General features: G+C 41.9%; 18 protein-coding genes across 29 annotated transcripts in view; 13 read left to right on the top strand and 5 right to left on the bottom strand.

Moving 5' to 3' along the window:
* znf469 (zinc finger protein 469) overlaps positions 1-11,791 on the top strand; it is a gene marked incomplete at its 5' end in the record, with an annotated part of 12,029 nt that extends 238 nt beyond the window's left edge. The window contains one exon of the mRNA XM_080841759.1: positions 1-11,791. This exon is cut by the window's left edge and continues 238 nt beyond it. Within this exon, the coding sequence (XP_080697885.1) occupies positions 1-11,723 (11,723 nt within the window). The 3' untranslated portion in view covers positions 11,724-11,791.
* A 16,216-nt stretch (positions 11,792-28,007) lies between these two features.
* Positions 28,008-41,332, bottom strand: kras (v-Ki-ras2 Kirsten rat sarcoma viral oncogene homolog). Of its 2 annotated transcripts, none has more exons than XM_080842904.1 (6): positions 41,302-41,332; positions 39,997-40,074; positions 38,489-38,606; positions 36,235-36,413; positions 33,752-33,911; positions 28,008-30,232 (listed from the first exon to the last, which is right to left on the bottom strand). In XM_080842904.1, exons 3-6 carry the CDS (start codon positions 38,597-38,599, stop codon positions 30,116-30,118), a joined length of 567 nt encoding a protein of 188 aa, XP_080699030.1. In that variant the 5' UTR covers positions 38,600-38,606; positions 39,997-40,074; positions 41,302-41,332; the 3' UTR covers positions 28,008-30,115. The 2 variants fall into 2 exon arrangements, with proteins under 2 accessions (XP_080699030.1, XP_080699029.1); XM_080842903.1 differs by lacking the exon at positions 41,302-41,332 and adding an exon at positions 40,319-40,721.
* A 1,013-nt stretch (positions 41,333-42,345) lies between these two features.
* Positions 42,346-56,902, top strand: rassf8a (Ras association domain family member 8a). Of its 2 annotated transcripts, XR_013968716.1 has the most exons (7): positions 42,346-42,591; positions 50,237-50,492; positions 51,456-52,303; positions 53,334-53,471; positions 53,903-54,047; positions 55,372-55,598; positions 55,912-56,902. XR_013968716.1 is itself a non-coding variant. In XM_080841500.1 (6 exons), the coding sequence occupies exons 2-6, from the start codon at positions 50,390-50,392 to the stop codon at positions 55,491-55,493; spliced, it is 1,356 nt and encodes a 451-aa protein (XP_080697626.1). In that variant the 5' UTR covers positions 42,346-42,591; positions 50,237-50,389; the 3' UTR covers positions 55,494-56,902. The 2 variants fall into 2 exon arrangements, 1 of the variants encoding a protein (XP_080697626.1); XM_080841500.1 differs by having other exon boundaries at positions 55,372-56,902.
* A 1,962-nt stretch (positions 56,903-58,864) lies between these two features.
* LOC308367590 (cytosolic 5'-nucleotidase 1A) lies at positions 58,865-61,545 on the bottom strand. The gene is made up of 7 exons (XM_080841532.1): positions 61,497-61,545; positions 60,921-60,997; positions 60,693-60,809; positions 60,490-60,616; positions 60,258-60,380; positions 59,443-59,618; positions 58,865-59,250 (listed from the first exon to the last, which is right to left on the bottom strand). The coding sequence occupies exons 2-7, from the start codon at positions 60,957-60,959 to the stop codon at positions 58,978-58,980; spliced, it is 855 nt and encodes a 284-aa protein (XP_080697658.1). The 5' UTR covers positions 60,960-60,997; positions 61,497-61,545; the 3' UTR covers positions 58,865-58,977.
* Positions 61,546-64,848: 3,303 nt separating this feature from the next.
* Positions 64,849-69,473, top strand: syt8 (synaptotagmin VIII). Of its 2 annotated transcripts, none has more exons than XM_080842267.1 (7): positions 64,849-65,076; positions 66,340-66,435; positions 66,709-66,876; positions 67,402-67,569; positions 67,815-67,929; positions 68,046-68,179; positions 68,348-69,473. In XM_080842267.1, exons 2-7 carry the CDS (start codon positions 66,352-66,354, stop codon positions 68,585-68,587), a joined length of 909 nt encoding a protein of 302 aa, XP_080698393.1. In that variant the 5' UTR covers positions 64,849-65,076; positions 66,340-66,351; the 3' UTR covers positions 68,588-69,473. The 2 variants fall into 2 exon arrangements, with proteins under 2 accessions (XP_080698393.1, XP_080698392.1); XM_080842266.1 differs by having other exon boundaries at positions 67,812-67,929; positions 68,348-69,472.
* Positions 69,474-90,917: 21,444 nt separating this feature from the next.
* On the top strand, positions 90,918-92,534 carry LOC308368011 (troponin I, fast skeletal muscle-like; the record flags this gene model as incomplete). The annotated part of the gene is made up of 5 exons (XM_080842046.1): positions 90,918-90,947; positions 91,131-91,259; positions 91,956-92,045; positions 92,179-92,355; positions 92,436-92,534. 5 exons carry the CDS (start codon positions 90,918-90,920, stop codon positions 92,532-92,534), a joined length of 525 nt encoding a protein of 174 aa, XP_080698172.1.
* A 1,878-nt stretch (positions 92,535-94,412) lies between these two features.
* Positions 94,413-100,750, top strand: LOC308368010 (troponin I, fast skeletal muscle-like). Of its 2 annotated transcripts, XM_080842044.1 has the most exons (7): positions 94,413-94,459; positions 96,348-96,380; positions 98,890-98,926; positions 99,047-99,175; positions 99,459-99,548; positions 99,671-99,847; positions 99,948-100,750. In XM_080842044.1, exons 2-7 carry the CDS (start codon positions 96,373-96,375, stop codon positions 100,032-100,034), a joined length of 528 nt encoding a protein of 175 aa, XP_080698170.1. In that variant the 5' UTR covers positions 94,413-94,459; positions 96,348-96,372; the 3' UTR covers positions 100,035-100,750. The 2 variants fall into 2 exon arrangements, with proteins under 2 accessions (XP_080698170.1, XP_080698171.1); XM_080842045.1 differs by lacking the exon at positions 94,413-94,459 and having other exon boundaries at positions 96,261-96,380.
* Positions 100,751-117,441: 16,691 nt separating this feature from the next.
* LOC308368123 (troponin I, fast skeletal muscle-like) lies at positions 117,442-122,270 on the top strand. Its single transcript, XM_080842202.1, has 8 exons — positions 117,442-117,530; positions 120,565-120,597; positions 120,688-120,727; positions 120,976-121,104; positions 121,345-121,434; positions 121,515-121,688; positions 121,844-121,927; positions 122,065-122,270. The coding sequence occupies exons 2-7, from the start codon at positions 120,590-120,592 to the stop codon at positions 121,916-121,918; spliced, it is 516 nt and encodes a 171-aa protein (XP_080698328.1). The 5' UTR covers positions 117,442-117,530; positions 120,565-120,589; the 3' UTR covers positions 121,919-121,927; positions 122,065-122,270.
* A 146-nt stretch (positions 122,271-122,416) lies between these two features.
* On the top strand, positions 122,417-149,996 carry LOC308367768 (uncharacterized protein). Its single transcript, XM_080841758.1, has 17 exons — positions 122,417-123,281; positions 123,400-123,506; positions 125,474-125,648; positions 127,687-127,719; positions 134,594-134,633; positions 134,902-135,030; positions 135,288-135,377; positions 135,458-135,631; positions 135,783-135,853; positions 135,958-135,965; positions 145,337-145,364; positions 145,461-145,497; positions 145,767-145,895; positions 149,019-149,108; positions 149,185-149,358; positions 149,589-149,672; positions 149,812-149,996. The coding sequence occupies exons 4-16, from the start codon at positions 127,712-127,714 to the stop codon at positions 149,661-149,663; spliced, it is 1,053 nt and encodes a 350-aa protein (XP_080697884.1). The 5' UTR covers positions 122,417-123,281; positions 123,400-123,506; positions 125,474-125,648; positions 127,687-127,711; the 3' UTR covers positions 149,664-149,672; positions 149,812-149,996.
* A 692-nt stretch (positions 149,997-150,688) lies between these two features.
* LOC308368124 (troponin I, fast skeletal muscle-like) lies at positions 150,689-155,853 on the top strand. Its single transcript, XM_080842203.1, has 9 exons — positions 150,689-151,080; positions 151,702-151,864; positions 153,454-153,486; positions 153,581-153,617; positions 153,835-153,963; positions 154,897-154,986; positions 155,111-155,284; positions 155,430-155,513; positions 155,634-155,853. The coding sequence occupies exons 3-8, from the start codon at positions 153,479-153,481 to the stop codon at positions 155,502-155,504; spliced, it is 513 nt and encodes a 170-aa protein (XP_080698329.1). The 5' UTR covers positions 150,689-151,080; positions 151,702-151,864; positions 153,454-153,478; the 3' UTR covers positions 155,505-155,513; positions 155,634-155,853.
* Positions 155,854-155,991: 138 nt separating this feature from the next.
* Positions 155,992-161,702, top strand: LOC308368125 (troponin I, fast skeletal muscle-like). The gene is made up of 9 exons (XM_080842204.1): positions 155,992-156,545; positions 157,241-157,433; positions 159,043-159,077; positions 159,166-159,202; positions 159,316-159,444; positions 159,782-159,871; positions 159,953-160,126; positions 160,388-160,471; positions 161,528-161,702. The coding sequence occupies exons 3-8, from the start codon at positions 159,070-159,072 to the stop codon at positions 160,460-160,462; spliced, it is 513 nt and encodes a 170-aa protein (XP_080698330.1). The 5' UTR covers positions 155,992-156,545; positions 157,241-157,433; positions 159,043-159,069; the 3' UTR covers positions 160,463-160,471; positions 161,528-161,702.
* A 148-nt stretch (positions 161,703-161,850) lies between these two features.
* LOC308367767 (uncharacterized protein) lies at positions 161,851-180,127 on the top strand. Its single transcript, XM_080841757.1, has 17 exons — positions 161,851-163,137; positions 164,411-164,443; positions 164,550-164,586; positions 165,172-165,300; positions 165,954-166,043; positions 166,126-166,299; positions 166,566-166,636; positions 166,788-166,800; positions 166,898-167,014; positions 167,535-167,599; positions 173,730-173,762; positions 173,857-173,893; positions 174,035-174,163; positions 179,196-179,285; positions 179,368-179,541; positions 179,747-179,830; positions 179,996-180,127. Exons 2-16 carry the CDS (start codon positions 164,436-164,438, stop codon positions 179,819-179,821), a joined length of 1,242 nt encoding a protein of 413 aa, XP_080697883.1. The 5' UTR covers positions 161,851-163,137; positions 164,411-164,435; the 3' UTR covers positions 179,822-179,830; positions 179,996-180,127.
* A 2,431-nt stretch (positions 180,128-182,558) lies between these two features.
* LOC308368126 (troponin I, fast skeletal muscle-like) lies at positions 182,559-184,157 on the top strand. The gene is made up of 6 exons (XM_080842205.1): positions 182,559-182,589; positions 182,687-182,815; positions 182,892-182,981; positions 183,076-183,252; positions 183,357-183,471; positions 184,079-184,157. The coding sequence occupies exons 1-5, from the start codon at positions 182,560-182,562 to the stop codon at positions 183,447-183,449; spliced, it is 519 nt and encodes a 172-aa protein (XP_080698331.1). The 5' UTR covers position 182,559; the 3' UTR covers positions 183,450-183,471; positions 184,079-184,157.
* Positions 184,158-204,711: 20,554 nt separating this feature from the next.
* lsp1a (lymphocyte specific protein 1 a) lies at positions 204,712-231,724 on the top strand. Of its 3 annotated transcripts, none has more exons than XM_080842322.1 (14): positions 204,712-205,033; positions 212,153-212,299; positions 214,725-215,154; positions 215,268-215,404; positions 215,809-216,067; positions 216,353-216,490; positions 217,559-217,600; positions 218,120-218,163; positions 219,622-219,703; positions 220,847-220,987; positions 222,120-222,215; positions 223,148-223,237; positions 223,374-223,482; positions 230,451-231,724. In XM_080842322.1, the coding sequence occupies exons 1-14, from the start codon at positions 204,972-204,974 to the stop codon at positions 230,474-230,476; spliced, it is 1,803 nt and encodes a 600-aa protein (XP_080698448.1). In that variant the 5' UTR covers positions 204,712-204,971; the 3' UTR covers positions 230,477-231,724. The 3 variants fall into 3 exon arrangements, with proteins under 3 accessions (XP_080698448.1, XP_080698447.1, XP_080698449.1); XM_080842321.1 differs by having other exon boundaries at positions 216,350-216,490; XM_080842323.1 differs by lacking the exon at positions 217,559-217,600 and having other exon boundaries at positions 216,350-216,490.
* On the bottom strand, positions 224,664-233,479 carry prr33 (proline rich 33). Of its 6 annotated transcripts, none has more exons than XM_080842316.1 (4): positions 233,258-233,479; positions 232,818-232,865; positions 231,751-231,956; positions 224,664-230,194 (listed from the first exon to the last, which is right to left on the bottom strand). In XM_080842316.1, the coding sequence occupies exon 4, from the start codon at positions 230,177-230,179 to the stop codon at positions 226,052-226,054; it is 4,128 nt and encodes a 1,375-aa protein (XP_080698442.1). In that variant the 5' UTR covers positions 230,180-230,194; positions 231,751-231,956; positions 232,818-232,865; positions 233,258-233,479; the 3' UTR covers positions 224,664-226,051. The 6 variants fall into 6 exon arrangements, with proteins under 6 accessions (XP_080698442.1, XP_080698443.1, XP_080698446.1 ...); XM_080842317.1 differs by having other exon boundaries at positions 231,756-231,956; XM_080842320.1 differs by lacking the exon at positions 231,751-231,956 and having other exon boundaries at positions 224,664-228,474; positions 228,676-230,194.
* Positions 233,480-236,893: 3,414 nt separating this feature from the next.
* Positions 236,894-245,057, top strand: tnnt3a (troponin T type 3a (skeletal, fast)). Its single transcript, XM_080842324.1, has 12 exons — positions 236,894-236,925; positions 237,100-237,113; positions 238,818-239,042; positions 241,113-241,131; positions 241,333-241,384; positions 241,562-241,678; positions 241,914-241,991; positions 242,302-242,415; positions 242,755-242,864; positions 243,013-243,103; positions 243,529-243,569; positions 244,733-245,057. Exons 1-12 carry the CDS (start codon positions 236,909-236,911, stop codon positions 244,767-244,769), a joined length of 915 nt encoding a protein of 304 aa, XP_080698450.1. The 5' UTR covers positions 236,894-236,908; the 3' UTR covers positions 244,770-245,057.
* Positions 245,058-246,790: 1,733 nt separating this feature from the next.
* Positions 246,791-248,646, bottom strand: myod1 (myogenic differentiation 1). The gene is made up of 3 exons (XM_080841908.1): positions 247,982-248,646; positions 247,713-247,788; positions 246,791-247,571 (listed from the first exon to the last, which is right to left on the bottom strand). The coding sequence occupies exons 1-3, from the start codon at positions 248,489-248,491 to the stop codon at positions 247,339-247,341; spliced, it is 819 nt and encodes a 272-aa protein (XP_080698034.1). The 5' UTR covers positions 248,492-248,646; the 3' UTR covers positions 246,791-247,338.
* A 1,269-nt stretch (positions 248,647-249,915) lies between these two features.
* Positions 249,916-255,153, bottom strand: LOC308367981 (ferritin, heavy subunit). The gene is made up of 3 exons (XM_080842014.1): positions 254,779-255,153; positions 254,126-254,272; positions 249,916-250,961 (listed from the first exon to the last, which is right to left on the bottom strand). The coding sequence occupies exons 1-3, from the start codon at positions 254,944-254,946 to the stop codon at positions 250,665-250,667; spliced, it is 612 nt and encodes a 203-aa protein (XP_080698140.1). The 5' UTR covers positions 254,947-255,153; the 3' UTR covers positions 249,916-250,664.
* Positions 255,154-286,935: the final 31,782 nt, after the last annotated feature.

The following is a 286,935-nucleotide window of genomic DNA, read 5'->3' as shown; positions in this document are numbered from 1 at the left end:
AAATAGACTTTAAGTCGCTGCAGAACCGGCCAAAGTTCACCAGTGACAGGCTATGGCCCAGCGGTAAGGGCAGCCCCCAGTCTCCCAGCGGCAAGAGCCGGAACAGGGACAAGGGCAAAAAGTCTGGCAAGTCGGATCGCGGCAACCCTCAGCAGCTGTACCGCCTGAGCATCACAAACCCCCGCTCCAACAACCCCACAATCGGGATCGCTTACCCGCAACAGAAGGTGCCGCCCCCCAAGAAGCTGGAGGCTAGCAAAGGCCCGGTGTCAGGCAGCTATAGGTTCCACGTGCCCAGCATCCCAGAGCGGGAGGCCGAGCTGCAGCAGGAAGAGCGGAACTACAGCCGCTGCTTCCAGGAGGGCCCCTCAAACCTCACCTCCCCGAACTATACCTCACAGGCGGTGGTGGGCTCCACAGGGGGACCACCTGCTCCCCAGCACCCAGCCTCCACTCAGCAGCAACTGCAGCCGCTGACACAGCCAGTGGGGTCACTGGACGCCAGTGGGGCGCAGCCCTCTGGCCAGATGCTCTTCTCAGACTTTCAGCTGAATGGGACAGATGTGTGGCAGTCACCAGAAAGGACACTCAGTGGTGCCTCCTATGGGATTACAGTGCAAAAAGCCAACATTGTGCACGAGCCTAACAAGGCCGGATTCTTGCCTATGTCCTTTCAGTATGGGTTTTCACTGCAGGAGGACTTGGCCACGGACGCTTTCCCCTGCGACCCGAACCCTCCATCACAGGATTACATGGAAGCTACATTGGCTCCTCCTGGCCAGGTGCCTCACAACCCGTTTTCCTTCCAGACCTCTGCTGAGGGTCAGGAGGCGGTACAGGGCAGCAGCCAGTTTGGCAGTGATCAGAGCGACGACAGGCCGACGTACCCCCTGCCCTCTCATCCGCAGCCGTACCTGCAGGGGCCTGCTTCATCCATGCACTGCCCCAGGGGCATGAGCGAGGAGCCTGGCCTGGAGGAGAGCACTGCTCCCAACTCAGAGCAAAGCAAGGGCACCCTGACAGACAACACGGATGGAGCTGCATCTTCGGGGGGCAAAACGAGCTGCCACCCAAAAGACACCACCACCGCCAACCAGAGGGTACTCGTTCAAAGCAACGTCCACCATATCAGAAACATTGCACAGGGCTCCGGCTCTCAAATGCACTTTCCAGGCAAGGCTTACGGCAGCCCCCCACTCAATGCTGTCCATATGGGCCCCGTGCCTCATGATAAGAACATGAGCAAAAGCCACAGCCGGGCTCCACAGCCGTGGGAGGGTCAGAACAAGCCCTTTCCGCCATCGGAGCAAAACTCTGTGGCTTACTCAAACTTGCCTGAGAAATATCCCTTTCAGTGCCAGCCGGCACACGATCAAAGGCAGGGCCCAGGTAAAAACAACTGCATGCCCTGGCAGCAGATACGGCTCGCATCGGCCGTGCCAAACCAGAACAGGATTGAGCTTTCCAGGCAGTTAAGCAATCAGAAGCTGTCGTTTGTGATCGCACCCTCTGAGTGGCATGATGAGGGCAAATTGCACAAGGCTGGTCCGCTCAAAAGCCCTGGCACCTTCCAGAATAAAAGGCCCACTGAAGGGTACTCAAACCAAAGACAGGAAGGTGTCAAACAGGGATGTAGCACAGGGTTGCCTCCCTGCCCCTATAAAAGCAAAGCTGAGGCAAGTCACGCACAGGCCTGCGATGCTAAGAATAAGTCTCTGTACTTTGGCATGAACCAGTCAATACCTGGGGCCTCCACCAGAGGGTGTAACTATCCTCCTATGCAGGTGCCACCCATGGGCATGATGCTTGTGTCGCCTTATGAATCCCCTTTGCCCTCCCCCATTCAAAACCCTGCTTCCAGTAGTACGTGCTCGTCCCTCTCACCTGCTTCGACAAGCCCTGTCAACAACAGCTCTGATGACGGCCAGATTTCAAAGCCTGTTGGCCCACCACCATTCTACCATCGTCAACAGAGTAAGGCACTGACATCCACTGATCACCTCAACTCGAACCATCACCATTTCCATTCAGATGCCTCGCGTAGTCTACCCTACCCCACAGAAAGACCCAAAGAGGACATGATGGGGTTCATGCAGAATAACAGAACACATACAAAGTCCAGCTTGGAGAGTAACAAAGGCTGTTTGGACAACTTTGGGATGGAGCACCACCCTCCTCCCCAGTACTCTGCCCATCAACTACTGGCCACTTCCTTAGCTACAGCAAACCTCGACCAGTTGGATGTGTTACTCACTTGCAAGCAGTGTGATCAGAACTTCAACAACCTGGTATCTTTCCTTGAACATAAGCAGTACTGTGGACAGCAAACATTTGCACATAACGACTTTAAAGATGAGGACAGACGAGACGAGGACACCAAAAAGTTTCAAATGGATCCCACCAAAGCCCTGACCCCTGGGACAGGTTTTTCACAAATGTCACGTTGCCCATCAGATCTGCATTTATCTCTGCTTGGACTGAGCAAGAATGGTGAACTAATATCTGATGCTGAAGCAAAAGTTGACAGTAAGGATGACCCCTTAAAACTGAACTTGTTTTCAGGTGGTCACAACCCTCCTGTTTCTCTTCCTGATTTGGATATGGAGGATGCTAAATTAGACAGCCTTATCACAGAAGCTCTGAATGGTCTAGGGTATCAGTCTGACAATGCAGAGATTGACAGCAGCTTTATCGATGCATTTGTGGATGATGAACTCACAACTGCCAAGTGCACGTCAAACAGACAGATACTGAAAACCAAAGACTCTGTGATGTTTGAGAGCCGAACAAAACACGAAGCAACAGCCAGTGACAGGTCATATACACAAGGAAAATACCCTTATGACTCTGACATAGACAGCCTTAGCACTGACAGCAAACAGACAGAAAGTAGCATTACAGAGAATCAGAGCTTAGAGCAGAGTGATGACACCAACTCCAAAGAGGAGAACTCGCCAGATAGCCTTCGAGTGTCTTCCCCAGACAAAAGCAGAGACCATAAAAAGTGGGTGAAAGAAATGCGAAAGTCAGAAACAACATTAGAGGAAAGTTCAAGTAATCCTCGCTTTGTCTTGTCCAAAACGTTCTCAGAGCGTTGTGGAATTAAAAGTGTGCAGGAAAGCTCCCTGTTTGTTAAATCATCTGTTCCTCAATCCCCGTCTGGCAGTAGGACGTCGACCACCCAGAGGCTCGTCTCTCGGGAGGGGAAGAGGAAAAGGACGGGCGGAGGAACTTGGAGCAAGGAGCTCATCCACAAAATCGTCCAGCAAAAAAACAAGCTGAACAAGCTCCATGTGAAAGGCACCAAAAACATGCAGTTCTCCCTGGTGATGGAGAGACTAACCCCCACGGTGCAGACCCCTGCATTCAGGGAGTATGAGTACGTGTCTGACTCTGACGAAGACTGCGAGCCTCTGAAGATAGCAAGCCAAGGCCGCCTTAGCCAGAGCATCCGCTGCAAGTACACATACACCAAGGAGTGCAAGGGCAGAGCAAGGAGTGAGAAAAGCAGGGACATCTCATGGAAGCAGGATATAAATGACTGCTTTGATTCCAAAAAGGTGGACGACGTGTCTCTGTCTCCCGTGAAAGAGAGGCTGAGGCGACGGAGCAGCAGATCTTCCACCAGCAGTGAGCTCAGCACCTCTGTGAGTATCTCCAGCGACAGCATCAGTAGCCCCAAAAGCACTGATCGCACAGACTCAGACAGCGAGAGGAAAGTGGAGGTGAAACGGAAGGACTCTGACTCTTTCGAGCAGAATGGGCTTGAGAGGTCACCGCAGAGGGTACGGAGAGAATCCAACACCTCCGTGGCATTGTCCATCTCCAAAAACACCAAGCGGTACAGCACTGAGAAGATTCTCCTCTCTGCCAACAAAGAGGATTCGACGACTACAAAATGCTCAAGCAGTAGCAGCAGGAACACTGAGATTGTCTCTGAACTTACCAAAACTAGGAGTGTTTTTAGCCTCACAAGATTCAAAAGCACGGAGGTCTCAGCCGTGGCAAAGGAGGACGTGGTTCTCAGCTGTGAGAAAGGCATCGTAGCAAGAACAGAAGAGTCCACACGTCTCACAAAAGAGAGTCACAAAAGCAGCTCCAGCTCTAAACTCTTTTCATCTGAGTTACTAAGCAACAAGGAGTCCAACAGTTACAGCAAACACAAGAAGGATGATAGTTCAAAGGTGAAACCATCTCACAAAAGAAAAGATGATGGTTTCAGTGATGTCACACTGCAACTTTCAGATACTGCAGCAATTGAGTTTGATAAGCTTACTGATGGTGCACATGACAGCAAAGAACAAACAAACTTCCACACTGATTTGGTTACAAAGCCCCCATCTCTGTGCAATGTGCTAATGGACGAAGTGTGTTTGTCCCCTACCAATTTACAAGATGTTTCATTGCAGAAAAACTCCATAAGACATAGCCTCATACCTTGTCCCTTGGAACAGGAGCAGATTTTGTTAAAATCTCCACTCTCATTTGACACATCATCAATGTTTGGCGACCTCACTGTTGGTGCCTACGACAACAACCTATATCCAGACATACAGCTGAACAAGGACAGCTTTAGTCCATTGGAGCCCACCACGGACAAGAAGGAAATGTTTGAGTCCTCATTCTCTCCTTTCCTTGAGCAAAGAGACTGGGGCCTGATGGTAGATGTCACTCCAGAGCTACCAGACGAGATCTCCCAGTACAAAGACGACTCAGACGCAGGCAGTGAGAGGAAGACCAATTTCAACACAGTGCCCTTTTCTCTGCCAGACAAAATCATGAACTACGGCACAAGCATGAGTAATTGTGTGTCTGAGGATGAGCTGGAGATCAAGCGAATCGTCACAGAGTTGGAGAGCCAGCTGCAGACAAACAAGCTCAGCACATCGCCACTGCTTGACGAGGAGCTACCAAAACAGCTGACCATGAGCAAGTTCTCACCCCTGCGACTGGACCAGGAAATTGATAATGAGCAGATTGGGCTTAATGATCAGAGTGGGCTGGAGGTGGACTGTACCGGAGAGAGTTTAGCACTGACAGCACCAAGTTTGCCAACTGATTCACACTCTGAAGGCTTCTCTGAGCCTGAGATGCCATGGGCTAGCCCTCTTCAGTTTGGACTTCTGGAAACGCAGCACTGCCTGCACACCCCAACCCACTCCATCACACACACTCACGACACTCTCCATGACAAAGTTTCCACCGGAGGTGACATATCTGTGACAGAGAGAGAAAACCACCCAGGTATGCCTCATGAATCTGAGGATGATGGCGGCGATGTCAAGAGCCCACATACAGACAAATCCGAGGAGATGCTTGAGCATGAAATGTACACAGAAAACCTTATGAAAAGTCTGGAAGTCATTTCGGACTCCATATTTAAGAAGGACTCTCTGCCACGGCCACTGCAGGAATCAAAACTTTTACAGTCAAGCCCTGAACGCTCTCAGAACGACTGCCAAAACACTGATCAGGGTTTAATGGGAAATGAGACTACATCTGAAACAGACACAAAGAGGTCAGAAAAACAATCCGAGGCGCTCTATGCTTCTCCTCTGTCTATGAGTTTAGGCTGTGAAATGCCAGAAGAAGAAGACTCAATGAAATTGAATGGCTCCTCACAAAGTCCAGTCACCCAAAATAATGCCGATGCCACAGAAAGCCCTCAGAAGGGGCCATTTCAAAGCTTGGCGTCACAACTACATGATCCTCAAAATCCTGAGAAAATACGTGAACATCTCCAGAGCAAAGCACTTAAGAGCCACGAAAACTCGTCAGAGTCCCAAGAATTATTGTTTCCCACCACTATCCAATATGAACAAGAGCAGACAAAGGACTGTGATTGGGTCAACAGCCAGCTGGAGCAGGAAGCAGTCGAAATTGATTCCAAACTACAAGTTGAACAGAAAAGCAATGAAGAGGCATCCAGAGGCTCAAAGGTCTCTCAGTCTTGCCATGACAAGCCATCAGTCAATGAAGCAGTGGAAAAGGATCAAGAACGTGTGGAAGAGGTTAACTTGACAGATGAGGATCTGAAGGAATCTGAAAGTGTTGCAGAAGAAGATATAAAAAATCCAGCAGTTCATCCGCCATGCAGCATTCCAGAGGACAATGACTCAAGTCAAACGGAAAACATTATTGATGATCACTGTAGCACACAGATGACTGAAACTTTAGAAAGTACTTGTCATGCCTCACCCCAGATCAATATCACTGAGCACTTCTCTCCAGCTCACACAAGCCAGGTCGACCCAATTAAAGACACTGATGAGGTGATTACCCCTAGTGAGGTGATTACCCCAGAGCTCCCTGATAAAATCACAGAGGACCCAGGGTATCAAGAGATCCTGGAACAGCCCAATCTAACCTTGGCTACATCACTCAAAACCACAGCTTGTACAGATGATATTCAGGAGGTGGACCAGAGCCAGCATTTAGTCATGCCTCCACTAAGCCCCTGCTTACCAGATTCCCCACACGGAAGCTCTTCTTTGCAAATGGAGGATACTGAGCTGAAAACAAAATGGAGTAACAACAGTGAGCCTACCCAAACAGAGGTACCCAGAGAGGAACAAAATAAGGTGCACTGCATGAAAGAAACACTTATTGTTGAACCATCAACGACAGCAGTAGCTGCAGGGTTGGACCACTCCCCTATCCCTCAGCTGGAATTTGGAATGGCCGAGTGTGATAAGTCTATATCTGAAACGATGGTCTGTGATTCCATTGTTTCTGTACACTCTAACCTCACTGTTCCCTCTACAACCGAAACATTCCCAAGCAAAGACTCTGTTTATGATTTCAAATTAAGTCCCCTGAATTATAAAGAGGCTTCTGATAATCACTACGACTATAATTTCACCTCCCTCCCATCGGAAAAAGAAATTGTTGAGTACACATGTATAAAGAGAAGTCCAAAATCAGATTGTGATAATCAAAGTAATACTGACTTGCTGTTACCCTCAAATGAACTCAGCACAGCACATGATGGCCAGGGGCAAAATGTGTCAGCTAATCCAAACAAATTGGAGGCACTGGACATGCCAGCTATTCCACTGCAAAAGAGTCATGTTCAAGACAATGACAAAGGTTCATACAGTGATGTAACATGCAGTGGACAACAAGAATACACCTCTACAAATAAAATACATGTGAGTAAGATGGGGAACTGCCATGTGGCTCTTGAAACAATTGATTTCATGGATTTCCACTTGGGCCTATTGAAGAAAACAGATGGTGAGAGTTTTGACACATTAACGAGTCCCGATGAGGATATGTCCTTTACCTTGAGAGAGAGCAATGCTGAGTCCAGTGATGAGAATGCTCCCCAAAGCCAGGGAGAGGCTTCAGCAGAATCTTCATCAATATCAACATCACCCCCGAATCAAATCCCAGAACAATTACAAGAGGGACTGCTTACAAAGCATGCTGAGGAAAAAGCCCTCACAAAAAAGAATGGTGCCCACCACACAGGCCAAGGAAACTTTCAGTGTGAAATTTGCTCAATGTATTTACGTACTCTGCCAGGACTGAAAAGACACAAAGCCATGAAACATGTGGTGAAGACGAATGTGAGCACAGCCTCTACAAGTGCAACCATGAGCAATAATACATCTATTTATCAAACACCAGTGTCTCTACACAAAGACATCCAGCCACTGCTGAATCTGCACAGCCTGCAAACACAGGGTGATGGAATGTCTCCTAATCTAGAGGAGCCAGGTTTGATGTTAGACAGTACTGCGAGTGAACCAGATGCATCATCAGAGCCTAACCATACTGACAAGAAAAGTCCCCCGGCAATGGACGAGGCAAGAAAAAATGGCAAAACCTGGAAAAACAAAATTCGTGAAGTCGGAGGTGGGAGTTATGCACTTAACATTGTGAAGGCTGACCCTTTCCCTGAGGAGCTGCTTACCATGCTGGAGGCAGACATATTGCATTCCATACCCCCTGAGTTTCCATCTGTGTCCCAGCAAGGATGCTATCAGTTTCCTGAAAAAACAGATACAGCCCATAGCCATGAAGGGGCTGAAGTGGCATGCTCAGAAAAACTTATTTTGGAGAGTGGCATTAATGATCCTAAGTTCACCACAGCTCCCACTGAACCATTTGATATTCCAAAGCAGGATCTTGTTGCAAATGAAAGTGATCCCCTACACAGTGGCCTCAAAATCTCAGTAGCAGCAGAAGAAGCAGGCACCAGTGGAACAGATGCAGTGATTGGCAGCGACTTTGACATGAGTGGGGAGCCGACTTGCAACATGAAAACAACATATGCACAGACTGATCCTTTGGGACAGGAAAGCATGGATGCTGTGCTAGAGCACAAAGTGGAAGTGGAGATTAAGAGTGAAAAGAGTAATTACCCCACAGAGGGCGCTGACTCGCCCCCCTGCTCTTTTAAAGATCCCCCAGCCAGTCCCTCTGGTCTCGGACCAGACCTTAACGCCCTCCTTGATGATGAGAGTACATTTTCACAGTTATTCCCTAGAACTGAGGAAATGAAAAGAAAAAAGTGCCCAAGGGTGTACGGCAAGAGCAATAAAAAGCTGAGAGTATCACAAAATATTCCAGCGGTTCAAGATTATCCTCCTGCTGACATGTTTCTTGACAGGAGAGAGGACTACAAGGAAAAGAAGACTGACAAAATATCTGTAAACAATATCAGCGCGTGTGAATATGAAACCATATCTATTGATGATGCAATCATGTTAGACATGTGTCACAAAGGCACGATAAAAGTTTCTGCTGAAAAAGATGGTCAGAGTGACAGCATGACAAAAGAAAAGAGCTATGAAAAAAACACAGACCATGGCATGGCATTCTTGTGCTCGACTGATGACATCATTAGCAATGTTCCTGTGCCCTTGGAGCCCTCAAATGCTATTAAAAACACAGATCCCCAGGTCTCTCCAGATGCTGAATCTTGCAAACCGGAACCTACTGGTCCTTCTTGCCCACTCCAATTAGCGGATACTTTCCCTAGTGCTCCCTGTGTCCAGGAAAGCGTTACACATTTCCCTAGCATTGACATTCAGAACCTCAACACCACATTCCAACTTCCAGAAATTCAATTTTTTGAACCTGGCAAAGACATTCCGCTAGTTGGGAGCATCATCAATGAAGATGATGTGTTGCAGAGTCTTCCCACTGAGAGTGAAAAACCTGCAAAGAAACCTGCAGAGCGGAAGGGCAGAAAGCGATTGGAGGCAGGAATGAAACCCAAGGACAAACAGTACAAGTGTAAAGTTTGCTTCACGTGGTTCCTCACCTTGGGTGAGCTGAACTTCCACAAACTCTCCCACAACCCGTCGCCACCACCCACCTGCTACATGTGTGTCCAGCGCAAGTTCAGCTCCCGTGAGCAACTGCGAGATCACCTGAGAGAAAAGCATGCAAAAAACAAGGCGGGAGTCTGGGCATGTGGCATGTGCCTAAAGGAGATATCAGACGTGTGGATGTATAATGAGCACCTGCGTGAACACGCCACCCAGTTTGCCCGCAAAGGCCAAACCCAGAGCTCTATCTTGGACATGCCAGGCTGTTTCATGCAGGAGACTGCTGTGAAGAACTTCATCACCTCAATCATGCAGCACCAACCCAAATCCTCTAAAGGGGACAAGTCATCATCCAAGGAGGATAAGAGAGCCACAGTTGACACAGCAGGACAAGAGCTGAAGACAGTCAATGACAGTGATCCCACAGTGACAAAGACCAAGGGCAGTAGCGGAGGTAACAAACATAGCACTTTCACACCACTCGAGGTCCTTCAGAAGGCTGAGATCACTCCGAAGAATGTTGAGATGCATCCCAACTGCAAAGATCCCTCCAGAGACTGCCACCACTGTGGCAAACAGTTCCCCAAACCATTCAAGCTACAGCGACATCTCGTGGTGCACAGCTTGCAGAAGATCTTCCTCTGCCACAAATGCCCCGTCTCCTACCAGGAGGCCAAGGACCTTAAGGACCACCTGAAGAATGAGCATGAAGAGGTAGACGAGTCTGACTCCAAACACACCACTCTGTATACCTGTGAGCTATGCGCTGACGTGATGCACGTGATAAAAAAATCCTTCATATGTAGCACGTGCAACTACATCTTCTCCAAGAAGGAGCAGTATGATCGCCACATGGAGAAGCATCTCGCCGGGGGAAACAAAATCTTCAAGTTCAGAGGGGTCCTGAGGCCCTGCAAACTGAGACCTGAGTCCTCTTCCAAAGATGACAGCTTCAACATGCCACCAAGTAAGAGGAGGAAAACCCTACCAGAGAATTTACAGGAAAATAGCTCTGACAGTGGTATTGCCAGTGTTGCCTCTTGCCACTTAGGTCAGAGTGCAGACATGGAGGTGTTAAAATCAGCAACGGCTGAGCCTACGCAGTGCAGTGACGATGAACACGAGAGAAAGACAAATGATGCGAATGTGAAAACAGAGGAAGTTGAGATTCTTGGCGAGCTCAAACAATGTCAGTTCCATGTAGACCAGACTTGCCCCCTAGATGCTATACCAAAGACAGAGGAAAGCGACGACCTGTCCCACACTGAAGCTGCCCAAGAGACAAATTATATTGGCACAGATGACAGGTGTATGACAGTCACCTGTGATGTTAAGAAAGAAGATGACGCTCTTGGTAGCCCAAAACCAGTATCACCCATAACATCATCTAAGGATAACCGTGTCACTGAAGTTGAGAGAGACTGCACAATCAAACCTAAACAGTGTTATGCAGAAGCAAATATCCAAAACAACTTAAAAGAGGCAGATGACAACAAAACAGAGGTGGGAGAATCCTCAGATGTACCATTGAGTGAAAGCCTGGACAACTCACAGGCCCCTGATGTGCCCCATAAAGACCAGCCCATTTCTTACTCCCCCAACCTGACAGAACAAATGAGGGAAGAGAAAGCTAAAGTCCACCCTGTTCTCACCCCGGGCAGTGACACTGAAGGCAAAGACCTTCCATCTGTAAGTGGCACCGAACAATTTGTCTCTCCTCAGATCAAGGAGAAAGCATCTTCTAAAGGAGGTGAGAACCACAAGCACTCCCCCGGAACCAGCCCAAGGGCTTTGGCTTCTGGACCTACGGAGGTATCACCTGTCCATCATGCCAAGGTCACTCCCTTGACCTCGTCATCCAACGAAGACAGGGATTCAACGAGACCACAGAAAAAAAGGAAAGAGCTGAAACCGGCCCACAGCTCACAAAGGACATCATCTCCGGTTGCGCGGGAGAACCTTGGCATTGACTCGCGGGTGAAGAAGAAGTTCCGCCCTGCTAAAGCTGAAATCCCCTCAGGCCCCAGAAAGCCAGATGCCCCAGGTGACTACCCTGTGCTATCGTCTGTGAAGGATGACACTGTCAGCAACAAGAATGTCTCCAAGCACAGAACAGGGACTCTTGGCCTGCATCTCAAAAGAGGCTCCCTCGACAATTACCCGCCAAAGAAGACAGAGATTGTACGACATTTAAATGTGGATTTTAAAGGGAAGAGGTTAGGTCCTGGTAGGCCTGTCCAGTCCCCCACTTCTAAAGTGTCAGTGCCATCAATGAACAATTCCTTGAACAAGTCCAGACCTAAAGCAGGGGTCAGATCAGTGGACACACACTCATACCGCACTGCAGAGTCACAAAATAACCTCCTGAGCCAGTTGTTTGGCCAGAAACTCACTAGCTTTAAAATTCCTTTAAGGAAGGACACTTCTGAATCAATAAACTGAGGAGAGTTCCCTAAGACAGTGGAAGGCGCCGGAGTGTGGGGGCCTTGGCTATACCAGGGAAATGTTCTTACTCTCCCCTCAGTGATAATGTTTTCACTTTTTATTTAGTCACTTTATTTCTTTTCATCTTCTTTTGTAAATGTGCTGTTGCATTAATGTGAGGACCAATGGAAAAGACTAGTTTATAAAATATAGAATATGATGTGCAGGAACTTTTTTGAAAGGACTTTATTCCCTTTCCTCTGAAGTTTGACATTACCTTTTTAAGAGAGACTTTATTTCATTTACAAAAAAAGAAAAGAAAAAAATATTACTTGAAAATAAACTGAAAATATTTTTTGTTAAATAGTGCATGACAGTATGACCTTCACAAGAATTTTTATTCTTTTGGGAGAACAGGGCCAAAGGACTCTTCAAAATGATATGGACCATGGCAAAATGTCTTTGTTTATGCTTTAGAGACTTACTGCTTTTATATCCTTTTACATTTCTTTGTATTGGCTTTTGTATAACATTAACTGGTGCTATACTATGTTGTACTGTAATGTGAACACAAATGTCCTCCATTGGAAGGGAAAAGGTCACGCTTTCTCTTCTCTTCATTCCACATGCTGGTACTCTAGGTCCTGCAAAAAATAATATGCAAGAAGGAAATACTGTTGATCATATCAAAGGGTGCAATTCTGTTTGAGTGTTTAACTAGGAAAGGGCATATGACAGCCTTTTTAATCAATTGCATGAGATCACATCTGTCGAACTCAGGTGCTAGCAAGCCCTTATCTGAAAGCTCTCCCGTGCACTGACGTCTTCTCACAGAAAACCCACACTCCATTATCTGTCTGTCCTGCAACTGTTTAGGACTCATATTTACTAGATTCCAAAAAGGTGCTTTATCTTGTTGATATGTATCTTAACTTTGTATAATATTGTAGGTAGTTTATTTCTTGTGCAATGCATAATGTCAAAGGTTTATTTTAATAATATGCAACAGAGTCGAAGAATAAGAAGAAAGGGAATTGTTCAGACTATGATTGGCATTGAAGTGGTTCACAAAGTGCCTCATAAAGTTGGTCATTGAAAGTCTGCAATTGTCTCCCTTTGTGTCTTTCTTTGTTGTCTGAAGTAAAGTGATGATATATTTAACACTGCTTGGAGCATCACAAAGTGATTTGTTTTGTGAGAATAGTCATAAATAAGACTAGTCTTACCGAATAAGTAATGGCTCCATACAAAAACTTGGCGTGTGAAAAGGAGATAATGACTATGTCACTTTTTAAATTCTGTTTGCATCTATTTCTCACAACACTATATAAAGATTTCCAACAATGCTGGACATAAACTGCATGTCAGGATTGCTGGCTTCTGCATAGTTGAATATGATGTAAACTCTGCAGGGTGAAGGCCTCCATTCAAAAGATACGTGTGGATTGCAGCTCTCTTACAGTATTCTTTTACCTTTTTATCCAAAGGTACTCAGGCTTTCTGTGGCCGCTCTTTGCTTTGACATTCCCTTCTCCGTTTAATGGACACGCATTGTTCCTTGCCTTCTGAGTCTTGCCTCTGAATAAAATGCCTGTGATCAATACGAAACAATAAGCCCTTTGAAGGTGTCTCAGGCTGGCACATTATGAAACTACCAGCCTTTGAGAGGCAATGGGCCGTGTCTTAAAGCGGCACATTAACTCCTGTAAGCATGGAGTAATGAACCTAATGGCTTAATTAAAGAGGACTACTGCCATTTCTGCTACAATAATAGTATAGCAGCAAGCACAATCCCTTCATTGTTACAAGATTCAATGACGATTAAATGCAAATGAGTGAAACAAATTTTATTAGTAAAAAAGTATTTGCTTGTAATTTTATTCTTAAAAGTATAACAAAGTAAAGCAGGCAAGTTAGCCATAGCATTCATTCTTACACAGTAGAAGGCAGTAGAGGTTTTGTAGCTAAATATAAATCAAGATCATGAATCAAACACATAGAAGGAAATCAGATTAACATACAGAACTTTTAGGCACTTTAAAAAATAATAACATGTACATGACATTTTTTTTCCAAATCAAATAACAACATACAAAGTTCAGTAAACCAAAAAACGTAATCAAATCAATAGTTGGTGCGACCTCCTTTTGTCTTCAAAACAGCATCAATTCACCTATAGGTACACTTCCATTTTAAGGTACTTGGCAGGTAGATTGTCTCAGGCATTTTGAAGAACTTGCCACAGTTCTTCAGTGGATTTAAGTCTCTTTATGTAATCCCAAGTGACACTGGTTTCTGGCAGATCTGGTCTGATGGCCTTTAGTTTTTGCAGTTTGCACTTGAGTTTGTGTATTTATAAATTATGATATTTCCTAATAATACACTAATGATAATAAGGATAGAATAACCGTCTAAGACAAATGTTTTGTGAAACAACTAAGTGCCTAAACCTTTTTCGTAAGTACTGGATGTACACACATTTCTTTGGCTGCAAGACAAAAAATGGTGATGTATACAGGTTCAAATTTTGCAGCTTTGTAAGGAAACCAGTACTGTCTGATATTAACAGTAAATACATCTCATGATCTTCAATAGCATGGTGTTGTACTGAAATATAACTATAATGTATGTTAGTATGGTGTAGTAGTGTGTTGTAGTAGTAATAGTATATGTAATAGTATATCTCTGAAATACAGAAAGAGCCACCCAAAACCCACGATCACTGTTAAGATGTATGGTTGAGTTAAAATTACAAGACAGAACAGTCATTAGCCATGGCTCAGTGTCTTACCGATGACATTCTGCTAAAAACTAATCAATCAAGTCCTGAGGCAGAAACATTAAGCTGATTTTTCTCAACTTGTTCAACAATTAGCAAAATGAGGGAAAATGCTGAGTTGCTATAAAATAACTTTTTAATTTTGAAGAATACCCTGCACTGGAACAGAGTAAGTGTATATGCATGTGTATATGTATATGTATATGTATATGTATATGTATCCTCGTACGCAAACTTTTTGAGTTTGGAAACAGTTGTGCATTCTGTGTCTAAAATTAACCGTTTCCATTATTTTCAATTACATCTAAACCGTTTATAGAGTATTTATTTGCACCATTGCCATGCAGATTGCCATTTAATTGCATATATATATGATTTTAATTGCATAAAAATTAGATATTTTGTGCTGCCCCATCTGTTGTTGAAGCATTCTCATGAAATAACAGATGGTAGCACCCTCAAGGCCTGCCTTGCAGTGTGAGCACACTGATCTCAGACCCATCATAACTCTGTTATCCTAATGACCGCTCGGGTAAAACCCCAGGACACAATCGACTGAAACCTGATTGCAGAGTAAATTGACCTGCCATTTCAAGTCTGGGTCAGTAGGCGGCTTTCCTCCGCGCCGAGTCCTTACTGTGTGTTTAGTGGCTTCTATCCCTACATGAGTCGAGTTGCAGTATCACATAGGAATAAAAAGCCATAAGACACAGCAGCAGATGAGCAGGTGAGCCTGTGTGTGTGTGTGCCAGAATGTCGGGGAGAGGGGGGGGACCAACCTGCACTCCCTTGGGTATCAAGAAGATAGACATCTGTGCACCAGGGAGGAGAGAGCAAGAGGAGAGAGGTGGAGGGCTGACAGCCGAGAACAGGCGGATGAGACAGTCAAGGGAAGAGAGACAGGCAGGCAACAGGGAGCGAGTTTCTCATTCGAAAATCCCAGGTGTGAGCCTTTGGGTCTGCCATAAACTGAGTAGATTTACCTCTAGTGGCAGTGGGGCTTTTTAAATAATACAAGAAACAGGAGCGGGGGAGGAGTGGGTTTGATAGCACCTTTCACATTTACTCATCACAACAGCATAGTTAATTAAAATCCAGCCCAGACCTATCAGCTACTAATGATTGTCCCATTCCGTCAAACTCAATGGCTCCCAATTAATGACCAAGTGACTTTTTTTTACTGAAACATGTCATTAGAAAGATTACCATGGCCCACACGCTGAGGTACATTTTAAGTCATTTAATTAAAAAAGTAGGCATGATTTCTTACAGGAGTAGCAAATTATCCAATCACCCTGAAAACTATGCGAGTATACTACGGTGTGTACATTTAATGTTCAAACACCAATAAAATCTGTAGAATAGCTACATAGAAACTCTATGGTTGACATAAGGGAGAAAAATAGGAGACCAAGCAATTATTGTTGGGAGGCCTTGTCAGGGTTGATGGCCGTTTCATCTTATCTATGGTGGGGGGAATTCTCTGGAGAAACTGCAGCTCTGCTCTTTGAAGCAGAGTGACATTATTAGTGAGTCTGGCCTTGAAATAGCATCAGTTCGCTTGGCTATGGTCAGGCGGCTGGGAGATTGGGGATGGGGTAGGGTGGTGGGGGGATGGGAGGGTGGTTGGCTGTGGACGGAGGGATAGAGATCAGCAGCTGATAGGGATGGGCAGCTGGTCACCAGTAATGACATAGAGGCTGATGGGAGCAAAGGGGCCACCTCAACCGGGATCCATCGTCCATACCCGCACGCACACACAAACACACACACACACACACACACACACACACACACACACACACACACACGAGAGGCTGGCGTTAGAGAGGGTGGAAATTTACAGAGTGAGTCATCACACACACACACCAAATTGAACACAGAAAAAAAAATAGAGAGATGGATGCTTGTTCTATCTGGGTGAAGAGGATGGAGTCGTAGAGCCAACACAAAACAATGCAATACAATGGTTGAAATATAGCATTGAGGGGACAATGGGGACTCCTGCTTGAATTCTGCTAGATAAAACAGAGGCTTTACAGAGTTGAAACTGAGCACAAAGCAAGAGTACTCTCGCATGCGTCAACTGTTACTTGATGCTCATAATCATCTGTCAATTTCTCATCAGAGCGCTCAGTTCATATATCATGACAATATCATGGCTATCCTCATGGCCTCGCTTCACCGTGTTAAAAACATGAACAGTCTTCATTTCACTCCGAGTCAGTGAGGTGGCACCATGGGCATTTTGCGTGGCATAGTCAAATCCCACATAGCTCAGGAGACTTTGAGCTATTAAGAACTCCCACACTCACCAGCACCTCCGAAGTCTCTTTCTCCCTGAGGTTACCACCCCCAGCTTTCATGTCATTTGACTTGCTTGATACCTCCGGCTGGAATTGCAATTTTGTTATTATTTTCCTTTTGCTACAAACACCTCATGAGGCTGTCCTCCTACTGGAAGGCTAGACTTTGCCTTACAGCACCTGCGGTTCTGAAACATATACTGAGGTGTCGTGTGTTCCTTCTGAAAGTTATTTTAAACTGATCCCAACAGTAAGCCTAAAGATTCACACTTCATAGGGTTTCATAAATCACAGCACAGCATGTAAAAGTTACTTTAATCTAATCCTCTCTCTCTGTCTCTGTCTCTCTCTAGACAGAATATGAGCTTGACACACAGGTTCCTTGGAAGATGAAATACTGTAGTTCATTCTCCCGATGCCCTTATCACAGAGGACTATCAGTGCCTTGATCATAAAAACAGAGCATTTTCCTTCCTTTCGGGTTTTTTTTCTTCCGTGTGTGCGTGTGTGTGTGTGTGTGTGTGTGTGTGTGTGTGTGTGTGTGCGTGTGTTTGTGCCATTAGTGTCAGGAATGAGGATGCAGAGAGCCCAGGTTCTTTGAAAGTCTTTGCTCTGTTTGATGTTCCAGGTAGAGAGAAATAAGCAAGGCAGCTTTCGAGCGGAAACGCAAACAAAACTGATTGCCTGTTGGAGTTGGCCGGGGCCGCACCTCGCTGATTGAAACAGCACCGTGAACAACACGTTGGTAATGAGGTGCTGCCCCGATGCGATAATCTGACACATGTCAGCAGGCTTGCATTTCATCCTCAACCTGCCAATTCGCCGCCACAGCAGTTTAGAGAGGGAAGCCTGTTGTCTGCATAGGGCCCTGTAGAAACGGCAAAACAAAGGCTGATGATTTGTATTATTAATGTACCTGTGGGGGAGTTGTGTCAGGGAGTGGAGGATTGTTTGTGTAACTAAGATGAATTTTCTATCAGCGTGTGCGGCATGTGAAAATCCTTCTCAGTTGAATGAAAAGAAAATTCACCGATAATTATGCTGTCACTGTGCTGAATGAGATGAACGTGTTTTTTTCCCCCAAATCTCTCTTTTATTCCAGTTAAAATAAACTACTGGACATGAAAATTAGGAACAATATTGCTGTTTGTGTATCTGTGGTTACTGACTGCCCAAATCTACGGTTGACGTCTTGTCCAAACATGACACTGATTTTTTTTCTTCCTACTTGATAGTCTTCAAAGGCCTTATGAAGAAGAGATTTTTCACTCCCTTCTTTGCCTCCTGTATCGATCAAACATGCGTACTATTCAAGAGGGGAACCATTGGTGAGCCATATAGATTCCCCCATGTCCTCATCTCTCTTCTTTCTTGCATAATAGTATTTCAAAGCGTGAAACAAATTTTCTAAGTTGTAATTTTGTACAAATTCATAGAAATGTGATGCAAGGCCAGCAGGCTCATTTCTGGCACAATCCCTTCAGTGGTCCCTTGACCGAATTTGCAGTCACATTTCATGGGCTCTGTGAAGTGAACCGCTTAAGCAGTGTGTCTGCGGGAGCCGAGTTTGCATCAGATTACATCACTTCAATGATTGACAGCAAATGACAGCTCGGCCTTTGGCTAAGTGAGGACAAATAACGTAATAAGAGGTAACGGTGATGAAAAATAACAAACAAAGTCACGTTCTTTGATCAGACTGCAGACAAGGCTGCGTGTGCGGTTCAGACGTATGTGGATGACGCCACTGGGAGTGAAGAAGTGCTGTGTTCTTAAGTCATTTTTTTCTGTTGTGGCCAATATTGCTGAGACTCCCATGTCACAGTGTTCCCAGCCTAAGAGCACCCTCATGTGAACCTTTTTGATATTTCACAGGGGCAGAGCAGGCAGCTCTTAAATCACTGGCAGGACTTGTCTAATGCAACAATCTGATATCTACAATAATGAAACAGGCAGTATTGTAGATATTTTATCAGAGCAACAGTAAAAGCCAGTGGCGCATATCTCTTAAGGTCCTCGGCACACACACACACACTATAAAAGCATTTTTACAGCCTGTGAACACTGCAAAGGTCCGGAAATGTTCTTTTTTTTCAGTTCATTTAGGACCCTGATATTTAAGTACTATAGCCTCATCTTTAAGTCGTTTTGGAGGTGCATAAGTGTGAGGCCAGCAAATGTATTACCACGGATGGTCTGCCCTTGGTGTGCTGCTTGGTCGGTTATCGGTTTCAATATCTCTGCCGCATCTGCTGTAACTCCTTCACATCGAAAGGCAGTCTGTTTGGGGCTCACTAGACGTGCTTAGTGCTTAGTCGACCTAATGAGGTGCCTTTGTGACAAGTGGTCAAGAGCGTTTTGGCTCACGGTCACTGTGCCAATACCCATGAAAGATCCACCGGGTCCTCTTGTCAAGGAGGAGGAATACAGTGACCTGATCTCACACCAGCCACACCTCAAGGTAATTCTATTGTCTCTGGCCACTTGTGTCATCTCTGCAAGGCCTCTTTGCTGTGTGACTATGGTCCGACACATAAGGGACACTTAACGATGGCAGTCACTGCACGCACACACACACACACACACACACACACACACACACACACACACACACACACACACACACATACACACACACACACACACACACACACACACACACAGACAACACCCTCGCTCACACACAGCTCATCACACAGGTAAGGGGACAGCCATTTCCCTTTCCTGTCCAACCTCACCTAACTCTGTCACCAGCTCACTTGTCAAGTAAGTCATTAATCTTCCCATTTTTTTTTTCAGTTTCAACCTCCCAGGAGAAGACTGTTTAAAAAAAGGCTCAGGTTCATTTTAATTGACTTTCTAATTGAGCATTTTACCTGGCCATTGACAGTGAGTGACTCAAATAGTAAAGGATTCCCCTAAAAATCTTCCAGGCAGAATGAGAGTTAGGTAGAATGTGCCTTCAAAATACACAAAGGTGAACCTGAGGAAGCTGGTCTCATTCCCCTTAACACAGAGGCTCGCTATCCCTCAGAGAACTTAAACAAACAGCGTGACAGGCTAACAGGCATTTTACAAATCGGTGAATATTCAGTGACAAACACACACACAAAAAAAAACATGCTGGACATACACACCTGCTCGTGCCTCTTCAACTCTCGTCTTCACCCTCTGCTCCTTCTCTCTTCATCTCCCTGCTCTCCTCTCTCTGTCCTCCAGTCTTTCTTTCTCTGGCGGGCGCTCCCCCTCTCTGCTCCTGAGTGGGGCTGAGGAAGTGAGTCCGCTGCACACTGAGGCAGAGATGGGGGCTCAGCTGCAGACACTGACATCATCCTTACTGGAGATGAGGTTTTCCCCTCCCGTTGTCTGCACCTCTCCCTCTCTCCTCCTCTCTTTCCCTTTCTCCCTCTCATTCTTTCAGACTTGCTCCCCTGTATATCTCTCACTCTACCTCTGTCTTTCCTCCCTCTATATCTCCCTCCCTCATTTCTCTGTCTCCCTGCCACACTGTTTTCTCTCCCTTCCTCTCACTCTTCCTATCTCTTCTTAGACACACTCTCCTGCTTTCACTCTCCCTCTCATCCCCCTCCCGCTCTCCCTCTCCCCTCTCCCCTCTCTCTCTCTCTCTCCATCTCCCTCTTTCTCTCCCCCTCCCCTCTCTCTCTCTCTCGCCTTCACAACCCCCCTTCCCCTCTTGATGTCTGAACGCTATCTATCTCCCCCCAACTGTCATCATTTGGAGCGAAGCCTGCGGTCAGAAAAATACATTAGCTCTGAAGTGGTGAAGCAAAAACAGTTTTTTAGGAAACTCATACATTACATGGCCAACTTCCCTCCTTCACTGTGACACTAGCTAACCTTATTTATGAAAGAAGGAGGTGAACTGTACCATTAAAGAACAGCACTATCCCTTTGTACATGGCCAATCAGTAAACGCCAAGCTCTATACATGCATTGGGACCTGTTGGGGTCCACTGTCCATGGTCCTGAAAGGGATCGTTATTAAAGACAGATGAGCTGGTTAAAAAACAAGGGGAGTCCCTTGCCAAAGGAGAGGAAAGATACCTTTAAGCCAATGGTGTGAGACTGCTTTCAGTGAAAGGATTGAGCAGATTGCACCCCACCTGCAGCACATAGACAGACACACACAAGGACACACTTTTCTTTCCTCTATTTCTCTTTCGATCTCATCACATCAAGACACACACACAGAGACTAAGCTGTCTCCCTCCTTTCAATCTGCCTCCATCTGCACACAAACACACAGCTCAATTATTTTCTCACTCTCTCTCTTGTATCACTCTCACTCTCTCTCTCACTCTCTCTCTTGTATGTTTCTGCTTCTCTATCTCTCTCTCTCTCTCACACATACACACACACACACACACACACACACACACATATTTCTATCCGCTGGCTCTACCACAGGGGCAGCTCTGCCTCATTTTATCTAGATTTACATTAATCACTAATGCAAGATTCTGGCAGCTGTTATTAAAATAGATCCCCTCTGTAAAACTGATATAATGTGAGTTACACTCCGACATTGCTGCACAACTTCTCCCCCACTGCACACACACACACAGCCACAAGAGCAATAAGAAGAGGGGGATTCTCTGATGTGACAGTCAGATAAGTCTGAATCCATCCAACTGACAAAGAGAGAAAGAGACCAAGAGACAGGGAGAGAGACAGAGAGAGAGAGAGAGAGAGAGAAAGAAATAGTGATATAAATTGCTGTGCCTAAGCCACATGCAGTACTGGAGATTCCTTCTTGTTGTCTTTACTCTGTCTCCTCAAGAGCTACCGTTTAGAATCTTTCCTCTTGTTTCCATAGTGACACTTTTCCGCCTTTGAATAAGTGTGTGTTTGTGTGTGTGTGTGTTTGTGCATGTGAGTGCGTGTGTATGCATGTGTTTTTCATGCCTGTGTGTGTATGTCTGTTTATGCGTGTGTATTTGAGCAAAACTCAAAGCATATGTTTTGACTATGTGTCCATTAACAGGTTGTGAGAGTGTCTTTTCTATAGTCTTCATTATAATTTAATAAGTACCTCCAGCACATGAAAATAAAACATAATTACCCGTTTTGAATCATAGAACAAAAACAAGGCATTAACGGGGCAATCTTTGCCCTTACCTCACTCCTTCGCTAAAGTATATGCAAACCATGGCATTTAAATCCTAATGAACATTACCTTAATGCAGCAGGGCTTGCCAAGCTTCAATTTATCCATTCTCAGAAGCCTGGTGTGAGCGCGGGAGTAATTACCTGGAGCAGAAATGCATCATGGTGACCAAAAAAATGACGCTGTGGAGTAAATCAATGCCTGGATGGGAGCAGACTTTAGATGAAGGAATTTAATCTCAGGCGGGTCCACCTGAAGGTCTGATGATGGCTAAGGACATGCATTTGGCTGGAGAGGCGCTGTGAGTGTCTGTCCTTATGCTCGTGCTTGTCGTGTGTGTTTGTGTGTACATGTGTGCTCATCTGCTTGTGTATATGTGTGTATGAATGTGTCTGTGCATCTTTGTGAGTGTGTCTGTATGACTGGGCATGGATGTTTGTGTGCCTGTGCTTGTATGTCTGAATGTGTGTATGCTTGTATGTCTGAATGTGAGTGTGATTATATGTCTACATGTGTGTGTGTATGTGTGTGTCTATAAGTGGATGTAAAACAGTGGACACTGTGGTATTTATTTCTGCTCGGGATCTCGATAGATGTGATGATCTGTTGGCTGGAGCTGGGCTAAAGTAGGAGAAAATGGGCTTCTCCCATCAGACCACAGGCCATTACAAATCCAAACACAACAGGTGCCCTTGCAATCACTGGAGACCAGAATTGATGGAAATGATGTGGCTCATGTGTGCAGGCCACTGAAAGAAAGAGGTGGAAAAAAATAATAATGAGATTCTTTAGACTGAGATCTCATTCCCTGTTGGGTTGTCACATTATATTGATATTAGTCTTCATTCACCCCCCTTCTCCAGTGCCTAATGTGGTCTGAGCTAGAATGAACGCTCTTCATAAATAAAACATCACAAAGGCTGATTTGAAAGGCATCTCCCAAAACTTGAGTATGACGGGAGTTCTTGTGTGGAGTGCTAGCCACAATATTAAGCCCACATGTCAGACCGCATCCCTGCAAAATATTTGTGTGCTTGCATACTGTTGCATGTTTTCACATTATGTGCCATGTGTCTTGTTCATTTGTGGTGTGCCTTTGTGTGTGTGTGTGTGTGTGTGTATGTGTGTGTGTGTGTGTGTGTGTGTGTGTGTGTGTGTGTGTGTGTGTGTGTGTGTGTGTGTGTGTGTGTGTGTGTGTGTGTGTGTGTGTGTGTGTGTGTGTGTGTGTGTGTGCGTACATGTACGTGTGCTAGAGAGTGTGTGTATGTGTGAGTCCTTGAATCTCAGTCAGTATTCCTTTCTTCACTTTTCTATTTTGTCTTCAATCAATCCTTGGAGTGTAACAATACCTATCTCTCTCTGTATAATTGGACTGGATGACAGGCACATTTGAAGCCAGCAGATGAAAGCGTCTCTTGACAATGGAGTGTCTGGCCTGTGACATGACTTGAATGTGGAAGAGATTAAACACACACACACAGACTCACAAGCACGCAAGAACACACACACATGCACGCTTGGACACACGTACAAACACACACACACATATACACACACACACACACACACACACACACACAAACACACACACACACAGACAGACAGGGAATTCATCTGATACATCGATCTTATACATCACTATACTCAACATGTGTTGTACAGTGTAGTGTAGTGTAGTAGTGAGCATAGGATGATGACTGTAACTAGCATGGCAATGTGTACACATACGTATATGCAATTTGCAGGATTGCAGGATTAAACATACAACCCTCATATAACCCTCTCTCTGTGTCTGTGTGTGTGTGTGTGTGTGTGTGTGTGTGTGTGTGTGTGTGTGTGTGTGTGTGTGTGTGTGTGTGTGTGTGTGTGTGTGTGTGTGTGTGTGTGTGTGTGTGTGTGTGTGTGTGTGTGTGTGTGTGTGTTTGTTTTGTTGGTATGTAATAGCAAGCAGTGCCAGGGTTTCCTACACTGTGGTTATGTAAATTATCACTCAGGGGGTGGTCTGTGAAGCCTTCAGGCAGACGGGAAAGTATTTACAAAAACATCACATTCATTGAGGGAAACAATTTGTGGGAGCTATTGTTTTCTGAGAGAAAATGTGCCAACGATGTATTTTTTCTTCTTGATTTATTTATTTATATATTAAGTCACATCTGATAAAGGTCAGAATATTCTGGGGAATATTCTACCTGAAAAAGGGAGTGAAATAAAGAAAATAACCAAAACTACCAGGCGTCCAAATAATAAGGAAATCGTGGTGCTAACACGAGAAATTTCAGTGCAACACACCATTTTTAGCGACAAACAAGGGACCAAATTATTCTTTCTCCCCCCTCGACCTCCATGTATTTGCTGTTCTCTTTGTCGCCAGGGAAACCACCATTATCCAAACATCTCGGAGCTGACAGGCAGTCACATTAGAAACGGCATCTCTCGCCGCCACCGGTGACGCGCCCTTCAGCCATTCGTTTGGGTAAACATTTTGCAGCCGCTAATTTATATATTCAGTCCGCGTGCACTTTTACTTCCGCTGGCACTCTCCTGGCTGCAGCTAGCGTCATTCACTCTTACCTCCAAGGAACACACAAAATACGAAAGAATCCTAAATGAATTTACTTTGCCTGTGTTTAGAGCTGAGGTTAAACATTAACGCTGATAAAACGTGACGTTGAAATGATATTAAGCTGTGTAAGAGTGAATTTGCATGGATGAGAATTTTCTTTGAAATATAATAGATACCATATATCATGGTTTAAAGTGAATGTTTCTTCAAATCGAGAAAGATTGTTTTCACACATTGGGAGTTGCCCACAACTTCCACTCCCAGGCGTAACACCATCAGCAACTGCTCAAGCGAGCCAGGATGTGTTGGCAAACAAAATTCGGTTAGTCAATTTCAAATTGATTTTATGGCAACACTGACAGTAACCTGCTTTTTTGGAGACAAAAGGTTGTCTTGAAGCATTATAATTTGCATTGGAACCCACACAACCCCAAAACAGTTTAATTTGAAATATGCCAGTGAATGCGGTCCCCTGCGGTAGACTACTGCTCAAGCACCAGCGGGAGGGATCGTTCCACCGTTTCACTCTGATTGAGCTCCCTCACCGCAACAAATTGCCGGGAGACGGCGAAGGCAGAGGGCAGCTAAGAGAACTCGCTCTTAGCATGCAGGATGAGGAGCCCGCCTGGTGGCACAGGACTCCAGGGTCCCAAGTCGATCCATCTGGGGTCTAGCCGTGGCTCGTGGCCGTGGGCACCATGTTTGTGTGCACGAGAGGGTGTCAATTTCCAGGCGGACATCAGCGGGGAGGACGTTCAGGGATCTGCTGAAGCGTCCACGCGCTGGGGCACAGATAGATGAAGTGAGTGATTGATGATGGTAATAAACCCCTTGGATGTCCCGCCTGTTGCTGTGATGAATCTGGTATGAATCACCCTTTTGAGGCGGACCTCTACTTGGCCCCCCTCTCCCTCACCCGTCCACTCTCTTTATCCGCTCAGATCGTGACTTACCCTAAGCATCCAAGTTAAATCCCACATTCAGAGCAACACGACTCAAAGGCGAAACATATAGACCGAATACAGCCGTCAGTTATCACCGCTGGGTGTGAGAAGGCTAGCGCCTCAGAGAAAGTTATGCCTTTGTTGTTTTGTTTTTGATCATCCTTTGATAGCCTATTTATGACAGAATGCTTTGAATAGTCTGTTTACACGGTTTGAAGCGCAAGGTTCTCCGAGGTCATCATCCATCTCAGCAACGTATGCATTGCAAATTACTGTTTTCGTAGATAGAATGGTAGGCCTATGTGATTTACAGGGCATGTAGGCTGTGCTTTACCACTTGCGCAACGATCCTCATGTAAATGCGAAGTCATTTAGCATGTCACTCAGTGAAAATCGCACTATCAGGCTCCTGGTAGGTCATAGAGACAATGGAATATCCGAACCTACTCTAATACATCCGCTGTTACCTGGAGAGGGGGTAGAATCGCTAGCGCCCGTGTTTTATTCATAACCAATCGAATCTCACCTGGAGGTGCAGGTGTGCATCCACTTTGATTGATGGTTCGCTGCAATAGCTGGGCAACATGCAGGGTTTCAAGGCAAGATGAAGTGTTCGTGCTGAGGCAATTCATTACACCTCCATGAATATTTACACAGGCTATTTAATGTTTCTAAAAATGACGCTTTATCAGACTCTCCTCAGTTGCGCTGTTTGATGACACCGGGCTCTGCACTCATTACCGGTCCGCACACCGCTTCTCGCCCTACATTCCGCTGCCTCAGGCGAAGGCAGCCAGGGTTCATTAAAACAGGAACATTTTAATCCCCTTGCCACCAACGAGGCCTAGACCCAAATCAGACGACAGGCAACCCAAACAGTCTCACCTCTACATTTGACTGGCCCTAGTGAGTGACTATATTCGCAACAGATGAAGGGTAAAATGGGAAATTATATACAGAGCCTAAGATACACACGAAAAAAAGAAAACACACACACACACACACACTCGCGAGAGCGAAAGGAAAAGAGAGGAAGAATTGACAGAGGGAAGGGTTGTACTGTTCTAGTTGAGAGGTTTGGGTTGCATAAGGCTAAGGGAAGACTGGCCGTTATCAAGTCTTAAACATTTTCCATTTCTATTCTATTTCTTCTCTTCCCACCAGAGGCTCCGCGAGGAGAGGGATTGGTTTCTGGCTAGGATGCGGGCTTTTTTTTTCTCAGCACTTTATCAGACCAGCAGACTGGCCTGTGTCAGGGCCAGATTACAGCGTCGCGGCGGGTTTGACTGACATACCCGGACCTAAGCCGGGCCCCAGGGGACGTGGGGATTTGTGAAGACTGCTCAGACTTGTGTTTCCTTTACTACTCGCTCCCCGTCTGGATTCCCCGATGGTGTCTTGGTGAAAAACCCTTCTCTGCATAATTTAATGGATCACTCCACTTTTATTTCCTCCTTTGTCGCTAACAGACACCCCTTTCGCCCTCTTCACCCCTGCCCTCATTGTTCTAAGCGAAGGTTAATGGGCAGTTTGAACAGGAAGTTAATCCCGTGCAACACCTTGTTTGTATGGTAATTAGCAGCGTTACTGCAGGAGTGTGGCTGCGTGACTGTAGGTGTTCACTCACCTCTGAGCTGATAGCTTGAGGCGGCGCGGAAGTATAGTGATTAGACATGGCCATCTCTGTTCGATGGCGCTCTCGTGCTCTTGTGTCAAAAGTCAGCCAATGGTCTGTCAAATTGACGAGTTTGTAGTCTTAGCCATTTTTGTATTTACAGACCAAGAAAAGTCAATTTCTTGGGTCAGAATACATTTAAATACCTTGATGTTGAAGCAGACAGTGAAACACACAAACAACATGCCCATCTTTGGTTAGTAAATCCAACTGTTAGCTATTGTCAGTCTTAAATGTCGACCAATGTGTTATAATGTGAAATTAACCATAATTTGAGGCAGTTAATGTCAATATGATAAAAACTATGCATAGAGACAATAAGCCAACACAAGCTTTACTGCAAAGGACCGCATAGAGCACATATCAATTGATTTAAAATAAGGATCCCTGTAGATTCAGAGTATTTTCAATTTGACACACACACCTGTTATCTCAACAGTCATTGAAAGTCTACCATTACGAGATAAAACAGTGCCCCCATGTGGACAACTGTGTTAATTCAAAGCTGGCCTAAATCGCTCTAAGCCTACAATGAGCCCAAGGAGGGTAAAGTTCTTATCTCAGATGTACAGCTGCAGCTATCAAGTATTTTAATTGGACAAGAATGGCATATGAATGGATTTCTTTGTCAATTTGTTTGGGGAACATAATTCTAAAAATGATAATTTTACAAAGAAAGCTGATAATTAATTGTTGTAAGGACTTCATTCTCTCAGTATCTGAGTGCAAAAGACAATGGGTTCACATAACTACGTTCGGACATATAGATAAAGGCAAGCAGGCAAACTTGTAATCATTCAATGATGTTCATAGGACAGAGGTCTAAAACCAACGATATTTTTGGAAACTGTATGGAGAAGCATTCACTTACATATAAGACAACTCAGTGCAAAAACACAAGTGCGAGCCATTTTAATTTTTTTATTTCTTCAGCTTTATTACACATTACGTAGGAGTGGTGAGAATCGTGGCAAAACAATTGTCTGATTTTGGGGTCACCACACAGAGCATTGCTCAAAGACATGTCGAACAGTGGTCATTTGTGCCTCCAAGACCGTAACCACTCACTCCCCTCACAAAACACGATAAAGTGGATTCTCAACTCTATAAGTGACATTCATTTCGACACACAACAAAATGAAGCACAATTTACAAAATATGCATCTTTCAGTATCACAACTGTACAAAGGTTTGTTTGAATTCACTGCAGATGTAACTAACTGATTTGAGAGATCTGGCATTGGCACACAAAGTCAAAGAAAGAAACAAGTGAACACTTTTAAAAATGTCAAAAGGAAATTTCATGCTGTAAATCAATCTCACCTTAAAATGGGAAAGTAGGTTACAAAATCAAGTTGATAAAATGAATCCTTTTTTGGTAACACCTGTCTTTGTTTCAATAGTATGGGTACAGCACTTTGTTTACAAAATTATCATCCAGTTTCACTGTTACAGTTAAATTGGCCGTTATGTTTTGTGTGGCTCGCAAAGAATCAAATAAGGCAATGGTAAAGGGCCTCAGAACATGGAAAATTAGATTTAAAGTTAGACGTTCCTAAACATCAATCCTTTGGGGTAAAACAAATATAATACATTATTAAACCCTATATCTCACAGAAGGCAGCCCAGGAAGATCCACAAAGAGAATTTGGTGAAAATATATTGCTTTTAGACAATCAGCAATCTATACGCTGATATAAATGAGTGTGTTTGTTCTGGGTTTTAAAAACACAGTAAATAACAGTTCAATGGCAGCGAAAAGAACTTTAAAAACAAACAAAAAAAACATAATTACATCTACATACTATCTGAAACTGTTATGGAGTGAGTTGCTCACATTTCCTTTTTGCTACAAAAAAAAAAAGACCACAAATGAAATCTCATGCACCATCTTCAGGCCATTTTGGTGTGTTCCAAAGGACACACACTGGCTAAAACCCAAGAGGGTTCTTTTCTACACGAACCCCGAGAACCTCTCCCCAGTACAGTCAGACTGGTGGAAGACCTGATGCTTTCACTCTCTGCTGCTTGTGTGGACAATCCCTTCAGATTTGATCTTGAGCTTTTAATGCAGGTGAGTGGAAGCCCCGTCCCAGCAGAGGGTATGGGACCTGCAAGAACACCTTATCCCTCTCAAGAATCTCATCTTCCAAACCGTTGCAATCATCATCATCATCTTACTATTACCATAATCTTCATCATACTCCTTATCATCAAATACTTGCCAAGACGAAGTAAAGTTAACACTGAGGCATAGCCGACTTGAGCCGTGTCACTTTAATCACCGGACATTGTAAAGGCTGCACAATACAGAATTAAAACATGTCTACCAAGAGAACATGCATTTTAAGGGTTTCAGCAAATAATAATATTAATAATAATAATAAAATTTTAAAAAATCACCACCCAGAAATGATCAAAGCCTCGAAAGTTAGATATTGAAAACAGCAAGCCATAATGAGTCCTTGACATTCCTGAAAAGGGCGTATCCAGTACACAGTGCTAGGGATATAAGGATGTACCCATGAAAGTGTTGGCCCTCCCCAAGATTTGTCCTTACACCTTTAAGCTGATTAAAAAAACTCCTTTTCCAGCAGTAGAAAAACGGATGTGTTCAGATTAAATAACAAAAACACCCATTTCTAATAATTTTGAATCAAGGGGTGACACTGGGTTTAAGTCATTCTTTCGTTTAAAACAAAAACAATGTATTGTTATTATTAATGATAATAATATTATTATTATTAATAATAATAATAATACAAATAAAAAATCAATACCCTTTCCACCCCAACCCAAAATACTACCTGTCATGCTAAAATAGTGATGGAGGACCAACACTTTAGGGCAACTGGCACCGAACAGGAAATAAAGCTTATTTATTTCCAGAAAACAATTGGGGGGGGGGATAGATTCCTTGCTGTATTCAGAAGAAGCTAATAATTTAGTGTAGTGTACAAAATGCATTTCTGGGACATTTTCCATCTGATGCCATACTGTTAAGGGAAACATTATTCACATAAGTATACACTTTGTCTTGGACTTCTTCTTCTTCTTTTTGCCCTCCTTGCTCATCTTCTCTTTGTGTTTCCGGATTTCCCGAACTAATGTGTAAAACGCATCGTCAACACCCTGGGAACAAAACAAAAAAAACATGGATATCAAACAATGAGACACTGAGAATCAGTAACCCTCCACCCGCAGAAAATACAAACTGTAGAGGAGAAACCAAATTAAAAACCCGAATCATTAAGCTCCATTCCACCATATCACCGCCCATCAGATCCCAGGAGATTGCTTGAGTAAGGAGACAGCCCCACGACCTTTTGCCCCAGAATTGCCCCCAATTGAAGTCGGGCCCTGGCCCGTCACCTGATGGGTGGGGGGGCGGTTGCGTACACTTACCCCCGTCACATCACAACACATTTTTTTAGCTTGATGCAGCGTGGAGTCTTTTCTTCCTTGCTGATCTTTTTCAGCCGGTACTGTCTGATCTCCCGTACCAAAGTGTAAAAGGCATCCTCCACTCTCTGCAGTGTGAAACATAACTCCCTTCAATGTTAGGGAACACCCAGTGGCACAATATGGCCTCCGGGCTAGAGAGGAGGGATTTTAAAATAAAGGACCCGCCACTTGCGAAGTCTTTTATTAAAGCATATTAAGTAACTTCATACTGTATTCACATCCCCATGGTCTGACTATACAACTCCTGTACAATTTTGTAACACGCACACACAGTGATTGCAGAAGATTTCCAGAGGATTCAGATAGTGCTAGTAATGGGTGAAGTAAAAGTGGAAAGGGAACCTCTGGAGCTCTGGGTTTGTCTGTTTCCGCGACATGAACACACTGATTATCAATTAAAATGCTCAGGCTAGGAGCGGAGGACAGAGGAACTGGCATTTAAAGGGCAAGAGAGATTATTGTGATGCCAAGTATAGCGCCAGCTGCAAATGACACCTCTGTGTCTACAGTCTTGAGAAGAGAAATTTAGTGAGATGGATCACTATGCCCCCCACCCCTCACAAAGATCAGATTTGAGCACTGCAGAGAAGCAGAGAGAGGGGGAGAGAGAGAGAGAGAGATCTGACTGCAGAAATAGACAGCATGAGCACCACTATAAACTGAGTGACATCTCTGCACACGCACACACACACACACGCGTACACACCCCATTTCCCCCAAGATTATTTATTGCACAAACACAACGATCACCCCGAGAAATGATGGCTATGAATGTGATTTTTATTTCCATTCCTTGCAAAGACTGTTTTGCTTGATTTATCAACACCCTCGGTCATTACATAACCCTAATGGTCATGCCGGTATATGAAAATGACTCTGCGAGGAAAAAGCATGCACCACCTTAACGACAGGCCATGAATAAAAACACCTCATTAGCGATAACTATGTGCCCATCAATTACCAGTGGGCCACCCCGACAGCCAGCGAGCGCAAATGCCAGCACAAATCTGGGAGGCCAGCGGTCCATCGCTGTGCAACCACCAACCACCCTATCAAGTCTGCGTCTTCCATATCCACTTAAGCTTGTTTGTAGGTAAAAGGTGCCAGGCAGTCAAATAGTCCATTCAAATCCATTATTGCTGAATAAATTATCACGAAATCTCTTGAATGCCACAAGCATTTAGAAATATTTCATTTGTGTGCTTATTAATGTTATCTCTCAAGGCTTGTGTGTTGGGGAGGGGGGGGGGGGGGGGGGGGGGTTATAGACAATATGAGGCCCTGATAATGAGGACTGGGGAGTATAATGAGCAGAAACGGTTTATGGCTGCAGGAATAAATGGCCACTCTACATAAAAACCACAGCAACAAATGCATGAATCTCCCATGTGCACAAGCATGTAGCTAAGCACTCTCCAAATGCATATTCATAATAAGTGTATGTGTTTCAGATGCAACTATCATTTACACACATTCTGCCCTTGACTTGCGTGCTTTTCAGGTACTTGCTTCTGAGGGAGGTAGTAAGTCAAGTGCCAGTACAAAGCGAAACGCCATAATGCTTTTCATGTTGGCAGTAAGCATATTTTTAACATTATACCACATGTGCCACAGTGATTATTAGTCTAATTCAATAAAACTCATGTGTGTGTGTGAAGGGTATATCAAAAACAGAAAAGATGGCCACGAGCGTAACGACCTTGTCTGAATATACTGGAGCTTACAGACTTAACCGTGAAGCCATCATCAAATACACTTCTGGAGATGCCTGGATGAACAACTTTCAAGCCACAGTAATCATCCACATTCTCTGCCAGTCCTCACCCCGCTTAGGGCCATATTCTCCCATTCCAGACGCATGTCAGTTATGCGTATTCTCCACTGTGTGTTTCAATCATGCTCATAGCACCTCAACTTTAGAACTTCAGGAGGACTCATGAAATAGTTGTGACTAATTTGCAATACAAGTAGACTGAGTCACAAGCACGTTTATTTTGGCTGTTGCGAAAACGTGGAAAATGGACTATCATTAACCTCATGAAGGTCATTCAAATCCATGGAAAATATTATTCAGACTTTGATTACGAGCAATGGGAGAACTGTATTACGAATAACCTCAAATGAAAACATTTGTTTCTATGCATCACATAAACAAATAAGTAAATTAGCCAAACTATACATTTGCGAAGGGGCCCTTTAGAAAGACGTATTTGAGGTGTAAAAAGGTACATAAACATGCACGTTATATACCAACCAACCTATGAACTGAACCAGATGCAAGTTCAGACAAAACACTGATTATTTTGATGAGGACCAGAAAAGAATGTGGATGATTACTCTGACTTGAAATTTGTTTGTCCAGGCGTCTGCACAAGTGTAATGGATGATGGCTTCACAGTCAAGTTGAAATCGCTGAATTCAGTGTGCGTCTGTAAGCTCCAGCATTTCCAAATAAGGAAACACTCACACGGATGTGTTCTTTGCACTTGGTGAGCTCTTTTCCATCTTTAATTGATGTTGGTGGGTTTTGTTCTAATTTAACTTATTTTTACCAAGCTTGTTCACAAGATCATGTGATTTTTGTGATCAATCTGTATTTTTCTGTTTAGGAATGTAACACACCCTGACATAGGCCTAATATTTTACAGTATACTACACTGTTAACCGAAACAATGTACAGTTATTTCAGTAGATGAAAACCTAAATTTGACACTCGAATATTGTGCTTTTGTATCTTGGTGTTTGACCTTGTAGTGGTGTTCGACTTACTTCAGCCCTCAGATGCATGTAGCGTCAAGGGCAGAATAGGCATCAATTGTGTTTACGTCAGATGCACAGATGTTGAATTTGCTTGCCAAAAGCACGTTACTACCTTCCTGTCACGCAAATCATAGACTTAAGTCAAGGGGAGAATCTGTGTAGGCTGATAAGTGTGTAGCTGTGGCCTTTTTTTTGCACTTACCAGCCTTATGAGAATCACATCTTAGCCAATAAAGCCATTCATTTCTATTTAATATTTGGCTTACAGAGTACTGGATGTAAGCACTAGCCTTTAAAGACAGCTATCCACTTCAGAAAACATTCCAACCCCTATATCACATGGGGGAAAAATGGCACACAATAAATTAACTTGTGTTTTTTTTTGTTCCATTCAAGTTCAGCAAGTCACTAACTGTTTGCCCATACCTGTCTCGTCTTGGCTGACGTCTCAATGAATGGGATCCCATAGCTGCGGGCCAGGTCCTGGGCCTGCTTGGTGTCCACGGTGCGGGATGGGAGGTCACACTTGTTCCCCACCAGGACCATGGGGACATCCTCAGAGTCCTTCACTCTCTTTATCTGCTCTCTAACACACACACACACACACACTTCTTAAATTACTTGACAATAGAAAACAATCTTTAAGGTTTAAAACAAACAAGGTTTTTACCACTGTCATTTTTGGGGAAACCGTATTTTTTCTCAGAATTAGGTCAGGATGAGACATGCTTCATATCTGGAAGCATCTTGTCTTTTGACTCCAAAAATGACATGTACTGCTCCTATAACCACAGTCTAACACAAGGGAAGTTTCAGAGCTGCAATGTGGAGTTTTTGTGGTCAATTATATTTCTATACCTTTTTAGATTATTCCTAAGAATTTTATCGTTTTTAATTCAGTTTAAAGAAATGTAGGTACAGTAAATGCCAGACTTGTATAGAAAACCAAAATGCATTATTGTTTAAACAAGCACTTTTGTTTTTGTTAACAAAAACTATATACTACACCGATAGTTCTGGTGACAAAACTGATGTTTCCACATTAGTCAGTCATCACTGGACCACGTCTTCACGGGCCTTGACCTTCATTGACCTTTGTTTTCAGCTATGTAAGCTAACTTTAGAAGGTCTGATTCATTCACATTCATAAGTATGAAACTAAATAAAAGATAGATAACACATTTTTATTCACACCCGGGGGTCGTGTATTCCCGAGTACTGTACTGTATTTAACGAGATGCTATGGAGAATGAACCTCTGCAAAACTATTTTAAAGTTTTCTCCACGAAAAAGTTATTTAAACTTTCCTTAGCTAGCTAGCTAGCATAGAAACAAGACAAACTTCTCAACCAGGAAACAACCCCTACCCAGTGGTGTAGTGGTCCCTGGAGAAGTGGGTATACTCTTAATTATGCCATTTTTTTTAAGCAGCCCACACAGCATAGGATTAAACGCCCTGTTTTTAGAAGTGGGTATACGCAATGCTGACTGATAAATAAGTGGGTATACTCTGTATACCTGCGTATACCCTTGACTACAGTACTACCCCTACCCTGTGATCGCAACCACTACCAGGTGTTTAAATGACTTCAGATAGACATAACACAATTCTGAGAATAATAAGGGGACATCAATGGGGCAAGGGCTTACTCTATCAAAGTAACATAGGTGAATGAGGAAGTAGGAGTCCCAACTCCCTCTTGCCCTTCTCAACCACATTAATTCAATGGTTGTGATTTCTTCTACAAGCGTGTCAGAAGATTATCGTTCATGGTAGCTACTAGGGCGCCAGGGGATTAATTAACAATTTGAGTTAAATGTTAAGCGTCCATTTCCACACACCATAACACTTAATAAACGCTCAAGAAATGGTTTTCACTATGAGGGGGAAAGAGGAAGGTGGTATTTGTGTGCGTGTGTGTGTGTGTGTGTGTGTGTCCGCGCCTGCTTGCATGTGGGGAGAGGGTGCAAGTATAGGTTTTTCTAGCTTGAAGGCCCATCCCTACTTCATACAACTTATAAATCGCTAGAAGCACTCGCACCACAACTACATGGCACAAGGTAACGTTGAATAAACTGTGGTAATACAGTTAATAATACGGCTTGTTTTATAAAATCACATAACATAATGTAGTGCGGTTAATATACTGTGCGGTTCATATTTGGGAAACTACGGTCATAATAATATCAATACTAAACATTACTGCTACCATTGCATTGGCTATATTATCTTTATGAAGGCATTTAATACCGTTTCCTACATGAGTTGGCAATAAGAGTTGCCTTCTGCCATGAAATTGCCTTCTGCCTTTACAACTGATGAACTTAAAAGTGGTTTAAATAAAAAGGTGTTTTGTTTTGGTAAATATTTCTCTCAATGTATACCTTTGATATGGTTGAAGCTGTTAGTGGTGAAGTGGTTGATATGATTGTGGATTGTGCAAATTAGCTTACGTAACATTTGCAATTTTGTTTAGCTATACAATAGTCTTTTATGATCAACTTGTTCTTATATTATTTTAGTGTACTGTGTTCTCTAATTATATGTCAACCTTCAATTATTTTCAGCGCCAACTGTGTGAAGTCATGAGGGCTTTTGGCTGTGTTTGTTAGATGAATGTTTAAATAAATGGGTCATACAAAAAGCTTTCAAGCTGAGATTGGGGGTTGTGCTTCTAGAGTGCACATGAATTTTTCACATTCAGCCACTGGCTCAATTTTGATTTAGAATGAAAGAATTCAGAATTCTAAACTGAATCATGGATGACAATGTGCTGCCTTATTAATTTAAGTTTACACCATTCACATTTTATAACGGAATGTTTGCAAATTCACTGTTACCACAACTGCATTCTTGGTACCACTTTCCCACATGTTCTGTGAGTATATATATGAGTGTAGCACCTCACCTATAGTGATGAATGTCTTCAAAGGACTTTGTGTTGTTGATGGCAAAGACACAGAGGAAGCCCTCCCCTGTCCTCATGTACTGGTCCCTCATGGCGCTATACTCCTCCTGACCTGCAGTGTCCAAGATGTCCAGCAGACACGTCTCCCCGTCAATCACCACCTGCTTCCTGTAAGAGTCCTAAAGAGGGAGGAGCCGCAGAAGGGGACAGCAGAATTGAGTTAATGCTTTACTTGATGACTTCAGTGTATTCTATAATCTTGCATCTTAGGCTATGAACAAACTGCAGGGGGAATCTGGTCCGTGTACTTTGCGGCCAACGGATTTTCGTTTTGAAATGAGCGAACCAAAATCTGGAAACAAGCTGTTTCTCCATTACCATTTGGAAATTGGAGAACAAAAATCGTGTGCTTAAACAATTAAATCAGAAATTAAAATATTGTGTGGAAATCTTCTTTCTCAATTTTGCGTAGATTTTTGTGTTGTGATCCGGAAGTTGCTTCCACGAGCTTGACAGTCACATTCAGGATGTCAGCAGAGTGCGCGCTGCAATTTTTTCAGTGTGGAACGCTAATGTAGCCTGCCTGTGTCATTGCTCTCGGTCAGCCGTGGCAGCTCATGTGCAGGGGGCTGGCAGAGTAGCTGGGGGCGTGGACACCTGGTTAATATAACGTGTTTCTTATTGTTGAGCCTTGTGCTTGCGGTTCTGTGATAAGCAGTCACAGTGATTTACGTATCAGTAGCCGGTGTTATAACCATAGACATGTGTATATATGTATAGAGAGAGAGAGAGAGAGAGAGAGAGAGAGAGAGATATGTCAATGGTTATAACGGCCTCTGTGTTCAGCAATACAGTAATCATTCAGTACAACTCTCTCTGCGCAGTGACTGAGATCGCAATTCAAGTTGGCTATCAGGGCAGAAGTCCCTGACAACCCCCTGCTCAGCACACCACCTCCGCACATTCCTCTCAGAAAGAAACCTGTGTCATTCCAAACTGGGTAGGCCTACATAACGGAGCGGCGATATCGCCACAAGCCATTCAATTTATTCTGTTTTCTGCAATAAAACCTGCATATTTGTTTACGTGCGTCTGACGGATGTCTGACTTCAACTACTAACCCTGAGCTTCCGGGTCACAACACAAAAATCTACGCAAAATTGAGAAAGAGGATTTCCGAATAGTATTTTAATTCCCGATTTCTATGTTTAAGCACATCAAAGAAAATCAGATAACGGGTCGTTTTTTCGTTTTCCGCTTTGCTATTATCAAAACAAGAAACGGTAAATGTGTAATTCCCCGATTTTAGTTTTCATATTTCTTAATGATAATCGGATGACAGCTCGTTTCCCGATTTTTGTTTTCTCATCTCAAAACGAAAATCCGTTGGCCGCTAAGTACACGGACCAAATGTGGCTCAAGTCTGATTTTCAATCAATCAGATATTTTCTGGAAAGTATGCACACACTTAATTACTTTATAACATATTTCTTTCATTTCAAATCGTTGCCACTTTCTCAAGTGGCTGTATATCCAATTATTATTTAAAAAAATGTAAACGATCTATGGCCAATCTGGGTGAGAACAGGCAGATTGTAACTGGTGTTCCTTTCCCCATACTACACAGCACTGTGTGTTGTAGTTGTTTTTGGGGTCATATAAATCAGGTTCCTTTCCCAATAATGAGGCATATGGGTCTGTCAAACATGAATGTGGACAAAACATTTGAGATTAGAACCTAAAGAAATCTTTTAGCAATCTAGTTGTAGCATTGGTGTCAGCATCAAAACTTTTTTGAGAAATCCATACTATAGAGACAAAATACAAGATAATGAGGTGGAGAGATTGTGTTACAGTCAGCTTAAGGGTAATGGTTGGTTGCCTGAAACTAGTTCCAAAGTAAAATGTGCCTCATCTATGGATCTCATCCCCTACCATTTCCTTTGAGGAAATCTATCTATTTGCAATGCATGCTTCAGAGACTACACATCCTTGAACAATAGTGGGTGGGGTTTTGAAAGTCTGGGTGTCCCTGTGAAAGAGAATGGCTAGTTTGCTGAAATTGTGGCTGGCTTGGCACCTGCCCTGTTTTCAACCAGAAAAACCGGCCACCTCCGGTGTTTTTACAAGACATTTTTTGAATAGCTTCAGGAGGATGAGATTCCCAGGCTTGTGTGAAGCAGACGGAGTCCCTCACTGACAGACCAAAAGAAACACACACACACACACACACACACACACACACACACGTTACCTCTATGGTGGGGTCATACTCGTCCACAAAATGGTTCTGGATAAGCTGGATGGTGAGCGCGCTCTTGCCCACGCCACCAGCTCCCACTACCACCAGCTTGTATTCTGTCATTTTTCACCTGAGGGGAAAGACATTGACATACAGTTTGCATTTAGTCTACTACAAATACATGGTCCACAACTGCATACATGATCATTATATCATTATCCAACAAATTCATCCAGCTGAAAGGTGTGTGCACCATCACAGTGCATAGAACTGTGACTATAGTTGAGTTGATGCAAATGTAGGCTACGTAGCCTAAATATAAACATAAACATGGTCTGCTCATGGTTCTACTGAAGGCCTCCAGTCTTCAAGGAGCTCTGTGCATTTATGTGATCAACCAGACTGAGTCAAACACACCTTACAGATGACTGAAGACAATCAGCTGATGTATGAAAACCACATGAAGCATGCATCATTTAGCCACTTCATTGTTAACTCAAAAAGTGGCTGAAACTACAGGGGAGTTTTACAACAAAACATTTAAACAACATTTAAGATCCAATATTGTTTTAACGGTCTTCTAAATTCAATGTACTCCAACGTATGTAATTATTATGTGTCAAGCTATAGACTTCGAATCCTGCAAAACCCTACGTGATCAATAGTAGCAATATTGCCCATGGTGTTTAAGTTACACTGGGTAGGCTATTCCTTACATTAATAAACCTATTGTAAAGAACGTGTTAGGAGATTCCTGGCTAACCAAATGAGATTCAGGGAATACGTAACTGGTTTAAGAAGCAACCGTGTTACCTGCACCAAATGCAATGTTTCTGCTTCTTCAGATGTGGCCTTCATACACCTCAAACCTCTAACCGTGGAGAAATCGAAAGCTCACCCATGATTGGCCGAATGACTCTCTTCTGAAACAACTAGTTATTCGCCAGCAGGGTTATGCCCTTTTAGTCACATTATTTAATTTGATTATCGTGACTACCTTGGGATATTTTCAGAATACTCTACTATAGCGTGTACTTGCACCTAGCAGGCAAGGATACTTTGACCTCCATTCCTCGTGAGCATTTTTTCGAAAAGCATAGAAAAATAAAACAAAAAGAAGCGGCATTGAAGGAGAACCTGACTTCTTCTATAGTAAAATAAGATCCATGGCCTATGCATCGCCGACTCTTTTATTCAAAAGTGAAATTGCCTTTGTTGTGCCATTAAGCCAATAAAAGGGTGGAACACAGCAGCCCGGCATGCTCAGTTTACGTTGGAGACCTCATAGCTGTATAAATCATATGGTGAGCCCACCGCCATGACCACCGCATTGAACTGCATTGCAGGGCCGGACTTTTAACATCAGGGCGTAACATCAGAACTATATTGTTTCAAAGCTGCACATGATAGTTCGAAACAAAATCGTATCAGATCCAAATGTAAAACAACCGCACTGTCACTTACTACTATGCAACAATCGAAAGATTAGGCATAAAAATGCACTGTCCTCTTTCCTTTACCTTTGGTGTTCCAAGTTCCGTGTCCGAAGAACCAATAACTCAAGCCCTCAGTCGTCTTCTTTGACACGATCTCGCCATCTTTGAATGTAAATGTAAACTATTACAACAGTATTTCCTTAAATGCGTATTGAACATTTGAAGATCCACTGAACACACATAGGCCTATGTGCCTACAATCACATAGATAGTTGATTTTTTTTCCCCCCTCGCTAGTACTCCCCCATTTGGCCTGCTTTCTCTCTTTCAACACGACGGACGGAGGAGGTTGGCCTGTACATAAATATGGGCGGATACACCGTAGCGTAGAGCAAAGAACACTTACCCAGAGAGCCGAGTTTCTTAATTCCAGCTGCTTTCGATAGGACAGTGTGCGGAGTCAATACGCTTATCATAGCCTTCACCAAGGGATATTAGCCTACATCGTACTGCTTCTTCTAAACATGAAAAGAGCTCGGTCTTTCATTCTGATGAGTGCCTCTATTGGCAGCCTGCGGATATTCACACCATACGTCGATATTATTTCACTGGGAAGTCCTGACAAGCGGGTGTTAAAATTAATAAAAATTGCCGATGCACTGAGGAGTTTCTACTAAATGTAAATCACTGACAAGACTAAGAGATAGGCTTGATAACTGTATCGCTAACCAGTCGGTAGTTGGTAGAGTGTCTGCTGAACTAATTGTCCACAACTATGACAAGAGGTATCCCCCTTCCTACTCAAGCACACACAGTCGGCCATTGACCGACTCTCTGGGTTTAAATAGGCTCTAAATATAACTGAAAAGCGGTGAAGAGACGTCACAGCTAAGCGAGTAAATGATTGGCCAACTCCCATGCAGTCAATAACCTTTCAATAACATACGCATTATTTGTAGGCACATGCTACAAAAGGCAGACGATGTGGCCTTATGTCAACAGTAGGTTGCAATATTTGTCAGGGTAAAGATTGACGAAGCCTATACCTAATAATTCAAAGTCATCGCGTGTTGTGTAAATAGACTAGGCTATACAATATGCGTCAGACTCAGAACATTGGTCTATCAAATATAGTTGTTTTATCTTAGGTCAGTCAAAAGGTAATTCATGGTAAATGACAGTATAATAATGCAGCCCATTATCCTCGTCTGTCTAGTGCTACTGATCACAATAAACATTGTCAAAAATTAAATAATTAACAGTCGTCCCTTTTTATAGGATAGTTTACACATTTGAAACAGTAACCTCCTTTGCCGTGGCAAGTCTAGACTGACTTGGTGTAAAGCATTTTTAATTAATTTATTACATTTTGAAAAAAAGTATTCTGACCCTTTTTGTTGGTGGCAGTGTTGACTCTCTGACACCACTGCTTCGGAATGACCACAACTGTTTCTTATTTTCTGATATCAGCCTGGCAATTAAAACGAGTTGTGTGTTAAAGATGTGTCACAAGGGGTCAGTATAGGCACATAGTTTAATCCACAAAAACCTTCGGCAACTGCAACTTCTCAAAGGTCTTGTCCTTTGCATTGGTGTGTAGTGGTATGATTTTCTGGGGAAATTTACATTTTCCCTGAGGAGAGATGTGGGTTTTGTCCCACATATTCAACAGATTGTCAAATAGTTAATCATCTGTAAGCAGTTAGACTTCATACATTCATATTTAACCCCAATGTTTCATCCTAGCCTTAGTTCTTGTAGGCATATTGTTGTTTTGTTCAGTGCTTTTTAGTAACAGGCTCTTCGTACACTCTAGGCCTCAACAGTTGCTTACAAGGGGAAAACATCAGACCTGATCTGGAGAGGATTCTGCAGCAGGAAAGAAAGGAGTTGTTGCCAAGGCAGCACTCAAAGCAGTAGTAATTGCAAGGCACTTTCCACTTATTTGATTGCCCAGTATCAGTAAGCCTGTCTAAGGTGAAAGAACCATGCGAGGAAAAGTCAATTCTTCAAGATAAATCTGTCATCAGAAAACCAGAATGATTGATAATATACCTCGAAAGTCTGTTAGAACAAGCTGAAGCCAGACGAGCTAGGTTTTCATATTCTGGGCCTGAAGCTTTTTATGTTCCTTTCTTAGATATGTTTCAGTAAACTGAGCTTATGGAATTCCAACTACACAATTATAACAAAAGTGCAGTTGGATTGGATCATAAAACTTCTGGTGATAAATATTTTCTGAATAACTGACACACTGTTGCTGCCCTCTCTTTCAGACTTGGCCCACAAACGCGCACCCTCCGTCTTTGATGTTGAACAGATGTAAAATATATTCTGTGGGCAGACGCCTTGAGGGGTACATTACAGCTTTAAAATAGTCCATAATGCCTTGCGGTGTCCCTGTTAAGACTGTCGAAATGAGAGGATAGCTTTTTCCGCTGCTTGGCTGATTGTGGAACTACATCCTTTTGAGTTGCGACGGGCAAAAACTTCACTCGCGGAAAAGTCGTCTGTCATATGGCTCTGGACAGACGCTGGAATGTCCTCTGGTTCATATTGCCAGTCGTCATGAGGGAATTTGCATACAGCCTAATAGTCGACTCCACGATCTGATTTAGGCTAAATCGAGATCAACGTTAAGCGGGACTGCTTGTTTTCCTCTTCTGAGGAGAAACAAAGGTAAGATCATATCTCTTATTTTAGTGGCTGAAATACAGCCTAAATTAAAGCATGTGTTTTGCCCATTAGTGAAATGTAGAAGTGTTCCCAAAAAACTCCGGGGGCCGTTGGTGAGTAGTGCAAAGAAATTTTCGCTGAAAACTTTGCCATCTTAGGAAAGAAGTAAGTCTGTTCAGTGATGGAGACTGTGTGCGCTTTGGCCAATACAAACAGTTTCTTTATAATAACACTGAGCGCTGTTAAGTGTGATGTTGAAATACGCTACAAAGTTTACGAAACAATCGCTCTAACTGATCAACTTTCACGAGGGATGATGATCACGTCTCGTGATGATTTCACGACTGAACCGAAAGATCAGTGCAAATATTAAAACATTTTTATTTATTTTTTTTACAAAGAACTGGTTGTGTTTCTAAAGGTCATTGCAGTGTTACTATTGCTTTTCATCTAGAAAACGCTGTGCCCTGTCTGCAGAAAAACTGTTTACTGACCAGAAAAAGAAAATAAGAACCCATTGGACCCAGTTTCTCATATTTCACTGCCTTATTGTTTGTATGGTTTTGATAAGCAGGACATACTCAGTATTTATGATGAATTTGGATGTCACTTGGGCATATCAGTGTGTTGTAAGATACTACTCTTGCCCTGCTGGAGGCTGGCACTTCAAAGTCAGTCTGCATCTCCCAGCCATGGCAAGAGAACAAAGGCGGTATTATTCCTTGTCAAATGTACTGTCCAGATGTTAGCCATTCTGCCATTACTGACCTCCTGACTCTGGGAGGGGACTCAAGAGTTTATTAAAACATCTCTGCCAATGAGGGAATCCATAAGGAGACAGAATAGGTCAACGGGGGCCAAGGGAGCTCTGCCGTCTCCCCCAGTCTGCATGTGATTCTAAATAGGTACACCAAGAGAACCTCTTTGGAAGGTGAAGGAAGTTCTTTGTGATATTGAGATGCACTACTCTGTGCACAGTTAGGCTACTGCCTGCTCCCCGAGGAACGTATATCCCCATCAATCACAGCCTTAACTTTATATTAAACACACACAAGTGAATACATGGAGCGGTTTCAGCTTCATGAAATAGAAACAACCTCGATCCCTGCTGGGTGTTAGAAACATATTTCAAAACCTTAAATGAATAGGGGGATGATTTTTGGAGATAAAGGAGAAGGATTCATCGCAGAGCTTCAGCTATGCAGAGCACTTATCCCTCTCCCTCCAGTGCAGCATCCTAGGTGTTGTATAGCTGTATGAGGGATGTCTTGTGTTCTGCCTTGGGCCCTAGGCTACAGCCTCTGCCCTATTGGAACATGAAGCAGATGTGAGTTTTCCCTTACCTGACTACCAGGGTCATGTTTTCTGGTACTTAAGCAAAGCTGCCTATTTTGCCTGAAACATTCACAGTTGGCTGAAGGATTCACTTATTTGAAATGAGTTGAGATCAATTGTGCCAATAAAGTCAGGATAACATTTGGCAGTTATATATAGAGGTATTTATTACAGAATTATATTATCTTGTTCCTGTTTTGAAATTCATGAAACCTCTACCACCAACACCGTCTTTCTGCCCTCTTCTCCATAGGGTAAATATACTGTTATCATACAGCAAACTTTTGAACTTCTAACAAAGTTGATGTAAATGCTGCTTGTTGGGCTGTAAGACTGGCCATGATTCACATCTCTCTTCATATTTCCCATGAAGTCAGGCACCAAAGATCAGTCCAGTGACTGTGAATTCCCTTATCTCTGTTATGGCTCATGGCTTTCACACAGGGCAGGAATGCCGGTCTTTTACTGTTGTCAGTTTATGTGGTGCAAGATCAAGGCGCATGCTGATAGATAGGCTAGTTTCTGCATGTTTGTTAACATCCTTGACTGACAATGAAACCCACCCCTTCTATATCCAGAGATGATCTGCTCTGTCAAGTGTAGGGACTTATCTCTTCCAGTCCTTCTCCTTTTCTTCTCTGCCTTTTATTTGATAAGATGACGCTGCTCCTGAAGCGAAATTGGGGTTTACAGTTGGTAGAGAACTTGCATCAACTCAACGTTGCACAAGAATGTAAATATGCAAAGATGGTCAAAACAGCCTGTCCAGCAGGTTAGCTACCTGGATCCCAGAAATCAATCCCTCTACATTTCTCTTACACCACTGATCTGGAGGTCACATTTAAAAAAATATTATATTACTGGGTAATAATGAACATAGAATATTTGTTCATCCATGGCTTCTTAAAGGAAAATATGGTGTGTGCAATACTTTCATAAATGCTAATAGGCTTAGGGTACAGCTGGACCGTTCCTAAAGGGCACCGATTGGGGTTCACCAATCATTGATCAGTGGTGAGAAGCTCATATGGACACAAAATGATCCAAAAATGCAGCCTAGAAAGTCAGGGCTAACATTGTGGTACTTGACTTTGGTAATTAGTTAAAGGCTCTTTCAGTCACTTTCAATTTTGTACAGGTCGACACCCATTACCAAAGACATGGATGGAAACTCTTCCCAATGGAGAACTGCCAGCTCAAAATAAATGTAAGCTGAGCAAAATGCACTGACTGTGTCTAGCTATGCTAAGTCACAAGTGCACTTCTGCAGTCAACTCATAGGGGTCAGAGGGGTGATGTTTATACCACATTACTCTAGAACTTTCCTTTCTCATACTGCCTTTCTTCAGTGAAAACTCGAAGTTCTACGGTGAAGTGGTCAGATGTTCATAACAAAGCTTAAGGATAGTAGTGTAGGGTACATTTTTTTGTCTCTGCAATCTTGGACATAATGTCTCCTTTGTCACATCTCACGCCTTGGTTAGTATTTATCCCGTAATATTGAAGTGTTGAAATGCAAATATGTGGTTACAAGGTGATGTCCTGTAATGATGCCGAATGCAGGGCCAAACAAACAGGCACAACACTCAGGATGAATCATGGAAAAAGTTGGCATTCAGCCTTGATTTGTTCATGAGCGTTCGCTTATTATAAACACACTTTTACTCTGCACACCATAGCCTCTCCAACAGTTAATGCACAGTCCAGTAGTCAACATGTTGTGAGCCATTAAAAAAATCCAGGTGCCCAAAGTCAATAAATGTGAGCCGCTGCGCATAGCGCTCAAGGCGGGATTTGGATTGCACTTCATCACGGAGCCTCATGAAACTACAGAGGAGCTCAGCTCTGGGGGGAAAAGGGGGTTCCACAACCCTAAAATCAGAGTCTTTTTCTTTGTGTGTATGGATCCATTTTGTGAGATGTCTGCAACCAATTACAGCGCAGTGCATAAAAGGCTGGTAATTGTATGAAGCCCAGCGGGAAGGGCAATTGGAATTAATGTCTGTCTGAAAATAGATTTGGAAACATTGCAAAAACAGAAAGCTATTATAGCTTTTTTATATATATATATATATATATATATATATATATATATATATATATATATATATATATATATATATATATATATATTTGAGATGGATAGGCATCAGTTTGCATTGGAGGGGAGTATTTACACTGGGATTTGGTTTTGATTGGTTCTCCTCCATAGGATTCCTGTTTTTTTAACAGCCCCCCCAACCTTCCCCCTGCCCCACCCCCTTCCTTGAATGGCGCCCTGCTGTTTGAAAGAAAACAAAGGTGTGTTTATTCTGATAGGAAAGGGAGGTAATGCAAGCTATTCATGGGTAACGTAATTCAGGACTGTGTTGATGCAGTGTTTGTCTCAGTGACTATATTACCATTCTGCTTCCTGCATCTCATAGCCCAAATGGTGTGGTTGGCCTGGTTGGTTGTTTTTGCCTCTGCTTCTTTATTACAGCAGTACCACTTAAGAATGTGCTTGCAAGATGCCCTGTCTCTTACTTGCCACTTAAAGGCCCCTGAACCATAAAGATACAGAAAAAGTATTTCAGTGAATAATTCTGTGTTTGTTCTATGCTCGGAGTGATAAACTAGAGGCCGGGATATCCTTACGCTGACTGTGTGCCAACACATTGAGCGGCCGAGGGCAGCCTGAAGGAGCATATGGTTAGTTGTTTTGCCGCAGTGAGGCTGCGCGATGCATGCCAGAGCTCTGGGGTGCTGCCGGCTGCATCGGGCTGCTAGCTGTGGGAGCAGATTCTCTCTCCGCACCCCCTTTGAGCAGATTTCTCACACCTCTGACAGGTAGTGAGGGACTCTTTTAGATTTGGGGTGCGGGGGTGTGCTGCTTGCAACATCCTTGTGCATTCTCTGACTGAGACGTGTAATGGAGCCGGAGGGTTAGTGATGTATGTGTCAGGATAAATCAACCATCACTACTCTTCTGTGCAGAGAGTGAATCCAGCTGTAACGCATATTACAAATGCATGTGGAATACAAAGACTTTGATTACCACACATTTGGCTGTTTGGCGCTAAGAAATGGTAGCCTGGCCGTTACCAGACTGTGACTCCAAATCAATGCAGATGGAAATACGTAGGCTGGTGTCACCAGGCTAAAGAAATGGCCCCTTTCAGATTAAAAGCAAGATTTTATAGGGTGGACATTTTTTATTCTGGAAGAGGAGCCATTTTGTGCAGGGAAACACAGCGAAGTGTTTAGAATAGGTTTTGTAATAGCTGCTAGTAAAGACCACTTGGTTGAAGGACACCCAAGTCAGAGACATCTGTTCATCAGCCAGTGCAATGCTAAGGTGTGAAGAAACACTAAAGGCTACGACCGTTCCTGTTTCACTGTGGACCATACTGTCATCAGGACAAGACCACCCATGTGCAGGAATGGATGAAATCCTGAGGCTGCCTGTGTCCACTTTGTCTGCAGTTATTCTGGTTGGTTTGGAAGAAAGCCTATCAGATCCACCTATATTTTGATTATGTGGAAATTGTAATATTTGTCTGGCTTCAAAAAACTAGGCTATATTCTCTTTAAAGGCCCATTATGGCAAGACTACATGGTGACGAATAATGATTAATTCTGATCATATCCCAAGTAGTAACTGTATTGTAGTATTGGAATTAATTTCCCACATCCTGCTGTAAAGTCTTTTTTTTGTTGCTATTATCATTTAATTACATCCGGTCTTTACATTTTTGGTTATTGTCTCCGTGTAAAACATCATATACTACATTATTAAGTAAAACAGACCAGTATGCCTGTCAGTTTGATCATATTTGTAGGCTGGTTGTGTAATCAGTCTTCATACATGGTTAACATGCATAAAAGAGATCTTGGAAGGAAAGGCTGTTTATACTAGCTCAAGGTCATCTAGTGATGTCTGGCACGAGACGCTGCACTTGAACAAAAAATGTGTACTCTTATGCCGTGTCATGTTATATGAAATGTTTTGATGTTTGGACTATTGGAGAAATATTAGATGAGATGGCATGTCTTGCAGATGTGTTTTCAGCTACGCACTCACAGCTCTGTTTAAGAGTCGGACTGCAATGACCATGGCTTAGTTGGATTGAGTTGACTGAGCGCCCCTAAACTCCACTCAGTTCCTAAGTGTGATTTATAGTACAAGCATTGCAGTGGGCCTCAGTAACCACAGACACACACACACACACACTTTCTCTCTCTCACTCACTCACACACACACACACACACACACACACACACACACACATACGCACACACGCGCGCACGCGCGCACACACACACACCACTCCTCTTTGTACATACATGTCAGAATTCATTGGGCTACTGGGATCTTTGTTTTAACCGTGGAAAAAGGTCGACTGAAATGGCGGCTCTGTGCAAAGTAATTCCCATAATCCTGTTGGTGTGACTCTTAGCCATCCTCCGTTCTGCTTATGGCCAGTTCCATTTAAGGGCAGTGTGTTTTAATGAGGGACAGCACAGGACAGCAGCTCTCTCCACCATGAAATCCAAGAACAGAGATGGAAAGCATAAACAAAGTGAGGAGGAGGTGCTGCTTTGCTGCCTTCTGCTTTCTGAAGGAGTCAGAACAGTAGATTTGCTTCACAGCCGTCAGCCCTACTAAACCAACCAAACATTTTTGGCTCTGAATGTCAAAAGGACTCAGAACTTAAAAAAACACGATATGTTTCCAACTTTGTTTCTCATTCACTGTGACTATAATGAGTGGTGTTTTCATTTTGTTTGCAATCAAGGTTTACCTTAAAGAAATACTTTGCAGGAATTAACCTTTATAACTAGTTTTGATGTTCAAATTCTATTTGAAGGTCTATGGCCATGTCAAGGACAGATAGACAGACCTGCACAGAGGTGTATGTGCTATTTAGCAAGCTAGCAAGGTTTTGTCAGTGCCTGCAGTGCTGTTGTTAGTGTTCCCAAGGTTTATGCATACCTAACTGATCTTACTTTTCAGTTGTGCATGCTTGCTTTTGCAGAGCTTTATTGATGTCAGAAACAAACTACAACTTTAGCAATAGAGAGTTAGTGAATTACATAGATATAGATTGCCATTATGATATCAAGTATTCTTGGCTCGTTCAATAAAAGTTAAACAAATCAGATGTTTTTTCAAATATTAAATCATTCCTTACAACCTTGTATTTCTTATTGAATCCAAGACTGCCAACACTGGCTGTTTTATGAGGTCTTTATATACACGTTAACCCCACTGTGCTGCACAGTTTTAATCACACTTGCTGTAATTTAGTCTCTTAGGTAAACACTTTTCGAGAAAAAACCCTCCCTCACACTTCTGTAACGTGCATCTTGTTGAGAACAACGGACTCGTTGTGGAATTTCTCCACAAAATACCCTTGAATTAAACAATCCTGACAGTGTCATTTCACCGAGAGCAAGGCCACTTTTAGACATCCCAGATCCTCTGTCAACAGATCTTCCTTCACCTGCATCCTCCCCGTGTGCCTCGAGGGCCTGTCCACGCTCGGCACAGAGGAGGAAACTTGGCTCACGCACCCCCGCTGGCAGTCAGGCTGCCCCCCAAAAAATGTTCCTATTCGCAGAGGTGGGAGGGACAATATGGCCGGGTCCAGCTGGTCCCAGGTCTTCCAGCAGGCCATGCCCACCTCAGCCAACTGTTTGCACCTATTCTCCTCTCCCTCTACTTCCCCTATAAATAGAGACAGGTTTTTAGAGCTGTGTGTGTTTGAAAGCCACTGCAGCTTTTGTATTTTGTTTTTCTTTTCACCTCGGCAGAGTGAACTGATGAAAGCAGGGAAGTGTATGCTCTCTTTCAAGAAGGTCTCTACATTGTTGTGATTAAATCCTGGAGGAAATGTGAGGAAGGAAGTCTGTAGAGCTGAAAGCATACAGAGGTCTGTTGTTAAGACTGCTGAGGGGTTTCCTTTTTTAAAAAGACTTCCTGATTGGGAAGGTGGGTGATGCACAATGAAGCCCTTTTGTAACAGGAGGACAGATGAGGTCTTCACTATTGTTTTGCACAAGGTTGTTTTTCTCTCTATTACAAGCTCCGCCGAACATGAATGCCATAGCAACCATTTGTAGCAACTGAAGCAAACTTCAAAACACTATCAGACATATAAAGGGGATTGTGAAAAAAGATCCCTCTGCATTGTTCATTGCCCAGAACTTGTAGTTGTATATGTGATGTTTTGTGCCTGGAGATAGGATCAAGCCACAGACACCACTGCAGGATGTGATGTATGAGTAATGTGTTTGCTCATGATCCTATATGATTCCTCTTCACTTACAGTTGCTGCTGCTGGCACGTCCCTGGTAGTGTTCCCATTGCTGACCAGAGGAAGGCTGAGGAAGAAGAAGGGTGGAGGGCTGTTGGCACAGCCCTGAGGCCTTGACTGAAATCATGGGGGAATGAGGGGGGAAGACCCACAGGCGCTGACCCAGGATGGAGCTCAAAGTCTGGGTGGATGGCGTCCAGCGTGTTGTCTGTGGTGTCACAGAGGCAACTACCTGCCAGGAGGTGGTTATTGCCCTGGCCCAAGCAATAGGTACTGTATGGAGGACATGGATTACTTTTGCTGTGGTTGTTATTGTTGCTGTTGTTGTTGGGTTATCTCACTGTTTTCATATTTATTAAATCGCCCAAGGCTTTTGTTAGTGGTAGAGACATAGAACATTAACCATACCTTTGATCACAATTCAAGTGTATTGTTTGAGGATAGTATCGGGTGTTTGCATATTGGAAGGTACTATTTGTCTTTAAAACAAGTTGAATTTTCTTACAACATAAATAATATTAACTCTGGTACTTGATTCAATTACTGTGCAGATGATGTGTTTTGGCCAAGGAAGGTTCTATGGCAAGCCAAATTCCAAATGTGAGACGGTAATAGTAGTGGAAAGCCGTCATCATCCACAGAGTCTGCGGTCGTCTATAAGATCAGGGGGAAAGTTTAGCTCCACTGAAATGGTGGTTCTGGTCCAAATACGATTATGTACCCCTCCGCTGCTCAAAGAAAGAGAAACAGCGGAGCCGCGAGCTCAAGCTGAGATGGAAAATCTGACTCATCCTCCAACTCAGGAAGGCAGCCACGCTGAGGCACCCTGTTGCTATTTCAAAAGCCGACACTTACTTACCAATCTTTATGGGAATGTTATCTTTCAAACCTTTCAGCGTTGAGACGAGAAGAAGAAGGAAGAATGAAGCATAATAGGGCTTTAAAACATCAGTCCTTTAAATCCTCAAAAACTCTATACCCTGCAACTATATGGCCTCCTTGGCCTACAAAATGGCTTCCTGTTCCTTAGATGTCCTGATCTATCTTAATTACACTTAAAATTACATCTAAACCACAAAACCAGGCCACAAATTAGATATTAGAGGCTAGAGGCATATAGACAATGGAGCTTATTTCCTTTCATTTGGAATGATCTAGCATAAATCAGTTTTATGTGAAGGAAAAAAGCTTCCTCCAAAGACCATAACCTTAACTTGTGCATCCTCTTCATAGGGCGCACTGGGAGGTACACTCTGATTGAGAAATGGCGGGACTCGGAGCGCTTCCTGGCCCCACACGAGAGCCCCGTGGCCTCGCTGAACACCTGGGGCCAGTATGCAGGCGATGTGCAGCTCATCCTGCACCGCACAGGGCCCACTCTGACCGAGAGGCCCCCGTCAGAAGGCCCATGCTCCAGGCTGCCTGAGCGTGGCCCCCACAGACAGAGCCTCCCACCCATGGCCAAGTTCCGGCCGCAGGACAGCCTCGCACTGCGGCGCCGGGAACCCAGACGCAAGTCGCTCACCTTCGGAGGGGCCCCACGGAGCCTCCGAGACATCCTGAGCGGGGGGCGGCTGGGCGGTGGCGGCGGCAGTGAGGTTGAGCCAAAATGCCAGGCTGTCACGTTGAGCAATGGACACATGCCCACATCCGCCTTGATGCATCTTTCGGGGACCCGTGAGGAGGACCTGACCCGACTGATCCGTCTGCAGGGGGAGAAGTTGGGGGTCCTCAGTCACAGGGTAGAGGCCTACAACGTGGAGCTTAGGACTTTCAAGGGGAGAGGAGAGTGTGGTGGTGGTTGCGATGCTGCAGTTATGGCAGCAGTGGCGGAGGAGATCACATGCCTGGATAAGCGTCTGCGCAGGAATGAGGTGGAGATGGCAGAGGAGGAGTTCTGGACGAGCGAGCTGGAGATCGAGCGGGAGAGCGAGCGGCAGCTGGACGAGAGGCTGCAGGAGATGAGGGGACGTGTGCGGGACTGCGAGGACAAGCTGAAGCAGCGGCTGTCACGGCAGCAGGGCATGGAGGCAGGGCTGGAGGCTGAGAGGGTTCAGATGGAGCAGAAAGAGATACAGCAGGTGTGGGAGACTCACAATAAACACTGCAATTACTAATGCTCAGTGTGAATGTTTAGTGACTGCTTAGTGCCTTGAACTTTAACTAATGTAGAATAATATGATAGAAGACCGCTCTGCATCTGATATCCACTGCCATCATAGAGCTGACTCACACTTCACCAATACAATTTAGTGTCCCATTTTTCATAAATTAATCAATTGTATGAGAATACATTATTCAATAAACCAATAAGTCAATCCATACATTTTTCTGTTCATCTTCCTGTGCGTCTTCCAAAGGTTTTATCAGCCTATTTACTTAATCTAGTTAACCTCAGAATGAAGACAGAACTAGGTGACGGCCATACCTATTCATATTCAAAAGTATAAACAAACAACATAAAATCACAAAATTGGTAAGATAAGGGTAGACAGGAATATTTGTGAGAGCACAGGCGAACAGTCCAAGCCCCGATGAGCTTATCTCCGTCTCTGAATTTATCAGAATGGCTTTGGAATTCTAACATTGGCAATTCTAAGCATTGGCATTGCCAAAATGTTCTACATTCTTACTCAAGGTACTTAACAGATCATCCTTCGTAAGAACCTTGTCTTCAAACTATCACTGTCAGTCTATAAACAATATGAGGGCCTGCTTAAACTAACTCTTTGACACTTTGAATAGCCAAATGTTGTTTAAGGTCATATGCACATTTAATTGCTAACATCTAGCAGTCAGTATCTCATTAAAGAAGATCATATTTGGGTTGTAGTTGTACTTGCATGCCGTTTTCCTTTCATTGAGTGCTTTAAAATCCTCAAATGGAAATTGCCTTTTGGTTAGAAGTGAAAAGCTATTTGCACGTGTGAACCCTTTTTCAACCTGTCACTTTTTGTTTGTGTATTTTGAAACTTTTGAAATGTTGTGTGTACACTCAAAAACACACAAAAACTAAAGTTTAGAAGCTGTGAAATAATTTTGCACATACATAGAAAAATCACTGAATAAAAAAAAGAAAATAATGTTATTGTTTATGGCCCACCCGAGCAGGTGAGTGAGGAGGAGCTGCTAGCGCGTCTGCAGCGCGTGGCTCTGGAGCTGAAGGTGCAGACCCAGCACACCGTCCAGATGGAGAGCAGCTGCAGAGCTCTGGAGCGCTCACTGGGCCAGTGTGGGAAGAGGCTGCAGGTGAGGAACGCACACACTCTCTCTCTATCTCTCTCTCTCTCCCTCTCTCTCACACACACACACACACACACACACACACACACACACACACACACACACACACACACACACACACACACACACACACACACACACACACACACAGCAAAACATATGCGTACATATTCACAAACAGTATACTTACACACTTGCACATACAAAAGATTATGTGTGCTTAGACATACATCTAAAACATGTCCCAACAAACACACACACAGACAAGACAGCAAAAATATACACACCTCACCAGTAAAAGGGAAATTCTGAAGCACGGTGGGAAATTCATCATTTTAAACTCCAACATTCATGTGACCTCCCACCCCTCCCAAAGCCTCCTCTCCCCCTCTTCAACTCACACTCATCATTCTGTCTCCTGACTCCTGCCTGCACAGGAGAAACAGCACGAGTTGGAGCAACTGACCAAGGAGCTCAGGCAGGTCAACCTACAGCAGTTCATCCAGCAAACAGGCACCAAGGTCACGGTGCTGCCGGTCGAGCCCGGTGAGGAGGAGGGCGGCCAGGCTACAGAGAGCACAGGTATAACGAACACCACGCCGTTTGTTTACTGTGCATAATTACATGCTGTATGCATGCACATGAGTATGTACGTAAATGCTAGACACTCTCATTATGCATACCTGCAGTGATTCCTATTTTGTGATGTAAGCAGCATTTTAATTTACTGCCAACACAAGGCATGACCATCATGGCAGTCACTTGGCTGTGTCTTTGGAGGGTTCCTGATCTGTTATTATAGCTGGCCTGTGTTGAAACAGAAGGTCAGAGCCTAGGACAGTCCTAGAGTCATGGCAGAACCACCGTGGGACAGGATGGTGTTTTTACACCAATCGTCTTATTAAAACGGCTTTGTGGCTCTGGATCTTCAAAACGTTATTTACTACAGCAGCCTTGCTTCTCAAAAAAGTTCCTGCCATTGTCGTTTTGGGACAAAAAGAACACAAATGACAAATGATAAAATTCTAAATCGATGTGATGCTATGTTAAGCTAAGCGCAGCCCACATACACACTGACTCACGCACACCTACAGGAAGTCTGCTCAATCTGTGCTTGCAGCACCGTCGGTTTATATCAAGAGAGCTGTTCTTTCCTGCCAACCCTCCCACTGGCTCACCGCTGAGCGTGAGTTAGCTTGTCCGCCAAAGCGCAACATGTGTTATGCCTCCTCCCGTGTCACTTCTGGTCTCTCTGGCAACGGCTGCCAGGAAACGGTCATTCACCTCACTGGTCCCCATCAGAGACACAGAGCACTTACTCTGATTGACTTTAGGAAACATGAAAGGGGGATAAGGGCAACTTAGAGGGATAGAAAGAAAGAGAGGAAGAGAAGAAAGGAAAAGTGTCCTGTTCAAAGCAGGAAGAGATCTGGCTCGACTGATTGAGATATTGAATTGTTGACCCTCTGCATGTCCCCATGGGATAAACAGCAATAGGCTTCATTCCATACCAAATTAAGCTTTTAACTGTGCAGATATAGGCAATGTTAGGGCTGTTTCCTGAAATATGGTAGTCATAACTGCCCCCAGTGTAAACCCAAACATAGTCATCATTTCGGGAAGGTTCTCTGGTGCTTTTGATCGTTGACTTCTAATGGTCTGGCAGGAAATATGTTTTATATCAGATGATGTCATTGTTGTTAAAGCAACTTACCAACAGCAGTTGCATCCCCTCTCTGCTCCAGCCTGACACCCAGTGGTTGGTCATGGAGTTGTTTGTACTGAGTAATTTTTATTGATTGTTTTATCACAGAGTATTAGAACGGGTCTGTAGTGATGAAGGGAAATTTCATTCATTTGAATTCATGACTGATATCTTCACTGGTCTGTCTCTCTCTACCCTCAGATTTTGCTGCCTTGTCTGGTTCTCTGAAACGTCCAGGTGTAGCCCACCCCATTCCAGGGCACTTGCGGGTCCTGCAGAGTGGTCTGAGGTCAGCGTTAAACCCAGAGGGCATCTATGTGTGAGGGCTAAAGAAAGCAGCCACCCCCTACTGTCCCCTCAAAGATGCCAGCCAGCATCCCAACACCACAAAATACTTAATCCTCTCAGTTGCCTTTTATTAGGTGGAGGTAATGGAGTTCATAGGAATACTACGGTTATCACAGTCCAGCCTTTTGTAGTTTGTAGGGTTCTGTGTTTACTACACGCTCAGTTTGGAGAGTGATGTTGATGAGGACATCTCATAGTTGTTTACCTTTACACTATGTTGATCTCTGGGCTGTTAACATTCATTTATGAACTTAGTCAGCACATTGTATGGCATTACCACAGCTGGAGATAGGTAGAGATGGAGATGAGCTCTTTTCTCTGAGGTCACGTTATTGCAAAGGGGCTTTCCCCTGTTTTTCTTGCCTATCCACTTTTCTCAACTATACTTCTTAGGAGACCTTCAAAGCATGGAGAAGCTCACCTGGAATATCAGTATGGAACTGTGGAGTTTTTGGAGTACCTGTGATAAACCTGTTTTACAATAGGGAAGAACTGAATTGTTAATAGTTATTTCAAAACATCTAAGCAGTTCTGAGTTCTGATACTGCATCCATGTAGACTAATAATAATGCAGTTGATGCACTGAGTGGACAGAATAAGCAGTTCCTAGAAGAGATCATTTTCCAATTTACCTTCAAAAAGGATATAACTGTGTAAATGTTCTACTTCTTATATATATATATGTTTCCTTAATGAATTCAGGCCAAAGAACAAGAAAACAAGTGTCAATGTTTATATCTTGTAAGCCATATCTAACTGCATAGTTGCATATTAACAGCAATAAACAATATGTGAATGACGTGTTTTGCAGTGGAATTATAAATATTTGAGGTTCTGTTAATCAGACAAACAACACACATTCAGTGCCTTATGTGTTAATGGAAATCCAACCAGTGTAACACAGATGTAATTTTGAGATTATTGAAAAAGGCTATTTAAAAAGAGCTCCCAGTGTTCTACGTCTTCAGTATTACTTCTGTTAAAGAATAATTAGCCTGATACACATTTTATTCCAGAATTTAGTAGTCTGTCTTACATGACATGAATCTAAGCTGTGAGTCGTGACTTACATGTCGTGAATCTAAGATATGCGACTGCTATGCATATTGTAAATCATGGCAGAATGTAAAAACCAGTGCAACAATTGTTTTGAGTATTGCACTTGTTTTGTGTCTACCATCGCTTCATTTAGTTGGTGTGGGTTGCGTCATCAATGTATTTCTATGTATTATCAGTATGTCTTATTTGGCAATGGCAAGTATTCTGTTACTGCATGGTTAAACCACTTTTGTGTATTTGCTATGCCATTTGTATAGCGCTCTTTCATGTTGGCTTCCTCATAAAATATGTGCAGTATATACAGCCGCGGAAAAAATTAAGAGACCACTTCAAAATGATCAGTTTCTCTGGTTTTACTATTTATTGGTATGTGTTAAAGTAAAATGTACATTTTAGTTTTATTCTATAACCTACTGGCAACATTCCTACCAAATTTCAAATAAAAATATTGTCATTTAGATCATTTATTTGCAGAAAAATTACAATTGGTCAAAATAGCAAAAATGATGCAGTGTCTTCAGATCTCAAATAATGCAAAGAAAACAAGCTCATATTCATTTTTAAACTACACAATACTAATGCTTACACTTAGGAAGAGTTCAGAAATCAATATTTGGTGGAATAACCTTGATTTAAAATCACAACTTTCATGTGTCTTGGCATGCTCTCCACCAGTCTTTCACATTGCCGTTGGGTGACTTTATGCTACTCCTGGCGCAAGAATTCAAGCAGCTCGGCTTCTTTTCATGGCTTGTGACCATCCATCTTCCTCTTGATCACATTTCAGAGGTTTTTTATGGGATTCAGGTCTCGAAATTGGGCTGGCCATGACAGGGTCCTGATCTGGTGGTACTCCATCCACACCTTTACTGGCCTGGCTGTGTGGCATGGAGCATTGCCCTGCTGGAAAAAACACTTCTCAGAGTTGGGGAACATTGTCAGAGCAAAAGGAAGCAAGTTGTTCTTCCGGGACAACGTTGTACTTTGCCTGGCTGAGGTTTGTAAAAGACCATAAGGATTGAAAAAGCGGACTGGAGGTTCTTCTAAGTTCGTCTTCTCTGATGAGTCCGATTTCACAGTAGGTGCAAGACTCTCTGGCTTGTAGGCCTCTCCAGGTCTCCGTCTAACCATCAGACGACCATGTGTTGGGCAAAGCTGAAAATTGGACTCATCAGAGAAGACGAACTAGAAGACCCTCCAGTCCGCTTTTTTCAATCCTTATGGTCTTTTACAAACCTCAGCCAGGCAAAGTACAACGTTGTCCCGGAAGAAAAACTTGCTTCCTTTAGCTCTGACAATGTTCCCCAACTCTGAGAAATGTTTTTTCCAGCAGGGCAATGCTCCATGCCACACAGCCAGGCCAGTAAAGGTGTGGATGGAGTACCACCAGATCAGGACCCTGTCATGGCCAGCCCAATTTCGAGACCTGAATCCTATAAAAAACCTCTGAAATGTGATCAAGAGGAAGATGGATGGTCACAAGCCATGAAAAGAAGCCGAGCTGCTTGAATTCTTGCACCAGGAGTAGCATAAAGTCACCCAACGGCAATGTGAAAGACTGGTGGAGAGCATGCCAAGACACATGAAAGTTGTGATTTTAAATCAAGGTTATTCCACCAAATATTGATTTCTGAACTCTTCCTAAGTGTAAGCATTAGTATTGTGTAGTTTAAAAATGAATATGAAGTTGTTTTCTTGGCATTATTCGAGATCTGAAGACACTGCATCTTTTTGGCTATTTTGACCAATTGTCATTTTTCTGCAAATAAATGATCTAAATGACAATATCTTTATTTGAAATTTGGTAGGAATGTTGCCAGTAGGTTATAGAATAAAACAAAAATGTACATTTTACTTTAACACATACCAATAAATAGTAAAACCAGAGAAACTGATAATTTTGAAGTGGTCTCTTAATTTTTTCCGCAGCTGTATACGAGGAAAGTAGGTGAATAATTTGTTTCTTTTTTACTTTAGTTCTTAAGCTAAACATACATTTAAAACTAAGCTTAAAAAGACTCTTCTATTTCACTGTTGTTTGGGGATACTCAAATACTCAAGTGTGACAGCCAAAGATTTTATCGTTTGATTATTCTGTTTCTTTTTATTTATGTAGTTGCTCAGTTATTTTTAAATAAAGGAATTGGTTCACTTCTCAACCACAGCACACATGTAAATGTTTGAGAATAATGGCTTTTTTTGCAAAGAAAAGAAAATGTACAGTAACATTAAACCATTCCCTTAATCTTTAAGTCAGAATTGGAAATTATAATCATAATGCTTGTGATCATAATGCTTTAATTCGGCACCATTTTAATAGGGTTAAATAAATTGCTTTCACAACCTCCACTCAATGAATAACAAAAGATTCACAGCCTCCCAGCAAGTCATTTTCCATCTTCAGGACAATGCTGGTACCTCTGACACATTGTACAGTCCATCATAGCACAGGATGTGAGGTTGAATGCACTTCAGGATTGGATCACGGGAGGCACCAGCCAAACAGTAGGCCTCATCCACCTCCAGACCCCAGCCCCGTGCTGTCAGCAGGGCGCTGGCCCATTCATCCCTGGAGCCCAGAACACTCATCAGCGTCACACGAAGAGGGCTGTCTTCCCTGCCAAAAGGTCTCCTCATCTCCCCAATCACTGCAGCAAAATCTGCCATGGAGGCCTATGCATGCAGGCAAAAATAATAGAACAGCAAAACGAAAAACAAGCACAAGGGATGAGCTCGGGAAGTTGGTGATCAATACACCTTCTCAGAAAATAGATGATTGAACAGGAACTCATGTGTTGGTGATAATGCCTATAGTGCTTACATGTTTGGAAAGACCTTTCTCCTCAACTGACTAGTCGTCCATACCTTAGCAGCTCTGAAGATCTGAAGCTGGGGCTGGCTGAAGCCTGCCTCGAGCAGTTTCTCCTCAGGCAGACCCATCACATCCCCAGACAGGAGGACTGTTAGTGGGCTCACCACCTGCTCCTCATCCCCTTCCAACTGGGGCCGGGTCTGGGGGCACAGCAGTGCGGCTGGGACTGCTTCTCACCAGCCCGACCACATAGGAAACAGAAAGCACACCATTCAAACGCATGATAAGACCACTATATTTCTGTATTCTTTCTGAGAGGCTTCTAAAAGGGCCACATAGATTTTTTTTTTCTGTTGGCCTTTAAAGGCACCCAGTGCAACTTTATGTAAACATTCAATGAAAAATAAACATTCAATTTCTAGTCTTTTTTACACAATAACTCCATACCATTACATATCGTCATTCAAGGAGAAAAGATGAGACGTCGTTGTGTGGTGAGAACTGATAGAAAATAAACAACAACAATCGCCGTTGGGGAGAGGCCATTTTTCCATTGACTGGAATCCTGCTGTATTTATTGTAGGTTACAAAAAATAAAGAAAATGGCGGCGATTGTTGTTGTTATCGATTTTCTATCAGTTCTCACCACACGACGACGTCTCATCTTTGCTCCTTGAATGTCGATATGTAATGGTATGGAGTTATTGAAACTTACTAAGTGTAAAAAAGACTAGAAATTGAATGTTTATTTTTAAGCCTCGAAAGTTGCACTGGGTGCCTTTAAGAATTATAAAGTGGTTGACAGTGCCCAAAGCCATCACTGAATATATCAATAGGTCATATGTTAATGAATGGATGTGACGGCTACCTTCTTGCAAGGCCTTGCAGACGTCACTGGTTTCCATGGACAGGTATAGGTTTACATTAGTGGCCTGAAGGCTTTGTGTGAAATCTTCACCGGTGCAGAAGCAAAATCTACTTATCTGAAGACCTGTGGAATAGCATAGCATTGCATTAACGACGTGTGTTTAAAAAATTAAACGGATTCTTGTAGGTTCAGATAAATAAATATGGGTGACTTGAACAATAATGTTTATTACCGTAATGCTTTGTGCTACTGACTACCTTAGACTGATTCCCTTGTAAATCATTGGCCACCAAAATCACATCAAATAAAGTATCATTGGAATTCTTTGCCGCCAGTTTTTCATTGATGGCCTGAATAGCCTACGGACGATAAGAGATAATCAACATTAGCAATCTCTTGGGAAATGGAATTAAACGGTGCTGAGGAGTGTTTTACCTTTACTAAGGAGAACGCGACACCCTTCGGTAACGTATCCGACTCGGTGGGTGTGTCCGAATTCAGATCAAAAATTCCATGGCACGAAACTGCAATTACAATAGCACTAGCCGACATCTGTAAAAGCAAAACACGACAATATAAACATTAACAATGTGTGGTTGGTCACGTTCTGTAAATTGACTTTTAAGAGAAAATTGACGAAATGTCAGCGATGCAGACTCCCACCTGTACCACGTCAGTGTTGATTATAATTTGTGTTTCCATTCTGCGCACTTAAACGCGGAAGTTGTGAACAATTATGGCTGGCGGATAAAAACATTAAAAGCTGTTAAACGTAAAAAACATTCAGTTAATTTGTACGTGTAATAACTTAAATAAACAAATTTAAGCAAAAGCACAAGCAAATGTTTGTTAGAGCAGATCATACGCGTTAGACAGTTTATGTAGACAAAAACTTTCCACTGAGTTTTGTTGTTTGTCGGAGAGGTTCGGCCAGGGTTACAGCATACACTGTCAACTTCGTAAGGTGAAATAGCTTGTGTTTTCGAGTAAGCTTTCCTTAAAATGTAGCAAAATCACGTTTGGGACAGCTACTAACGTAAGCATAGCTTATTTTATCCATTGATACTAGCATGATTCGTCAACTGGAAGCGAAGTTAATTGTTTTTTCCCAAGAGGCAGTTGCCTATATACCACACCGCTGGCCGAATAACAGGTATCACACGCTCAATGCAACATAGTATGCACATATGCTCTGACTTGTAAATACAACTGATGCTGTGAAGTTCGCGCTTTGCCTACCCCTAATCTCTCCTTGTCTGGACGTTGCTTCTTTCTCTCTTCAGATTTGCCAACTCTGTGTTAGTTGTACAGTCGCTGCCACCCTCTGCATCGGAGTAGTAAAACAAGCAGGTTGTGACAAAACATTTGTTTTCTATCCTACCAGTAGATGCTTACATTTTCTTGTTTTTGTAGCTATTCGGGAACTCACTGTTGAGACACCCTCGCTCACATGAATGAAAAACAGGAGATGAGACCAGTGTGTGATCAGGACAGTAATGTCAAACTGAGAGGGATTGAGACCCACTGAGACTGTTAGTAATGTCTCTTGTCTTTTTCTCACCTTGATTTAATTAGGCATTATGCATATTACGGTAAATATATATATTATTTTTGAATTATGTGGAGCCAAGTGTCTAGTGTCCCTTTCTGCTGTCATACTGTTCATGTTTGGCCCCATTCAGGATTTGCTCTTTTGTTGCGTGAACTGTCCATATTCACACACACACACACACACACACACACACACACACACACACACACACACACACACACACACACACACACACACACACACACACACAGCGGTGTGGTATATAGGCAACTGCCTCTTGGGAAAAAACAATTAACTTCGCTTACAAGAGCACACACACAGGTGAAACTGTGTATTAAAGAGGTGTGGCAGCGGTAACGAGTGTTTCAGGCTTCTCCATTAAAGTGGCTGTATTAGATAGTGTGGATGTTACTGTCCACTGCTCCTCCACTTGTGGAATGTCCTGCCGGTGGAGGTGCCCAATGAGTTGTCTGAACAGCCGTCTCTGTTCCACTAATACACTTCAACCAACAAGGAAGGCAAGCTGAGCCTGGCCGCCAAACAGTAAGGTAAGGGAGACTTAGGTTATATGTCAGAGCTGTCAGGACTAAATAACATTATGATATTGTTGGTCTACAAAACCATGTAACAGAGGAGAAACAGTGGTAGTAGGGTAACATGTTTATCAGTGTTTATTCATTTCAAAATATGTTTGTCATGGGTAAATATCAGAGGATGACATCCTGTTGGTTGATGTGGTGGCTACCACATTCACAGAAAGGATGACGAGCTGGTATTTGGCAGTTAATTTAGGTACAGGACCACTACATCATCAGAATAGACAATAGGCTGTCACACCCATGTGTTTACATTCAGGCATCCCTTTGCTAAAACAATTCCAAAGTTTAAGTTCAGCCATTTTAAATATGGTTGCAAATTCTGCAGATTCAATTCCTGTATAGAACATTCCAAGTCTTGGCAAAGTATTGATTGTTTATCATATGAATGCCTTTCATCTGAAGTTCATCATATCTTTTACTTACATTTTTTGCTGTTAAATGTTAACACTGAGAAAAAAGTGAATGGAATTGGCTTGACAAAGTCAGTTGCCATTAAAGTTGACAACATTCCCTTTCCTTCCTGGAAATTTAAATGACAAGAAATATTTGTTTGACCTCACTGGTCTACATTTCTCAGCCTCCCTCTACAAAGCAAATATAACTTTTTTAGATTCCTTCACTGGCTATGCCAGCCACCCTCAGTGGGCAGGAACTTCCTTCCTTCATTAGCAGTTCCTCTGTGGACCTCCATGTAGTACGGATACAAGAGCAAAACATATTTACAGTCTGAAGCAAATCTGAAACACAAGATCAGACCATAGCTCGGAACTGAAGAAGTGAGTCTTAAAGCTTTATTCGCAATCTTTCTGTTGTGGAGATAATTTAAGCTTAACTCTTTTATTTTAATTTTAATTTATCTATTTTTGTTTCTCTCGGTTTTTATGCTTCATGTGCCGTATCATATAATTGGCATGTGTACCACAGCTGAAAATGAATTATATTAAATCTTAGTCTAAAATATTTGTTCTAAAAAGAGAGCGTGATGTTGTCATGTGCTTATGCATTTGGCATAGCATTTGGATTTGAACATGGTGTTTTTTAGAATTCAATGACAGTTTTCACTCAGACTTTATGAGTAACAATTACAGTCAAACTGTAGTCATGTCCGAATATTGATGAACCCATAGGTCCATATATGTTTCCATGTATGCTTCTGTATTTCACTGGAGAAGAATGTTATCTCTCCTGAATGACGCATAGCTTTGTTTAATGGGCAGCTACCATAGCTGTCAACACCGCCTGCAGTTGTTTAACTTAGGTGGTGGCTAAATATCAGCTCTTTGTCATGGCAACTCTGGAATGATGCTTAAAGGACATGTGTGTGTACAGTGTTTGATGTTTTTGTTTTTAACTGTATGAGAATAAATCAGAAGAAAATGTTCAGTTTAATTATTCAACTCAAAGCTGGGCAAGTTCATTTATTAATAAATCATTAATAATATTTGTTTTCTTCATCTTCATCCACCTTACAAAGGCGAAGGCCTAAGTTTCAAAAGGCCCAAACTGTTTTTATAAAGCCATACCTCTATATTATTTCTCTTAGTCCACTGGTGTTTCAGGATGCTATGGTGAGAGCAATAGGCGCAATACTTACTCTGACCAACAGAGAGTGCTGTGAATCAAAAGTTACTCTACCTCTTGGTGCATGGGAGTTCTCAACCACCATCATTGCCTATCCTTCAGTTTGCTGGTCTGTGTTTGTGTGTGTGTTTGCATGCATGTGTAATGTGTTTGCTTTAATATTTAACCTCCAGGTCTGGTCATTCCAACCCATCTGTCATCTGATCATGTCTAACAAACCACCATTAGCACGCTCCCAGGCAAACACTAACAGCACTGTGACACCCATCCATGTCACTAACAGCACTGAGACACCGATCCATGTCACTACCAGCACTGTGACACCCATCCATGTCAATAACAACCCTGTGACACCCATCCATGTCAAAAACAACCCTGTGACACCCATCCATGTCACTAACAGCACTGTGACACCCATCCCTGTCACCAACAGCACTGTCACTGCCACCACTGGCGCTGGCTTTATCAACGGGCTGCTGGACAAAATTCCCTGTGAGTATGTCCCCACACCCGAACCCTCTACAACGTCACTCCCTCCGTCACAGACCCCATACTGCTCCCCCTTCAGCCCTTGGCTCAAACCGACATGCTTGCCCTCTCCTCCCCCTCCTCTCCTTCAGTATCCCCACCCCCTTCTCTCTCCCCCCTTCTGTCCCAGGCGCAGTAATGCCTAAGCACCTGTTCCAGGGGGCCATATCTAATTCCACTCCATGTGCACATTTCTTACCTCTCAATTTTAACTTGTTATAAGTTTATATCCCCTTAATCCTCTGGGCTGTGCTCGTGCTTCATGCTTGAGATGAGTATCATAGTGCTGGCCAAGACTATCCAGCTCAGCCTGCGGCACAGGACAGTTCAATCTTAATATGTCTTTCCCCGTTCATTCTTCCTCCAGTCATTTTGTTCTTTCCCCATAGTGCCAAGATGGGCCATCTACGCCATTTTGGCTCTCATTCTCCTGGTGGTGCTGATCTGTCTGCTGTGTATATGTGTGAAGTGCTGCTGCAGGAGGAAGAAGAAGAGGAAGAAGAATCCAGACCAACAGATTCACCTAAAGGGCCTGAATGGATCTACCACCACAGCTCTTGTGAGTAGTCTCACAGGGCCAGACAAGATGTCAGCACTATGTGACGTGAGGTCACAATATGGAGACAACACATTTAAATTAATTTAAAGGCATTTCAATTGTGGGCTTGAAGTGCCATAAAAACAAACGCTAACAAGACTACGTTTATGGCTGTATTGTACAGTGGCCCTGAAAACAGTACGCAGTAACTTAAGAAAACACAAAATATAGCAGATAGACAAAACTAACATTAATTGGACGGAACATGTGCAGCATTTAGAACACACACTGCAAATTCAGACCACACAACACACTACAGAAACATTCTACACGAACATGTGAGGATTGTTAGATGTGCTATGTTAGCTGGCCTTCCTGATTAACAGGGAGTTTTTTCTTGCCCCTGTCACCATTGTGCCTGCTCTAATGGTGTCCAGACACTGGGCTCTGTTAAGCGCCTTGAGACAATTGTATTGTTTTGGCGCTATATAAATACAGTTGAATTGAATTGAATTGAACTACGGACACAGTTTTTCTTCCTTTAAGACTCATTTTGTATGCCCTAGTTCTCAGGCTGGGAAGGTTACTTTAGAAATGTAATAGGTTACAGAGCCCTAGATACTCAGTTTAAAAGTTAAACAACTATTTAAATTACTGTAAGTGATGTAATGTAACATTGCATTTCATTATATTCAATTACGTTTTGATTGGCAGACGAGAGGCAGGGCAAATTCAAACAAGAGAACCAATCAAAAACAACAATTTTGGAGCCTGTCTAGATGGCGAAAATATGCAAAGCAACAAAATTCATATGTGTACATATGAGCTTTAAATCTTTTTACTGAAAAGAATATATTCAGATGTAACCCCCTTGTAAACACCAACATTTTGATTAGTAACTGTAAATTCATTACATCTTTTTTCTCAGTAACTGTAATGGATTACAATTACAACTCTGTTACATATAACTAGTTAATCCTCAACCCTGCCAGTATTTATAGAAGGCATATGTATGGAAATGTTTGGCTTCCACCAACATTTCACCGTGGTTGTCTCTAGTCCAGACACATATGTTAATATACACTATATGTCTCTAGATATATTTATAAATATACGTACATCTGGCTATGCAAGACTGCTCTTTACCTATTGAGAATCAAAAGCCAGAATCTTTCAGGTTTTTAGCTAGGGAACAACCATTCACAGAACTCCTTGAGGGTGTATGTCTGAGCTGTACATGATTGGTTGATTTGTTTGGTTCACACTTTGTCTTCTGGCCCTCAGGTCCAGCCTGAGATGGATGACGCGGACTATGGCTCAGGAGACAACCCCAGGGGAAGGCTCTTGTACTCACTGGAGTACAGTGCACCCACATCTGAGGTCAGGCTTGGGATCACACATGTTTGCATCTCCATCACATCCAGCGCTTACATACCTTTGTTTGGCACAGGAGTTACCCCTGAATTATCCACAAAGAATGACTATTGTGGCTGGCTATATGTACTTTGGACTTGTAGCTGCCTGCCAGTAAACATAATTTTGAATTGAAGAGGCCGTTGCAAAGATTGTGTAATCAGATATTTACTTCCTGCAAATCATCATCGCATCTTTGTTTAAAGAGCCAAACCCACTCCCCTTCCCCTCTTCCCATAGTTGACAGTAGGTGTAAAACAGGCTGCTGCTCTGAAGGCCATGGACCTTGGGGGAACCTCTGACCCTTACGTGAAAATGTATCTTCTGCCCAGCAAGTCCAAGATTTATGAGACCAAGGTCTTTCGAAAAACACTGCAACCTGTGTTTAACGAGCAATTCAAGTTTCAGGTAAAACTCCTCATCAAAATGTTATACATATACTGTATGCATGTGTATATACTGTACTTATAAGCCTGCGAAGAACATAACTTTTTCAATTAAACAAACAAACATGATGTGCACCATGCAGTATTAGCATTATTGTCTGTTTGAAATATGTATGTAGTACTCTTTTTGTTCTTGTAATGCAGAAGTTAAAAAAAGATTGTTCCTCAAAATTATTTGGACAATATAAAATTCTCCTCAACTTTCGTAACTTTCATCTATAAGTGTTCTTTGTTGTCTCTTTCCTGTTCCTTAAAAAGCACCAAATGCAAAAGGTGTCATTAGAAATGCATAAGAGCTACGTAACTATTCATACGCATACTAAGTATTAAAGTCTTGTATTTGTGGTTTTGGAAGGTACAGTGCAATTATAATAACCACTTTAAAAAAAAATCATTTACCAACAACCACACACTGCACCTCTAAATGTTGTGTTTCTGTCTTAGAGCACTTTATTTAGTCCTTAATATGTTCTGCTTTATTCTCAAGATAAGTCAAGCTGAATTGAGCGAGTCTACGCTGGTGATGCAAGTGTTTGATTTCAATCGATTCTCCAAACATGACGTCATTGGTGAACTCAGATTACAGCTGTCTTCAGTGGACTGGAACCATGTCATAGAGGAGTGGCGTGATCTAACTGAGGCTTCCAAGTTTGAGGTGGGATGTCAGAGATTTGTGTGGTTTGGTTTTCTTCATTGGTTGTATTGCTTGATCATTCTGAACATACTTAAGGTGTGGTTAATTCGCCATGCCTCTCCACAGGATATTAGCATGATCATGTTTTGCGCCTTTTCAAGACAAGCCATTCCAAGACAAGTCATTCCATTGCTATGGACCAAACTGAGTTTGTGTTTTAAACAATTAATTTATAATCAACTGTTTGAATTTCTCTGTTATAGCAGGAGAATCTAGGAGATATCTGTTTGTCGCTGCGTTATGTGCCAACGGCCAGTAAGCTCACTGTTGACATTCTTGAAGCTAAGAATTTGAAAAAAATGGATCAAGGAGGATCTTCTGGTATGTGATGTTCCATGTGTGTATGTTAAGCATAAAGATTAAGGTCAAACTCATATGTTCTGAACCGACTTTCCCAACATCTTGATGTTTCACTGTTCTGGTTTTTGTTCTTACAGATCCGTACGTGAAAATTCAGTTGATATTGGACAGGAAAAAATGGAAGAAAAAGAAAACATCTGTGAAAAAGAAAACACTTAATCCTTATTTCAATGAATCTTTTACCTTTGAAGTTTCATTTGACCAGATTCAGGTCAGTTGGGCTTTGTTTTCATTTTCATCAGAAATCCTAAAAATCATCAGTTATAAGGAGAATGTTAAAAAGAATCATGCTATACGTTGAGTATTATAGACGTCTAAAAATTCTCCCTGGCTGCTCTTTCTATCTCCTCCTCCGCTGTCATCCCTTCTCACTTTGCAGAGGGTCCGGTTGGTGATTTCTGTGTGGGACCATGACAACGTCAGCAGAAACGATGCCATCGGGAAGATCTTCCTGGGCTGTGATGCCACGGGCAACCAGCTGCGGCACTGGGCAGACATGCTTTCCAACCCGCGCAGGCCCATGGCCCAGTGGCACACTCTCCTGCCCGCCGAACAGGTGGATGGCACCCTGGCACTGAAGCACACCATCAAGATTCCTTTCACCGGCAAAACCTTCTGATGAGAGCCAATCGACACCCAAAGATACCTGATCAAACAGAGACTCAAAATATACCCCATAGGGATCAATGCACCATCACACTAAGGGCTAACATACAAACACTCAGGAGGAAATCAACCAGACAAACAGACTCAGGAAAAGCCCTTCTGTGCTTTTATATAAATCTGACTGTAGATTTGAACATGGAGGGATTGATAGGTTTTTCCTCTAAGGTGAAAGAAGATTAAACAGTAATACCACAAAAGTGATGAACTACAACCTTCTACATAATCACTCAAAGTGAACTGCATGAGCATTTAACAACATCTCTATAAGTCATCTCCTTCTACCTTAGATCACTACCGTATTAATGACCCCTTGTATATGGATGAGCCATGAACAACATTTTCTACAATGACTTGGTAGTTTACTCTGAATTGAAAATAATCTGAAAAGGAAAATAATTAAATCAGATGTTTGTAATAATATTTTAAATGCGAATAGCATATATCTGCATGGAAACAATAAATGAATACATCTGAATACAATCAATGAATTCATTTCATCGATTGATCATGCCAAATGATTTCTTATTTTTTAAGACGAGGCTCAAAAGGGAGCTGCTTTGCTGATTCAAATCTATGTTTTCCCCTTCCAATTAAAATCTGTTAGATTAGCTGAGTTAGATGTGGGAACACAGAGAGCCGTTCACCGTGAGTGTGAGCATTTCATACGCTCTCGTAATCAGTGCCAATCCCCTAAGGGTGAAAAACAACAACTGTCAGATTCAGAAGAGATCATTCTGTGTCAGCACACAAGTGTGTTAGGCCAATTAATTAATTTTAATGAGCCAATTGCATTGTACGCATTGTGCAGATTCATGCTTACATTGCGATTTTGGAGTGTTTGGGGAGTTTGTTGTTGGTGAGTTCTTTACTGGGTCCAAGGACCAGGGACTTAAAATGAAACAAAACAAAACAAAATATTATATATAACTAGAAAATGCATTTCCTGAAGGAAATACCAGTGCATGAAATGCAAAAGTTAAGAAAGAACGAATAAAAGAAAAGTGAAAGAAGGAAAGAAGAAAAGAAAGAAGAGTGAAAGAAGAAAGGAAAGAAGAGTGGAAGAAGGAAAGAAGAAAAGAAAGGAGATTGAAGAAAGGAAAGAAGAGTGGAAGAAGGAAACAAGAAAAGAAAGGAAAGAGTGGGAGAAGAAAAGAAAGAAGAGTGAAAGAAGGAAAGAAGACTGGAAGATAGGAAAGAAGGCTGAAAGAAGGTAAGAAGAAAGGAAAGAAGAGTGAAGAAAGGAAAGAAGAGTGGAAGAAGAAAAAAAGGAAAGAGTGACAGAAGGAAAGAAGACTGAAAGAAGGAAAGAAGAAAGGAAAGAAGAGTGGAAGAAGGAAAGAAGAAAAGAAAGAAGAGTGAAGAAAGGAAAGAATAAAAGAAAGAAGAGTGAAAGAAGGGTGGAAGAAGGAAAGAAGGAAAGAAGAGTGGAAGAAGGGAAAAAGAAAGGAAAGAAGAGTGGAAGAAGGAAAGAAGAGTGGAAGAAAGGAAAAAAGAAAGGAAGGAAGAGTGGAATTAAGAAAGAAGAGAGGAGAGAAGTGTGTGAGTGGAAGAAGGAAAGAAACGTGGAAGAAGGGAAGAAGATAAGAAGAAAAGAAAGAAGGAAAGAAGAAAAGAAAAAGGTAAGAAGAGTGGAAGAAGGGAAGAAGAAAGGAAAGAAGAGTGGAAGAAGGAAAGAAGAAAGTAAAGAAGAGTAGAAAGAAGGAAAGAAGAGAGGAAGAAACAAAGTAAGGAAAGAAGAGTGAACAAGAGTGGCTCTGGATAAAGACAGTAAAGAGAGAGTGAAAATATTGAAAGAAGGAGAAAAAAAGAGTGAAACAGAGAGATGGAGTGTGAGAGAAAGTAGAGTGAGAGTGATAGAGAGAAAAAAAAGTAGAGTATGGAAGGTGTCTATTAATATTCCTAGTTATACAGTTGAATGGAGAGGTACAGAGAGAAGAGGACCCTTGGAGGCTTGCCGCAGGTGTCAGTGAAGCACAGGTGCAAGCCAGTTTAATTACCCTATTATGATGTCATAATGGCCCAATGTAAGTCAATGGGAGAAATTTTGATTCGTTTTTCTTTAATAACTTAAAAAGTATAAAGTTTAGAAAAGTGAAAAATACATAGCATAAGTGTCCTTTACAAGACCTACGCGACAAAGTTTGAATGAAGTTTCTACGTTAAGCGGTTCGGGCTGAATTAATTGCAGAAAAAGGTAACAAGAATAAGAAGAAGAAGAAGAAGAAGAAGAAGAAGAAGAAGAAGAAGCCTAGGAATAACAATACAGGGCATTTCATGCACTGTAATAAATATATACTGTATATATCTATGAATTGATCCTTTATGATACAAAATATAACACTGCTCTCAGGGTAAAAGAAAACGAAACAAAACATTTTCATTGAATCTGGGGGGTATTCCTCGTACGTGGTTTAGTGACAAACCTGGGTAAGTTAACTCAGAGTAAGTGGTAAACCTTGTACGAGGAATACCCCCCTGATAAAGTCAAAGTCAAAGTGATCTAAGTAACACTTTCTAAAAACCTGTTTAACTCCTGACAACACAGTACTGGGGAAGAAACCTTCTGTCCGTCTTGTGAAGGAATGTCCATCTTGATGGTGCATACTGGTGACAGAGACACCTTAGACTTCCTCGAGATGGCCGATGGCCGAGTAATGATGTGTTAAGTGCCTCTGGTGCATACCTGCATCTCCATAGTGATGTGGCATGGACAGCGGGGACTCAGCACAGTCAAAGCACAGGGACCTCTGATCCTCTAGCCAGGAGGCCATGATTACTGCCTCGTTGCAGGGACCTCCCGGAGGACATATAGGAGAAAACAAACACATACACAGACTTATACAGTATACGCAGACACAGAAATAATAATAATGAATTTAATTTATAGTGCACTCTACATTCAAACTGAATCTCAGAGTGTTAGAGTAAAACATTGTTAGAAAAAACATAGTTAAAACATCCCATAACAAAGGCATCATTTGAAAAACATATTTTAAAAGCAAAGCTTTAAAAAAGAATACATTTTTAAAAAGTAGGAAACGCCTTTCTGAATAAAAAGGTTTTAAGGTTAGTCTTAAAACAGTCCCGTGTCTGTGTTGCCCTTAAGTTGTCCAGGAGGCTGTTCCAGAGGCGCGGCGCTGCAGAGGAGAAGGCCCGTCGCCCATGGTGCGTAGCCTGGTGTTTGGGACCTGCAGGAACGAACTGTTTGTGGATCTGAGGCTGCGGTTTGATGTTTGGGGAGTGATGAGTTCTTGTAGGTAGGGGGGTGCATGACCATTTAAGGGGCTTCGGTTCTGCTGCTGTTTAACTGGAGAAAGTTGTTTCTCATCCATGCCTTTATCTCCCCAAGACAGGCAGTGAGACAACACATGGCAGCAGAGGGGCTTGGGGCAGTTTTGATATACAGCTGTGTGTCATCGGCATAACAGTGGAAGGACATCCCATGTCTGCTGATGACACGACCGCGGGGGAGCATGTAAATAATGAAGAGGATGGAGCCGAGGACCGACCCTTGTGGAACACCACAGGAGACAGGCAGTAGTCTGGACTTGCATCTTGCCAGTGAGACCTATTCAGTCCTGCCAGAAAGGTAGGACTGGAACCACTTGAGTGCAGAGCCTGACAGTCCAATGGTGGTGTGGAGGCGCTCTAGGAGGATAGTGTTATCCACTGTGTCGAAATGCAGCAGTCAGATCCAGGAGGATGAGGAGTGAGGGTGATCCTGCAATCTGTCATCAGCATGTCATTTGCACCCTGAGCAAAGCTGTTTCGGTGCTGTGGGAAAACGAAACGAAATCCTGACTGAAATTTTGGTTGTTGTGTTTGAGGTGGTCCTGAAGTTGAGAAGCAACTACCTTCTCTAGCACTTTGGACAGGAAGGCAAGGTTGGAGATAGGCCTGGAGTTGGCTAGAACCTCTGGGTCCAGGGTGGGCTTCTTGAGAGGGGGACGGATGACAGCAACCTTGAGAGCTGGTGGGACACAGCCTGACTGAAGGGAAAGGTTAACAATTTTGGTGATGAGAGGACTGAGAGTGGGGATGTGTGATTTGAGCAGAGCAGCGGGAATGGGGTCCAGGGTACAGGTACAGGCTTTCATATTTCTGACGATTTCCTCAACATGGCTCTCCTGAACCTCAGCGAAATGAAGGGGAGACAGCACACTTGTAGATAAGGTGTTGGTGTCAGAGGGAAGCAGAGATGGAGAGCTGGACATCACATAGCGAATGCTGTTGACCTTTGATCTGAAAAAGTCAAAAAAGCTGTTGCATTTCTCCTCTGTAGTCTCAGTTGAAGAGGATGGTTGTAGCTTCAGGAGATGTTTTATGGTGAAAAAAAGCTGTTTAGAGTTTCCAGGGTTTTTATTTATTAAGCTGGAATAGAACTGTGGGCGAGCATCTTTAAGGGAATTGGAGCAGGCCTTTTGATGCTCACGGAAGGCCAGTTTATGGACTATGAGCCCAGAGTGTCTGCAGTGTTGTTCCAGGTCACGCCCAGCTGTTATCATTTTCCGCAGTTCATGAGTGAACTAGGGAGCAGACCGTGAGAAATTGACTATTAGAAGCAAATATCACGTCCATAACATACTATAATTAGATACACAAATATCACATACATGTAGACTCACACCCTCCATTACATTCACAAACATAAGAAATATACAACACTGATGTTCATAAACATACAGATATGAACACTGCTTATTGGTTTCTCGTTCAAACACACACACACACAAGTTACATCAAACATGCATACATGTGTACAAGTGCATTTATGCCTACACTGATACTCACACACATACAACACTAATATTCTTCCTCTCTCTCACTCTCTCACTCACTCTCTCTCTCCCTCTCTCCTCTCACTCCCTGTCTGATACGCACATACACTTTGTCCCTTCACTCACAGATACGAGATATTAACACACCCATACATGGGCACAATCGATGCCATTAACCCAACTTACCCTGATTCATGAGCTGTGTCCATCTTGATGCATAATTGAGCACATAGCTGATTATAATTGTAGATTCATTCACAAAAGTGCTGGGTGTAGAGGGCCTTAGACAGGTGTGAGACAATGGGAAGAGAAGGAGAGGTTCCACACAGACATCGTCTTGGCAACGGCCTGGATGGATGGACTTGGGTACGTATGCAGTCTGGTGTGGGAAGGGGGTCTGGGTAGGGGTGGAGATTGATGAGGATTCTTCTGTGTGTTGCTGAGAGGCAGCGGAGCACGTCACAAATCTTTGATATACAAATGAGAGTGTTACGAGCACCCTTCCTCCTGGAGGTTTGCGTCTTCATGTTCATCTCCTCAGCTCAAGTGTCCTTTCCTATTCAGCATTATCTTCTGCCATACTTGCAACAGACACCCCGACTTTCTGTGATAGCAAAGTATGTTTGGGTCTTACTGATAGGAATGACTGAGTACATGGATATAAGACTAGTGCAAATACACTAGAAAAAGTGACCAAGCTACACCATACCATCTGCAAACACTCATGTCAGTGCTACTAGGCAAGAAAAACAGCAATGACCATGAAATAAATTTTAACACTGACAACAAGTGGGTGGTTGTTAAATTACCAACAGATCGTCATACAAGTATCTAGGCAATCTAGGCAACACCTAATGTACAAATTAATTCTGTATGGTACAGACAGGTAGTTTAATTGGTAGGCCACCACCCTAACCTTGTGTTACACCTTCACAACAGCACATACAAAAAAAAAATCATTCTGCACATGCATAGCTGAGTTATCTAATGATACAGTACAAGAACTATAGAGCTTCAGGATGGCAGAATGCTGAATGGTGGAGTTCAAAAACAAAGATTGAAAAACCTTTCAAAAAGTATTCTATCTCCCACAAAGTGTTCCAGCAAACTGATCAGAGGAATGTTTTTAGTTGCAAAATGTGATTGGCACTGATGTTTTCGTTTCCCCAAATACATTTTAAGCCATGAGTTCTTCTCCCTCAAGAACAGTAAACTTGACTATTTTTCGCCAACTGTGAACACCAGTGGACATGAAAACAAGATATAAGAAGACATAGCGCCCTGATCTAGTGAATGAGAATGCTGTCCAAATGTTCACTTATCATTGCATCATTAGAAGGCAATCATTTTAAATACAACAATTTTGCTGGGTGTACACATTTTAAATAGACAATCTGTCCTGAGTTGAGCCAGATGTATTTTTCGTCTTCACAGACCCATATGACATAACACTCTGCCGGGGGTTACTAGGATACCTGACAAGCATTAAAGCTCTCCAATTAAGGAGTGTTATGATCACGCAGCACAAGTGAAAGCACACTGCCAGCGCTGAATGTCTCATACCTCCATGACCTTCAAATTGCCACAAAAAGCTAAAGAAAGGACGCTACCCTTGCAGAATTCCCTGTAAAGTTTCACACACCAGGAATAGCCTATATCTTCAAAGGTGAGTGCGATGGATCAGAATGTCCAGCCTTTGCGTTGTTTATTCATATTCAGATGACCGCATTGAATTGAATTGAATTGAATTAAATTGCCGCAAGAAGCAAATTAAAATGGATCAGAATGTCCAGCCTTTGCGTTGTTTATTCATATTCAGATGACCGCATTTAATTTAATTGAATTAAATTCAATTGCCGCAAGAAGCAAGACGCTACACTTTCAGAATTCCCTGTAAAATTTCACACACCAGGAATATATCTTCAAAGGTGAGTGAGATGGCTCAGAATGTTCAGCCTATGTTTTTTTTCTCTGTTGATTAATAATCATACATGTGTTTCGTCCTATTTCATTGAATTGCCCTTGCTCATTACAGTGCATGAAATGCCCTGTATTGTTATTCCTAGGCTTCTTCTTCTTCTTCTTCTTCTTCTTCTTCTTGTTACCTTTTTCTGCGATTAATTCAGCCCGAACCGCTTAACGTAGAAACTTCATTCAAACTTTGTCGCGTAGGTCTTGAAAACCACACTTATGCTATGTATTTTTCACTTTTCTAAACGTTATACTTTTTAAGATATTAAATAAAAACGAATCGAAATGTTCCCATTGACTTACATTGGGCCATTATGACGTCATAATAGGGTCTTTAAACTGGCTTGCACCTGTGCTTTACTGACAGCTGCGCCAAATCAAAGGAACCTCGTTGTCCCTCTCAATTTAACTGTAACTGTAAAAAAAGCAACTTGTATTTGTTGGCCTAAAACAGTACTTTATGTTGGTAAAACTTGAAAATATAAATTAGTGACATTTTAGGCAATAATGTAAGTTAGCACAACAAAGCAAGAAAGTTGTATGATCCAAAACGATTTGGTGAGTTGTTAATACTTAAGTCCTTAAGTTGGGGTTCAATACGAGGGACAACAGTTCTGCTAACTCTTATTTCTGTGTTGTGAATTGCGGGGAAAAGCCCTTTTTGTTGTGAAATGCGGTAAAAGCCAACTGTCCGTTGGCACTTTACAATTGAAGTCTCATTCTGGCTGTGCTGCTGCCTCTTGCTGGAGTCCAAACAGGTACGTTTTAAATCAACCTTTAATTAAATTAAAATGGTGCGCGAATTTTATTCTGAGTTGTGTTGTGCAGTAGGCCTATGTTGTACGTCGTTTAATGAAGAAAGCGACCTAGACATTTACACAAAGCTTTTCAGTCATTAGAGAAAGCTAGCATCAGTCAGGCAACCTATTCAAACAGGACAGGCATGTTATCTTCTGACTGTTGGTATTGTGTTAAAGTAACACAATGCAACAATTATACTTCAGGACTATGGTTAGGATAATCAGTTTAACCTAAAAATAACAGCTTAAAAAAAATTGGGGCGCTACAATGACTTTTAATATGGAGAATTGCATCCGCGCCATTGCTATGCAGGGTCTATAGGCACATAACTTCGTTCTGTAGTTTTGCCGCCCAACTTTCCACTGTCTGCTGAACTAGTAAGCTTATTTGCCATCTTGCTTAGTCTTGTGTTGCACTTGCTTGACTGTGTAAGGACAGTTGTTGAGTAACTAGTTTGTAATAATGTCAAAGTCAGCACATTTCAAGAGATTTCGTCAGTTTTAGCTGATAGCATATAGCTAGCGTATAGCTATTGATCCGTTGTGCTGCTTTAATTCGTGTTTGCCAGCTTACAGATACAAAAAAGACATTAGGGTATTAATGCTAACTCAAAATTGTGGTTGCAACATTAGCTGACATTTTATGCCATCTTTCAGAAGTGTAGTGTTACTACACAGTGGTAGTCATGCTCCGTCTCTGCTCCAGGTAGCAGGTGAGCAGGCTGGTTTAGTAGGGACAGAGAGAGCGCGGGGCCAGCGACAGGTTGCTGCTCGGTTCTGCAGTCAGTGTGCTGCCTGCCCCACCAGTGGCGGCTGCTGATCTTTCAAAGAGGGGGAGCTCATTTTTTGCGTACATCATACAAATATTAGCATTGTCTGCCATCGTGTGTAGTTTGTTACCTGGCTAGTTCACACTTACGACCAGTGGCGATTTCTTTAAAGCTTGGCTTCCCCTAATAGGTGGTGGGCCGAGGTGCGATTTCGTGCATTTTAACGTTCCCTGGATATGGAGAAGCCATGTTTTTGTAAATATGTTCTACGTTTGTATTCACGTTTAGACAAAAATTGTTGCCACTTGCAGTTATTGCTTATTAAGTTGTTATCGATAACTTTATTCCCGAGGCAAATGGAGAGGGCAGCTACACTTTGGGTCCGATAATCGTGACGTTTTGACGTTGTTATCCAATCGCGTTCTTGGAATTGCTCCAGTGAAGTTAATGAGCAGTCCAACAACACTGTTTACATCTTTGTCCATGTAGTGTGAATTGTGGAATATATAGGTCATTTTTAGACGTTTTTGATTAAGTTTTCAAATCGAGGTGATATAGCGGCTTTTTCTTGTTAAACAAAGGGTATTTTAATCTTAAAAACAAAAAGACATTGCTCTGTGGGGAGCCTTTTCATAATGTTGTCAGACACTGATAATGATATGAGCCTGTCAGTGACACAAAAAGCACCTCCAGTGGATATACCTTCACAGTGAGCAATCGTAATCGTAGCAATCATTTTGGATATTGAAAAGGACAGCTGCCTGCATGTTTACTCTACTTCTTATATGTCAATTACATCTTGTAATGTTTCATGCAACTCTTGTTTCAGACATCTGACATCTCTGCACATAGACAAACTGCAGCTTTAAAGGGCCTTCCCTTGTAAACATTTTTTTTTTGGTTGTTTTTTCTGAAACATGTTACATGGTCTCGATAGTTTGCATTTACTTGCCCCTTTTGGAAGGGATTTGATACAGTATAAATAAAACAAATGTTTTGAATGTATATGTTGCGTCTGTAATTATCTATACATTTGATTAGAAGTTCCTGGTTATAAATTATAAAGTTGAGTTACATTATAAACTATTGCAGTGTGCGATTTTAAATTCCTCTTAAATTATTCTGCTAAACCCATTTAAAGTGAATTCTGTATAAGAACTCATTACAATGTAAAATTATAAATTACTACAATTTACAGGACAGTTAGTTGAAGTGAGGATTAAAAGTTATTACAACGTTAAATAATAAGTTAGTACAATTTAGGGGAGAGTTAGCAGAAGTAAGGATTAAAAGTTATTACAATGTTAAATAATAAGTAAGTACAACTTAGGGGAGAGTTAGCACAAGTAAGGATTAAATGTTATTACAATGTTAAATAATAAGTAAGTACAACTTAGGGGAGAGTTGGCACAAGTAAGGATTAAATGTTATTACAATGTAAAATTATGAGTTAGTAGAACTTACTCTTGAGTTGACCAAAATTCAGAGTTGAGCAAACTCAAAAGCAAAACTTAAAATATTGAGTTTAATTGCCCAACTTAAAATTTTACTGAAGTTTGTTGCCTTCAAATTTTACTGAAGTTAGTTGCCTTAAAATTTTGAGTTCACCCAACTTTTCTTTTTTTTTTTTTTTACAGTGTAGGAACATTAAGACACCTTCCATTCTCTACTTTTTTTTCTCCATCTCTCCATCTTTCTCTCTATCCCTCTCAGTCTATTTTCTCTCACACTCAATCTCTCTTCTTCACTCCATTTTTATCTCCTTTTTTCAATATTTTCTTCTATCCTTTCTTCTTTCCTTCTTTCACTCTTCTTTCTTTTCTTCTTCCTTTCCTAACTTTTGCATTTCATGCACTGGTATTTCCTTCAGGAAATGCATTTTCTAGTTTGGTTTGTTTATTCATATTCAGACAGCCAAAATAAGTGTTGTAGTAAAAGCCTTAAACTAATATTATTATGATAGCTTGTTTGGAGTCATATATGCGAATAAACAACATTTGACATAAGGCAAAGATATCATAAGTGCCATTATGCACACATAAGCTTTATTACCCATTCTGATACTTCGAGCTTTAAGCATAAAAAAAGCTTTCAAGCTTTACATCATACAACGTTATGAGTGCAGCCACAACTGTGTATTAATAATTATATAGACGTATGCTTCTCATGATGAAGTATTATTAATATTTTGAAAACTTTTATGAATGTGTTTATCATGATTTATGGAGACTAGGTTTGAGTAAACTGTTACCGAAATGTGTTCACATATATCGTTATATTTTCGAATTCGTGAAGCCCATACACTACAATATTGAAATCTGAATGGCTTAATTGACATTAAAGTACAATACATTTTGGGCCAGGTAAAATTTAGTTTTGAGTCAACTACTGGTTTACGTTGATGGAACTACAGGTGTGACTGCATGACTTCATTTCCCAGAGGTCACTTCTTTGTCGCTCCTCTGAGGTTGGAGACCACGTGAGTCCCATTCAGCCGTGAGCCGCAGAGAGGGAGTGAATGGCGAGGGGTTCGTGTTGGGTGAATTCCGTCAGTTCTTTTCTGCTCGTCTCTGTCGATATGCAGTGGTTTGAACACAATCGATATTTTGGTGTGTGTTTGCTTTTCCATTCAGTATGCCTCCGTGATTTTATTTGGTTGCATCGCTGAAAATGCCTAGTCTGGATACTGCACCAGTTTGTCAGCAACCAGTAGCTTCATGTAATGGTGCAGATATTGCGCCGTGCTGATTCGCGTTTTGGAGCGATAAAAAACACTTTAACAGCAGTGATGTGTCGTTGCATCCACTGCGCCTTTTATCTTTCGTCTAGCCAATCGTGCCAAGATCACTCCAGATCGAATCCTGTCAATCATGGTGAGATAATTTGGTCTTGTTCTGCAGCAGTTGTCTCGTTTGCTTGAATCGATCTAAGGAATGTTGTGTTCTCACAGTTCGTGCTACTTTATGTGGTTACAGTGCGGGGGTGTAACCGATGCCAGATACCCGCATTTAAGTTACTTTGTGTGAGGAGGCATTCAGTTATGCTTCTATATTACATTATTGTTGTTGTATGGGCACGCTGAAGGTGTTTCAAGCGTCTCACTCAAGTCATTTATATCTTGGAATTGTCTCCCAACAGGGGGCAGAAGATGGAAACCCTTGAAAAATGGAAGAAAGACTTCATAGCACTAAGGCTGTTGGATAAAAAAATAAACTCCAAACAAAATGGCAACACAGGTACCAGTATCAGTGGCAACTGAAATGTAAAATGTGCAAAATATAGAAGAAGTGGCTATTCAGAACCTGGATGTTCTGTAACAGGATAATTATTACATCAGTTTCTTACATGAATTTAATACCATGTGCATTTTTGCTCCTCCAGGCATGATCGTTAAAAGTCTCAACTCTTTCAAAGCCCACAATCGTTCAGAATGTATAACAGGTAAGAAAGTCTGACTTGCTCCACAGTAATTACCCATTACCCGTCAGAGTTGAAGGGTATATGCTCCTTGCTAAGGCATAATTTCCTCATAATAACCGGCAGCTGGCACAGATGGCTTGATTGCAGCCCTGTATAATCCTACGTTTTGTAGGTAGTGGCTGGGCTATGATGGTGGTCTGATGGCCATCTGATCCACCCTCTGGGCCTTTTTGCACAGTCTATTGTGCACCCAGCAAGGTTGCCTCTTATCTTCCTTAATTACATTTAGTGACACGGGCAAACATTGACATTTCGGCTGTCCTTTGTTAATCACGTTGAGCCTTTCTTTCCCAGAGTTCAAGGGTGGTGTTAATGTTTAGCCACATTGCAAGCAACCTTTTCTGTGTCCACAAAGCAAGGATAGGCTCTATTTCTGTATTTTTTAATAAAGCCATGTTTCAAATCTATACCTAATTTTCCATAACTTATCAACAAATGATCGATATTCTCTGCTCCGGGTTAGTGTGAAACATCACTTCACTGTGTGTGTGTCACTTCACTAGATGGGTTAAATGCAGAGGTGGATTTCAGAGTGTGTGTGTCTACACCACCTCTGCCATAGAGAGGACTTTCACATATTCTTAACCATCCCCACACTACTCCTTTCAAACTCAAGAAATGGTAATTTTTCTTTGGAAAAAGCAGACCTTCAAGAAACAGTTAAAAAAAAAAAAACGTTTGACGTGATGGAAACTTTGCAGCTGATCTTGAAGAATTACTGCCTTTAGAGGAAGACACATCACATTGCCATGTTCTCTCACGACTTTTCCCTCAAGACTCTCTCGTCACTTAAAAGCTCTGGCTGCTTTACTGTGGATAGGTATGCTTCAGTGTCTGTGGCATATCGTGCAGTGCTGAGCCATTTATCTGCCAGTGGATATGACTGCTGCACAGGAGAGAGTGGAGTGATGAAAGTGGGTGCACTAATGCTTGAGTCGTGCCGCCGCTAAAGACACTCCAGGACCATTAGTGAGTGTCCTCGTGGAATCGGCTGCCGGAGGGGTTTCCGCTAGTGCTGTGAGCTGGCCGGTGAGACTCTGGGATGAAGGCGAGGGCTGTTTCACGTGGTTTTAGTGGATGGGAGAGTGCACACGTTTCTCATTTTTGCTATGAGTTTCTCATAACAATCTGACTCCCTTTTGGCTGGTGTGCAGATGTTCTGGATTTTATTTTTGTTTGTTTTAAATTGAAATTGAAGTTCAAATCGAAAAATATGAGTAATTTTTTTTCACCAAACTTCCCCTATAGTCCATCTGGTGTCACTGACTGGACATCATAACAATGGTGCACACCTTGCAAAAAAACCTGACTAACAAAAAAATATTTTACAGTTGTGATGTTGATATTTCCCCTCCTTCTGTGTATTCCAGGCTCCTGCCCTAACCTGATCATGAGTAGGAACGAGCACCACGACCCCAGGCCCCACCCAGTGGCCCTAACCCCTCAGCTGCCCCCACGGGCCCACAGACCCCTCTGTCTGTCTGTCTCCTCCGACAGCAATGGCCGCTTCAAAGCCCTGGAGACCCAGGAGTGGAAGAACAACCTCAAAGCTCAGGTAGCTCTCACTGATGCTCAATCAATTTCAGCGGCTCTGTCGCAGTTCAGTGGCAGAACAAACACATTAAATGTTCTATATTAAGATGTTCCTTTGGTTCACTAAAATATTGGTGGGTGGATTCGATTTTGTTGATGTTTAATGGATTTATTAGGTGGCTTTAATAATGAAATATTGATATAAATAAATATAGTTCATATTTCAGTTAATATAGTTAGTATCTGAGTTTTGAATTCATATCTAATGCTTTATGTGCATTTCAGATCAGTTTATAAGGGTTTCAGCCTTCTAATTCCTTGTTATTGCGGTCATGTGTTGGCAGATGGAGCAGGCCCACAGTGCAGGGGCAGCCAGCAGCACAGGTTCTCTGGAGCGGGCATCTCTGTTCTGCGCCTCGGGTTCCACCACTACCTCCAGCTCGGGCCTCTCCAGCCCCGTGGACACCCTCACCAAGAGCAAGTCCTCCAGCCGCTTCTCGCTCTTCTCTCCGCCCTGGAACAGCAGCTCAGAGTCCGACTCCAACCCACCGTCACGCTCGGGCTCCAAGAAGCTGCGGAACTACAGCCGACGGGCGGGGGTCTCCATCAGCAAGGCACATGACACCCCCGAGGCCAGACAGGGTGGCCCTGAGCACTTCCAGTATTCTGAGCCAGTCATTTCCAAGGTGACAGACTACATCTACGTGGGCAACCTGAACGCAGCCTACAGCGGGCGCACGCTGTGCCGCAACAACATTGACAGCATCATCGATATGAGCAATCTGCCGGGAGAGGCCAGCCTCAGCCACATCCCATGCACCTGCTCGCGCGGCACCAAGCACAGCTGGTCCCGCCTCAAGGTGGACATCGGCGAGTTGCCTGAAGTGGTGCCGGAGAGCCCCACGCTGAAGGTGCGCTGCTTCGAGGACATCAACGAGTGCATCGACGCCTCCACTGAAAAACGCAAGCGCGTGCTGGTGCACTGCCGCGACGGCTTCTCCCTGGCGCCCACCTGTATCATCCAGTACCTGATGGTGCGGCAGAATATGCGGCTGATCGCGGCCTATGAGCTACTGAGGGCCAAGCACCCGCTCAACATAAGGGAGTGCCACCAGAACGTGCTGGTGAGCCTGGAGAGAGCCCTCAGGCCCGGGGGAAACATGGAACCCGAGTGCTTCAAACAAGCCATCTCTCGGAAGGTTGCCTGGACCTGACCACTCTACCCTCAGGCCTGGGTTAGCTAGATATATTTATTTTCATTTTTTTTTTACTAAAGATATTTCTCTCTATTAGGATGAAATGGTCTGTGAAAAGTTCTGAAAAGGCATCTTTTCTTTGCGATTTAGTTGGCTGCTTATTGTCGGTTGTCTATTGGTTATGAGTTAAACAGTTGCTAAATATTTTCCTCTCTCTCAGTGGTAGTGGTTTAGAGCTTGTGTGAAATTTTGCCGGGCGTCGTTCTCAAAACAGGATTCAGACCTGCGTTCTCTTTCAGGTTGGAAGAAAGTTCTCTGTACAGCTGCTAAATCTGACATGAAGTCCAAGTCTCTGTTGTCAATGTCTGGACTTTGTGTTTCATAAACTTGGGATGTGGTTGGGGGTGGTGGGTAAGGGGGAATAATGGGGGATCTCAGGAGACCAAGTGATGTCACCACGGTGGCTGCCATAAGATGCCAGCGTCCAGTTGACTGATAGCCCATGTGCAGGGCAGCCTGATGTCAACTTTAAAGAACTTCTTTCTGAACACACCGTGCAGTGTTCTGATCTCAGATCACAGGAGTTTCAGATACGCAGCATTCCTCAGCAACACGGACAGTCACAGCCACAGGGTTTTGGGACCGAATGGAAAGTACCGTGTGTGGTGAAGAGTTGTCCTCCATGAGGACATTTTGTCCTATAATCAAAACTCTTTCTCAGTACCTTGACTATTTGAAGATTTTTTTCCACCTTATTTTGTTAGCTTTTGCTTTGACCCTGTTGAAAATGTGATCTCACGCTTCAGCTGTTGTGGATGTGGTGAAACTGGAAGTGGCCAATTGGTATCTTTTTACTGAGTGCCAGTATTAGTTTTACTAAGTCTGATTGTGATGCAGTGTTCTACTGTTAGGCACGGTTATTCATTGCACTACTTATAAGGTACTTATGCACAGATGGTCTATGTTTTGTTACATTGGTAGGACAGATTTGGTCACTAGTCACACAGCAAAGATAGACCATAGGCTCCTCGTTTTGTTTTAGGTGCTGTAGATTAATATTACTGTAATAGCTGTACTGATTACCATTAGTGATTTGCGATATTGTTCTCCCCAGTCATCTTGTTACTCACTGGACACTTTATTAGTAATGGTATTGCTCTTGCTTGTCAACAGTAGTGTTCTATTTTGTTACTCAGTGACCGATGTAACAGGAATGGAGGCTCAAAGTTTGGTGCCTTTGCTTGCTTTATCTTGAGTAAGTGTTACCACACTGACACACTCTGGATGCAGTGGTCAAGCATTAACTATGAGGTTATTTGATGCAAGAATATTATCTTTAAGTGCTATTGATGTGCTGTGTGGCATATGTACATCTTGTGGCATATGGCAAAATACAGTTTGATATTAGTACATGCTCGTCATTGTAAATGTTTTGTTTTTCAGTGATCATGCTGTGAGCAGTGGCAGTATATTTTGTAAGTGGTGGTGACAAGTGTGTGTCAATCTATGCTAATAACCTACATTTCTCTGTAAACATGTGTGCCATTGAGAGCACCGCCGTGATCTCTTGTTCTGGGCATTACAGAAAGGTCTGACATTGAATCAGGTAAATTTGCCACCAAAATTCCACAGCTGTCACCTTGGGCTGCCAATATGCCTGATTTAGTTTTTTGATATTGTTTTCACCTCCTTCCTTGAAAGAGTGATGTGCTGTCTAACCTTTAGGTCTAACAACTTGATCTCTCAGGTGAACTTTATTGGCCTAGAAGTTTCTCAATGAATTTCGAACCAGAATATGTGATAATGTATTTTCTGTATCATGTTTTTAGTCATATGCATTTCTATGTAGATATTAAAGACCAAGTTTAAGCCAGTATGTCCCTGAGTAGATATTTCTACCCTTTTCCCTATTTCTATCCTTGACCTGATTTAAAAAAAATGTGTTTCCTTTTTTACTAATGATTATTGTGATGTATATATGGCTGTGCTGTTGTGGATTGCAACCAACTCAATTTTACAGGATTGTACATTGTAGTTGATATTTTTGATGCAGTAAAGCCATGTTTCATTTGTCAAATTAGAATTTGCAAGTGCTCATTTACTTTCTAACAATCTCTAGGTAGAGATGTCTGGTTTCATTCACCCGCCTCGACTTGCTCTGGAGAATACAGTGCCTTGCATAAGTATTTACCCCCTTGGATGTTTTTCCCTTTTATTGCTTTTATAAATCAATCTTGGTCAATATAAGTTCACTTTTTTGACAAAAAAATCACAAAAAAGCCCTCTTCATTGTCAAAGTCAAAACAGATTTCTACACAGTTATGCCAATTAAATAAAAATATGTACTGAAAAATAAGTGATTGTATAACTTTTCACCCCCTTTAAAGTGACTGACCTAATTCAACAGAGGTCCAGCCTCACAATAAGTGAAATGGGGATCAGTGTGCAGTGAATATGTCTCAAGTGATTGTAGTTTAACGACACCTGTGTCTGGATGGTCCATTCACTGGTCAGTATTCAGTAATCAGTATTCATGGCTACTGTTGCACCATGAAGACCAAAGATCACTCCAATCAACTCCAAGGTTATTGAAAAGTATAAGTCAGGGGAAGGATGAAAAAAAATGTCCAAGGCACTAAACATCCCCAGGAATTCTGTTAAATACATCATCAAGAAATGTAAGGAATATGACACATGTGTTAATCTGGCTAGAGCAGGCCGTCCCCACAAATTGAGTGACCGTGCAAGAAAGAGACTAGTGAGAGAGGCCACCAAGACACCAATGACTACTCTATCTGCACTATCTCAAAGCACATGGCAGTGACAAATCCAGATCTTGGCCGTGTCAGTTCAAATCAAATGCGGAATGTTTACATCTGCTACTGTTGATTATACAGTAAATACGTTGTGAAATGAAACAAAAACACCACAGTTAAAGTTGTATTAGTATTGATTGATTCACATCAATATGAATGGATTACATGACTAACAACTGGTGGAAAAGTAATATGAAAATATTAGTTCACTGAATTAGCGCGTTCTGTCCAAAACAGTTGCGTTCCAGTTTCAAAGTTTCAGTTTCGGTTTCAGTATTTCAACGTGAATGAGAGGGAGCACAAGAACTGAGCGTCTAGCAGCGATTATCATATCATAGACATATATGATGCATGTATATGTCTGTGGGCAGGATCTCAAGCACGTGCAAAAGTTGTTGTTGTCTAATTGGAATCTAGATTTGAGAGACACATGCGCGCCCAGTCCGTTTCCCAGCGGAATCGAATCGTGTATCCAGGGGTTTACATCGGAGTCCAGTCGGACTCAAGTCGGACACAAGAAATCTAGATTTGGGGAGACACATGTGTCCAATTTCCGATTTATATCGGACTGGAATCGGAAATTGGACACATGTGTCCACACTGAGTAGTGACGATGTGCGTCGAAAAGTTGTTGAGCTGCACAAATCAAGAAATGGACACAAGAAAATCTCTAAACAGTTGAAAATACCCATTTCCACTATCATGTAAATAATTAAGAAGTTTAAAGCGACAGGAGATGTTAAGAATCAGCCTGGAAGAGGACGTGTCTGTACATTGACCTCACGCACCGTGAGGGGGGATGGTTCTACTGGCAATATAATCTCCAAGGATCACAGCTGGAGAATTGTAGAGGTTAGTTGAGTCTGTTGTTTTGGAGGGTTGCCGGAAAAAAGCCTCTGCTGTCAATCAACAACAAACTAAAGCGCCTCCAGTTTTCCAAATGTAAGTCAGACTTTCAATGGGACTGAGTTATATTGTCAGATGAGACCCAAATAAAGCTTTTTGGCAACAAACATCAAAGGTTGGTTTGGCGTACACAGAAGATAGCCATATAGAAAAGCACCCCATACTCAATGTGAAGTATGGTGGGGGATCTTTGATGTTGTGGGGCTGTTTTTCTTCCAAAGGCCCTGGACATCTTGTTAGGATACATGGTATCATGGACTCCATCAAATACTAGCAGTATTAAATGAAAACCTAACAGCCCCCTCCAGTAAGCCTTAAAATGGGCCGTGGCTGGACCTTCCAGCAGGACAATGATCCTAGGCACACCTCAAAATCAACACAAAAATGGTTCACCGACCACAGAATAAAGGTTTTGCCATGGCCATAACAGTCCCCTGACCTGAACCCCATAGCAAATCTGTGGGATGAGCTGTAGCCAAGTCTACAAACATTGACCTCAGATTCTGAAGGATCTGTATACTGTATGAAGGAATGGTCTAAGATCCCGTGCCATGTGTTCACTAACCTCATCACGCATTATAGGAGAAGATTCAGAGCTATTATCTTGGTAAATGGAGGCTGCACAAAACATTACCTTAAGGGGTGCCAATAATTGTGGCACACATGTTTTGGGGAAAAATATTTATTTAATGTCAATGTTTTTTCTTTTCTTTTAATAATTGTACTTCAATGAAAAGGTAAGATTTTTGTGAATATTTCGAGTGAAAGACTGAGAGGATAAACAGCAAAGACGTATTTTTTTATAGCCTGTTTAGCTCATTTTCACTAGAGGTGCCAATATTTGTGGAGGGCACTGTAACTGTGTAGAAATCTATTTTCACTTTGACATTGAAGAGGGCTATTTTTTAATTTTTGTCGAAAAAGCTAACTTGTATTGACCAAGATTGATTTATAAAAGCAATATAAGGGGAAAAACATCCAAGGGGGTGAATACTTATGCAAGGCACTGTACATACAAATACCTGTTTGCAGGCCACAGTCAAACTCGGCTTGTTCCACTTCCGTATCCAGTGGATAAACTGACACACCATGTATTTGGGATCCTCTCTTTCATGCATCCATCACATGTGTAGTCTATCATATTCAGTGGAGCTCATGAATACTGAGTTTGTGGCCTCCCGTCATGTTAAATGTAGAGCTTTTAAGCACTCTCACAGTGCAAATGGCTGTAGCTGCGCTAAGCGTGAGATCCTCTGTTGGGCTCTGTCTGTCAACACCTTGATCTCTGCACATTTTTCCCCTTTTCCTTAACCCGGAAGCTAGCTGGTTTGAAGTGGCGCGGTCGAGCCTCCCCATCGCACTCTAGACGTGCAGTCAGTGGGTCCTGCTGAGCATGTGGTTTCCTCAAGGCTCTCTAAGGCGTAACCCAATCTTCCCTCCGTTCTGACGACTGACAAAGTACAAGCTGGCTAAAAGGGAAAGGGGGGGGGGGGGGGGCGAGTGTCTTTGCGGTGCCTACATCAGCTGGAAGTGAACATATGGACGCAGAATGGGAATGGTTGATTTTCTCTCTCTTTTACTGGAAGGGACTTTTTTTGTCTTTCTTTCTCTTTTCCCCTTTTCTGTTCTTCACACCTTTCCATTAGTCATCTCTCGTTTCTCCTGTGGACAGATCCTTTCCTCCTGCTATATAACGTCTGTCACTGTGCCAGCACGCAATCACACGGGCAGCTCACTCGAGACCGGTTCCGCGCCAGACCTGGGCCAGATCAGAGCCGATCCTCACTGCCCTAGGTCTCCACCTCCCCTAGAAACACTAATTAACCCTCTGTGTCCCCTCCTTGGCCTCCCCTCCTGTCTTGACATAGCACTCACCACAACTGAACCCAACCCCCTTTCTCCCATTCCAACCACCTGCCCCCCTCTTAGAGAAGGAACAAGACTTTGGGCCAGTCTTCCCCCCATTCATTCTGAGGCTTGGTCCCCTGGCTCCAGCTAAATAAGGGGACGTTGTCTGAAGTAGCAAGATAATGAGCATCACCCTCCTGAAGGAAGAGTTATTTATATTGTAGGAAGAAGGGAGGAGTTGAAGGTTTCATATAGAGTTTCAGGTGCTTGTTAGCCAATTGGTCTGTGAATGAGGTTGCTACCATAAAGAGAAAGATGGGATTTCCTTGCCCATTGGGATATGCAATATATACCATCTGATAATCAAGTCTGCCCATCGCTACTCGTACTTCAACCTTCTGTTCACCGTCCTCTCCTCCTCCTCCTCTTCACGCATAGGTGAGAGCTGTGTATTTGTGACCTTTGTGAAAGCCTTTGTTGGCTAGTAGGATTAACACCTTGACTGTTCAAAATTCTTTGGTCTTTATCGGCTTTGGGTACCATGCATGTCTGTGTAATGCGCTAAGATCTAAAGCTGATCAAAGCTGTCGTTGCTGGTTATATGGACATGAAATTATGCTTAGAACACGAGTGACATCCTGTTCATCTTGAGCTGGAGATATCAGATCCATTGAAGTATAACTTCTATTTTGATGTTGAAATGTGTCGTGTTTTAAACATGTTCAGGTTTTGTGGATGTAGATTTGTTACTTTTGCTATTTTGATGTAGATGTAGATGTATCATAACTAAAGCGTGTGTTATCGGCAAAAGTTTGCGTTGTCATGTTAACCCATTATTAAACTGAGCATATACGTAGATTTTGAATCCATTATAAATTTAGCATTTTGATTGTTTAACAGAATGGCCGATGTTTGACACTTTCCGATAACTGACATAGCTACACTAGGAGCCTTCTGAGTCTGTCTTGTTAGGATATGGTGACAAAATGATGAGAGTTCACAGTTTACTCTTAAATAAATCTTAGTGCCCGGTGTTTGAACAGGAGCCTGGTGACATGAAACATAATCTTTTTAGACCAGTTGAGTTCTGGAAAGTGACACACCTGTGTTTATCTAGCTGTCAACACAGCACTTGAGTATAGATATTATTCTGGCATGGGAAGTACTGGGGACCTCTTAATCTATATGAATCTGTATTGGTTGTTCGAAGCCATGAATGGAGGGCAACTACGCAAAGGAATTTGTCTTGGTTGGGAAAAGGAGATCATTATAGATTACACTGCATTATCACATCAGTGATATTGACTAACACTTTTTCCATGCCAGAGGGATTTGTGTGGTTACTGTTCTTTTAGACTAGTTCAAATGTGTTTTTATTTTTTTATTTATGAAGGAATGCCAAAGCATACATTTCTTTAGCAGCATGGTCTCATGTCTCAAACATTTCAGATATTTTTTTTGAAGGCTGCATAAGCCCCAACACTGGTGGTATCAGGTTTTTGTTGATAATCGTCCAGTGACAAGCTTACCATAACAGGGCCACCCCTAGCACAACAGCTGGACTAGATGGAGCCCTCCAAATATAGAAATCCATCCACTTAAGCCCAAATGGCTAATCTTGTGTTTGGATAATATTTCCTTCTGGACCTGAAATTAGGGTCATTCTGAAGGGCCACCTTGCAAAGTGTTTCCGTATTTGTACCAGCTTTGAAAGTGTGAGGTGGATTTAGTTCAGTCAGCACAATATTGTTTTTCACATTTCTTTTTGTTTTTGCTGTCATGTACAGCAATCTGTGGACTCCAGTAGGAACTAATCACCACAGTCTCCAAGTAAAGTGTACATGATATTTAGCTTTGCTGGTCTTCGCTAAATTGCAGTAATTCAAGTCAGGGACAAATCGATTCTTATAGAAGTGATGCTGACTTTCCATTTTTACAGGTTGTGACTAATATCCTGCCAAGATGTCGGAGTAAGTTTTCGCTTATACTCTTTTTGATTGAAGTCATTCTATTTGTTTGTACTTGATTTAGGGGTCATTTCTGTGGATTCGTTTATACTTTTCCCCTGTTTGGTAGTATTACTGTTAGTGTACCAGTATGATACACAATGATACTGGTGCCATATTCAATTCAGTGTTGACATTTATTATGCTAATTATTTTCCCTATAACACTTCAGCAAAAAGATGTCATCGAGTCGCAAATACGGTCTTAAGGTACTAACATACCTTTTCTGTTAGTATTATGAAGATAATGTAAATGCTGTATACACTCTTAATCCTACAATGATTCATATTGATGACTACAATGATTCTTTAGCCTTGACACTGATTGTGTCTCTGCGTCTGTGAGATATGTGCCCTTTGATCCCTTTGCCTTGTGTGACCCCCCCCCCCTAGAGCTTGATGCTCTCCATTGCCAAGGGGCTGCTGGAGACTGAGATCACAGACAAAATAGAGGAAAAGAGGGCGTACATGTCAGAACACTGCACTCCTCTCTCTCTTCCCAGTGGAACACAAGCCTTGCAGGTACCGATGTCTAACGGGATGTTGTATATTGGGATAAAAGTATATTGGGGATCAATACCCAATTGTATACAGAAGTGACAGGTATCGATGCCCAATGGTATATAAGAATGTCAGGTAGCATTGCCCACTGGTAAATAAACATGACTGGTATCAACTGGTATTTAAAAATGACAGCAATTGATGGCCAATGCTATACAATAATTTAGGGTATATATGCTCAGTGGTATCCAATAATTATAGTTTCTCAGAGGTATATAATAAGAACCGGGGCCAGTACCTTGTGGTGTAAAGCATTACATCTATCAATAGCCAGTTGTGTATGAGAATAATTGGCATCCGTGTCCAGTACAAACATACGAGCATTATAGACTAAATGTGTTCAAACAAAGTAACCAAACACCAGAATTAAGAAATATATGTTTTGTTTAGTGATTACCTAATCATTGTATATCACTGTAATCATGTAGGTATCTATAAGTAGTATAAGTCACCATACTTGTGGGCACCTGTTTTTCTGTTTACAGATATCTAAATGAAATATGCAGAAGAGCTAATACACCAACCACATAGGATAGGATTTAGCTCTTTTTTAATTATTTATTTCACCCAAATTGCGCTGTAGAGCCCAGTATAGTTGCCGTATTATGCTATGAATTGTTTAATGTTATGAACGTTTGTGTTATACTGTTTCTCTAGGAGCTTTGCAAAGAGATCCACCATAAAATTGAGCGCATTGATGAGGAAAGATATGACATGGAAGTTAAAGTTAACAAAGGTGTACGAGATGTAAGTTTCTATAATTGTCCACATAAAACATAATGTCAGACATTTAGTTAAACACTGTTTCTTTTTCGCTGTGATACATATTAAGGATGTGAACACCAATGTCATTTTGCTGTCTTTTGCATTCTCTCTCCAGGTTGAAGACCTTAAGATCAAGGTGCAGGATTTGAAGGGCAAGTTCAAAAAGCCAGTCTTGAGAAAAGTGCGCATGTCTGCTGATCAGATGCTTCAGGCTCTGCTGGGCTCAAAGCACAAGGTGAACTTGGACCTGAGAGCCAACCTGAAGCAGGTGAAGAAGGAGGTCAAGGAGGAGGTGAGTAGCCTGGTCTGCCTGTACTCTTTAATTTGCTGCAGGGGGATGTGTCGCTCTGATCAATTAAAATGTCCTTGCAGGAGAAGGAGTTGCGTGAGGTTGGTGACTGGCGTAAGAACATTGACGACAAGTCTGGCATGGATGGCAGGAAGAAGATGTTTGAGGGAGGCGAGGCATAAGTTTCTCCCTGCAACTAGATTGTTTTCAAAGAGATTTTCTATAAGGCCGTAGCTTTTATTTAAATGTTTTGAATAGCCCCGTTCTGCCATCTCTGAAAGAACACACAAGTTTTCCCTTTAGGATTAAACCTAAATCATTTCTTTAGGTGAATTTCCTGAAAGTCATACAGCACCATCAATGTCTTAATGATTGAGTCGGTTATTTGTCCTAGCCTCCTGGTATGGGTTTAATTTAAGTGATGACAGCCAGAATAGCAATAACTCTGGTTTTATTTGTAACACATTAGGAATGAATGGCATTTCATTTACATTTTAATGACTTGAATAAATAGTTTTGAAATAAAAATCCTTTCTCTATTTGTATGTCTACAGACCTATTAACATGCCGCGCTTGATCGTCTGGGTTGCTGTTAAAAAAACTAAGGTTGACAATAGGTGACAATTTTAAAATAATTAATTTGAACTCTCTATGATCTTTTCATGACACATCTGGCTGAAATGACATCACGTTAATTTAAATTTAGTTCACTGTACAGACATACAGCCACACAAAACTCACTCTCACACACCCACACACACACACACACACACACACACACGCTCGCACAGACACACACACACACACACACACACACACCACACACACACACACACACACACACACACGCGCGCGCACACACACACAGACACACGCACACACAGAAGGACAATGAGCAGGGACAAAAGCATTATAAAACTATTAAAATTGGGGGTACAGCATCAAAGAATGTGCTGCCAATACTAATTGTACTCAAAGGGTTTTGTTTTTACAAAAAAAGATACTCAAAGGTTTTTTATCTCAACCAGAAAGAACTGGTATGGTTAACATAAGTGGCATGATTGGCATACTTAAGACTGGGTCACAGTCCCTGACATTTGTTCAACCTCGCCCTGTAAATTTAGTCTGCAGCCTGACGTTTACCCCTCCGGAGTGAAAGGAGAGAGAGTTCAGATCTGCTCCTAGACTTCCTCCTGCTCTCTATCTCTCTCTCTCTTTGCTTAGGGAACTTTGACCTTTCCCTTGGCCTCACGTCTGAGAGTTGGGTAGACACTACACGAGTGTCATGAAAGTACAGGTGTTGGTGTGTTGAGATCTTTGAGAGAAGTTTACTGGAATATATGTGCCATTGTTTTTTCATGAACAGACAATCACCTGACATTAATATATAATAATAATAATAAATATTGCTCATTTCAAGTTTGCTCATCATCTGCTTACAGTTACTGAATCAAAATGTGAGGTTGGCATCTGAGAAAACGGCTTTTACATTGAACGTATGTGCTCTCTTTTAAATTGGTTCACCTCATAGTTCTTATTTTACAGATGCATATTCCTCTTTATATATGATGGCAACATGCTTGGGACGCTCACACAAATTAACTTGTTTTTTTTTCTGAGGTAAGGTTCTGTTTTTGTTTTTATTTGTCGGTGTTGAAGAAAAGACTTGTTGGGAAAGAATTATTGTGTGAATACCATAACTCCAATAAACTCTCGAAAATAGAAATCTTTTGCATTTAAGATGAGCAAGTGTTAGCTATTCGAGTCAGCCTTTCATCTTCCTGTAAATGTCTGATGACTTTTCATGCTCTTTGTCAAGTAGACAGTGGCAGCGGCTGCTGCTAAATAAAAAGATAGAACAAAGTAAGAATACAATCTTGAAGGACGTGGTTATTTATATAAAGGAGTGGGCAAGGAGAGACAGGACTGTATTTCATGACCTTGTCAGCCCATTGGTTTGGGGGGTAATCCATGACCATAAAGAGAAAGGCAGGATTTACAGAGTGATCAGAGAATGCAATATATACCTTCCTAACACTTCATCTGCTCGTCTGTGCTCACTCGTTTGTCTCATCTTCCCACAGAGCAGCCCTGTTTCTTCTCTGAGGTAAGAAGCGTTCCGCCAGGCACTGCCTTGCATGTCGTCCTTTTTCTTTCTCATATCGGGGATTCAGTGTAGGGTTGCTGATGTTTCAGTTAATTGTTGATTGTTATTATTATTGGCATTGGAAATAGGAATAGAGCCTGAGAATGGAGAGGGTGTGATAGTGGTGACAACTTTAATTTGGCATGCTTTTATTGCGAATGGCAAATGTCTTCTGACTCTTTTAAAACATTACATTGTATGTTTTGTCGTAGCTTTTGAACTGTTGCCAAGCTGTTTATTCCAACCAGGATGTCCTGACATTCCTGAATGTTACAATTTTATATAGATAAATAGTGTATCTCCTGGTATATATTTCAAACCTTATAATTTAATAATTTGTCAGCTCGGTCAGCTCGGACTCTTAATTTTAAATGTACAAAATAAAAAAATATAGTCTTTAATAAGAGCCTATCCTGTCAAAGATTTTGTTGTTTTACTGTGATGGTTTACTGCAGTGTCACCAAAGCTATATAACCCATTGGCAAGAGTTCTTTCCTAAAAACCATAGTGGATATTTTTTTCGATTTATGTGGGTGGACGGGGACCTCTTCCGACCAAGAGAAGAGAGTGATCTATGGACTGATGATGTGACACTCTGAAAGGCTACACCATGACTAGTAGTATGTCTGAAACGCATCCTCAAATGTTTGCCTTCCTGTCAGCGCTGAGCTTTTGACCAGAAGTGGAGTCTAATTTGCGGCAGTTTGTTGTGGTGACCATGATTCGATGGAAACTGCTCTGTGTCTTGGGAATCTTATAGGCCTTTGGGTTGACTGACGTGGGTTAATCACACAAGGCCTGGAGGGATTAGCCAGATCCATTGGGACTTTAATCTGAGCAGCTGACAGTGTGGCATACACAGCCTGTTCCAAATATATAGTGGCTCATTCCTTTTTGTTAGCACAATGGAGTAATCAGTCTACGTATTTCTTGAGATACAATCTTATGCGTTTCTTAAATTTTCCATATCTACATTTATTATATGTTACAAAAAACACTTTATTTCCAAACTTCCTGAAAACCTGGATTTTTCTAAAGTTTTTTTAAAGTGTATTGTCAGGGGTATGCTGTTGTCATCAAGGAAGAAATGTGACCGGCATAACTCTCTAATGCCATCTAAAAAAAGACTATGAGTGCAGACAGTAAGGGTCAAAAAAAGAAAAAAGAGCGGCAGGTTATTTCAGAGACGTTCGCCAATGTCTTGGTCATCTGAAGGATGTTCAAGAAGGCAGCACTGGCTCTTGGTTGATCCCATCACTAGTGTCGAGTTGCAACAACCTCTCTGAGATAGGCCTGCCACAAGAGTATCACTCAGAAAAGGGCTCAAAGCTTTCTCTATCTTGCCCTCTCCCTCCTCAACAGCCCCTAGTTTAGAGTTACAAGGCCAACTGTTTGCACAATACATATGCTAGCCACATGACAGACCTCTAAATGACACAGAAGGCTCCCTAAATAAGTAAGTGTAAGTGCAGGTGGTAATGCATGTGTTATATGAGAACATCTGAATTAACTTTGGGTTCAACAAAAGTTGGAGAGCAAAATATATATTTTAGGACCTTAAGGGATCATCAACGTTAGCATTTTACAAATCACTGTAAACCCTGATGTACTGACTTGATTGATCGCTATTTCTTAACAATATTTTCTTGCAAAGGCACCAGATTATAGAGCATTGCTGTATAAATATGTCACATCCACCGTTTAGTAGGCTGAGGCCGATTCTTACGAGCAGTCAAATCAAGCCATCTGCACCTGTGCTCATGCCGAATAGAAACAACATGAATGGTGTCTGAGAGCAAGTCCATTTGTCTTTGGAAATTAACCATCTGTGATTTTGTTGTTGTTGCAGGAAGTGAAGAACTAAATCTGCCAAAATGACTGAGTGAGTACAGTTTATGATTATTTTAAAGCTTTTGTGAGCAATGTTAACTAATTGCTAATCTTCTGCCACCAACATAGTACACCCCATCTCTTCAATGTGCTGTGCAAGCCTAAAATAAGTGGTGGCAGGTGTCCTCGAAATATTCCTCTCATTTACATTTTATTTAACAAAAAAACACATTTGTCTCCATTCATTTGCTATTGACCAGCCAGCTTGCTTACTGTAGGGAACTATAATTTGCTGGGAAAGTCTAGTAGTAAATTCATATAGAGAAGCATTAGCCCCTTATACATGCGTCATGTAAAGCTGTTACATCGCGTCTACCACGATAGAAACTCGCGAACGTGTTACAATTGCCTCATGTATAAGGGGTCTAGATGTGAACTGTTCGTTTTTCCGCCGATCGTCTGAAGCTTTCGAGAGAGGTGGTTTACCACGATCGTTCGGCTTAGAAAAGGGCGTGTCAAATCAGGCCGATGTGTCATGGGGGAGTCGGTGCGTGACTGGGGGGAGACGGTGACAGGAGGCTAGAAAGTTAGAGGCTAGAAAGTTCACTCCATCATCTATTTGAAATTCCGTATTCCACGAGTGGTAGACTACAATGACTGGCTGTTTTAAAATATAACTAATAGCCTAACGAAACAAAATAACCCAGGCAGTTTCATCTTCGAGACGTTAAGGCTTCTTCCAATACTGACAGCTGACTCATAGCTTGCAGGTTTGCGGGAGACGCGACATTTGAGGGATGTCACTTCATTTAAACCTTTTTTGCTTCCGTTAGTGTGTGTGTGTGTGTGTGTGTGTGTGTGTGTGTGTGTGTGTGTGTGTGATAGAGACACAGAGGACTCAGTAAAACATCGGAAAACACCGTGTCTCGTAAGCCTTAAGCTATTAATCACCCCCACAATGAAATATGCCATTACAGTCGCGACAAACTTCTTGGCATTGTGGTGCGCCCAAAACGCAAGCTATAAAGGTAGCCATCCTAATGTAACCAAAATATACCTCTGCTGATATGCCTAATCTTCGTTCTATTTAGAATTTGTCTTAGCACTATGCAGGAATAAAATAGCATCTACAGTGTCAGGATTCAGGCGAGAGCGCCTGGCTTCTATAACGCGCCCTGCTGCACTGAAGGAGCGCTCACTCGCAGCACCTGTTGCTGGAACGCATATAATTCGTTTTGCAAGGTGCTGTAGTCGTGGGAACGACTGGCCTGGTTTCTCCCAAAAGGAAAGTAGATTTTCCTCTGCTGATCCCGCGTCTATATGGATGTTTGTAGAGAGATTGCAGGGGAGTTAAATGCTCCGCAAGTAGATTACATGTTTTTAACTTCGGGTTAAGTCCCTTTCCTTTACGTCTGCTGCTGGCTAGTAACACAGACAGCCGGAAAGGTTAATAAACGGAATGAAATAGCTACACATTACACACGCTATGTTTTAATAAAAGCCACGTTACTCACATACTGGTTAACACTGTTTGTTACAGCACATAAATGTTTGTCGCTACATCCAAACTGCGTCACCGTTGTCCCTCCCTGTGCTCCAGCCGCACCATTTTACTTGCAATGTGAATCCTTTAATTTAAATATGCTTATTGGCATTTGTTGCACCTTAATCATTTTCTACAAACACGATATGCTATGTATGGTGTAGTAGACCGAGACTCTATTCACTACTGCACAAAAACTAGACACGTTTGAAAAACTAGACGTTTGCAATGAAGTAGGCCTAGGTTAAACAACTTTCGCCAATATCTCCGTAAGGGAGATGGGTTATGTGCTCAAATTTCCTGGGATCAAAGAAGACGTTAGTATTCATGTGCAAACTAAAAATCACGTCTCAGGATTGCTGCGCATGCAAGTTATTTCGGGTGTCTCAACTGTAACTAATACCACTGTCATATAATTATGAGTCAAGTAAAAGACGGAGCAAACACAGTTTTCTACCGTTGTTGAAACACATCCACGCGTAGACTCGTTTTCTTTCCATCCGAGAGTGGTTATTCAAAGAAAATATTAAGAACTATATGCTGATAGAAAGAAGGGAACTTTAAGCCACTACACTGCCTGTGCCCGATGCGGATCCACGTTGATGTTGTTAGTAAACAAACCAGGTGGGAGCACATCTCCGTGGTCTTTGCGCATGCCCGAGGCAATGTAAACGCTTCACATTTTGCACGTGTATACAGGTAACGACAAGAGCCGTTTCCCTTGAAAATCTTCACACCTACACGCGAATACGATACGATAAACTGATCTGATCTCAATGGCACATGTATAAGGCCCTAGTGTGTGTATTTGCCTGTAGGTGGTAATGTGTTCTTCCATCGGCTTTATTGTTAAAGTGTCAATACGGATGGGATTTTAGCATTAGTAGCGAAGATGTAGCACTAGGTTTTTATTTTGTATAGGCAGATTTATGTCATTATTTTTTGTGCACTATAAACAGCAATCTTTCGCTTGTCTCTGAAGACGTTGTGAGTGTTATGATTTTCTACTTCTTTTCAGAAAAAGGATGTCTATGAGCCGGAAACACAACCTAAAGGTAAGGTGACATTGCTTGTGCCCTAAATCTGGTAAAAAAAAAAAAAGATCAGGTTATGATGCAGGGTTTGACACGCAACATAGGCCATTATGTATTAACAATCCACCAATTATCTTCCAGGGCTTGATGCTCCAGGTTGCAAAAGACCTCATTGAGGCTGAAGACATTCTGAAAGTGAAGGAGAGGGAAGAGTACATGGAGAACAGCTGCCCTCCTCTCGTCCTCCCACACAGCAAAGATGAGTTGCAGGTACTAAAACTTGTAGTATTCAGAATGCATTCATGCTCTAGTTTTGTATTCTGTTGTTGGTCCCGTACACTGGAGGATGCATTGAGAGCTATGTAAAGTGCTTCAATGTACAAACAATATGTTTACAGAACAAAAGACATTTCCCCTCAAAGACCAGAGCAAGTTTTATTGCATTCTAAATATGCATAGATAATGTATGTATAATGTGCTTTGACATAAGAAATTGTAAATTAGTTTGTTTTCTCATTTTCTTTCTGTCCCCCCCCCCCCCCCCCCCCCTCAGGAGTTGTGCCGAGAGCTCTTCGACAAGATAGATGTGAAAGACGAGGAGAGATATGTATTAGAGCATACAGCAAACCGAGTTGTCCACGAGGTGTGCCCTGTCTGGAGATCACCCTTAAGTTATGGTACAGCAATAGTACCATTACTACGGCTTGCTTTGTGTACTTCCTTTTGCCCATCTCTCCCTCTGTTTATCTGCCTTTTGAACCTTAGGTTTGGGACTTAAACATCAAAATTGTGGACCTTAAAGGAAAGTTTAAGAAGCCACCTCTGAAGAAAGTGCGCATGTCTGCTGATGCCATGCTTCAGGCTCTGCTGGGCTCCAAGCACAAGGTGAACATGGACCTGAGAGCCAACCTGAAGCAAGTTAAGAAGGAGGTCAAGGAGGAGGTGAGTATTTCAAAGCCTTTGGACTTAACAGTCTTTGTCCCATAATGAAAGCCATATGCCTAATTCGGCAATAAAATAATAAACTCTCAAATCTTTTCAGAATGCTGAAGTTGGTGACTGGCGTAAGAACGTTGAGGATAAGGCTGGCATGGGTGGCAGAAAGAAGATGTTTGAGACTGATGCTTAATGTGTCTATCGGGCTGCTGGTGTGGCAGATCTCTACTCCGATATATGCCAACTTGCTTATCTCACACACTGTTTAACCTATATTTTTGGTTGGTAGTATGTTGGCCTAGGTAGGGGAGACTGGAATGGCTTTTTTAAATGTATTGTTTTACTTTTTGTCTTGTTGCAAAATATCGGCAGAAGTGACATCTTTCATTTTAACATGTGTGCAACATACAAATTTTGTCTTGATATTTATTTCACTAATTCAAGCACATGTGCCTTACCTTTTCTTTTATTTTCATTTAAAGACAAATGTAACATGCTATTTTGAAGGGGTAAAATAAAACTTAAGGCAACAGCCCTGCATTATTCAAGCCAACATGGTAGTGGATAAGGGTTTGTTTGTAAGTTGTTTACAGAATTTACACTTTACAGTGTTCATAACGTTTGTTTTCAAAAAGCCAGTGAGATAGTCGCTTACAAACTAAGTGTGTAAAATGTTCACATTTTGCAGTCAAAACCTTGCACATACCGTACAAATTTGCCCCACAAAATGGCTTTTAGTTCTAGGTTTTGAAAGAGATTGAGACACAAGCTGAGATTTTGAATGGAGCATGACGATGTCATCACATGTTGGCTGTGAGTTTCGTGGCATTATGTTAGACACAATCTGAGAAATTAAGCAACTTGCAACTGTCTCCTTGTAACAACTGTCCCCAGTCTCCCCTACTCTAGATGTGGGTCTAAAAGCTTTCACCCACAGTTTGTAATTTGCTTACTTTTGTCTGTCATTTTTTTCTAAAATAAAGTATTTGAGGGAAAGCTATTTTTGTGTGCTGTGCTGTATCAAACCCAATCGCCATTCTTCAACAGCATCTTGGTAAGTCCACTCTCAATCCTTAATAATTCCTCTAGATAGTACACCATACATTTAAATGCCAAATCACACCTTTTAATAAGCCGTTCTCTTCCAATTTTTTTTTAACAGACTATGATTTTGGAGCCCTCTTTGTCCATCTTTGGAAAATGCTCCATGTCAGTGCCCAACAGGTAATGGCCTTTCTGTACCCAACCTACTCACTATGCCTCAAGTCACTGAAACATACCTTCCTGTATACAGTAGATGAGTGCCTTAGTTATCGATGGACTTCTGCAGACTTGAATGTTCTCTCTTCCCCTGCCAACTCTAAACAAACCTAGTGAAGTTCACATTCGACTGCATATGAATCGTTTGTAATTGATATTGTCACAAGGAAGACCACTAGATAAATATGTAATAAAAACAAGTCTAACAATCTTGACGGGCGGGGTTATTTATAAGGAGAGAGCAGGGAGGGGTATACGTGGGTCGAGTTTCGGGAACTCGCCAATCCATTGGTCCGAGCGTGAGACCAATTCCATAAAGAGAAATGGAGAGTTTCGCTGAGCCATCATGCAAAGTCATAAAAACCCAAGCAGCGTCTCAGACGTCAGTGGCCATCTCGACTGAGTACCACTGCTTGCCAGATTCTCCCATTAGGGGAGAGCAGTCCAGTTGTGTCTCCAGCAGGTCTTTCACAAGGACTCAATGGAATCAATGGAATTACACTATGGGATTTTTTTTTGTTCTTCACACACTGTCTGTTGGTGGAATCCTTTTCATTCAAAATACACAATGCGTTTCATGAATGGAATTACTCTACTCGTAATCTGATTGGATCTCTATGGGCCCAGGTGGATCAGTGCCCACTGTCTTCAGAATGAACACAAAAATGGAAATTGTATTTGTTTATCCTCATCATGCTCAGGGGGAACTGACAGGAAGAGACGTAGTCTACATCACACCCAAAGGGTGTCCTTCAGTGGTACTCATAAGTGTAAACAGCTGTCAGATGGTTGGGGTCGGTTTTGTGCCACAACTGGAAGCCTTAACTCTGCTCCAACTGGTGACATACACCCAACAAGTATGTAAGCTTTGTAGCGCTAAAAATGAAATACATTATTATGTTTAAACAAGAGCATTCTGCCAGAAATGAAGGTACATACTTGTGCTCTTAACTCACAAGCAATGCAAGTGTTCATCTTTAACATTTGTACATTTGTTTAAAACTAATAATCTCGCACAGCCCTGCCTTAGTATGAACTGAGGTGAAAAGAAGTGAGGTTGAATTTTAGAATACTAGCTTTAGAAAGCAGTCTAATGTCACCGTTTAAGCATTTTGCTAAACATTATGTGTGATTTATGAATTGTAACTAAACTTATGAAGCTGAACTCCTAGTCGATTTCTAGTAAAAAAAACACCTGTAATATAATGCAACTCTTTGCAAGGTCGCGTGAAGATTGCTGTAGGATGAAGTCTAGCATTCTAAGGGGGGCCTTGGCAGCCTCTTGATATACGACCTGGTGATGTGCCTTTCTGAAACATAACCTGTCTGCAAGCACTTTATTTGGAAAAGGGATCCTTATTAATTTGACAGTGTCCGTGTACGTAGATTTTAATTGATTTATGTTTACTGCACCAACAACAAACTTGTGTTTCCTGGATGTGACTGAAGTTGTCTATTGCTGGTGAATACTGGTAAATCATTGTAGCACCATCGTGCCACCATATCAGACTACACCAGCCAGTAAGGAAATGGGTGGGGCTGGAAGCTATGTATTTGACAATTTTTATTTTATGTACAGTATGCCCTGTTTTCATGGCTTCCTTCAATCACTTTTACTACCTCATTATTTGAAAAAGTGGAATAAAAATTCAACCCAAGTTCTGAAAATAATGTATACTTTTTTGTTTGGTTCCATAGTGTTAGCCTAGATAAGTACATACAGGGGGGGAAACTAATTGCAGCAAAGTTATATTTATAGATTACACTCCATTTGCCATTGTATGATTTTATTTTTTAACATGCTCCATTTGAGAACCAACTCAGTGATATCTCACATGGCAAGTGTGGTAGCACATGTTGAAGTGTTATAAATGACCAGCTGAAGACAAGCATATCATAAGAGACATCCAGCAGCTGTTTAAGTGCTGGCCATATTTAGAGGTGCGCCCCCCAACCCCAAAAAAAAAAGAAAAAATCGTTTTAATGTTATGTGGAACTGACATTTATTGTGAGTATATGACTTTAACAATTAAACAGTTGTAAATTATTTTAATTATGAGGTTTTGAGTGCAGTGTTTTAGTAGTGTCACTTTTTTATTTATTAATCAAAACATAGTTACTTGCTACATTTGATTAATGCTTTATAGTTCTGTTTCTGAATGTTTTCAACTGAAACTTCCAAATTTGTACAGGTCCTGTTTTAACCATTTCAATTCTCTCTCTATCTGTTAATTTATCACGCCATAGGGGTCTTCACTAATCACTGTATCTCCACCATTGATGTACTCACATTGTTGACATCACCGCTGTCGTTATCAGCCAGCTGTGCTTGAGCTGTGTTCATGACCATGGCAGTATCATGCGTGTCGTCGTCAGTGCGGGTGTGACAGTGTCTCGGATATGGGCAGCTGTGGTACATGATGGCTCACAGTTTGAAGAAGCAAAGCAGGCAGAGCTAGTTGGTGTCACTACAAGCTGCTGCTGCTGCTAGCAATCGCTAAACTTGTCTTAGCCGCACTTGAAACATTATCAGATGAACTCGACACATTATCAGATATTTCTTCCACTTCCACGGACGAATTCCTTGATAGGAAATGGTGTGTTACCTTAGGTAATTTCTCCCTGAACTTATCATCCTGCCCTTTCCTCTTTCTTTTCTCGCTGCCACTTAAAAGACGTTTGACGCTTAACTTTTCGACCACACACGTCACCACACGAAAAATGGTCAGTGACAGAAAAGTCACGTGACCTGGAATAATTTGTTCCATGATGGAATTAAGATACATTTTAAGCTGATACTGAAAAGAAAATAATCGTTTTTCATGCTTATTATGAATTGTCATTATTTTGCAATGCCAAGTGATTTATTTTAATTAGCAAAAAAAATATAAAATCGGAAATACGACGAGGCCCCCCTGGTGGCCGAGGCCCTGGGCAACTGCCCGGTTTGCCCGTTCGTCCGGTCCGCCCCTGTATGGATTGCTGTCTGTCCTTCAAAGCCTGCAGTTGTTGAGTCCATTTTGCTGTCACAGTCTGAATTTTGTCCCAAGTTATCTTTAGTCGCAAGACCGCGACAAGGGCTATCGTTTTTTTTTTTGCAGCCATGACCGAATATATCGCGACGTTTCTTTCACATTTGTCATCTTTCGTCTGGCACAGCCCAAAGGCGCACAGTATACGCCATAACCTGCCTATCGATGATCAGGTGCGACTAATAACCCCCCAATTAACGAATGGTGATTATCCAAGAGGCGTCTCATTGTTGAGTCAGCTGTGACTAAATGACATCGGAAAAAAATGTAGACGTCCATGGGTGCTTGTTTTAAGGGTGTGTATAAAGCAGCTGTGTGGGCGGAAGACAATGGATGCACTGCGAGATTTTCCAGGAGATAGAAGAATATCTACGACGGTGGATTGCAAATATTGGGCAATTGGAGTTGATGATAAATACTTCATAACACGAAATAGAATTTCAAAAGAATAATTTCCCATGTCTTCTGAACCTTATATAACATTTGATAGATTATACAACTTATAAATAATGGAATTAATAAAATTCGAAAGTGAAGTTTTTTTCGCTTGCCCAACCCCAGCAAACACGTCCATGTGGGGCCCACATGGGCTTTACTTGGGTTAGTTGGGCTTCAGCTGGGCATGGGTTTAGAGTGGGCTTTGATGTTGGGGCCCACATGGGCAACCCAGGTAAAATACACATGCTAAAACTATACATGGGCACTACATGGGTCCCAACTGGGCTACAATAAAAAAAAAAAATAGGCATATCTTAATTGATATATGACATGCTGGTTACTATAATAACATTAACAATGATATATATTTAACACTCAATTAGGGTAATGTGTTAGTATTCCATAATGAGCCTTAAACAATTTTAATGTAGCTTTACAATCTCTCTTTTTTATTTTTTACTTGAGTGTTTTGAGCAGCCACAGCTCAAGTTCGGATTTTGAGGTTTGTAGTGTAAAATAATTTGCACCAAAAGCAAAGAAAGCTCCTCCCCAAGAGCCGTTGGAAACCGTTGAGAGACTACAGTGACCCCATGCATTTGACTGGACTCTGGAGACCTCGAGAATCTTTGCTGGAGAGGGGAGACTGAGGCAGCTGCTACCACTTCAGAAGTAAGAACAACTACAGTCCTTGTTTAATAACTGTTTGAATACTATATTCTGTAGAAAACTATCATGGCTTAAGTGAACCAAATTTGGCAAGTTGGAGGGAGGTAACGTTAGTTATAGTTTCTACATCTAACAAGGCGAAAATGTATATTTAGCTAGCATTATGTCATCCTACTTTAACAGGCAAGCTCAATGGCCCTCGTTTCCGATATTGATGTTAAATATCTGAGTTTAAATGGCTTTTTCGACATTAAAGATATTTTGAATGGCTGACTTAGAAAGCACTCGCTAGCTCTAACTAGTCTTTGAAGGAAAGGAAATTGAAGCATTTGGCGGGAGTAGCCTAACTTTAAGTAGATACCTAGACGCTAATGCTAGCTTTCACATGAACTTTCATCCTATGCCAAAGTAGCAGGGTTGAGTGTGTTTTCCCTGTATTTCCCCACCCATGTTTGATTTCTTGTCCTTGACGTTCCTATTGGTTGCTTAGGCATAATGTATCATTTTTCATACATCTTCGGGGTACAGTGCCATGGGGGGTGTGGTTTTCCCACGCTAGGATCTTTAAAGTTCACTGTTGCCCTCAAATCTTTTGCATTGCGACTGGTTAGAAGCAGAGGTATGTGGCATTTAATCAATGCACTGTTCTTATTTTGTTGTTTTCTTATTTGGTAGTCTGAGTTTTATATACATGTAATGCCGTAACAATATTACAGCATTGTGTACTGTAGATTTGCTGTTACATTGCTATATGCATTAAAACAATTTAGTAGGCTACATTTTCTTCACGCTAGTGCAGTTGCAGGTTGAGTGGCAGCACGATGCTAACAAAGATATATAATATAGCATCAGTAAACGCGGGCTATCCAAAATGAGCGGTAACCCGCGGTGACGAGTCGTAAAAATATATATATTTTTTGTATGAATGTACATTATAGCCTATAGGACTAGGTCTTAGGTTAAGCCTACCTGTTTTTTTTTTCGGTCCGTTAAATGAAGACTTTAATAACGTTTTTTGAAATATGTTATACCTGCCTATTATGTTTGGGAAAGTTTCAATGGAGCCTCCACTTTGACAGACATCTTTATTAACTTTTGCATGCATGCTGATATAGGACGAAAACGGTAGGCATAGTCTAAACTAATAATGCTTGTTCCCCACGCTGAACAGCTGAGAATTTAACGTCATTGTACACGTTTAATGCGATATCTGTAATGGGATAACAGTTTTGCATAACCAAATACCCCTATGATTAAGCTAACCAAGAGCAGCCTGTTTTCTTTTTCTTCTTCTTCTTAATAAGTGGGTCGGGCGAGTACAATATTCTAGTAGTTCATATTTTCGGTCGAGTTGCGGTCGATCGAAAACGCCTGGCAACACTGAATAGCTTAGAGCTCCTGCGTCACGTGACTTTTGATTGTCGGGCGCCATTTTGGCAGTAAACATTACGACCGGCGCCAGCCTTGAAGAGTTCATACCGAGCGAATATACGTATATAACTAATAATAATAAATAAATAAAATATAAATTAAGGTTGAAAATGACAGCCACTTAGGTTGGGTACGTTCAAAAACACAAACTAGCAAGTTACAGATGCACTGTAGTAGCTACCCAAGATAATAAACAAACATGCTAACGTGACACTTCCGTACCTAGTCAAGCTAATAAACAAACAATGCTAACTGCTGAGCATTTAACGTCATTGTACACGTTTAAAGCGATATCTGTAATGGGATAACAGTTTTGCATAACCAAATACCGGTATGATTAAGCTATCCAAGAGCAGCCTGTTTATTTCTTTTTTCTTTCTTCTTCTTTATAAGCGGGTCGGGAAGTTGGGCGAGTACAATATTCTAGTAGTTCATATTTTCGGTCGAGTGTTTTACCTGGTCTGTTAAATTGACTTCATGGCTTGTTAATTGCTGACAACGTTGTCACGCGTTGCTGCAAAGTGACACTCATGAGCTCACCTCTGTAAAGTAAACGGACACACAGGTATTGTTCATAAGGTTTTACTATTTAAAGTTGAACTCGACGTTTCCGTTGATGGTGAAGTTTGACAGAGCAACAGGGAGGTCAAGTTTAGTAATTTTGGACGAAGGCTCACAATCGAGCCGGCTAGTTAGCCGTGTGAGCTACCATCTGTTTCAATGGGTTTTTTTTCTAAGCGCTAACAGCCGCCTACAAATAATATTCGAGACTTTCAGTTAAGAATTACAATACTCTGCAACATTCGTGTAGAACATAAACAACTAACCAAGTCAATTTAGACATGTAAAAAGTCGTGTAGATAGCTTAATTGACATAAAACATTGGCCACTAACTTGTCCCAACACGCCGCCATCTTGGTTCAAATTATCCTAGCTGTCAAAAAATAAACGTTACGTTGGTTGTCAATGGTAACCATTCAAGAGCATTGATATGGAACGGCAATTTAACGTTTCTACTTGGACTACGTCCAAGGTGTCCGGTTATATGAACTTAATGTACACCCCATTAGCCAATCAGAAAACAGTATTTCGTTCCAGAGGGAGATAAGTAAGGGATAACGGCCACGGAGAGCTGAATATAGTGCTGCTGCGATTACCAAGTCTATGTAATCAACCATGGAAATTAGTTAACTTGTCGTTTTACTATTGACCGCCTATTTATTGTCGGTCTCCCGTCTCAAACGGCTCACCGTAATGTTATTTAGGCTGAATCCCATTTCTCCCTAGCCTGGATACCAGCCTGAACTCCGCCCACAAAATTTTTGGGCTGGGAGATTCAGTCTGGAGTCGAGTTAGTTGGGAGGGTTTAAACGGCCCCGAAAAGTGATCTGACCATTCAAATTGTAAGGGCGGGCTTTATACGTTGATGGACAGATATAAGATAGAATACCGGTATACATCGAACAAAGATGGCGCCGTCTCGGAAGCTTAGTGGGACATATTTTATATGATTTAAGCTATCTACACGACTTCTATATGTCTACATTGACTCGGTTAGTTGTGTATACGCAAAACGAGTGTTGCCCAGGATTATAGGTCTTAACTGAAGCACTCTAGAGCATTATTGATAGGTTATGCTAACGCGTAGAAAAAAAAAACTAGCCTTGAGTGCTAATTAAGTAACGTGAGCAGGCATATCTCAACAGATATGACAGCGCATTCATTTTGAAAGAGGAACAGAGAAACGCGATCAAGGCATTTGTCGATTGAAAAGATGTTTTTGCCGTCCTTCCTACGGGATCAGGTAAAAGTTTAATCTATCAGATGGAAATACTACGTTGCTCTGATTGGTTCTAGGTATCCAATTCAGCGAAGAGGAATTTTCTTTCCTGGTTCGTTGAAACACGCCCCATAATCACAGCCCAATAGTCCGGTCTCAGACTCATATTCTGACTAGAATTATGAGTATGACATCGTCAGGCTAATTTCTCCCCCTACCCCTCCGTCTTTCCCCTTCCCCTCCGTTTTGCGCGTTCATGTGGCGGGGTAGGGCTGTCCCAATTCACGTTAAGACAGAGGGGTAGGGGAAGGGGAAGCGCTTTCTACCCCTCCAAACGGAGATTTTCCGAGGGCACACTTCAAACGGAGGGGTAGACTGATTTCCCTCAATGCATTGCGAACCCGTGATCATTAAAGAACAAACATCGCGCGAGTCCATTTAAAAATGTCGGAAACAGCAGGGAAAGCATCACACAAATGAAAGTATTTTCTTTGTAATTCATGATTTTAAAACTTGTTTGATGAAATGTTGCATTGTGTAAATAACAGCTGCAGGCGCCATGTTTGTTTATATCTGGTGAGTGACAGCTGTCGCTCTCCGGTAACGTAACAGCTGACGCTTCGTACTGATGACGTACGTAATTGTTGAAGTGCTATCCCAATTCGAAGGGCTAGCGTTTCAACCCCTTCGGCTACCCCTCCGTTTGAAAAAGCGAAGGCAAAGGGGTAGGGGTAAGGGTAGGGGTAGAGATTAGAAATGGGATTGGGCCTTACTATATATAGGCTACTATCATAGCACACACGGTTTGAAATCAGGCAATGGATACAGTATATAAAATATATCTTGCATTTGCTCAGTAATAATCAGCTTTATTTTGTTTTTTATTTTGTCTTTTTTAGAAATAATGGATTATTCTGAAAGAACTAAACGGAGGAAAATATCAGCCAGAGTGGAAGAACATTTTCGTTTTCTTTCAAGTAATTCTAACGTTGAATCACTAGAAGATGTTTTAGTGCATGATTTGATTGATTCAGAAAATGACACGTTTTATGATGTTTGTGATGACAGCGGTTTTGAGAATTTGGTGCACAATGCAGTAGATGAAAGTGAACATTTTTATGATGCTCTTACTGAAGTCGATTTTGAATATGAATATTTAGTTTCAGATGATAGTGACTGTGACTTGGATTTTGAATGTACTGACCATGAAGATGATACATGTGGGCTTGCAGAGTGGGCTGCTGAATTCAATATCCCACATACAGCATTATCTGCACTTCTCAAAATTTTACGACAGAAGGGCCTTAATGTCCCAACTGATGCTAGAACTGTTATGTCCACAGACCGATCATGCGAAGTAAAAAGTGTAGCTGGGGGGTCATATTATCACTTTGGAATTGAGAATTCACTTGTAGCAGAATTGGCATCGTTAGGTCATTTGGTAAATGTGACAGACACACTCACACTTAGAATAAATGTTGATGGATTACCCTTATTCCGCAGCTCCAACATGAGTTTATGGCCTATTTTGGCTAGGGTAAAGGAAATCCCAGATTGCAGTGTCTTTGTAATTGGTGTGTACTCTGGTATGTCTAAACCCTCTCCTGTGCAAGAGTATTTGCATGAGTTCATAGAAGATATGAAAGCAGTTGCACATAAGGGTATTAAGTACAATGGTGTACATTTCAAAGTGGCAGTTCCAGATGCATTCATTTGCGATGCTCCAGCCCGTGCATACCTCAAGTGTGTGAAAGGTCATACTGGCTACTATGGATGTGAGCGGTGCACTGTAAAAGGAGAGTATGAGAATAGAAGAGTTACTTTCCCTGAGTTATCTGCTGAGCTTAGGACTGATGAGAAATTCCATGATCAAATCATACTGGCTCGCCGCAAGGTTGTGTACTCTCTCCCTTGTTATTTATTTTGTACACAGATAGCTGTAGGTCTTCCCAACAAGGAAGTTACCTAGTCAAATTTTCAGATGACACCGCATTGCTTTCTTTATTCCAAGGTCCACATTCCAGTCATGGGCTAGCGTTGACCTCCTTTGTGAAATGGTGCGACAATCATTTTTTAGATTTAAATGTAGCCAAAACAAAAGAGCTCATAATTGATTTTAGGAGGGCTAAGGCAGAACCAATAGCAAGTGCCATACATGAGGGGGATGTGGAAATCGTTGATTCTTACAAGTACTTAGGTACAATATTTGACAGTGAGCTCAAGTTTCATATTAACACTGAGACAATTGTCAAAAAGGGACAACAGAGAATTCATCTGCTGAGGAAGCTAAACTCCTTCAGTGTCTCTAAAACTATTCTACGTAACTTTTATCAGTCTTTTATTGAGAGTCTGTTAACTTTCTCTTTTTTATGTTGGTTCAATAGCCTATCAGTCAAAGACAAGAACAGTCTCAGTAGCATTGTTAGAATTTCATCAAAGATTATTGGAACACAGCTAACTAGTCTGAGTGCTCTGTTTAACAAACAGGCAGTCCAAAAGGCTAAAAGTATCATCCGTCAGCCTGATCATGTGTTAGGTGGTGAATTTGCATTAATGCCCTCTGGGAGGCGTTACTATTCTGTCAGGGCAAAAACAAAAAGGTATTCTGGATCTTTCATCCCTACAACCATTAGATTATTAAACAAGGTTGTAGGGATAGAGTACACTACTGACAATTTGATTTACTGAGCGCTGTTCATCACTGACAGGACAGGGTGTTTGACTGTATGTGTGTGTTAACTGTATGTGTGTGTTGATGCATATGCATATTTATTTATAAGCTTACTATTTATTGTTGATTGATGGAGACTGTGACTGCAAACTTAATTGCCCACTGATGGGATTAATAAAGTTTTCTGAATCTGAATCTGAATCTGAATCTGAAAGTTATGAAGGGCACCAAATTGGAGTTTCACCGTTAAATGAACTGGGTGTAGGATTAGTGACCAGTTTTGTTCTTGATTATATGCATCTTGTGTGTTTAGGGGCAGTGCGCATATTGTTGTTTCTTTGGTTGAAGGGACCGCTGAGATGCAGGCAATCAGTTAAAATTCTCTCTGTGATTTCAGCATATATGTCCTCTCTCAGGCGACATATGCCCAGCAATTTTGCTAGGAAACCACGTTCTTTGTTGGAATTCAGTACCTGGAAAGCCACTGAACAACGTCAGTTCTTGCTCTACAGCGGGCCAATTGTCCTCCTCAATAATATTCCCAGTAGAATTTATAGAAACTTCTTACTTCTATCTGTTGCTATGAGAATTCTTCTTAGTCCTGCCTTATGTTCTCCTGAAAATTATAACTATGCAGAGGACATTTTGAAACTCTTTGTTAAAGATTTTGCGTCAATTTATGGGAATGAATTTGTTAGTTATAACATTTATTCACTGATCCACATTGCCCAAGATGCACGGAAATTTGGCCCATTGGATAATATTTCTGCCTTCCCCTTTGAAACTTATTTAGGTACACTAAAAAAACTTGTACGCCAGCCCCAAAACCCTGTCCAGCAAATTGTCAGGCGAATCCATGAGAGGCAGAATGTGGCAAGCCAAAAGAATATGTCCATTTCCTCTCCTCTAAGACAGCTCCACTTCTCTGGTCCAGTGATTGACTCAATGGGAACATACGAACAGTATAGATGTTACAATGATGGACAGACAGTAATCTCGTCTAAAAGAGGCAATGACTGTTTTTCTGTTGAGGGAAGGGTTGTTCTTGTGAGAAACATTTTGTCATCTGCTGGAACTGTGAAAATATTGTGTAATTTCTTTGAGAATGCCAAATCATTTTTCAGCTATCCTTTGGACTCTGAGCGCCTTGGAATTCTGTTTGTTTTAAATGTATCTAAATACTTTCAAATCATACCTGTGGAGGAGCTAAAAACAAAAATGGTTCTCTTACCATTTAAGACTGGATATGTGGCATTGCTAGTGTGCTTAAAAAAAAAAATGATTATGTTTATATTTTCATGTGGCATTGCCACTGTTGCACTAGTGTGCTTTAAAATATATTTTTTATATGGCTTTGACTGTCTTAAATGCAGCATGACTCTCCAGTACTTAAGGCTGTGCATTGTTTTCATGTCCATGTCTGCAATAATGCTATTTGTAACATTGCACTGTTTGGCTTAATAAACATCCTGAATGTTTTCACCTTTCCCTTGTCAGTTGGCTTTTTTGTGTAATGATGTGGATATGCCGTCTTGCTGTTTTCTTGACAAAGATAGAGACACACACACAAGAACTTGTATCTCTCTCACATAACCTTAAGGTTGAGAGAATGGTATGGCTCTTTTTGAAGTAATGGTAATGGTTTATGATTTGTAGTGAATGCATTACATAGACTTTCCTGTCAGTTAGATAAAAATCTGTATCACAAGAAGCACATTACAGAATAGGGATATTAGGCTTCTTTCATCTTTATTTGATAACTTTCGTTAGTTTACATTTCACCCCTGACTCAAGAAAGGCTAGTTCTTTAAGATATTTACTATTTTCAGTTATTCTCGGTGAGTATTGAGAATTCAAGTGGTATTTCCTTTACGGTCAATGTTTGAGAAATGTTCCCAAGTTGATCCTGAAGCTATGTTTTAACAGGCTCTGAGAGGGTGGTATAGGCAGCAGAAAGCCAAGCAGAGGGTCACTGAAAGAGTGAACCAGAGGATGGAAAGGAGGAGTAAGCGGAAGACCGGAACTCTGCTCAGGTAAACTTCCAAAAGATATTGCCCACCGTGATATCACACATACACACTCAATTCACATTTAGCACATTAATTCCACTCAATTTTAAAGGAGTGTTAGGAGAAGTAAGCCACAGCGTTACTGAGGAGGATGGAATGAGAGGATGAGAGGGAAAGGAGGAGTGAATGGCAGGCAGGAATCTGGAGAAGGGCTCCCCTAGTGCTCATAGAAGACATTACAGGTCTATTTAAAAATACCCTACAGCAGGGTTCTCAAACTCAAATTGCCGGGGGCCGACGACGATGAGCATACAGTCTGGTCAGTGGGGGGCCAGATTATTTGATCTGTTGGCTTGCCTATCACAATACTGCAGTGTATATACCACTTTTGAGTGTGGCAAATTTACCATGTGTGATCAGTGGTACACTGGTTAGTGTCGTTGAATTACAAGTAGCTGACCTGAGTTTCAATTCCTGGGCACTGCAAGACGCTCTTTGGATAAAGGTGTTTGTTATGGTAGCATTTTTAGATCACTTTGTCTTATTGATAGCCCATGACTTACATATACAGCAGTAATAGTGGGATAATGGCGTCATTGATAACTACATCTATATTTTTCCTTCACACATGCACATTTCAAAGCAAATGCTGTACTGCACCACTTTTGTGTAGTTGGTAACAAGGCTGCAAACAAACAAAACAAAGCAGAAAACTGAATAAAGTTTCAGCAGAAATTGGAATTATTTAATTTTATAAAATAAATATTTTTATAATAAATATATTTCAAGTGTACAATTTAATTTATCTGTAAAAATGCAGCATCTTTCCAACTATAGTGATCTAAAATTAATTGTTTACTGATATGCTGATCATTGATGGTGCACAGTCTGTTGTTATTCCTCTGAGCGACTTCCATGACAAACAAGCATGCTCAATTGCGTTTGCTTGTTTACACAGTTGCTTAAATACATCCTTGGCTGTGGTACGGCCTTGCAATTTTTTTTACACAAAGTAATTCCTCTGTCACTTTAAACTGTTTGTTAACACCACGGACAAAAATCACAAGCTGAGCATTATCATTTATGTCAGTACTCTCGTCCAGAGCTACAGAATGCGCACTGAAACTTTTGCCTTTGACACACAGCTACATTTTGACCGCCGGACTATACATTATCCCGCTTATTATTCGGTTACTTGTCAAAACGATAGAAGTCATTCCTCCAAAATACCTAGTTTTAATGATTTTGTTGTTCAGCTAAGAAAAAAATGTTCAGCTAAGAAAGTGCACTTTCGTTGGAGCTTGTAACCGTCAATTTTAGGTGAAACAAAAGTAATCCACTCAAGACTACCCGTATAGTTCAGTGGAAATCCGTTGTCTTCTCCCGCGATCTCCCTCCTCTTCTTCACCTCCTCTTTTCCACTGGTCTTATTTTCGGTGTTGGGGTCCTTCAAATGTCGACAGCTGTTGCAAAACATACGATCTCGAGCAGGGAATGACATTAGCTAATAATAATCATTAACACTAAAGCACACAGCACTTCTAGGACATCCCTGCTCTAACACTCTCTTGATCCACCCCTTATTGTAACTGCTTTGGGATGTTTGATACATGTTCTGTTGGCGGAGAATGTAATCCAGTTATGTTATCTGTATACACAAGTGACTGTCTTCCAAAGACATTATTGATGTGAGTTCAACTTCTCCTTTGATTAGAAATAATACAAATTATAAAGAATTTGTATTTCTTTCATCAGTAAATGTTTGAGACCTGTTCCCGAAATTGATCCTAAAGCTATGTTTTAACAGGCTCTGAGAGGGTGGTATGGGCAGCAGAAAGCCATGCAGAGGGTCACTGAAACCGTGAACCAGAGAATGGAAAGGAGGAGTAAGCAGAAGAATGGAACTCTGCTTAGGTAAACTTCAATATTACACATACACACTCAACTCACATTTAGCTCATTAATTCCAACCATTCTTGGGCATTTGGAACTTTGGAATTTTTAACCTATCCATCCTGAACTGTCAACTGTCAAATGTATTGTTTTATCAAAATCAAAGATGAGGCAACATTCAGATGCTGTTTAGATTATCTATCTCTCTCTGACTGTATGTTTATGTTGTTAATCGTTTGCAATGCAATCAGCTTTTCTCAGTTGACATGAATGTGTTCAATATTTGGTTGATTAAAATTACATACAGTACTGGGCAAAAGTTTTAGGCAGGTGTGAAAAAATGCTATGAACTAAGAATGCTTTGAAAAATGTAAACAATAAATGTTTATTTTTTATCCATTTACATCAACGTTATACTGCATCAGCAGGGTCTCTCCCAGACAAAGATTTCAAAGCAGACAGGGGTTTCAAAATGTGCAGTTCAAGCTCTTTTGAAGAAGACGTAGAGGATCGTAGACGCAGTGGTCAGCCAAGGAAAACTAAATGCAGCTGATGAAAAACACATCAAGCTTATTTACCTTCGAAATCGGAAGATTTCAAGCAGTGGCATCAGCTCAGAACTGGCAGAAACCAGTGGTACCCAGGTACAGACATTTACTGTCCGGGGAAGTCTGGCCAGAAGTGGTCTTCATGGAAGAGTTGCAGCCAAAAAGCTCTACCCCGACAAGGAAACAAGGCCAAGTGACTGAACTAAGCACGAAAACATAGAAACTGGGGTGCAGAAACATGGCAGAAGGTGCTCTGGACTGATGAGTCAAAATTAGAAATATTTGGCTGTAGAAGAAGGCAGTTTGTTCGCCGAAGGGCTGGAGAGAGGTACAATAATGAGAGTCTGCAGGCAACAGTGAAGCATGGTAGAGGTTCCTTTCCAGTTTGGGGCTGCATTTCTGCAAGTGGAGTTGGATATTTGGTCAGGATGAATGGTGTCTTCAATGCTGAGAAATATAGGCAGATACTAATCCATCATGCAATACCATCAGGGAGGCATATGATTGGCACCAAATGTATTCTGCAGCAGGAACATAACCCCAAACATACAGCCAATGTCATTAACAACTATCTTCAGCTTAAAGAAGAACAGAAAGTCCTGCAAGTGATGGTATGACCCCCACAGAGCCCTGATCTCTACATCATCGAGTCTGTCTGGGTTTACATGAAGAGACAGAAGAATTTTAGGAAGCCTACATCCACAGAAGATCTGTGGTTAGTTCTCCAAGATGTTTGGAACAATTTACCAGCAGAGTTCCTTCAAAAACTGTGCGCAAGTGTATCTGGAAGAATTGATGCTATTTTGAAGGCAAAGGGTGGTCACACCAAATATTGATTTAATTTAGAATTTTCTTCTGTTCCTTCACTGCATTTTGTTAATTTATGAAGAATTGATGAAAATAAACTGTTAACACTTCCATTTTTGAAAGCATTCTTAGTTTACAGCATTTTTTCACACCTGCCTAAAACTTTTGCACAGTACTGTATGTTTGTTACAAATATAGTATATCTACATGCTGTCCTGAAGGAGTGTTAAGAGAAGTCAGCCCCAGCATTACTGAGGAGGATGGATAGAGAGGATGAGAGGAGAAGGAGGAGTGAATGGCAGGCAGAAACCTGAAGAAGGGCTCCCCCAGTGCTCATAGTAGACATTACAGGTCAATTTAAAATAACCCTACAGACACACAATACATGTGAATAAATACACACACACAAGCACACGTTTTATATATATTAACAATATCATGTTCTGCCAACCATCTCTTGCATTCTATTTCTTGAGGATGCACAACACCTAAAATAAGTGGCGCATCTATATAACAACAGTCATGTCGTTAATAGAATATTATAAAAATGTAAAATGGTATATTGGTATATATATATAATGGTAAATAAATATAAACAGGTGATCTCCATACAAATACGGTAATGTTATGTTATTACTGTTCTTGTTGCTTTTGCTTTATCACATTCTTATTTGTTGCAATATCAATACTGTCCACGCAGTTCAACGTTTTTAGTCCATGTGCCCCCCCCCCCCCCCCCCCCACATGCCAAATGTGTTCATATGAGACAATCCTCTCAAGCCCTTAGATGTCTTTAGATCTGCTGTGCTACTTCATCTTATGCTATTCAATACTTAGTCATTTTAGAGGCTATGACAGTGGCGATAGTGGTTTTCTGCACTTAAAGCGCCTAAAAGCACCTTTTTTATGTTTTCGTGTATATAATGCATTTCTTCTGTGCATATAGCTAAAGAAACATAATTTTTCTGTCTATTTTAAGCTGAGCCAATGGCCCTGGGAACTGGCAAGAGTCTTATAACCATAAAGAGGATAGGAGACACTGCGGTGATGGTTGCTGCCAACCTTATAAAGCAGCTGTGCTGCAGCCAGTGGCAGCGCCATTCCTCCATCAACCTGTCAAGACCCTCACCTCCTCCAGTCCAGTTTCTCATCAGGTGAGACTTTTTCCTTATCTGCCCTGCTGATAGTCTTTGGATAGTGTATCTATGTACAAACCTGTTTTTAGTGTTGAAAGAAGTGTCCTGTATTTTGCAGATTTTGGAAAATAGCAATGAAATGATCATTTATAGCATTTCTGAATAACGTCATGTTTTTTTCGTATTACATATGACACATACATATGATTTAATAAAGTCAAAACTAACTGATCTGAATACATTATATTCATATATATTCATCACTACAAATGATTAGACTGTGTTTTTTTTTTAAGTAATACTATGCAACAATGTGACGCTTTTTGAGGTATGGTTTATAGTAGGCAAGTAGTTGTGGTACCATCCTCAAATATGTTGTGATAGCATATGCTCATGTGAAGGACCAATAAACACCTGTGTCTTCCCCACTAGCAATCCATATGCCCTATGTTGTTCTGTTTACTGGGCTGGAATACCCTGCAAATTGGAAGACAAGCTTTCACTGCATGACATTGTCAGCTATAGTGCCAAAAGACACGAGTAAGTGTGTTGGCAAGTGTCAATTGGGCTTGGGGGTTGTTTGCAAGATTTTGCATGCCTTTATAGGTAGTACGCTTACTAGATTTGGAACATAACTCCTTATTGCTGCTGTAAGAGGGAATATTTCAGCTAAATGGTATCTGAGATATGGTCTCAGATACTTTTGGCTTCCTCACTTGTGGCACTTAAGGCCGAAATATACTTCTACGACTGCGTTTTTCGTAGCTGGTCATATTTGTACATAAAAGATGTTTGTTTTTTTTTTTTTTAGATTTTTTATAGTTACAGAGAAATAGACACTGTACAATGAAAATAAACCTGTAATTGTAACTGTAAAATACGTCTGAGCGGATTTGCGAGGTGTCTGAGCCAGCTATCTAATGTTAGCATGCTACTACCCACAAGGTAAACAGCCCTGGGGTCTCTGTTGGCTCTCCAGTACGGTTAAAAAATGTGGGAGGTGCACGTCAGGCCATGGATAGGTGCTCAGAGAGGGTTTGCAACGTCGGAGAGGGCTCTCCGTGTCTCCGTAAACGGACGACCATAAATCTGCCTATACTTATTATGTCAATCTGAGACATTTGGCCTCGTTTCTTGCTGTTTGTATCTCCAGATTCTTCCAGAAGCTTGGGATCATGTGTCCACCCTCTTGATAGTGAAACCCACACTATAAGAAACTGTCCCATGTTTTCTCTTTTCCAGCTGAGATTTATATCTCTGGATAACCCAACTCCAACCTAAATATAGCTTTGATTAGGGGGCCAAACTGACCAGCAGGCCATAGAGTTCATGTCACTTGCACTCCCAGCAGTTTTTATGTCAGTTGACCAAAGATTGGCCGATATATGAGGTCACCACCTGTTTGATGCCTTCGCTGCCAAATTTGAAAGGCTGTAACGGACGAACTGTTTTGAAAACAAAAAAATCTACCAGAAGATCATCTTTGCCATATTTGTAGGGGGCAGTCCATAATTTTCAATGTTCCAGCAATATCCGTCTGTCGCAGGTAGTTCTGGCAAAAGTGAGACGAATGTTTAGGATCATTGTCCTCCTGGACAATAAATCCAGGCCCAGTAAGACGACTCCCAGATGGTACTCCCTGCCTCACTAGAATGTTGTGGTATACTTTCTTATCCATGATGCCATCAATTTTCACTTAGTCACCTGTTCCTGAGGCTGAACTGGCACCCCACACCATAATACTACCCCCTCCGTGTTTGGCTGTTGGCAAGAGTAACTCATTTTTATATCTCTCCCCTGCCCTCTGTCGAACATACACTCTTTGCTTGTTGCCAAACTGTTCAAACTTGTACTCATCAGTCCACACACTTTATACCAATCTTCCTTAGTCTAATTCTTGTGTTCTTTTGCAAATATCAGGTGTTTCACTCTATTTCCAGCCAGCGTCAAAAAGGGCCTTTATTGGAACCTGTTGCTCACTTGTTAGCTCCTTCACCTAAGCCATGTTCAAAGAGCAACATGTGCTTTAACACTACTTCTATAGGCTTTGAATTTATCCCAATTGGTGGTGTGGCCTCACTGACAACAACCTGATGTAACCAATCACTTAATGAGCATCACCATCAATTTAACCACCATCACACATGGCAATGATTACACAAGTAATTTGGCTTCTTCTGTGAAGGAACATGATTGTGTCCCACCGTATGATGCAATTCCTTTAAGAAATATTTTTTTTAATTTATTTCAAATTTGAGATCGACAGATTTGTAGGGAAAAAGCCATTATAAAACTTAAACACACAATACATATTAGGAGACATTGGATGTTTTTGTAATGTCTGTAATGTTCTTCAGAAAATGTGCAAAGAGCTACATGCGAAGATTGACAAAGTCGATGAGGAGAGATACAACGCAGCAGGCAAAGTGACAAAGGGAGCAAAAGAAGTGATTTTGTTAAAAGATCTAAAAGAAAATGAGTTTGCGAAAGATTGGCCAAAAAACTTGAACCTGTTGCTCACTCGTTAGCTCCTTCACCTAAGCCATGTTCAAAGAGCAACATGTGCTTCAATACTACTTCTATAGGCTTTGAATTTATACCAATTGGTGGTGTGGCCTCAGTGACAGAACCCTGATGTTACCAATCACTTAATTAGCATCACCATCAATTTAACCACCATCACACCTGGCAATGATTGCACAAGTAATTTGGCTTCTTCTGTGGAGGAACATGATTGTGTGACATTGACAGTGAAATAGGCCTAGCTTGTTTTTTGTAAGGAAAATGACCTACATCTCCTTATAATTGCTCTATTCTATGGATCTACTTTGTAGATATTTCATTCCTTTTATTGGTATTTTAATGCAAATTCAGCAAAAACAACTGAAAAGTCTTAAATATGCCAAGTGTTCCAATAATTTTGGCCACCACTGTATGTTACACATTTATCCTCCGAGATACGTCCCTATCTGTATATTTAAATTACAGATTGGTTTTGCACACTTCAATAAAAAAATGAATACAAATAGAATTTTCTTTCATTCCATCACAGCTAAGGAGACCAAACAAGTGCCAAAATGGCTGAGTAAGTATTTGTCCAACTATCCTAGAATACATATTTTTATGTTGTCTGTCATAAGTCTATTCATTCTTTGAATTTTGCATTAACCCTTAGACAAAAAAAGATGACCACAAGCCGCAAGCATCATCTGAAGGTAAATTCTCATGTTCGCTGAGAATCTGCTTCTGTCCACTTTTATTTTAGCAAACTTTCAGTGATGGAACCTTATATAGTACATTATAATAATCTTTATTGTTATCATTTTTGTAGTAATTGTTATTGTTATATTTTATTATAACCTGCAACATTAACACTGTTGTTACACAATTACATATTGATTTTGTTGAAATTCTAATGCTCAATGTTTTGTTAGTCACTTACGGATTCTCCTCTCTCTCTCAGAGCGTAATGCTTGCAATTGCTGAATCGCGGATTGCACAGGAAGAGATTGATCTTAAAGCTGCAAAGGCAGCATACCTGAATGAGCACTGCCCAGAGCTCTCTATTCCCAGTGGGGTGGAGGAACTACAGGTGGGGCAAGCTTGGGAGTGCCTTGGTCTTTTACAACCAGACTATTGAAAGGTTTAGTGTCTTTTCATAGGCTACTTTAGCCCCACCATATGATGCAATTCCAATTAGAAATTATTTTATACATTTATTTCAAATTTAAGATCAACAGAATTGTAAGGAAAAAAACATTATAAAGCCTCAAACACACAATAAATATTAGGAGACATTTTATGATTTTGTGATGTCTGTAATGTTCTTCAGAAACTTTGCAAAGAACTACATGCGAAGATTGACAAAGTCGATGAGGAGAGATACGACGCAGCAGGCAAAGTGACAAAGGGAGTAAAAGAGGTGATTTTGTTAAAATATGTAAAAGAATTATGTGTTTGCGAAAGATTGGCCAAAAACCAATGTTTGTATCGTCTCCTTAGGTTGAAGAGCTGAAGTTTAAGGTAGTAGAAATGAAGGGTATGAAGAAGCCAGCTCTGAAGAAAGTGCGCTTGTCCGCTGATCAGATGCTTCATGCTCTGCTGGGCTCCAAGCACAAGGTCAGCATGGACATGAGATCCCAACTGAAGCAGGTGAAGAAGGAGGTCAAGGAGGAGGTGAGTATTCAGTGTAACCAGAACCAGAACATGTGCCATCCAATTTTTTATATTATTATCCATGGAGGCTTGAACACATATATAAACAAAATCTCTCTCTCTCTCTCTCTCACACACACACACACAATTGAACAGCATGTGTTAAATCTTTCCAGGTTGTTGGTGACTGGCGTCAAAATGTTGATGATAAGCAGGACAGGAAGAAGATGTTTGAGGGCGCTGAGGCGTAAATTTGAGAGGTGAGTCGACATTAAAAATCAGGACATTTAGGTTATAGGGAAAGAGTCCATGTGTGTGATCTACTGATGAATGTTGTCCCAATAATTTAAGAGAAAAATGTTAGTCATCTCTATATATCTTTTTTACGTTTCTACAGCCTGACGAAATTGATTTCTGACACAACAGCATGGACAAAGTGAATGGCAGGAAGAAGATGGACTGGGGCCATTTGTACTTGTGTGACATGTTTTTTTTTTTGACAGAAACAAATACTGTCAATTTCTAAAAAATGTACTACATTTTAGATATAATAGGCATGTTACAGTTGCATACCATAATCATTAAACACTGGGTTTTGAAGAACCTACTGTTTGGGCTTTTTTTGTTTTTGCAGACACAGATTTGTCTCTTTTGTAGTACTCAGCTATGAAGCACATTTATTCCACAAGATGTCGACAAAGATCACTCTCTCGCCTCCTCCTCCTTCTCCCTTCACTTTCTCTCTCTCTCTTTCTCACACACACACATTCACAACACATTCACAACACATAGACAGACAAACAGAAACACAAACCATACACACTGTTCTGTTTCAACACTCTCTCCCTCCCTGTCATACTTTCTAGCAGTTTTTTTTATCTGTGACAAATGTAAGACCATCTTGTTTAGCTGTAATAGATCCCACAGAGTTCTTATTTAGTAATGCATGTGTGCCGTGCAAGTGGAGAGTTAACACACTTGAACACAAGCGAGCTTGTGAAATGGTAAGTAACACTTTGCTTTCTATGACAAAAACAAAATCCTTACAAAGAATGTTATTGCTCTGTCTTTATTTTAATGAAGATATCACACCCCTGTTTATATTAAAGGTATGAAAACTGTGACACATTGATTGGTACTGTGGCTGTGTTCTAACAGGGTCAAAGAGCATGGGCACAGACAACAGTAGAAAGTCAAAGACAGCCTGAAGGGAGACAGAGGGTGAGCAAAAGGAAGACGGCAACATGAAGAAATACTCACCCCTCTGTTTTTAGTCCATATTACAGACATACTACCAAAAGACCCCACCACCACTACCACTTTGACCTATATAGCATTCACACACACTCTCACACACACCCCTCCCCTTTTTCCTGGGGTTTTATTTTTGGTGTTGGGGTGCTACAAATGTCGACAGATGTCGCAAAACCTACGATCTTTGTTGAATCAAGAGCAGGGAATGACATTAGCTAATAATAATAATTAATATTTATTAGCGCACTGCTCCTCTAGGACATCCCTGCTTTAACACTGTCTTTTTCCCCTTATTGTAACTGCTTTGGGATGTTTGATACATGTTCTGTTGGCGGAGAATGTTCCACAGACATTCATTAGGTGAGTTCAACTGCTCCTTTGATTAAAAATAATACTAATTATAAAGAATTTATATTTCTTTCATCAGTAAATGTTTGAGAAATGTTCCCAAGTTGATCCTGAAGCTATGTTTTAACAGGCTCTGAGAGGGTGGTATAGGCAGCAGAAAGCCAAGCAGAGGGTCACTGAAAGAGTGAACCAGAGGATGGAAAGGAGGGGTAAGCGGAAGACTGGAACTCTGCTCAGGTAAACTTCCAAAAGATCTTGCCCACCGTGATACCACATTTACACACTCACCTGACATTTAGCACATTAATTCCACCCATACCGGGGCATTTGGCATTTTAAACCTATCCATCCTGAAATGGATTTAAAAATACAATTAATTGTTTTATCTCTCTCTCCCTATCTGCCCCCCTCCTCTCTCTCTCTATCTATATATATATATATTGTATATACACATATTAATACTGAGTCAATTGGTAATGAGGCCTAAGGTTATTTGTAAAATATTGCAAATTAAAAAATTTATAAATAATTACTCATTTAAAAAAAAAGAATTACTAATGTTGTCAGGATTTACTCAGGGATTGTACCCGAGTTGCTGGATGTGGGGAACCAGCGCTTAGCCCAGTGTGCTAGAGAGGACCCTATGTCAGGAAGTTGTTCTCAATGGCTTTCTTTAATGCACAAACAGGGATATCTCCATTCAGGCGACAAGGAATCATTAATTTAAAAGACCTTCTCGAGTCATTTATTGCAAACACCACAGTCGAACATTGAATGTCTTCACTTTTTGCGAGTGGTAGCCTTCATTTTTGTTATGTCGGCGATGCGGAGAACAAAGCACTCATAATTATATGACCGTAGGGAAGATTAAGTACAGTTGAGACATGGTTACAGTTGATACACCCTAAATAACTTGCATGCGCAGCAATCCTGAGACGTGATTTTTAGTTTGCACATGAATACTAACATCTTCTTTGATCCCAGGAAAATTGAGCACATAATCCATCTACCTTACGGAGATATTGGCGAAAGTTGTTTTACCTACTTACCAACTTACATCATTGCAAAAGTCTAGTTTTTGTGCAGTCATGAATAAAGTCTCAGTCTACTACACCATACATAGCACATAATTTTTGTAGAAAATGATTAAGGTGGATGCATGACAAGAAGAGAGAAATACAATTTGTTTTCATTGCTTCAATTTATTTAATTTCTTATTAATACATTTACATTTAGTCATAGTCATTTTATTCAAAGCTATATAAAACTATAATTGATACGGAAGTGAGGGGAGTCGAACTTCCACTCTATTGAGTTCAAACCATGAGCTCTATCCACTGCACCAAAGTCACATATTCCTTATATCAAAAGATATCACCCACTACAAAGCCCATAGACACTTTCTTGTATTGCTCTTGCAGCGGCAGCCGTGTTGAATTTTGCCATGATTATGGTCTTGAATTCTTCATAATGCGTTCATGGTCATCTGCTGCCTTAGCGGAGAAAAAAAATAGTATTTTTCTTAGAGTATTGTACCATTTAAAAAAAATCATGGTTTTGGGGATCGATCTTTCCTGCCTTTTGAAGCAGGAAGTGCACGTGCAATTTAGCTGATGACTTTAGCCTGGGGGACATTAGCTTCATGTTTAAAGCGTTTATAACCCGTCGGCAGACCGGTTTAGCCTGTTCTCATTTAGCGAGCTAGATTTTCTCATTTAGCGAGCTAGATTGATTAACTTAGCTTCAGTTCTACGCCGAACAGGGCCCTGAAGGAGTGTTAAGAGAAGTCAGCCACAGTGTTACTGAGGAGGATGGATAGAGAGGATGAGGGGGGAAGGAGGAGTGAATGGCAGGCAGGAACCTGGAGAAGGGCTCCCCTAGTGCTCATAGTAGACATTACAGGTCGATTTAAAAATACCCTACACAGACACAACACACACACAAACACAAGCACACGTTTTATATGAATTTATAATATCATGTTCTGCCGACCATCTAGTCCAAACGTGTTCATATGTGACAATCCAGCCCTCAGATGCCTTTATATCTGTTGTGTGACTTCATCTTATACTATTCCTTACTTAGTAATCTTAGAGGCTATGATAGTGAATAGTGGTTTTCTGCAGTTTTCGTGTATGAAATGCATTTCTTCTGTGCATTTTGCTAAAGAGAAATCTGGAAAACATTTTTTTGTCTATTTTAAGCTGAGCTAATGGCACTGGGAACTGGCAAGAGTCTTTTCAGCATAAAGAGGATAGGAGATACTGTTGTGATGGTTGCTGCCAACCTTATAAAGCAGCTGTGTTGCAGCCAGTGGCAGCGCCATTCCTCCATCAACCTGTCCAGACCCTCACCTCCTCCAGTCCAGTTTCTCATCAGGTGAGTCTTTTTCCTTATCTGCCCTGCTGATAGTCTTTGGATAGTGTATCTATGTACAAACCTGTTTTTAGTGTTGAAAGAAGTGTCCTGTATTTTGCATACTTATTTGGTGTTATTGGAAAAAAGCGATGAAATGATTTGGTGTTCTGGAAAATAAATCATGGAACTTATAATATACAGCATTTCTGAATTTAGTCATGTTTTTTTGTAATTGTGTTTTCTGTTTGTCAAAACAAATCATGCATTTTTGGCCAATTTAAAGAACAAATTGTTTTTATAAAATAAATAAAAAATGTATTTTGATATTGATGGCTGAGTAATGGGTAAAGGGCTGCTATCACTGTCTGTTTATACTTCTAAAGAGTGAGTCTCGGAATTAATCAAATCAGATATTGAAGGTAATCAAAAAATCTGATTATGAACCAGACATCCACATCATATAGTACACAAAGTCAACTGCATTTACAATATCTTGCTGTCTCACATTGATTGACTGGTTTAGATATATATATATATATATGATATAATAAATTCAAAGCTATCTGATCTGAATATATAATATTCATATATATTCATCACTACAAATTATTACACAGTAATTTTTTTAAGTAACGCTATGGAACAATTTGACTTAAGGCCGACTTAAGGCCGAAATATACTTCTACGACTGCGTTATTCCGTGTTCACATTTGCCTTCAACGCACTTCTTTTCATTTATTGTTCTCCGACGGTTGTGGGTGGACCAAACTCGTAGCTGGTCATATTTGTACATAAAAGATGTTTGTTTAACTTTTTTTTGTTTAGATTTTTTAAAGTTACAGAGAAATGGACACTGTTCAATGAATATAAACCTGTTATTGTAACTGTAAAATATGTCTGAGCGGATTTGCGAGGTGTCCGAGCCAGCTATCTAATGTTAGCATGGTACTACCCACAATGTAAACAACCCTGGGGTCTCTGTTGGCTCTCCAGGACAGTTCAAAAATGTGGGAGGTGCACGTCAGGCCATGGATAGGTGCTCAGAGAGGGTTTGCAACGTCAATCTGAGACATTTGGCCTGGTTTCTTGCCGATCTTATCCCCATATTCTTCCAGAAGCTTGGGATCATGTGTCCACCCTCTTGATATTGAAACCCACTCTATAATAAACTGTCCCAGGTTTTCTCTTTTCCAGCTGAAATTTATATCTCCGGATAACCCAACTCCAACCTAAATATAGCTGTGATTAGGGGGCCAAACTGACCAGCAGGCCATAGATGCCATGGAGGGTTCATGTCACTTGCACTCCCAGCAGTTTTTATGTCAGTTGACCAAAGATTGGCTGATATATGAGGTCACCTCCTGTTTGATAGGCTGTAACGAACAAATAGTTTTGAAAACAAAAAAATCTACCTGAAAATCATCTTTGCCAATTTTGGTGAAGATCAGGCAAATGTTTGGACAGTTTCACTGCTTGGCACACAATTTCCCTACCTGAAGTCTGATACTTCCTGACACTCGTGTTGCAGTCCTGTGCAGAAGTATTGCATGCATGTGGTTTAACCCAGTAGTTAGTATTCAGCAATGTTTCATCCAGACTGAACTACTTTCATATCTTTCATCAACGTTGATATTTACACAAAGTTTGGCACTCAGTTCAATCTGTCTGCTGACATATAGCATTTAATCCATGTCAGTTAATAGAACACAAAACGGCTGGCAGATGGATGATTGCAGGATTAAAGATACAATACAGCATCTAGTAGCAGATGGGCCCCCCTTATGTGCCGCGGTTCTGTGTAAGGTTTCTTCCTAATTAACAGGGAGTTTTATCTGGCCCCTGTCACCGTTTCAGGCACTGGGCTCTTAGTTGAATTGAATGGAACACTAATCTCTGACTGGCAATTATTTATGGTCAGTATTGTCCCTTACATATGTGTTACACATATATCCTCCTGAGATATGTCCCTATCTGTATATTAAAATAACAGATTGGTTTTGCACACTGCAATAACAAAAAAAAATGAATACAAATAGAATTTTCTTTCATTTCATCACAGCTAAGGAGAACAAACAAGTGCCAAGATGTCTGAGTAAGTATTTGTCTATATACAGTACTTCTACAACTATACATAGTTATGTTCTCTGTCATTAATTCTGATTATTCTTTGATCTTTGCATTACCCCTTAGAAAAAAGATGACCTCAAGCCGCAAGCATCATCTGAAGGTAAATCCTCATGTTCACTTAGAATCTGTTTCAAGAGTCGTTCACTCTTCTGTCCACTTTTATTTTAGCACACTTCCAGTGATGGAATTACACATTATAATAATCATTATTGTTTACATCTTTGTAGTTATTGTTGTGATAATTGTTATATTTTATCATAACCTGCAATATTACCACTGTTGTAACACAATTACATATTGATTTTGTTATTGTTGAAATTCAAATGGTCAATTTTGTGTAAGTCACTCATTGATTCTACTCTCTCTCAGAGCGTGGTGCTTGCAATTGCTGCACAGATGCTTGAACAGGAAGCTACTGATCTTATAGCTACAAAGGCAGCATACCTGAATGAGCACTGCCCAGCGCTCTCTATTCCCAGTGGAGTGGAGGAACTACAGGTGGGGCAAGCTTGGGAATGCATTGGTATTTTACAACCAGACTACAGTATTCAAAGGTTTAGGTAAAACAGTAGTGTCTTTTCATAGGCTACTTAAGTCCCGCCATATGATGCAATTCCATTTAGAAATGATTGAATATATGACAGTTTTTCTCCATTGCTTTGGGTAATTTCACGAAACAGAAATGACATTCTCAAAACTCTTAGTGCATTTGGCAAAATAGCCTATATGGTTCAGCACAACTACATAGATCACCTTCAAAAGGTCATATCTCACCCAAAACAGTTAACTTAAGCTTCAAAACCAAATAATTTTCTCATATAAATAGTCAGTGCCCCCAAAATAAGCTAGATGGTTTAGCAAAACACTATGGCACACCTGCAAAAGGTCATATCTCTCCCAAAACAGGCAACTCATCAGTCAAAACTAATTCCTTTTCTCATACAAATAGTCAGTGCCCCCAAAATGAATAGTACCTTTGGCATTGTTTAAACACTGCAGGTCAAAACATTTAGATGTTTTGTCAGTATGGCAGTGGACCATAGAAATATCCCTCATGTGCATATTTCAATCTTGGCTTAGTCCTTTGACACTGAATGGTCACTGTAGTAGATAGTATTCTGAAAAGAAAACATGTGTATCAAACAGAAAAACGATGAATTCAAGAAAAGCCAACAAGGTTTCACATCACATACTGTATTGCACTCATACTGCCATGGAAATTGTTACAGTAATTGCCAAACAGAAAATGTGTACAGCACAATATACTGTCAAACAATAAGTACATCAAAACTAAAATGATGTATAGCCTTCACTCCTATAACAACACATACAGTAGGAAAGTAAAGCAAAGCTGGAGTTGAGTTTTCGTCCTCACTCTCCTACTCATCCTCGTGCTCATGTCTGTCTGGCCACAGATTTTCATCAACATCACATCTGATGTTCTCCCTTGCTATGCAACGGGGGTAGAATTGGCGTGCATGCCGCAACCATCCCTTACACTGATCTGCTGTGACATCAACACAAGCAGCATCCATTGCCTGGAGAAGGGACCTCTGGTTTAGAGCCCGATGCTTGTAGAACCTCGACCTCCATGCAGAAAAAAACTCCTCAATAAGATTGAGGTATGGGGAGTAAGGTGACTAGAGCACCATCAGCATCCTTGGATGGGCAGCGAACCACGCCCTGATGAGCGGGCCTCAGTGGAAGCTAACTTTGTCCCACACAATGACAAATGTAGGCAAGTGAAGCCCTACCAAACACCCCTCATGTAGAGGGATAAGATCAGAGTGCAGGCGGTCCAAGAACACCAGGAGCTTCTGGGTGTTGTATGGGCCAAGACTGGGAATGTGGGTGACTACACCATTCTCTGAAATGGCAGCACACATGGTGATGTTGCCCCCGCACTGGCCTGGGACATCCACCCTTGCTCCTCTTCCTCTTCTTCTTCCTCCTCTTCCTCGAGCAGGCAGTTGCCATTGGTTGTTTCCCTGGCCAGGTGCTTCCATGTTCATAAATTGTACTGAACTTGGTCAAGCTCTAGATATTTGATGGAAGCATTTATACTCCTGGATAGGACCTGTCAGCTAACTAAACTTACTGTGTGATCGGTGATCAGATGTGTGAATCTCCCCCTTGATTAGTAAAGTTCTAGTTGCACCTGAAAATTAAGCCGATGATCCAGGAAATCCATATTACAGTATATACCATGATGTTTTTCATGGTATTATGTGCCTGAAGGATTTTGACAATGGAGTGAACTATTGTGCAGGTGATGACGTACACAAGGAAATTACGGCAACATATTTTGCAGAGAACGACGACTTGACTGAGAAGCAACAGCCAGTTTTGGCCAGCAAGATATATTCAATTGGTAATTGGGCTAACTGAAGGCAACTGAACCTAACCATTTCAAAGTTGTGCTAAATCATTTGAAATATGTGCTTATGGAATTGCAATTTGATTAAAGGAATGAGAAATTCCAATCTGTTGTGAACAAGTGCCAAGTGGTTTGGAGGTTTGCACGTGTTGTTTTGAGAATGTAATTTCTGTTTCGTGAAATTACCCAAAGCAATGGAGAAAAACTTTAATCTATTACATTTATTTTAAATTTGAGATTGACAGAATTGTAAGGAAGGAAAGCCTCAAACACACAATAAATATTAGGAGACATTGTATGTTTTTGTCATGTCTGTAATGTCCTTCAGAAAATGTGCAAAGACCTACATGCAAAGATTGACAAAGTCGATGAGGAGAGATACGACGCAGAAGGCAAAGTGACAAAGGGAAAAAAAGAGGTGATTTTGTTAAAATATCTAACAGAATTATGTGTTTGCGAAAGATTGGCCAAAAACAATGTTTGTATCGTCTCCTTAGGTTGAAGACCTCAAGTTCAAGGTTACAGAAATTCAGGGTATGAAGAAGCCAGCTCTGAAGAAAGTGCGTTTGTCCGCTGATCAGATGCTCCAGGCTCTGCTTGGCTCCAAGCACAAGGTCAGCATGGACATGAGATCCCAACTGAAGCAGGTGAAGAAGGAGGTCAAGGAGGAGGTGAGTATTCAGTGTAACCAGAACATGTGCCATCCAATTTTTATATATTATTATCCATGAAGGTTTTGAACACATCAATAAACAGAATCTCTCACACACACACACACACATACACACACACACACACACACGTGCGCAAACACACACACACACACACGTGCGCACACACACACACACACACACACAATTGAACAGCATGTTTTCAATCTTTCCAGGTTGTTGGTGACTGGCGTCAGAATGTTGACGACAAGAAGGACAGAAAGAAGATGTTTGAGGGCGCTGAGGCGTAATTTGAGAGGTGAGTCGACATTAAAAAATCAGGACATTTAGGTTATGGGGAAAGAGTCCATGTGTGTAATCTACTGATGAATGTATTCCCAATAATTTAAGAGAAAAATGTTAGTCATCTCTTTATATCTTTTTTTTTACGTTTCTACAGCCTGACGAAATTGATTTCAGACACAACTACATGGACAAAGTGAATGGCAGGAAGAAGATGGACTGGGGCCATTTGTACTTTTTTGTTTTGACAGAAACATACTGTTTGTAAATGTAATACATTTAGATATAATAGGCATGTTACAGTTGCATACCATAATCATTAAAAATCGGGTTTTAAAGAACCTATTGTTTGGGCTTTTTTTGTTTTTGCAGACACAGATTTGTCTCTCTTGTAGTATTTAGCTATGACGCACATTTATTCCACAAGATGTCGACAGAGAGCTCTATCTCTTGCCGCCGCCTCCTCCTTCTCCCCTCTCTTCCTAACTGCTTTAATACTGTCTTGATCCACCCCTTATTGTATCTGCATTGGGATGTTTGATACATGTTCTGTTGGCGGAGAATGTAATCCAGTTATGTTATCTGTATACACAAGTGACAGTCTTCCGAAGACATTATTTAGGTGAGTTTAACTTCTCCTTTGATTAGAAATAATACTAATTATAAAGAATTTATATTTCTTTCATCAGTAAACTTCTGAGAAATGTTTCTAAGTTGATCCTGAAGCTATGTTTTAACAGGCTCTGATGAGAGGGTGGTATAGGCAGCAGAAAGCCCTGCAGAGGCTCACTGAAAGAGTGAACCAGAGGATGGAAAGGAGGAGTAAGGGGAAGACTGGAACTCTCTCAGGTAAACTTTTGCAATGCAATCAGCTTTTCTCAGTTGACATGAATGTGTTCAGTATTTGGTTGAATAAAATTACATATGTTTGTAATAAATATGGTATCTCTACATGTTGTAGGTTAATGGGGTCAAATCTGGGTGTTGTGTTAAGTTAGTCCTGAAGGAGTGTTAAGAGAAATCAGCCACAGTGTTACTGAGGATGATGTAATGAGAGGATGAGAGGAGAAGGAGGAGTGAATGGCAGGCAGGAACCTGGAGAAGGGCTACCCCAGTGCTCATAGTAGACATTACAGGTCAATTTAAAAATACCCTACAGAGACACAATAAATATGAATAAAGACACACAAATGTGCATGTACACACACACACACACACACACACACACACACACAAGCACACGTTTTATATGAGTTAACAATATCACCTTCTGCCAACCATCTCCATACAAATGCGGTAATGTTATGTTATTACTGTTCTTGTTGCTTTTGCTTTATCACATTCTTATTTGTTGCAATACGAATACTGTCCACGCAGTTCAAAGTTTTTAGTCCATGTGACCCCCCCCCCCACATGCCAAATGTGTTCATATGAGACAATCTAGCCCTCAGATGTCTTAAGATCTGTTGTGTTACTTCATCTCATACTATTCAGTACTTAGTAATTTTAAAGGCTTTGACAGTGGTTAGTGGATAGTGGTTTTCTAGACTCAAAGGAGCTTTTTTGTTTTTTCGTGTATGAAATGCATTTCTTCTGTGCATATAGCTAAAGAGACATCTGGAATAATCAGCATTTTTCTGTCTATTTTAAGCTGAGCCAATGGCACTGAGAACTGGCAAGAGTCTCATCACCATAAAGAGGATAGGAGACACTGCGGTGATGGTTGCTGCCAACCTTATAAAGCAGCTGTGCTGCAGCCAGTGGCAGCGCCATTCCTCCATCAACCTGTCAAGACCCTCAGCTCCTCCAGTCCAGTTTCTCATCAGGTGAGTCTTTTTCCTTATCTGCCCTGCTGATAGTCTTTGGAAAGTGTATCTATATTCAATTCTGTTTTTAGTGTTGAAAAAAGTGTCCTGTATTTTGCGGAATTACTTGGTGTTTTGGAAAAAAGCGAAATGATCATATATGGCATTTCTGAGTTTGATCATGTTTTTAGTATTGTGATTTCTGTTTGTTAGAATAAATAAGGCATTTTTGATCAATTTAAACTAAAAATAGTTTTTATAAAATAAATCAAAATGTAATTTTGATATTGATGGCCGAGTAATGGTTTAAGGGTTGCTATCACTGTCTGTTTAGACTTCCAAAGAGAGAGTCTTGTATTGAATCAAATCAGATATTGAAGGTAATCATCAAATCAGATTATGAACCAGACATCCACATCAAATAGTACACAAAGTCAACTGCATTTACAATATCTTTCTGTCTGACATTGATTGACTGATTAAGATATGTTTGATTTGACTTATATATATTAAATATACATATATGAATGATATAATAAAGTTAAAACAAACTGATCTGAATATATAATATTCATATGAGATTTGCTCTAAGATACTCTTAGCTTCACCTCATTTGACATTTGACATGGTTTCCTGCAGTTCTTATCCCCAGATTCTTCCAGAGGCATGGGGTCATGTGTCCACCATCTTGATACTGAAACCCACACTATAAGAAACTGTCCCCTATTTTCTCTCTTCCAGCTGAGATTTATGTATGTGGATAACCCAACTCCAACCTAAATATAGCTGCAAGCTGCAATTAAGGAATCAAACACCCCAGCAGGCCATAGTGTCCATAGAAAGGTCATGTCACTTGCACTCCCAGCAAGTTTTTTGTCAGTTGACCAAACATTGGCTGATATATGAGGTCACATCCTGTTTTACGCTTCCGGTGCCAAATTTGATAGATTTTCTTTGTTTTCAAAGTAATTAGCCTATCAGATCATCTCTGCCAAATTTGGTGAAGATTAGACAAGGTTTTGACAGCTTTACTGCTTGGCCCCCCAATTTCCCTACCTGAAGTCTGATACTTTCTGACACCCGGCCAGTGTGGCAGTCCTGTGCAGAAGTATTGCTAGCGTGTGGTTTAACCCAGTGCTGAGTTTTCAGCAATATTTCATCCAGACTGAACTACATTGTACTTTCAATGTGTATACATACTTGAAAGTCACTTTGAATAAAAACGTCTGCTAAATGACTATGTCAGTTAATAGATCACAGAACGGCTGACAGAGGGATAATTGTAGGTTTGAAGACACAATACAGCCTTCATTAGCATAAAGCCCCCCCCCCCCCCTTATGTGCCGCGGTTCTGCTTAAGGTTTCTTCCGGAGTAACAGGCACTGGGCTCTGAATTCAATTGAATAGCAATCTCTGACTTGCAATTATTTATGGTCAGTATTGTCCAATACATACAGTATGTGACACATATATCCTCCTGAGAGATGTCCCTATCTGTATATCTAAATTACAGATTGGCTTTGCACACTGCAATAAAAAAAATTAATACAAATAGAACTTTCTTTCATTCCATCACAGCTAAGGAGAACAAACAAGTGCCAAGATGTCTGAGTAAGTATTTGTCTATATACTTCTACAACTATACATATGTATGTTCTCTGTCATTAATTCTGTTTATTCTTTGTTTTTTGCATTACCCCTTAGACAAAAAAAGATGACCTCAAGCCGCAAGCATCATCTGAAGGTAAATCCTCATTTAGACTGAGAAACAGTTTCAAGAGTCAGTCTCTGTTCTGTCCACTTTTATTTAAGAACACTTTTAGTGATGGAATTATACATTATAATAATCATTATTGCCAACATTTTTGTAGTTATTGTTGTGATAATTGTTATATTTTATCATAACCTGCAATATTACCACTGTTGTTACACAATTCATATTGATTTTGTTATTGTTGAAATTCAAATGGTCAATGTTGTGTAAGTCACTCACTGATTCTCCTCTCTCTCAGAGCGTGATGCTTGCAATTGCTGAATCGCGGATTGCACAGGAAGCGGCTGATCTTATAGCTGCAAAGGCAGCATACCTGAATGAGAACTGCCCAGAGATCTCTATTCCCAGTGGGGTGGAGGAACTACAGGTGGGGCAAGCTTGGGAGTGCCTTGGTCTTTTACAACCAGACTATTGAAAGGTTTAGGTAAAACAGTAGTGTCTTTTCATAGGCTACTTTAGTCCCGCCATATGAAGCAATTCCTTTTAGAAATGATTTTATACATTTATTTCAAATTTGAGATTGACAGAATTGTAAGGGAAAAAAACATTATAAAGCCTGAAACACACAATAAATATAAGGAGACATTGTATGTTTTTATGTGTAATGTCTGTCATGTTCTTCAGAAACTTTGCAAAGAGCTACACTCGAAGATTGACAAAGTCGATGAGGAGAGATACGACGCAGAAGGCAAAGTGACAAAGGGAATAAAAGAGGTGATTTTGTTAAAATATCTAAAAGAAAATGTTTTTGCGAAAGATTGGCCAAAAAAACAATGTTTGTATCGTCTCCTTAGGTTGAAGAGCTGAAGTTTAAGGTAGTAGAAATGAAGGGTATGAAGAAGCCAGCTCTGAAGAAAGTGCGCTTGTCCGCTGATCAGATGCTTCAGGCTCTGCTGGGCTCCAAGCACAAGGTCAGCATGGACATGAGATCCCAACTGAAGCAGGTGAAGAAGGAGGTCAAGGAGGAGGTGAGTATTCAGTGTAACAAGAACCAGAACATGTGCCATCCAATTTTTTATATTATTATCCATAGAGGCTTGAACACATATATAAACAAAATCTCTCTCTCTCTCTCACACACACACACACAATTGAACAGCATGTGTTAAATCTTTCCAGGTTGTTGGTGACTGGCGTTCGAATGTTGAGGACAAGAAGGACAGGAAGAAGATGTTTGAGGGCGCTGAGGCGTAAATTTGAGAGGTGAGTCGACATTAAAAATCAGGACATTTAGGTTACAGGGAAAGAGTCCATGTGTGTAATCTACTGATGAATGTTGTCCCAATAATTTAAGAGAAAAAGGTTAGTCATCTCTTTATATCTTTTTTTACGTTTCTACAGCCTGACGAAATTGATTTCTGACACGACAACATGGACAAGTGAATAGCAGGAAGAAGATGGACTGGGGCCATTTGTACTGTTGTGTGTCTTGTTGTTATGTTCCCTTCATTTTTTTTGACAGGAACAAATACTGTTAATTTCTAAAAAATGTACTACAATAAGATAAGCATACCATAATCATTAAACACTGGGTTTTAAAGAACCTACTGTTTGGGCTTTTTTTGTTTTTGCAGACACAGATTTATCTCTCTTGTAGTACTCAGCTATGAAGCACATTTATTCCACAAGATGTCGACAGAGATCTCTCTCTCGCCTCCTCCTTCTCCCCTCACTTTCTCTCTCTCTCACATTCACAGACACACACACACACACACACACACATACATACACACACACACACACACACACACACACACACACACAGATTGACAGACAGAAACACAAAACATACACACATTCTGTTTCATCACTCTCTACCTCCCTGTCATACTTTCTTGCAGTTTAAATCTGTGACAAATGTAAGACCATGTTTAGCTGTAATAGATCCCACAGAGTTTTTATTTAGTAATGTATGTGTGCAGTGCAAGTGGAGAGTTAACACACTTGAACACAAGCGAGTTGGTGAAATGGTGAGTTACACTTTGCTTTCTATGACAAAAACTAAATCTTAACAAATAATGTTGTTGCTCTGTCGTTATTTAAAAAATACTCACCCTTCTGTTTATATTCCAAATAACTGACATACTACCAAAAGAACCCACCACCACTACCCCTTTGACCTACATCGCGTTCATACACACACACAAACACAAACACACACACACCCCTCCTCTTTTTCCTGTTTTTTTTTTTTTTGGGTGTTGCTACAAATGTCGACAGATATCGCGAAAACCTATGATTTCTGTTGAATCAAGAGCAGGTAATGACATTAGCTAATAATAATTATTAACATTTAAGCACACTACTTCTCTTGGACATCCCTGCTTTAACTCTGTCTTGATACACCTGTTATGGTTACTACATTGGGATGTTTCATACATGTTCTGTTGGCGGAGAACGTAGTCCAGTTATGTTATCTGTATCCACAAGTACCACAGACATCTTTCACAGACATTAATTAGGTGAGTTCAACTTCTCCTTTGATTAGAAATAATACTAATTATAAAGAATTTATATTTCTTTTCTCAGTAAATGTTTGAGAAATGTTTCCAAGTTGATCCTGAAGGTATGTTTTAACAGGCTCTGAGAGGGTGGTATAGGCAGCAGAAAGCCCTGCAGAGGCTCACTGAAAGAGTGAACCAGAGGATGGAAAGGAGGGGTAAGCGGAAGACTGGAACTCTGCTCAGGTAAACTTCCAAAAGATCTTGCCCACCGTGATATCACATGTACACACTCACCTGACATTTAGCACATTCATTCCACCCATACCGGGGCATTTGTTTTTTTTTGGAGATTTAAACCTATCCGTCCTGAAATTGATTTAAAAAATACAATTAATTGTTTTATCAAAATCAAAGATGAGGTAAAATTCAGAAGCGGTTTAGATTCTCTATCTCTCTCTGCCGCAGACTCTCCCTCTCCCTCTGTTGCCACCCCCCCCCCCCCCCTCTCTCTCTATATATATATATACAGTGCTACTTTAAAGTATGTGAACCCCTTGAGCACTTAAGAGTTTTCTGTTGTTTTACCATGATTTTTCATTATTTTCATCACCAATTTTCCATCCTTAGCACTACAGTAGTTTGGTTGGTTTCCTCTCTCTTTTAATCTGTGTTGCCCAAACCTTTCCCTAAGGATGTCTCAGTTGATTGGTTTGCTGAATTGACTAATTAAGCACCCAAATATGTTTCACCGAATCTGTTACCTGCTTGACTTTACCAATTCAGCTGGGGGTTCACTTACTTTTGAAATGGACTAATTCCATGTTTCATGTAGTTTTTTAGCTACTCAAAAAATTCCCTCTAAACAAGTACATGCAAATGATAAACATAAACCTGACATTTCATCTATGGAAAATTGGTGATGAAAATAATGAAAAATCATGGTAAAACAACAGAAAACTGCTTAAGGGGTTCACATACTTTCAAGTGGCACTGTATATATATATATATATATATACACTGATACTTACGTTGTGCTATTACTGCACCTTGATGATGATGCCTAATTTAGATTGTAAAATACCATCCAGTATTTTTTTTTTTATAAATAATTACTGATTAAAAAAAAAAATACTAATATATGACATACTAAAGGAATTTCTAAACTTTTCAACACCGTTTATTAAGTATTGTATGTTGATGTTGTTAATTGTTTGCAATGCAATCAGCTTTTCTCAGTTGACATGAATGTGTTCAATATTTGGTTGGATAAAATGACAAATATGATATCTCTACATGTTGTAGGTTAATTGGGTCAAATCTGGGTTTTGTGTTAAGTTAGTCCTGAAGGAGTGTTAAGAGAAGCCTGCCACAGTGTTACTGAGGATGATGGAATGAGAGGATGAGAGGGAAAGGAGGAGTGAATGGCAGGCAGGAACCTTGCAATGGGCTCCCCTAGTGCTCATAGTAGACGTTACAGGTCAATTTAATGACCTACAGAGACACAATACATATGAATAAAGACACACAAATGTGCATGTTCACACACACACACACACACACACACACACACACACACACAAGCAAACACACGTATTATACGATTTTATAATCATAATCATAATCATGCTCTGCCTACCATCTATTGCAGGCTATTAACACTTGATGATGCACAACACCTAAAATTAGTGTTTCATCTATATTACAACGTTGATGTCGGTAATAGAGTATTATAAAAATGTAAAAATGTATATTGTAAAAAAATATATATGAATAGGTGATCTCAATACAAATACGGTATCACATTCATATTTGTTGCATTACGAATACCATCCATGCAGTTAAAAATATGTCAATTTAGTCCATGCTGCCCTTCCTCTAGTCCAAACGTGTTCATATGAGACAATCCAGCCCTCGGATGTCTTTGGATCTGTCGTGTAATTTCATCTTATACTATTTAATACTTTGTAATTTTAGAGGCTATGATAGTGGTTTTCTGCACTTGAAGGACCCTATTCGTGTTTTTGTGCATTTAATGAATTTCTTCTGTGCCTAATGCTAAAGAGACATCTGGATACATCAGCATTTTTCTGTCTATTTTAAGCTGAGCCAATGGCACTGAGAACTGGCAAGAGTCTCATCGCCATAAAGAGAAGAAGGGAAACTGTGATGAGGGATGCTGCCAGCTTATATAGCAGCTGTGTTGATGCCAATAGCAGCACAATTCTTTGATCAACCTGTCCAGACCCTCAGCTCCTCCAGTCCAGTTTCTCATCAGGTGAGTCTTTTTCCTTATCTGCCCTGCTGATAGTCTTTGGATAGTGTTGAAAGAAGTGTTTGAAAATTTGAAAATGTTGGAAATTATAATCCTGTGTAATCCTTAGTCATGTGTTTTGTATTGTGATTTCTTTTTAGGAAATTCAATCCGGCATTTTTTTATCTATTTAAAGTAAAAATGTTTTTAAAAAAATAAATACAAATTTAATTTTAATATTGATTGCAGAGTAATGGGCTAAGGGTTGCTATCACTGTCTGTTTAGACTTCTAAAGAGGGAGTCTTGTAATTAATCAAATCAGGTAATCATCAAATTACATAATGAACCATCAGTTTGTTTTGACTTATACATATATGTATATAAAATATATATATTATATAATAAAGTCAAAACAAACTGATCAGAATATATAATATTCATATATATACATATACATATACCCTGTTGCCATTGTGTTCGCACTAAGGGGGTTCACAAGGGGGGCTCTTGACTCTGTAAAGCGCCTTGAGGTAATTTATTGTTCTTGCTCTATATAAATAATATTGAATTAAATATAAATTCATCACTACCAATTATTTAATTTTTAAAAGTAACACTATGCAAGAATTTGACACTTTTTGAGGTATGTTTTTAAAGGCAACTAGTTTTGGCACCAACCTCAAATTAATTTTGATCGCATATGGTCATGTGAAGGACAGATAAACACCTGAGTCTTTCCCTAAGCCATCCAGGATATGCCCTATGGTGTTCTGTGTACCGGGCTGGAATACCCTGCAAAAATGGAAGAAAAGCTTTCACAGAATGAAATTGTCAGCTATAGTGCCAAAAGACACTGTGTTGGCAAGTGTCAACTGGGCTGTTGGTGGTGTTTGCAAGGTTTTTGCATGCCTTTTTAGGTTGCTAGTTTTGGAACAGAACTCATTATTGCTGCCTTAAGAGGGAGTATTTCAGCTAAATGGTGAATAAGATATGGTCTCAGATACTCTTGGCCCCCCCACTTGTGTCACTTACTCATTTGGTCAATCTGAGACATTTGGCCTGGTTTCCTGCAGTTCTTCCAGAAGCTTTGGATCATGTGTCCACCCTCTTGATAGTGAAACCCACACTATAATAAACAGTCCCATGTTCTCTCTCTTCCAGCTGGGATAACTTAATTCCAGCCTAAATTTAGCTGTGATGAGTGGGTCAAGCAGCTCAGCAGGGCAGAGTTGCCACGCACAGTTCATGTAACTTGCACTCCCAGCAAGTTTCATGTCAGTTGGCCAAAGATTGGCTGATATATGAGATATTTGATGCCCTTGCTACCACATTTGACAGGCTGTAACGGATTAATTGGTTTGAAAACAAAGAAATATACCTGAAGATCATTTTTGCCAGATTTGTTGAAGGTTAGACAAGGTTTCGACAGCTTTACTGCTTGGCCCCCAATTTCCCTACCTGAAGTCTAATACTTTCTGACACCCGGCCAGTGTGGCAGTCTTATGTAGAAATATACAGTGGTGGCCAAAATTATTAGAACACTAGACATATTTAAGAGTTTTCAGTTGTTTTTGATGAATAACCCTAAAAACTAATGAAATATCTACAAAGTCATCATTATGCTCTATAAACAATAGAGAAGAGCCATCATAATGAGATTTAGGTCAATTTCCGTACAAAAACAAGCTAGGCCTATTTCACTGTCAATGTCACACAATCGTGTTCCTGCACTGAAGAAGCCAAATTACTTGTGTAATCATTGTCAGGTTTTATTGTGGTTAAATTGATAGTGATGCAAGAGTCTTAGGACACAGCTCGGTGATTCTTTTGAATGTACAAGGCCTATCCTGCTCATTAAGTGATAGGTAACATCAGGTTTTTGTCACTGAGGCCACACCACCAATTGGTATAAATTCAAAGCCTCTAGAAGCAGTCTTGAACCACATGTTGATCTTTGAACATGGCTAAGGTGAACAAGGAGCTAACGAGTGAGCAACGGGTTTGAATAAAGGCTCTTTTTGATGCTGGCTGGAGTGCCCGCCGTATAGCCAAGGACTTGAGATGCAGTCCAAGCACTGTTAAGTACACTTTAGACCGCAATGGCACCATAACCGAAAGGGGAGAGGTTGAAAAAAAGATACTCTCAGACAGACAAGTGAAGCATCTCAAAATTCTCAGTCTTCAGGACCGAAGAAAGACTTTACGAGAACTGTGTGACGAGATCAACACCACAATGACTAATGGTGCAACAGTGTCTTAAAGAACTGTCCGTCGGAAACTGAGAGAAGACAGACTTTTTGGCAGAATAGCAGCAAAGAAACATTACTGAAAGAGAACAATTGATTGTAATGCCTGCAATTTGCAAAAGAACACAAGAAATGGACAAAGAAAGATTGGTTTAAAGTGTTGTGTACTGATGAGTCCAGAGGTGCGTTCAGAATCGAACTTGAACGCACCTCAGGTTTGAATAGTTTGGCAACAAGCAAAGTGTGTATGTTCCACGAAGTGAGGGGGAGAGATATAAAAATGAGTGTCTCTTGCCAACAATTAAACAAGGAGGGGGTAGTATTATAGTGTGGGGTGCGATTTAAGCCTCAGGAACAGGCAACTTTGGCTAAATTGATGGCATCGTGGATACAAAAGTATACCACAACATTATGGGGAGGCACGGAGCTCCTTCTTGGAGTAGTCTTATTGGGCCTGGATTTATTTTCCAAGAGGACAATGACCCTAAACATTATTTTAACTATTGCCGGAACTACCGGCAAAAAATAATCTGCTGGAACATTGAAAATGATGGACCGGTCCGGACTTCAAACCCATCAAGCAAATTCAGGGCAAGTTGGAAAATAAACTGGACAGATCTATTGTACATTCAAAGGAAAGCCTTTGCCTTGACTTGTAGAAGGTATGGGATAAACGTAATGTTGAAGTTCTAAAGAAATACATTCACTCTATGCCAGAGAGATGTGCTGCTGTAATTGCTTCAAAAGGTGGACGTACCCAATATTAAAGTTAAAAGTGGATAAAAACAGTAGGAGTCACTTCATCTGATATTTGTTGTGCTCAGAACAACCATTTGCATGTTTCATGAACATTCTGAAATTAAATCATGTTTTGGAGGCAAAAAGAAGGTAATAACTTTCAGATCTGTCAGGTGTTCTAATAATTTTGGCCACCACTGTATATGTATGTGGTTTAACCCAGTGCTGTGTATTCAGCAATATTTCATCCAGACTGAACAACATTGTACTTTCATATCTTTCATCAACGTTGAATTTTACACACTGTTTGGTACTCAGTTCAATCTGCCTGCTGACATAGCATTTTTATCCATGTCATGTAGTAGATCACAGAACAGCTGACAGATGCATGGGTGCAAACTCGTCAAATTTCGGCGAAATTTGCCGTTTTGAATCAAAAATAGGTCATTTGCATCTGCAATACAAATATTTGTGGGAGGGTCATATGGGACGCAAGCTGTTGAATATTGATGATGTCATCACGACAGCCACGCTTTTTTTTAAATTCTTCTGGTAGCTGCCTCGGTGACGTAATGGACAGGTGTATTACAAGACATGTCTGGTTGAAGGCATTTGCAAAAAACGTTGGTTTCGAGCAGCCTTTTTAAAATGGCATTTACGGTAACGTGTGACGTTGGTACGCTGCAAGAACGTTAGATCCAGTAAAGCGATAAATATGTAATGGGAGACCAATGCCAGAGCTAACAGGTTTGCTTCACCAGCCACGAACCTAACCGCACGTCACTACATACCCAGTGGGCTATTTGGCCCAAATATGTTCATGTGCAAAGTAAACAACAATCAATTGTTAACAACTCGTGTTCTACAGACACACCATGGACTCTGTTTACCGTAGTGCTATTCACGTTGTTACAGGACACGCTTTCAGGACCCACCCATGTAACTTATACAAGAATGTTGGTTGGACCCCTCTAGCAGACAGGAGGGAATAACACTGTCTTGTATTTGTTTTTAAAGCCCTAGTGGGAAAACTGCCTAATTATCTCATGTCACTTTTAAAATTAAAATCCATCAATCCACACGGTCACAAGGCCTCATCTCCCTTGAAATCCCCCTTACAAAAACTAATATAGGGTAAATAGCTTTTAAGATCTTTGCTTCCCATAAATGGAACACTATTCAAGTGGATTTGAAACTAACAAAGTAATTTTTTTTAATTTATGTAATTTTTTTTATACTTAATTTCTGTGTTTTGTTTATTTATTTTGTTATGGTTTGTTTATTTATTGTTCTTCTGTATTCTGTAGCCTCAGTCAGGGCATTGCTGCAAAAGAGCCCTGTGCTCAGTCAATTCTCCCTGAATAAACAATGATGATGATGAATTCATATCAGCATGCTAATGTTAAATGCAACTTATTAGCAGTTAAACTCCGGACCAAACTCTGCTGACGGCCGTGTCTTATTTGTTAACCATAGAGTTTCCGCGCTTAGATGTGTCAAAAGTTACCAAGAAATAAACACTGTACTATCCGATAACACTGCTATTGTAACCAGCAAAAATGGTTGATGTCATTTGTGAGGCATCTGTCAGCCAACTGTCTGACATTAGCACATTAGCCTACGTTAGATTGGAAGTCCATTTTCCTGCTTCATTGAGGCAGAGGTGATCTCTGCCTCCCCTATGTGCTTTTTCACTGTTGTTTTTATTACAGGTCAGCAAGACTAAATAGCTTCTACACATGCATGCGCTCAACCCAGTGTGTGAGGGATGGCACAATCTGAGATGAGAGCATCTCGTCGCTGCCTCACCTCGCGAGTCGCCTCTGTTTGAACAGGACACGCTCAAATTCAGCAATTTTGATTATAAAAATGATTGGAATCATACAAAAATTACATTTAAAGCACAGATTAGTAGATACATATTAATATTTATTTAATTTTATCATTATTGTTTTTTTTTTTTTTTTACTTTTTATGACCTACTTTTCATGAGGCTCTGCCTCCCTTGACCACACGTCCCTATGTGTATGTAATTTAAAGCACTGACCTTTTTTCTACTGCCGGGCGCTTCACTGCAACTCAACAAACTTACCACGCCACCACTTCAGTTTGTTATAAGTATGAGAGAATTTTAGGAGGAGGATGCCATTACTGTGGCTCAACTAGAGTCAGGAGCAAATAGGCCTTGTCCCGACAAGCTAGACTCAAAGAGTAATGTAAAGGGAAAAGAATATGTGTTCCCTCAGTCACAGTTTTTCAAGTACATGGAGAATGCAGCCTTTGTTGATTTTCTGTTCCAATAGTTGGGCCTTTTTTATGCTTAATACCTGATGGAGATGTGACGTAATGTGCTTTGGTAGGGTGGACTGGAGTGGGTGGTCGGGAGGGTGGTTGGGTTGACCTGTTCCCGTGCAACATTCAACACAAGGATGTTTATGATTAAACTGTTACCAGAGCACAAAATTGTTTACAACAGCACAAAGTTCTTCATAGATCTAGCCTCTTATTTTTGCTGTCAAAGTGGACCAGATTGATGCATTGAACTTTAAAATGTGCAAAATGTTCTTATATATAATATATATTCCCCGGGGAGCATACCAGGACCCCCCTAAGGGTTTTGTGTTGTTGTCACCTTTTTCATCTATGATGAGTTTGCACCCATGAGAAGGATAATTGCAAGTTGAAAGACACAATACAACATGTAGTAGCAGATGGGCCCCCCTTATGTCCCGCGGTTTCTTCCTGATTAACAGGAGTTTTTTCTTGCCCCTGTCACCATTGCTCTAAGGGGGTTTAGGCACTGGGATCTAAATTGAATTGATTGGAATAGTTATCTCTGCCTGGCAACTATTTATGGTCAGTATTTTCCTTACATATATTTAACACATATATCCTCCTGAGATAGGTCCCTATCTGTATATTTAAATTATAGATTGGTTTTGCACATTTCAATAAAAATAAATCAAATTTTCTTTCATTTCATCATAGCTAAGGAGAACAAACAAGTGCCAAGATGTCTGAGTAAGTATTTGTATATATCCTATATTACAACTTTACATATTTATGTTTTTTTGTCATTCATTCTGTTTATTCTTTGATCTTTCCATTACCCCGTAGTAAAAAGATGACCTCAAGCCGCAAGCATCATCTGAAGGTAAATCCTCATTTAGACTGAAGAACAGTTTCAAGAGTCAGTCTCTGTTCTGTCCACTTTTAATTAAGAACACTTTTAGTGATGGAATTATACATTATAATAATCATTATTGCCAACATTATTGTAGTTATTGTTGTGATAGTTGTTATATTTTATCATAACCTGCTAAAATAAAACTGTTGTTACACACTTACATATTCATTTTGTTATTGTTGAAATTCAAATGGTCAATGTTGTGTAAGTCACTTACTGATTCTCCTCTCTCTCAGAGCGTGATGCTTGCAATTGCTGCAACGCGACTTGAACAGGAAGCGGCTGATGCTATAACTTCAAAGGCAGCATACATGGATGAGAACTGCCCAAAGCTCTCTATTCCCAGTGGGGTGGAGGAACTACAGGTTGGGCAAGCTTGGGAGTGCATTTGTCTTTTACAACCAGACTATTCAAAGGTTTAGGTAAAACAGTAGTGGCTTTTCATAGGCTACATTATTGGCTACATATGATGCACTTCCATTGAGAAATGAAAAGAGATGTAGAGAATTGTAAGGAATATCTCAAACAGACAACGTATGAGGAGACATTGGGCCTCATTCTCGACCTTTTTCTGTAATTCTTCAGAAATGTTTCTTACACGACTTCGCAAAAACAACGTAAGAGAAACGCTTCCGCTGCATTCCCGCACGCTTGAAAATGTGTTCATAAGCAGCCGAAGTCTTCTCAGCTGGGTTCCTTCCGATTAGTTTCTTAGATTGATGCGCGTTCTCGTGAAAGTGGATTTGCATACATACACGCCCTCAGGGCCGCTGACAGGTTTGGCTGGGCCCGGGACAAAATTCTCTCAATGGGCCCCCCCCCCAAAAAAAATCTAAGGTTTTTTTTTTTGTTCCCAAAATTGTCAATCGCCGAAACACAACCACATAATTCCCTTGTCCAGCTCCCAAACACATGACGTCGGGATGACAAGCCCATTTATTACGGATAAACCAAAAGGATTATTTACAACTTTAATTGGATAGGCTATGGATATGGACTGAGTGAAGTTATGGCTTTCAGAATCATACCACAATAAAACTCACGCTATTGTATTCACTTAGAGCTCATTAACTGCACATTTCATCGACCATTTTTCACTTGACCAAGGGGAATCATGTCAAGGGTACCTTTATTTATCGCCAGACCCGCGTGTTTGTCCGCTGAACTTCCAGAGAATGAGCGGAGCCCATTCATCTGGCGAGTTTCAAGTTAACGGCAATCAGAAACTAAATTACAGGCAACCCCAAAACGTCACGTTTATAACCCATTCGTTACATCCAACTCTATCTAAATGGCAATTTCACATGTTACCATGCCACTGGCTTATTTTAAACCATGAGCCGCGTTACACTGGCTGTAATTCAGCTGACGGGATGATTCTCAAATCAATTCAGCCTGATTGGAGTGCGCAGCGCGTGCCTGCCTGAAACATTTGATTTGGACATGGGCCTATTTGCGGGGTAATGTGCATATTCTAAGATTCAATTAGATATAGGCGTATGAAACACAGTGTAATAAAGCCGTTGTGGTTATCAAATTATTCAATGCCCCCTGTCTGTCTGATATTGATCTCCGTGTGACTTGCTCATATGGTGCTGCGCTAATATGTTTGCCACGCCGCCTGTGCCTGTGTTACTTGACGACGGGACTAAGTTGGCCGTGTCTTACCTGGCTCTGCTGCACAGCTGCCTTTACTGGTACCTGCAGCATCACCTGAGTCTTTTCTGAAATATTTATAAAGAGATCCCCTCAGGCTTTCGGCTTCTTCCTCTCTTTTTCGCCTGCCTTTCTTTTTCAGGGCTCCTGACTTGTGCATGTTGAATCGACTCGCGCACTGACCACTAATGGGATGATGTCGTCTTTTTTCTTCTCCGAAGACCAAACCATTTTGGCATAGGGGTGATAGGGGGTTATTGGCCGTTTTTTCAAGGGCAATGAAGGCAAACAATCTAGGAGTCATTAATTGAATGCAAATAAAGCACTTTTCTTCTCTAAATCAACACATTTTGAAGTATACATACAATAATTAATCCCAACTTCATGGGGTCCAGTTATGGGCCCCCCCCCATTCCAGGGCCAGTCCAGGGCCTGGGCCAACGTACCCGTTTGTCCCCCCCTGTCGGCGGGCCTGCACGCCCTGCCAGCTCCTTATTAGGAGACGCAATTTTAGAAACGTGTGCTGTCGCAATCTTCCGAATCCACCTCGTAACAGGTGTTCGTTAATACGGTGGAGATATTGTATTACGTTGAACGTCCGAAGTCCGTAAAACACATTTAAGTAGTCACTTTTTTTTTTTAATCGAAAAATAGTGACCATAGGTGTGAAGACCGGTTCCGAGTAGGAGTATATATTGCAGTCAGTCCTGTCGTTCGAAATGGCCATAGGGGTGAAGACTGGCCACGAGTGGTAGTATAAAATGCAATAAATTCATGCCTTAGTTCTTAGAGATTGGGTTTGGTGTTTAATTATTTATGCACTTCCATTTGCAGTGTTCATGTCATTCACATTCAGTCACTTAGCAGACGCGGCCTTTGTCCAAAGTGACGTACAAGGGAGAGAACAGTCAAGCTACGAGCCATATAGACCTAGTGTAACAATAAATACTACCTCGTAGAATTATGACTATAAATGTGAAACGTAATTGTTAATGATATAAATATTCTCGTGTTTATTATTGTAATCCGAGGATGTCTGTAGAGTTGACGTGAACGCAATCACCAACGGGTTCTCACAAATTCAACCGTTAACCCTTTTACTGTAATACGGAGTTTTTTCAATTGTTATTCCTCAACGCGATTCCTCAAATAACCACAAGATGGCCCGTGGAATCACATTTGAGAAGATTTCGGCAGAGTTACGACTGCTATTTCGAGTTCTGAAAGTTGTCTGAAGTTCAGAAGAAAGCACAGAAGAAAAAACTATGGAGAATGCAAATGTTTTCATAAATGTTTCCGAAGTGGAGTTCCTTCTGAAATCCTTCGGAAAGTCTTCCCAACTGCTGTCCAGAATGAGGCCCATTGTTTTTAAGTTTATAGTAATGTCTGGAATTATGAATCTGGAATAATTTTTGGAAAAAATGGTTATAGACCATATATCATTTTGCACTGGGATTACTCTTTTCATGTACAAAAATAAATAAAACTTCATGGTGGGTTCGATGGGGAACCTATTTTTATTCCGGATTAACAAGAGTCCTTAGAACAGGATCCTTTAGTAGAAACATCAGAGGAGACAGACAATTGCACTATGATTAAATATAAGCTATTCGAAGTTGTGGAGCCCAAAAATAATAAAATACAGTATATGTATGCAATGAAATATTATATAGTATATTTCATTCATGATTGAGCGACATTAAGCAAATTGTAGAGACCAAATATGCATTGCCACCTGAAACATATAAAGTGTTGTTTATCTTGAGGGACATATTAATAATCTTGATACATATCAGCATGTATGTTTTTGTGATGTCTGTTATGTTCTTTAGAAATTGTGCAAAGAGCTATATGCGAAGATTGACAAAGTCGATGAGGAGCGATACGACATAGAAGGCAAAGTGACAAAGGGAGCAAAAGAGGTGATTTTGTTAAAATATCTAAAAGATTTCTTTGCGAAAGATTGGCCAAAAACCAATGTTTGTATCGTTTCCTTAGGTTGAAGACCTGATGTTTAAGGTAGTAGAAATAAAGGGTATGAAGAAGCCAGCTCTGAAGAAAGTGCGCTTGTCCGCTGATCAGATGCTTCAGGCTCTGCTGGGCTCCAAGCACAAGGTCACATTGGACCTGAGATCCAACCTGAAGCAGGTGAAGAAGGAGGTCAAGGAGGAGGTGAGTATTCAATAGAACCAGATCATGTGCCAGCCATTTTTTTATTTTATTATCCAAAGGCTTGAACACATCTCTCTCTCTTACACAGACACACGCACGCACGTACACACGCACACACGCACGCACGCATGCACGCGCGCACGCACGCACGCGCGCACACACGCACACACACACACACACACACACACACACACACACACAATTAAACAGCATGTGTTAAATTTTGTCAGACTGTTGGTGACTGGCGTTCGAATGTTGAGGACAAGAAGGACAGGAAGAAGATGTTTGAGGGCGCTGAGGCGTAAATTTGAGAGGTGAGTCTACATAAAAAAAATCAGGACATTTAGGTTATGGGGAAAGAGTCCATGTGTGTAATTTACTGATGAAAGTAGTCCCAATAATTTAAGAGAAAAAGGTTAATCATCTCTATATCTCTTTTTTACGCTTCTACAGCCTGACGAAATACATTTTTGACACGACAAATGGACAGAGTTAATGGCAGGAAGAAGATGGAATTGGGCCATTTGTACTTTTTTGTTTTGACAGAAACAAATACTGTTTGTAAATGTAATACATGTAGATATAATAGGCATGTTACAGTTGCATACCATAATCATTAAACACTGGGTTTTAAAGAACATACTGTTTGGGCTTTTTTTGTTTTTGCAGACACAGATTTGTCTGTTGTAGTACTCAGCTATGAAGCACATTTATTCCACAAGATGTCGACAGAGATCTCTCTCTCTCTCTCTCTCTCCCTCTCTCACGTACGCACACACACAGACAGATAGACAGACAGAAACACAAACCATACCCACAATCTTTTTTTGTCACTCTCTTCCTCCCTCTCATACTTTTTAGCATTTTAAATCTGTGACAAATGTAAGACCATCTTGTTTAGCTGTTATAGATCCCACAGAACACACAACACACACACTCACACAAACACACCCCTCTTTTTCCTTGGGTTTTATTTTTTGTGGTGCTACAAATGTCTACAGATATCAGGAAAACCTATGATTTCTGTTGAATCAAGAGCAGGGAGTGACATAAGATAATAAATATAATGATAAGCATTAATGATGATCCCTGCTTTAACACTATCTTGGTCCACCCCTTATTGTAACTGCATTGGGATGTTTGATACATGTTCTGTTGCCGGAGAACGTAGTCCAGTTATGTTAACTGTATCCACAAGTGACAGTCTTCCACAGACAATAATTAGGTGAGTTGGAATTTGAAACCTATCCATCCTAAAAATTAAAAATACAATGTATTGTTTTATCTCTCTCTCCCTATCTGCCCCCCCCCCCCCCCCCCCCCCCCCCCTCTTAATAACTAATTTAAAAAAGAGAATTACTAATATATGACTAATACTGAAGACATTTCTAAACTTTTCTACCCCGTTCATTTAGTAATGTATGTCTTTGTTGTTTATTGTTTGCAATGCAATCAGCATTTCTCAGGTGACATGAATGTGTTCAATATTTGGTTGAATAAAATGACATATGTTTGTAACAAATATAGTATCTCTACATGTTGTAGGTTAATTGGGTCAAATCTGGGTTTTGTGTTAAGTTAGTCCTGAAGTCAGCCACAGTGAGAAGTCAGCCACAGTGTTACTGAACAGGATGGATAGAGAGGATGAGAGGGAAAGGAGGAGTGAATGGCAGGCAGAAACCTGAAGAAGGGCTCCCCCAGTGCTCATAGTAGACGTTACAGGTCAATTTAAAAATACCCTACACAGACATAATACATATGAATAAAGACACACAAATGTGCATGTACACACAAGCACACAAGCACATGTTTTATATTAATTTACAATCTCCTGTTCTGCCAACCATCTTTTGTAGTCTATTAACACACTTGATGATGCACACCTGAAATTAGAGTCGTAAATATATATCAACACTGAAATTGTCAATTGAATATTATAAAAATGTAAAATGGTATATTGTAAAAAATATAAACATGTGATCTCCAAACAAATACGGATAATGTTATGTTTTTACTCTATGTGTTGCTTTTGCTTTATCACATTCATATTTGTTGTTGTTTGCAGTAAAAAAAAATGATGGCAATTTTAGTCCACGTGCTCCACCCCTAAATCCCCCCCCCAGTCTAAGCGTGTTCCTATGAGACACTCCAGCCCTCAGATGTCTTTGAATATGTTGTGTGACTTCATCTTATTCTGTTCCTTATTTAGTCATTTAAGAGGCTATGGTAGTGGTTTTCTGCACTTAAAGCACCTATTTCATGTTTCATCTTGACAATGCATTTCTTCTGTGCATATTGCTAAAGAGACATCTGGAAAAATCAGCATTTTTCTGTCTATTTTAGGCTGAGCCAATGATATTGGCAAGATATGACCATAAAGAGCAGAGGTGACTGTGGTGACAGATGCTGCCAACCTTATATAGTAGCTGTGTTCATATAAGTAGTAGCACCACTCTTCCCTCAACCTGTCCAGACCCTCAGCTCCTCCAGTCCAGTTTCTCATCAGGTGAGTCTTTTTTCCTTATCTTCCCTGCTGATAGTCTTTGGATAGTGTATCTATGTACAATCCTGCTTTTAGTGTTAAAACAGGAGTGTCCTGTTTTTTGCTAAATTATTTAGTGTTTTGGAAAATAGCGATACAATTATCATTTATGGCATTTCTGAATTAAGTCAGGTTTTTGAAATTGTGATTTTTATTTGAGAAATTAAATCAGGCATTTTTGATCAATTTAAAGTAAAAAATATTTTGTGATGGCCGACTAAGGGGGTTAAGGGATGCTATCACTGTCTGTTCAGAATTCCATAGAGCCAGTCTTGTAATGAATCAAATCAGATATTCAAGGTAATCATCAAATCAGATTATGAGCCAGACACCCACGTCATATAGTACGCAAAGTCAACCTAATTTACAATATCTTGCTGCCTGACATTGGTTGACGGATTCAGATCAGTTTGATTTGACTTATATATATATTATATATACATGTATGATTTATATAATAAAGTCAAAACAAACTGATCTGAATATATAATATTCATATGAGATACGCTATAAAATACTCTTGGCTTCCCGTCATATGTCATTTGACCTGGGTTCCTGCAGTTCTTATCTTCAGATTCCTCTGGGGTCATGTGTCCACCATCTTGATAGTGAAACCCATTCTATAAAAAACTGTCCCCTATTTTCTCTCTTCCAGCTGAGATTTATGTATGTGGATAACCCAACTCCAACCTAAATATAGCTGCAAGCTGCGGTTTAGGGAAACAAGCACCCCAGCAGGCCATAGTGCCCATAGACAGGTCATGTCACTTGTACTCCCAGCAAGTTTCATGTCAGTTGACCAAACATTGGCTGATATATGAGGTCACATCCTGTTTGCACATCCTTCTAAATTTGATAGGTTGTAACAGACTTATTACTTTGAAAACAAAGAAAATCTATCAGAAGATCATCTCAATTAGGTGAAGATTAGAAAAGGTTTCGACAGCTTCACTGCTCGACCCCCAATTTCCCTACCTGAAGTCTGATACTTTCTGACACCCGGCCAGTGTGGCAGTCCTGCGCAGAAGTATTGCATTCATGTGGTTTAACCCAGTGCTGAGTATTCAGCAATATTCATCCAGACTGAACTACATTGTACTTTCATATCTTTCATCAACATTGAAATGTACACAAAGTTTGGCACTCGGTTCAATCTGCCTGCTGACATTCTAATCCAAGACAGTTAATAGATCACAGAACGGCTGAGAGATGGATAATTGCAGGATAAAAGACACAATACAGCATGTATTAACAGAATGGCCCCCCATTATGTGTGCGGTTCTGCTTAAGGTTTCTTCCTGATTAAAAGGGAGTTTTTTCTTGCCCATGTCACCATTGCTCTACGGGGGTTTAGGCACTGGGCTCTGAATTCAATTTAATGGAATATTTATCTCTGACTAGCAATTATTTGTGGTCAATTTTGTCCCTTACATATATGTTACACATATATCCTCCTGAGAGATGTCCCTATCTGTATATCTAAATTACAGATTGGTTTTGCACACTGCAATAAAAAAAAAATACAAATACAATTTTCTTTCATTCCAATACAGCTAAGGAGAACAAACAACTGCCAAGATGTCTGAGTAAGTATTTGTCTATATATGACTACTTCTATACATATTAATGTGCTCTCTCATTAATTCTGTTAATTTTTTTGATTTTTGCATTACCCCTTAGAAAAAAGATGACCTCAAGCCGCAAGCATCATCTGAAGGTAAATCCTCATGTTCACTGAGAATCTGTTTCAAGAGTCGTTCAGTCTTCTGTACACCTTTTTTTTAGCACTCTTTCAGTGATGGAAATTTATAAATTAGATTAATCATTATTATTAAAACAAGAATGTTGTACAAACTTACATATTGATTTTGTTATTGTTGAAATTAAAATGGTCAATGTTGTGTAAGTCACTCACTGATTCTCCTCTCTCTCAGAGCGTGGTGCTTGCAATTGCTGCAGAGCGGCTTGAACAGGAAAAGGTTGATCTTGTAGCTGCAAAGGCAGCATACCTGAATGAAAACTGCCCAGATCTCGATTTACCCGGTGACCTGGAGGCACTACAGGTGGGGCAAGCTTGGGAGTGCATTGGTCTTTTACAACCAGACTTTTGAAAGTTTTTGGTAAAACAGTAGTGTATTGTCATAAGTAAGGGATAATGTATTGTCCGGAGGTCATTCTCCAAAAATAATTCCCGACGGGGCGAACAACAACCCGACGCGCATAGCAACCCATTACTTGCTGATTTCAAATTACCATGAGTCTGTTACGTTAAAATGACCGGACTTTTAGCGGAATGATATGAAAGAGGTGAATTAGAAGCACAAAACCCGTTGCCAATGACACCGGTCATTATCTTTTCGCAGGGTATGACGTAGGGATGGCTCATTCAAATCAACGGTACTTTTTGGAACATTCTGAAGAGCCGTATAATAAGCTACTTTAATCCCGCCATATGATGCACTTACACTTAGAAGTGAATGTATGCATTTATTTCAAATTTGGGATCAAGAGAATTGTAAGGAAAAAAGCCATTACAAAGCCTCAAACACACAATAAATATTAGGAGACATTGTGTTTAGTAATGCCTGAAATTATAAATCTGGAAGAACTTTTAACCACACAATACTATGTATTGTATCTTTAGGTTGGTTATAGACCATATATAATTTCAAAATTTTGCTCTGGGATTCCTTTTTTTAAGTAAAAAATGAATCTATACCTACCTCTTCATGATGGGTTTGAGGGAAACATATTTGTATTCTGGATTAACAAGAACCCTTAATAAGCTATTTGAAGTTGTGGAGCCCTAAATAATAAAATATATGTATGTTGTGTAGAATCATATAGTACATTTTATTGAGCATTTAGCAAAATGTAGACACCAAATACGCTTTGCCACTTGAAACATCTAAATGATTTGTTATCTAGAGGGCCATATTAATTATCTTTATACATATCAGCATGTATGTTTTTGTGATTTCTGTTATGTTCTTCAGAAATTGTGCAAAGAGCTACATTCGAAGATTGACAAAGTTGATGAGGATAGATACGACGCAGAGTCCAAAATAACGAAGGGAACAAAAGAGGTGATTCTTGTTAACATATCTATGGTGAAATTCTGTTCTCCAGAGATGGAAAAACCTCAAATTATTTTTTTTTTTCATGTATTTGCGAAAGATGGGCCAAAAAATATTTGTATCGTCTCCTTAGGTTGAAGAGCTGAAGTTTAAGGTAGTAGAAATGAAAGGTATGAAGAAGCCAGCTCTGAAGAAAGTGCGCTTGTCCGCTGATCAGATGCTTCAGGCTCTGCTTGGCTCCAAGCACAAGGTTCAAATGGACATGAGATCCCAACTGAAGCAGGTCAAGAAGGAGGTCAAGGAGGAGGTGAGTGTTCAGTGTAACCAGAACATGTGCCATCCAATTTTTTATATTATTATCCATGAAGGCTTTAACAAATAAATAAACAAAATCTCTCTCTCACACACACATACACACACACAATTGAACAGCATGTGTTAAATCTTTCCAGGTTGTTGGTGACTGGCGTCAAAATGTTGATGATAAGCAGGACAGGAAGAAGATGTTTGAGGGCGCTGAGGCGTAAATTTGAGAGGTAAGTCTACATTAAAAATGGGGAAAGAGTCTGTGTGTGTAATCTACTGATGAATGTAGTCCCAATAATTTAAGAGAAAAGGTTAGTCATCTCTATATATCTTTTGTACGCCCCCTACAGCCTGACGAAATTGATTTCAGACACAACAGCATGGACAAAGTGAATGGCAGGAAGAAGATGGACTGGGGCCATTTGTACTTGTGTGACATGTTATGTTCCCTTCATTTTTTTTTTTTTTGACAGAAACCAATACTGTTCATTTCTAAAAAATGTACTACATTTAGATGTAATATATGTTACAGTTGCATAAGATAATCATTAAACACTGGGGTTTAAAGAACCTACTGTTTGGCCTTTTTTTGTTTTTTGCAGAAACAGATTTGTCTCTCTTGTAGTATTCAGCTACGAAGCACATTTATTCCACAAGATGTCGACAGAGATCTCTTTCTCTTGCCGCCTCCTCCTACTTCTCCCCTGTCTTTCTCCCTCTCTCACTTACACACACACACACAGACAGACAGACAGACAGACAGACAGACACACACACAGACACACAGACACACAGACACACAGACAGAAAAACAAACCGTACACACAATCTGTTTCGTCAGTCTCTCCCTCCCTCTCATACTTTCTAGCAGTTTTAATCTGTGAGAAATGTAAAACCATCTTGTTTAGCTGTTATAGATCCCACAGAGTTCTTATTTAGTAATGCAAGTGTGCAGTGCAAGTGGAGAGTTGACACACTTGAACACAAGTGAGTTTGTGAAATGGTGAGTTACAGTTTGCTTTTTATGACAAAAACTAAATACTTACAAACAATGTAATTGCTTTGTCTTTATTTTAATGAAGATATCACAACCCTGTTTATATAAAAGGTATGAAAAATGTGACGCATTGATTCAGTCTGTACAGACATCTTAAATGTGTGTTTGACCAAACTTGTGGTACTGTGGCTGTGTTCTAACAGGGTCAAAGAGCATGGGCACAGACAACAGTAGAAAGCAAAGACAGCCTGAAGGGAGACAGAGGGTGAGCAAAAGGAAGACGGCAACATGAAGAAATACTCACCCCTCTGTTTCTAGTCCATATTACAGACATACTACCAAAAGACCCCACCACCACTACCACTTTGACCTATATAGCATTCACACACACTCTCACACAAACACACACACACACACACACACACACACACACTCACACAAACATTCACACACACACCCCTCCCCTTTTTCCTGGGGTTTTATTTTTGGTGTTGGGGTGCTACAAATGTCGACAGATGTCGCAAAACCTACGATTTCTGTTGAATCAAGAGCAGGGAATGACATTAGCTAATTATAATCATTTACATCTAAGCACACTGCTCCTCTAGGACATCCCTGCTTTAGCACTGTCTTGATCACCACTTATTGTAACTGCTTTGGGATGTTTGATACATGTTCTGTTGACGGAAAACGTAGTCCAGTTATGTTACTCGTATCCACAAGTGATGGCCTTCTACAGACATTAATTAGGGGAGTTCAACTTCTCCTTTTATTAGAAATAATACTAATTATAAAGAACACCAGAAACAAACAGGCGATTCACTCGTATTTTTAAAAACATTCCTGGGCTGTTCTTGTGTAACTTCAAAAATGTTTTGGCAACTCGACAATGCATTATTTTCTGCATCATGTTAATGATGCATCTGGAAATATTGGTATTCTTCTGTCTATTTTAAGCAGAGCTGCTATGTCTGGGTCCTGGCCGGAGTAGCATTACCATAAAGAGGAAAGGATATTTTGTGGTGTCGGATGCTTCCTCCCTTATATATCAGATCGGGGCTATCGCGTCGATGCTTGTGGCTGCCCGCCTCTACCCTTGAACTCTCTCACCACCCAGTGCTTCTTCCAAGTTCAAGTCCAAGTTTCTTGTCAGGTGAGAGATTTATTACTTATGTTATCTTGTGATTTATTTGTGTAGTTCCTCCTGTGCTGTGGATCTCAGTGCAGCATAGTAAAGTGGGTCCAGAGGTAGTTTATGGGTTGTCATAAGTTAAATCAAGACTGAAAATAATGATATAAAAATAGCTTTTTACAAGACTGATTCCTCCATGATCCTTACTTTTAGTAATCTTAATAGTTAATACGCTCTTACTTTTGCCTTGTCTATCAAGGTAGAGGCTTACTTTGGTTTTGTTTATTTTTGATAAACTAATTTGATTTTGTCATTTTGATTACAATTATATTTCAAATTATAAGGAAAGAGAATTCCACTTGTAAATAAATGCAAATGACATGAATCCAAAGATTTATGCAAAATATGCTGTAAATTGAGTTAGTTATGTTTCAATTCAATTTTAACTTGTAATTGTAACTGATGAAATACCAAGAATTTGAAAAAGTGCATTTGAAATAAATCAGTCACATGCACGTAACTGTGTGGGACTCTTAATGTTCTGTTACTTGAGACGCTGGGCTGGTTTTCTGCTGTCCCCCATATTCAAAGATCGTTGCAGGCGCCTGGGATCAAGTGTACATCATCTTTCAAGTGAAATACATTCCGTGTCAAACTGTCCAGCGCTGGGCTTCGAACTCTCAAAAGCATTTCTACAAGCTTATGGAAAACTTTCAAACCTAGTTGCTCTTACTTAAATATATGTCTTTATGGCAGTGACTCCTGTAGGTGCCCTTTTCTTTTGCCACACTACACATGCAGTCAAAAAAAGATTTATGACATTTAACAATATTTTAACCAAACCTAATTACATACCTCTGCCACTGTAACATAATTAGTCCATGGCATGACTGTGCCTTAAAATCAGATTGGTAACCAGCTCAGTAATTATGACATCCTATTCTGCAAATGCTCCGCAGAGAATACATTTAAAGCTGTGTCCATTGTTGTGGTACTGAGAATGGTTGACATGGTAACAAATGAGTGATTTCAAAACCAGCTAAAATAATGGGTGCAATTAAGCAGAATTTGCATTTGAATCTGTTTTGTCTAAAACTATGTGTATATGTGGAAGTAATTGAACAGAAGATTTAGCAAATCAAATGTGTTAAACTAAATCTCTTCCTTATAGAAAGTAATTTATCTTCTGCCTGATGAGGTTTTGAAAGATCCTACTTCATCAAGCTCTGGTGCTTAGCCAAGTGACCGCAGCCTAAAATATCACAGACTCTGTCACTTGGCTACACGATATTATGCCCGAAGCTGATCCTATCACTTTCTGTGAAATTTTGGGTTGCACTTAATGGCAATGCCCATATAAAGAAATGCTTACCGGGGCCTTCCAAACCACAGAAAACACCATACACTAGGCCAGTAGTCAGGGCCAATTCAAAAATAAAAGTTGGTGATTTTGACAAAGTCCTTACTGACGTGTGTAATCCACTATGAATGCATTATTGTATGGATTTATATGGTAATGTCCTTTGTATATATGTTTATTATCAAGACATGATAATAAAACTAGCTCTGTAAGATAAAACACAGTTCACTTAGTTCACATTACATTTGTATTTTTGTTATTCCCTCTTAGACTAAGAGAACAACATCAACAGCCAAGATGTCTGAGTAAGTATTTTTCAAAGTTACCTGTTGCTGGTGGTTTGTACTCCTTCGAAGTCCTTCAGTCTGTTTAAACTTTGAAATGTTTCTTTAGGAAAAAGATGACATCGAGTCGCAAGCATCACCTGAAGGTAAGTTCTCACTTTCAGTGGGTATCTGAGCCCTGACCCCTTCTATCCATTGACATTTGTTTACATGTGTCGAATTCTCTGAAGGTCCATCTTCATCTCTCTCTTTTTCTTAGAGCGTGATGCTTGCAATTGCTACAACACGGCTTGAACAAGAAGCGGCTGATGCGATCACAGCCAAGGAGACGTACCTGAATGACAACTGCCCACCCCCTGATTACCCCCGCAGTATTGAGGACCTTCAGGTAGGCCAGGCATGCCTCCAGTTAAATATTAACTGTGAAAGTCATTTAAAAGCCCCAAACACACTAAATAGTAAGAAAATGAAAGGGGATATTAGGAGACACTGTTTTTAGTAATGCTGGGAATTATAAATCTGAAATTACATGTCAAATTGTTTCTCCTCAATACATTTATGCAGTGTAAAATCATGTAGTACATTTTATTCATAATTTAACAACATTGAGCAAAATGTAGAGACCAAATATGCTTTGCCTCTTGAAAAATGTAAAGGATTATTTATCTAGAGAGCCATATTAATTATCTTGATACATTTACACATTTTGGCTTGTTTGTTTTCAGAAACTGTGCAAAGAGCTATATTCGAAAATTGACAAGGTTGATGAGGACAGATACGATGCAGAGTCCAAAGTAACGAAGGGAGCAAAAGAGGTAATTCTTGTTAACATATTTTTGTGAAATTCTGTTCTATAACAATGGAATAACCTCAAGTGATTTCTTTTCCCAACTCAGGTTGAAGACCTGATGTTTAAAGTTACAGAAATGAAGGGTATGAAGAAGCCAGCTCTGAAGAAAGTGCGTTTGTCCGCTGATCAGATGCTTCAGGCTCTGCTGGGCTCCAAGCACAAGGTCACATTGGACCTGAGATCCAACCTGAAGCAGGTGAAGAAGGAGGTCAAGGAGGAGGTGAGTATTCAGTGTAACCAGAACCAGAACATGTGCCAGCCATTTTTTTATATTATTATCCAAAGGCTTGAACACATATACGAAGAAAATCTCTCTCTCTTACACAGACACGTGCACACACATGCACACACACACACACACACACACACACACAGACACACACACACACACACACACACAAACAGACACACACACACACACACACACACACACACACACACACGTACACACAATTAAACAGCATGTGTTAAATTTTTACAGACTGTTGGTGACTGGCGTTCGAATGTTGAAGACAAGAAGGACAGGAAGAAGATGTTTGAGGGAGCTGAGGCGTAAATGTGAAAGGTGAGCAGACATTTAAAAATCAAGACATTCAGGTTAGGCGTAAAAGGTACGTAAGGGATAACGGCCGACGAGCTGTCCAGTTATACGAAGTTAATGGACGCTGCAAAGAACACCACGACGCGGAGTCCATTAACTTCGTATAACTGGACAGCTCGGAGGCCGTTATCCCGCTTATCTCCCGTTTACAACATCCAAAAATGTTTTTATTATTATTATTATTATTATTTAGAATTTCCTTTATCTTTAGGAAATTTAATATGCATAATAACCTGATGAATTCTTGATTTGAAGCTTAGTGCTCCCGTTAGAGAAAGTAGTGAGAAAGTAGTGCGTGGAACTGGACCTTTAGTTTCCCCGGGCGTTGCTGCAAAGTGACACTCATGAGCTCACCTCTGTAAAGTAAACGGACACACGGACACAGCAGGTATTGTTCATAAGGTTTTACTATTACAGTTGAACTCCACGTTTCCGTTGATGGTGAAGTTGGACAGAGCAACAGGGAGGTCAAGTTTAGTAATTTTGGTCGAAGGCTCACAATCGAGCCAGCTAGTTAGCCGTGTGAGCTACCATCTGTTTCAATGTTTTTTTTTTCTAAGCGCTAACAGCCGCCTACAAATAATATTCGAGACTTTCAGTTAAGAATTACAATATTCTGCAACATTCGTGTAGAACATAAACAACTAACCGAGTCAATTTAGACATATAAAAAGTCGTGTAGATAGCTTAATTGACATAAAACATTGCCCACTAACTTGTCCCAACACGCCGCCATCTTGGTTCAAATTATCCTAGCTGTCAAAAAATAAACGTTACGTTGGTTGTCAATGGTAACCATTCAAGAGCATTGATATGGAACGGCGATTTAACGTTTCTATTGGGACTACGTCCAAGGTGTCCATCTATACGAATTTAATTTACACCCCATTAGCCAATCAGAAAACAGTATTTCGTTCCAGAGGGAGATAAATTATTATAATGCTTTATATGGTGAAATGTAGTCAGCATATGTTAATGCAAAGGTTGCATCTCTCTCTCTCTCTGTTAACTGTTCTGCAGCCTCAAGAAGCTGGTGGATGGATTGGCGGGATGGATGTCAGGAAGAGGATGTGTTCAGACATTGAGAATTTTTTTCTCCAACATTCTTCTTTGTTTGTTGTTGAAACATGTTTTGTTGTACAAATGAACGGATACCCGATGTACGTCAGTCATTAAAATATCACTTTTAAGGTCACTTTCTCCTCTTGCTTTTTAATGCATGAATTTAGTAAATAGACACTTGTATCCTTCTCCTAGCCTCAGGTTATGACCCTTTCCACCAGAAGATGTCAATAGAGTTCAGATTCTCTCTCTCTCTCTCTCTCTCTCTCTCTCTCTCTCTCTCTCTCTCTCTCTCTCTCGCTCTCTTGCTGTCTGTCTGTCTCTCACACTCCATGTCTTTTTCTGTCTCTTTCTCTGGCTGACATGCACACAGACACATACCCACATACTCACCCTTTCTCTCCTTTCTTCTCACTCTCTTATGCCCTCTTTGGGGCTCCTTTAAGGACACTGAAATGTAATCTTGTTGAGGTAATGAGATCCTGCAGAGTTCTTATTTAGTAAAGCACGTTAGATGTGCAAGTGAAAGCTACCAAGAATGTTGACCAAGTTGAATTGTCCTTATGGTAAGTTCACTCTTATTGACTAGACAAAAAAACATTTACTTTAAAAAAGAAGTACTGTACAATGCACTGAATTTTACAGTTTTAATACCAAAGAATGTATTAAGAAAAAACAATCTTACATTTACCAACTTTTGCACTTACATGTAAAACATTTAAAATATTTCTTTAATATATTTAATTAATCTATTTATTTATTCATGTGTGAGTCGTATCAAGTAGGGGCAGGTCCTGTTAAACTGGTGTTCTCTTTAGAGTGATCATAACTAAATATTTTTGCACTCAGGTGAAACCCGGATCAGACAAGCAGCGCCTTGTCATACTTAAATCAGACTGGTATCAATCAACTGGGATCTGACAAGCATTGTGCAGTAAGATGAAGAGAAAGTTGGCAGTCACAGCACCCCCACCCTTCTAGCAATATAATAAGTAGGCAGCCAGAAACTTTATCAACAATCAAACATAATTCTTACGTGTTTGAGTATGGATCACAGAATCCCTGAGACCAATATTCTGTCACTTGGTTAATACACTGAGTCCATCACAAAACATGTGCTTTGGTCATCTTCCCATATCTCTCTCTTGTTTACTTAGCAATGTTGACCATCTATATGTAGAAACGTTTTTTTATATATTAGACCTTATTTCCATTATGCTCCAAACCACAAATGAACTCACGTTCTTGTTCCTTTCATCAAGTTGTCAACAAAGTGTGAAATCATATTTTGCAGTTTTGTAATGAAGACTGTCTTGAGCATTTTGTCGTCCATCTTCTTCACATCTGATTATGCCAAATTCTCCTCTGTCTATTTTAAGCAAAGAAAGTATTTCTGGAAAGCGGGAAAGACCAGCACATCCACATTACCATAAACAGGAGAGGAATTTACGTGGCGTTGGAGGATGTCCACCATATATACCGGATTTGACCTATACTTGTGTGCCACTCCATCTCCGTCTTCTTCCCTCCACCTGTCGAGCCTCTCTACCCCAGCCACTTTCTCCTTGGTGAGGGTGAATGCTTTATTACTTTGATTGCTGCAGTCCTGATTGTTATGTGCTGTTATTCACCTATGGTGCTTCTGTTTATTCTTATAGAGTATTTGTCATGTTTGGTGTGCATTTGACTTCTCAGTCCTTTAGCACAGCAAAATGCTGCCGCTTATTGGATTGTTGTGATTGTGTAATCAATAAAATCATCATACAAACTGAACCAAATACAATTAGTTTATGCCATTTAAGGATTCGCTAGATTAAGCAGATTTTCTTGTTTGAGATCATATATACTTCAAATGGATTGCTGATGATATTTATAACATCATAATAAACAAAACGCATCTGTAAAGGGATTTTAATCAAAAACATGGAAAATTCTATTTGCTCTGCCTTCCAATTTAGCAGAAAATAGTAGCTTAATTTGCATCTAAATGTGTGTCAAGATGAATGAAAAAAAAATCCTTTCCAGCTGATTCAGAGTGTTAGCAGAGGCAATGATTATTGTATCACAAAAGGAATTTGACTGCGTATTTCTCTCCAAATGTTTTTGTATGTATATACCAGTCTTGCTCTCTGCCTGACTTCTGAGCATGATCATATATCAGTATTGGGTTTTCTGATAAAATGTTGTGGCTTCAGACCTCTCCAGAAGAGTTTCTATGTATATCCCTCTGCTGCAGAATATCTTGACAAGGCTTAGTGAGGAAGGTGCTCCTCCCTGCCTTTGGAATGTAACTTATTTACATGGTTTGATGCATTAGGGAAGGCTTTCCCCAGATTTCAGAACACAGCCTCCACTGACAAATAGGTATAAATCTAGATTTTCTGTTAGACTAGGATAGGTTTTAATCTGATTTTTTTGCAATTGTATGTCTGCTCTAAGACACAAAGCTGTGGATTTTGACCATGTTTGTCACACTTCACCCATGCTGCCCTTCTTTACCCTAAGGCTCCTAAGCTAACTAGGAGTAGGTTACTTACAAGCTGAGGTGTCAATCAGATCGTCTCCACCCATGACCAAAGGATCTATAATGATGGCTCTAGCTTTAACAGTGTTCTTTGGCTTCATAGATTTAGCAGTTTATGAAAAGTTCTTAGTTGTCTAAAATTGTAAAAGTTTTTTTTCATCAGAAAGGACATGCATTTACATCCTATGTAGAAGCAAGCTTTCTTTTTTAAAGCTCAGTGGTTCTTGGGGATACTGGGTGTGCCCTAGTATTTTGATGAGGGAAAAAGGCTGTAACTATGACTTAAATAATTTCTGTTTCTGTGTGTCTCTGTTAAGGGAGTGATCGATCAGAAATTCCAAGATGGCTGAGTAAGTATCTGGTTGTTTTTTTATTCAGAAAATTTAGATTTTAAATCTTTGATTAAATGTTTTTTAAATTTTCTAACAAACTTTTTTGCATTCTGTAATCACACAGTAAAAAGATGACATCGAGCCGCAGGCACCATCTGAAGGTAATATTGAGAGTGTGTTAAATAAGGACGAGGTTCTGTGGGTAATTGTTGCATTACTGTAATAAAATCATGGGGAAACTTGTAGGTGTTCACTTCACTCTTTAGTCCAAATGACTACAGGGCATTGTAAACAAGTCAGCTAATATCTTACAAAATGAGGCCATAACATAAAAAACATTTGGTCGCAGAGTCACTGTAGGGTAAAATGGATATGTCAATCTGTGATTGAAGATAATGCTATTTTGTACTGCTCTTTAACTTACCAACAGTTGGGAAAAGTCCTAAGAGCTCAGTTCTTAAAATTCTCCTGTTAGCAATGCATAATATTATTTAAACATTTTGATGGATAATAATAATAATAATAATAATTAATGTCCTGATGACATCTTTGGTTATTTCACAAATAGATCTCCAGAATATGCTTTTATTTAATACCTTTAGTTGTAGAAACTTTCAGTGGTAAGAATATGATTCTTTCTGAAACTGGTCTCAGAGCTGTAAATAAAGATGTTATTCAAACATGATTTTCAAGGAGAGGCCGTAGTTAACTGTCTGATTAACTGATTATTTTCCCCCTTTTCTCAGAGCCTGATGCTTCAGATTGCTGCTACGCGTCTGGAAGAGGAGGAAGCCAATGCTATAGCTGCCAAGGAGCAGTACTTAAATGAAAACTGCCCTGCTCTCTCCTTCCCCAGCTCTGTAGAGGAACTGCAGGTAGGCCAAGTAGAGGAACACCTATAGAATAGAATAGAAAAGCCTTTATTGTCATTGTATTTGCATACAACGAAATTTGGAGTGCTTCTCCTGTTGGTGCGACGAGGGACAACATATAACACAACAACAACATATAACACAACAATATTACAACTATCTATAAACAGTGTGAATATATATATATATATTAAGATTTCAACAAAGTGTGGTGGTGTAGATTAAAGTTCTTCTCTGAGGAACAATATATACATCAACAATACTTCCCTGAGGTGCTTTACAATAAATACAGAAAGTTTTCTGATGCAAATAGGCTGCGTAGAGGACCACTAACAATGTGGATACCATCACAGGTTATTTTCAAATCAAGTGTGGTTAAGAGCCCTCATAACTTGTGTGTTTGGCATGACATAATGCCATAAAAGCCCATGTTGTGAATTCACAATCATAGTAAGGTTCATCTCCGTTTTGTATTCCCACTGCATTTCAAATTTGTCCTATCAGAGTTTTGACTTGTTTTACTTTCAGTAACTGTGCAAAGACCTTCTGCTTTGCCACTCGAAACATATAAAGGATTATTTATCTAGAGGGCTGTATTAATTATCTTTATACATATCAGACATGTTTGTTTTTGTGATGTCTGTAATGTTCTTCAGAAACTGTGCAAAGAGCTACATGCGAAGATTGACAAAGTCGATGAGGAGAGATTTGACGCAGAAGCCAAAATAACGAAGGGAACAAAAGAGGTGATTCTTGTTAGCATATCTATGGTGAAATTCTGTTCTCCAGAGATGGAAAAACCTCAAATGATTTATTTTTCAAACTTAGGTTGAAGAGCTCAAGTTCAAGGTAGTAGAAATGAAGGGTATGAAGAAGCCAGCTCTGAAGAAAGTGCGCTTGTCCGCTGATCAGATGCTTCAGGCTCTGCTGGGCTCCAAGCACAAGGTTCAAATGGACATGAGAGCCAACCTGAAGCAGGTGAAGAAGGAGGTCAAGGAGGAGGTGAGTATTCAGTGTAACCAGAACCAAAACATGTGCCAGGCAATTTTTTATATTATTATAAAAGGCTTGAACACATATACAAACAAAATCTCTCTCACACACACACACACACACACACACACACACACACACACACACACACACACACACACACACACACACACACACACACACACACACACACACACACACACACACACACACAAACACACATACACACATACAAACATACACACAATTGAACAGCATGTGTTACATTTTTCCAGAGTGTTGGTGACTGGCGTTCGAATGTTGAGGACAAGAAGGACAGGAAGAAGATGTTTGAGGGCGCTGAGGCGTAAATTTGAGAGGTGAGCAGACATTTAAAAATCAAGATATTCAGGTTTGGAGTAAAAGGTACATTATTATATTACTTTATATGGTGAAATGTACTCAGCATATGTTAATGGAAGGGTTGCATCTCTCTCTGTTTTTTTGCTGTTCTGCAGCCTCAAGAAGCTGGTGATTTCAAAGCTTTCGGACTTTACAGTCGTTGTCCCAAAATGAAAGCCATGTGCCTCATTTGGCAATAAAATTACAAACTCTCAAATCTTTCCAGACTGGAGATGCTGTTGGTGACTGGCGTAAGAACGTTGAGGACAAGTCAGACATGGGTGGCAGGAAGAAGATGTTTGAGGGCGCTGAGGCCTACATTTGCCAGGACTTTTTCTTTTTCGTACGCAGTATTGAAGAGATCTTGGACCATGCTTCTTAGCTTATGGACTATGGGGGGGTCATCAATTTTTGCCATGCAATTATCACTAGTAAATGATATACTATATATTTGCCAGTGTATGTTTCTCACGGATTACAATCATTAAATAAACAGTTCAAGGGAATTGTTTTCCTTGTTCCTTTTTTCCTCTACCTTGTTTGTTTGTTTGTTTAAAAGTCTATTCGGTGTAATTCATTTGGAATTTAGCCAATGGGGGGCTATTTTAAAAACTGTAGCTATTGGATGGCCGAAGATAGCCCAGATATTTGTTTTCAAGGATTTGATCCTCTTTTATCCCAAAAATCCTGGTGAGTTCCTTTACTCCTAATTTAACTTTTTGTGGACAAAGATGTTTGCAATCACTGTATTGAGTGAATCTGAATCACTATAACCTTAAGAAGATACTTGGTCAGTGATCACAGTATATCAAATATATTCAATTTACAGGTGCTTTGCATGACCTCCTTGGATCGTGTAAGAGAGAGGGGGGAAATCTATGATACAAGAAAAGGAGACTGTCACCCTAGGTCTATGGAGGAATTACAGGTATGATATCAGACGTCACCAAACCTTCATGATATTCAGCTCAAAGATTTTAATTCTTTCATGAGACTAGGTTCAGACTTCTTCAATACAGTGATGGTCAACTTATGTCTTATGGAAATGGAACATTTTGACATCAAGTCTAAGTAAAAGTTTTAGAAAAATGGCTTCTCTTTGTATAATCCCTTGCTCTGATGCATACAATGCTTGGACACATGGATCTCAAAAGAAAGGAATCAATCCTGTATAGTCATAGTGCTAAGTTTGGTATTGTATCATATTTAGTGTACAAGTATTAGCATTTATATCCCAGCTAATATTTGACACTTCCCAGTTTGAATAAGTTATTGCATATGGCAGACATCGCTTGAATAAATTGGGAAATGCTTTTCAGTTTCAGTAATATGTTACAGCTCTGCCTATTGCCCAGAGTTATGCATGTATATTCAATAACCTTACACGTGAAGCATCTTTTTGTTTTGTATAGTTAATGTAGCATTTACCTGGCATTTCTTAAACTAGTGTACAATGGCCCTGGGAGCTCAACGCACTGCAGCTTAAGAAAACATCTTCATCAATTTGACAAACATGCGCAGCATTTAGAAAACTCACAGCAAATTCAGACAACGCTATGCATCATCACTACTGCATCACACTTAAGCGTTGAAGACGTCTGGACATCTAAAATCAGTTATGTTTTCAATCATTTCCCAACAGCAGACAAGATATAGCAAACACCATAGCATGTCCAGACGTGTTCATGGCTTTTAAATGTCCCTGGGAAACACTTCCGTTGTGTTGTCAGAATTTGCTGTACATGTATTGTCAAACTGTCACATTCTTTTTCCTTATTTGCCTTGGTTTTGCCTATTTGCTTGTGTTTTTCTTAAGTTACAGTGTGTTGAGCTCTCAGGGCCAATGTACTAGTGGGCAAACTACCCAAAATGTGATCAACAACAGCACAGTTGGCCCTGATAAAAGCTTGCTCACATGTTGTGGAACCTTTTCCATAGAACTACATAGTACATAGCCTGGAAGGCTTATATCCTTCACATAATTACATGCCATCAAAATGACTTTGAAGATGATACCAAAACTAGTTGCCTGTAAAACACGCCTCAAATTCCTGCATTCTGCTGATGTGGCATTCTCTGAGTTATTTTGGTGGGCCACAAATGCGTGTGCTGTTACTCGTTACTTTGCCATTATATTTAAAGACTGAATGTAAAACTTCAAATCAATCTCTTTATCATGCTTGAAAAATAAGAGATGACATGTACTTGAGATTTGAAGGTTAGGATTTCGCACCTGTATTCTTGAATGTTGTTATAGCATTGCCTCTTTCGTACTACACATTGCAGGACTGACACTGAGATGTATCAAGTTAAAGTCCCTGCCTAGAGGTTGTCATTAACACAAGTCAGCATTTTAAAAACTGGTGGCAGTCATTTTGAAATACTGCAAGCTTGAGGGATATTTATTTCTGCTTAAAATATTTTGTCGTAATGTTCCTTTTGCTCTCTTTCCCTTTTGGATTTGAATAAATGTTTAGTCTGTCCTGCCTTTCTCAGTCCCTATGGTGCTTTATTTATTTATTTACTTAATTACTTACTTACAAAAAAGGAACTAGAGATGGAGGAAGGCAAACAGTTTGTTGGTGTATAAAATCAAGAGGTGTCTCCAATCTTAATGTAAACTTAATGAGGTTTGGGCACATCCAACAATTTGGCAATTTGAAGTTTGGCAAAATGGCTAAATATGGCTTCCTTACGTTGTTTTGTTAACCAGCCAATTCAACCTGTCCTAGAACACATACTAGGTTCATGTTTAAAAAGCATCGTAGAAATTGATTTTGATGAGTGATTTATGAGCCAACAGAATGTTGAAACCTCATGTGTCTCTTATTTCAGTTGTGCACGATGTTAGATTCCTTATTCTAGTAGGCGCTCAATATAGTGGTCATAACTCTCAACATGTCCTCACATGCTTATCCCCACACCTGAACATGTGTGCTGTGCTTTAATGAGATAACTCCTTACCATGGAATGCCACATGCTACCCAGGCTAGATCGGTTTGGCTCAATTTGGTTAATTTTTCACAGATGTTTCCTGTGCCCATTCTTCTGTTAGTCTGGTCCAGTGTTACAGAAATGAAAGAGAATGTCAGCCATTCTCTGTAATGAATGGACATTTTCAGTTAGACGTTATGCTATATTTCCTCATGGCAGAGGTTTTATCTAAAGGTACTAACAGTACAGTGCTGACTAGGGGTTGCACGAGCACATCATTTTAGAAATCAAGTAGGCTAATTGTTTCCTGAAAAACTCGAATAGGAGTTTGTGCGAGAGGTGTCTTGTATCAGTCAAAAGACTTTGCAACCATGATGAGAGTTTGTCTCAGCAGATAGAGCAAAGCATACAATTTGCGATATTCGTCTGGTCAGTGTGACGCCACATCCAGCAAAACTTGGTAAAAACAAACAGCTGTACACCCTGGCAACATTGACAGCTGTCCGTTTTCACAGAGTTGCTTTGCAACATGATCACCCAATATTACTTCAGGTAATTCACCATCCAGAATCTTTAGTAAGCCCAACCAAATTCGTCCATTAGGCCTAAGCCTATATGAGAGAGACCCGATGTTTGAGCCATCCTTGAGAGAAAGTTCTTCCAAACAACTGAATTCTAAGGGCTCTAACTGAAAACTGGGTGTGTGCAAGAGCTAGTGTAAAACTTGAGATCCTCGGGAGGGGTTATCAGCCAACGTGGTGAAGGGAATCATTTCAAGCCAGCCATTTCAAGCCTGTGTGCTCTCTGGGTATGGTACCCATGCCCTTGCTGTTGCTGTGGCTATGAAATATTTATGGATAGGATGATGTGAACTGGGTAAAACACAGAAGCCCAGCCTTTATGTAAGATTAATAGTTGCCCCTCATATAAGCTTAACAATGTACTGTAAGACCAGCTCAGCTGTGGCTTTCCCAAAAGGATTTTTCAGTGACCACCATGGATGGGATGGGGTTTGGTCTTGAAGCTTTTTACAGCACCACCCCCCACCCACCACCCTGCAGACAGGGCTGCTAGTGAATGGATTGATGGATAGGCAAACAGGCAGCTACGTATACAAATACATAGATCTTCCTCTCTCTCAAATCTCTCAACAGGAGGTTTGGTTACTTGTGCTCGCACACAATGAAATTAGAAAGTTCTCAGTCAAGGGAGAGCCTCACAAGGGATGCATTGTCATATTCAGTGCCACAATACAACCACACATTTAATCACTGGAGAGCTCAGCACGCATATATTGTCTTTCAGAATACCTGCCTAGAGCCAGAGGTGAAATTATTATATATTCTGGCAGAATATGATCCGTCAGCCACACACACAAAAAGCAAGAGAATCAGCTGTCTGCCATCTTATAATGTACTTCCATTAAGGAAAGACTAAGGTAAATGGAAAGAGCAGTACACCTATTCTATTAATATGCCAAAAGCATCATACTATTTTTTGTTTGTTGGTTTGCTTGATGGTTTTTAGTTATTCTATTTCATCTTGCTCAGCTTGTAATATTTGCTTTGTGATATAATTTTAGAAAGTGTCGTGAAAGAAATTGAAAGAGCACTGTACGTGCATGTGACTTAAACTCAGAAACGTCACCTCAATTAAGTTAAAGTAACAGCTTCTTAGCCAATTGAAAGGACTTCAGAAAGCAGGTTCTATCTGTTGCTGCTACTTTGATCTCAAGGGAGACGTATGAATAAAACTACGAAACATAATAATAATAATAATATATTAATAATAATAACAACGAACAATGATTTAAAAAAACTATAATTGTAAATACTATTATTATTATTAGTAGTAGTAGTAGTAGTAGTTATAGTAGAAGAAGTAGTATCCTTGGTCTTGGCTATATCAATTTGGTCTCTTCTCAAACCAAAATGAATAAGAGACAGAGGGAAGTACCAATTTGTATGTAATGTACAATCAGCATATTCATAGAAAAAAACGTACCTGTCTCATCTGTCATGTTAGTACCGCAACAAATTGGACATTCAGACAAAAGCTTTTAAAAAATCCTGACAGTGTAAAAGGCTGTCCCTGATGAAGTAGAATATGTCCCGAGAAGAACTGCAGCCGAAATATTCTTATATACTATTCATATAGTTATTTGCTGTCTTTACCAAACGTGCGATAAAATTATGTTGAACACAGTCTTATTTACTAACTATAACCTAGCTTTGTCACGGTAGTTCCCCACTCAAAATCTTCTCTTTCAGCAGACGTAACGTCAGTGCTTATGATTTATGGGATATCCTTATCATAATGTTTGTTTCCACTTACACAAACTTCGTCTTATATGACAGGCTTAAGGTGATATTGGTTGTCTTCTGTGACTATATTAAGCATAGAGATATTTCTGGGGACTGGCATGGCCCCTGTCTAAGGAGCCATTACCATAAAGAGGAGAGGATATTGAATGCCAGCCTTATATACAAGATCTCCCTATCGGCAAGTGCCAGTAGCAGTAACCATCTGCCCCCATCCTGTCAAGTTTAGCCCAGGAGTTATAGCTTTCTTTAAGGTGAGATGTCTGATCCTGTATTAAGTTTTACGTCTGATTGATATATTTATTACTTGTTTCTCTTGCTTGTCTTTTTATGAAGATGGATAGTGTCTTGTGTTTCAGGTTGTTTGAGCTAATTAGGGTGATTGTTGAGAGCAATTATCTATTGGCAATGCAGAACCAAATATGGTTTATATCATCTGTAAAGGTAACAAAATGGGACTGAGACGTGATTTTTCTATTTGAAATTCCAATGATCTAACAACCTCTAATAAATAGCTGCGGTTGAAAAAAAAAAGATTTAGAAAGATATTTTCAAATATGATTTCTGTGCTTTTGTTTGTGTGAGTGTCCATCTGAGAACAATATGTACTGGTAACTGTATAGTGATATAATCTAATGTGAATAGAACATTATTAATTGGTATAGGTAAATACATTTATGTGCAAGTTTTTTATTACGTTGTACGTTTTTTCAATCATAGGTGGTTGGCTAAAGGTTTGATACATATGAATATACTGAAAATGTTATTCATTCAGATTACAAAAATGAGCACTGTAATTCTTGACTTGGACAGACAAATATTGGTCGCATTAAGCACCTGTTGGTCAATATTTGTTGTGATGCAATATTTAAGGATGTTCCAGTTCATTTAAGCAATTCGATATCTCAGGATTGCTACAATGAACTATCATGTCATATTCTTTGTTTCTATAGATGTACTTTATCTCACATGCAGTGAAATCACTTATGTGAATGCAAAAAGCCTTTGGAGATGAATTGGTTTGTTTGAAAGTGCTGCAAGTACATGTTTAACAAGTAACTCTCCCTAACCCTTACACTAAGTATAGCTTGAAAAACATTGATTGTACTTATAAACTTTGTAAATTGGATTAATTCATTCATTAAGTATTGCATACATAGTACCTAGGGCTAATTGAAATAGAATGGAGCCAAAAGCATTATAAAATGTGCATGATAGAATGTCCCTGTAAAAGGATCAGCTGTGTCCACAGTTAATCCACTATCCCTCACTTTCCCCAAACCCCCAGCTTACCTTATTCATTCTTGATATTTGAGCCAGACAGCTTCCTCCTTGCTTTATGTCTCATCCATCCAAAGAATGGTGTAGAAATCAGGGAATGGATCATGTGTCCCTCATCACTCTGTACAGATGATACCCACTGCTGGTCAAATGATTCCATACCAGACTCCCTCACACTGACATCCAGGGGATTATCATGGTTAAATACAGTCTCAACTGCATACTACAACATGAGCATCACTAACATGTGCTAGCTCCCAACTGGATATTATCTGTCCCTGTGCAAAGCCCGCCTCAATTAAAAAGGTTTTACAGCCATGAGTTGGCAAACTGAATGTATATCCCACTGATCTAGGCAGCAAACGGCACCCTACTACAAGCACAATATGTGCTTGTGTCTATTAGAAATCAGCACATATGAGCTTGTGCCTATTAGAAATCAGCACAATATGAGCTTGTGCCTATTAGAGAGCAGCACAAGATGAGAGAACAGTAAAACTTTGATTATTTTTGTCTTTACAGACAGCGACCAGACAAAACCAACAAAATGGCTGAGTAAGTAACTATTGCCCATTGCAAATTGTACCTTAAGATGATATGCCTCTTTCTACTTGCACTGGTAATAAGACAACTGTTTCTTAATCTTCAGCAAAAAAATGAACTCAAGCCGCAGATATCAACTGAAGGTAATCCAGAATTTGAAATGGTCTCAAGCTACTTTTTAAATGAGCGAATATAGATATTTTCTTATTCTTATCTTTCTTCATCAATACCTTTTTCTTCTTCATATTATTGTAATTCTCTCTTTTTGTAATTTTCTTTTACAGAGCTTAATGCTTCAGATTGCCCAGGACAGGCTAAAGCAGGAGGAGATTGACCGTGTGACTGAGAGGAACGATTACATGGAGGAGCACTGCCCTACTCTGAGACTCCCAAGTGGCGTGCAGGAGCTCCAGGTAGGAGCAGTTGGGGAGTCTCTTGAGGAGCACTAACAAATACCTTCTAATTGTGATATTTTCATTTGACCATATCTACTCTATTTTTACACTAAAACTGGTTATTTGATATGAAATAATTTGTATAAAATAAATCTTAATACATAATGTTGCATCAATGAGGGGAGCTTCTGTATTCAGAAAGTAGTAACTTCTAAATGAATGATGAATAATAGACTACTTCCAAATAAGACAATAAGTGGCCTATGAACACCTTAGGACAGTTAAAAATGAATATATTGTGCTGATATCCTTTAACATTTCTCAGTCGAACCTTGGGACTTCACAGCAATGTTAAGATAGATTGGCAAAACAGGCTGTTAGGCATTTAACCACTAAAATAGCCTACATGTAACATTTTTCTTCTGTCACTTAAGAGATGTGCTATATAATCGTTGCTTAGGCTCTAGTATAAACCTAGAAAAATATCTCTTTGTGTCCTTGACAAGTTCCCATGAGTCTTACCTGATGATGCTTACCTGAAGCTTAAGTGTCTTTTTAGATGGGGTGTACTTTGAAGCAGGCTTAGTAAAGTTAATTTTTCAAGATAAGAGAGCGCTCAGAGCGCTGTCATTCAAACTAGTTCTATTTTCTGTAACATTTTTTTTTTTTTAACCATACTGGAAGTCCTCTCTGACGAGGCATTACTATGGAATGCAAAGCAATGCCTTCATCAGCCTAGCTAGCTAGCTAACTGAAGCGTCAGCTGTACCTCCTGCGGTGATTTGTATACAGTAGCTTGCTAGCTCGCTTACTTTCTGGGTAGCTAAGTCTTTAAGCACTCCAATGAGCGCAGGTCAAACAGCAAATGAACGTCTTCTGGATGGTTAACATTGTTTACAACCTTGTTTGCATGTTTTCGCTTGAGAAATGAATCCTCCCTGATCCTCATCCTTGCTGTTCAGTAGCCCCTTAAAGAGTCCTCTTTTGTCATAGCACCAAGGGAAACAATTGCTGTCCTATTTTACTACTAGGTGGAAAAAATAGCCCTGATTCTACTGGGACAAAATATAAATATATATGACGCAAAAGAAAATTGAGAATGAAAAGCTAATCTTTTATCCAATATATTTTTCTTTTCTGTTAGCCTTTGTAACAAAGCAGGCTTGCAGGGAGGATGGCATTGTTTTTCTAAATCTCAGAATTTGCATTTGGAGTTACTGATTCTTAGAACATTCTAGAATTTACAGTTAGCCTGCATAAAGGGCACATGAAGCCTATTGATAGTTTTCAGCTGACGTCAGAATGACCAGCTGGCGGGCAAAAAAGACTTTCCACAGCTGTTTAACACGGGAGTTAATACAGGAACCACCCACCTTTCAAGCTCTTTTAATATAAGTTAGTAAAATGCCAGACAGTTGTTGCTCGGTTGGCTGTTTAAATCGGCGAGGAGACAAGCCCAGATTTAGTTTTTATCGCATTTAAAACCCGCTACCGCTCCTGCCAGCTGATCAAAAAAAAAATGTTTATTTCGCCGTGGCTGCCAGCTGATTGTAGACGCCTTCTGCGTCAACTTTTGTCGGACACACAGTAAAGTAGCCTTACTTTTGGAGCTGGAAATAAAAGCAGTCACCCTGTTCTGGTCGCCTAATTTATCAGAATAACTACCTAAAATGGGAATAAATCAAGTAATAAAGACAAGAAACAAAGCATCAAAACGATTCAAAGTGGATTACCCAGCTGCTGATCTACCTAAGTACCTAAGCAAGCAAGTAGGCTAGTGTATTTTGTCATTCAACTAGTAATAATACTACAATGTCAGTAGAAAACATATGGGAAGATCATTTAAGTTGTCATTCGCCAGACAAGGTTTTCGTAGCCTACTTAAACCAGGGACCGTTTAAATCAGGGAATTGTGTCAAAAAATAAAGAACATCGTTGGGTAGGCTAACGGCTGCTAGCTTACAGCAGGTACCTCGCTAGCTGGTACCTAGTTATGGCACTCATCTTTGCGCTGTTTATGAAGATGGTTTTCAGTTTTCACCTTCCGGACGACATCGTTGTGAACCAAACCACTTCTGAAAATTAAATAACTATCTGTGCTTTTGTAGGCTTTCAGTTTTTGAGATGAGTCTGTGGACGGATTTCCTTAGCCTGGCCATTACCAGCCTGTGACTCTATTTTTTTTCCGTCAGTTAGTCTGGCCTAACCCCGTTCATTTTCGTTTCCGAGATGGGCGGGTGCTTAGCTTGCGGTTTAAAATCATTGGAGTTCCCTCAAGCAATCAGCAACGTTAGGTAAGCATTCGGTAGATTAAACTCTTCCCAAAGCCAGTTGGGAGAACAGCTACGACGTCCTTTCCAATCATAAAACTTACAAGACAATACTCTTGTTCTCCTTTTAATTTTCTGATGTTCTCGAGAGTTGAGACAACTTTCCCGATAGCTTTTCGTGTCTCTTCCTCCAAGGTGAGTTTTGCGTCACAGCTCTGAACTGTTCGCTGATTGGTGCGGTTGGATTTTGAGTCCTGGAGACGATTGTCAACGGGGTTGGGCCAGACTGAGTATGAGCTTGAAATCAATTCAGGCGGAAATACGTAGGCTGGTTGGTCCGTGTATCTTCTGGCCAACCGATTTTCGTTTTAAAACCAGGAAATGGAAAACGGATAACGAGCCGTCTTCCGTCTCGGAGTCGGAAAATGGGAAACGAGGAACGAACCTATTTCCCATTTCCGATTTCCGATTTCAAAAGTTTCGAACGTTTTCTGTGGTTCGTGTGCGTGGTTATGAATGGAAATTCGGGTAAATAAAAACAGGAGCAATTTTCCATCACTGATTTTGCATTAATATGACCCGGGACTGGTTCTGTGACAAGGGCCTAGACGCTCGTAGAGAGTCAGTTGATGGTGCATCTTTGGCGGACACATATTTCTAACATCCCGGTGCCTGTGGAGGTTGAAAACAAGGGCCTAGAAGCTCGTAGAGAGTCCGTGGATGGTGCTCTGTCCTCGGACACATATTTTTGACATCCCGGTGCCTGTGGAGGATGAAAACAAGGGCCTAGAAGCTCGGGGCCAGTCAGCTGATGGTGCAGCTGTCCTCGGACACATTATCTTCACATCCTGGTGCCTGTGGAGGATGGAGACAGGGGTCTTGCAGCTCGGGGCCAGTCCGCTGATGGTGTAGCCTACTATTCTCGGACACTTGTTGCTTACAACTTCATCAACGGTAGCCATGATTAACAGACACTGACAAAAGACATCAAGTTCCGGGTCATATTAATGCAAAATCAGTGATGGAAAATTGCCCCTGTTTTTATTTACCCGAATTTCCATTCATAACCACGCACACGAACCACAGAAAACGACCCGTTCCCCGTTTGGAAAATAAATGGGAAATGGGAAATAGGTTCGTTCCTCGTTTCCCATTTTCCGACTCCGAGACGGTAGACGGGAGACGGCTCGTTGTCCGTTTTCCATTTCCTGGTTTTAAAACGAAAATCGGTTGGCCAGAAGATACACGGACCCTGGTTTGTCTGGGAATTCCCCGCCCCTTCACTGCATTTCATTTGCTCAGTTAGTCTGGCAAACTACTCAACAGCGATCCACTTCACTCACGTAATTGGACACGCCTTTAACCAATCAGACCAACGATACTATACAACAATACAACGATCGGTAATAAAGCAAACACATATTTTTTCTGTATGAATTGTTCCAGGGCAAGTTTCTGTTCTGTTTTCAAAGAAAACTTGCCTTATCGAAGTTTTGCGGTGCTTCGGTGGCCACCATGTCCAATGTTTAAAAACTCTCCGTGCAGTAGATTTTGTAATGTAGCCGTGGTAAGTTTAAATCCGCCAATGGCGCGACAGGTAGCCAAAAGACAGTTTGTGATTGGTCCCAGAGATCCTGAGAATGCTGTACTGAACGTCTGTGCAATCTTTGCCAGACCCTTTTCAGAGGCAAAATCAAATTGGCCGGTAGAAGAGGGGCGGGACTTGCCAGACTATAGGCTGGTGTCACCAGGCTAGGATTTCCTATTAGATAGATGTAAATATCTCCACACTGGAGCTCAGACAGGGACTTCGGGGAGGTTAACGAAATAAAAATGTCAGGACAGCTGCAGTAAATGTATGACAAGTTCCTAATTTTTTTTCCCCTCTGAATATTTCTGTCTGGCTATAGTGGTATAGTGAGTCTGTGGTTGATGGCAATCGTAGTTGAGTAGGCACTGCTCGAAGTTTTCCGCTGTTTCGCTGTTCCTTTTGCCCGCCAGGTAACAATTGTAGTGACGTCACTGAAAACTATCAATTGTATTCTACTGCAAACTTGTTTCACATCCATCTTAAGGAGTTTACAGCATGTCCTTGATTGTTTTTTAAAGCACAACTTTACATGGGACTAAAGCCCAATATCAAAGTCACCTTTAATTACATTACCTTATGATATTTTGAAGATATTGTTGTCATTTCGGAAATGAACTAGTCTGCATTTTACTCATGAAAGCCTTCCATGTTGTATAGTCCTTTGGAATTAGGAATGTAATGCTAGTTTGCCAAGACAACATTGCAAGGAGAACAAACAAGGTTCCATGGTATTAAGGTTGTTTCGGCTTAGTTTTAAGTGCTCATCATGTGTGCCGATATCCTGAGTTTCATCAGGCGAGGCCATGGAAACCACGTAAATATAGTTTTAGAGGTATCGTAAGAGTGTGTTTGATGGGGAAAATACTAATATCTGTGAGGCTAATGACTTAAACAGCTATTCTGTTATTGTATTAGTTTTATTTAGAAAATATGTTGACAGACATGATTTATTTCTGTTATGAATGTTGCTCCATGCATTGGCATTATCATATAGCCAATGTCTATTCTGATGTCTTGGTGAATTTTTTGAATCATGGTGAATTGACAGCAGTGGAGTAATAAAATGTCATGATGTGCAAAATTTCAATGAAATCTTTTGCAAAGTTGGAGGAAAAGGTGTATTGATGAGTTTAATTTATTTTTCGAAGGATTAGGGATAAGAATTCTGTTTTATTTTTAACTTTCATAGGATTTATGCAAGAAGCTTCATCAGGCCATTGACAAGATTGATGAAGAGAGATATGACCTGGAATCTAAGATGACCAAAGGAATTACAGAGGTATTTATTGCATTCATATATAATAATTGAATGTGTGGGCAGGTTTCCAAATTCACAGGATGAATATTGTTGTTGTCAACAGCTTGATGACCTGAAGTTTAAGGTAGTAGAAATGAAGGGCATGAAGAAGCCAGCTCTGAGAAAAGTGCGCATGTCGGCTGATCAGATGCTTCAGGCTCTGCTGGGCTCCAAGCACAAGGTCACCATGGACCTGAGATCCAATCTGAAGCAAGTGAAGAAGGAGGTTAAGGAGGAGGTGAGTATTCAGTGTAACCAGAACATGTGCCATCCAATTTTTTTAATATTATTATCCATGAAGGCTTGAACACATATATAAACACAATCTCTCACACACACACACACACACACACACACACACACACACACACACACACACACACACACACACACACACACACACACACACACACAATTGAACAGCATGTGTTAAATCTTTCCAGGCTGTTGGTGACTGGCGTCAGAATGTAGACGAAAAGAAGGACAGGAAAAAGATGTTTGAGGGCGCTGAGGTGTAAATTTGAGAGGTGAGTCGGCATTAAAAAATCAGGACATTTAGGTTATGGGGAAAGAGTCCATGTGTGTAATCTAATCTACACTGAACTGGAGGAGGTGTTTTTTTAAGATCTTACTTCAAAGAAAGCCTAATGCTATATGGCACTAAATAATAATCGACTCTCATGTCTTTTCAGCCTGGAGATGCTGTTGGCGTCTGGCGTAAGAACGTTGAGGAAAAGGCTGGCATGGGTGGCAGGAATAAGATGTTTGAGGGCGCTGAAGCTTAAATGGTCTTTTGTTTTTAAGGAAAATGTACACACACGTCTTTTGAGCTTGTCTCATTACACCGTTGGAGTTTGTGGACTGCTTCAACTTCCATTGTCCTCTCACTGCATTACGGACCATAACACATTCATAGCAGACCCTCTTCTTACAATAAAAGTCTCAAAGTGATTTAAGTTATTTCCTTTCTTTATAAAATTCTTTTTAGGTTCCCCTTTCTCTCGCTTATTCACTCACTCACTCACTCACTCACTCACACTTTCACTCACTCATTCACTCATTTATTCATTCATTCATTCATTCATTCATTTATGCGTTTGCTCAGCATGAAATTAATTCACGAATGCAGGTAATCTGTGGTACATGAGGTAAAGCTCTGAGGTCTCTAATCACAAATTCAAGGGTCGCTCCTCAAGAGAAGGGAAAGTCCATTGAAGTGTAACTGACCACAGGAGGTCACAGCACTCTCCTGCCCCTTCAACAACTGTCTATTACTCCCCCCCCCCCCCCCCTCCCCCTCTACAGACAGAAAGGCTTATCTGTTATTGTAATTAGATTAAATAGCATTTCAAGAGTCTCTCGGGGCACTCCAGCTACTCCAAATGGTAAGTGTGAATATTTTTTTTTTGTTAAAGTTTACAACATTATTTCAAATTAACCCTGGACATTGTAACCAGTATTGTAAATATAATGATGCATCAAGTCAGCTGTTGATGTTCCCATGTTACATTTCTACATCCATTATTAAAATGTATTACACTTGAAATTCATGTTGTAAAAGCCAAGGGTGCTGTACTAAACTTTGATCCCTTTTGTTAGCAATGCCCATTGGCTCAAGAGCATAGATTTGGGGGATACCTCAAAGAATGGGACATTTATGAGTCTGAGGAAGGAGGGCTGGAGGTATTTCAGGAACTCCCTGGCCCATTGGTCTGAAAAAGTCTCTGCTTCCATAAAAAGGTCCCTGAATTTCTGCTGAGCCATCAGAGGTCCTGCTATAAAGCTCCTTTGATTTGGCCCTTTGTGTGGTCGGCCAGTCATTACCCATCCTTCGTCAGAGTGTGTCCTGTAACTTCTCTTCCTGTCATAGGTGAGATCCTTCACTGTCTGCTTTTTGCCCTTTTTTTTGCCTTGTCGTGTAACATTATTAGAAAGTATAGCATTTCACAATGTTTGAAGCCTTAAGAGCCTGTGCAACGTATTTTCTCAAAGAGATGCTGAAGTATCAATGGTAAACAAACTAACTGTGGTAGTCATCCCTGGTGTGTGTCAGGAGTCGAGCACATAAAACTGAGATGGACTCACACCAACGCAGTTATACACAATTACAATATTTGTTTTTACTGGGTGCAGAGCTGACAGCGCATTGAGTAACATTATTATACAGTTGCATAAGACTGTAAAGACAAAACACTAACACAAGGATGTGATTACTGTATTGGACTTTTTCATGAAAGCATCTCAGATACTGATGTTGAGTCAAGTCCAGTTATGACTAACTGCATGGAATAAAATATCATGCACATCCTCTACGGAAGTCTGGTTTGTAGTAGGGAAAATGACCTCATATTCTTCCTGGGCATGTATTTTCTGGGCATGGACCTTGAAATACTAGCGTTCACACTCCTAGTCCTACTTGTTGAAAGCATTTTAGGCATATATTTGATGTTTTAAACTTGGATTCATGTATTTATTGATCATCAATTTGGATTTATTAGAGATGAATTTAGTTCAATTAACTGTTAAATGGTGACCACCAGATGTAACTAAATGTATACAGTCTAGAGTTAAATTTGGGCACTCTCTGGTATGTTGCTTTGCTACAGAGGTTGTAGTAAGATTTTTTTTTTATCTATAGGCCTATGTCACATTTGTAATAACCCCATGTGTCATGTTTTATTGAGCTCTGTTTCTTGCAAAAATGAATGCTGTCAGTGAAATTATTTGTCCGCCACTGATTGAATGTTGATGCCTTATTTAGTATGCCTTGCAATTGTGCTCTTCTTGACCCAGCCAAGGATTCGTGGCCTAGGGTTTCAGGTGTTAATGACTTTCTAAAAAGGAATGCATCATAAATTTGCAGATGTAAGGTCTGACACCTGACCCTGCCCATCCAAATTTAGAGGGTGCAGCCCTCTCCCCTGCGAGAACACCCACAGAAAATGGATAGGGTTTCCCTACCGTGGATTTATGACATGAGACAGGTGTTGAAAAGCAAGTCTGCAAAAGTGGCTGTAGATTATGTTATAATGACAGCCCACTTCAAAATCATAATGAAAACAAGTAACATTATGGATTTCTTTTTCCTCTCGTTACACAGGGTGTGAGAAACGAAACCAGCCAAGATGTCTGAGTACGTATAACGTCAAAGAAATTCTGAGAATTTGATATTGACACAGGAATGTCATGTAAAGCAGAGCTTAAATATAATCAATGTAATTGATTAGTTGTGTACTTTATCCTCACCAGCAAAAAGATGACATCAAGCCGCAGGCTCCATCTGAAGGTAGGCCAAGGCAACCCATTCTTTTCTTCGATCTTTATCTCTATTTTCATATCTCCAGGTTTGGGATTGTATTTCCTCATCCTCTCTTTCCCTACAGAGCATGATGCTCCAGGTTGCTCAGAGCATGCTGGAGGCCGAGGCTCAGCAGATTATTGAAGCGAAGGAGGCGTACATGACCCAAAGCTGCCCTTCCCTGAGTCTGTCAGGAACCATAGAGGAACTTCAGGTACGTCAGACACAACACATTTTACTTCACCTGTACTTTTATGATGTCTCTTCAATTTTTATGTTATTTTCGGCAGATTCTGTGCAAAAAGATCCACCAGACCATTGACAAGGCTGATGAGGAGAGGTATGACATGGAGGTTAAGGTTGTCAAGTCTGACAAGGAGGTAAAATGGTTGAATTCCGCAATTACCGTTCTTTAAATTTGTATCTGACCAGAAGTGATGTAGGTTGATTGACACATCATCTCCCATGATGCAGATTAAAGAGCTGAAAAACAAAGTTATTGACCTGAAGGGCAAGTTCAAGAAGCCAGCCCTGAAAAAAGTACGCATGTCTGCTGATCAGATGCTTCAGGCTCTGCTGGGCTCCAAGCATAAGGTCACTATGGACCTGAGATCCAACCTGAAGCAAGTTAAAAAAGAAGTCAAAGAGGAGGTAAATGGATAAATGAGTTACTTTTTTATGAAGTTGTAAAAATATTGATACTGAAAAACTTGTGAAGTGAAAAAAACTGAATGCTGCTTTTTGTCATCCTCTAGGGTGTAGAAGCTGTTGGTGACTGGCGTAAGAACGTTGAGGACAAGGCTGGCATGGGAGGCAGGAAGAAGATGTTTGAGGGCGCTGAGGCCTAAATTTGGCAGACGTTTGGCAAAGGTATAATACATGAACATACTTCAAAAGTATTTTGGAACTCTTACACATACAACAATCTTGTGTTTGTTTCTAACATGTATCATTAGCCTATCCACAGGGGCATGCTAACTGTAGGTTGAAACAAACCGTTCAGAAATTACAGCTCTTACTGACTTGGTTCTGTTACTAGTTAAAAAGTACTGGTTGGTACCAGTAGCGATGGCTGACCTTAGAGGGATGTATGTTCTACTTTGTGGTTCAGTTAGCACTAAACCTCCATCCCAGACAAGAACACAGATGCTCTATGTTAGGATATTGGAAATTAGGAAGGCAACCGTTTTATTTATATTTTTAACTCAGCAAATTGTTTGGATAAAAGTGTCTTCCATATGAATGTTGATAAAGCTGGACAAAATAATTGTTGTATTGAAGCATTTATCAGCACACAATAGTATGTTGGCAACAGTTTGGTCAAATAATAACAACAAAGCTACTGGTGCTATAGCCACACTGCCTTGCAGAAATAATTCAAAAGATTCCTGTCCCCTTGTTAATATTAGTAGCATTTATTAATGATTGGTGATGCACAATTGTTGTGGTGTATTTTAATTTTATTGTTTTCTTCTAGACACAGAATTTGGTGACTACAGGAACACTTATGACACGGCACGGACAGAAGAAGGAAGATGTTTAAGGGAACATAACAGGGCCTTTTCTGATAGGCTTCTAAATATTAAGGCTTTTTTTTTTTACTATTCTGCCTCTCACACCAATCCACTTGATTTTTCTATTCTCTTGCATATTTAGGTAGGTTTGAGTGCACAAATTATTATTATTATTATTATTATTATTATTATTATTATTATTATTATTATTATTATTATTATTATTATTATTATTATTATTATTATGTACAGAGTTTTGTCTTCTCTACCTAGATGTAGCTGTAGAATATACAAAGGAAATTGTAATAAATAACAGAAAATGGTATATATTGTCTAATATTAGCATTCTTCACTTCAAGATTATGCTAGGTACGATCACGTAGTACGTAGTACGTAGTACGATCACGAGTATGTGTGTGGGTTGTGAGAAGATGTTTTTTATGTGTGAACCCAGGCCTACGTCTTCAGTTCAAGTTATCATGCTGCTTTTAATAATCTCTCTCATGATATAAAGATACCATTGTACACTTCCCATCTGTTATTAAATATATATAAAAGATGATATTTCTCTATGCACCTGGTTACCACACCAGTTCTTTCTTCCTTCTTTATGGTAATCCCTCCTGCCCCCCCTCCCCCACCAACCTGTGTTTGGTTTTGATGTTTGGACAATTATTTTAAGAAGTCTATTTGGACAAACCATAATTAATTAACAAACAAAAAATAAATAAAAAGAAATATTGCAAAAGGAAAACTGAATAATCTTGCAGAAGGCGTCATTGGGTAGTTTTAAATGTGGAATTCACTATGCCAATACACTGAAGCACATGATAATACCCCTACTCCAGACAGACTTTGTAGCACAATATTGCAATTTTTATAATGAAAATGTCATAATTATTCTTAATATGTCATAGTATTATATGGTTCAAACCTGCTTTTATATTTGTTTTCACATTACCAGTAGAGTTGTTGCCTTTGATAGTCTATCAGTAAAAAGGGAATGCCTACGTCTGACCTCTCTGGTCTACAGTCATAACCCCTCTGGACCCTAAACCACAACACATGCTCCCTCTAAACTTTCTATCCCACAACAGCTGCAGTGGGTACACTTACTAACATCAGAGACTTTGGAAAGGTGGTGTTTATGGAGAATGATACAAAAATAACTATGCTGAGACTGATTATTGGAAATCACATTAACACAGCACAAGGCAGATTGAAATGTTTATTCCTACATGTTTCCTACATGTCCTTGTGAAGAGTTGAAGACCATTAACTACAGCCAAATTATTTTTTGATAACTTACATTTGGATTCATTGAATGTTTTGCACACAACTGCTTTGGGTATATTTAAGGAATTGAAAACAAGATTTAACATCTTACACCATTAAACGTGAATTCAAAAGAGGACAAAACAAGTTCTGAGGTGAAAAGCTTGGTAAAATGATGGGTTGCCAAATGTTGGCTGTTACACTTACCCAATTAACCTAGCATCGAGTTTTAGAGACATGCTGCTTGTTGTTCTACAGTATTTACAGGGGCAGTGAATAATATGGAATATATCCTAACTGGAAAGGTGTCATTAAGTCTTCAATTAATTTGAGTTACTTTCCTTTAACATAAAGAAAAAACTGTGAAACTTAACAAACATAATGATTATAGGGTAAGTTTTTAAAATAGATGTATTCTTTAGTTTTAAAATGTTCCACACATCTGACATAATATTTTCAGAGGAACTGTAACATTTAAAATAGCATGGCTTTTTCGTTCCTCCACATCCGTTCCAAAAGCGATGTTAAGTAAATGCGTTCGCTGCAACATCGCTACAAAAGTGATGAGGTGTCGCCCACTCGTGGCCATATGGGTGGTCTGCCTTCTTCCAGCTCTGCTCCGTCACCACCCTCCTCTAATGGGCCGTGCACACATTTGGCCCCCTTATTTGGCCATGTTGTCCTCCTTCACGGCCTGTTTGAAGACGCTCATCTTAGGTTACACCAATGTTCTTAAACGGAGGCAGCCAAGGCAGTCGTCTTGCTAAATATGTCCTCTGACCCTACCGTGCTCTTTGCAAGAAGACACCCGGCTATCTTTGGAGCCCCAAGATGTCTTGAAACCGCAGCTGTAAAATGTGCATTCTTCAAGGGAGCCCACGGCTGGCTGCCATCCATCTGTACGCCTCTGCTCCTGGCTTGCTGTGCTGGCTGGATTTGGTGATATTAATCTGCCATTAGTCATGTTAATGTGACTCGAGTACAGTTTCACGTGCTTTGAATGTGTCATTAGAATTCAACATTTGCCATGTGCTGCTCAAGTGTGTGCTTAATTAAGGATGGCAGACACTTGGCATATATGGAGACTTCAGAGTCTTAGTGAGCCTGAGTAAAACCACACTTCACAAATTTGTAGATCATGCCTTACATGTGTGCCAGTTGACAAGGTTGTGTTAATGTTGAGCATTCAATAATGTCATGACTGCCTCTGGTTTCTGGATTGTTTCAAACACACACACATGTGAGAAATCAGCGCCTGAACCAGCTGGCTAGCAGATAGGTGTTACTGGGCCAGCTTTGCCTCTTTTATGAGGTAAAACGACAGTTGGCTTTTAACAACCCCTGTCTGACACATTAAAATGAATCGGTTGCTAATTTCTGAAAATAGACCCAAAAAGCGGTCTGCAAACACAGATGCTGACTGATGAGCTAAACATATTGAACACACAGTGAAAAAATATCACCATATAAAAGACATATTCCCATTCTAAACACATTTCCCAAAGATTGTAGCCTAGCTAGGTGCTCTAGGGACTGACCTGGGGCAGCTCTGTTTCAGAGGCTGTTGCTGTCAGGGTTCCCGTTGCTCCCTGAGATGGAGAGTTAGAGCGCGAACAGTCAGAACAGGCCGTCATTATTATGTTTTTCTCACCATACTCAGGGTAGGAGTGCACCGGTTCATGCCTTTCTGTTGAGACTCCTTACTGGCTGTGACACTTACGGAGTCTGGAGCCTAGAGAACAGAACTGGCCCTGAAAGTCCAGATTTACGTGGATTTCAACAATGTCGGCCACCAAACAACACACTGTATGCTCTTTTATAAAAATAAGCATGAACAAACTTTTGTTTGAAGCCCCACTGAGTACTTTGCACCACAGCAATAATCAGTGTGAGGAGAACTTTTCTGCATCATGCAAATACAGTGCAGGTCTGTGATTGTTCATCTCCCTAACTGGTTTGGAAAATAGCCAAACATCTGTTTTTTTTAAGGCTGCCAATTGAGTAACACACTGAGATTACAAATGGGATCATATTTTTACAACCCAAAGTGTGCTTAACTGACCTTTTCAGGCCAGGAAATATTGCTCTGGAGGCAAACACATGTGGTAAGCAGCTTTGCTCCACTGATGCAATGTTCCACTGAACACTACTACAATTTGTTGTTGTGATCAGAAGCCTTATATGTGACAGTATACGTGTTGAGACCAACTCTGTTCCACTGTCAGACACCACACAGGAGCATTAGCTACACAACGACATACCCTAGTGGCTATAGCATGTAACTCTAGGCACAGATCCATCGGTAGAGGGGGAAAACGTGCAGGATGTGTTGAATTAAACCAGAGCACATTCTTGACCCTGGTTCAGATCTTAATTGCCCCAGACCGAGTGAGCTCATAGCAGTCTCCGAGGGCTCAGAGGAGGAGAGTGCGCGTTCCTGTGACGGCATGTGTGTGAGTGTGTGCACATGTGTACAAGCTTGTGTGAACATTCCTGTTTACTTGTATGTGTTTAGAAACTAAAAGTCTGTGTGTAATTATCTGGGCCCTAAAAATGTCGGGTTATGAGCAATCTCACTTTAGACAGGACGACAGCTGTGCCTGAGGGACAGTCAATTCTCGGCAGTGCTGGCCCCTGAGAAAGTGCCCCTTCAGAAGACAAGCAATATATCATTGTTGACGTCACCCAATGCCTGTCAAGGAGACTACTCTCATGTCAGATGTAGACAGAAGTTGGGTTGTTTTTGCGTTTCTGTGTAGTCCTTATAGGTTTTTTGCACATTTGATTAACCAAACATCTTTTTATGTGTTGATTACGCTATATATCCTGTACAGTGTCGATGTCTTGAAATGTGTGCACACATTATAACCAGTAGGGGGAGCACTGTCACCGGAGAATTACAGTAACACATCAAGTCCTGCTATGACGGATCAACAGGTTTGACACTCTGAGCCATGTCATAAATACAAGACATGTGTCTGATGATTGTTGTTGCCGCAGCCCCTGACATGCTGGGTTTTTGCAGTGCAAACGTGTGCAGACCTCCCGCGCTCCAGACCTCCAGTTAATTAAGCATGAAGCCACAGAGAGTCCCACTTTCAGCCTATTTATGTGTGCCTCACCCAATGCTCCATATGTTAGCTCTTGATGTGTATCACCCGTTCCATGCGAAAGGTATATTTCATCTTAAACCTTGGCCTGTTGCAACACACTTCATATGCTGGACGTATACAGCATTCCTCTATAAAAGCACACCCCAGCACAGACTGAGTATGATTGATTGCGGGTTTGGTCCTTCTGATGTGATGTTAACCAAACTGTACTCAAGAGGTATAATATTTATATCTTCATATATTTATATTTATATAATCTTTGAAACATCTAGGACCCATCACAGATTTGAATGTTTTTCAGATGCGTGGTCCATTCGATATGTAATGATATTGTTTGTCAAAATATGGAAAATGTCTTAATCTAATGTGGGCTTTCTCGAAAGTTCTGGCATTGACAGAACCACAATAGTGCACAGTGAGAGCATAGTATTTCCAAAGGAAGGAGGTGCAGCTTAATTATCTGTGAGGCATCATTGCTCAGGTGGAGATTGGTGCTTGGTGGTGCTGTTTGACACGTCCACTCCCATTTACCTTGGCAGAGAGCAGACTTGTTCAGCTGACTGAAAGAATGGCATGGACTACTTTTCTCATCCGTGTAGTAATGCGTAGGATTAATGGAGACCTTTGATGCTGGGCACCTCTTTTTGAGAAGGAAAATATTATAGTTACATTTCTTGGACAAACTAGGTTCTTTATTCACTTAAGGCTTCTCTGCAGTCAATAGACACCTAAAAGGTGTTAAGTTTGTTACATACTGTTGTCCTATTCAGAGGTTTGTATCCTACAAGGGGAGAAATTGATGGTTGTCTAAGAGACAGGATGTGAAGGATATGGATAGGAAGACCACAAGTTACTCTGTGAAGAAGAGCAAAGCACAGAGGGTTTTTGTGTTTGGGGCTGTTTCCACCAAACATGACTCATACCTTCCAGAGTGTCCATCTCAAAGCTGATATGAGATTCTTTTCTGAAAGTTTATTAAAACTCTCAGTCAGGATCTATTCACTTGCATACCTGTTAAAAGAATGGGAAAATCCCCTCTCTCCCCATGATCATCTGTTTGGCATTCCTCATCCCCTCAAAAGAACTGTTGTCCCATGTCAATCTCAATATGTGATCTTGTAATTATCCAGCACAATATATTCATTCCCATACCACTGTAAGAGCTCTGTTTAGCTCTGTTAAGCACTCTCCCAAAAAATATAATCAAATACATATTTGAATGAGTAACCTAGAGAATGTTTTCTTTGAAGACCATCACAGTCATCCGTTTAACTTTGAGTTTCTAAAAGCACAAAATGGAATCCGCATGAAAGATAGCTATCCTCTTACCAAATTAGATTTACCTCCAGTCTTACCTCCCCCAAATGTCAAGGATTCTCACAATGTGCTCTCAACTCTGCTCCTGCCCCAAACACACATAGTCAGGTTAATGACCTTTGGTGCACTGAATTCCTTCAGCTGGGGAGGGATTATTGGGGCATTATTTTGTCAGGGTGTGCAGGGCTGCTTACATGCTGTAAACCTAAAGGTGGAGGACAGTAAACCTCCAGCCTCTGCAGTAAAGCCCCCCCCCCCCCCCCCCCCCCTTCCAGCCCTATAAAAGCTCAGAGTCTGAAACAGATGAGACCTCACACGTCCCTCTCATCTCACGTCTCTTGTCTTGTCTCGTCCACACTTTCAGAGGACCCCCCCTCCTGTGGTTTCACTACGCGTGTGGAGATGACATCTTTGGCAGCCTTACCTCTCACAGTGGTTTGTGTGTGAGAGACAGCCATACCACACTGGGCATTTGGTTTTTGACTCTTGTAGGCCCTCACTTGATGGAAAATGGGCTTAACTGAGGACTCAGGATTTATTTGTGGAGTGCTGCCTAAGTCATGGCAAATTCCTCCATTAAAAACAAAAGCTGTTTCCAATTTCCAGCAGCAGAATGACAAGTGGGTAAAATCTGTTTGCTTGCACATTTAAATTGTTGCTTATACTAACACGTACTAAATGTATCTCCACAACACAGAGATTGTAATATGTCTCTTTCAGTATAAACTATGTTGAAAGCAAACATAACTACACAAAGATAAATAAACTCCCTAGAAAAGACAATCAGATTCCAGCCTTCATTGGCTATGACCCAAGAGGATATGTTGCAACTAAAGGAAGCTGAGGGTTAAGGAAAGGTCAGAGGTCACTGATAGACAGGCTTGTCAGTGGCATTATCTGTGTCTCAGCTTCCTAATGTGTTTTCAATTATCAAGTGAGGAATAGATAACACCCCTGCACTGATAACATCCCTGTGAGTGTGTAAAGAGAGAAAGACAGAAAGAGAGTGAGATCGAGGAAGGCACGCATGTACATAAAGAGTGTAATGTCACCTTTGCAGGTGAAGAGCCACCAACTGAAACTTAATTAGGGATTCTGGCTTTTCTGGTTTGTGATGGTGCCCTTTTCTGGAAAATGTTCCATGAACCCAACTCAAGTGAATGTGGCTATTACCTGCACCTCTGACACACTTGCCCTTGAATGTGAATGTGCCTCCTCACCATTAGGCCTGATAATACCTAATGTCAAGGGTTTATCAATACCCAATAGCAATAGCAAAGGAGGGTACTGTAGCAATAGGCAACCATAGCAGCAACACCCCCTCAGTAAATGCCAAATATTCTAATATTTAATATATAATATAATTTTCATTATATTCATTTTGGTGAGTGAGGGTCTAAGGACCTGCCCAACATTCCGAGCCCAGGGATAAATCCATGGTCACGTAAGGGCCATGTTTCTTAACTTCTTAAGCCTTAAGTTCTATTTAAATGTCATCTGCACTGATTCCTAATGCAACAGATCTCACACTGTTTGGGAGTACAGTCTACTGAGGAACAGCAGCTAAAGCTCTCACTCTTCAGTATCCTGTGCTGCACTGTTTTTAGAGCTAGGGAGTGAAGTTTACCGCAGTTCTGGTGTAGCCGGTTCACCTCCCCTGCACCCACCAGAAACACAAAACGGAAAGAAGCGATGAAGTCATGTTTTCATTTTTTGAGGCAGTATCCAGGGATGTGAACGGAAGTGTTCTCCTCATTCACATATGGGAACGGCAGCTAGACTCTGTGTTTGCCAGCGCGCAGTTCAAGGTTCACCCAGCAGTGGAAACCTTAATGGAGTTCAACTGGAGGTAGAGATACAAAATGGCTTCTGTCTTGTGTGTATGAAGTTTCACATGCATTGGAAATGCTGTTTGCATAGCACAACCCTGCGAGCCCCTTTTTCACTGTTGCCAGACAGACAGGTCCTGAGAAAGACAGACAGGTCCTGAGAAAGACTGGGCACAGAGATGGGGCCAGAACACACCACACAACCACAGACTCAACGTCACATTTCTTATGGAGGCTCCCTTGTCTGCACTCACTGTGGTGTGCTGTTTACCTGTTCAAAATAGAGCTCTCTCTCTGTCTCTCTCACTCTCTCTCTCTATCTCTGTCAAGATGTCCCTCTCCTTTGAGATGGAAAAAATATCAAGTTTCCTTTCTTTCTTTCTATCTTTTCTCTGGTCTTGCTAAATTCCATCTCTTTCTCTTTCCCTCTCTCTTCCCATGCCTTTTTGTATGGGCCCAGAGGATAAATGAAGGAAAATGAATGATTCCATGAGGAATGTGTCAGGAAAGTGACTGGCTCATGCAAACATGTGCAAGCACACACACACGCAAACACACACACACACACACACACACACACACACACACACACGCAAACACACACACACACACACACACACACACACACACACACACACACACACACACGCACACCCATGGACACAGCCATACAAACACACACACACACACACACACACACACACACACACACACACACACACGCACACCAATGGACACAGCCATACAAACACACACACACACACACACACACACACACACACACACACACACACACACACACACATTTCATAGAGTAATGTGCTGTTCTGATTAATCCTCCTCTCATAATGTATAATTAAAATTTGATGTCATGTATTTAAAAATTATATTTTATATAACACTGGAATGCATCACAAAATATCTTGCTAAGCATATGGTATATATGCATTAAGTGGCCCTAGTAATCATTAAATAGAGTTATGCTAGTCTAATTTACTTCCTTATCTGAAACATATTAAAGAGGTTCCTTTAAAGCAGGGGTGTCAAACTCAAATACACAGAAAAAAAATGGGTGTAAGTCGAGGGCCGGACAGTGGGGCAAATGCTCCCTAAATTGACGTATGCTACCAACGCGGGGACAGTGCATTTTGGGACTTGCAGTATTTGTGGTGCGTTCGACATACCAGCGGCCACGGCAGACAAGCTCTGATAGATAAATAGATGGATACTTTATTAATCCTGAGGGAAAATTAGGCAAACCAAATAACATTTCACCGTTGCTCATTCAAATCCATGGAACTTTTTGCAACATTGCGGGCCAGATTAAATGGTTTGTTGGGCCTGATCAGGCCCGCGGGCCTTGAGTTTGACACATGTGCTTTAAAGCATTCGTTGGGTAGCTGTGGTCAAGATCATACTCAAAGTTGGCCTGTTGCATTACATCTGCTTATTTTAACCTTGCTCATAGCAAACTTTGCATGAAAACATGGAAGACAGCCACACACCATGGTTTCTGTCCTTAAAAATCTCAGCATCTCAACAAATAAAAAATATTAAATGAAACTACAGTATAGTGTGGATTTGAATATTGAGTTATTCCTACTTACACTTCTCACTTACAGCAAACAATGGCCTTTTACTCAACTAAAAAACTATTTAAAACTATTTCCGACTTCCCATGCATCAATTTCTAAGCATCCGATGCTTTATGTTTAGGTGGTGTAAATAAAGGCATTGGTATTTTGTACTGAGCTATATGAAGTGTGACAAAATTAGCTTTGTTTTGGGGCGTTTGTGCAAGTATACCTAGATGAATTAGCATACTTGATCAATTAAATCTACTTTATATTTGTACTTCCATGTACTTTTCATATGTTCATATACCCATACACTAGCCTGGATAACAGCCCGAACCCCGCCCACAATTTGTTTGTTCTGGGAAGTTCGGTCTGGCGCTGCTCGATTAGGGAGAAAGTATCAGTTTTCAGCAAAACGATCACCAATGAAATTGTCAGGGTGGGCTTTATACGATGATGGACAGATGATCAACCAACGCTTGAGTTGAATAACCGGTAGATCCGAAATAGTACCAAGATGGTGGCGTCTCGGAAGCCTGTTTTATGTGAATTAAGCTATCTACATGACTTTTTTATGTCTTCATTGACTCGGTTAGTTGTGTATGTGCAACACAAATGTTGCAAAGAATTGTAGGTCTTAACTGATGCTCTAGACCATTATTGTAGACCAAAAATCCATTAAAACAATAACAATAGCTAGCTAGCCTCGCTGATAATAGGCATGCATATCTCACAGATATTGAGCGCATACATTATGAAAGAGGAACAGAGAAACCAATTATTTTGTCCTTCCTATGGGATCCGGTAAAAGTTTAATGTATAAGATGGTCATACTACGTTGCTCTGATTGGTTCTAGGTATCCAATTGAGCGAAGAGGCATTTTCTTTCCTGGTTTGTTGAAACACGCCCCATAATCACAGCTCAAATGGAGCAGTATCAGACTCATATTCTGACTAGAATTATGAGTATGACATCATCAGGCTACCCATACACTGGCACCATTTAGGTCCCCGGGGATTTTTGACCTAGGAAGCATTCCAAAAAGGCATACTGACGAAAATAAAGAATGGACCCTCCATAATGACAAATTAAACTGAAAGAGTCGCTTGCACAGACTTTCCAAAGTCCTCTCAAGACCCTCACGGGTAATCTGACACAAACTATTACAATGATTGTCACGAGTTACCTGAGCTAGACCACCAGTGGCTCTATTTCTAGCCAAAGGCTGATAGTCTCCTTGAGAACCCCAAGAGGCAGAGTCAAGACAACGGTGAAAGGGGAGTCCAAAGTCTTTACTTGACAACTTCAATAAATCTTACAGACACAGTAACAATCAGACATAAGTCCAAGTCTCAGCAAGAAGCAATGCCAACAGAGGGTTTAAATACTAGAACTGAAAAGGGTAAACGAGTAAACACAGGTGATGAACATTAACACAAAATGCAATCAATGCAATCAAAAGGTCATGTGCTCCAGGTGAGTCCCTCTGGCAGGAAAGACCAAATATGGGCATCCTTAGGTTACTTCCGTCTGGTCTCCCTGGATAGCCTTGTGACAGGACCCCCCCCTCTGCGGCCGACTCCCGGAGGCCCGGGGCGATCTGGATGACCTTGGTGGAACTTGCGAACGAGGCCTCGATCCAAGACATGTCGTGCGGGGACCCAGCTCCTCTCCTCTGGGCCATAACCTTCCCAGTCGACGAGGTATTGCAATCCCCGTCCAACACGTCTGGAGTCCAACAGCCGCTTGATGGAATACGCCAGACCTCCACCTATGAGACGGGGTGGGGGAGGTGGGGGCACGGGGGGGAACAGAGGAGAGGTAAGAACTGGCTTCAATAGGGATACATGAAACACGGGATTCACCTTCATGGACCTTGGGAGTTCCAGCTGGTAAGTGACTGGGTTCAACCTCCGAACGATGCGGAACGGTCCAACATAACGTGGAGCAAGCTTCTTAGAATCAATTTTCAATGGGAGATCTCTTGCGGACAACCAGACTCGTTGACTAGGTCTGAACCGTGGAACCGGTCTCCTGTGTCGGTTGGCCTGTCTCTGGTGGCGAGATGTTGACTGGCATAAGGCGATGCGAGCCCGTCTCCAGGCTCTTCGGCAGCGGGACACAAATACCTCAGCAGAGGGGACCGCCACAGAGACCTGTTGACTGGGGAACAGAGGAGGTTTAAAGCCAAATTGACATTCAAAAGGAGACATACCGGTTGATGACCGCTGAAGGGTGTTGTATGACAGTTCAGCCCACATCAAAAATTGGTTCCATTTCGCTGGATAGGAGGAAACAAAACAACGCAGATACTTTTCAAGGTCTTGGTTCACACGCTCAGTCTGGCCATTTGACTGTGGGTGAAACCCAGAAGAAAGGCTGACTGAGGCATCAAAGAGAGACCAAAAGGCCTTCCAAAATCTAGATGCAAACTGTGGCCCACGGTCCGAGACGATGTCTGAAGGCACTCCATGAATTCTCACCACATGCTGAAGGATAAGACCGGCAGTCTCACACGCAGATGGCAGCTTGGGGAGTCCTATGAAGTGAGCTGCCTTTGAGAACCGGTCTACCACGACAAGGATCACCTTATTTCCCATGGAGTTTGGCAGGCCAGTCACAAAATCCATGGAGACATGTGACCATGGTCTCTTGGGGATGGGCAGCGGCAGTAGAAGACCTGCAGGCCGTTGGTTACTGGATTTGTGCTGTGCGCAGACTGGACATGCGTTCACAAAGGATTTGACATCCCCTCTCATCTTAGGCCACCAGAACCCTCGCCGAATGAATTCAAAGGTGCGCTGCACGCCTGCATGGCCCGTCAAACGTGTGGAATGGCCCCATTGCAAAACTCTTGCCCTGGCTGAGCTAGGTACAAAGAGACAGCCCTCTGGGGCCTCAGGTGGGCAAGCCTCGGACTCGAGGGCCTGTCGGACCGTGTCTTCAATGGCAAACTGTACTGGCGCCACGATGCAGGAGGCGGGAAGAATGGGCTCAGGGGTTCGATCCCTCTCAGAGAGGTCAAACTGGCGGGAGAGGGCATCTGCCTTTGTGTTCTTCGACCCCGGTCTGTAAGAGAGCACAAAGTTAAAACGGCTAAAGAAGAGTGCCCACCTTGCTTGCCGTGGATTCAGACGTCTGGCCTCTCTAATATAGGACAGGTTCTTATGGTCTGTCCAGACCTGGAAGGGATGTTCCGCCCCCTCCAACCAGTGGCGCCATTCCTCAAGCGCTAACTTGACAGCCAATAGCTCCCGGTCTCCCACTGCATAATTCTTCTCTGGTGAGGTCAAGCGCCGTGAGAAAAAGGCACATGGGTGCAGCCTTCCATCTTCAACCAACCTCTGTGAAAGAATTGCACCCACTCCGACATCAGAGGCATCCACTTCGACCACAAAAGGCTGGGCAGGGTCAGGATGGCAGAGAATTGGAGCAGACACAAAGCGTTTCTTTAAGGTGTCAAATGCAGTCTGTGCCTCTGGTGTCCACTTGATCCTAGCTGGGGACCCCTTGGTGAGTGCAGTGATTGGGGACGCCACCGAACTGAAGTTCCTAATAAAGCGGCGATAAAAATTGGCAAAGCCCAAAAAACGCTGCACCTGCTTCAGGGTAGCTGGTTGGGGCCAGTCCAGAATGGCACGCACCTTGGTGGGGTCCATGTCGATGCCCTGCTGAGATATGACGAAGCCCAGAAAGGAGGCCTGACTGACATGGAACTCACACTTCTCCCATTTCACGAACAGGCGGTTCTCATACAGTCTCTTCAGGACCTCTCGAACGTGTTGGACATGGAGGCTCTGTGAATGAGAAAAAATTAAAATATCGTCCAAATAGACAAACACAAATCGGTCTAACATGTCCCGCAAAACATCGTTAATAAACTCTTGAAATACAGCTGGGCTGTTTGCTAAGCCAAACGGCATCACCAGATATTCATATAGGCCACTAGGGGTGATGAATGCGGTCTTCCATTCATCCCCTTCCCTCACGCGCACCAGGTTGTAGGCGCTACGCAGGTCCAGCTTGGTAAAGATGGTGGCGTGGCGCAGCTGTTCAAAGGCGGACGACATTAGGGGGAGTGGATACCGATTCTTGATGGTAATACTGTTAAGGCCTCTGTAATCGATGCATGGACGTAGTCCACCATCCTTCTTCCCTACAAAAAAGAAGCTTGCCCCTGCAGGAGACCTAGAGGGTCTGATGAAGCCGGTCTTGAGGGCCTCCCTGATGTACTCCTCCATGGCAAGTTTCTCAGGGGGAGAGAGGGAATATAGTCTGCCCCTTGGTGGCATAGTGCCTGGAAGCAGATCGATGGCACAGTCGTAGGGACGATGTGGTGGCAGCACTGAAGCTTTGGCCTTGCTGAAGACCATAGCCAGATCTCTATAAGGCCCTGGTAATCCTGGTATCTCCACACAAGGTTTGGGGTCTGCACTACTCTGGGGCTGATGGGACAGGGGCAATTCCTCTATCTGAGCACGACACAACTTCTGAACTCTGACACAAGAGGAGACACAGTTAGGACCCCAGCGGGTTAATGAGCCTGTGGCCCAAGAGAACTGAGGTTCGTGTTTACATAACCAGGGATAGCCCAGAATCATAGGATCAATTGGTGAGTCAAGTAACTGAAATTGGATAGTCTCACCGTGGTCGTCAATGAGTAGCTGAACCGGTTTAGTACGGTAGGTCAGTTCCCCTGTACCAATAGGTCTTCCATCAATCGCCTGCACCTTACGTGGCGAAGGGTTCAACTCGATGGGTAGTTGCAACTTCAAGGCCCATGACAAATCGAAAAAGTTCTCTGCAGCTCCAGAATCAACAAGGGCACTAACAGGAGCTTGAATGGTCTGAAAATCCCCCCAACTAAGCCTTACAGGCAAACGCAAACCAGACACTGACCTGGACGAGAGTACGGCTCCGCTCCTCAGGGTCTCCCGGCTCCCTGAAGAGCTCTGTCTTTTCCCTGCAGTCCTGGACATTGGGGACGAAGGTGGTCAGCGGCTCCACAATAGAGACATCTTCCTTCTCGCCAACGTCTCTCACGTTCCTGCTGGGACAGACGAGTTCTGCCCAGTTGCATTGGCTCTTCCATGGTCAATGGAGTCTCCAGAGGCGTCTGAGAAACTGGGAGTGAGAGGACTGATGGACGCAGGCCATAGGACGACAGGCTCCTGCCACCTCGCTCCCTTTGGCGCTCCAGGCGGCGGTTGTCGATGCAGATCGCCAGAGTGATGAGAGCCTCCAAGCCATGGCCCCAGTCTCGAGTGGACAGCTCATCCTTGATTATTTCTGCTAGCCCATGGTAAAAGGTTGAGATCAAGGCCTCCTCCTCCCATCCAGTCTCTTCAGCCAGGGTTCTGAATTGAATGGCATAATCCACCACCGTCTGTGATCCCTGACGTAGGTCGAGGAGTCGTCTGGCGGCCTCACGCCCACTTACGGGATGGTCGAAGACTTGACGGAGATTGTGGGTGAACAGATCCAGACTCTGACAGATCGCGGAGTCCTTCTCAACTAGGGCTGTGGCCCACTCTAGGGCCCGGTCAGAAAGCAAGGTGATAATATAGGCGATCCTGGCGGCTTCATTGGCAAAAGAATAGGGCTGGATCTGGAAAATCAGAGAGCACTGGGTTAAAAATGGCTTGCACCCACCAGGACGACCATCATAGCGTTGAGGAGCAGGGATCTTGGGTTCAGGGCCTGGAGTCTGGGGGTCTCTTTGGAAGGCAGACCGAGTAGCCGCCATTGGAGCTGGTGTGGGTCCTAGCCAACGATTTTCCAGACGTTGCACAGAGTCCAGGAGCTTCCCAACTGAGTCGGTGAGGTGTTGAAGCTGGTCCTGGTGCGCTCCCAACATCGCCCCTTGGGTAGTCAGGGCACCTCGGATCTGCTCTGCCTCTGAAACGGGTAGTGGTGACTCTGCGGAGTTCATGTTGTCTGGCTGAGACTTGCTGTCACGAGTTACCTGAGCTAGACCACCAGTGGCTCTATTTCTAGCCAAAGGCTGATAGTCTCCTTGAGAACCCCAAGAGGCAGAGTCAAGACAACGGTGAAAGGGGAGTCCAAAGTCTTTACTTGACAACTTCAATAAATCTTACAGACACAGTAACAATCAGACATAAGTCCAAGTCTCAGCAAGAAGCAATGCCAACAGAGGGTTTAAATACTAGAACTGAAAAGGGTAAACGAGTAAACACAGGTGATGAACATTAACACAAAATGCAATCAATGCAATCAAAAGGTCATGTGCTCCAGGTGAGTCCCTCTGGCAGGAAAGACCAAATATGGGCATCCTTAGGTTACTTCCGTCTGGTCTCCCTGGATAGCCTTGTGACAATGATGTGTTTGGGAGAAAAATAATAATAATAATGCATGGGTTCACTATTATGAATTCCATAACTGCTAGTTTCTATCCAAACCCCACAAACATCTCCTTTGAGGAATGTACTTATGTGGAGCATGGCTTTATTTATGTTTTTTTTTTTTTTCATGAAACCACTCGGGGATCTATGGGAGTATAACTCTAACCATGACTCCTCCATGCTGACGCCACTAAGCCCTACAATTTGAAGTGCCCTGTGTAGGTGGGCTGAGGGCCTTGTGGGAGTGCAGAGATGCACATTCCACTCTCTCCTCCCAGTGACTGACCCAGCCCAGGTCTGAGTTTGAGTCCGGCCCGGGAGGTGGCCCAGCCCTGGGGGCCACAGGTCAGCAGGCCTCTCCCTAACGTCCTCTCCAGATCTATCTACCGTGACGACTTCCCACCTATCACGTCCCTATCTCTCTATCTGTCCCAACCTCACTGAGAGTCAGTTCCTTGCACTTTCATTCAGAGTTAGTGTGGTTGCCACGGTGCGTATACCTAATGCTATTAAGCCATTTACTATAATGTTATCAAGCAAACATGGATATCTGTTTTGCACTTTTGGCACCCCCCCAGCACTGTGCACTTGAGTGCATTGGCCTTTTTGGTTGGTTCACGCTCTGTGACAGAATTAGGAAAACTCTATCTGTGAAAGCTGATGTATGTGACCTCTGGCCCGGCATGCTTCCTGTGTTTGTCTTGTTATGTGGATAGAGAGCTCTATCAGTGCTCACTGCTCCTTTGTAACGCTATCTGAGAGGCACCTTTCCCCCAGACCCTTTGTATCAGATACATCCTACTGGAACAGCTCCTTACTAGACTGGGCTCACCAGGTGGATAATCCACAGTATCACCTAGACCTGAATTACCATGGATTCATCATCACTATAAAATGGATAAATGTTTTTCACATGAAAGTGGTTCCTCCATATCGTTCAACCATCACTCTGCTTTTCTCTCTTTCCCTCCTGTGAATAGAGTGTGAGAAATGAAGTGATGACACAGGCTGTAGGTTCATGCTCGGGCTCGAGGGGGTTAGGGGTGGGGTGGGAGATACTGTCTGTGCTTGGAGCAGATGTTGGTGCATCCACAGGTCAAAGTGCCCTAAGCGCAACTGATAAGTGGCCATTCAGGAGGTAAAGCGAGGGGTGGAAGCCATGATGGAATCTGTTAAGAATGTTGACAGTTATTAGGTTCCGCAGCTGCCATTGTCTTATCTTAAACACAGGCCAGGAGATTCTCTCTTCGGCTAGTTCAGGAGTATTTTCAGTGTGCTCATTCAACCATTACTTAATTTCTCGCGTTACTTCTGCGATTGATGGGTAAATCATATTCTGGATAAACACACAGCAATAGAATACACTGAACTGAAAACAGACACAATGCAGAAATATCCCTGTTTCATCTGAAGTTTGAAGCAAATCGTCATGGTTATGTATCATGTTAACAAAGGAAATCCTGGCATACATCAACATGAAACACTCATCTTGAAATCCTCTCGAGTGAACAGTTGACAAAAGGATCGAGCCAATCCTGATACCCTGTTTTTCAGAGCCATAACTGTATCTGTTGAGGATCACATATGTCTAAGGTTGTTAATAGACCAGCAAAGAGACTGTACTGTTTTAAAAATGCTGGAAGACCAGAGTTCTTTACTTATAGATCATACTGTGTCATAACTAACAAAGACTTGGAATAAAGTTTATCAAGGTTGTTACATGTAACCCTTTCATTAAACCAGCTGTGTTATAACGTGCATGTCAAATACTATTATTTTCATTCTTTGAAAGGACTGTGTCAGACACTGCATAGTTCTACTGAGGTCCAGCTGCTTAAGCTAAAACCGCCATGTTCACTTTGAGTCTTACCTCAGTTACCCTCCTTAGGTCTGCACAGAGCTGAGCCCTACCGCCTGGGATTGGACCGGGAAGAAGGATAGCCACAGCACAATTTCATGCTTCATATACGTCTCAGACTGCTGGCAGGTTAACACGGCTCACAGTGGCCCCAGCTGCAGAAGGCAATGGCCTCGCTCTCTCTCCGGATTTTATGGAAGAAGCGGGTCATTGTTGATGGGCCTGTGGGCAGACTTGTTCCTTGATGCAAAGAGTCAGCTCTCATTTATGGCAGACTGATTGGAGGTTTCCTCCATTTTCATTTTTTTGGGGGGTTGAATTCCTGAATTTGATTTAATGGAGACATCATCTCCGTTCAGACTCTTTGCATCTAAAGTGGAATGATTGGAGGAATATGCTTGATGCATTTTAGTGTGCTCTGATTAAGCTAAGGGAGTGCCACTACAAAGGTCTAGTGAGGAACAATGAAACACAATGGGGTCATTCATTTTCTATGCAACCAACTTAACACTTTAATGTGGGGTGTAATTAGCGGATGTTCCCATAGACAACAAAAAAGCATATGTATATGCGGACATGCACACACACACAAACTCATGTGCTTACAGAGGCAAACACAAACACGTTCACAAAGAAAACCAAATGTAAACACACACATGCAGACACATTCATTCACACATGCTTATTCATTCAAGCACATAGCCTCTCTCACACAAGCACACAAAGCCACAACCCAGACACAGAAACACATATCAACTCTCAGACACACACACACACACACACACACACACACACACACACACACACACACACACACACACACACAACACACACACACACACACACACACACACACACACACACACACACACACACACACACACACACACAATACATACACACACGCTCACAATGCTGCATCTGATGATACACCTCCTCCATTTCTTGATAATGGGCCTGCTCCGGGAAAGTTGCCATGGCCTGGATTAAATGTCAGAGGAATTCACAATTGTTGTTCACCGGGTAGCCCATACTACTCTTGGGGACTCAGCAATATGAACCACTTCACTTAATATATATGATCAAAAAAACTTCCACACCTGAAGCATCCATCTTGTTACTGGCAATACAGAACTGCTCTGACGTAGCTACCAATACAAAAGAGGAGTTTTATCAGATTCAGATACCATCAGGGCAGATGAAGTCTACGGTGGTAAATGGCGTGCCAATTACCAGTCTCTTGTTACCATTTCCCATCTTGGATTGCCTGGCAGCATGTGACGAAACCACATTCTTGAATTGGTAGCTACCACAGAACTGCTCGATGGCCTAAGTCTGCCGTAGTGACGCGGGGACAAATCTCCCAGGGGGTTTCTCCGGCCACTCTCCCTGCTGTGTGGACAGACTGGGGTAAAAGCTGGGGGTGGAACCGCTGGACTGTGTAACACATTGAGTGCTGAGTGGTGGCTTTGTCCCCTGTGTCAGTGCGGCAGACTCAGGCGCACTTGAGGAGTGAATAGCTTGTAGCTCACCATGGCAACAGTGTTAACAATGTTGTTGGTCTTGTGAATCGAAACACTCGCAGTGTGTGTTTGGTGGGGGTCGTAAAGAGTGAGGTGGGGAGAGAGAGAGGGGCCCTGTCTGAACTTGACTGATTGCTTGATTCTGTCTTGGTCCTCCAAAAACACTCAAAACATAAAATAATTTTCCTACTCCAGTGACTGTGTAACAGAAAGAACCAGTCGATGGGGTAATATACGTGTAATGCCGAATATTTTTTTTGGATTACAGCCACATGCTCTGTCCCTGAAAACTGCTCCAATCTCGACAGTAAGTCATCCAAACTGAACTGTTGGACTCTGATGAAAAACTGAACCACAAACTCCACGTGTATCACATATTGAAACTTACTTTCCATAATCAACTTCTCCCTAGTGAGAGGAGTGAGAGCTCCCTCTACCCTCGTTCCTCTCCTCTCATGTGCTCTGAAGTGGGAGTTTAAACTCACGTGTGCCGATGTCAAGACGACTGTGTCCTTTGTGTTCTCTGCACCAGGTCTTGTCCTGTGCCTCACTCATGCCTGGCTGACAGACCCAACTCCAAGCACAGGCACTCTGTCTCCCCCGAGACACTGGGCTCATGAGCTGCTGAGAGAGATCTGGGTCTGGGTCTGGGTCTGGGTCTGGGTCTGGGTCTGGGTCTGGGTCTGGGTCTGGGTCTGGGGTATGGGCTCCCTTTGCCACACAAATAAGCAAAAGTTTTTGAATGAAACCATTTTGTCCTGCTCCTAGTAGAGCCATGCACTCTAATGGTTAAGCAGACATTAGCAATGGAAGAAAAAAATCATACTCATATCACAGCACATCATGCCGTTTCTCACCAAATTGGCTAGGTTAGCTGCAATGATGTGAGATTTTTAATGCAAGAAAGCAAGTTTATTTTTCGTTCAGAGATTTACATTGTGTTTTATAGGCTTTATGTTGAGGCTTTTGTGTTGAAATAACAAAAGTCATTCAAATAAGCTATATTGTATCATTCAAATAAGCTATATTGTAAATGCATACTATCAAGCAATTGGAATATTGTTGATGGCCGTCACATGTAAACAATCTAAGAAGGTCAAATGGGAATGCTGGCTTTGAGTGATGACAGACAGTGTGTTAGTGCCAGCTAATGGTTAATTGATGGCTGTGGGTAATTCGATACACCTCCTTGTGCACTTGTGTGAAAGTCCATTCTTCCCCTGTTTCTGCTGCACCGTTTGTGGGCGAACAGACAGAGCTTTCAGCAGCCTCTGCCCATCCAGGGCTTTTGTAAGAGGGAGCAAGATTGAGTTTTTCAGGGAGGGGACAAGGGGTGGGGGGGATGCTCGAGGATTAAGGACGTAGGGTAGAGTATCGTCTTACAGTTCCCCCAGGGAAAGACACATGACCCTGTGGAATCGGGAAAGGGAGGGAAAAAAGATGTTGGGCTATGGTTGGAGCTCTTTCAATGAGAACCACATGCAGGACTGCAGAGAAGGAGGAGGAGGAGGAGGAGGAGGGAGGAAGAGAGAGAATGGGAGGAGGCTGTGACTAAAGCTCTTTCTCTCACTCGCTCTCTCTATCCCTCCCTCTCTCTCTCTATCCCTCCCTCTCTCTCTCCAGTGTGTGTGAGAGGGGAGTGAGTGCCGCGTGGATCCCTCCTGATATTTCCAACAGGCAGCGCAGGAGACAGAACTCGAGAGGCAGTTATCTTTCTCTCTCTCTCACTCTCTCTCTCCCTTTCTGCATGTGTGCTTGAGTGAGTGTGTGCGTGCACAGACTCTGCGTGTGCGCAACAGTGTGTGTGAGAGACGCACAGAAGAAAGAAAGAGAAAGGAATACACAAGTTTTCTATTAACATCTCACTCTGCCTTTTGGGGCTGTGGGATTTTCACACAGACAGTGAGGATCTGTTGTTGTGGCGGCCCGAAGGGGGATTTGCGCTGTGAGGCTCTTCACTTTTTCATCATCAGGGGAGAGACGACAGAGGAGGGGAGAGGCATGTCAGGAGCACCACTCCTGAGAAGGAACTCCAGCAAACAGGGCTTACAGAACCTGCTGAGGTGAGAGAGGAGTACGAGAGACTGAGGGGGGACTTTAAATGAGATTCTTAGGTGTGTGTGTGTGTGTGTGTGTGTGTGTGTGTGTGTGTGTGTGTGTGTGTGTGTGTGTGTGTGTGTGTGTGTGTGTGAGTGAGGGAGAAAAAGTGAGTGAGGTAGAAAAAGTGTGGGTGTGAAAGAGAATTATAGAGTGTGAGAGTGACTTCATTAGTGTGTGAGTGTATGAGTGACTAACTGTGTGAGTATGTATGTCTGTTTGAATATGGGATGGGGAGACCCACCAGTTACCTCTTCCTTTGTTCTTCCTGGACCGAGAGCATCGGTTAATCATTTTACTTATACACATCTTTGGAAATCACAGATTGGGCAATCTGATTGCTCTGATGGCAGAGCAAAGTTAATATAGAGACTTCTTGTAAAAGTTGTTGTGATCTCAACAACATAAAATACAAAGAACTACTTTTCTGTGTGTATTATTCAGTGCTGAGGTGCCATAGTATTCTAATGCCAGGTTACATTATTGATATGTACCCTGACACTGTACAAACATTTTAGAAATGGGGTGTTATTGTTTACAACACAAAGAAAAACAATAAGCCAAACCTGGCAGTGTGGGTGGTAAGTGACCTCGTATTTTTGCTTTGTGAAATTACGGGATTAAAGATAATAACAGACTGTATAGCCTGAGATTGTAAATCCACTCACTCCCCCCTCTTCCCACCTCATTAATCCAGATCAGACACTGTGCTGTTTAGCTAATAGCTTAAGCTGTTTTTACTGGTATTTTGTTTTTGTGGGAGAGACCATTTGTTCAGGTCCTGTGTTGTTTATTGTTTCTGTAGGAGGTCCTGTGTGGTGGGAGAGGAAGAGAGAGAGAGAGAGAGAGAGAGAGAGTGAGAGAGAGAAAGAGAGAGAGAAAGAGAGAGAGAAAGAGAATGAAAGACAGAAGGAGAGGCAAAGGAGAGGGGACTCAGGGCCTCTTGATTGTAGCTCAGGGGAATCGACCTGGTGACCTGCAAGAGGGGTGGCAGGGCTGTCCAAGCTGCTTCTCTGGGGGCTTTCAAGGGAAAGTGTGTGTTTGTGTGTGTGTGTGTGTTTGTGTGTGTGTGTGTGTGTGTGCGTGTGCGTGTGCGTGTGCGTGTGCGTGTGCGTGTGCGTGTGCGTGTGCGTGTGTGTGTGTGTCTTTGTGTGTGTGTCTCTTTCTGTGTGTGTGTGTGTGTGTGTGTCTCTTTCTGTGTGTGTGTGTGTGTGTGTGTGTGTGTGTGTGTGTGTGTGTGTGTGTGTGTGTGTGTGTACGAGTGTGCAGAGGGCCCTGCAAATTGTTCCTTTGAAAAGTGTGGGGTGCACGGATGAGTAGTGGACTGTCTGTAAACCTAACCTCAGTAGGTAAAATCCAACCATTACTGAATCACTCAACAAGCACAGAGGGGAAAGCTTATTGTACTGCACACCTGTCAAAACTAACCAAACCTTCGTCCTGGGAGACCCATTCCACAGCTGACCAGGGTCATTTGAAGAACTCATGGTTCATGTACCTTTGGAAACACACACAACCACACACATGCATGCACTCAAACACACCAACCTGACACCCATCTGACAAGGGTTGTCTGAAAACATCAAACACACGTACACGCTCCCCCCAAACACTCACACACACACACACACATACACAAAAAAGTGACTGACATATCACATTACCTGGAGCGTGATGACAGTCTGTGTGCTATCACGGCACAGATTCCCCTCATTGCTTTGCTGTCAGCAGCAAAGGACAGGTCCTGGCTCTGACTCCAGGTGAAAGAGATGTGCTGTGTGTGTCTGAGACAGCAGAGCTCCACACACAGGTCGCATTGACAAGCAAAAGGCTGGGTCCCATAGTTCTTTTTTGCACTGCCAAACCAGTCCTTTCTCACACTCTACAAGGTGGCTTTGGAAGGATAATGCCATGCATTCGTCTACATAATAGCCACATAGGGCTGTACAGACATGTACAGGATGTAAAGTGTTGTTGTACTGCAGGTGAGGGAACACAGCATTCTTTTGTGAGATTTTGTTAATGAATTCTGCAAACATGTCATGTATTCTTTCCTTGTGTCTCTGTGTGTGTGTGTGTGTGTGTGTGTGTGTGTGTGTGTGTGTGTGTGTGTGTGTGTGCGCGTGTGTGTGTGTGTGTGTGTGTGTGTGTGTGTGTGTGTGTGTGTGTCTGTTGTTTACACTGTTCAGCAAAACCTGTGCCACCTGGAGCTGGTTCCTTTGCCAAAAGGTGGTTGTTTTGTACAAACGCATTGGAATGAAGACCTTCCCAAAAACACATACATCATCTTAACACAATGAGGCCACTCTGCATGATTAATAGTATAGATATAGTACCAGCCAGTGTCAGCTGAGCTGGGAATATGACAGAGGTGCTCTGCAGATAGCCTCACACCACACAAAGACTCCCCCGCATCCTTCCTGATCTATTGAGATCTCTCTGTATGAGGAGTAGAAGGCATAGATAGAATAAATAACAGATTTCAGAAGGGTAGCACCAAAACAAAAAGGCAAATAAATGCTAGCATAGGTACTGTATAACGAATTATTGTCTGCCTCCATTTCCAGTGCATAACACCATACTACTGGCATAGTCCACTAAAAGCTGACCTGAGATGTCAGTTAAAGGGCAAAAAAACAACATGGACTTGTTTTTGCCTGTGTGGCAGAGGAAACGAGTGGTTTAGAACAGATAAAAAGGTGTCTGTCTACGACAGCCTTGGTCGCGCAATGATGTCAGGTGTGAAGTATTCATGCAAAGGTTGTGTGGACAGCACTATTTAACAACGCGCTAGTCTTCTCGGATCGCTATCAACATGCCAGCGTCGTTTTCCCAACACCGAAACCGCACAACCACGACCCCGTCACTCGCGTATGCATCACTCAGTCGGCCCTCTGTTTACAATTGGGAGATAAGAGGGAGGAATGTGAGTGACGGGCAGAGTTGGGGGCATTCGCGGTTTGAGTGGTGGGGGCAATAACCTCTGCACTAGCCCTATGGCAGCTTGCTTTACCAAAGGTTGACTAACACGGAATTCTCGGAAAGGTAAACACTGAGAGAGAGAGAGAGACTTTAGTTTGGGGCTCATATTTCTCTTTAAGGCACAGCAGCCAAAATGCATTGAGAGGATTATGTTATTGTTCACATAAAGCGGAGCGTAATACTCTGTTTATTATTTATTTAATATGCGTGTTATTTAAGTCGCTTGCGCTAGTCAAATGCCATAACTAGCAGGGGCCGTCGTAATGGTACATCAGAAACAGCTTTGTAATGAGCTTTGACATGACCCCAAAGACAAATAAACTCACAGAGACCCACAGTTTTCAGGCTGGGTGGGGCGGGGAGAAATAATCTGTGCTCCATTTGTGCTCTGTGGGGGGCATGCAGCTAAAGCAGGGGTGTTTTGTCCTTGTTGTGTTGGGTCTATCCAGAGAGCTTACCTCATCTGGCCTGGTGACTCTGAACCAACCCTTCTCTTTTTTGCTGTACTGCTATGTTCGTCCACGATAATAGCTATATTATCATACCTGCCTTTGGAGGAGCAGGCCACAGAGAACAGGAAAATATGTTATTATTTCTTTCAGTTATATTCCATTTGAAGCTCTTCAGCCCAGATCGCTGCAGGTATTCGCCTGTTGTGTATGTGTTCTGTGCATGAGTATTAAAACTACTTGACGCTGTTCAGTGCAGTGTCTTGTCTGTGAGACTGTTGGGTTTCCCATATTTCCTCCTTATTCAGTAAGAAAACTGCAGTAGTTACCCAGTCATTGTCAGCTTTTTCCTCATGCAGTCTACTGTTGAGATGACATCACCCCAGCCCCTCCCTCAGTACTCCACTCTATGTTCTATTCCTCTATATCAGGGGTTCTCAAACTTTTGCAAGCTGGGCCCCCCCAAAGCTGGTTAGGAGTAGTTGGGCCCCCCACCCCACCCCAGCGACCCTCCGCCACCTATATATATATATATATATATATATATATATATATATATATAGATATGGTGTAGTTGAGGGCGATGGCGGATAGATAGATAGATAGCATATTGTTATTGACATGTCAGGGTTAGGCTATTGTTATTGTTAGGCCCATACAGACAATTATTATACGTTTTTTTTTTCTCCGTCTATGACTTCGCGCCCCCCCTGGAGAGTGTTCGCGACCCACCAGGGGGGCCCGCCCCCCACTTTGAGAACCACTGCTCTATATTGTCCCATGATAAGACACAGGCTTCTGCTTGGGAGGTCATGCCAGGACAGAGAGGAAATTCTGCTATTGTGTACTTGGAAGTTGGGAAACAGCAACTCTGAGTGTGTGGTTGTGTGAAAGAAGTGAACTCAACAAATGTGTGTTTAGAGAGACTCACCTAGCTCACTTAAGCAGTGGGATCAGGGGTCCGGCTGGCCACCTATGTTTGGGATTATAAGGTCAACCGGTCACGCAGAGGTGGGATTAGTAAACAGACAGTCTGAGGGGATTGCTAGCTAAATCAGTGGAGAAGTAAGTTTTAAAAAGTGACAGGCAGCTAATTTTGAGGGATCTTGCATTCTGCCCTGCAGAGGGGGAAACGAGGTCAGAGGTCACATCTCCTGTCGGTAGGACTCTTCCCTATGGAAACCCTCACCTCCATTAGCTGCTGTTTTCCCTAACCCCAGGTGCTAAATCTCAGACTGGGTAAATGCGGAACGAAAGCCCCCCAAAGCACTGGCTACTGTGAGTCAGTCCTTCTTTATTTGCTTACCAAGAAAGGATGCTTTGAATCTTATTTGGGAAAATAGCACGTTGTGTGTTGTTGAGTGTGTGTTTTTCCTGCCTGCACAGGTTGACAGCCTTTTGTGACTGTCTGGTTCTTTATGGGTCTGTGATGTGTCACGGCATTCACTGGAACTGGCTTTACAGTAACAGGTCCTTTTAATCCGTTGTGCAACCGTTTCTGGCGCCTGTGACCTGACCTTTCCTTTATGGCAGGACTGAAGAGGCCCTTGGAAGTTTCACCTCAGTGTAACACACACCATTCTCATCTGTTACACACACCATACATGCTACACTGACATGACTGGCGTCATCCGCCGCACAGCGGAAATATTTTACTGTATGGGTCTGTTAGGAATTAGTCGTACAGGCAAAACAAACATACCGGTAATGTAAGTTCAGTCCTGAGTTTTCCTGCTTTAAAGTGTAATATGCTGGCAGTTGGTAGTGAAGGTAAATCTGAATTGACAAAACATTCTGAAGTGTATCGTATCTAATTGATCATAAAGTTCAGGAAATCAGAAAATATTGTGCATCATCAGTGATAACTAACAGCCGTGCGTCTATAACTATAGTATCTCACTTCTTATAGATGGTGACACTTTTTTTTTTTAGTTTTATAAATAGCTACTGGTCTCATTTCTGCTCATGGAGAAGAAACAGGATAAAAAGCAAGAGTGACACGGAGGTCGGCAGACGTGTGTAAGCCCCCTAAGTATAACAACAAGAATAACCAAACCCCGTCGGCTTACGTCATCCGTCTGGCCTGTGCCAGGAATGAAATAATCCCATTAGGCTGATTAAAGGGCTGGGTAACAAGAGGGCCGGGAACTGCCTCGTTTGTAGGACTTGATCTCGCCACATGCCTGCTCGTTCCAGCCGAGCGGAGCGGGTTGTTTCCGCCATCCCCAGGACCTGGGTCACAGAGACACTGAGGACTCTTCCGGGGGAAAACATCCCCCTGGAAGAGGAATTTAGGGACATAGTGAAACATGTTCTGTTCATTCAGTCACTTTCCATAGGTATTGTCAATTTCTCCCACTTCCCTCAGCTTCCTCAAGCTTGTCACTGAAGATCTAAAGGGATCAGTTTGTGAAAAGTAGGAAAAACAAATGGAAATGTTGTGTTGTGTAGGTCCAGCTGTATTGTAACCCTTTCACCTTTCTGTGTGTTTCTCATTGATCTCTCTCTCTCGCTCTCTCTCTCTCTCTCTCTCTCTCTCTCTCCCTCTCTCTATCGTTCACTGTCACTTCAGGCTTCAGGCCATTTGCTTTTTCAGAGAGCTCAGAATGTGCTGAGAACCAGGAAGAGGACAGAGAGGAAAGAGACAGAGAGAGGTGGGGCAGAGTTTAACCATCCAATACTTGCCCCTCTTTAAACAGCCAAATGACCCTGAAAATATGTGAGACAGAAGGTTAGCATGGTGTGTGTGGCGGGTCGGTGAGTGAGTTGGATTTATGGATCTTTCTCACTGGTGTTGATAGGGGTTGTAAAAGCAGAGTGTCCCTGGAACAGAAAGAGATGTGGGTATGGAGCTCAGTCTGGTATGCATTAGGTGGGTCATTAGTGACCTACGCTGCCCTAATTGGCCCTAATTAACGCGTAATGCAATATGACACCCATACACCCAGATGGAACCTATTGTCAAGTCCTTTAGCCTCCACTCCAAGGATAACAGGGTCTATTCTCCAGGCTCCAGGAGCAAGAATGTTCTCACTGGGAGGAAGTTCTGACTGCTTTTCTCTACAGACGTGTTGTTACTTTTTCATGCTGGTCGGTCATTTCTATTCTGTTGAAGTACAACAAGTACAACAACTTTGGCACTTTTATTGTGTATTTTGTCATCTATGTTTTGGCATAAATTTGGTTTCCTCCAGCATAACCACAAACAAGTATGCACACATGCGCAAGTTCAGGCATGATGACCCTGACGAGGAGGTGTATGTGCTTGTGCACGTGTGTGTATGTGTGAGTGTGTGTGTGTTTGTGGAGGACAGCATGTGTTTACCAGTGTTATAAACACAGGGATGCTTTAGTGATTCCAGCAGTGGGCCCTCAGGGATCACTTTGCTCATCCTCAGACTGAAGCCTCTTGAAGCCTCCCTCTTCCAGAGCTACAGCCCCCCAACCTCTAGCACTGCAACAACAGCCTCTTTTGAAAGTGTAAAGAGGGAGAGAGAGAGATACCAGAGAGCATTTGTGATTTATATGAGTATAAGGAGAGGGTAAAAGAGCTGTTTCTCATTTGAACAAAATGATACTAAACAGAACTATTGGTCTGCTGTGTCTCCACTTTCTCTCTCTCTCTCTCTCTCTCTCTCTCTCTCTCTCTCTCAGGGTGACTGCCCAGAGGAGCATTGAGGATGCCGAGGAAATCGAGCGGGAGCGCAGACGCAGGGCACGGGAAGCCTGGCGTAAAGAGCATGGGCTCTCTGCAACTGACGGGCCCTCCCTGGACACTGAGGCCCCTGCAGAAGCCACCCAGTAAGTTATGGGGGAAGTATTGATATGGGGGATTAAGTTAAGTGAGGGAAAGAGGGAGAGAGAGAGAGAGAATCCTCAGTGATCACTTTTCTGCACTATGCCATTTAAGTGTGAGTGTGCTTTGCCAAATCACCTCGGACTCCAGGAGATGTTGACTCATGCGCTGAATCACTCATCTCCCCTCCCCAACCCACATCACTCACACACACACACACACACACACACACACTCAGCCTCTCCATTTCTCTTTCAACACATCACCTCTCTCTCTCTCTCTCTCTCTCTCTCTCTCTCTCTCTCTCTCTCACACTAACACACACACACACACACACACACACACAGGCCTTTCATTACTCAGACCCTGAAGAATGTTTACTACACACTGTCAGAGAGATCTACTGAGTGTCATGGCCCTTAGCATGACCGCCTGTTTTAATCACAGAGTTGTAATTATGGACTGTGTCTCCTGCATCTTCTCATCTCAAGAAAAGGAGAGAGGAGAAAGGTCCTCTGACTCATGCATCTGCAAGTGTGTGAAGCCAAACTGCTAACTTCAAAACAGGTAGCTGGGAAAGTGCCTGTTATTATGTTTTCATTACGAGGATGTACTGCTGCACTGCGCTTTGAGCTTGTACTCTCAAAACATTCCATCATTCAAAGAGCATTGGCCACACATTCCCACACATGCTGTTAGGTCATACTTAAGAGCTTTCATTGATGTGATTATTTATAAATTATAAATAGGTAGATCATATCTCTCCAGACTCTCTGAACGAACCATAAAGCAGTTGATTCGCCATGTGTAAAATAAATCTGCTTTTAAAAGTCTTGAAGCTCATGTTTTCATGCTGGGCTATTCGTTCTTATATCATACTACCTGTTTTTATGATAGTAGCCATCTGGTCACCTCCGTTTCCTATTATAGCCAATCAGCTTAATCAACCTTCGGAATGTGCTCCAAATCCCTTTCAGGCAGCCCCCAGGAAGATGTAATAGATTTCCATCACAGCGGCCTTTTAATGAACAGGCAGAGGAAAGGGCAGCTGTGTGTATCATTAAAAATAACTTGCCTCAGTTTTCCCTTTCATTAATGAAGCCCTTCTCAGATCCCTCCCGTCTGCACAGGCTCAGGTGCAGATGTTTTGGTTAACCTGGAGGGACCCCTTTGAAGTATACTTACGAAAGTGATGAGAATCATGCTGTTACTGTGAGGAAAGGAGAAACAAGGAGAAAACATGAATTCATGTACAAAGAGCTGTTCAAAAACTTGCAGAACTGCAGAGAGCGGCCGTTTTGAAAAGATTATTTTGGGAGACCGTAGAAGAAACTGTGATGGAAATGGCTGGAAATCACGATAATCCTTTCACAGCAAAATACCACAGTTTGATATACTGCAATGTGACAGCAGCAAACGCAGACATGGTAATTATATGGAAGTATGTGTACTGAGTTTCCCCTCATGTTTGTGTTTGGCCTGTGATGGAACTGGCTTTATTTATGCATGTGTTGTCATACGTGATTGTTTGAGACACAGCTATGCTTTTTCATTTTTTATGTTCCGTGGCAAAGTCATGGCTGCCGGGAAGGCCGAACAGTCTGACTGCAATGGTGCAGTGTGTCGTCTGCCGCACGTCAACACGTGCGAGGGAACATCCAACCCCCTTTGTACACTAATGCTTCAAATATGCTCCCAGCTGTTGCTCAGCCCTGTTAAAAAACCACACGATGCAGACAGCAGTGTGATATCACGCTTTGTTGTTGACACCTCTTCCGTGCCACCCAGTTGTGGTGAAATCAGGTGTCGCTGCCTCCCACCCGCTCGGCTTGTCCGTCAGCGGGCCGCCTAAGTGGTGTAGCCTGCAGCGGGAGAGGATGAGCAACAACCAAAACAGGATCACCTTTGGAGAGGGAGAAAAGAAAAAGAGAGAGAGAGAGAGAGACATAGAGAGAGAGAGAGAGGGAGATAGAGAGAGAGAAATGAAAACAGTGAAAATACCACAGCTCCATCTGTTTTCTGTGAGCTGCGTTTGATCTCGGGGATGCCGGTGGCAATGGATGGACTTTACTGTTCTTGGTGCGAGTGTGGTTTCTTTCCCCCATCTGGGTGTTTACATTAGCGCGCAGCTGCAGGTGTGTGTGGGCCACGTTGTGCTCTTTCCCCTCCCGACATCTTAGGCCCATGCTTGGCTGAGTTTAAGATAGCCCAGATGCCTCGTAAATGATTATGAGAGGCAGGGTGGCTTCAACCATTTCTCACAGTATGTGATTGCGAGGATCATTCACACATTCACACGTTTTTCTAATGAATAGTTACTTGTCAATCTTGATATTAATAAATGATATGAACTCAAGATTCTTCAGGCATCTAGTCAATGAGTCATCTTGTCATCTTATTTTCTACATCTTCTGACCATGTGTATTCCAGGTCAGCCCAGAACTATGCAAGTCCCTCAAAGACCAGTGGTTCTGGGGCTCTGGAGGAGGATGAGGGCTTCAGCGACTGGACCCAGCGCCTGGGACAGGAACGCAAGCTCAGGCTGGAGAACGGGCGACCCTCGGAACCTGAATCTGCTGAGCGGGGAATGAATGGAGGCGCCAAACACACGGAAAAGATGCGATGCGCCTCCTCAGCCACAACGACCAGGCTGCAGAGGCCACAGCAGGACGGGCAGAACCATGAGGAGGTGGGGGAGGAGGACGTGCGTTTGGGAAGCAGAATGAGTGAGAAGAAGAGGAAGGAGTTTGGGAGAAAGGAACACCATCAGACACACAGAGAGATGCAGCAGAACAGCAAAGACGTGGTGAGCCCGATCAAGAAGAGAGGAGAGAGCGAAATAGCAGATGTGGATGAAAAGGTAGGTCCTAGACTGCTGTTTGTGTTGAACTCATACTACATCATACAGTATGTGTGAAGCTGATCACTGTAATACGGGGTGACGTGGAGCTTTGGCGTTTTCTTTCCATTTAGATGAAGAAGAAGGAGGTGAAGGTGTCTTACACATCCAAAGTCCTCATGCAACATGATGCCAAGCCCAAGAACAGCAAAGAAGATATATCTTTGGAAGAAACAGCTTCACATGTGATCAGAACCAAGAAGACTCTCAGGTACTCACCTCGGTCAGAAGACAGCATGACATTGAGAAACATGAGAAACATTCTGATTCATTCATCTTGGTCAGTGTCCATGTACAAGTGTCAGTGGTCTGATTTATTCACTGTAGTCAGTGTCCATGTACCAGTGTCAGTGGTCTGGTTCATTCATCATTGTCAGTGTTCATGTACCAGTGTCAGTGGTCTGGTTTATTCACTATAGTCAGTGTCCATGTAATAGTGTCAGTGGTCTAGTTTTTTCACTATAGTCAGTGTCGCTGTACCAGTGTCAGTGGTCTGGTTCATTCATCATGGTCAGTGTCCATGCCAACCTGTGCTACAGTCAAACTCTAGACAGTCTTCCTCTCCCTGAGAGTGTACATTATTGGTTCCATTCCATTTTCTCCTCATATCTGCAGAAGCCCAAGCCAGGCCCAGGCCCAGGCTCCCCGGGACGAGGAGGGGGTGTTCCTGGAGACGGAGCAGAAACTGGAGAAGATCAGGCGCAGCCACCAGGAGAAGGAGAGCCAGGAGCTGGAGCAGCTGAAGCAGAAGCAGGTTGAGGCCGAGGCCGAGCTGGAGGAGCTCAAGACGAGAAGGGAGCTGCGGCGCAGGGTCCGCGAGGAAGAGGAGCGCAAGAAGGAAGAAGAGGAGCAGCAGAGGCTGGCCAAAGAGGAGGTGGATTAGTGTGGATTAGTGTAACACACACTGAAAAGCTGACACACACACACACTCTTCCATACACCCACCATGACACATACATATACTGTACATGTTTATGTTGCTGAAATAGAGCAGAAAACAGATGCACACCCAGACATCCTGTAAACACATCAACTTCCTGACAAACACTGCAAGATGGATAGATGCTGCGCTGAGCCTGAGATGTAATCTGTGTACATGGTGGAGGCGCCCTGGCCAGTTAGCCTGACGCTGAACAGCTGTTCCTCTTAATACCAGGAGGAGAGGAAACACATGAAGGAGGAAATCGAGAGGAGGAGGATGGAGGCGGCCGAGAAGAGGATGAAGAGTATGAACACGTCCAACCTGGATGTGGAGGAGCCGTTCAACCCGCTCAATCCCAAGAGCCCCACTGTGAAGGTAAAGGCAGATCTACTGTAGTTCCACCATTAGGTTATGACTTACCATATGTTGACAACTGCCAGTTGTTACCTCCACTAATACATTAATGTATTCATTCATTCATCACTGGAATGCTCATTCTGATTCAGACATAATTAACATTATATATTAAAACATATTTAACTTTACTTTTCTACAGCCAATCCCACCATGTTTTGGGAAATAAATGCATTTTTTCATCAGTAGTAATAATCAAGCAGTAATATTGATAAAGGTGTTGTACAGTACTCAACTATGGCTTTGTTTTTACAGATTGCATTCAGTAAATCCCTGTAAGTTGCATGCGTGTGTGTGTGTGTGTGTTTATGGACTGATGCATTTAAACACACATCTGTTTGTCATTTGCTGTGGTTAGCGTGTCTCTGCGTGTGTGCGTGTGGAGCGTGTGCACTGTTTTTGGTACACCTGACATCCAAGCCCTGCGTGACTTCTATTAAAATGAGTTATTAAGCCCATACTTCAGTATACTTAGGTACCCTGCCTTTTATACTTAAAAACACCTGCCTGCTTAGGGTGTGTTGGATGAGTTTCAGCAGCATGGCACGTTTCTCTTTGTTTCCCTTTGTGTGTTTGGTTCTTGTGTTCATTCACTTATTCATTTATTTGCTTGTTTATGCATTCTGAGGCAATCCACATTACTCATAAATGTTCCTTATGAGTAACATAAGTCTCTTTTAGATAATGAATCAATGCATTAATGTTGGCATTCTAAGAGATCCATATTAATGACATTGTCTGCTTCGTTATGACGTTATATACTTGTAGCATGTGGCATAATCACAGGTAAACCTTTTGTTAAATAATGAAATTCCTTGGTACAACCTGTTTACAGCTGCTTGGAACGCATTTGAGTTTACTGATGGTAATTAAAACTAGACTAAAGCACATGCTGTGCTGTGCCATTCCATCTCTTGCCGTCGCCTGGCGACTTTGGGAGGCTGTGGTGGTGCATCACCTGGCACCGAGTTGCTACTTGCCCTCTTTAGCATCTTTAGCATTTGCCTCTGCTTGCATGTGTAATTTCAGAGGGAAAATGAGGAGAGATTGACAGCTGAGAGTACATACTTGGTGAGTTGGAGGGGGGGAGGGTCAAAAGGTTGCTTTATGACTAAGGCTACACTGTTACACAAGGCATCCCATTGTGGGGGCCCTGAAAGTGGAGACTGCTAGCGTGAGTTGGGGGCTTTGAAGTGTGTTAGCGGGAGCCAGCCGAGTGGGAGATGACCTTGCTGCCTTCACACCCAGACACACTGTTCTCATTCACTCACCGGCTGAAATATGATGAAGGAGATGAAAAGGCCAGCTCATTATCTCATGATATACCACATCACAGCTTCACCGAAGCCTTTGCCAGAACGCATGCTTGATTTGGGAAGAATGAGAGTCTGTTGTTAAGTTTGTAACCTTAAACAGTGATGATGTCTCAAGCGTATAGTGTTTATGGTAGCTAGCGGTAGCTATTTCAGTTCTCACTGCGTGAAACATGTCAAACATGTAAGTGTATCCATCCTTGTCTTCGTCCTACATCTCAAAAGACTATTCTCTGCTCTTTCTGTTACTTCTGTTACTGTCATGTTTCGTCTTTAGATCACAGAGCGGACAGAGTCCTTGAACCGCTCTCTGAAGAAGAGGTAAGCATTCATTGTTGAGCTACTTCCACAAACCTTTTCATACCAACACTACAGACTCAATTTCTATACAAAATAACTCCAGGTCTGCACAAATCGCTTGGAAAAACCGGCTCTGCATGTCAATAAACAGAGGCGAATCTCTTGGCCGAAAATGAAGGTATGCAGGCTAAATGGCTGCTGTCTTAAAGTAAACACAGGCTGAGGGGCTTTAGGTCACCTCTCCACTCTAGCGGCGGATCACCTTTGTCAGGGTTGATTTATGGCATGGCTAACTCTAACCAGATGTGGGCTGCATGCTTTCTCTGGTGGCTTGTGAGATATAGCCCCGGACTGCAGCGCAGCTCCCAGCAGTCTGAAGCCGGAGTTATCAGCCCTAGACGGCCCTCCGGCGTGTAAAATCCCCACCACCACCACCAGGCTTCTTTTTAATAGGAGCCGGGGACTCGTGGTTGAGCGTAGGCTACTACAGGATCTGGCAATCAGATCTGGAGGGAGACAATGAGGCAGGGACAGTGAAGAGGGGGATGAGTGATGAGTGATGAATGACACCCATCAATCCCCTGTCTCCCTAGCTGACCGGCTCACAGTGGAACAGCAGCCTATAGGGCCTGTGGGGGGTGAGACTACTGGACCATGTGCTGCTCAGCATGCTCCCACATACGGTACCACTCTCTGAGGACACATGGCCATCTGGTAACTTTACAGGCTCTTGCGCTGATAGATAGCCTGCCTCCCTTAAAAAAAGGATTTTCGATCATGTCCGCACCTCTCGTAAGAAAAGTCCTAGTTAGGTGTTTTGTGGGGTTGCATTAATCTGCACAAAATGGTACGTCATAGCCCAAGGTTCTGGTTAATCACAGGGCCAGATCTCTAATGACTCACACATGCCTTCCAGACACACTGGCAGATTTTAAAATATCGCTCACAAGTAAGTCGACATAGCAGACCGGGGCCATTTGGTTACAGACTCTGGGTAAGGTTTTTCTCCCAAAATGGACAGATTTATTCCCATGCAATTGAGTCATGGCCTGGGCCTCAGGGCCCAGGCTCACTCTGAAAGCACTATGTGGTACTAACTCTCATGTTATTCAGGGAGCTTTATTGGTACGGTACCCTGGAGTGATCAGAAGGTTCAGTTTGGCCAGCGTAGACAAGAACTGTTCCAGTAAAGTAAAAAAAAAAAGCATCTCTCCAGAGATGGTGTGAGAGAATGAATTAAATCTCCAATGTCTGATCACTGGCAGCAGAGACAAGAGAGAGCGCTGGCCCCCAGACTCACTGGGAACGACATCTTTCACAGGGAAGAGGCGACCAGTCCAGCCCTCCTGCACAGGGGCAACCGGCCAGATTCCAGCCTTTGTGTTTTTATTACAGCCTGTCATTTCGTTTTTGCTGTGCTTCTCTGTGTTGTGTTTTCACATGCTCCGGCTCAAGCAAAGTTGTTTGTTTGTTTTGCAGCAACAGCTTCAAGAAAACCCAGCCCCCTCTGCTCCTCTCCAAGATAGACGACAAGCTGGAGCAGTACACGCACGCGGTCGAGGTGAGCCTCCCGCACGCCAAACCTCTCTCTCTCTCTCTCTCTGTCTCTCTCTCTCTGTCTCTCTCTCTCTGTCTCTCTCTCTCTCTCTCTCTCTCTCTCTCTCTCTCTCTCTCCTCACTCCCTAAGCTCTGACCCTTTTGATCTGGCTGCTGCTTGTGTTGATGTGCTGATGCTAATGTGCTGTCCACTTTTCCACCTTTCCACCGTGTGGACACACTCACATCAAGGCATGGCTCACATGTTCTGTTGTTGAGTCACGGCCCCCAGGGCAAGCGCTGTCACCTGCTCTTTGACACACGGTGTCTACGCCAACGATTTAAGTATAGTGTGTGGTAACTTAGCTGCCGTCAGTGTGTCACTGTGTCTCTGTAGGGATATAGTCAATAAAGAGGATTGTGAGCTGGGAAAATGCAAAAAAAAACTTTTTTAATGAAAACAAATCAATAAAAATGTAGGATTTTCCCAACAGTATTGTCTCCAAGTTTGAGGATTTGTCTTTCAAATCCAGCCCACCAAAGTTGTTTCACATGTTGGCATTTAATTGTGTTTCTGAATTTGATTGAGAGTAAGAACCACACAATGTTTGATCCAAAATTGAAACTCCAGCCCTTTCCTACCATTCCCCCATCAATCACACACACACACACTCACAAAAATGTCACACAGTGCTTAGCAGTGTCTGGGATGAGTGGGTGTTCTGGAGTCTGGGAGATGAGGTCATACTGCTGGCTCAGCATTTGTTCACATGATTTGTTCCTTTGCCTGATCTTCACTTCCTGTGGGATGGTTACAGGCCCACTGTTTCCCCAAGGCATGATTACCATCTCCCTCTTTCTCTCTCATTCTCTTTCCCTTTCTCTCTCTATTTCTTTCTCTCTCACTCTTTCTCTCTCTCTCTCTCTCTCTCTCTGTATCTCTCCTCTAGTCGTCTCTGAGTGAGTTTCCCTCTGTGTGTCTTCCTCTCTTTCTCTCTCACCAAAGGAGCTTTGACATGAGTGTCTTGCATGTTGTCGCAATGGCTAAAATCATTACACCTCAGTGTCTGTCAAACTCTCACAGGCCGAACACATAAAAACATAAACTGAGCGGCAGGCTCCATGATTTATCCCGCATCCCTGACATTGCTCTTGTTAAACGCCGCAGAGTTCCTCAAAAGAGGCCAAGCCAGCCAAGGCAGCTGTGATGGAAGTGCTGAGTCCTCCGACGCCAGTGGCCTCCACCAAGAGCCTGTTTGAAGCCGGGGAGGCCTGGGCCCAGAACGCCCCCCGAGGCCAACCCTCTAAGGTGAGACATCCCTTCATCTGCTCCCCTCTCTTTCATCCAGAGTGACTTACGGGCTAGTGAGTGAGCAAACGCACGCAGTCTCAGTGGTTCATGGACTCTTCGACAGTTGAGTACATGGACCTTGTTAGGACCTTGTCTGTGCTGTGAGGAATGAACTGTGGGAAACGTGGAACATGTTGGGAATTCTGACCTGCCCCTTAGGGGCTGCACACTATTTGTGCACCGTTTTCTGGCGTATTTCAGTGTAGTAGCTGCGCATTCTCAACCCATGTTTTCATGTTTTATCATTATGGACCGATAGTTTTACTCGTGTTTTCAGAGTTTCTCTGATTATTGTAGTTTTAGCTCTACTGTAACACTGTATGGTGTTAATAACCATGTTCATTTCGGAGAGAGAGAGGGTGGTTTAAGGTAAACGCTGCAGGGTCAGGCAGTTCGTCTCTGAGGTGCAGAAATAATAACCATGGCGACTGAATCAGTGGCCAGGCGTATGAGAGGGTGCTCGGGTTGTGTTTGTTTTTACTCTCTCCCAACATGGCCTGGGGGGAGTGTGTTTGTGTGTGTGTGTGTGTGTGTGTGTGTGTGTGTTTGTGTGCGCGTGTCTGTCTGTGTGTGAGTGTGCGTGTGTGTCTGTCTGTCTGTGTGTGTGTGTGTGTGTGTGTGTGTATGTGTGTGTGTGTGTGTGTGTGTGTGTGTGTGTGTGTGTGTGTGTGTTGGGGGGGGGGGGTGTTCTCCCTAACACCTCTCTGGGACAAACCCTGGCAAAATACCCTCCTTCCTGGTTTGCTCAGTGATGGCTTAAACACAACCTCTGTTAATGTCATACCAACGGTATTGTGGCAGGAAAATTCCAGGACATTTGAACAAAAACATCTGTGTTTGTGTGAAAGAATGTTGTTACAGTAAAAATAAAGGTTTAGTATTACGGGAGAAGAGAATGAGGATGTTGATGATGATGAGGAGGATGATGCTTCTAAAAACTATTCTATGTTTCTTTCTGTGACTTAAGTCCTGAGCTCTAAGCAACATACACAAGAAAACAAAAATCATTGTCATGTACAGTGTGAAAGAAAGAAAGAAAGAAAAATTAATTTGGAGTCTTTAAGATCCTAAATACCACACTGTGTTACAGGAGACTGAGGGGATTAAAGTGGGTGTGGCTGATCTGATAACTAACTGGGTAAAAGTGAATCCTGACGGCAGCAACAGAAACCCATCCAGACCTGCGGTGAGTTACCCCCCCCAAAAAAATCGAAATCACTCAAAAGCAATCCCATGACTTGTTTACTCTACTCCAGCTTCTAATTCTTCTCCAGTATTGTAGAGACTGTAAATAATGCTATTACATGAATGGTAGATCAGCAGCATTTGGACGTCCCACTCTGTCTTTCCTTTGGCCCAGCTATTCCTTTCCTCAACTCCCACTTCTCCTTTCTGCTTTCTTCTCTCACCCGTTTCTGTGGTTGTGATCGTTCGTATGTATGTGTGTGTGTGTATTTCAATTCCAAAATTAAAAAACAGAGATTCACTGATCTGATCCTAAATCAATTTGCATATCTTGAACTTTTCTGACAGTACTGTGATCATTCAGTGTTTACATTGCTTGGTTTTTGAGTGCTCTGTATGATATTGGTGGTTCTGAAACAGAAGAAAAGAAATATGCAAAAACATATGGCTATTTATGGCAAGTTAATGCTGATGATATATGACCAGATGTGAGTAAGTGTTTTATCCGTCCTTCAGGGTAGATTTAGTGATGTGGTCATACTTGCTATTCATCATCTCAGAGTTTCACAGCAGTCCCAGCAGAGTGCTGGGGCTCCCTAGATGGGAAACACCTGTGGCAGACCAAAAGGGGAAAGGAAATTGTGTTGCATTGAGCACCACCTTGTGGATTTCAAGATTACTGCAATTAACTCTTAAATACCTTTTCTACCTCGCTACCTGCTGTGAAGTCAACCTTTTTGCTGGACCTTTCACCTACATCTTATATTACAAATGCCAAATGTTTCGATGTACTTCTCTAAAATGACAAAGTTTAGTTACGGGTGAAAGTTACTGGTATGTTAAACTATTCAACTTCATGTCAATGTCTGCTTCTTCTTGATGGATTGGTATTATTAGCAGGGAATGCTGATTATTTCTCTGTTTTGATCCCAGGATGTGAAACCAGGTGATGTGCTGCAGAAAAAGAATATGTGGGAGGTCATAGGAGAGAACTCTTCAGGCAGACCTGGATTAGGAGGAAAGGTTAGGTGATGGTAGTCTCACACGCAACCTTTATTTCAGTTTGTCTCATGATCTGCCTGATTGTTTGTGTGTCAGTTTGTCTCACATTTGGTTGGTCTGTGAAAAATCATCAGAGCAATTTGTGTTATGTTTTAAGGGCCTTTCGCCTGGGAAGAAGTACAAATTTGTTGTGACTGGCCATGGCAAATACGAGAAGATCCCCATGGATGATGACGATTATAGTGATTTTTCAAATGGGAAAACAGGTGAGATCGTTGTGGCACAATCACCCTTTTCTCTGTCAAGATCTGTCTATTCAGAATGATGTGCATGTTAATGTTAATTGAATAATAATGGCTGTTATTTGATAGCTTATAATCGTAAAAAGAAGAAAGTAAAACATTCATACATGGCAAGAATTTCCCTTGTTGTCATATTTTATATACTCTTATACAGTGTAATAATTTGCAAAAATTCAGACTTGGTAACAATTTGTAATCAACCAATATACGGCAGTTAATTATTAATATTTCTCATCACTCTTGTTTGAGATCTTTTGTCCAGTGACAGATAAAAGTTGCAAGGGAAGTGAAAGTGCAAATTGTTACCAGTGAATTAGTACACTGCCAAGAGAAGGATTAAGCTCTAATTTCAAGGTACTGAAAAGATTTATGATTTAAGACTGAACGTGACACAAGAGGAAGGATGAGGACTTGTGGTCGGTGAGGCACTTGCTCCTTAAAGCACCTGCCATGTTTTAGGGCAAAGGGTATTCATTCTTGAGTATTTTTACACACAAAAAATTACAAATTAAAAGTCCCAGAAAACGTCCAAGACACATCAAATGTAGTTTCATATAAAAACGTGTTGACATGGCTTACATAGCTAGCAAGTTTTGGTATTTTATGGCTTCAGGATCACACAATGCTAAATGCATGCTGACCTAATTCCACACTCTTCCCAGCTAGTGCAAAGTTGTTAAGTGATAGAAAATATGGATTACAGATGCCCACATGGTTTCTAACACAGTATGACGTACTGTCATACATGACAAACAAAGAGCAGCAGATATTATGTACAGCCACCGGAATGTTTCCCTGCTGCAGGGTTAGCGTGGAATGTATAGGAAATGTAAGGTTATTGGGGAGAACTACATAGTTCTGGGGAAACAATGTAACATGTAGAGCATGGAGAGGATGTCATTATTTGGGCAGTAATCTAATTGCTGGGCAGTAATTTCATTCATTTAGTTTTGATCACCCGGAGCCAGAACTACCATTATTTGTTATGTGGAAAGCCTCATAAAAACAAATAATTAAAAAATCCGATATTAGATTTATTATTGGGGTACAGAAATGCTTAAACTTAGAACCATTCTTAAACTAAGGAACATGTGCTATATTTCCCGCACATATGCTAGTCAGTACAAAAATGACTATTATGGACCTTCTCCCAATCAAGCGGTTTTATTAGAAAAATATATAAAATAACATTAAAGCTAACACAATGTACTTCAAATCTGAAGCATCTTACACATGGCTGTCAACATAGACACAGTGTACTTGGCCGCATTTAAATGTCATAACATCCATCCATGCATTGGGAAAAGCTAACAGCCAAACTTACTGCATACTCACACATACCACACCAGCCTCCACTGCCATCCTTGTCCTCTACAAATGTCAGCCATGCACTGGGAATAACAGTCACTTTCCAATGAACCACTCCACCCCATCACCCTCCTTCCTTTGCAGAGGGTGCAGAAATACAAAGCTTTGATACCAGACACCATGCTGCTCTCTGACGTCCTCCACATACAGGCTGACCACCACCTATACTGTGCCCTTCAAGCATGCAGTAACCCTAAAGCATGCAGTAGTCGCCGAGATCTCACATGCACTGCATATCCATCTGTTTGCCTTCTTCATGTGGATTCAGACAGCACAGTATTTACTGCATGCATCCCTGTCATTAAACTTCTCACCCAGTCCTCCAACTTCCCATATCATGGCCACTTCCCCATCTACCCTCTCCTCTGCCTTCCACTCCCATGCTTATTTTGTCTACAGCTCTGAATAGCGCCTGCTGCATATGTCAGACAAGCCTTTATGCTGGGATGTTACACTGAGTACACTGAGAAAGAATATAAGAAAGGTTGCAGTAAGCTTGGATGATCTACAGTAGAAACTAAAGAGTAAAGTGAAAATAGGCAAGAAGCTGTGTATTCCCTATCACAAAATATCTTCTTTTGTAAAGCACCAAAAATACTGATTTGACCCTACCATGGCTTATGATTAGTAGTTTTATGGCATTCTAATTAGTGTTTAGTGCAGATAAAAATCAACATTTCTGATGGGTTCACCAAAAATCTATGCAATATACACAAATTATTGAAATGCCATCCAAAGGAAATTGTTGGGTGCGCATGAAGTGCCGTTATAAATAGAGTAGACTCAAGTGTAAAAAACAAAAGTAAAGCACAGAGTGTATTATGCATTACAGTATATATGATATATATATATATATATATATACATTTTAAATGTATATATAAAATTATATATAATATCTATGGACGTCTAATTCTTCTCCCCTTACCTCCCAACCTCCTAATATAGGCTTCTTTTGCCCAACAAATGGGAATGGAGATAGACTTTTTAAATACTAGAGATGTTTGGAGAAATAAATGAGTTTACAGTCTGCTCTTCAAGTGCAAAACTGGGCAGTGCAATCTAAATGTTTTATTATCATGAAAGATTCAGAGCTTGATTGATTAATTATTAGAACTGTACACTATTTATTTAACAAGAGAAAGGAAACAGATTACCCATATCAATTAAGCTTCAGTGGGATTTGAAGCACTGAATCCTCTGGCTGTTCTGTTGAATTGTTTTGGTTCCTCATCCTTTATTTTGCGACCTATGAGGCCCATTTCAAACACGGTGGACATCTTGGTCACTGGTCGGGATGCTGCTTCTCTCAGCTTTTTAGCATCGAATCGTGGACTGAATAGGAGGACTGGAAGGCGATGGGCGAAGGCAGGGATCTCCTGGGGCTTATCCTCTTCTTTCTCCTCCATCTCCTTCTGCTCCTCCTCACTTTTGTTGGCATTGATCTGTTGCATGATATTCTCTTTGCTGGAGAACATCTGAAAGAGGAGAGCATCCCACATCAGGGGAGCTCGCGGGGCGGCTTCGTCCGCAGTCTCCTGGCTAGATGCTGGGGCCTCCTCCTTATCTTTTGTCTCGGCAGCCTGCTTCAGAACGTCTCCATTGGGTATGTCTTTCTTGGACTCTGTGGTGGAATCTGGCTTATCCTCTGGGAACTTAGGTTCCTCCACCTCCACCACCATGTGCTTCTTGAGGCGTGACCATGCGCTGACCTTTGATTTCATCATTCCCTTAGGTTTCAGCATAGCTTTCAGGAGAGGCTCTGCTTTTGGAAAGGTGCTTTCTTCTTTCTCTTTCGTAGTTGTTGTAGCTGTTTGTTCACCAGCCTTTGATTCAGCTTTTTCCTCTTTAATGGGTTTTTCTTCAACCGCCAGTTTGTCCTTTGGTTTAACTACAGGTTGGGCCCCACTCTTGTCAGTTTTAGGTGGTTCACTGATTTTGGGTTTGGGACTAATGATGGAACTAATTGATTGTGTCCCTGATGCTTTCACAGTTGAGGTCTCCAAAGCAGAATCTTTTGGCTTAGCTGGTTCTTTAGACACTTCACTTTTCTCCTTGACAGTCTTACTTTCAGCATCTTGTTTCATTGTTTCATCCGAGTCTTTCTTTGCCTTTGAAAATAGAGCTGCAATTTGTTTTTGTGCAGGAGAGGTCTTAGTCTCAGGCGTTGGCGTCTTTGGTTTAGACGGTACAGAAATTGCAGCTTTGGTTTTTGGTGTCTCTGTTGCAGAGATTTTAGGCACAGTTGAGGTTGCTGGGCTCTTGGCTTGTTTTACTTCAGTAACCGGTGGTTTAGCCTTCTCTACCACTGGCACTGGTTTAGTCTTAGCCTGTGATACAGGTAGTTTCGTAGCCTCTTGAGGCTTTGCCCCCATAGAAGCCTTTTCTTTAGTACTCGGCAGACTTGGTACCTCAGCTACAACAATTTTTGGTTTAGGTGGTACAGAAATTGCAGCTTTGGTTTTTGGTGTCTCTGTCGCAGAGATTTTAGGCACAGTTGAGGTTGTTGGGCTCTGGGCTTGTTTTACTTCAGTAACCTGTGGTTTAGCCTTCTCTACCACTGGCACTGGTTTAGTCTTAGCCTGTGATACAGGTAGTTTCGTAGCCTCTTGAGGCTTTGCCCCCATAGAAGCTTTTTCTTTAGTACTCAGCAGACTTGGTACCTCAGCTACAACAATTTTTGGTTTAGGTGGTACAGAAATTGCAGCTTTGGTTTTTGGTGTCTCTGTCGCAGAGATTTTAGGCACAGTTGAGGTTGCTGGGCTCTTGGCTTGTTTAACTTCAGTAACCTGTGGTTTAGCCTTCTCTACCACTGGCATTGGTTTAGTCTTAGCCTGTGATACAGGTAGTTTCGTAGCCTCTTGTGGCTTGGCGCCCACAGAAGCCTTTTCTTCAGTGATCAGCAGAGATGGAACCTCAGCTACAATAGTTTTTGCTTTCTGTTCACTGGGTTCCTCAGCTTTTGGCACTTCTTGTGAGGACATCTGCTTCTCAGGTCCTATAATTTCTTCAGGCTTTGGGGACTCAGCAGTTGGTGTCCTTGGCCTGGTCACACTGAAAGAGGGTGCTGTAGTCTGGATACCCCCATAGGCAACATAGGCCGCCGGAGTCAAGCCATAATAGGTCTTGGGTGTGCTCTTTGCACCACTGCGTGTTGGGGTCTTGGGCCTAAGTCCTATAATTGGTTTCAATGCCTGGGCCTGGCTTTGGGCTGACTTTAGTTTTGGAGGTCCTGCTGGAGGTGTTGAGGTTTTAGCAGCAGCTTTTGGCTGCTGATATCCAGTTATTGATGGATCCGGTTTATAATCTTCTTGAGTGTGAGTCTTAGGTTTCTGAGTGCCAGCTAAGCTCACAGAGGGTGCTGTTGGTGGTGGTGGCCCAGAGGCTTCTTTGACACACGTCTTTGGAGTTGATGCTTGGGCCTCAGGTTTTGAAATGACAGTAGGTGTTTTAGTTTCCAATGGTGTCATCTGAACACCACCATTTGGAATACTTACTTTGAGCTGTTCAGTTTCTAATGGTTTCTGGCTTACTTCTCCAGTAACAGAGAGTGAAGTAGGTGTTTTAGATCGCCTTCCCTCAGTGTATTCTGGGGAGACAGCAAATAACATTGGGTTAGGTCTTGAAATTTCAATTACAGGTGTCGTGGCACGGATTACATGATGCGAAGGGGTCTTTGGTCGCCCAGAGGGAGTTTTTGATGCAGTTAACTCGAATGTTGGTGTTTTGACTCTGTTGATTTCAATTGTAGGAGTTAAACCTCTTTTCACTTCAGAGGAAGGAGTTGTACCTTTTTTGAGATCTGATGTTGGTGTTGCACTTCCTTGCATGTCCGATGTCGGAGTTGTCCCTCTTTTGACTGCCGAAATTGGTATTGTTCTGCCCTGAATATCAGAAATTGGTATTGTTCTTCCCCTCACTTCAGAAGTTGGAGTTGTCCCTCTTTTGACTTCAGAAGTTGGTGTTGTTCTTCCCCTCACTTCAGAAGTTGGAGTTGTCCCTCTTTTGACTTCAGAAGTTGGTGTTGTTCTACCCTTCACTTCAGAAGTTGGAGTTGTCCCTCTTTTGACTTCAGAAGTTGGTGTTGTTCTACCCCTCACTTCAGAAGTTGGAGTTGTCCCTCTTTTGACTTCAGAGGTTGGTGTTGTTCTACCTCTAATTCCAAAAGTTGGAGTTGACCCTCTTTTGACTTCAGGAGTTGGTGTTGTTCTACCCCTAATTTCAAAAGTTGGAGTTCTTCCTCTTCTGACTTCAGGAGTTGGTGTTGTTCTACCCCTAATTTCAGAAGTCGGACTCGCTCCTCTTCTACTATCAGACACAGGTGTTAAAAGTCTCATAGGAGATGTTCCTCTTCTTGTGTCAGGTGTTGGTGTTCTACTCCTGGGTGATGGCGATCGTCCATAATAAGACAGTCTTGATGTGTCATGCAGTGGTGGTGGTGTTGTTGACTCATAATATGAGGTCTTGGCAGTATATATTGTGATTAGGGGAACTTCAAACATAGGTCTAGAGGTCCTTTTGGCATTGAAAACATTAAACTTCGGACTTGGCGCTTTGTGAGTCACCAAAGCCGTAATTGTAAGGTGTTTGCTAGGCTCAACAGTCTTAGCAGGGGCAAGGGGCACAGTATAAATCATAGGCCCTTGAGCTGCAGCTGGCTCCGAAGCTGGCTCTGAAGCTGGCTTTGAATCTGGCTTTGTTGCAGCGACAGGGAGATTTATCTCAGGTCCAGGGGCAATGGCAGGGGCAGATGTAAGGGGAGACACGGGAGAGGCAGGAATAGCACCATGCAATTGTGCCTGAGCATAGGTAGCCGGCCCTAGGAGCAGAGTTAGTCCTACAGGCCGCGGCGGAGGTGTGTATGTGATACGTGGAGTCACCGGGCGGGCCACGGCATGGATTGGAGCTCCATACGGCTGAGGGGAGATCTTTGCTGTCATGCCATAAGAGAAGGCTCGATGTTGGGGATACGGGGAAGCCACGTGCTGGTAGAGGGGTCTGACACTGAATCGGGGGTGCAGAGTTATGCCCACATATGTTGGTGTCTCGGGTGTTGCGGGAGGCGTGGAGTGGTCACTGTGCTCCAGGTCAGGACTGGCCTCATTCACGGGGGACAAACTCGAGCGGAAGGGGACAGCCGTCTGTTGAGCTTGTTGGGCGACCTTCTTTTTGGCAGCCTTCTTAAGCATCTTCTGAAGGCGGGCATTGTCCTTGCCAGGTTTAGGCAGCAGGGGTGGGCGGTACTGCTGGGACAGCAGGCCCGGACGGGAAACAGCCCCGTAACTCATGGCCATGTGTAAATCAGCCCCCTACAAAACAACACAAAAGAGTAATTAATTATGGTTAAAACCGATGTTATTATCTTAATTAAAGTATGCCCATAATTTATAAAGATCTAAGCATGAGACATGCACATTTATGCCTTTGCAATTAGTAAACAAATGTGTGGCCAAAGCTGAAGAATTAAGCATGAATTTCCACATTTCAAGTATGACACTAGATATTTTGCTGTCAAATGTTGGTCTGATTTTTATATGTGATTTTGCTTTATTTTTTTTTTTTTAGGTGAATTATGCCATGATGACTTCTGAGACATCAGTGATAGTTGGTCACCTAAAGGGAAGTAGGGTCCTGTGGTATAGTTTTACACAAGCCTTCTCTCATATATTGTAAACGCTCCTGCTTTGAAAATCACGCCATAGGCACCTGAAACTCATGTATTTTATATGTTCCCACTTGCAGTGTTAGCTCTAGCTTTGTTCTGTTGTTGTCAAGTTTTGAGATTGAGTATTGAGATTTATTTGATGTCTAAGATGTCTGTCTATGTTTGTTATGTATTAAAAAGAATTTAAATGTATCATCCTAAAAGGTACAAATGCTTTGTCTATGCAAGCTTTACTGAACTCCTACCATTTAATTAAGCCAGTGGATCTTCATGAATGATTATCAACGATTTCTTCAAGGTGATGAAATTTTAAATTGGCATCAAGTCTGCTTTTGCTTATTTGTTAAACTAATACTAAAACAAATACACCTGCTGTTTTTTGTCTACATGTTTTGTGGAATGATAATGAGCATGTTTGAACACTTTGTATTTTCCACTCTGTACTTTTTAACCTTTTAAGCTATTTTTGTAATTCAGATTGGTATGGAGTTTGAAAAAGAGGATCTTATTTTTTTTTATCTTGCCAATTCCCCTGGACATTATCCTGTGATGCTAAATGAGTGTTGCATCCTGTGATAACCTGAGGATACATATTCCATTCAGAGAAAAAACATTATTTTCTGTTTTACTGATATATTTTCCTTCATCTCTGGTACTAAACCTTCTTCCCTTTCCATTATTATTTAATGAATTGCATTTTAACTCATGATGATAAAAATGATCTGCCTTTCACAAATATCAAACACATATTTGAGATCTTACTGCTATGATTATATGTTTCTATAAAAGCTGAACACTGAGTAAAACCCTCAGCATCTTCAGTCTGGTCTATATCTGTATCTAAGTGCCCTGCTTGAGGGACCTTTTTCAAATTGTGAAAACATTTGAGTAGGAATATCATTAACTAAATGATCTATATCACAGTCATTGTTCCTTTGAGCAAATTATTGTGACATTTCTTTTAAGTCGCAAACCTAGCTTGTTAAATTTAAAATCGCTCACCATTGTGCATTGAAACACTTACTCTAGTTCCATCCCTGTATCACCCCTGTTCTCAAAGCTCTGTTTTGTTCATATGCAATAAAATATTTTATATGATTGTAACAGCCTTTGAGTCAAATAACTTCTTTGCCATTCTTATTATTGCCTCAACACAAACATCTGACAGGAGAGAAGCACTAGCACGGCAGTGGAGTTTACCGTGCCTGGGGTTAGAGTCGGGGGGAGGCCGGGGCTGCTGGGTCCCTGGGCCTAATTTTAGGTGGAGCGCCAGGAGAAGAAGAGCTGGTCACTCTCTCTGTGTCATGGCGCTCAGTTCCTGCCCACTCTGCATCACTTTCACTGCTCTGTAAATCAACACTCCAGCGATCCTGCCCTGGGTGGGGCTCTTACACGGCTCCACCGTCCTGAGAATGTATCCGTTACATTATAAGTGACAAAATTTACAACCGATCAGTTTTTTCATGGGGGTGGGTAGGAGAGGGGGATGGGGGGTTCAAAGAACTGGCCCATTTCAAAGCCCACTGTCTCTTTGAGCATAGCTTTTGGTTTTTAAATGTTCTTGATAAAATTGTGCAGAATACATTGTTATTTAGCTCTGCTAAAAGGAACACATGTTCTCCCTATTAAAAAGTTTTAGTCTTTAAAGTAGAACTAGAAAAATACATTCTTACACTGTAGGCTCCTGCATCTGTTATTAATCTGGCAGTTTTGGATTATTTGTGAATTTCATTTAATAAGAAAGTTTAAACCTTATTTGAAGACCTAAGATAATGTACTCCATTATAACATAAATCAAAATGTTTATTTCAACAATATCATTCTTTCCAGGAACATTAACTAGGTCCATGTTGAACAGTAAACTAAAAATGTCTGACTTAAATGCTCTTCTCTTGAAATGTAGGCTAAAGGAGGCCTGACAGACTTTTAAAAGAGCCTCCCACTCCAGCAGAAACTGAAACTGAACCTGCTAGCTGACACATGAGAGGAGGTCATCCTTTTAAGGCTGTGGTAGGTTAAGCATTCTGGAGCACCTCCAAGAGGCAAGTTCAAAAGAGGAAAGCATAATAATAGCCAGGCAATAAAACTAAGCACTACATAATTGCAATTAGAGAATCATCCTTGACAAAAATAAGAATTGCAAATGTACAAATACAGAGATGGTGTGTGTGTGCATGTGTGTCTGTGTGCTTGTGCGTGTGTGTATGTGTGTGTGCGCCTGCGTGCGTGTGTGTGTGTGTGTGCGTGTGTGTTAAATATAGCCTTACCAGATGATGATTGTATAAGATGACAGATGGCACACTTTAGACAGTCTCCTTTGAACAAATCAAGAACACCAAGACTCAAGATACATGAAATGACCCATCAAGCTCTGATGAATGTAAGTACAAAATGATGACCACACAACATTGATTTGGTAACAGTTACAAATCATTTATGAATGACAAGGGAGGGTTTCATTTTAAGTCATACAAATCTTTTGCCAAAAAGAAAAACATCCCGCCTTCCTGACATCCATTTGCCCTGTTCAGGAGGCCCTTCCACATTCTCAAGACTCACTGGACTTGTGGAGTTTACGCCTACTTTAACGGGGGCATCTTTGTACTGCTACTGCTAATTTTCCTGAGCTCACACCATGCCGGCAACAACCAACGCATCTTCCGCAAGCCGCACGCAAGCAGAAAAAGTGAAATGGGTAGTTGTTTACCTGTGAGACTGCTGCTCGCGGGGCTGCCGGCTGCTGCCTGCTTGTCCCAGCCTGGTGTGTCAGAGCAGGCGGCTCATGTCAGGCTCAACTATACCCCCTTCCTACAAATGGAAGAGACGGGCTCCATAGCAGTCCAAAAATAAAATCGGAGCCCTTTACTCAGAATGTGCTCCGTGGTGACGAGACACAGGCACCAGCAGCAATGCAGGGGGTGTGTAGAGCACCTAAGATACCCCCCACCCCCACCCCCACCCCAACCCCTCACACACCACCCCCCTCCCCAATCTGCCTGCCACCACCGGATCTGCTATCCAATGCGCCTCTGCCCGACGTGCCATCCCCCAGTCCAGTAGAGGAGCTATGGGTATGCCCCCCCCTGCTGGTAGGTATGAGCCACTACTACTCACAGCCCCAGACACCCACGCCACTGCCCCAACAGAGAGACCCGCCATAGCAAAGAGGGTGATAGAAAGTGGACCTGAATGAGGCACGATATGTATGAGCATCTCTGAGCATCATCGGACAGGTCTCAGAGGTCCAGTGGATGCCTCAATGTGGGCCGGACTGGCATCCCTCGGTACTCACACCAACAGTCTAAAATCACTAAGATCACTAAGATCTCAGTCTTTGCCTAAAACTTTGGCCCCAGGTTTAGGTTAATGTACATATTACTAATGCCATGGTTGATTGTTCATGGTTGCTTCAAGTGTTGCTGTACATGCTACAGTACAGTTACCAGTATATTTGTAAGGGCAATTAAAAGTAGGTCTTAATTTCATTATGGAAGAGCCTGGCATCAGCTTTAGCTGGGCTGAACTTCTGGTGTCCTCTTCTGACCGGCCTGAGAAAATAAAAACTGATCCAGCCCTGAGGCCTCTAGGGGAGCACAGGGAGAGTGCAGATGATGAGGGTGACGATAACTCCTTGTCTCTTGTACGGCTTTCTTCCAAGACCACTAGGGTCAATGGAATGCAGAGGCAAATATAGCAGCTGTGACGTTGGGGGTCCCATTTCAATCTTGTGCTCCATCACCGTGCTCTTGGTCCATCCATCTCCTTATTCAGCACCCGGCGCAAGTCTGTGACGCAGCCCAGCAAGGTCACGTCTCTCATGCTGTTCCGGCCAATGGGGCGCTTTCGTAGCTCAGGTGTCACTATAACAGAGGAACTTAACCAGGCCGGGATGCTTGCACACTCTTCAGACAATCTCGGGCCAGCAAGGGAGCTTGTTTTCTTCTTCTTTTCTGAGGTAAGAAGAGAAAGGTGGAGGAAGTGAGATGACAGCATGAATGGTGAAGAGGGGCTGCAAGAGAGTGTGAGAAAGAGAGCGTGTGTGCATTGGTGGGGTGTCAGTGAGGGAGGTCCAGCATGGTCCCTCCCCACCTCCGCCCCCTACTGGGAGCAGCTGTACACACACGTGCAGAAAGCACTGATGCTGTTTTGGAAAGCTCCATGCTTTAAAGCTGAGTCTGCTCCACAGTGTTGTACATACGGGGGAGCTAGAACTGTTCTTCTGTCCATTCCCTCTTCCAGACTAAATATTCTGTTGTGCATGTGTGTGTGTATGCGTGTGTGTATGTATGTGTGTGTGTGTGGGTGGGTGGATGTGTATGAGTGTGTGTGTGTTTGCAAATGTGTGTGTGTTTGTGTCCATATGTGTGTGCCTGACAGTGTGTGTTGGTCTATTTGGTGTGTGTGGCACAGACAGGTGTCACTGTGGGCACTATATAAATTATTCCTGCATTGTAACGGTTGTGGGGCTGGGTGTTGATGGCTTCAGCTGTGCCAACGACTTGCTCTGGGCGTGCTAAAGTCACTGATGATGGCGACACGGATGCTGCCCTGTGAGTCTCTCTAAAGCTGCAGGCCATGCTCTGGATTCAGGGCAGGGATGTGTAAATCGCCCTCCAAAGCCACCATCACCATTAAGCTGAGCTGTTCTTATGGTGTGAACGACAGTGATGGCTTGGGTGAGGCCAACAGGCCATGCCTTCCAGATCACACCTAGAGCAGAGGTGCAGGAAAGGGTTTGGCATTTAGGGTCTTCCTGAAGGGGCCTCAAACAGGTGCGGCACTCAGCTCCCTCTGTGTGTGCACACACAACGGTGGAAAATTCCACTAAAGTCTGAGGTCAGACAGGCCACATCTGAGGAAGCAGACCTGAGATTTAATTAAATGGCTATGTTTGGTTGGCATTCCATGAGTTGATTTATGATAGCGGAAGAAATATTTACCAGTTAGCAATTAGCTGTGGAAAACAGAGTTTTAAAGTCAAGGTGTGAGTGTGGATCAATTTATCTGCATTTTAAACTCCGATAGTGGAATGATATGCAAACTTCCAAAACCAGGCCTGTCGATCATAAGCATCAGGTGTGGCAATACTCATGTCTACACGTCCTTAGATTAGGGACACATTGGGACACGTCCATTAATGCACAAGAACTGCCTACAATGAGCCTGTGTGAGCAGTGACCACATAAGGAAAGGAAGTGTGAAATATGGATAGTACTCTCAGAGAATGCACCTAAGCTGGGAACAGGAAACTGGATCCTGGACCACAGCCCACAGACATTTGCAGCTGTCTGCGTTGGAAAACCTTCTGACCTGCGAGACCTCCGCCATAAACCACACAGATGGGTTACAATCTCCACCATAAACATATCAAGATGGCACTGTAGTCAAAGTCTAGTTGATGGTGTTACCTTAAATATCAGTACAGTTGTGATCTATGATCAGGTAATGTGAGTTGGGGTTCAGTCAGTGCAGTTATGTCATGCAGAAATGTGTTGAGGCATATTGGAATTAGCATTTTTAATGGTGACAGAATGCAAGTATATTATAATTTATTATTTTTAGTGTGTGGCGTATTACTCTGGCAGGTGCCAAAAATAACTGCTTTGATATCCCCCTCCAACAGAGCTAATTACCCTAACAGAGTTTGGGCTGAGAACCCCAGAACCTGAGCTCTGGCCTTTCACTTGACCTTTGGTCTGCAGCGTCCCCCACCCCCAACGAGCTTCCAGTCCCAGTTTGAAAAAAGAACATTGTCATAAATCTCAGCTAGGGTGTCTTCTCAGTTATCAGATGGGCAGACCCCTGAGTGGTTTGAGTTTCACAGCATTTCTTTGGCTGATCATGATACAATCGAGCCAAGTCCCAACGCTTAGACTTTGAACCAATCAGTGGCCTACAACTTTATAGAATTTGCATAAGTTTATAATATATAAGTACATTAAAAGCAGATTTAAGCAGACACTTTAAGGATATACCTCAGTGGAAGTTTCATACTTGTTGTTGCTTGACATGTTGCCTTAAACATCAGAAGACTTAATTTGTTGTAAAGGTATCATAAAAAGTCACAGTATGCCACGTATAACACAAAAGTATACTTTGTAATAGCTTGCATCTTCCTGATTTCTGGCTTATTCTTTTCTGCCTTGAGGGAAAACAGACTTAGATTTATAGTTAGAGAGTGTGTGGGGAACTCATAAACAGGGGGAGGGGAGGCGTCTTGGGGTCAGTAGCGCCACCCCAAGGTATAAATAAAGTCCTCTCATCCAACTTCTCCTGGTAGTGTGCTCCACATCTTCACAGCTGAGGTGCCTCTGTTTTCTCTCTCTGTCTTTGCTCAGGCACAGAGTCCACTGCAACCATGTCTGACACAGAAGCGTAAGTAACTCACATCTTTCACACGCGTGCCACAGATTGAATGCATTGAATTTAACATAGGTTATATCAGGATTAAAATGACCCACTGTGAGTCAACTTTGTTGTTTGCATAAAGGCATTCAATGAAGTAAAGGCATTTTTGAGCTAATCTTATTTTCTGTCTTCATTTTACAGGGATCAGGTGGAGGGTAAGCACCTTTATATTCAATATTGATGACTTTATTTTAGTCTCATTCTGGACTATGCAATACGTTCTTGTGCCAAGGCGTAGGGATATCATTACAGAGGTTGTATATAGAGCTGGTTAATAACAGTGTTACACCCTTGCAGCATTTCAGCATTTTGTTTTCAACTTTTTTCTCATAAACCAACATTTCATTTGTACTTTTGGCTTGTTGGTGCAGACCGTAAGTCTCCACTCCTGTGGCATTGGCCTGTCAGTGGCTGTCTCCCACTTCAGCTGTGCATTACTCCCATCTCAAATAAATCAGGATCACATTAATTCCAAAATGAAACTTAAAACCCACAGTCAAGTGGACACTAACAGCATGATATAAAGGCATGGGATGAGGGCCATGGAGTCAAATATGGAGGATCAGATTGTGTTGACGCACACATTCCCCGTGTTTCGCCCATATGCCCTGTCAAGCTTTTAGTATGAATAATGATCATTCTGTTTGCTTTCTTTTTGTCTGAAAACACCAGGAGAAGGTAAACAAAAAAACAACTTACTGTACATGTTGTGGAAGTTGTCATGTTTACGTACTAATGTATTGATGTGAACTCATTACACTCTCCCTGGTACTCATATTACTGTGGTGTTGATAACCTCATAACCATAAAACTGTCTTAATTACGACGTTCATTAATCAATGATATATTAAGGGAAAGTATATGTGTAGGAAATGTGGGAAAGTCAGCAGAAAATATACATTTATATCCAGAGGATAAACATAGACATCCCGTGCAGTGACTGAGATGCTTCAGTTTAGCAACGGCACCTGACCTCTGTGTCACTAATCTAAGACATGTTCAGTGCATGGTCATAAGGCTTATAAGCTATTTTAGTATTGCATGCAGGTTGAACCTTGGCTTAATTTTGAATCTTTACTTTTTTTCCAAGATTAGTCATTTACAAACGTGGTTGGCAAAATCATGTCTGAAAACAATCTAAAGAAAACATTACATATTATTGCAAATTCATGATTCAATTAAATCTTTTTTGGGGGGAAGAAGTCTTAAATGGACTTTGGTGACAATCACTCACAGAGGCATTGAGACATCTGGTAAAGATGTAAGGCACATGAAGTGATTTATTGAAAGTCTCAAATGGACAGATTTATTGAAAGTGTCAAATATATCCTTCAGTAAATGCAACTATGGAGATATATCCTTACGGATATATATTTCTACACATACCAGGCAAGCAATTTGACAAGGTGCTGCATTCTTGTAGAGCTCTCACTTATAGTTGAGTTAGTTAGTTATGTAATGTTATGCAAAGGCAGCACACTTTGGTCACAAAAAATTTATTTTTCTCTTTTAACTTTACACCTTAACCACTCATGAGCTGCTTCTCTGTGCTAAAAACGCTCACTAGGTCCCTCTGCTGGTAACACCCCAGTGGTGTCATTTTTGCTCAATCCCATCATCATAATCCATCAATTTGTTTCTCTTTCCATCCCTCTCTTTTTCTCTTTGTCCATCAATACTCTTCATTGCTTTTGCTCTCTGCACCCCTCTAATGCTGTGCCAACCTCATATTATCAACAATAACCTTCAAAATAAACCCTCCTCATCATCATCATCATCATCATCATCTTCTTCTTCTTCATCAATTTAACTGGGACTCATCCACCTGCTCATGCCTTGGGGTGCTGCATGCTGCATAGTTGTGGAGGTAGAGGTAGCTCCAGAGGTTGCCCCTGAAGCTGAGGCAGCTCCAGAACCAGAGGCCGAGGCCGAGGCAGAGCCCGAGCCTGAGCCCGAGCCCGAGGCAGAACCCGAGCCTGAGCCAGAACCAGAACCAGAGGCAGCTCCCGAGCCTGAGCCTGAGCCAGAACCAGAGCCTGAAGAAGAGCCTGAGCCTGAGCCTGAAGTAGAGGAAGAGGTAGAAGGTATGTGGCATGTAGTATTCTTTCATCCTGACAGTAGTCCATAGCATAGCAGTGCGCTCCACCTCCCTCTTTCAATGCCAGACAGGACAGACTTAATCACTGACACTGCCCACCCAAAACAACTCACCCCACCCACAGCCTAGTCACTGTAGGGTACTAGGGCCCCACCATCCTCCTCATGTCTGGCTGCCATGGGTACGGCTAACTGGGTGCGGGTATGTATGTATGCGTATGAGCAATGTGGGTCAACGAAATACAAGCTGTCATCGCATACATATACACCTTTTCCTCATTGCTCTTAATCATGTAGCTTTAGCTGCTTCGCTTCTAACAAACCCCCATCTCAAGCGTTCCTCAAATCTGCCTTCAGGGGGGGAAAAAAAGTTTTCACAAGTGCTCTTTTGGCACGACTTTATTTTGATAGCCAATGTTTTCTCTCTGCTATATTTCATAATTACTAAGTGTCTAAAACGGGCTATCTAAATAAAGCATTATCGCTGCTCATTGTATCACCTTTGTCATGCTGTCAAATTGGATCCATACTATCACCTAGCTGCTGTAATAAGCTTAGCTTGCAAATGCACTGCTCCCTAACGTCTGCTTAACATGGTGGACTGGATAAATGCTTGTCAGTCCAACCATTGTCTGTATGTGTCACCTTAATCATGTGTGGCCATGTGAGGTTCTTGGCTACTGACACGTGGAGTGGATGGGCTCCATAGTAGCTAGACACACCATCCACAAGTCTTTTCATATGTCCACACACTTGGGGTGTTACCTCTCTGTGTTCTGACGGTTAGAGTGGTCTTTTTTCCCTCTTTCCTTCCAAACACTACATCATGTTGTCAGTGTGCTAACATTGATCAAATCTGACTAAATGTGGCTTCTTCCACACACACAATATGGATGATATTACAATAGATAAATACATACACATATATTTTATTATTATTATTTAGCACATCTTTCACGAGCTCACTGTTAAAAGAATGTACTTCATGATTCTATAACTGGAAGTACAATTCTCACTTCAAATGTAGATATAGATGTAGTGTTGATGTAGTATGGTCTACACTAAAACATGCCATGCAGTACATCCACGTTTAGGTCAAGTTGGCAATTTGAAGACCTGGATCTCCAGCTTTATGTTTGTGTTGCTTCATGTGTGTGGTGCCCCTGTAAACGGAAGGTCTTCAGTTTAACAATGAATCCCACTGTACCGTCCTTCCTTTCTGAAAATCAGGTTTGTTCTGGTTTAACATCTTCCACTACATTGTCAGTCTGTGACCGTTTCATTAATCCAATATGTCCAACATGTCTGGCAGACAAGGGAGCACTGCAAAATAGGGTGACCGGTTCAGGATCTAAAATCAATTAGAACACTTGACCAATTACCAATTTGTTTACTGGACTAAAAAGGTGAGAGAATACTATAATGCTAACATCTTGAACTAACCTTGAAAATACCTCACTGTCTCTCCTAAACTGGCATAGCATGGCGTGTGATACTCACACACTCATATACAGAGGAAGGTGTAAAAAATAGCCTAGCTTCTGCTCTCAGCCACAGCACCAGTTAGGACAGCATAGACACCCAACCCTTCATTAGCTGTTCTAGTCACATGCTAAAGACAGCGTAATTTCCTGTGACGTGCATACTCTACTTACATGTTATTTTCCCTAAACTTGTGCATAATTCAAACAAATAACTCTGACTTTGGAACCACTGTTTAAAGTTGTTTTCATTTTATTTCAAAAGTTGTTGTTTTAAAGCATGTCTGAACCACAAGTGCCTGAATCTAGCCCTAGAGTCTTGGGGAATAGACATGTATGTGCTTCAAACTGTGTGACTTATTTACCTGTTTATTATTTATGTGCAGTTTTGTCTTTTCTATTTCATACTGAATTAATTTAATCTGTCTGCAACTGAAAAACCACCAGCAAAACTAAACATCAATGTTTTTGTGTACTATGAATAATATACTAATTCCAACACCCCAAGTTTGGTCATGGTCACTTCTAAGTGCCTAAGCCTGTAACATATGCTTTTCTTTCCTCAATGCAAACCAGAGGAGAAGCCAAAGTTCAAGTAAGTCATGACCTACTCACCAACCCTATCTTTAGCCCATATTTTGTTAACTTGTTCTTCCATTGACAGTAATATATGCTACATTTGGTTTACATGCTAATATGTTTTTTTACAAAAAAAAAATCAAAAGTGAATGAATGAATGAATGAAACTATATATGAGAAAATTGGAGTTGACAGAGGGAGCTCTTTTTTGCCACAGACCCCCCACTGCCCCCAAAATCCCCGACAGTGGCGAGAAAGTGGACTTTGATGTAAGAAGGCAACACGCACAGTTCCACATACACTCATTCATATTAACACATGCATGTACCCATACATCTACTGTATACAAACACCAGCACAAAGCCACCTTACACACAAACACACACACACACACACATGAACACAGGCACACACTAACCTAAGTCTTCGCCTTCCCTGACTCGCAGGACATCCAGAAGAAGCGTCAGAACAAGGACCTGATGGAGCTCCAGAGCTTGATCGATGCCCACTTTGAGGCTAGGAAGAAGGAGGAAGAGGAGCTGATCGCCCTCAAGACCAGAATCGTGAGTAAACACCTGTGAAAGCCATACTAATTTAGATAGCTTTAATGTTCTATCTGGATCTGAGCATGTTCTGACCCTGTCTGGGCATTTACCTTGGGTGGCAAGAACTTTTGGCAACCCTAAAGAAACATAAAGTGTCTTTGTGATACCCTAACAACAACCATTGACCACATTTCTCTCGGTTATTTTTCTCTCTCTTTCTCTCTGACACACACACACACACACACACACACAGGAGAAGCGCAGAGCTGAGAGAGCAGAGCAGCAAAGGATCCAGGACGAGAAGCAGAAGGAACGACAGGCCAGACGCGAGGTGTGTGTCTCTCTCCCCTCCCCTTCACCCACACTCACAAACTCACTTCAGATTCAGTCGCCAGTCTGTCTACCAGATTGTCTAACTCTTCTTATGTTCCTGTCACCTGTCATCTTTAACCCTCTCTCCTTCTCTCTCTCTCTCTCTCCCTCTCTCTCTCAATCACTCTTATTTTTCCATATTTTCCTGCTCATACTTGTCCACCCGTCTTTCCCCCCTTTCTGTCTGCTACCTGGCTCTGGCTCTGACTGTGACTGTATTCTGGCTCTGACTCTGACTCACAAAACCTGTGCTGTGATGACTCCTGCAGGAAGAGAAACAAAAGAAAGCAGAGGCAGACGCCAAAAAGAAGGCTGATGAGGAAGGCAAAAAGAAATCTGCTCTGTCCAGCATGGGTGGAGGCTATAGCAGCCACTTGCAGAAGGTAAGTCCAGCCTCTAAAAATAGGACTTGCACATCTATGAGTAGGTATAACAGACAAAAGGTGTGTGTGTGTGTGTGTGTGTGTGTGTGTGTGTGTGTGTGTGTGTGTGTGTGTGTGTGTGTGTGTGTTTGTGTGTGTGTGTATCTGTGTGTGTATCTGTGTGTGTGTGTGTGTGTGTGTGTGTGTGTGTGTGTGTGTGTGTGTGTGTGTGTGTGTTTGTGTCCCTATGTGTGTAGATTCCTGTTCTGTATATTGCAATTAATAACTGTATTATTGTCTGAACTAATTTAATTACATTCATCTAAATCTTACATCTTTATTCTTATATTACCAAATCAGGCAGACAACAAAAGAGGCAAGAAACAGACAGAGAGAGAAAAGAAGAAGAAGATCCTGGCCGACAGACGCAAGCCACTCAATGTTGACCATCTGTCCGAGGACAAACTCAAGTGAGTCCCAGTCTTGGTAGACGTTCCGCTAACCATCTGCCTGGATGCATGCACGGACCTCTATAGCAGTAGTGGGTGACAGAGGGGACTGGGGCACAGCTTCTCCCCTCACTGGTGTTGTGTGCTGTGTGTTGTTCCTGTTCTCCAGGGATAAGGCCAAGGAGTTCCAGGAATGGCTGAGGACTCTGGAGTCTGAGAAATTCGATCACTTGGAAAGTCTGAAGAGGCAGAAATATGAGGTGAGAGACATCCTCTGTAACCTGCTCTACTCTGCAGCTCTGTGCCGGCCGTTAAAACACACGTCGAGACACTTTATTCCAACAAGATTAATATTTTGGGTATCCTTCATCACATGACTGCAACCAACCGATTTACCTGTCTAATCGATGAATGAGGCTCTCAGAGTTCACAAGTGGAAGGGTGCCCAAACTTTGGCACATACCATTATTAATGATTTAGCTATTTTTGCAGTTTTTTTAGTTTAGTTTAAGTTCAGATTTCATCACCCCATCGTCTTCATCGGACTCATTTGAAATCACCCCTCGACATATTTGGGTCATTGCAATATACTCAGATGCCACAGAGAGTTCACTTTCATAGTTTCTCTCCGTGAGTTTTGCCACGCCTTTAAGCTGAACCCAGCTCTGTTTTATTTCTTCTTCAGGTCACAACACTGCGCAAGAGAGTGGAGGAACTCAGCAAATTGTAAGTACCCACTAGTCAGATATTTCCATCACAGGGCAAAAGCCCTGCTATGCACGGCCTGTTTGTGTGCATGGCCTGGGGTTGATGATGGGACAGCAGAGCCAGAACAACAGACATCAGAAAACAGGTGTCTGAGGGAGAAAACATCACATTGGTGTGAATTTTCATATTTTCTTTTTATATTCTTGCATACATCTTTAGACAGTATTTTTGTAGACATTAACAAGCGTTGACATTTTAATCTTAAGAGAAGATTAACATATAGTTAGACCAACAGAAGACATTACAGACAGTTTTATAATGTTTCTGAGTGTAATTATGACGCATAGATTAGTGCTAGGCCAGAATACACTTCAAGTACACTCTTAGTAAACATTTTGGCACAGAAGCTACAGCAAAAGACCTCTCATTTGATTGGCAACATTGACAAATCTAAGTATGTGCAGCCAGGTGTGCCGCACAAACACAATTCTTTTTGAATTAACATACAACTGTAAAATATGTCATTGACAATTATCTTCTGCTGATGCTGTAAATTACACAACTGCACACTTGGTAGACAACATGAGCCATAGGCTTGCCTGGGCTTCCTTTGCTAAAAACCCTCAGTTGGGGACAGATGCTAACAGGTAAGATGTGCTGGTGCATTCTGGTGATGTTCATCCCACGGTGTGTTGGTGTGCTATATCTGGGGCATCTGCTCAGTTATGGCATAGGTAGTAAATAGAAGAACAGCTTGACTGCTATTTTACTTTTCAATCCTATTCCCACTCATGGATAATTATCATCATAACCAACCCTAAGCACTTTTTTTTTTTTTTACTTAAAGTAAGATTACTGCACGACAAACTTCAGAATAATATATGTCTCTAAAATGACCGTCAACTCTATAAGCCTGAATGAATCAGCATGCATAAGCACTGTGTTTCTATTCAAGCTAAACGCATTGTCTGGAGGTAAGTAGCTCACCTCTTGGCTATCCATGGCATGTGTGTAACTGTAGGGGACTGTTGATGAATCTTCATTTAGACAGGTTTTGTGATATTCTACAGTGGGTTACTTATATTGAATGAAAACTTAGACTATATAAAGATTGCAATGAACAAGAGAGTGTCATTGGGCTTTCCCTGACCTGTTTGCCCTTTCTACCTGCCACACTACAGCAGCAAGAAGGGAGCTGCAGCCCGCCGCAGAAAGTAAAGGACACCGACCAGACCTTCATTTTCATCAATATCTTCTGTTACCACAGCTTAATGCACGGAAAAGAAAGAAATGTCATACCTTGCAATTTCCCCATTTCTCTTTGTGCTGTCTTGCAACATGTCGCACAGGTTGCTGTCAAAGAGAAATAGGTTCTCCTAGGATACTTTCCCGTAGGCAGTTCTTAAGCATTCTTTTTGTCGTGTAAATAAAGTGAAACACTCCATCTTTATCTGTAGATCTCGAATTCTTTGAATCCAAATAAAGTATTTTATTTTCATCCATGTCCATGGTTTGAACATGAGCCACGTCTTTTCTGAACAATAGAGCATTTGCTAGACCACAGGCAACGAGCAGGGTGTTTAGTAAACTTTGCCCACCTTTAATAATTTTCAAGCCACCTTCCAGAGGGTAATATGTAAAATTGATACATTTCTGAGTGTTTGTGTGTGTGAGAAAGAGAGAGAGAGAGAGAGAGAGAGAGAGAGAGAATATGATGAAACTGCAAGATGAGTACTTCAGAGACAGATCGAAGAGCAACTTTCCTTCTGCAGTATACTTATGATTACACATGATGGCGCTATACCCTAGCGATTGGACCAGTGGGTTCTGGTATAAACAAGGCCCTGTGCCTTTCAAAAAAGAGGAAGCGCGTACAGTAGCCTAAAGGCCCGATCACACAGGACGCGACTTTTATAAAAATGTGTCCGCCGTATAGAATTCGAATAATTCTTACATCTGGAGTTGTAAAATTCCTAATAGTTAGCTATAAACTGCTAAAATGTGCGACTCCGCGCCTTGCGCTTAAAGTTGAGAATATTTTAACTTTTAGGCGCGTCTTTAAACCGCCAGAAAGGCGCGAGGCGCGGCGTTTAAAAGGCGCACATGAAAGGCGCGCCGTACCATAGGAAAACAATGGTTTTGCTAGCGACGCGCTTTTAAAAGTCGTGTCCTGTGTGATCGGCCCCTAAGAGTGTTCGCTATGTACGTGCTAAACAAGAACTTGATTTGTTTGTTGTGATATTAATTAAAATGTCACGGCGTTACTGTATAATAAATCGGAAGTCAATAAGCCGAGACAAAAGTATTTGCGCTGACCGTCTCTCTCCTCAATTGTTATTGTTTATTAGCCATGAAAAACAACATAATTGAAGAGCCCGCTAAAGGTCAGTGAGAACATCTTTGTAGAAGAGGAAAATCCTATTTGCAATCCCGTGAGTTCATAAACCTAGGGTTGCCTACTAATTGTTCACTCAAAGGAACGAAAATCCCGACAAATCATTGTAACCCACAAAACACATTTGATCCGCAATAATAGGCCTACATAGGCCTAGTTCGTTTAGAAGGCCTTTATATCAGATACATTAATTATCAGAATGTTCATTATTCTATTCAATATTTGCAATTTTAGCATAGCCTATGACACTTTGACTCAAAAATGAACCTGTTAACCTCTTACAGCTATTTCAGCATGCCTATGTAGGCCACTCATAGACTCAGGCTTGAATTCATAAATATATTAATATAGCAATACTGAATATAGCTGTGCTAATTGTTGCTAAGTGTGCTATCATAATTCATAAAACAGGATGAATTGGTGACAGGTTTAAATTATAAATAAGTAGGCCAATACTAAATAAGAAATTATATTTATCATCATATAGTCATGTGTATTGTTAGCAGAGGACTCTCTTTCTCTCGGTCTTTTCTTGGTAAATAAGCCTAGGAGGGTGGCTGTGGTCAAACAAAAAAATAACATGCTAGTCATTTTGAATGAACCTTCCATATGCTTTCTTTGTCGTTCATACTATGCCTAGGCCAATACAGCTTTATCCGAATAAGTCTAGTCAGAGAAATGTTGGATTACGTAGTAGCCTGGGATCAGTGTAATGCCTATGCAGACTGATTTGCGGTAAAAGACGCATTCTATATCGGTATAACATTAAAAATGTTAGCTATGGGGCAAGTTGAATGAATCAGCAGAAATGAAAACAGAATTGCACAAAACATTTAGACTACTGTATAAATAAATTTATTTTAGTTGTTCTGTCGACATCCATTCACTCATGATGTATAAATATAAATCATAACAATCTGACACAACAAACTAAGCTTCCCAAACAGCCAACAATTAAATACGTTATTTTTGTTTGTTTGATGCTTTTCAACAATTCTTATTTACACATATAAAACTGGTCCTCTAAATTTATCATAGCCTATATTCCAAAGGGCTATTTTCGTATGAAAAAAAAACAGGAAAGAAAATATATATTTATATAAACTGGTGAAGGAAAATATGTACAAAACAGTCTTATATTAATGGTCACATTGAAATTATTTTAAATGCCTATTTAAGAAGCTGCAATTCCCTCCAGTTGCTTGAACGCCATGAAACTGAACACCGTCTCTTACAGACGAAACAGAGAATGTATTGGTTTTGTTTTAGTCTGCATGCACGGCGTTGGGGTAGGCTACAGTCCGTTTTCTCCTCCTCATGGTCGCATTAATTTCAGAAGGTTGCTGATCACTCCACTGCCTTTGTCACCGTAACTGCGATGAGATCAAATCTTTATAGATTTTGGTAGATAGGGTCCTGGGGTGGCCGGGTACAGTTGGTGGGGGACGGCACGGACGTCCCTGTCTCGCTCAGGATAGATCCCTCCAGGGAAGAGCAGGGACTTCCCTCGGACCCATCCTGGACTGATAACACGGGACAAGCTGGTGTCTCTGTTGAGATTCTCTCCACGATGCTGGACAAGCAGTCCAGGCTGGACACCACGGAATTCTTATTGGTTCGGGTATCTGATGGGAGAGAGAGAAAAAAAATCTAAATCAAATACAATCGCTTGTCGGAGTAACCTACTCAGAATTTGAATGCAGAAAGTAGGCTACACATTGAGTCAATCTTCTATGGGTGAAAGGATGCTCTAGTCTAACACTTACCATTTTGTGTTTCCGCCAAATACGAGCTGCCATAGGTTCTCCTCCGGGACGTGCATGTGGGCCCACTGAAATCCATCTTTAAATAAAAAAGAAGAAAACTATTAAGTTTATTGCAGATCATGCATTGACTTACTTGTTTCCAACATTACGCCAACATTCCAACTTTTACTATGTCAATTAAGCCATTCAGTTTGTCTTTGCTTTATATTTGGAAATATATTAAACTACTAAACTGGCATGTTTTGTAGGATGTTTATTCGCTTATTTACCATTCCATCTGAGCAGTTGGATCTGGGACTGGATGCGTCCGAGTCGTCTCCATTGTAGTGTTCCAGAACTGGGTAATAATTGTCATCCTGACCCCTTAGCAGAGACTGAAGGGATTCGATGTAGCTGATGGCATTTCTGAGAATGTCCACTTTTGGAAGCCTTTGGTTGGGGTTGGTAGAAGTGCACCTCTTTAGTGTTTCAAAGGCGTCATTGACTTTGCTGAGGCGTCTCCTCTCACGCATGGTAGCCGCCTTTCTGCGATCGGAGTTGGTGGTTTTTTTCTTGCAGGCTTTACAAGCCCAGAGTAAGCACCTGCCCGCCTGATGATGCCCGCTTGGCGCCCGTACGTGCTCGTCCTCGATATGATGGTCGTCCGACTTGAGCAAGCCCACATGAACCAGCCTCGGGTCCAGGTCTTCGAAAAAATGCATGTCATTGGTGTTGAAACAAGGGTCGTCATAAAAGTCATCAGCAGACGTTATGGGGAAGGATATATCCGACAACTCCATCTCTCTGTCAAATTTTGGATACTTTTGTTTTGCAAGGGGTTAAGTTTAAGCTATTGCAACGCAGGGTAAGTTTGGCCCAATTGTTTAGTTAAGAGAGTAGAAACTGGGAAGCATTTGAGAACAGTTGTCTTGCCCCACTTCGGCCGCTAGCACCCTTATGGTACCTGTTGCTGATGAGAGAAATCGAGTGGTTTTTAAGCTACTTGCCCGAGTTTGTGGGCGTGATCCCTCGGCAGGCGGACCAATAGACATCTGCGCCGTAGCGTGGGCGTGGGAGCATAAACTGACTGCACTATTATTGTAAGCAATCACCCGGTATCTCAACAAGAACTAATGTTAATTCAACAGTCTATACTAATTATCATAACTGTAAAGCATCTTTACCTTATAACACTGAATATGTATGTAACCTATGAACACTGAATCTGAAGTTGTTTTAGCATGAATGGTAGGCGATCTGCGCAAACAATTTGCTTTTAACAAAGTGCCATAGAACTTCAAGCCTTCACGGAGCTCTGTGGAGGCTGTAGGACCGATATGGAAAAACATCCCCTCTAAAACAAATGTGTCCTTGTTATCCTTATCTGTAAAGTTGAACAATTAGGCTACTCATTAAAAAAAAAATGCAAATCCATTTTTAACGAACGAATAACGAATGAGAAATGTATCGAAGTATGAATGAAACAAAATGTCTTTGGCAATCTATCAACAAATTAACAGGTTTTATGATTCTTATATTTCTGTGTACTGGTATAATAGCATGTCTTGCCGTTAATGCCTTTTGCTGTCAAAATATTCAACTAAAAAAAAAGATTTAGTAGGCTATATTCTAGGATTCAATGTGTGATCACCTCATATTGCACCTCATATTGCTCATCCATATTTTTGGATTGTGTTGTAAATTAATATACAATTAACCACAAAGCCCAGAAAAAAATATTACGCTTCGCAGAATGCATCATAGGTCCATATATCGCATAATATTAAGAAACACTGCCTTCATAGGGTTTCTAGATAATCAGTTCTGTAACTTCTTGACAAAAAAAAAAAAAGTTCACAGCACTGTTCTGTTTGTATCCACACCTATGTTTAACCTGATTTTGATTCCATTATTTCCACATCTTCCTTCACAAGCTGTAGCCTATGTTGCAACCAAGGATACCATAGAATATTCCTTGTGTTCTTATGAAGCGTGGCAGGTGATTCACCTTAAGCAATAGATGGCGGTAGTGAGTCTGTTGCGATCACAATTCTCTCCTGTCCATTCTTTGAAACAGCAAATGCATCTAGTGGCATTTATTGAAGCTTGCCTGACCCCATGACCCCCCCTGATGTCATAAACGTCCCTTTTCACCTCTTATTCAGTTACCATTTTTCTGCCACTGCATGCTATTTCATTCATCGTAATAAACAAGCTCAAAATAACTTGTTCAATTTTATAATTTTATTTCAAACATGTTTGTAACAGCCTGTCAAAACCCTTCAGAATAGCGAAAGACAATATTGTGAAGGTTAAAGACAACAAAGATATTAAAATGACAAAACAAATCCCTTTGCCAAAACCTGTGACTCACAGATTGCATCTCAGTTTTTAAAATACTCCCAAAATATGATGCATAATGTCTAACTTTTTATTAACACACACAATGCAGTTATTTCTTACAGCATAATAATTGTCAATGTACCCGATAATGGAAGGAAATACTGTGATATGACAATAGTAAATGTCAAATAAATGGAGTATGAATGGTATACAGTAGTCTACAAAAGGTAAATGAGCATCTATTCATAACAATCATAAAAACTCTTTCAAAAGGAAAATATATTTGGCTCAACAAAGTTCAGGAGAAGCTATTAACAAAAGGCCACAGGAACGGTATATTCATGAGTAGTCTACTATTACAATTCAAACGTGACTGTAATGAAAACAACTCATGATCAGAATCAGGTTTGATTGATGATTTTCCCATACCAATACTGGACATGTCAGCATGTAACAATTACCCTGGGCCACACTCTCTACCAAACACTTTACATCAAGCTGTTTATTTAACTCAACAAACAAGTTACAGGTTACATTCCCAACCCTTGGCACAGACTGGACAGATTCAGGAGGGGACCCGAGCTGATTTTATGCACCCATCAGAGAGGAGCAGGAGAAAGGAGGGTCAGCTCAAGCACTGGAGGTGAGATCCTCCTGGAGCTGGTCGATCAGGTACTCCCCGAAGCCCCCCGCTCCGTCAGCGGTGCAGCCCACTCTTCGGGCGTTGGTCAAGAGGTCACCAAGCAGCTTGACCTTTGGGACAACCGGGGTCAGGAAGCGGCTCTTGACCACGCTCGCGGAGTGAGGGTCGCCGTGTTCGCAGGCGAGTCGGGACAGCTCCATCATGATGGCCATCTCATCCTTCCACTGCGTCAGTGTCAGCTCCAGAGCAGGGAGCACGCCACAAACCGCCTCGCAACCAGGTCTCTGCAACACACACACACACACGCGCACACACACACACACACACACACACACGCACACACACACACACACACACAATGGGCAAACACTCATCAGACGTATTCTATGCTCACTAGGTCCCAAAGAGCAAAGAGACTAGAAAATATAATCTACACATGTGATAAAATAAAAAATAAAAAATCAGCTTTAATTTTGGCTCTCCCTCTGACTCTGTAAGTCACTTATGAAACCAAGCTTTTGGTCCAAAATCCCATGTTTGGTGCAACACCTGTTTGACCTTTATTTACCTCAAAGTGATCAAACTATGTTCTACACCGAATCGACATGACTTGTGCAGTATTAAAAATTTTTTTCAAACATTTAACACATGAAAAACAAGAAACATTTATCTCTATCTACACTATTTTCGGCAGATCAATGGATAACGAGGTGTTCCAAATTGCTGCTGATGGACCCCAAGTTGTCCCAGTCCGGATCGATTATACATGACTCATAAAACCCAGCGCGAGAGAGGAACTGAGCCACGCACGGCGCTAGTGGCCGTGGCGTGGCTTACATCTGGAACTACAATTAATGCAGTGTCCTTCCGCCATTCCGCCACCACATTAATCTCACCAATTTTCCGGAACTCAGAGGAAACGTATACCCTGACAGGCATTAGGACAGAGATCCCCCTCAGCCCCTAGGGGGGTTTACCCCCTTCAGCCCTCCCCTCCCCCCAAACTTCTCTCCTCCACTTTTCCCTCTACTCAGTAGAGCTCCATCTCGTTCTTTCTTTCTTTCTTTCTCAAAAAAGCAAAGAGGTCAGGAGACGATATGGTGAACCACGGCAAAAGTATGCCTATTAGTTTTGGAGGAAGTGAGTGTAGGCCCAATAGTACATCAAAACAGTACTATGTCTGAAATGTTTTTAAAGACAGAGTTTACTTATGCAGCCAGCACCTTTAGTGAAAAGAATGTATTCTAACACTTTTCCCCAAACCATTAGTTTAGCCGTATTTTTTTTATTTAAAATTTGACGTGAAAGTGTTTTATTACAGTTTTTATCCATTGCTTTGGGCAATTTCACGAAACAGAAATTACATTCTCAAAACAACACGTGCAAACTTCCAAACCACTGGGCACTTGTTCAAAACCTATTGGCATTTCTCATTCCTTTAATCAAATTGCAATTGTTTTAGAAACTCCTTGCAAATGACAAGTACAATTGCTTACAGTTTGCACACATTTCAAATGATTTAGCACATCTGTGCAAATGGTTAGGTACAATTGCCTTCAGTTAGCCCAATTACCAATTGAATACATCTTGCTGGTCTAAACTGACTGTTGCTTCTCAGTCAAGTGGTTGTTCGCTGAAAAACATGTTGGCATAATTTCCTTCTGTACATCATCACCTGCAGAATAGTTCACTCCACTGTCACAATCGTTCAGGCACATAATACCATGAAAAACATCGTGGTATACTGTAATATGGATCTCTTGGATCATCGGCTTAATTTTTTCAGGTGCAACTCGAACTTTACTAATCTAGGGGGAGTTTCTCACATCCGATCAGTAATCACTCAGTAATTTTAGTTAGCTGACAGGTGCTATCCAGGAGTATAAATGCTTCCATCAAACATCTAGGGCTTGACAAAGTTCAGTACAGTTGACAAATATGAACATGGAAGCACCAAAGGAGCAAGGGCGACTGCCTCACAATGTGTGCTGCGATATCCGAAAACGGGGTAGTCACCCACATTCCAAGTATCGGCCCATACAACACCCAGATGCTCCTGGTGTTCTTAGACAGCCTTTACGTTGATCTTATCCCTCTACATGAGGGGGGTTTGGTAGGGACTCACTTGCCGCCATATGTGATTGTGTGGGACAATGTCAACTTTCACCGTGGCCCGCTCATCAGGCCCTGGTTCGCTGCCCATCAGAGGATGGTGATTGTGCTCCTAGCCCCTTACTCTCCATTTCTAAATCCTATTGAGGAGTTTTTTTCAGCTTGGAGGTGGAGGGCCTACGAGCATTGGGCTCTTAATCAGAGGTCCCTCCTCTAAGCAATGGATACTGCTTGTGAGGATGTAACGGCTGATCATTGCAGGGGATGGTTGCGGCATGCACGCCGATTCTTCCCACGTTGCATTGCAAGGGAGAACATAAGATGCGATGTAGATGAGAATCTGTGGCCAGACAGACGTGAGCATGAGGCTGAGCAGGAGAGTGAGGACGAAGACTGAAGACTTCCTTTCCTTCTGTATGTTTTGTTACAGTAGTGTAGGCTATACTTCATTTTAGATTTGATGCTCTTTTTGTTTGACAGTGTTTTTTGCTGTACACATTTTCTGTTTCTGTTTTGCAATTACATACTGTGACAGTTTCCATGGCATGAGTCCAATACAGTTCGCCATGTGAAACCTTGTTGGCTCCTCTTGAATTTGTTTCTGTTTGATACACATAGTATTCTGGAAAGAAAACATCTACTACAGTAACCATTCAGTGTCAAAGGACTAAGCCAAGATTGAAATGTGCACATGAGGGATATTTCTATGGTCCACTGACATACTGACAAAACATCTAAACGTTTTGACCTTCAGTGCTTAAACAATGCCAAAGGGACTTTTCATTTTGGGGGCACTGACTATAGGTATGAGAAAAGGAATTGGTTTTAATTGATGAGTTGTCTGTTTTGGGAGAGATATGACCTTTTGCAGGTGTGCCATAGTGTTTTGATAAACCATCAAGGTAATTTTGGCAAATATATTTAAAGCTTGGAGAATGTCCTTTTCTTTTCGGGAAGGAACTTTTCATTTTTGGGGCACTGACTATTTTTATGAGAAAATGATTTGGTTTTGAAGCTTGACTTAACTGTTTTGGGTGAGATATGACCTTTTGAAGGTGATCTATGTAGTTGTGCAGAACCATACAGGCTATTTTGCCAAATGCACTAAGAGCTTTGAGAATGTAATTTCGGTTTCGTGAATTTGCCCAAAGCAATCGACAAAAACTGTAAGTAATGTGTTTTTTTAAAGAATTCTGAATCGTTAGGCCAGTGATGCAATTAAAAATCCATGTTGGGAATTGAAGAATCCATTAATCTCCATATGTCTCCATACATCTCTGTGTGAGTATGTGAGTATGTGATGGCTCAACCATCATTTTAAGGGGCAGCCCTTTACCTTAATGTCTTTGTTGCAGTATTGTCCTCCGCGCTCATTCAGATACTGGAGCATGGCTTCTGCCTGCTTCTGTTCCCTCTCTGACTCCAGTTGGAAGAAGGTTGCCACTCTAGGAAGGGCCAAGTTGTCCTGTTCAAAAATCTTTCCCTGGAACAGAGATTGGGGTCACTGTTATGGCCTTAATTCACTTACAGTGCATAGTAAAATCACAAATGATCCAAAATTGCGCTGTTCCATCACTGATGCAGATGTAGACTTTGTTTTAGTCCACAATGGCCTCAACATGATGAGGAAATCTCATTACAATTTGAGGGAACTCTTGACTGAGGGCTTTGGGGTAAACAAGTTTAATTATTCACATTTAAATAATGTAGTCCAGACCTACAGTATAACTCTTATTTAGTTGAAGGTGATTTTAAACTATTTGCCATTTCATTTCTGACACATGTAACCTTTTCTATTAAGTACTGTCAATGCAGTCACAGATCAACAACTTTTACATAAGAACTGGTGTATGATTGCTATATATAGCTACTGATTTTTTTTCTTCTCATGAGTGTTTATTATGCGCAGGTAATGCATACGCGTAGCTCGATACATTGTTAAGATTCAGAACCATAATGCATCACAGCCAGTGTAACTGAAACCCTTACCAACGCTTCAAGTCTGTAAGCGATTTCCATTAGTAAGGTTGAAACGCCACACAGACTCTCCTCCACGACTGCTGGAAGATTCTGCTTCACTTTACTACCGACAAAAACACGATGCGTCTTACAGATAGGGAGGTTGGTTTTTAATCTTTTCCCACTAGGCTCCGACATCTTAGTTGCTCGGCAGTGGCTACAAACCAACTCGCGGAAGAATTATTAAAGTGATCAAGTTACACCAGCGCCTCCTGCGCTTTCAAATTTCCTGACATGCCCTTATGACGTCGTCTTGTGGTACGTGAATCTAAGTATTATCAAACAAACGCACTAGACGTGAACGTTTACACTCCTGAGCTTGTTTGACTACGGATACATTTAGACGCAAGGGCACGGTCAAATCATTTCCCGTTCGACCTGTCAAGTTCATCCGGTGCATGCTAAACACGGTTCGCTGTTAAAGGGACTGATAGTTGGCTGTACGTTTCAGTAATCTATAATCAGTGTCACGTGAAATAATAACTCAGGCTTGTCTCTTTTAATAACGTAACAGATATTGGTACTAAAAGCGCCATCTACTTCAGATACTGTAAAACTGGGTTATCTACCTGTCAAAGTCACTTAAAGTGCCACGACTATTTTAGTTTTACAAATAAGACGAACTTTATTTCTAGCGGATAAGGTCCCACTAAACTGTAGCCAATTCAGTATGTTTAATTTTATAATAAACTACTGAATTTCAGTTATTCTATTCAGTTTTTTTTTTGTTCCATACACTACAGCTTCTGATGAATTACTTTTTCCTTTTTGAATGACAGAGAACAGTGGCCCGATTAAGGGCAATCAGATCCCCCCTCTCTCTACTGAGCAGGGCTGACCTGTTGACTCCTCTGTGTAGACAGTTGTTGTCACCCAGCATGCTTTACCTCGCATTACGATACAGTTAATCACCATCCCCATCAGCAGAGCCAGGACAACACGAAGGGGGAGAAGTCTACAATGGCTCACCATTATTGATTGATGGGTCATTTGTACTATGTGTCCTCTATAGATTATGATATGTTGATATGCCACTGTGCCACTTGTTTCCATACTGGAAGCCTTTGGGGATTAGAACACCCCCATGCCTCCCACTCTGACCCCCTCAGTGTTCCCCTGGGGGTGATCCTGTTTTGGGGAAGGCTCGTGCCATGGTGAGGCAGGAGAGTGATGTGTGGGGCTGGGGTATCCTCAGAGGACCCGTTGGCACAGCAGGGAAGGAAGAGGAACACCCTGCTCCTGTCCAGCCTAAAGGTCAACAGCACCAGCACCCTTGACATGACCTCTGTGGTCTGTACAAGCACAAGTAATCACCTCAGCTGGCCTCCTAAGTGTTGCAAATTACAGGAGACTTTGAAGAATCACCTTCTGTTCTTTTATATTAGTCTATATATTAGACTGCAGTTCATATATTATTGGCCTTGTTACTGTCTTTTCCAATGCCTTTTGTTAACTAACTGTCAAATATTACTAAAAATGTATATGTTAGGAAGTAAACCCTGAATTATTTAGGCAAATTCCCCTGTGAAATCTCTATAGGTTATGATTGTGAATAAACTCCATCCCCTGTACTCCTTTTTTCAAAATGTTAAGACAAAATTCTTCAATTCTCACTTAGCTTGTGCTTATACAAAAATATTCATAAGATGTTTCATTTGTAAGTCATATGGAATTTCATAGTGATTTGTTTCCCTAAATATCTTCCAAATATCCATAAAAAAAATTAACTACCATGACCAAATACCAGATTTCTTTCCTACAGTTTGTTTAATCATGCCCAGCCATGCACTTATTGTTGAAAGGCCTGATGCTTTAAGCCAGTGTAAGCTGCAGACGGGCTCCCTCACCTCACACCTGCTTGGAGCCTTAAAGACGGTGGCCAGACCAGCGCGCCACCCCCACAATGACAGCTTTGTGTTTGGGACAGGCCGGAGCTGCAGATTACATTACCGGGGGATTACGCCCTGGACAGTGCCTATAGGAGAACAGTCCTCTTTGGACCCCTCGAGAGCTGGCGTGTTGCGGCGGTGTGGGGATTACTGCAAGAGACCCCAGATTTATGAGTGTCCTACCCAGGAGCCACCCCAGAACTCTGTTTGTCTTACCTAACCTCTGCTCCAGGAACTTGTACCAGGCGAGGCCCCAAGGCGTCTGGTGTAGCCTTCGATGACCAGGATTGTCCTTACTTATTGATTGTCTGAGATGGCTCATAGTGGCTAGACATCCCTGCTCTTATGTTCTGCTATCCAAACACAGAGGAATTACACAGAGGACTTAACGGTTTGCCAGAGCGGTATTGTCTACCATTGAACAGATGATTAGGCTGAATCGTGTTTTAATGAGGAACGCTACGGCAGCAAAACAAGAAAACTCCTGCATTAAAGCAGCAGTTAGGAGTATTTAGTCTTTCAAACTTTCAAAAACCAACTACAGCACAGCTGGTACTGATAAAAGGCTTGCTAGCATGCTAACCCATGTGTTTTTTGGCGATGTAATTGGCGAGGTCTTACTTTGAAAGCTTTTTTTTACATTTTTATGGTGTGGTCCGACCCGATCAATAGAACAGCATAGTGTGTAAAGCCTATAGGTGGCTAGTTGGAACGACAGTTACCTCTCCTTCATATGGCCATATGGTCATATGGTTTGGTCATAAATATTGCTTTTTCACCCTGATCCCAGCTATGGTGAAACACGTTATAACACAATGATACTCTGAGTGGTGTACTGTATTGCAGTTTTTCTCCATTGCTATGGGTAATTTCACGAAACAGAAATGACATTCTCAAAACTCTTAGTGCATTTGGCAAAATAGCCTATATGGTTCAGCACAACTACATAGATCACCTTCAAAAGGTCATATCTCACCCAAAACAGTTAGCTTCAAAACCAAATCATTTTCTCATATAAATAGTCAGTGCCCCCAAAATAAGCTAGATGGTTTAGCAAAACACTATGGCACACCTGCAAAAGGTCATATCTCTCCCAAAACAGGCAACTCATCAGTCAAAACTAATTCCTTTTCTCATACAAATAGTCCGTGCCCCAAAATGAATAGTACCTTTGGCATTGTTTAAACACTGCAGGTCAAAACATTTAGATGTTTTTGTCAGTATGGCAGTGGACCATAGAAATATCCCTCATGTGCATATTTCAATCTTGGCTTAGTCCTTTGACACTGAATGGTTACTGTAGTAGATGTTTTCTTTTCAGAATACTATGTGTATCAAACAGAAAAACGATGAATTCAAGAGAAGCCAACAAGGTTTTACATCACATACTGTATTGCACTCATACTGTCATGGAAATTGTAACAGTAATTGCCAAACAGAAACAGAAAATGTGTACAGCACAATATACTGTCAAACAATAAGTACATCAAAACTAAAATGATGTATAGCCTTCACTCCTATAACAACACATACAGTAGGAAAGTAAAGCAAAGCTGGAGTTGAGTTTTCGTCCTCACTCTCCTACTCATCCTTGCGCCCATATCTGTCTGGCCACAGATTTTCATCAACATCACATCTGATGTTCTCCCATGCTATGCAACGGGGGTAGAATTGGCGTGCATGCCGCAACCATCCCTTACACTGATCTGCTGTAACATCGACACAAGCAGCATCCATTGCCTGGAGAAGGGACCTCTGGTTTAGAGCCTGATGCTCGTTGAACCTACCCATCCACCTCCATGCAGAAAAAAACTCCTCAATAAGATTGAGGTATGGGGAGTAAGGTAATTAGAGCACTATCAGCATCCTTGGATGGGCAGCGAACCACGCCCTGATGAGCGGGCCTCAGTGGAAGCTAACTTTGTCCCACACAATGACCAATGTAGGCAAGTGATAAGATCAGAGTGCAGGCGGTCCAAGAACACCAGGAGCTTCTGGGTGTTGTATGGGCCAAGACTGGGAATGTGGGTGACTACACCATTCTCTGAAATGGCAGCACACATGGTGATGTTGCCCCCGCACTGGCCTGGGACATCCACCCTTGCTCCTCTTCTTCTTCTTCTTCTTCCTCCTCTTCCTCGAGCAGGCAGTTGCTATTGGTTGTTTCCCTGGCCAGGTGCTTCCATGTTCATAAATTGTACTGAAACTGGTCAAGCTCTAGATATTTGATGGAATCATTTATACTCCTGGATAGGACCTGTCAGCTAACTAAACTTACTGTGTGATCGGTGATCAGATGTGTGAATCTCCCCCTTGATTAGTAAAGTTCTAGTTGCCCCTGAAAATTAAGCCGATGATCCAAGAGATCCATATTACAGTATATACCATGATGTTTTTGTGCCTGAAGGATTTTGACTATGGAGTGAACTATTGTGCAGGTGATGTTGTACACAAGTAAATTATGCCAACATGTTTTGCAGAGAACGACAACTTGACTGAGAAGCAACAGTCAGTTTTGACCAGCAAGATATATATTCAATTGGTAATTGGGCTAACTGAAGGCAACTGAACCTAACCATTTCAAAGTTGTGCTAAATCATTTGAAATATGTGCTTATGTAATTGCAATTTGCTTAAAGGAATGAGAAATTTCAATCTGTTGTGAACAAGTGCCCAGTGGTTTGGAGGTTTGCATGTGTTGTTTTGAGAATGTAATTTCTGTTTCGTGAAATTACCCAAAGCAATGGAGAAAAACTGTAATACCGTATAAAATAAATTGGTTTGGGACATCATGAAATTCCTTAAATGCCCCAAGTTACAGTAATAGTGGAATAGTTACATTATCCCTTTCTTCACTCATCATCACACCAACAGTCCGGTAGTAGTGTTATCTGTATCCCACTGCCTTCCTTAGATGTTTAGAACTGGACCAAATTATTAATGTTCATCAAAGATAAGAGGGAATCATAAAGCACTCTGGAATCTTTAATGTTCCTAACCCAGCTAAGCTGAAAAAGTAGCGTTACTTGAATAATTGAAAGAAACATTACATTCTTATCATGGAACAAATATTTGTATCAAAAATATGTGTGCCACAATTATTGACACCCCTTCATTTAATGTTTTGCAAAGCCTCCCTTTGCAAAGATAACAGCTCTGAGTCTTCTCCTATAATGCGTGATGAGGTTAGTGAACACATGGCACGGGATCTGAGACCATTCCTCCATACAGTATTTCTCCAGATCCTTCAGATTCTGAGGTTGACGCTTGTAGACTCTTTTCTTCAGCTCATCCCACAGATTTTCTATGGGGTTTAAGTCGGGGGACTGTGATGGCCATGGCAAAACCTTTTTTCTGCAGTCGTTGAACTATTTTTGTGTAGATTTTTAGGTGTGCTTCGGGTCATTGTCCTGGTGGAAGGTACAACCACAGCCCATTTTAAGCTTCCTGGCAGGGGTGGTTATTTCCTGCTGGTATTTGATGGAGTCCATGATACCATGTATCCTAACAAGATGTGCAGGGCTTTTGGAAGAAAAACAGCCTCACAACATCAAAGATCTGCCACCATACTTCACAGTGGGTATGAGGTGCTTTTCTGTATGGCTATCTTTCTGTCTACGCCAAACCCACCTCTGATGTTTATTGCCAAAAAGCTCTTTTTTGGTCTCATCTGACATATAACCTGGTCCCATTGAAAGTCCCAGTAACATTTGGCAAACTGTAGGCGCTTTAGTTTGTTGTTTATTGACAGCAGAGTTTTTTTTCTGGCAGCCCTGCCTAACAAGTTGTGGTGATGTACGTAGGTGGCGTCGGATGGTAGTTTTGGAGACTTTCTGACCCGAGGAATCAACTAACTTCTGATATTCTCCAGCTGTGATCCTTGGAGATTCTTTTGCCAGTCGAACCATCCTCCTAGCAGTGCGTGGGGTCAATGTACAGACACATCCTCTTCCAGGCTCATTCTTGACATCTCCTGTCACTTTAAACTTCTTAATTATTTCTATGAGAGTGGAAATGGGTATTTTCAACTACTAAGAGATTTCCTTTTGTCCATTTCCTGATTTGTGCAGCTCAACAACCTTTAGTCACACATCTTCACTGTGTTCTTGGGTCTTTCCAATAGTGATGAAAGACTAAGGGAATTTGGCTTGTGCCACCTCATATTTATAGCCCAGTGAAACAGAAAGACATGGTTGGCCACTTAAGAGTTCCTAATCAAACAGGCAAACTTAAAAATGTGAAAACATGACTGGAAATATACTTTAGTTAGATTGTAATTATAAGATTTTCTAGGGGTGCCAATAATTGTGGCACACATGTTTTGTATAAAACAATATTGATTTTTTTTCTTTCAATAATTTAACTTCAATGAAAAGCTTCAATGATTTTTGTGAATATTTTTGAGTGAAAGACCAAGAGGATAAACAGCAAAGACATTTTGCTCATATTCACTTAGGGTCTCAATAATTCTGGAGGGCACTTTAAATGGAAAAGTCAAATTAATATTTTAGACAAAAAAGTGAAAAGGCAAAAGGCTGTTGGTGAATTTGTTTTACATCCACTTAAATATACTTGAGGCATCTTGTGTCAAAAAATATGCAAGGGCTATGGGCAGATAATAATTTCGCCCTCATCTTGGTACGCTCTGAGTATTTGGTATCACTGCTGCTTGTGTCAGTGCTGTCTAACTGAATTTGTTTGCACCCTCCTCAGAATATCCTCCACTACTATATAGAGCATCAGGGAATCAACTGCTCAAAGCCTGGACAACAGAATGTTGTGTGTATTTGTGTGTACAAATATCTGATATTCATATCATATTCTTATCACTCTAATATTATATTGTGTAAATTCGCCAAATATAAGGATACAGTTTCTTAAAATTCTATATAATTGCTTGTTTGATATCCACAGTTATTTTTTTAAATTATATTTGGTGTACTTTGTCCATCAGACAATTCAGGAGGCCGATTTCTCCTGCTGGCTATATAGGAGACCGCCTGCAGTTGGGGGGCACAGCTGGGAAAGAGATCAATGGTGTGGTGCTTTTACCAGGGCGAACAGCTGTCTATTAAGAATATTCTGGGACGTCATCGACAGCCTTGCGCCTAGGCCCAGCACTCTGCTAATTATGACCCAATCAAGTGGGCAAGACAGACAAGCAAACGACTATTAATGATCACAACATGAGAAATGTGATCCGTTTGTGGACCTTCCATTTCACTGCCAGTACCTGACACCGTAGCAGCGGGTCGGGTTAAACCCCCCTCACACACACACACACACACAGAAACCCACACCCACATCCTCCCGGCCCCCTTGTTCTGTGCAGTTTTACAGTGGTGTAAGGTTTTCAGGGAGTGTGCTCTTCAAACTTTCATTGGGCTTTTGTAGTTCTGGCCCGAGGTGCCATAAACACGCCGATGCCTGTGCTGCGTGCCGTCGCCACGGAAATGCTCAGGGGCCGACAGGCGTGGCATGAGGGGGAGCTGAAGTGGCGGGGTTGATTGGTTGTGGTTTAGTGAGTGCGAGTTGAGGCATGCAGATCTGCATGTGGGCACCCTGCATCCTTTGTGCCAGACACTGAGATTAGATCGGAGAGCGTCAGGAATTCGCACCCCTCATTAACGAGATAAATATAGTGGCCTTCATTTGAGTCCCTGTAATGAAATCTGGGGTGTTATGCTGCATACATTGTAGAATGCTGATGGATAATGATGCCGGGGTCCTCTTAAGAAACGATTAGGGAGATGGTTATTTTTGGAACCTCGCTAGTTTTCCTGGGGATTCCTCTATCGACTGAAACTGGAAACTGGAAGTATGAAGGAGCAGGCCACTTATTTGCTTGTTGGAATATCTATATTCCTCGCAAGTTCCATCTTGTATCTATTCAGAGCTCATCTTTTCAGGACTCCGCTTCACCAAACTCAGTTTAAAACTATTCCTCAAGACTGATAAAAGTTCTCCACGTTCCAGCACATAGAGAGAGTGGTCTGTGGCGATGATTGCAGGAGCTTGGGTGTGAATGCCGGTGCCCTGCTCTCTGCCATTGAAAGCCGGGGCCTGAGATTGAGTTTCAGCTCTGCTCCGGATTCTGAGAATAGTGATGATGACCCCAGAGCCACGTGAATGTCAGCCTGGCTTTAAGGGTGAGGGGACAGTTACTTTCTTGAGCTCTCCACCTTCAACCCATTACGACAGCTACACTGGCAGGGGCTAGTTAGCATGAATTTAGAGGTAGATGATGCTCAGGCTTGTTGTTTTCACTTTGTGGCAAATATACCATAGGCAGCACATTTGTAATGTGTTTGTGATCTTTGAGAGAATATAACATGGCCTTATAGAAAACATTATTGCTTTTTGGTATGAACCAGTGTTAACACTAATCTCAATTAACATGATTGTGTGAACATATAACTGAATCCATTGACAACTCCAACCATAAATTTAAATGATGTTAAATTTTAGCTGGGATTGACCAAATGTATGTTTACTGTATATATGCGGAAAGAAGGGTGCACGTGCCAGCGTGCACGCTTGTGTGAGTGTGTATGTGTGTGTGTGTTTATGTATGTGTACATGTTGCAATGAGCTGGGCATCCAACGATTTAAAGGCCAATGTAATTCTATGACATGCTGCTCTGAAACTGAAGCCTGCTTCTGAGCCATTACCCTGTGCTGTGGGTGGTGGTTGGAATGGTCTGGGGATACAGCGGGGGTCATCTGACCCAATCCCCGACTGCCTCCCCATAGCAGGGTAGCCAGAGATAGGGGGTGCACCCCCAGACCCAGGGGAGCCCTAGTGGGCCCCGTGCTGCACCCCCTGTAAACACCTCCTTTGAAGACGACCCCTTTTAAAACAACAGCAACAACAAAAGCATTCAAAGCACACCTTAAGGACCGGCCCACCCAGATAAAAGGTGTGTGTGTTTCTGTGTGCGTGTTTCTGTGTATAAGTGTGTATATATGTATGTACGTATGTGTGTTTATGAATTTATGAATGTGTGCATTATGGGTATGCAGGAATGTGCACTTCAGCATTCCCTTGTATACTATTTAAGTACACTTCCTCCCTTCTGTACCCATATTTCATCAGGTACCTTGCTACTGTATATATCTCTTGCTAACATACTAAAATACTCTTGGTTACAGGAGATGCTCTTACCAGACTAGATGCAAACCTGCTGCCCCTCGACACCCCACCACCCATCTGTTTAAATACCTATAATAGGTTCTAATGAGAGTCGTATTACATTGCAGGTTATTCACAAGGTCAGGTAAACCCATAAGGATGGCTGTCTCTCTCTCTCTTTCTCTTTCTGTGTGTGTGTGTGTGTGTGTGTGTGTGTGTGTGTGTGTGTGTGTGTGTGTGTGTGTGTGTGTGTGTGTGTGTGTGTGTGTGTAATGTGGCTCTCTCTGTGTGGTCCTGCACCCCCATTAGCCTTAAGGCCTTAGGGACCCCGAGCACTCCTCCAACCCCATACCCCTGCCTACTCCTGGGCCGAGGAGGTTATGCCAGGGGCCCAAATGGACCAGCGGGGGTACAGGACCATGCACATTAACCAATTATATCTGCATTATTAGCCCAGTGGACAGAGGCCTTGCAGCTGCTGAAACATCCATCACTTTGTTTATTCTGCTGTGTTTAAGGAAAGATGTGGCTACGTTTAGTCTATTTCTTTTAAATATCTAGATCTCTGCACTAGAGCCTTGTGTAGGAATACTAGGTGGTAAGGTGGTGTTTTGTCTTAGTTTAGGCAGTGAAACATTTTTGAAAGAAAAAGATTCATTTTTGTATTGTTGTTAATTTTGATAACAACTTATACTTTCAAAGGTGTTAAGATAAGTCAATACAGGATTGTTTTGGTAATCCATGTTCATGTTTTGTCATCATCCTAAATGCACATTCTGTGCATTTGTGCATTTTTAAAGTGATGCATATACAAACATTGTTATACATACAGAACAGCTTTTAGGTGGGACTCGGCTCTCCGCAGTTGGTCGCAGTGTGGCACCCGTAATGCTAGCCTGGTGGCTCCCAGCCTGGATCAGAGTGCTGGGGTGTTTTGGTAAGCGTTAGCCCTTTGATCTCCTCACGTTAGTCCTGCATCCCAGCCGGGGATGGGGTCCCGGGGGGAACACACACACAGACACAGGCCCGGGTGACAGCAGCGCGATGGGACACTAAAGCTGGCCAGGGGTTTGGGCTTGCGTTGGTCGGTATGACGGATGGGGCAGGTGTGAAGAACACACAGGGACACCAGTCTGAGTCCGCTGGTGGCACAAGCTCTGGGGTGACGTGGCGGCTATTGACATCTCATGGTGAGGTAATACCCCCCCCCCCCCTCCAGACACCTCGCTCTCTGTGGCTTTGTTGCTGTCTGCTATGGTGGTCCGTTTTGCTACATATTTGTCACCTACAAATGGTGTTGAAGTGGTCAGACATTATTGTTTCGGGGTGCCGCTGAATTAGTTACAGCCAAGTTCTCCCTGTGTGGTAGACACACACATTCCAAAAAATAAAAAAAAGTCGGCAAAAGCAAAATGTGTCCTTTTGTCAACTTGAAAGTAGCTTGGAATTTTGGAACATAGACCAGTTCTCTATTGTTTGCTTTAAAACTCTCTTTAACAAGGGAAAACAACATACCACTTCCTGTTAAGTTGTGGTGAGCTTTGCATGATCTCTGCTGAATGCCAGTAGCACCTCCGAGCTAAATACTTCACACTATTAACACATTAGACATTAGGTCTGCCCAAAGTGCATGCATACCTAAACAGGGACGAACCACTCGCTAATTATCATCATTGTCTCCGTTAGAGTGGATCTCTTCCCCTGTTGTCCCTACGACGCATCGTAAGCAACTGTTGTCTAAATGGAGCTGGCTTAATTGTTATTACTTGCTGTGACAGCAATTAGCAGGCAAGCTAGTGTTTGAGGAAATATGGTATCCCACAAGCAAGTAGGTAACTTCCATTTTAGTGATAAACAGATCAACAGTTAATTCCCTGGATGTTTGGATGGAAAAGAGGACTCAACAGGTCTTTTTTCAGAATACACATTGCCCAATAATACCCTTTGCCATGTTTTCCAACAATGCTGCCTGTACAATGTTGTGGTATTTTTCTTGTGTGGAACCCGTAGACATTAATTGCTGTGTTTCTCAGGGATAAGCTGAGCCAGATCAGTTTTACCTCTTCACTCCACAAGTGCCTGCTTTTGCGGTTTCTTCCCCCATTTCGCTCAGTTACCACTACCCAAATATTCCAACGATAATTTTAAGCGTAGCTGTGACAAAAGCAAAGGAATGTGTCCAGCTTCGAGCAGAGAGAGCCTACCTTGGTGTTTATAGCATGCAACGTATATAAGTGCAATGCAGTTCCGTTCTCAACTCACTGTGCCAGAGCCCTGGTAACGGTCCCAGATAAGGTTACATAGGTACACAATGAATCATAATCTGCCATATATCCCCCTCAAATTATGAAGTAAATGACTTTTGGCTTCAGTTGCCACTTCTTCCTGAGTTGAAGTACTGCATGATGTGAGAAGAACACTGATGAAAAGTGATAAATGTGTTTGAAATGATGAATGATTAGGAAGCGCAATGCATGTGCAAATGAATACATAAATACAATATATACAATATAATGCCCAGAATTTGCATATTATTTAGTCGTGGGAATTAACTTGGAAAACTCAAGAGGGTCAAGAGGGAATCCTTGTCCATAAGCTCTTTCCTCTTCCTTTCTGATTTGGCTGTGAAGGACCCTTTCATTCTCTCATTTCTCTTTCTTTCTCTCTCTCTCTTTTCTGATCTGGGCTGCTATTAAGCAGAGCTTTGGCGTGCGTGTCCAACATTATGGAGTATGTCCCCATCACCACCTGCCAAGGCTGCCAAGTCTCTCTCAACTGGCAGCAGTCAAACAAAAGGCTCTGAGGGCAGGAGCGCCCTGAGGCCACGCCGGCGCATTAAGCCCACCCTCCGACCCTTAAGGCTGCAGTGGCGTTCCAAGTGCTGAAATCTGAGCCATTGCTTTTTCAAAACAAAATGATCTGGGAAAAGATGGAGAATGGAAATGACATGGGTGAGCTCTTGTAGGGATGAGGAACAAGGAACAGTAGATGGGGAAGTCACCCCTGACTGGGGTTGGGGGGTGGAGGGGCTCAGTTGCTCTTTTTGGCCACTCAAAGGAAGTGCGGTCCTTTGGCTGAAACTGCTGCATTCCCCGTGACAGCACCATTTGGACTTTGTCATTCTTCCTCTATTTCTCATAGACTGCCATGTGGAAAATCTCATCTCAGGAACTTCCCAGGCGTTCCGCCGAAGTATTGTCTGTACTTTTATTATAGTTTTTTTGGCAGACAAACCCTACTCCCAGCCCACCCTACCCCACTCCCCAGGACCCAACCCCTTTTTCTTTTCCTTCCTCCCTCCTCCACCTCACGCTGATGAGCCCAATTACATCAGATATCAGCAGTCATTGAGACATGCTAGCTCCTTTTTATTGGTCGTTTCATGGTGGGGGCCAGGTGGCGCCGTGATCGCTGGACCGCTGGGGCCGGTATTCCTCTGGGGGCCCCGGCCTCGTAACAGTCCGTGCCTGGGCATCTCACCGAGGAAACCGCACGCTGACGGGTTCCCGCTCGGGCAGATTTAAAGGCACAGCAGCGGCTAATCCCAACCCCCACGGTGATGCCAAACATTAAAAAGTTGCCGCTAAGCGCGGGAGGCGCCAAACGGCCTGCGGTGGGCACTTAACATGGGCACTGTGCCAGGGACGGACTGGGGGGTCCGTTCTGTTGGCACCAGCGCTTGAAAGAAAGAGAAGTGAACACAGGATTTGTGAGGAAGTGGTGTGCAATGAGGAGCAATCGGGTGTAGATGATGAAAGAGAAGAGAAGGCTGTTCTGGAATCAGGCAGAGCCCACCGGCCATGAAAGGACTGCCACAGCTCAGCTAAACACTGGTAGCGAGTAACAAACCCATGTACATGTCACTGGGGTCAGTGTTTGTGGATGGGATAGGAGTATGGTGGCATCTTTGTCATTGTCATTGCTGCCCTTTTAAATCGTGTCTCAGATTTTCTACTTCTTGTTTCTTCAAAACCATCAATTTTGTTAAGTCATCAGTGTAGACTATCCATGTACTCAACCCCAACTGTGGATATGTTTAGAAAGTAGAGTTTGATCTAAATGTAAGAACTGAGCAACTTTGACAGGACTGTACTATCTGTGCAGACCTGAAAACTGTAAGGATATTGGTGAAGATATGAAAAATTGAGTCGTTGTCCTTTGCTGTTTGTGGATAGAGAATGGAGAGGAGCACAGAGGCGCTGACAGTGATGGTCCTCCAGGGCCAGCCGCCATGAACAATCCCATCAGCCATGCCACATTAACATGGGCTATCATGGCTCCTTCTCTCTCTCTCTCTCTCTCTCTCTCTCTCTCCCTCCCTCCCTGTGTTTCTCTTTCTCTGACCATGGGCCTCTCATCTGACCCCTGTCAAAGTAGCCTCAAGAAATATCTACCATCAGGATGAGCTGACCATTACCAACAGTCCCAACATAACAAACTTCCACCCTAACACACTGTTGCCTTAACGGAAGGCACTCATCTCAATCAAAACTTCATGACAGCCATATGTTTTGTAGATGTTTTAAAATGTAAATGTTTTATCAGGTCATATTAACACAGAAAACAAGGCTACACACATAATACAGGTGACTGATAGTAACAAACACATTGTAATTCACATCTCTGTAGGTGCCAAACATGTTGTGTAAACCTGAATCAGAATCAGATTTATCGTCTACTGGTTACCTGTGATTTTATAACTGTTGGAACATGATTAACTGTGAACTACTCTTGTAGGTTTAGCCAGGGTGCCCATAGCAGAGTGGTAAAAGGTTGTTGGTCACCAGGACGGATATTTCACACACAGTCATCGTCATAAAATGAGGTTTGAAATCCTGTGAGGAAAAAAGTGATAAATAGATCATGTGTACATGGTGAGCACATCTGACTGCCTACAGTATGGGTATACTTCAGTTGTGGACAAAAGTTGAAGACCACTCTTGCGAAAAAAAAAGTACTTCCATCAGAAATTAGAGTTTACCTATTGGAGTCAGTTTTCAATATTAATATATATACTGTATATATATATATATTAATAATACATATATTAATTAAATGTGTGTATACTGTATACAGAGGTAGGCAGATAAACATGATAATTCAGTTCCATCACTACACTCATTATGTTGAATGCTAGATGTCTGAGTTAATGTCTGGATTAAAGATACAAGCTACATTCACATACATTTAGCCACACTATGCACTCCACATCTCCATAGTAAAATATGTTTTTTTCACACTATGGCTCTTGCCTTCTGTGTGACAGAATCACGATAAAGCACTGATGTTACTGTAAGTTATAAAGTCTTAAGGAGAACTAATTGTTTCAAGTCTATTATATCCTTTTGAAGTCCACATGTGACCCTGTCATTGTAGAAGGTAAGGTACTCTGTCCATTCTCATGGAGGACGCTCTTAATTGGCCAGCCACATTTACACCCTCACCTATCAGACTGCCTTTCCGATTTCGGGGGCTTTGCCCATGGGAGTGTGTGGGTCAGCCTCTTCCCAGTCTCAGCTGTGTCCAGGCAGGGGAGACCCCGGAGCGGGTCTGAGCCCGTGTGTCGTTCTCGCGCTGGTGTTAATCAAGCTGAACTGTCCCCACACTTGCCAGGCATCCCAGGGGGTACATGGGGGTGGTGGGGGTACTGGGAGGGGGCTTAAGGAGGCTGTTGGTTGGATGGGCTTTCCAGATGAGCTCCGGGGGGGGTTTCCCTTGTTTGGCTCGTTTGTTGTTTCTCCGATTTCAGCCCACGCAAACGTGCTGACTCGACGCTGCTTGAACAAGCAACAGTAGTGCTGTTGAGCAGTGAAATGGAGAGCAGTGTATACACACCATGAGCAAGTGCGCGCTTCTTAACTTAACATGTGATTCTTCATATGGCCTAACAATACACCTCAATGTATAACCCACTTTTACGGTCTGCATCTTATACCCTTGACCTGACGACTACGGTGCGTTTTACTTTATTAGATAAGCCACTCTGACCTCTCCGGTCAGATTTAGACAGGGAGAGGAAGCTCCGACAGGTGGCCTGTCCAGTCCATGCTCCATCTGTAAAACACATATACTGTACGTGTGCTCTGCTGTACAGCGGAGGCTTTGCACAGGCCAACAGCCAGTCGTAAGATTATTACTAGGTATGAATGCAGTATGTTGCCTTATTTAGTCATATTTAATATTTGAAGGAATTATAAATTAAAGCCATCCACAAGAATGAGCTGGAAACTGGTGGTTAATATACAATGACAACATTCAAAGTTTATTAAAAAATGTATGTTATTTACAACAATAAAAAACATTATACTCTGTTGTTCAGCATGACAGATCAAGCATACAAAGTGGTAGGAACGCATAGATTAATGACACCGACCCAACACTAAAGATTAGCACTAGCACTAAAGCCAATTAGCACTTAAGCCCATCACTCACTGCTTCGAGTCTGTTCTTAAGTGTGCCCTGCAGACCAGAGTGGTAAAGACCAAGCACAGGCCAGGCAGGCTGCTGCAAGAGCTGGCCAGGAGTGGAAAGGCATGCCAAGGCCTGTGTGCATTTGTCTCCATTGTGAACTGAAAGATGGTCTGTGTCAGGGAAGGGGAAATGAATTGTTATAAATTATTTATTGATTGTGTTTAGTCTAAGTTTGACACGGGTACTCTTAACAGGTGGAGTTTGGGGGGGGGGGGGGGGGGGTTGAGGTGGAGGGGGATGGTTGTGGCTGGGTTGGGGGTGTTGGAGAGGCTTGAAATTGGCCCTCACTGTCTCTAAATTACACTTTGGCTTCCTGTGCCCCCACCCCCAGGTCCCTGACCCACAACTGCAATGTATTTTCTGTGACTAACAGCTGTAATTCCCCAATTATCACGCTGTGTTGTCCAACTGCGCCGCAGGTTGAGTTACCAGGAGACCCTGGGCAAGCACTGGGCCAGGACCTCGACTCTGCAAGCAGCACGCCAACAAGACTGTGCCACAGCTTCTCTCTTTCTTTCAACCTTGAGTTCTCTCTCTATCTCCCTCTCTTTCTGTCTTTCTCTGTCTCTCTTTTTCACTCTTCTCTGAAAAGCAACGACCAGCCTACAACACACTTTTAGAATCAGCAGCTAAAACTACAATATCATGTGCTCATTAAAAATTCCACCAAGATTTCGGATTTAGTTTTATCATCCCTGTACTTTTATTTTGCCTTCTCTTGTACTGGTATTCAGCGTTGCGTTCAGCCACGTTTAATAGAATGGTAACTGTCCATTTGGAATAGCATAATAATGGAAGGTCTGGAGACATTTACATTGTTTAACAATTACTTACTTCACCCGTGCAGTTTTCTCAATCATGAATGTAAATGATAAATAAACCACCAACGATACATAAATGATTAGTGCTACAAGTTATATTCAGCACAGTGTTTTGACAATGCCTTTTTTAATTTCCACTGGTGTTCTATTTGGCAGAGGATGGAAGCCGTGAATCATCCATATCTATAGATAGTGTTTACTGTCGTTCTAATTATTCAACCCAGTAGGCGCTTGGGAGACACTTTTAACTGGCACACTACCAGACCAAATGTTGCACTATAGTAGTTAGAGGCAAGGGATGGGCCTGAAGCTTGCAGCCTTGACCCTGTATCCCCTGCCTTTGGTGTGGACAACGGGGCACAGAGGGATAGCTGGCATTCAGTTACACAATGATAAACGGAGTTCACTCGGGTTCACTGGGAGTTAGCCAGTGCCACAGGGTCTGCTTAGGTGAACTGAGGACTTTAATGTACGCACTACGCTGTCATTGTGTTTCTGGTGTCAGCTAGATGTCCAGTTTTGCATATTGTATTCAAAACAATCCTAATTTTGCTCTCAAGTTCTTTATCACTTTGAACATTTTAGTTAGAACTGTATTTCACCATAAAGACGGACAGTAGGTCTGTACGTTATTTTACAGTGGTTGCTTTGACGATATTCATACTTGAGTATTACAATTACAATTAATTGCAATTACAATTAACTTGTATTGATGTACCTGGGGTTGCAGTTAGGTTCAGTGACACTATACTAACACTAATAACTAATAATATGTGTTTACTTGCTAAGTAAGGTGCATTTATGGCATTTATTAGATATTTCTTTATTATATATTTTATATATAAGTACGCTGTAACAAGGGCACCTTATGTGAAGTCTGGCCATTTGTTTAGTTAATCTCATTGTGATTCACCCTGTGAAGTCTATTAAATTGTGCTTTATTTAAGCTTTTGTCAGCAGTCCAGAGTAATGTGTGGTTGTGCAATGAGCAAAACCCTGCCAATCCAATATGAATCATATCAATCTCATAAATCCAGTTATAACTGTAAGATATTTCTGTCATCTGGATGCTTCAGTGCATCCATTAACCTGCTGTATGCGATATATTCTCATAAAACTGTCACACACAGACGCACAATGAACACATGTACATGAAGGTATATGATATGTGTTACACCCATACATGTCCTTGTCCACTGCATATACTCATCTAAGTCTACTCAGTGTTTCAGCCTTTCATGGCCATTAAAGCCTCATTTGCCTTCTGTAGATTTCTGTTTTACTTCGGGCCTGTACTTTAAGGCCAATTGTTACCCCAAAGGCTCAGAAATGGTGCACTATCCCTCTTTACCTAACAACCTCTCCGACCCTTTGAAACCAACCATCCATCCACCCCCCCAGCTCCCCAGTGAGCCCAGAAAGCCATGACATTACACAGCCTTCGCTCTAATTAAGGAAGAACTTTCTCCGGGACATCCATCTGAGTCACTTTCAGCTCAAAACAAAGAGGCCAGAGATCCTCTGTGCTGTCAACGGCAGGGCCGCCCTTGGCTTGGAATGCCTGGCCGTGCGAGAGGCAGGAGGCAGGAGGATGGGGCGGTGCGGCCTATTGAAAAGCTCATTTAAAAATGCAGAAGGGGGCCACTACATATGGGCTACTCCATTTTTAAGCAGGCCTCTTTTAACACTTGGCCCGGGAGGTGCTGAAGAAAAGTTACCGTCAGAAGTACACGACATGGTATAAATAGGTCCCATGGGTCCCTTCCGGAGTGAGCGAATCCAAACGTCCCGGACCACCTCCACCCCACTCTACCCCCCCCTCCCCCACAGGGGTCATGGTCTCCCGAGTTCTATGTGTGAAGGGCCAGAGTGTGAGGAACAGGAGACAGCCTCTGCCGGAGAGTGGTCTCGGGGTTGAAACCCAATCATCATTGGATGTTTCATCAGACCCAGCCGTAATTTGGAGTTGTTTGGGAAATAGAATACTTTAGTGGCCGACCACTTCTAACCAGACACAGCCAGTAGCCAGGCTTCAGCAGGTCTTGTACATGACATTGGGAGTGGTCTGGCAGCGTGGCCAGGCTCTGGAGATCTTACAGAGCATCTTGTTGGCCTCCACTCATCAAGTGCACTTAGAGGAGAAGCCGTGGAGTTTGGTCAGGGTAAAGGAAGGTGAAGAGAAGGGGGTCAACTGCCACTATCTGACTCGAGTATGAAAACGCTTTCAAACTAAAAAATATCGGAGAGTCTGTACCAGTACCACAGTTATTCTAGGGCCTGCCTTGCCAAATTGGCTATTGGAGGGTGAGAAAAGGTGGTGTTGGTGGAGGGGGGATGAGGCGGGCAGTTGCTGCAACAGTAACCCAACCTCTAGTTACGCGGGTTGACCAGGATCAGCTTAGTCCACCAACCCAGCAGTTCGATTGATATTGGCGCACTAAAATAACAACAGAGCTGCCCATCCACGCATAACACAGATATCACGGTGTGTGTCTGAGGAGGCCACTGAGGGACAGTATCAGGGATGCACTCAGGGGGTCAGGCTGTTTTTTAGGGGGCACAAGGATGAGGGTCAGGCGCTTGATAGTCTTTTTAATCTGCTAGTAAATAGCTCCACATCAACAGGCCCCAAGTCCAAGGTCAGGGGCTGACAACACTTCTAACTCCAGAAGAAAACAGGGACATCTCACCACTGATACAGCACAGGTACAATCAGTATCATCCAATTGCAGTATTGGGCTGTCATGATTTGTTACACCATGACTGTGCCATATATTTAAGCAATAAGCCCCAAGAGGCCGTGGTTTGCGCTGAATTTAGGACAGGTAAGGGGAGTTGTTAGGCATGACGCGAAGCGAAGCGGAGTGGAGTAAACTGTTACAACAAATATTTGATATGGTTTCATAAATAAAGACAATTCAATTTAAGAAACAATAGTTTAATGATAAACCGTCATTCTTCCGCCACTAAAAAATATAGTTCCTAAATAAATCGTTGCCACGCAACCCTTGAAGCAACGCAACAGCCAGATGGAACACTGGGTATGAAATGTGCTATATGAATTCACAGCCTTGCCTTGCCATTCGCTGCGCAGTAATATGGAATGTTATCATAGAATGTTATGAGGACAAATTGTAAGGTTATGCTGGATTTTACAACGGCCTTTAGCCAATCACAATCAAGCATTTGAACAATCAGTTTTAGAAAGTACTGTATATTACCATGTATGCTACCATTACTACTGCTACTGCTACTACTACTACGACTACTATTACTGCTTCTACTACTACTACTACTACTACTACTACTACTAGTACAACCACTTGTACTACCATGTAGGAACTACTGCAAGTCTCTCAAAATCTTAATGAATAAATAAACAATATCATCATAATTTGATTTGGTAATGGCTGATTTTTGATGGCTGATGGTAGAAGGGGGTGGTGACGGTGATACCTGACTGTCTGGCCACCAAAACCTCTCGTCAGTGTGACGAATGTTTATCTTGGGGTGAGCAGAGCAGCCCCATGTCTGAGGGGTGGAAATGGATACGCTGTGGATATCACCAGGGCTATTTACTCAACTGCCGTGCCCTAACCCTAATGTCTACGGGTGGTTCTCTACATGATCCACCTTAATACTGACAAATGACTCTTTGACCAGGAAGTTAGGTGAAGTGCACAAGGAGTCGGGGGGATGGGAAGGGAGACATACATGCCATACTCGTGCCGGACCATGAGTATCTTCTGTCTGTAAAGAAAATTTACGTGACAAAATGGAACACGTAAAAATAAATAATATCTGTAAAGTTCTACTAATTGTTTTTTGTAGTATAATGCGTCCAACAATTTCCATCATATGATAATGAGTTCAGATGGTAACTTCTAGATACAATTATGGTGTTATATTGAGCAGTGATTAAATTGAGATCTGTTGTGGATTATCTTCTATTAATTGTCTGTGATCCTAAATAACACAGAACATTTTCACTTGTATTTCTGGTTGCTGGCAAGTAATTGATCCTACAACACCTATTACAAATAAGACATGCTAAAAGCGGTCATAACAACTGTTACAACTGCTAGCATTCAAAATATCTTCAAAGAAAGGTTGCCAAAAGACATTTGTTGCAGACTGGGCAACATTTTAAACATACAGTTGTTTTCACAGAGAAAAGGCTAATGCAAGTGTTAGCACAACTGTATTAATAGATTCCATCTCTTTCGGACTTTAGCCTTTGAAGAACTCTTAAAAGAACTCGATAAGAGTCCATCAGATTCAGCTCCTCTCTAGAAAACATCTTTCTTCATCGGTCCTCAAGCAATCTCAGACAATCAAAGACAATCTCCCACAGAATAAAAAACTTCACAACCTTCTCATCATTCTGTAAACAAAAGGTTGACTTGGCAGAGGTCAGCTGAAGTTGTACATTTATGAGGGACAGTGGCTGCTGACCTGCATGAATAAACATACCTTGGGTTGTCCAGCTGCTATTGTAACATTCCTCTAACTGGACTTTATGAGCTTGTAAAATTGTGAATAAACACATAATGCTATATCTACAAGGTTATTATGCCCCCCCCCCCCCCAAATAGGCAGAATTATTTTTCAACAGAGAGAAAGAAAGAAAGAAAAACAAAAGACGTATATGGAGACCACTCAGTAACTGAAGTTTTTGCTGATTTACAAGGTTTATTACACAGAAAAAAGGCAAGGAGCTCCTGTATTATTCAGCAGACCCTTAGTGTTGGCAAAAAAATTACCTTCTAATTTAGCATATGTACCCCCCCCCCCCCCCCCCCCCCCCCCCTTACATGTATTTGGTTTGCTATGCTTTTATCCAAAGTATGTACGTTAGTGCAGTGCACATACATATTTGTAGCCATGTGTGTACCCCCTTAGTTTCCAACCAGCCGTCTCTCTTAGCACCCATCTTTACCAGGTTGCATCACCAAAACACTTTTTGGGTATCATTACAATGTTCTCAGTTCTTTTTTATTCTGTAATCCTCTGTTGATTAAAATGCATGATCAATGGCTTAACAACAAATGTATAACAACCGGATTGAACATTATAAACCACAACAGCATAATTTCCTGTGTCTGTGTATTTGATTGTCAGGCAGTAGGTCTCTCTTCCTGCGTCATTAGTGTCAAGTTTCTTGGCTGAACTTCCCTAATGGAGGTGTGATTTCCCCCAGCATGTTGGGATGGTGGAGATGGACCATATGGATCTGGGCAGGAGATGGCGAGTTCTGCCATGGTCCTTTCTCTGTGGCCTCCACCTCCAGTTCACACTGACAGACTTTGTCACTGGCCTGTCACTGGTAACAACATGCTAATTGCTCTCATTATTGGAAATGTATTGACCTGACATCAAGAGAAAGAGAGGGAGCAAGAGAGGAGTGTGTGTGTGTCTGTGAAAGAGATTGTTTGTTTCTGTGTGTGTGTGTGTGTGTGTGTGTGTGTGTGTGTGTGTGTGTGTGTGTGTGTGTGTGTGTGTGTGTGTGTGTGTGTGTGTGTGTGTGTGTGTGTGTGTGTGAACAAGAGAGAGAGAAAGAAAGAAAGAAAAACAAGACATATATGGAGACTACTCAGTAACTGAAGTTTTTGCTGATAACCTACAGCACTGATTTCCTGAAATCCCTTCATTTTGAGAGCCTTAGAGACAGATCAAAGAGGTCAGAAGCAGTTTCTATGTGTATTTAAGACAACTAGCCCACACAAAGGTCCTGATTCACTGGAAGTGGCAAAGTTCTCATGTCACTTCCTGAGGAGGTGCTCCGGGGGACAAATGTCATGCACTTTGTACCTTTCTCAGGGCTGCTCCCCTCCTCTGTCCCCTGTCTCTGCCACTCCGGGCTCGCTGGCTGGCCTTGTCATTAGGCCTCCACACCTGATTCTGGCTTAAGTGACCGTTCCCACACCCACTCCTCCGCCCCAGCCATCACCCTGCTCAGCTGACTGTGCTCATTATGTGGCTGTTAACCATTGATCTGTCACATCTTAAAAAGTGAAGTGTCTTAGAAAGTGAAGTGTGTTTCATGTGATAATCTAAAGCTCAGCAGTCTGTAAATTGTCATTTGGGCTATATTCGCCACGGTTTGCCATGGTTGTGATAACTAGTAAAGGGGTCATAATACTTAATACATAATTCCTGGATGTGACAAGAGGAGTCAATTATTAAGATTATACTTATACTACACTGGTCCTGTTGTCAGAACTCTGTTTGAAGCGGGTTCTCTGGGAAGTTAAAGAGCAAGTGACATAAAATGAGCTTCTGGACTGACTGACAATGGAGTATCATGGAAAGAGTCAAGATACTGTAGTCACTACAATCACAGGGTATCAGTTTTTATTATTTGGACAATGAGGGTCACTGATGAGTCAAAATTAGAAATATTTGGCTGTAGAAGAAGGCAGTTTGTTCGCTGGAGGCTGGAGAGAGGTACAATAATGAGAGTATGCAGGCAACAGTGAAGCATGGTAGAGGTTCCTTTCCAGTTTGGGGCTGCATTTCTGCAAGTGGAGTTGGATATTTGGTCAGGATGAATGGTGTCCTCAATGCTGAGAAATACAGGCAGATACTAATCCATCATGCAATACCATCAGGGAGGCGTATGATTGGCACCAAATGTATTCTGCAGCAGGAACATAACCCCAAACATACAGCCAATGTCATTAACAACTATCTTCAGCTTAAAGAAGAACAGAAAGTCCTGCAAGTGATGGTATGACCCCCACAGAGCCCTGATCTCTACATCATCGAGTCTGTCTGGGTTTACATGAAGAGACAGAAGAATTTTAGGAAGCCTACATCTACAGAAGATCTGTGGTTAGTTCTCTAAGATGTTTGGAACAATTTACCAGCCGTGTTCCTTCAAAAACTGCGCAAGTGTATCTGGAAGAATTGATGCTATTTTGAAGGCAAAGGGTGGTCACACCAAATATTGATTTAATTTAGAATTTTCTTCTGTTCCTTCACTGCATTTTGTTAATTTATGAAGAATTGATGAAAATAAACTGTTAACACTTCCATTTTTTAAAGCATTCTTAGTTTACAGCATTTTTTCACACCTGCCTAAAACTTTTGCACAGTACTGTATATGTATATAATTCAATTTATTCTGAAACAGGAAAAGTTGTTCCAGTGTCTATATATACTATATACTCAAATGGTCATGCTTCATTTCGTTCAAATGTTTTTCCTCAAGTGTCTGTAGAGCTTCAAATCACCATTCAAACAGGACGGTCTGTTTGAATATCAATTCTGCTCTCTCCTTGCCCTGTTAAAATTAGTCATCTAAAAACCCTGAAGTTCAGCCACCTTTGCTGTCTCTCAGTAATATGTGTAGTAAGTGTTGGGTGGACTGTGCGTTCAGCACTAGGGGAGATTTATGGGTCTTTTAGTGGCTGAGGGTCTCGTCCAGCTGCCGCTGCAGTCACGGGAATCAGAGAGGACCAGCGCAGCCCTCTGGACGAACAATGAGGCAGTGAGTGCCAAGCAGAGGAGAGTGATAGGGGATTGTGTGCGTGTGTGTGTGCCTGTGTGTGTGTGTCGATGTGTGTGTGTGTGTGTGTTGGTGTGTCGGTGTGTGTGTGTGTGAGTGTAAGTGTTTGTGTGAGTGTGTTAACAAATGTGTGTGCATGTATGGGTCTGTGCATCTTTGTGTGTGAGAGTGCCAGTGTAAGTGTGTGTGCGAGTGTATTCACAAGTGTATTTGCATGTGTGAGTCTGTGTATCCATGTGTGTGTGTGTGTGTGTGTGTGTGTGTGTGTGTGTGTGTGTGTGTGTGTGTGTGTGTGTGTGTGTGTGTGTGTGTGTGTGTGTGTGTGTGTGTGTGTGTGTGCGTGTGTGTGTGTGTGTGTGTGTGTGTGTGTGTGTGTGTGTGTGTGTGTGTCTGTGTGTGTGTGTGTGTGTGTGTGTGTGTGCGCGTGTGTGTGTGTGTGTGTGTGTGTGTAGGGGGAGGTAAGGTTGTTGGTGTTGGGCTTGAGGGGGTGAAGGGGCCACTGCATCTGCAGAGTGCATCAGTGAGGATGTGTCCAGCGCGGGAGCAAGGCTGGTCTGCTGGCCTTGTCATTGGGGCAGGTGTACACTCCGTGTGGTTTATGGCCAGAGGATTAAGTGGGATAGGTACTTGTGGCAAAAAAAATATTTTTGCCTTTTGCCTGCCAAGAAAATGCTGCATAGTTCTTTCAAAGACAAAGCTTGTCTTTTTTTTATTTTGTTACTAGTCATTTATGTTTAATTCACTGCAAGTATTGTACAGAAGAATTGACGAGGGAAGAATTGATGAGGGGAGAATTGATGGGGGGAGAATTGACGAGGGGAGATAGGTTGGCTTTCTAAAGAGCAGGAAGCTCACACTGAGATTGCTAATGCTAATGCTAATGCTAATGCACCAACTCTTCTGAAGTGTGCCTCCGTTTGGTCCTGTAGTGTTTTCTCCTTTGGCACTTCCTCCTGGCTTTCTTTTCTTGGTTTCATATGTTTCATGCCAGATGACTGAATATAACTTTTCTCCATCACTGCCTTGTTTCTGCATCGCTTCTTCTCCTTACAGTGCCTCTGACATACTTTCTGGTTCCTACTACCACTTTGTTGTTTTCCAGTGACAGTGAAACTGACAGTTGTCAATGTTTCCATAACTTCTTTGTGTATCACATTTGTACTACAGCATTAAAGTGACAGTACATTCCAGTACAGTTAAATAGTACAGGGAGAGTTTCTGCCTCGGAGTCTTCATCAGACAGACCTTGCAGCTGTCATCACCTTACCCTGTGGCAGGGCCCGATTGCTACACGAAGCCCTTGGAGCCTAGACCTTAGTGTGGTCATGTCACTGGCTTCAGGTTATCTCTATAACTATCGCAGTGCTGCCTGTAAACCTCACCTGTCTGTAGCTCTCTCTGTTCCAAAGTTGGAACTCCATCACTGTAAAACCACAATCCCATTAACAGCACCTGCTGTTGGAGAAGAAAATGACTACAGAGGATCTACAGTCCTGTTTCTGAGAAATGCAGATTTTAAAATGGGTTTCTGATTTATTTGGAATAGAGACTCTAAGTCATACGTAATCCTTTTCCTTCCTGTAACTGATTTTCTTGTCTTTTCTGTGAATAGTCTGTTCACTTTTTTGACCACTTCAGCAGGCAAACAGATTTGTTTTTCTCAGTTGCTTGGGTACATTTCTTGAATCATCCTTACCACTTTTACAACAGTAATGTTTCAAACATCACCACACAATGGATTGCCAGCAAAAACCTATGACTTAAAATGCTTAGTTTTTATCTCAAAAGTAAGCGTAAATAATGCCAGTGCCGCCTAAATGCAAATGTGGATGATTTTACGAAATGAGGGTAAGATTTTGTGTTCTGTAAAGCCCAATGGTGACAATATGACAAAACACTGTCTGATGAGGTTTTAGGAAACAATCCTCATCAATCACATGTAAGCAATCAAGGTTTGAATTGTAATTTAAACATTCCAAAAATACCATGTCACTGAAACTAATGACAGTTGACAGATACAGTTGACACATAACTGTTTTAATCTATTTGCGTTACTTATTTTTAACCTATTTGCACTTACACAAAGAATAGATACCTGTATGTTTTGGGGGCATACAACTTAACAGTACACGACTTAACATACCCTTTTGCATGAATTGCTTAATGTTCAAAAGAATGACAAATCGAAAGAATGAGAACTTAAGATATGCACAAGTGACTAGTTGATGTGGAGGATGAACTAACAATTTTTGAGAATTTTAATTCTGATCTGAGAAATGTACCAAAGCAAGTGAGAAAAACGGTATCTCCACCTTTCATAACATGCACTGAGGTAGTAAAGGCTTACATCTTGTGCTGTCCACGGATGGCAGGCCAAACGTTGTGCATGTAGCAGGAAGTGTCAGCGTGTGTATGTGACCAGGACGGCCTCACACTAGGACTGGCAGTGCTTGGAATGGTGTTTACTATCCCAAGCCAACTGGCCAACTCCAAACACTGCTCCACTCCATCGCACCCGCTGCCTGCTAGTTCCCCCCTCTGTGCCAAAGCTCCCCATTGGTCCACTGTGTCGTCACGGAGACAACAGCTGTCTCCGGGATGAAGAAGCTACTTTTGGGGTGCCAGCCAGTCTGACTGCCTGCAACTGGAGAATCCCAGAGTCCCTCATGGCCTTCAAAACACACAGAGACAGGGGATTAGGCTGCATATAAAGAACAGTGCCCTCTAGAGGCTTTTTGGTTAAATCTTTTGTCCTTCTCCTATGTACTTCTTTTTGTGTTCCATCATATGACTAGCCCTTCTAACTGACTGATAAGATGCATAACCATGGTAACTCCAATCTTAATTTTTACCAAGTGCTCTAATGCCTCAACTCAACAAAAAAGTCTTCATAGTATGACAGATGTGGACACAACTGATGTGGTCTCATTGATATAGGCATGGATATGTGTTTTAGTGGGAACTTACATCAAGTTTTCTTTGTGTAGTGTAGAACGCCTAGAATCAGAGTGAGTGTGTGTATCATGGCATCAGCCTGTTGGAGTGGCAGTCATTGCTGTTAGTGCTGGACCCCCTCAGACAGCACCTGCTGCTTACTGTACACACACAAACACACACACACGCACGCACACACACACACACACACACACACACACACACACACACACACACACACACACACACACACACACACACACACACACACACACACACACACACACACACACACATACACAAACACACAAACACACTCTTACGCGCGCACACACACACACACACACACTCACATACATACACCCAGCAGTTGGGCCATCAGCCCTTCCTTCCCTATAAGAGCTGGAGCCGGCGAGGCCGACCCACTGGCTGCTTGGCACCCTGCAGAACACCCAGCGTGGCCTGGGGCTCGTGGAAGCCGGTGCTTCTGGCAAAGGCCCCCCCTCATGGGCCTCCCCTTTGGCATCACGGACCACCACACGCCGACAGACAAACAGAAGGACATATGGGTGCGCGGACAGATGGACGCTGTGGGCAGGATTTCAGAGAGAACAGAGAGGGTTGCCGAAGTCTCCCAACAATAACTATCGGTGGTCTCTTCGTAGTTCCAGTGGACAGGGTAGATTAGAAGCAAGGATATGGCAAATGTGTGAGTCCACTATCAGTTCCTAGATCAGTGCAACTTTAACCCTAATGTGCATGAATGTGTTTTTAAGCTGAAATAATTTAGCACCATGCTCTACAAGCATATGAGTTTTCTAACAGGCACAGCGAATTTTAACTGGTGGTGTGAAGTCTGTTGTTCTGACATGTGAGTGTGTAAGTTGTATGTTAATTGTCTTGCAATGTGTCCATGTAAGAGGATGATTTGTGTCCAGTCTGTCCACGCTAACCATGTTAACCTTGTTGGGAAGAGACCCTTAGTTTCATCCTGTTTTTGCTCCTATGAATTTCTCTGGAAGTCATTCTATTGTGTGTGCCTTAGTTTGGTAAGAGGGCGTTTCTTTGACCATTTCATTTTTTTTTTTCGTAAATAGCATTATCTTGTCCTTGTGCCTTAGAACTTGAGTAGAACGTAAGCCAAGCACACACATACATGTAAAGCTTAGCTCCCACAGGTCCTCCAAGCATCCCAGTCTTAAAAATAGACTGAGGATTGTTTTTCCACTCGCCAGATGAAGCCTCAGATCACCAGTGAAATACTCATCTCAGGGGAAAGGCCAGACTTACATGACACCACAACTCTTTAAAAACGTTTAAAAGCTCTATTTGCATAGTCTTTCATCCTTACACACACAATCCCAGGTATTCAGCCAATGAGAGGAGTCTATGTGTATGTGTGTGTATGTGTGGGTGTGTGTGTGTGTGTGTGTGTGTGTGTGTGTGTCTGTCTGTGTGGGAGTACACTGTCAGTATGCCTCTGTTTGTATATTGTATGTGCTCACTTTTTTGTGTATGTTTACATGAAATTGATCTCTTAGATTTCATTGTGTTTGTGTGTGTAAGTGTGCATGTGTGTGTGTGTGTGTGTGTGTGTGTGTGTGTGTGTGTGTGTGTAGACTGTGTACCAGTTTAATGTTGACTGACAGCCGGGGCAGGTGTGGGCAGTCCCCACTCTGCTTCCAGAGGCCCCACCTGTTCCCTGAAGGCTCCCCCTCGGCCCTTGACCCGATGACCAACTTCCCAGCCCCCAGGGACAGGCGAAGCCCCCTGTGTAGCCCTGGTGCAACTGTGGTCGTGGGGTGGCTTCTGTCCATAAATAACCCCTCGTCTAAACAGACCCTACCTGACTGCACACTCACACACACCCTCCACACACACCCCCCCTCAATACACACACACCCTCCATGCACACACACACACACACACACACACACACACACACACACACACACACACACACACACACACACACACACACACACACACACACACACACACACACACACACACACACACACACACTCCTGCTCCTCAGCCCACCACTGTAGTTTACTGCTGTCCTCCATCTCGTGACCTATGACATGGCTCCCATTGTGGGACTGGGACCTGAGTGAGTCACACAAAGCACACAGGGTTGTGTTTACAGCAGAACTGTTCACAAAATGTCACCACACACACAGTCTCCGTTAAATCCACGTTTTAAGTTCTCTGAACTCATATTATTCCAAAATCGTTCAGGTTTTTGCCTCGTCCGATATTTGTGTTTCTCTGGGTCTTTCACAAACTAGTTATTACGCTCTTACAAGTTTCTGAAAGGGTATCTCCCTTATGTTCCAACTTCTTGCACAAGCTCTTACTGTAGAGAGAACTGTCATTGGTCAACAGCCTTCCCAGTGTTGCCAGATGTACATTTACATCTGTGATTTAGCAGACGCTTTTATCCAAAGCGATTTACAAGGAATTTTGCATTTATAGATCAGGAGCAGTTTAGGGGTTCACACTTATACACTTAGTAAGGAGGAGTGGGGAATCGAACTAGCAACCTTCCAACCTCTCGATTACTAAACAACTCCTCTACCTTAAGTCTGCTAAGTATATTTCTAGCCTGGCTCTGCCTGCCTATTACTCTCAGATCAGTTTTTGCTGAGATTATTGTCTGGAAACCTGCTGCACAAGATTAAACTCTCAGCTACTCTGAAGGGCAGACCAGTAGGTGGTGGCTAAGTGTGAGGATGTTGAAGTGATTATATCACAGTTAAACAAATAGAGATCTGAAGTCACATCATTTAAAAAAAATGAATCCAGATTCTGAAAAAGGATGATTCTGACTGTACCGGTCTGGTCAGTGTCACCTGAACACCATGGCACAGAGCTGAGAAAAAAAAAAAAGTTTTCAGAAGGCATTTCCTCAGGAACATCAGCGTTCTTTCTGAGGCTGCTCGTCAGGGTGGGCTAATTATCGGCGTCGGACTAAACTGGAAAGAATGAGCAAACCCACTCCTGTGCCGTGCAGAATTGGGTGAGGTCATCCGCTCTCTCTGGCAAGCCATGACACTATCCAGCAGGCACGGGGGCCCTCAGGAACCAGCGAGGAGCACAGACAGACTGACCTCTGCCTCATTATCCCAAGAGCCACGTAGGCTTCATTACTGACACGGCATCTGCCACATTGCTGGACTTCAGTTAGGGAACAGCAGCATGATCCTCACTCCTTTATCCTCCTGTTACATGTTACTCATAATTGGGAATGTGATATCTACCACCTACCAAGTGTTGAATATTACAAATATCTTTGTATTTTATTTTTTACATAAATATCATCAGCAGACACATTTTCCCTGAACATACAGACTGAAGAGGAGAAATCATAATAAAGCTGGGAGCTGTAGGGCAATGAGGAATGGACTCTAAGCCTGCGTGAAGGGAGCGTTTGAAGCCAGGGGTGTATTGTAAAACAGCACTGAGGGGAGTAGAGAAAGAGACAGGGAGAGAGATATAGAGAGGAGCAGAAAGAGAGGACGGGGGGTGAGGAGCAGAAAGCGAGATAGAGAGGAGCAGAGAGAGACATGATGTGGACATGATGATTGTTCCCCATCCGGCTCCCTCTCCTTCTTTCTCTCTCTCTCTCTCTCTCTTTCTCCCTTTCTCTCTCTCTCTCTCCCTCCCTCTCTCTCTCTCTCTCTCTCTCTCTCTCTCTGTTTGGACTCTGACTCAGCTGGGCTAGCATGTTGTGTCTCGGCCATCCCACAATCACTCACTCACTGGCAGGGATTAGCCAGCTTCTCTGGAAAAGATGTGTGAAATTGTGATGGGCACGAAAATAACACACCAATGCATTCTTACTTTGTGTATCTGTTTGTGTGGATGTGTTGGTGTGTGTTGTGTCAATGAGTGATGCTGTGTGTTGGCACCACTGAGACACGGCAGAATGTAAGGTGATATGCATGTGTGAGTGTGTGTGTGTGTGTGTGTGTGTGTGTGTGTGTGTGTGTGTGTGTGTGTGTGTGTGTGTGTGTGTCTGTGTGTGTGTGTGTGTGTGTGTGTGTGTGTGTGTGTGTGTGTGTGTGTGTGTGTGTGTGTGTGTGTGTGTGTGTGTGTGTCTGTGTCTGTGTGTGTCTGTGTGTGTGATAGGTGTGCCATAACCAAGTGGATTTTAAGTTTTTTTTTCTCCCTATTGAGTCAGTGGTGATGCTGTTGAGTGGGCATACACATATTTTACTGGGGAATTCACTGACTTCACTCCGCTAAGTAGCTGTACTTAAACTGATTTGATCGCGCTGTGCATTTCATCATCTGAAGATGATTGTACATCATGGATTTGGGATGATACATGATTGTGTGTGTGGATTGTTCATGACCATGGGCCTAGTCACAGAATCAGTGGGGGCGGACACAGAACCGAGTCCCTTCAGCTGTGAAATAGGAAACACGTTACGTCAAGTAGGCTTACTTGGTCAGATAGCACATTTAAAGAAAAACCGAGGCTGTGCCCAAACGCCCTGAAAAAATCACACTGTGAACACGTTCAAATGGTTCTCGACTGAGGTGGAGAGTTTTCAAAGCCATGAGCCAAAGCCACTGATGGCTCTGGAGGCCATTTCCAAACGCCCAGAGGCTGAGAAGCTAAATACCGAAGAGTGATCAAGAGAACCGGTTACACAAGAACTCTGTCCCCTATCTTCTCCACCATTGCCAGTCACAGCAGAGGTTCCACGGCTCCATCCTGGTTAAAGCCTGGCATTGTTTGAGTTGGGGTTCTGCCATGCCTCTGAATTTTGGCCCCTTATCATCTTACATGATACGATCCTCCTGATGAACCAGATTACGTTTGTTACATAAACAGTGTGTGTTTATCACTAAGGGCTGTGGGAAAGCTCTTACCCCAAGAGCAGGTGTCTAAAGTGGAAAAGTGGAACAGCCAGACAGACATAGATAAAGGATAGTTCCAGCAAAAACAGAACAGGAGTTCATCCTCCTAGACCCCAGTATTGACTAGAAGGCCAGATGGAAAGATGTATCTATGGAAACAACATCTAAGAGATCAGTTTGATGTAAATAAACACAAAAAAGTGGGCACATATACAGTAAACAAACAGAGGGAAAACATTATGGTTATCAACTAACATTGGAATCACATTCTCAAAGGTCTTAATTATACTAGTGAAGGAAAAGAAAAAATACAAATAAAGGAAAATACAAACGAAAACAGAAGAACCCCTAATAATACTTCCTCAGGTCTACAGTCACATCCATTATGCTTAACACTCAACACTCAGTAGTGTTTATTTTAAACTGAAACATAAACACAAAATGTTACAGTAATGGTAGTTTGGAGCCTATGTGCCTTTGTCAGAAACATTGACCAGTT

This window comes from Sprattus sprattus (assembly GCF_963457725.1).
Source record: "Sprattus sprattus genome assembly, chromosome: 7".
Lineage (NCBI taxonomy): Eukaryota > Metazoa > Chordata > Actinopteri > Clupeiformes > Clupeidae > Sprattus > Sprattus sprattus.
Note: the sequence above shows the minus strand (reverse complement) of the source record. Positions and strands in the feature narration are given on the sequence as shown.

Bases quoted from the DNA above. Each gene is read 5' to 3' on its own strand.
- LOC308368124 (XM_080842203.1), top strand. The intron at 153,618-153,834 runs GTAAATCCTCAT...CCTCTCTCTCAG, and splicing joins GCCGCAAGCATCATCTGAAG to AGCGTGGTGCTTGCAATTGC. The intron at 153,964-154,896 runs GTGGGGCAAGCT...TATGTTCTTCAG, and splicing joins GTGACCTGGAGGCACTACAG to AAATTGTGCAAAGAGCTACA.
- rassf8a (XM_080841500.1), top strand. From the start codon at position 50,390: ATGGAGCTCAAAGTCTGGGTGGATGGCGTCCAGCGTGTTGTCTGTGGT. The intron at 50,493-51,455 runs GTACTGTATGGA...TCCTCTTCATAG, and splicing joins TGCCCTGGCCCAAGCAATAG to GGCGCACTGGGAGGTACACT. The intron at 53,472-53,902 runs GTGAGGAACGCA...CTGCCTGCACAG, and splicing joins AGTGTGGGAAGAGGCTGCAG to GAGAAACAGCACGAGTTGGA.
- LOC308367767 (XM_080841757.1), top strand. The intron at 167,015-167,534 runs GTACGCAGTATT...ATCGTGTAAGAG, and splicing joins GCCAGGACTTTTTCTTTTTC to AGAGGGGGGAAATCTATGAT. The intron at 167,600-173,729 runs GTATGATATCAG...TTGTCTTTACAG, and splicing joins GGTCTATGGAGGAATTACAG to ACAGCGACCAGACAAAACCA.
- syt8 (XM_080842266.1), top strand. From the start codon at position 66,352: ATGGATGACGCGGACTATGGCTCAGGAGACAACCCCAGGGGAAGGCTC. The intron at 67,570-67,811 runs GTGGGATGTCAG...TCTCTGTTATAG, and splicing joins CTGAGGCTTCCAAGTTTGAG to CAGGAGAATCTAGGAGATAT. The intron at 68,180-68,347 runs GTCAGTTGGGCT...CTCACTTTGCAG, and splicing joins TTTCATTTGACCAGATTCAG to AGGGTCCGGTTGGTGATTTC.
- LOC308367768 (XM_080841758.1), top strand. The intron at 135,378-135,457 runs GTGATTTTGTTA...TCGTCTCCTTAG, and splicing joins TGACAAAGGGAATAAAAGAG to GTTGAAGAGCTGAAGTTTAA. The intron at 145,896-149,018 runs GTTGGGCAAGCT...TATGTTCTTTAG, and splicing joins GTGGGGTGGAGGAACTACAG to AAATTGTGCAAAGAGCTATA.
- prr33 (XM_080842316.1), bottom strand. From the start codon at position 230,179: ATGGCCATGAGTTACGGGGCTGTTTCCCGTCCGGGCCTGCTGTCCCAG.
- lsp1a (XM_080842321.1), top strand. From the start codon at position 204,972: ATGTCAGGAGCACCACTCCTGAGAAGGAACTCCAGCAAACAGGGCTTA. The intron at 216,491-217,558 runs GTAAAGGCAGAT...GTGTAATTTCAG, and splicing joins CCAAGAGCCCCACTGTGAAG to AGGGAAAATGAGGAGAGATT. The intron at 217,601-218,119 runs GTGAGTTGGAGG...TTTCGTCTTTAG, and splicing joins CAGCTGAGAGTACATACTTG to ATCACAGAGCGGACAGAGTC.
- LOC308367981 (XM_080842014.1), bottom strand. From the start codon at position 254,946: ATGTCGGAGCCTAGTGGGAAAAGATTAAAAACCAACCTCCCTATCTGT. The intron at 254,273-254,778 runs GTAAGGGTTTCA...TCTCTGTTCCAG, and splicing joins CTTACAGACTTGAAGCGTTG to GGAAAGATTTTTGAACAGGA. The intron at 250,962-254,125 runs GTAAAGGGCTGC...TGTGTGTTGCAG, and splicing joins ACTGCAACAAAGACATTAAG to AGACCTGGTTGCGAGGCGGT.
- tnnt3a (XM_080842324.1), top strand. The intron at 241,679-241,913 runs GTGAGTAAACAC...ACACACACACAG, and splicing joins TCGCCCTCAAGACCAGAATC to GAGAAGCGCAGAGCTGAGAG. The intron at 243,570-244,732 runs GTAAGTACCCAC...GCCACACTACAG, and splicing joins GTGGAGGAACTCAGCAAATT to CAGCAAGAAGGGAGCTGCAG.
- myod1 (XM_080841908.1), bottom strand. From the start codon at position 248,491: ATGGAGTTGTCGGATATATCCTTCCCCATAACGTCTGCTGATGACTTT. The intron at 247,789-247,981 runs GTAAATAAGCGA...TTTTATTTAAAG, and splicing joins CCAACTGCTCAGATGGAATG to ATGGATTTCAGTGGGCCCAC. The intron at 247,572-247,712 runs GTAAGTGTTAGA...CTCTCCCATCAG, and splicing joins TTTGGCGGAAACACAAAATG to ATACCCGAACCAATAAGAAT.
- LOC308368126 (XM_080842205.1), top strand. From the start codon at position 182,560: ATGACATCAAGCCGCAGGCTCCATCTGAAG. The intron at 182,590-182,686 runs GTAGGCCAAGGC...CTTTCCCTACAG, and splicing joins GCCGCAGGCTCCATCTGAAG to AGCATGATGCTCCAGGTTGC. The intron at 183,253-183,356 runs GTAAATGGATAA...GTCATCCTCTAG, and splicing joins AAAAAGAAGTCAAAGAGGAG to GGTGTAGAAGCTGTTGGTGA.
- LOC308367590 (XM_080841532.1), bottom strand. From the start codon at position 60,959: ATGGAAACACAAATTATAATCAACACTGACGTGGTACAG. The intron at 60,617-60,692 runs GTAAAACACTCC...TATCGTCCGTAG, and splicing joins TCGCGTTCTCCTTAGTAAAG to GCTATTCAGGCCATCAATGA. The intron at 59,251-59,442 runs GTATGGACGACT...CTGCATGCATAG, and splicing joins AGATCTTCAGAGCTGCTAAG to GCCTCCATGGCAGATTTTGC.
- LOC308368125 (XM_080842204.1), top strand. The intron at 159,203-159,315 runs GTAAGTTCTCAC...TCTTTTTCTTAG, and splicing joins GTCGCAAGCATCACCTGAAG to AGCGTGATGCTTGCAATTGC. The intron at 159,872-159,952 runs GTAATTCTTGTT...TTCCCAACTCAG, and splicing joins TAACGAAGGGAGCAAAAGAG to GTTGAAGACCTGATGTTTAA.
- kras (XM_080842904.1), bottom strand. From the start codon at position 38,599: ATGACAGAATACAAGCTGGTGGTAGTGGGAGCTGGTGGCGTGGGCAAG. The intron at 36,414-38,488 runs GTAACGTGTGTG...CTCCCTCTTTAG, and splicing joins AGTATGACCCCACCATAGAG to GACTCTTACAGGAAGCAGGT. The intron at 30,233-33,751 runs GTATGGGCAAAC...TTTTGTTCCCAG, and splicing joins CGTCAGCCAAGACGAGACAG to GGTGTTGACGATGCGTTTTA.
- LOC308368123 (XM_080842202.1), top strand. The intron at 121,105-121,344 runs GTGGGGCAAGCT...AATGTTCTTCAG, and splicing joins GTGGGGTGGAGGAACTACAG to AAACTTTGCAAAGAACTACA. The intron at 121,435-121,514 runs GTGATTTTGTTA...TCGTCTCCTTAG, and splicing joins TGACAAAGGGAGTAAAAGAG to GTTGAAGAGCTGAAGTTTAA.
- LOC308368010 (XM_080842044.1), top strand. The intron at 99,549-99,670 runs GTGTGCCCTGTC...TTTGAACCTTAG, and splicing joins CAAACCGAGTTGTCCACGAG to GTTTGGGACTTAAACATCAA. The intron at 99,848-99,947 runs GTGAGTATTTCA...AAATCTTTTCAG, and splicing joins AGAAGGAGGTCAAGGAGGAG to AATGCTGAAGTTGGTGACTG.